The sequence below is a fragment of the Diuraphis noxia genome, unplaced genomic scaffold, assembly GCF_037042655.1.
Source record: "Diuraphis noxia isolate RWA-SAM2 unplaced genomic scaffold, SU_Dnox_SAM2 contig0002, whole genome shotgun sequence".
Classification (NCBI taxonomy): Eukaryota; Metazoa; Arthropoda; class Insecta; order Hemiptera; family Aphididae; genus Diuraphis; species Diuraphis noxia.
Genome location: NW_028301712.1, coordinates 74706910 through 74995267, shown reverse-complemented (window position 1 = coordinate 74995267; position 288358 = coordinate 74706910). Strand labels below are relative to the sequence as shown.

The 288358-nt window shown below is 28.1% G+C and overlaps 4 protein-coding genes and 1 long non-coding RNA gene across 8 annotated transcripts; 3 read left to right on the top strand and 2 right to left on the bottom strand.

Moving 5' to 3' along the window:
- Positions 1-33529: 33529 nt before the first annotated feature.
- Positions 33530-52404, bottom strand: LOC149058914 (uncharacterized). Of its 3 annotated transcripts, XR_016190450.1 has the most exons (7): positions 52074-52404; positions 41657-41775; positions 40810-40956; positions 40442-40502; positions 38973-39158; positions 38075-38120; positions 33530-34048 (listed from the first exon to the last, which is right to left on the bottom strand). It is a non-coding gene; the product is annotated as an uncharacterized LOC149058914 (long non-coding RNA). The 3 variants fall into 3 exon arrangements; XR_016190449.1 differs by lacking the exon at positions 40442-40502; XR_016190451.1 differs by lacking the exons at positions 40442-40502; positions 41657-41775; positions 52074-52404 and having other exon boundaries at positions 40810-41240.
- A 578-nt stretch (positions 52405-52982) lies between these two features.
- LOC107162573 (maltase 2-like) lies at positions 52983-60993 on the top strand. The gene is made up of 10 exons (XM_089220561.1): positions 52983-53092; positions 53167-53351; positions 53419-53598; positions 53756-53931; positions 55140-55504; positions 57061-57241; positions 57645-57840; positions 58650-58848; positions 60477-60623; positions 60761-60993. The coding sequence occupies exons 2-10, from the start codon at positions 53189-53191 to the stop codon at positions 60942-60944; spliced, it is 1791 nt and encodes a 596-aa protein (XP_089076687.1). The 5' UTR covers positions 52983-53092; positions 53167-53188; the 3' UTR covers positions 60945-60993.
- A 32430-nt stretch (positions 60994-93423) lies between these two features.
- On the top strand, positions 93424-109058 carry LOC107162740 (uncharacterized). Its single transcript, XM_089220322.1, has 6 exons — positions 93424-93592; positions 93651-93797; positions 104633-104708; positions 105548-105695; positions 108498-108594; positions 108687-109058. Exons 2-6 carry the CDS (start codon positions 93695-93697, stop codon positions 108830-108832), a joined length of 570 nt encoding a protein of 189 aa, XP_089076448.1. The 5' UTR covers positions 93424-93592; positions 93651-93694; the 3' UTR covers positions 108833-109058.
- A 20969-nt stretch (positions 109059-130027) lies between these two features.
- On the top strand, positions 130028-275134 carry LOC107162781 (C3 and PZP-like alpha-2-macroglobulin domain-containing protein 8). Of its 2 annotated transcripts, none has more exons than XM_015509829.2 (25): positions 130028-130167; positions 185440-185535; positions 229076-229260; positions 257977-258165; positions 264741-265096; positions 265308-265463; positions 265776-265904; positions 266030-266196; positions 266294-266411; positions 266482-266615; positions 266683-266853; positions 268042-268270; positions 268375-268525; positions 268656-268832; positions 268903-269109; positions 269215-269584; positions 269645-269815; positions 269875-270085; positions 270220-270457; positions 270536-270666; positions 270732-270944; positions 271742-271896; positions 271961-272102; positions 272195-272405; positions 272490-275134. In XM_015509829.2, exons 2-25 carry the CDS (start codon positions 185447-185449, stop codon positions 273614-273616), a joined length of 5427 nt encoding a protein of 1808 aa, XP_015365315.2. In that variant the 5' UTR covers positions 130028-130167; positions 185440-185446; the 3' UTR covers positions 273617-275134. The 2 variants fall into 2 exon arrangements, with proteins under 2 accessions (XP_015365315.2, XP_015365300.2); XM_015509814.2 differs by having other exon boundaries at positions 270220-270466.
- Positions 275135-275230: 96 nt separating this feature from the next.
- On the bottom strand, positions 275231-283710 carry LOC107162510 (muscle-specific protein 20-like). The gene is made up of 5 exons (XM_015509461.2): positions 283551-283710; positions 278223-278304; positions 277963-278092; positions 276085-276205; positions 275231-275564 (listed from the first exon to the last, which is right to left on the bottom strand). The coding sequence occupies exons 1-5, from the start codon at positions 283575-283577 to the stop codon at positions 275373-275375; spliced, it is 552 nt and encodes a 183-aa protein (XP_015364947.1). The 5' UTR covers positions 283578-283710; the 3' UTR covers positions 275231-275372.
- Between the last annotated feature and the right edge of the window lie 4648 nt (positions 283711-288358).

Below are 288358 nucleotides of genomic sequence, written 5' to 3'. Positions count from 1 at the left end.
TAGAGTTTAGTTTGAGCTCCTCGAAGGAGCTGCATAATATTATATTGGTTTCCGTTAAATATGTTGTAGAAAAAAATAAGTAGGTTACCACTTTACCAGGTACAAAAAGTTTTATAAAATATCCCTCCTCCTATAACATTTATAGTTGAAAAAAATCGGTAGGTACCTAAGATCGTATTGTGTATGTTACTTATTTAAATCTGTTGCGTGTTATGTATTATATAATATAATACATAACATATATAATACGTATTATAATAAATTATATGGTTGGGTAATTAAAGATAGGATTTTTTTTTTTTATTGCTGATAATCAATGATAATAATCAACTCATGTTTGTCAAATTTAATTTTTGATTTAAATTTTATATTTTGATTTATGCCGTTCCAGAAAACTTTTATCATACTCATATTTTATTTTAATAATGAATTATTAATGATTATACATTATGTATTAACTGACCACTAAAATAATACCGTTTTATTTTCAGTTGAGCCGATTCAATATTTTAACATATTTGTATATTATTCAATCTTAAGTTTAAATAATGATCTTTGAATTTTTAAAATATGTTATTATTTTGGTGGTGGATAATAATTTTGTGGTTGGTAATTCAGGTAGAGCACTAACGGATTTATGGTAGATAGCATACAAGACGAATACTGCTTGTTTATTTAAACAAATAATAATTTTTGGTGCCTATGCAGGTTTGCTGATAATCATTGAGAAAACGCAATAAGGGCATTTTCAATCTTACAAATGCGCAAGCGGTGACGAATTTGTTCATAATGTTACATTTTGTCCTGTAATTTATAAAATTAAATAAAATTAACCATTTATACATTTAAAGGAAAGATAATTATCTAGGTCATCTCAAAGAGTTTAATTGATATTACAATTTTTAGATGAATTACGATCAGTTTAAATCATAAAAAAAAATTACGGTTTGAAAATGGCCATGGACTTACTGAGAAAACAAATGACCATGTGGCACCATCTTAACTATCTAATGCAATCATCACAGGTATTATAATGTATAATTTACATATAAGCTGAGGATTAGATGCTATAAAACCTAAATATTACTAAAATGGGCAATAATAATAAAAAAAAACCAGTATTCTCAAGTATAATTACTATGAAAATTTAATACCACAGTTGAATATTAATTGATACTTTATAAATATATTTATAGAATTAATTGATATCCACTAAAAATTGATCTAAAAAAAAACTTTTTTTTAAAATTTTTTTTTCATTTTTTATAAGAAATTTACAATCTGTTCTTAATTAGAACAATAAGCAAATGTGCATAGGGTATTTACATATGATTTTTTTGAGGGAAGAAGCCACCCATTGGTGACACTAACTATTTTGTGTTCTTAAATTTTTAAGTTAAGCTAATTTTAATCTTGAGACAGAAGGTCCCGACACCATCTTCGCTTAAGCCGTCTGGGTGGATTAGCTAGAATGGACAAGGTAGATAGTTTATAGTAAGATGATTAGGATGAAGAGGTAGTATGATGTGAAATCTTTTGTAGTAGCATTTTGCTTCGTCAAGTACTGTTGTTATTCTTAGATCATAATGGAGCGTAACATTGGATACAAAGGTAGGGGCATTTGTGATTTTTCTTAGTGCAATGTTTTGAAAAGCTTGAATTTTTTGTATATTTTATTTTTTTTCACTACCAGAGCTGGAGCCCGTAGATCCAGATGGGTTTTAGAAGAGATTTATATATTATTAATTTGACATTTAGGTTAGTGTGTGTGTTTTTGTATAGCAATGAGCTTAGTGTGCGTAATCGGTTGTTTAATTGTAGCCTTTTTGATTTTATGTGTGGAGCCCATGTAAGTCACCGGTCTAAAAGAAATCCTAGATATTTTACTGTTTGGGAAGGGGGAATTTGGATTCCGTAAAGATTAACGTTTGGGCATGGAATCTTTTTTAAAGTGAATGTCGTGTGAAATGATTTATCTTGGTTTACTTTGACTCTCCAATTAGTATACGATTTTTCCATAAGATGTAGGTGATTTTGTAGATTTCTAGAAGCTATCAGAGGATCTGCATTGATGGAAATTATTGCTTTATCGTCTGCATATTCTGCAATTAGCGTGTAAGGTGTAGTAGGTTGATCTGATGCGTAAATGTTATATAGTATCAGGGAAAGTATGCCTCCTTGAAGAACTCCTGCATTTATAGGGGCTATGCTTGAGACAGAGGAGCCATATGATACTCGGAAGTTGCGGTAAAAAAAAAACTTTTTTTATTGCATATCGGAATGTTTTATTCTTCTTTATACATTAAAAATTTAAGAAATTCTAAAATCTCGCACGAAAAAATAATGTAAAAACTATAAAATATTTTAAACAATATAATTAAGCCAAGAAACACATTTTAGCATCAATTAGTTGCTATCTTTTTTTACCAAACAATACAAATGTATCTGTAATATATACTATTAAGGATTTGGTAACTAATTTAATTTATGTAGTACTAAAGATGATTTATAATTTTATCCGTAAAATGTAAAATAATATATATCTTACAGTTGAAACTTAAAACTATTACTTATGACTTTTAAGAGTGCTGTTTAAATATATATTTATTTTTTTAATACACTTTAAAAACTACTCTAACTAATTAAATGCAGCACATGCAAAATGTAAATGCCGTTGCTGAACGTATCTAATTTTTTTGCCTAAGATCTAGTAATGATCTTAAAATACTATTCCAAAAATACTTTAAAATTCCTAAAACTTCAAGGTACAATGTTGATAATAAAACTCATTAAAAGAATAAGAATTTTGATGTCTTAATATAAGCAACTATACAGGGTGATTCTTTTAAGCGGGTACACTAATTATCTCGAAAAGTATTTACTTATTTCAAAATATTTTTTAACATGGTTTCAAGTTGTTAAAAACCGAACGTTTTTATTAAAAAAATTATATTTTTTATCCCTATCATTTTTTAAGTTTTTTACTTTTTTGAATGACAACATAGAGTTTTAATTTCATATTCCAAAGCAGAATATTTTTCTAAGTATTTTGATTCATAAAAATCGAATTTAGGACGAGTAGTTTATGAGTTATATGTATTTAAAGTTTGTACAAGCGGAGTAGTGGACAAACATTTTGTGGGGTAACCCCGTACCACTCCACTCTGCTAATCTAAACTTTAAACACTTATAACTCAAAAATTAATAGTCCTAAACTCGATTTTTATGAATAAAAATACTTAGAAAAATATTCTGCTTTGGAATATGAAATTAAAACTCTATGTTGTCATTCAAAAAAGTAAAAAACTTAAAAAATGATAAGGATTATAAATATTTGAAAATATAATTTTTTAATAAAAACGTTGGTTTTTTAACAACTTGAAGCCATGTAAGAAAATATTTTGAAAAAACTAAATACTTTTCGAGATAATTAGTGTACCCACTTATAGGAATCATCCTTTATAGTTTATTATATTATCGTTATTTAGATAAGTAATTATTTTGGTATTTTTATTTGTGATATAAGTTAATTTAAAAGTCTTTTATACCATGAGGTTAAAAATTAAAGATAGTCTTTATTAACCAAAATTGTAAATGAACTTCCCATGTATTTTAATAATGTTTAGTATAATTATTATATGGTATTATAAGAAAATATTGATAAAAAAAAAAAAAAAAAATAAGATGAAACAAAAGACAAACGGTCAATTTTTAATGGTATACGCTTGATTTTAGCTACACTTCTACAAAAATATAACTTTTAATAACATTCTGTTTTTCATGTGTTTCAGCATTTTGTTTAATGAGATTGAGATTCACTATGAAACATTTGAAATAATTATTGTTGGCAAAAAGTTTTTAGTGAAGCTATCACAAAACATATTAGTGAAGATGCAATTTTTTTTTCATTTGTAATGTTTCTAAATATTTTGGCCTTTCAGTAAATTAATCCTCTGGAGTTCTATCGGTGTAAATTCATTGATATAATTAATCATGAATAATTTAATTAATATGGCACATATGATAATTTTATGATTTCAACATAAAGTGATGATTGGATATAAACAAAATATTAGAAATTAAATATGTTATAATAATAAAAAATCAATAATACCAATTGGTATCTTTGTTGTTTAAAGTTAAATAAATATAAAATTATGGTCAGTTGAATAAAACCAAAAAACCTTTTTATAAGTAGTATAATTTAAGTATAACTAAAATTAAAGGCCAACAAAGATCGTAATAACGCTTGTTCATGATACAGTGCTAAAAATAGATTTTTAAAAGATATTTCACTTATTTTTTGATGTAGGATACAGAAGATTTTTTGGATTTTATGAGGAAGAATAAAATAGTTCATAGGTCACACGTATTATGACGTATACTAACACGTACACTGGTTTACCTATAACAGTGGTTTGCACTGAGGACTGAAGAGTGTGGTTGCATGTAAGAATGATCAGCAGTAGGTAAGGTTTCAATTTTGTATAGCATTAGTCTAACTTAATACAATGTAACTGCATTTTTAATACCTATAAAGTTAATTTGACTTTTCAAATTTTCTGTCTATTGTGACATACGAATACTTAATCAAGTTTGATATTATGTAAAATGTAAATTTTACTAATTATTATGTTTATTATATTTTATATTAAATATCTTTATTGTTAAATTCTTTCATATCTCGATTCTTATTGATATGTAACTTCACAATTTTATTGTTCACAGAAAACTTCACTGGTAAAAAATATGTTTATAAATAGATGTAATACAAGAAGGTATAAGATAGCTGACGCAATTGTCGAACAGGGATGGACGACGAGTCCTGTTTCGTTGGAATACATTCAAATCGATCATGTAGGTACTTGTATAAACAGTGGTACCCTACAGATATTATTATTGATTCTCCCTGAGACCGCTGTGAGACGTTCGATTACCAGGTTAATAATATATTATGAAGTTATATTACTACAGGTAGGAATTTTCCGGCCCAGTTAAACTCGATTTCGTTGAGTGATTCGTTAAAGGTCATAATTTCATCCAACGGCGAACGCGGTGTTTGTGTGTGTGTGTGTGTGCACGCGCGCGTGTTTAGGGGGGGATGAAGTAATCCGTTTTTATAATTGAACATTTTATTCGATTATCAACCGAACCATATTGATAGGTTCGAGAGACGGCGAGGTTTGCAGTCGTCGGTGTAAATCTTGCGAGCAACGACAAAATTATTTTTGCCTTTTGTCTCCAATGCTTCCATTTAGATTATTATACTTCAAATACGTATTCAAGATTAACAATATTGATGTGCCGTGATGGGAAAGCACGCCCACGTGAATAATAAGGCCTCAGTGGCGTTTTGTAGTCTGAATAATCCAATATACAACTGCTAACGTCGTTCGATTGTGTTTTACTACTCATCCATTCCCGTTCACGTCCGGTGGTTTGTGGAGATCAAACGAGCTCATAACGTTATTGGTAATGAACATTCCGATTAAAGGTATAAAATATTTGCTATGTCCCTGCGATAGTAAATAAATATATAATGTACAGGGGGGTTCATCAATTGTGCTCACCCTAAACTTCATAATGCATTTACTCAAATACTGAATTTTAAGGATTTTGAAGTATAAACTATTACCGCATTTAAATTTTAAATGTTTTAAATGCCATTTCAGTCATGTTTTTAAATGTTACAACGCATAAGCTAGGACGATCAAATTTGATAAATAACCTTATTTACGTTCGTAATCTATCGCCGTTGCAGTCGTTGCAGACAATACGTCTACTATTACGACTATATCAAAAAATAGAGAATTGCTCGAACTTCGATGGTTTTCAGTCCATATCTATCCAAAAAGCTGGAAGTTATACGTGCTTGTATTCCATCCTCACTTTTCACAGCTGCAAATGTTGTGTTTGTCATGACGGTTTTTTGATAACATAAAATATATTAATATAAATGAGTACCACACCGGGTACTAACAGCGAATTGTAGTGTAATGTTTTGAACGTAATCCGATAAACCTGTTTTAGACTAACTATAATGTAGTTAATATTATGTTATTAAGAGGAAGTTACATTCACGTGTGTTACCTACGTCCTATAAACAATATATAACATCAAATTTGCTTTTAATAGAACTAATTTTGTGTTTATTGCATGCGCTAATAATATTTTATTAGAATGAATTTACCTATAATCATAGGTGGAGCCAGCCTATGATTAGCCTTACCTAACCTTCACGTTCAGGGGGTGCGAATATTTTTGTCCCTCTCCCTCCAAAAAAAAAAAAAAAATTAAAATTAATACTATACTTTATTATATTCATAATATTACATCACAATAATAATTATATACAATGCCAAATCAAAATATCATACGACGTTTGAACTCCACACTAAATTGTCTATGCGTTTAGGGAGTGCCACTGCATACCCAGCACATCCCTTGGCTCCGCCTATGCCTATAATCAAACTTCAAGGTCAGAATGATGTATAAAGTCATCTGTTATCTGGATTTTACAGTGTTTAAATTTTTAGTCAGTTATGAATAGGTATGTAAATGCATATTAACCAATTCAACCTTATATTAAAGTTTACAATACAAAATCGGTTTAGATGAATGTAAAATATTTGTTATACTGTGCATTTTTTGTAAGACAAATGCGGGTCTTCTAGAGTAGCATCCTGTTAAACAATCAAGATTTCACATGAAGCATTTTATCTCGTGAATAGTGACAATGTTTTACGGTGGTGGTTTGATCATACACGCACCAGTGAAATTTGGTAAAAACAATCGTACTCTAAAAAAATATAACATTAATGTTAGTATCGATATTTTTTTACTTTATTTTAAAATAACAGCAAAATTTAAGTAAATAACCAATTATAATTTTTACTGGTTTATATTGTTATAATTTTTTGGACACGCAATTCTGACACGCGAGGATTTGTTGCTGAAAATCCGTGACCTCCCTTCTGGGAGATAGCAACACTGGCCGATACGTACTCTCTGAGCGTTTCAGCAATTGAGCGTACGACCGTGCCACAATAATTATTTTATATGTTAATATATTATTATTTTGAGTATCATTAGTGTTTCACTTATTAAAGAAAAATAAATACTAAATTAATCTAGATGATAATATTGTGGCCTCATTTCGCATATTATATAGTTTTCCCCGAATTTATATCACTACTTTTGTATCACATACGATAGTAAATCAGCCAAATAGACTATGTGTTGCCTGCGTACATCGTATTTTTATTTTTCCGTTTCAAATTTTTTTTATTACGTTTATATTAAGTGCTGTAAGTTAAAAATATTACTCATTTTATAAAAGTTGTTGGTGTACCACCAAGTTTAGGAGCATTTTATAAGTAATAAATTTAATTAATTACGTATTGTACAATATGGGCGTGGTAATAATGTTTCAAGGGAAAGTTTATTAATATGAATATATTATACATAATGTACTAAACGTACACGTTTTATAATGCATTTGTAGAATTTTAATTAATAAGAAAATTAAAAACAAATGTTGGCGTTTTGTTCTTGTACGCATTAGATCAAATTAAAAAAAAAAAAAACAAACAACACTCTCTCGGGAATAGATTGAGTAATGAAAACTCTTAGAATTTTTCTCAAATATATTTTAATATGATATTATAAATGCAACTGAATCGTAAACTTAACTAAGGGGCGAGGGCTTGCCCCTCCCTCCCCCCCAAAAAAAAAAAAAAATAAAAAAATAAATACTTTAAACATTTTTGAATTCAATGTAAAACAATTGTTTCATTCATATAAATTTAATAAAAAATGTTTTGACTTCACTCAGCTTTTTTATTGAAGCTTGTATATTAGATTAATTTATTTTTAACAATACAATAATATATTTAACTATTTTTTCTATAATAAATCGTGGCTATACCAGACTCCTATTTTTACTTTTCTTCGATATACATTTTTACCATTCACATAATGTACACACTAGTTTTTAGAATCTCACTCATATAAATACTTAAATACGTAGTACGTAGTTACGATCATTACAATATATAATGAAAAGTAAATGTTATTATTTTTGTAGTGTTTAATATCGGATGATATCAAACAAATGTTTATCCATATTATAGATCAGACAATGGGGTTTAAATGAATTGTCATATCTAAATATCAAGCGACACTGATGAGCAAAAAATAAATATATTCCTTTATTCTAACAATGGCTAAAATGTTATATATTGACTGCTTGAAATTAATGTACCTACTCTGATACCATTTAGTAATACAGTAGAATAAATTCAAAAATTTAGGTAATAATATAATTTAATCAACCAAGAATGAAAAATTTATAGTTTGTATCTATATATTTTTATGTAAAATAAACATATTGGAATGAAAACAAAGTTAATTAATTTAAATTTTATGATGTTTTTAATGTTATAATATTGTGAACAAGATATTTTGCTGTATTCCAATGATGTAAGTGATACAAACAATTCGAGAATATTATTTTGTAAACAAAAACAAAAGTATTCGTGTATATTATAATACGATTAAAATCTGAGTTATTCATAGAAATTTATAATATTATATTTTAATATAAATATTTATAAATATTGTTTTTCATCTGTTGTTTAATGTTTTTGATTTAAGTTATACCGTAATATCTGATATAGGGTTTAAGCAGATGTCATATTTAAATATTATTTCTGTATTACAATCTCAAGTTCTAAATTGTATAAATGAGTTAGTATCTAGTCTTGCAAAAGATGAGAATATTTTGTTATAAACAACTTGGAATAATTAATACGTTATGAATTTCGGACCCATTCAACAATTTAATAAAATCTTGGAATTCATTTCGGCGAAGTTCGTTGAGGATACCAAAAATAATTTAGACAAAAAGTGATTAAAATAAAATATCATGTCCATGGAGGTTAAATTCAATTAATGGTGGCATTAGAATTTCGATAATAGAGCTATTGTCAAATCAAACATTAAGCTATATACAGATATTAGCCTTGTTATTGTGTTAATATAATATTAGCTTTAAAATATGATGAAGATATCTAAAATATTCAGTTGTTAACATTATTTATTTGACAAATATCACTTGGATAATTTTAGAAAAGTATGAAAATCATTTTAAATGTTACATTATTATATAGTTGATAAATAAATAACACGTCTATTTGCCACAAGCCGTGAAATAAACACAAGCTTTCAATAAAAATTTAATTTAATCATAAAATATGTACAATTTCTTTCAGAATTTCAGCCAAATAATATTCATTTTTAAATTTAAAAAGAAAAACAAAGTATAAAAAAAACATAAAATTGTATGTAATTTTTCAACGTAAACATTAATACATCATTTTTACTGTACATATTTGCAGATTATAACGAGATTAAATCAAATACAATGAATATTTAATAATTTAGCTTAAGCTTACACAATTTCATGAAAAAAATGCCTTGTTTTTATTATCCACGTTGTACTTAAACCATATATTATATTTTAAAAAATTGATTAAAAGCTATTTGTCATACAATGTTGTGATTTTTTTTAGAACACTTTTCACGGAAGTAAAAAAATGTCAAGAAGTTGCATGTATTAATCCGATTGGAAATTTTACACTGATGGTACTTAAGATCTTTAATGTTTTTGCTTCTTACGTAGTTTAAAAAATGTATTTCAAGAGCTTTGAAAAATTTGATAAAGAAATCGATACAGACGCATTTAAAAAAGTTTAAGCATTTTTATGTGAATTGGGTCGAAGCAGAATAATTACGTTTAGTATTAAAAGTTAAAACTGTGACAATAATTTTAAAAGATATTAGTTTTGATTTTATATCAGTAGAACTTATAGTTTTAGATACATCTAAGTTATTCAATTTTTATTCATGGTTAATTTTTTTAAAAGACTATCTATATAATAAAAAAGATAAAAAGGTACTTTTTTCAAGAATATTTTAAGAATAAACGACATACCACTAGCAGTAATCAAATTATAAACCGAAAGTGATAAATTATCTTGTATCTGAATTTGCATGAGAACAATAATTCAAGTATATAACACAGGCAGGAATCGAAACTATTGTATTTGGTAGTGATAGTTTAGGCGAATGTAATAATTTTGACCATATACGTAATTATTAATCCGTTCAGCGACTAAATTTATATGGTTTGAACGTGTAAAATTATTTTTTTCGTCAGCGATATCTACTTTGATGTGCATGTAATTTTTTTTTATTATTTTTTGACTTAACATTACTACACTACAATAATATTACTACATAATATATCAACGTGTTTTTGAAGTGAGAGTTAAAATGTTTAATGTTTATATAAATTTATACTTAACTTGTGTAGAACTTGTGATTCGGAAATATCTTGCACGATTTTACTTAATAAGTGTTGAGTATAAGACGGGAGAGGTGTATTTATTATTTAAATAATCAAAAATGTATTATAATTAATTGATTTTCGTGACTACATATTCATAAAAGAACAAGAATATAAAAAAAAGTACAATATTTGAAATTGGTATTGGGTAGCGATTGAGCGCTGTTGTATATTATATCGTAAGGAATTTTATAGACAATGGAGTGAGATGTCGCCTTTGATCGTAATAGGACCGTAGATTGCGGCATTACTCGTCCTTGTAAGTGAGATATTATTATTATATTATAATAGCGTACTATTTGTCTATTATAATAAATGTATATTCGATAATTTGTAATTATACAGCTGATGATTATAAACTATTTAAATTATTTTTTACTATTGTGAAATAATAAAAAATTATGGGCTAACGTCGTAATTATTGTTGATATGTTATAAAATGGAATCGGGATTTTTATATGCAATTTAGTGTTCCAGTGCAGATTTATAGCTATCATATTTAATTTTTTTACATATTTCAATACTAAAATTGACCACGAAGATGTTCGTTTTCGTCTTGAATTCTTATGTATCATAGTTTTAGAGATTTTCAGACAACGGGTGCGATCACTGATGTAAAAGATTCTCAATATTTGAACAGAAATATTAAAAATCCCCTGTATAGAACATAATGGGAAAGGTATGGGTATGGGTGGATCGTTATTTTAATAATATTTGTGCGATATCATGGCATTTAACAGGGTTGAAAATAGAACACATTTTATATGATACGTTTTAGGAAGTTTTTCCGTGTATCAAATCATATAGAAATACAAAAATGAAAATTCTCAATTGAGCATAGAAGTTTATGAGATACTGGCATACTGCCATTTATAAAGTTAAACAATTTTGAACTTTTTTATATAAAAAATATTATTTTAAATTATAACAATGTACTCTCACTGGCGTGTCAAAATAAACGAAAGTAAATCTGTACACACTACCTTTGCCCTCCACCACAGCCAACCTCCTCCAGTGCAAATAAACAACAAACCAATACCAAACTCCGATATAGCTAAATGTCTAGGTCTAATTTTCGATAAACGTCTAACGTGGGCTAAACACATTCATGCAACAAAAATTAAATTAAACAAACGACTCTACGCTCTCAGACCCATCCTTGGTAAATTCTCAAAACTATCCCTCCGAACCAAAATTCACATATATAATCTCCTCCTTAAACCAATATGGTTATATGGTATACAGGTCTGGGGCACTATTAAACAATCGAACATTCAAAAAATCCAAGTATTCCAATCCGAAATCCTCAGACTTATTACCAATTGTCCTCCTTATATCTCAAATCACACCCTACACAGAGATCTCCATATTCCTAAAGTCACTGAAACAGCCAAGTTATTTTACTCCAAATTCAGAAACCGTCTTCATAACCACACAAACTCTCATATTAAAAAATTACTATCCATCTCCATCCCTGGAAATCCCCCAAGAAGACTCAAGCGACAATGGCCTCGAGATCTTATAAATTAAAATCATTAATCATAAATAAATTGTAAATTCACGTCGAATTGCCTTCGTTGGTTGGTTCTTCCCTCAAGATATTCAAGCTCATTAATATTATAACTTTAAAAAAAAAAAAACCATAATTTATGCTTATTGTACTTTTTTTTTTATGTACAGATTGTATAATTTCTAGATTTAAAAAAAAAAAAATAAAATTATAACAATAATAACAATAATACAAGTATGGTATAAGTCAATAATAATACGATTTCATTGTCATGTGCATTAACATTGTTAAATTGTTATAGACTGCCATCTTGGTTTCCGGTTTTCAAATCGTCTGAAACATAATTTATAAAATTTCCAGTATACTTTTAATTCGAATATTGGTTAAAAGCTTTTATATTAATTGTTATATTTATTTTTAGCTGATTGTAAGTATATGGAATAATGTTCGAAATGAATTAATTTTAGTTAAAGTTTCTATTCAACATTATGGTTTAAATGGAGAAACGTTGCATAAAATACTCTGTGCTTAATCGTTTTATGCTCAATAGGATTTTACCGAATTGTACAAAACTCTTGATGACAGCGTTATACTCCCATAATATGATGTATTTTAACCTGAAACACGAGTTGAGAAATTTGAATTAAAAGTATAACAATAACCCGAAAGTTTTATAAGTATTTGTTTTTTACTAACTGATTTATTTTTAACCTATTTTTTTACGAACAAAAACTGTTGGAATAGTATAATATTTCGAAATCAAAAAACTAACATTATGTCGCGATTGTGGTTTTTCTGATGAAATCATTTAAACACATTAATTACGTTTTTGGAGTTGGTTAAGATAATTAAATCTTTGTCAAATCACTCGAATCTATGTCTACAATAAATATTTAAAATTCTACTCGCTGTTCTAATGATGTGATGGTATAATATTTTTATTTATCAACACTTTGTGACCTCATACCTTCATTATAACGTAATTATAATATATTATATGTGTAACGCAGTGTGGCTGTTTAATATCTCGAAATAACGAAAACCTAATAACTGTAATAAATGTATCTAGATATATTGCTAACTAGAAGTAGTAGAAATTATGTATTGAACCCCAAACGTGAATAATAATTAAATCACATACGGCAGCGACGATGGCTAGATGATTTGTGGAGTAGATAGAGTATATAATATATCACATTAAGACCTAAGCAGTAGTAGCCTGAAAGCCTTACCGACTAACAGTGAGAAGACGACTTTGATGTCGGTCCCGAAACTTCGAAAGGAATTTAATCCAACTTGGCTGACTACGATTATTGAGATGAATTCGTATGTGATTGCAATCGTGGTAATACAATCAGTTGAACATCTAGATAGGTTGGTACATATTCCGTGCCGTCACGTAAATAATTTATCGTGCAGCGTTTATACCATGGTTGCTCGTAAAACAAACAAAACGAGCATAATAATATTATTAATACCAAGCTGATCGTGGCAACTCGATGGAGATTTTACAAAGAAAAACTACCGTTGGATGTATATTGGTACTCAACGATTCCCAACGGGTATACCTATATTTAACATACCACTGCTACCTACTTGTCTCTTACAGGCATCTCTGCCGTTTATGAATTCAATTCGTTATCTTCACATCCCTTTACGATTTCAACAGTCAGCCTACCCTTCCATTGCAATTGTTAAATTACCTTTGGAGCACCCAGCATTTCACGACAACGTCGTACTTATCAACATTATTACAGTACCTAATAATAATACGCACAATCGAAGCGAATTATTTATTGGTTTTGTTCGTGTCCATCCATGCTAACTCGTTATCAGCTGATGAAAAACGAAACAATTACCACCACCGAAAGAAACACACAACATATCTATTTTCGGCCTTGAAAAACATACAAAACGTCGAGATTAATCTAGAGTGTTACCGGCTACTTAGTATTTTTATTTTTTATCACAATGGTTATTGTATTATATAATATTATTGTTGTTATTATTGGCTTGTCGTTATGGCATAATAAATATATAATATGATAATATTTCGCTTGCCGTGATAGAGCGTTTGTGCTGTTCGGAAGAGGCAATCGAGTATTTGGTGTTTGTGGTTCGAATTATTTGTTATGAAACTCGATTAGGTGAATGATCAAGAAAAAATAAAAATTAACTGGTCCGTGATGTCGAGGTGATACACACTTCTGGCGACGATCCGTCGGTGATTTGGCATCGTTTCAAAAACGAGATGCCATTTGTCTTCTGCGCGTGTATATAATGCTATATAATATTATTATAATACAGAACACATAAAATTATATTGTTATTCAAGTTAATTTGAATTTTATAACTCCTTGAATCCCAATCGGTCCGAACCTCGATCGTCGAAGCTTCGAAAATTGCGTGTTTTGCCATAACAGAAGCAGTTTTGAAGGGGACGATATAATCCCTAGGGCGTCACAGCACATCTTTATGACAAAACGTAGAAAGAGAGAGAGAAACAAACAGACAGAGAGACAAGATAAATTTAGACAGATAGCCACAGTTTTCAAATAAAGTAGTTTCTTTGTTATTAATTTATTTTCCAAACTAGTATCATCTACCTTATATCAGAAAAACATTTTTTTTAAACGATGGATTAAAAAAATTAGTACCAACTGTACTAAAAAACTTGTGTTAGAATGTTTTCGTCTTAATCCATTGATTAGGTTATGAAAGTTTACTTAGTTTATATTTTGGTTTATTATTTCATTACATTTTACAATTAACTTAACACAGTTGTACCAAAAATATATCCAGATAATTATCTTATCATGTTTTTTTCAAAACTTAAAATAAAATGGACTATTATTCTTAAATATTTTAATTGATAAACTGTATTACTAGAAAAATGGTAAAAATGTATATGAAGTTTGTCTGTGTATATATTTTAAAAATGATTTATGAAATTACTTGAGTAGAAGATGTAATACATTTTTAAATGTTAATTGACAATAATTTGATATAATATTAGGTGTTTATAAAATTATTGAACTGTATATTCCTGGTTATACTTATACATTTTTTGCACTAATTAATTAAGAAATTCCATTGTTTATTAATCACTGTTAATTTAAAACTATTTGATTATATCTTGTTTTATTTTGTTTCTCTGTTTGATTTATAATGAAAACTGTCAATTTACTAATTGACTTTAAGTGATAACTAACTGATAAACTGCCGTTAAGAAACGTGAACTTAACCAAATTGAGCTGTATTATTTTTGAATGTTGATGAGTTCCCAAACATAATATTCTACATTTTAGTTTTATCAAGCCAGAAGTCCCAGATTTAGACTCGGCTTTCTACAATGTACATCCCAATCTACGTCATACTAACGCGTTCATGATACAGCTGGCGAACGATCGGCCGTGAAAACAGTGTCGAAGCGGTAGATTTGTATGATATATGAGTCAAAAACTAAATGGATCATCAGAGAAGATGAAAGCACAGTGTAACTATACACATCCCACCGCTGTTCATCGGCAATCGAGGAGGGCCAGTAAACATATATACAGCTGCCACGGCGAAGTCAATTAGCAATTCAAATGCGCCGTTGTGTTCCGACGGGGTAAGTCTCCTCCATCGGAAGTTATTATTATTCACCCGCCACCAAGGGATTCGGTCTGTAACAGCAGCAGCATCATCATCGGTATTATAACAATGAAAACATTATTCCATACCACTAGGTTTAATACATTCCACTTTTATCAATATTATTATTATTATTATTTCTTTTAAAACATTTAATTGAATAACCATGTCTGCAAAATTGGTTTTATTTCAACCAAAATCTACTGCCTAAGTCCGTCGAATTCGGAGAATAATATTTATCATTTTTTTTTATCATTACTTCGTGTGGTGTGCAGATGGTTTTATGAAATGCAAAACAATTTCACGTTTCCAATAAAAATAATAATAACAGTAATAATACGCATCGTATTTTTAATCTTTAAGCTTCAGTCGAATTTATTATATTATATTCAACGGAGTTTACCAAATTAAATAGTATCAGACTATTTTCATATCATTTATTCGTTTGAAATCACCGATAAAGGGATTTATAAAGCCGAGAATTTCAGTAAACAAAAAAATATATATTTTAATAAAGGCGTATTGTGCGGAGTTTATAAAAAATAATAATAAGCCGTGAAATCCATCTGTCTCAGAAATTACACCATATTTGTATGCATATATATACGCATTTAGTTTAATATAAAACTAATAAAAAAGTTTCTTTTTTTGGTTTGCTCACGGTCGTTGAGCTCAGAGCTGGTACTTATCTTGGACGACGTAATTCAGTCCAAAATACTGGGTGACTCTGCGGGTCTTTAATCCTATTCTAAACGTGTTTTATATCCTTTGCCACACCTACGGGTATTTTGCGAAAAAGAAAAAGCGGGAAATAAGACCCCGAAAATACCGTTAACCCGGGACATAAATTTCCAACCGTCCACGCCTCAGGGAGGGAGAAAATCTCTTTAACGATATAGCTGAAAAACCAACAATTTTTCTTACGGAAAATACTCAAAGAAATTTACCTCAGGCGAAAATAAAAAAACTCATCATATACGGTTATATTTCAAGCGAAAAATCTCATTCGTAAGGAGGGCTTTTTTTTTTTAACCAAAATGAATCGTTCGTTGATTTGTGTGGCAGCTGCAAGTAAAATAAAATGTCCACTTTATATTGGATTTCTTTTACGATATATGAGCAATAAATGACGATACATTTTTAGACTTAAGGATTATTTACTACGTACAAGCAACGTATAATATTTCTATGGCAACATAATCGTACAAATTTCAAAATTCAACATTTTACTGCAAAAAAATAATGGTAGTCATTTAAGTTTTCAAGATGATATTATTATTATTATTGAAGTAAGAAAACTGATTTCATTAAAATGTTAAATTTATATTAGTGTAGGTATTCCCACTGTGAGAATAATATACAATTTGTTGATAAATAATATAATCAATAATCATACCATTATTATATTCTTGTGGTACGGTGAAAAAAATACAAGATATGTATATAGATTTAGGGAGTAGAAAAAAACCATTATCCATATCGTAAAAGTGTTTTTAAACATACCCACACTAGACATAATAAATTCCGACATTCAGCACTTTTGTAGTTCGTTTTCTTCGTTTTTTCGGGTTTATTCATTTTTTAATCAAAATATGAAGGCTACTACTACATCAAAAATCAAGACATATTGAAAGGCATTTCTTTACGAAATAAAAATTACAACGTCAATACGATACACATCAACGTGAATGGAGTGTCATCGTTTAATTTATTTTTCCAGTGTGTACAAGTACCTACAGTGGAGTTAGTGCAATAATCGTATTAAATGTTCAGCGCCGAAATAGTAATCTCTGGCCGTGGGTCCACGCCGATTTAACGCAGCTTAAAAACAAATACCTACCCCATCCACCCCCAAGTTTCCGTTCACCACTGCTGTAATATATCACATCGGACTATTATACCACGCGTACAGTACGGCTCAAGTGTTTTTATACGTCCTCGGGACTTATACTTTCAATTAGTTAAAGGTCCCACCACATTCGACCTTGAAATATATATATATATAATATATATATATAATACGACGACCAAGTATGATGGTGGTGCATGATTTGCACCACTCCTGTTTCGCCGAGGAATTTGTATATTTGACACCCATAAACATTAATGAACATACCTCGTGAGTACTCGGACACAACTTCTTATCCGTTACATCACAGAAAACCCAAATCCCCAATCCTAAAATCCCTGTCCATCGCCACCCACACACCCTCACGCCAAGAAAGCGTGGCCTGCACCACTCCGCCAACCATTATTTCGGGATCGGAACTCTGCTCTTTTAAACCCCGGGCACTTGCGTATTTTCCAACAAATGGTTTTTTGTTTAACGCCATTGCTGAATATTTCTCGTCGACATCTTCTGTTTATTTCGGTTTTTTTTTTTTTTTTTACAACCTATATAATGGTCAGAATCTGATGACGATTTGAATAGTTTAAATGAGGTCAAAGATTCAAATTATATATTATTCGTGAATTATTATCAGATTTTATTTTATTGACAATCTGCTGTAGGTTTATGTCAATCGTATCTTTTTCCATCACAAAATAATATTGTTTAATTGTTTTTACAATTTTGTTTACTTTCGTATGATTTTGAACAGTATATAATATTGAGCTAATGCACTTTGATTTTAATAGATGGAATTATCATAATGTTCTATAAGAAGTTTTTGATGCGTTACATTTTTGCGTTTTTTGTTGCATAATTTAAAATTTATTAAATATGTTCAACATAAACATATTAGCGTAACATAGTATTTTTTTTGTAGAAGTGGTTTTTGTTTTATCAAGGACTGGCCACAAAAAAATCCAAGTGTGTCCAGTTTTCCACTAAAACAATTAGGGTGGTGTCTGACATTTTAATCTTAATTTTCACATTGTATATGCCACTGTTGTAAGCAGAACATATAACTATTTACAACTTATGTATAGTAGTTTTGTTTTTCCATGTGGTCAAAGCTTAATATACAATATTTATCATTAATAAAACGACTAAATATTATATAATTTTTATAAATCAATAAGTTATTGTGGAACGTGTTAATTAATAGGCTATATAACTTTAATTAGTACATTTATAATGATAATTAAGAGTTAAAACAAACGGTAAAAATTATTTTTATTAGGTCACTTATAGTATGAACAACATAGTTAAAATATTAAGTAGTGGATTTCACAACTGTTTTACATATTATTATTGTTACCTATAATTAAATTTTTGAGCAATTAAAAACTTTAATAATTAAAATTAATCTATAGTGACTATGAGTTTAATGAAGTAGAACGCAAGTGAAAATAGTTTAGAGTTTGAAGAGTTTAAAGGGGAACAAATCTCATTGCAGACTAGAAATTATAAAAAACGCAATTGGTGAAAACTTTTTCTATTAAGGTAGTCGAGTGAAGCGAATTTTATTATTTTAAAAGTTAAAATAAGTAAAAAAACAAAAAAATGATAATTTCGATGGTCAGAAAAACAATTTACCCGCTTGTTTACAAAGTATTACACAAACCTTTTTTTCACCATGTTACGAGGAAACCATTTTATAAGTATTGACATAATAATTGATTCAAGTATTATTAATACATTATTTGTTTATTGTTGGCGTTGGGATCTATCGGAAAATTTTAAGGTACATATATTTAGTTCACGGTTCAAAAAATTAAAATGCAAATTTGAACAATATCTAACACTTTAATCACTATATGGATTTATCTAGAAGCCTTAGCTTTATTCCAATAATACAGTGCAACTGTGGTAACTGGTAGATAACAAAAATGCGCTGAAAAATAAATGTTGACGACGTATATAATAACCATGATATCATCATATTACCATGGATATTTATTTCTCATAATTTGTTCTAGATCTATTACCGGAAAGGGACAAGGTTACAATACAGGATATCATATACTACTACAGTGAACGGGATGTACTTAATATGTTGACAAAACTAATAACAAAACTATAATATGGAAATGTATACTTTGACAAACAATTTAAGTGAAAAGGTCGTTTTCATAATATTGTGATTAATGGTCAGATTACATGACATAATATATTTTAAATTGTATACATTTATACATATATAATGTTCGACTAACGTGTTCCCGAGTCTGCTAAAATGCATGTAAAAAGTATTTACAGGCTTCTATGAAATCACGAGTGACGCCACTCGTTAATCATCCCAGATCGAGATCCTATAAGTCATCTTCTGTGTAAGTCATAATAGAAATATGATCGTTGGTTGTATACTAGTTACGTGTTACTTACTCACTTATGTTTTAAATTGTTTTGCTCAGGTCATAAAAAAAATCAAATATAACTGCTATCCGAAAATTGGAAATGGAATATACATTTTATCAAGAAATTAATTTACTTGGTTTGAATGAGGAATTTAATTCACGATAAAAAATATATGGAGTACAATTTTACCACGTTGACATTTAATTTGTGTAATTAAACAATATTTATGACGTGATAATTAATACTAAAAATCGATTACAATATTGTTTTGTATGTTCATTTCGAAATGAAACGTCACTAGTCAGTGTAAAATATTAATTTTAATATTATAATATAATATAGGTATTATATAAATATAATTAAATTCGACATAGACACGTTAAATCTTAATGTTAACCTACTGGTTCATAGAAATATATCTACCTGTTTTTAGGATGTACCAGTGAGATAGTTTTAATACTACACGACTAATGGGTTTATCGCAATACATTTTATTGTGAATTTTTAAAACAATCAACATTCAATACCTCCTAAACGTAAAGGTACTATAGTGAAAAGATTTCGTAAATATTTAGTGCATAATAATTAATACTACAATTTGATGTATCGAAGAACAATTAATTCATTGAAAAGGTGAATGACATAGGTACATATTGTACCATTTCAATTTAATTACGAATTAAATTTACATAATGCAATCAAACGTATCAAGATGTCATGGATTAAATCAATGAAAAATAATGATCTAAACTATAACTGTTTTCTGATTTTTTTTTTTAAATTTCACCTGCACAAATCCATTTTTGTCGTATTTCAACGAGCGACTGTGCGTTTTAATAATATTAAGTATGACGTATAACAATGTCGGTGTACGTCTGCAGTCAGTTACGTGTAGGCATACCGCACGTGGACGTACTTGTAACTTGTGCCAGTGTGATTTTGTACGTTTCCAAATAAAGGTCCGCTGTGAGTGTGGAATGTAAATAAAAAAAAAATGGCGTTAAGCTGATAAACTTCGGATGTAGGTCACGGTAGTCTTCGGTATTTTCTTGCAGTGAGAAAGGGTGTAAGATAAAGAGAGAAGGTGAGAGAGAGAGAGACAGCTGTTTAATATTTGAACAGGTGGATTTTCAGGTTCAACATTAAAAATAAATGGTTGCAATGTGTATATCTACGCACACGCGTATCATATATCTGTGTGGCCATGTGCTCCAGCTGGCACGCGCTATACCAGCCCTGCAGTAAATTGTAATTGTTAGCGATATAAGTTCGTTGTGTGTATACAGAACGATTTACCTGAAAGCACGCTCAACTGAATTTCATATTATAATTTTAATTAACTGTGATTTTTAAGCATCTACCTATGTTATGCGTCTCCTACTCTGTTAGTACTGCAGATGTAGTATTCGGTGTCTACTCCTTCTTTAATAAGGCTTATTAATCAACTTTTTGGTTGAAAAAAAATGGGTCTATTGTTACGGGAAATATTTCCTTGTACGCCATAACAAATCACAATACACTTGACTTAACGCCCGAAACTAGTGTATTATAACGGACATTCAACGGACGATTCAGTACCGTCAAACAGATAGGCACTTACTACCTAAGGAGTGTTCACCGCACATTCCAATGTATTTCGACTAAACATTGTACTCTATCTAGGGACTAGGACATATGAAAAAAAGACATTTTTTTTTTTTTTTTATTCATTGATACGGCATCAAAATTAAAGTCATTAGCCGGGAACAAAACATGTTTACAAGTTATTTACAGTCATCTTAATATTTAAATAAAGGAAATACAAGAATATTACAAGTATATGGTGATAATGATATAAGTAACAATAATATATAATTATTTAGATTCTATTATATAGATTGGTTATTTTAAGGAATGTTATTAAATAGTTAAAATTGTCTATACTTAAAATATCTCTTAATGTTAGGTGTGGAAAATTTTTTCTTTGTTCTGTTAGATTAGGGCACTCTAGGAGTAGGTGTGCTGTGGAAATCGGGGCGTTGTTGCAGAGTTCGCAGTTTGGTCTCGCCTCTCTTCTCATTAAGTGTGTGTGAGTGATGTTAGTGTGTCCAATTTTCAGCCGTGTCCATATCACTTGTTGTCTTCTCGTACTTGAGGGGGATTCGGGTTAGGTGACAGAAAAGGTTTTATTTGGTATAGTTTGTTGTTCAGTTCCTGGTCCCAGAGTCGTTGGTGGATCTTTTTGCTACTTTTTAAGGCGATTCGGGCAGTGTCTTTGAGAGACGAAAGGTCTATTTTGGGAATATTGATGTTGGTGGAGGCTTCTTTAGCTGCTATATCAGATTTTTCATTTCCTGTTATGTTAAAAAAGACATTTATAACTGCTAAATTAACCATAACAACAACAATCTTAGTTCAAACTCAAACTGAAATGAATTTCTATTATGTTTATACAATATCACCGGTCCCGACAACGCGGGCATGCCGTCGAGGTACTGATTACGACAGTCGACCGATTACACTGTAACGTTAAATGCGTACTATATTTCTAATTATTTTATAATATGTACCATAATGAAGATCTATGTGATATTTCATTTTTATTTTACCTTATTTTAAGCTTGTGTTTATGTGACAAATAGCCTATTATACGAATTTTGATAAAACAAAATATAATGTATATCATACACTTATTATATTTATTGAATTTTTTTCATGAAATCGTGTTCAATTTATATATAAATAGAATTTACTTACATTTTTAAATCATCGAAGTACCTCATTATCCTATCAGTATAGATATATTACTTTACAGCATAAAGTCATATAACTCATAAAACTATTCTTTTGAATTTTGATTTAGTTGATTTAGAATAATTAAAAGTGTAAAAGGGAATTCCTATTTGAAAAGCAGAATTTCGTATTTTTAAAGGATCATCAATAAGTGGTATACAAATATCAAATATTCAAACATATTGTCTAATTTAAAAATCTGTAATAATAATTGTTTCAAAATGCTTTTAATGCTTATAGTTGAGATGGAATTTTAGTTAGAAATTTGTATATCTACCAACTTCTAATCAGAATGACGTCGATTTTAGTATGAATAATTAATATTAATAATAATAATAATATGTACTCGTAATGTAACGATCGTTCAAACATAAAATTATATTAATTGAATCAAAACTCAGCACGAAATATATTTATAATTTAAATAGACACAATGTTCATATAGATGTTTGAAGTGAAGGTGCCAGGGAAATGTACCTGTACATATTATTATCTCAATAAATGAGATAAATAATAGAGCTACATTATTGTTCTAGGTTGTTAAATTTCAATGGAAAATACGAAAATATATAAAGGAATATCGTAAATATTGGTTAATTTTAATTTTAAGCCTGTCAATGATACCAATGAATTCTATGACTTAAATATTATATTTTATTATCGCAATGACACAAAAAAAATATGTCGAACTAATATTGTCCTATTATTACGGTTGGTACTTCTGGGAATTCACAGACGGTAAAGGGGACGAAATCGTAGTGATAAAATAAGCTATATATCAAGGTGGATATATATCCACCTTGCAATATATTAAAACAATTAATCATAAGTAACTATAGTATAGTTATCAGTTTTCTTATCATACCTACCTATTTAATTAATTATTTTAAGATAGTTGATATTTTAAAATATTATTTATTGAGCAATGATATCCATGCTGAAATAAATACTAATCAATTAATCAGATAAATGCAAATTCTTCTAACATTGCAATATACATATATATATATATATATCATTCCTAGAAAAGAAATTAGCTCGATTCAAGTGTCAAGTGATGACAGTATAAAAACATATACATAAACGGTTAAGGGTTCACCCCTCGACCCCTCGATGATAATTTTTGTATGTTTGTAGAATTTGTACTATTAATTATTAGGTGTAGCCATGTAGGTACTATCAGAATTCTCGACTTGAGATTTTTCATCCCCTCCATGGGAAAGAAATTAAATCTTATATTCGCTATTGATTTTTGATCTAAAGCAACCAATACATAATATGCTATGGGTATAATACAAATATACGATTGCAAACGAATGTCACTTATCGATGAATTTGTTTTTTTAGCCGAAAACCGAACGATTGCAAACGTTTTTTTAGGCTACGTTGCTAAGTTTATATTTCAAAATATATATATTATAATATATGAATAATACAATGTGACGTTATAACTACGTTAGAAACTAAAATAAAATTATACAAAATAATAGGTAATGTTTAAAACGGCGATTGATTAAAAGAAATTCGATACAAATACTAATAATACTGTTCAATAAATGTTAAATAAGTTACAAGCAAATAGCAACACAAATAAATTTAAAAAAATTTAAATGATTTTTCTGTATTTTTTTTTTCATTTAAATTTTTTCCATGGTAGGAATTTTCAGTTTTTTGTAAATATAATATTAGATTCTTATGGATTTTATAATCATTTAAATTTTTTAATTATGTTGATTCGATTCTAAATTTATCTTTTTTGGCCATAGGATTATGTACTTTGTTTTTAATAGAATTTATTATTGTCAAAGTTTGTACCTGTGTTTGTTTTAAAACTAAAAAAGCGGGTAAGTGGGTATCGCTGTGCTGTACATTGGGGGGTGGGGTGGACTTCTGACTAGGGTAGGTTAAATTTGAATGCAATGATAGGTATCATTGTATACGAAAAACGATTCTGAACGGAGACGGTTTATCTGTCTAGGATATATTATAGGTTATTAAAAATTTTCAAATCTTAGATTTAAAAAGAAAATTTTTCATGAATTTCTAGCTTAAAATAATTTGCGAATTTTCGTGATTTTTACGTATGTAGTCAAAATTTAAATTTAAATGCTTGTAAAAAAAATGTGACTATGCATTCCTTTTATTTTTCAAATGCTATTGTAAAAATATTTTAGGAGCCTTTTATTAAATTTTCAAATCTTAGATATAAAAAGAAAATTTTTATGAATTTCTATCTAACATAATTTGAGCAATGCCGTAATTTTTATGTATTTTGTCAATATTTGAACTTCAAATACTAATAAAATAAAATTGTGCTTATGTATTTTTATAATTTTTTAATCACTATAAGAATAACTTATGAGGAACTTTGTATTGAATTTTTAAGTATTTTGATAGTGCCAAAAAAATTTTATCGACACTTCAAAAGAAAATTTTCAGAAAAATTTAAAATTTCAATTGTATATAAATATCTCAAAAAAAGTCAAAATATTTTGAAAATTAAATCATGTAAAGAAAATGCCAATCTAAATAACTTGTGAAATTTTCAAGTATCTACGACTTATACTTTTTGAATAATAACAAATGTTTAAAATCGTTTGAGGATAAATCGTTATCGTTACGCTATTTCGTAGAAATTTAAAATTCAAACGCACTTAAAATTTTTCCTTTAATGATGTTTCAAGTTTTCTCTATAGCTACTTGAAGAAAAACTAATAGAAAACTTAGTGTTGTATTTTTAATCCTTAGTTATAAACACAAAAAATGTTATGATTTTTCAACTTCAAAATTACTTGCAAATATTCGCGTTTTCGACAGATTTCGTAAAACTTTGAACTATAAACGCTTATAAAAAAAAATTTTGTCTAAAGATTTTTAATTTTTTTTAGCTACAATAAGAACAACTCATAAGGAACCTTGTATTAAATTTTCAAGTTTTTTTGGTCGTCCAACATTTTTTTACCGGCACTTCAAAAAAAATCTCAAGAAAATTGTAAAATTTCAGTGGCCTATAAATAACTCAAAAAAAGTCAAAAATTTGTGAAAATTAAACTGTATATAGATAACACTAACATAAACATTTGGTGAAAATTTCAAGTATTTACAGTGATTAGTTTTTGAATTACAACCATATAAAAAAATCGATTTGGTCGAAAACTGGTTTTGCGTAAAAATTCCCCTATTTCTGTCATTTTTTTTTGTTTTTCTCGATTTTTTTGAAAACTGTTGGAAAATGTTAACTTTTGACCTCTATAATGCACCAAGGATATTCACTTTTACATCGGAAACCAATACCGAAGTTTGAAATTGAAGCATTATTTCGACTAGTTATGCTGTACACAGACACACAAAAAAAAAAAAACACTCATCATTGTAAAATCAATACATTCATCACTTCGTTCAAAATCTAAAACATTACGTGTGTTGGGAGATGGTGGTTAAATTGGGGTTTCATCGATTCCGCCAGACCTTTTTATACTTGGGGATAAGGTTTATCGATTCCGCCAGCATCGATTCTGCAGCCAGTGCAGGTAGTCTAAAATCAACCTATCGATTTTATGTATTTAACTATATTGTATTATATATATATTAATTCACATTGCATTAGTTTTTCATCATAACATATTATAAAAAATATATTTGACAAAACTAATTTAGGTATATTAAAATTAATTATTTAATTATTTTTTTTAAGCAGTTGCTGGGCTGAGGTAAAAATTGGAAGGTGGTGGAATTGATAGGTTGTTTTTAGACTACCTGAACTGGCGGAGTCGATACTGGCGGAATCGATAGGTCCCCATAAAACTGACTTAAAATAATATATAATATTAAATCTTTTTTATAATATAAATATAATTTACTAACAATGAATCTGCCAACGCTGTACGGAAAAAGGTCCGTTCACAATACCAGTTAGAATTAATTGAGAGTCCTGAGTCTCTAAAACTGAGAAGAAAAACGTATATTATATAGTCTATAAATAAATCTGTAATATTATATAACAATTTTTGTTTTAATAACTCAGCTAGCCCAAACGATGTATTAGATAAATTAGGGTTCTGTATAAATTTCGCCCAAATGATGTATTGATGTATATAAATTCGCCCAAATAAAGCTGGCCATTATGCTATATGATTATTATTTAAGAAAAATAAAAAAGTAAATTACTGGCACTTATACAATTGACATCAGATAGATTATTTGATTTAGAGGTTGAACATCTCAAACGTTGTTATAAATGATATGGTAATTTAATAAGTATTTCGATAATATATTATTATATTACATTTAAGCCAATAACCTATATAAGTAGTAACAGTTAAAAAAACAAAATATTAAAAATATTACCTATATAAAATCATTATTATAATATAAAAAAATGCATTGAAATTAAGAATATCAAAATATTGTGTTTTATTAGGTATAAACTCATAGTTGTTTTTGTAACGGGCCAATTTTATAGTAATTAGTAAGCATATTATATTAAATATAATTTTTTTTTTTTTTTTATTGATCTTTTAGCTTCGGCGACATGGGCCATTAGCTTTATACATAATTTACATTATACTATTACTTAAAATTTACATGTTTTAGGTGACAATTTAATTACAATACTAAGGGCTGTTGACTATATTTATTCAAATTAAATGTATTTATCTATTTTGGTTGTCCTGAAGAATGACATGATTTTTTCGGGTTGACAGTCGGGTCCGATTGATTCGTATAAGTTGGTTGGTATATTTAGTTTTCCTCTTTCTTCTTCATTTGATCGGCATTCTGTCATCAAGTGTTTTATTTAGAGGGTTACTCCGCATGTGGTGCATTCTGACGATGGTTGGTTCTTCATGAGGTGTCCATGTGTGAGGTGGGTGTGTCCGATTCTGAGTCGGTTTATTATTATTTCGGTTTTTCTTGAAATTTTGTATTGCGGCCAGGGATTTATGTTATGTTTTATTTCACGTAATTTGTTGTTTTGGTTCGACCAGTGATTTTGCCATATATTTTGAGTGATTATTTTGATGTGTTTTTTTGTGTCTAAAATTGTGTTACTTTTTTGTTTGGGAGTTTCGGATACTATGGCTTCTTTTGCGTGATGATCGGCTAATTCATTTCCGTGAATTTTGCAATGTCCTGGTGTGTGTCCAAATTATTTGGACGTTCTTGTTTTGGTTTTTTAGATTATCGATTTGATTTATAATGTTGGCGGCAATGTCGTTGGTTTGGAATATATTTTGGATGCTATTGATGGAGCTTAGGGATTCTGTGAATATATTGAAGTTTTGTTGAGGATAGTTTTCAATATGTTTAAGAGCTGATATTATGGCGATGGCTTCGGCGGTATAGATTGAGCATTTCTTTTTCAGTTTATATGTTATTATTTCTTTGTCGATTATGATTGCTATTCCTACTCCTTGTTCGCTTTTGGATGCGTCGGTATATGTATATGTCTTGACCTAAATATTTATTTTTGAGGTCGTAGAATTTACTTTTGTAGATTTCTGGGGTGGTTTCTTTTTTTTTGTTTACTGCAAGTTCTGTGTTTAAGTTGATTTTGGTGGATCATGATGGTGTTTGTATAAAACATAATTTTTATTTTTATTTGTAAAATAAACAAAAAGTACCTATGCTTAAAATAAATATTTTAAAAATATGTTGTCAATATTAAAATTAATGGTTTTATACATTAGTATTTTTTAATAATGATTATAATGTTATTATTTATGGATATTAAAATGTGACTGCGAACAAATTACATTTCCATAGGTCATTAAAGCGAGAGCATAATAGGGTTCGCAGATGTCAGTTTTTATTGAGCACAATAGTGGCGATGCTATTATGTGTATTGATTATTTTTATTTTCAAACAATTTTACGTTGATGAGGATTTTTTAGCAATTCATTATACATTCATATAAAAAGGGATACTGAGGAAACCGTATGTACATATTCAGCTGAATATGCACTGAGCGTCAAATTGGGACAATGTTTTATATTTATACATATATGCAGGGACTACTAAGAAATATAATACACTCAGTGACGTTGGGTTTATGACATGGTTTGTCAAAATATTGTTTTTCATCATGCATATTTTTATTTATTTTTATTGCAATTTGTTTTTTCCTATCGTTTTATCATAATAATATTAAAATCGAAAAGCTAATTTGAATTCAACTTTTAATATGATACACATCCATTACCGTAGACTATAAGCGACATCGACCTATCGAAGTACACTCAAAACCTATTATCATGTACACAATACACAAACTATATTATTAGGTAGGTAGTGAATGAAAAGTATGCGTGTTGCCAGTGAGCGTGGCTAAAGTAAAACTTTTTTTGAAGAAATCATAATATTGGTAACCTAAATAATCACGGTATTTGAAATTTAATTACGTACTACAATCTGAAGATAAACGAAAATTATAAATGTCAAAAAATGTTAAATGTCTCTTCTGCGTCAATTTCCATGGATATGGGTGTCACCACCTGCAGAATCAGTTTACGATGAGTTGAGGAGTAGATCTTCTTTGATTCTGGCGTTTGTAAATAACTACTCTTAAATAAGGGTCGTAAAAATCCTAAAAATTGTATTAAAAATTCACTGTTATATAGTTCTAATTTTTATTCACTTATTTTCTTAAAAAATATTCAATGTAGGGGGAGTGAAATATTATGTTTATATAACGACAGCTTGATGTCGATTAGACGTCTCACTAACAGATGTGCTAGAAAGTTGAATTTAAATCAGTTTGTTTTTTAATATTATGATAAGACGATAAAAAACTATGCCAATACAGGAATACAGCTGTTTACATTCAAAAACATATCTATATGCTGCAAAACATTATTATGAAAACCAGTCATAAGAGCCAATGTTGATGAGTTTGTATCACTGATAAATAAGGAGACAAAAGTTTATAAGGAGGATCAAAAAAGTTGTAACAGAATTTTGACAATATACTATGCATATAAATTATTATCATAATATACTTATAAATTAAAGTTTATAATTACTTGTTAGTCATATTAATACGATATAAACGTCTGCATAATCGTATAGAATAATATTAATTATTAATTTGAATTTAAATATGCAGGATGAGTAAATTTAAAAATTAATATTTTTATTTTCATCGAAAATAAAAACTATATAAATGTAATAAGTTGAAGTACAATTAATTCAAGTGCAAATGTATTTCCTTTCACACAAGTATAATTTGAATTATTCATATAGTGGCTATGTAATTTATGTACAAAGGTGAAAACGAGAATTTAAAAAAACGAAAAAAAAAATAAATTATTTTGAGAAATAAATAATTATTGCTTTATAAAATGGGAATTGTAAGACTGAATTTTTAGCTAAATAAACTCTTGAAAAGTACTAATACCCTCAATATCAACAGCGTCTATTAAGATAAGTAAATTAACGTAAGTTACGTGAGTTTAAGTACAAAGTATTACAAATAAAAAGGTCGTACTACGAAGAGTAAAATTCGAGCCATGGGACCAATGTCGGAGACATAAAAGTAGGCATCTTTGAGTTACAATCAAAGATTTTGAACTTTTAGACCTTCCACGACATTGCTTATGTATTTATGATGTAAACGACTTTAAACACGGCGTAAAAGTGCATTTCACGGTGTTGGACTGAAATCGAATGAGAATTGAAATGGAACGTTTTTCTATATGATGAGATCATAACATTAAAGTAGACAATACGTATCTTGCATTGTGCGAAATATATTATATATACAACTGATTAATAATCATTAGCACATTATCTCGGTATCCACAAAACATTTTAAGCCATTATAGCCAATAGGTGAAGTTTTACGTTTACAGCTATCATGTTAACGGAGTGATTGTACGTTTGGCGTGTTTAAAATACTTAATATACCTACTGTTGACGAATTATATTATAATAATATTAGTCATTTTAGGTAAATATCCGTTTTTAAACAACATGTGTGAGTGTTTACGGATGACGTATTATGACGTCAGAATTTTTGTTGCAATTTAGAAATTTAACTATACTCATGGTAATATTATGTTCAAAAATAAAGATAATAACATTTCTGAAATTGTTAAGTGTGTGTATGTACCTACCTACCTACCTACTAGTGCTTTTTCTACCAAATATCATGACAGGCATAGACACTGCAGGTGTGACGTAGGAGGTGCAGGAGTAAACGTACTACATTAATATTATAAACGATGAAAGATGAGACGTAAATATACACATATGTTATATACAAACTGGCCTCGCGATGGATTGAATACCTATTGTTAAAAAAAAATTGTTTTTCTGCATTGTTTATCGTGATGATAATGGGCGGCCTGTCTTGTGTATAAACTACCAACTGAAACGTTGGACGTGTTTTCCCAGTATATATATCATAAGACATAAGTATGTGACAACAGAACCATCTGTATTATAAAATATATATTGTTGAGCCCGGAAAACGAAAAAATGATCTAGATAAGTTGAAAATAGTTTTGCGACAATAAGCGTCTAAACGCTTAATATAAATAAATAAGGTATACAAACTCTTGTTTGTTTTTTTTCTTTTATCTTGATAATACAATAATAGCTACTGTGCGTATTTTAAATATTTCCTTCTTAGGTATCTATATATAAATACTAAAACTAATATGATTCTTATTTCTAAGTTGAAAAAATATGGTATATGGACATATGGTACATCTATTAATTTCACATTTATTTTATGAATGAAAAAAGACTTTTGTTAGCGTATTGCATCGCAAGAAAAGTATTATACTTTCAAAAGTCTTTAATAAAAACGTCACAGATTCGATTGCAACAATATATTTTTCCAAATTTGACATGCTTAATCAAAATTATGTTACGAGTGTTTTATTACCTAGTTATTATAATCAAATTCAGGACTTTTGACTCACCATATTATTTTATATATTATACATATTATTTTATACTGGGTAATCATTCCGTAAGCATGATACGTAATAATAACAATACGCTCAGCTGTTAACTGTAGTAGAATTAATAATTTATGATTATCATACTATTATTTCTATTTGTTCATCGTCCTTATGTATGCCTAGGTATAAAATAAACACGGGTACGTCCACACACGTCTGTATAATTATATATAGGTACCTAACACATACGGACATGTATAAATGCTCGCGAAATTCATTAAACAAAGTCGAATAATGTATATTAAAATATTTTTACTTTATATAAGCACAAAAGATACACGGTATGACCATACACACACGGCGCGTATAAAATATATAATACATCCATGGTTTTGTGTACAATTAGTTATGTATAATATATTTTAGCCCATTTCATCGTTTTATCGACGATTCATATTTTCAATAATTGTTCGCTTATCATTGTTTATAATACTTGCATCTCTGTCGATATGTACAGGCATATAAAGAAATTTAAAAAAATATATATGTTTTCTTTTAATTTTAAATGGATTATATTTAGGGGAGGACTCGTGGGGTTGAAACATCTGATACTGAATATTGTTTCAAATGTATCTTCCTTATCGTGTTAGGTTATCCGGTTTAAAAAATATGCAATGCTATTAACAGATGCATCCATAATATATTTTATTCTATTCATCTAATATCACTTTTAACGAGTATTTCGTTTATAGAGTTGAATGTGCATAATTGTGTGCTTGACTCTTATTTAAACTCATATTTTCATCATCATAATTTCACCCTCTATAGTTACTTCCTCCACATGCAGTGCAGTTATTGCATTGTATAAATTATATTGTATAATATAATACACAGTATGATATATATCGTACCTATCATATTATTGTTATTATACATCGGTAGTGTTTGCAAATTTCCCCGCACACAAAACGATAATATTCTAGACGGGCGCAGTATCGCCATTCTCGGTCGCGAGTATTTAATTAATTTCACTATGGGTATTAATTGAATTGCCGTGTAAACACGCAACCCTCCCCGCCGCATTTCCGATTCCCGTGGCACCTCCGAACGGTCATCGTGACACATATTTCCTATGTTGCTCTTCCTGCTACTCATCCCCTTTTCGTGAGACTCGCCACTGGTACACTAACTGTTTAGGGTCAAACCATGGTGGACCAAATGACGAGTGGCGAATGCCGCTGGGCGGAATCGCCTAATGGAATATCATGGTCGTCTATGAGATATATATAATATATTTTATACATAATACATAGATATCATCGTTTAGTGTATAATACAATAGAATGTCAATGCATCGCTGTTATAGCTGCCTGCAAGTTGATCGTCATTCATAATCTAGATATAACGCCTAATTTCTATGGACATTAAAAAAAATAAATGGTTTGGGTGGTAAATAGTATTATAATTTACCCACGTCAAAAGATAACGACTACAAGCAAAATATTGACGACAATTAATATGCATTGCATGAATAATTTTTGCTCTCACAATTCATTGTTTATATTTCTTACTTTAGACAAAAATTAAATGATATATAAAATTTTCTTAGCTGAATCAAGATATCTAATTTCAAAATTTTTTCCCCGATATTTTATTATTCTAGCTAAATTGGTGAAAAATTACCCAAGTCTCAATGTATGTTTTAACAAATAATGAACGAATTGATTATTTTTTCACAACACCTTCATATTTTCTAATTTATATTGATGTAACATTACATATTACAATATTATATTATATAATAATACATTATAATAGTAGTATATATAAGTATACATTTTAATGATGTTAGTAAAAAAATAAAGGAATAAAATATATATTTTTAAAAATAATATAACTTAATTAAATATTTTGTAATCAAGTGTGTTGCATAGGAAAAAAATGATGTTTGAGTTGTTATATTTATGTATAATTTTATAGTTAAACAATATAAAATATATCCATAAATGAATAGGTATAATAGATATTAAAAAACTTTGATTTCATAAGTTTTGGATACGCTACTCGAGATAGATAGTATTTAAGGAATTTTTTTAAAATATTTTAGAAAAAATTTAAAAATAGGATAGACATAAAATCCTATAATATATTATCCTATCTCCTATAGCCTTTTTGTTGGACCTGAGAAATTAGAATCCATATTAGTATTAAAATATGACCCATGACCATAAAAATAGAAATATTCCAAATAAAAGAGCTTGAATAAATGGACAATATTTTTTAAATAAAATAGTATACTGATTAAAAATCAAGAAGTACAATGTAACGCTTATTATCGTATGGTATTCGTTGTATACAAAGTTAACTGGTTTGTGTGATTTACGACATACATTCGACGGATTAACAAATTATCACAGCTTACCGACTCCATTATGTCGATGTCACTACGTCACGTCGTATTGTTTACATATTATTTTGTATTCACCCGGACGTGTCTTATTAACCAGTTGCTTGTACGTGATCGGTAAGTGAATAGCAGCTGTCTATAAATTTGTAAAATTGTTTGACAGTATCTATAAAACGAAAATACATTTTTACCAACTTAATATAAAATTATAATAATTGATAAAAATAGAAATAATAGTAATAGTAATAATGAAGCGGGAAGTGGTAATGCTATGCTGTATATTAGGTGTCTAATGACTAATGAGTAATGGATGTATCAAATAAACGATTCTGATTCTGAGCGAAGGCGGTCTGTCCGTCTATAATATTACTTAGTGGGTATATTTAATAATATTATTATGATTAAAGGAATCTATGTTGTTTTTAGACATTAGTACTATAATAGGTGAAATTTATTTTTGTTGAACAAAATGCATTTGAAAATGTCACTGCAAGTATAAAACATAAAGCATAAATTATCATATTTTAAATATTTCAATTACTTTCCAGCGAAATAATTGGTTTTGTTATTTTTGTTTTAATATGTAATTTCGTTCAAATTTTAATTTGAAATAACTGATAACAAAAAAGGAAAAATTGTTTTATATATTTTTATTTTTATTGGTTACATGATGAACTTATGCGGTAACTTGTTTTAGATTTTCAATCTTTAGGTATAAAAATTAAAAATTTCATATAGTATTAAGCACAAAATAATTTGTAAATTTTCAATCTAATAATCTTATCTTTTATTCTTTTAATCTGATGTTGTAACAATGTATAAGGTGTCTTGCATTTAATTTTCAAGCTTCTTAATCTGAATGAATAACATATTTTCTTTAAAGAAAAAACCAAAAAATGTTGAAAATTGAAAAATCTTTTATACAACTAAAAATGAGTCAAAATATTTTGAAATATCTTATCAAGTAAATAAAAAAAAATTAAATAAAAGTACCTACTATAAATTATAAATATCTATACGGTTATTCTTTTTAGAAATATAATGAGATAAGAAAATCGTTCCATTAGAAATCGAACAAATATTCTATATTAAAAAAAAAAAAAAAAATGAACTGCAAACGCTCATAAAAATTAAATTTGACTTTCTGGTAGACACTTTTTGATAAAGGATGACAAATTTATTCGGAATTGTGTATCAAATTTTATAATGATAGATATAAAAAAAAACATTTGAATGAATTTATAAATCAAAATAATTTGCAATTATCATGATTTATACGAATTTTGTCAATATTTGAACTTCAGATGCTCATAAGAAATTATTTTGGATTTACACTCAACTTTTTTTTTTCAATTTCCTTTTACAAAAATACACACACATACACAATTATTAAAAAATTGCAATAGATTGATCGCTCCAATCAGAATCTAAAAGACTAACATTTGATTAAAATTTAAAATCGATAAATATAAATCCTCGTCAAAATATTACAATACAATAGTATTATAATATCTGCACCTAAGTGTAGTTGGTATATTAATAACAATAATGGTGTTTAAAAAAATTAACAGGCTCAAAATCCAACTGATGCTGGCCAATTATAATAATATTATTGCGTACTAGCTGGCCACTAATAAACAACGGTTTGTTTGAAATTATTGGCTTTGGTCTACGACAAAATCCGGAAATGGTTCATTTTATTTTTTTCTGTCTACCTACACGCGCATAATACACCTGCAAAATGGCTGCATCTTATAATATCGAGAAATCCGACCACATTGAAAAGACCACCATAAGAAAAGTTATCGACAAAACAAATAGCAACATCGAATACGATGAAATGGAAACCAAGCTACACAGATTCGATAACTACAACGAAGAAATAACTTATGACGATTTGGCGGGTCTACTGAGTTATGCAAAGCAGTTCACAGGCGACGACGCGTCGACTGCCATAATCGCTCAACCGGACGAATCCTCCAACATTGGACCGGCTGAGATAAACATTATTGCAGACGACGTGATTGCGACGTCGTCAACCAAGCAGGTCGCGGCCGTAGAAGAACATGTTAAGCAAAATGACGAGGCGTTGGACGTCACGCCGACCAGGGGAAAGGAGGTCACATCCCCTTTTTGGGGCTTGTTCGTCTGGCTGGACCCGGGAAACACTCCAGCGATACGCGCACCTCCACGCCCGGGCATCTTGATGAGAATCATTAGCGCGGTGTGGAGAGGCGTAACAAGAGCCGTACGCGGAATTCGTTGTTTTTTATTGAGTTTTTTCCCGAAGTGAAACCGTACGAAAGTTCCCCCCCTGGTTGAGGGCAGCAGACAAAGGCGTGGCGATGTGAGGACGAGGAAGGTACGTGACAGAGCACTGCAGGGTGATCGGCGGTAAGTCGCCAATACGTGTTATTCGGCCACCAGTTGTGGCGCAACGGGATCGCAGACGTCGGGTGCTCGGGATCGCCGACACGCGAGACCCTCTGACGGCGCGGTGGACGCCTAGCTGCTTCGATTGCGATCGACGACGACGACACGACGACGGTGAGACTAGCCATATCGACGCGGGCATCGACGCCGCCCCGTCGATACCAACAACGACTGCAATGCACGAATACGACTCGTTGCGACGGTGACGACGGATTTCCGTAGAGCTCAAAGTGTTCGGGTAGTAGATGATTATAATTTATGTAGGGTAGATAGGAACACGGATGTCAGTATAGCGCTGATGGACTCGAAGAAACTAAACGTTTCAGAGTTACGGCGGTGCGCGACTCCACGGCGGGACCATTGGCCGCGGCAGACTGCACGGTGCCGACGGATTTGGCCAGGGCGAAAATCACGGAGAGTCTCACTACCGATTCTCTCCCCTTTTCGCCTAGTGGTCTGACGCTGTCGGCCTAGTCACGACGCCTAAGTTAGGTCACCGCCCATTCCACAGTACCCATCATATTTTATAGTCTTCATCGCTCGCTCCGGGAGCTTAGGTAACCGTCGTCACCGGCACAACGATCATCGTATTAAGCACCTGCAGTATCGTCAAGCGCACAACATCGCGCACTAGCCACTTGTCGTCAATCGTTGTTCGTCTCGCAACCGTCGTGGTCGGGCTCCATCCGCTGCCATGGTCGTCTTCGTGCCCCGGGCAAACGCGCCAACGATTCTCGAACGCCCCTCAGGACCGACCGAATAACGTTGTAGAGGTGACCAGTAGCCTTACTAGCATCTTCTGCGATTATCACTCAATCACCATTACGTACCACTCACATCGCCACGTCTTCTCTGATGCCTTTTTTTTGTTTTTGTTAAAATTATTAGTTATTGTTTTTTTTTTTTCAATTTGCATTGTATTATATATTATACTTCATTTTTTCGACATAATCTGTTCAAAATGTTAAAGCACACATTTGTTATGTTCACTAAATTGTTCATTAAATTTTTCAATAAAATATATTTTGTTTATATACAGTAACATTTTGTTTTTTATTTTTAGCATTAAAAGTACGATTTTTTAATTCAACAGAATAATGATTCCACTGTGAAAATCTTGGTATCACGTGGGACCCATAAAGGAACTAACATCGTTGTAAAATTAATATATTTGCTTAGAATTTAGAACATTATAAATTCTTCAGTCACCGTCGTGATATTTGAGACAAAAATGAATTTCACTCGTGTAGTTGTGTGGATACAAATTTGAATATAATTTTTTATTTTTTTTTTATTGGGAGTTGAGACTTGGACATCACGCGCCATTAGCCTGTGGAACTGTCGGGCAGGAAATTGTTGATTTTGGTACTCGTGGATGTTTTTGGCAGAATTTCGAATGTGTACCCGTAAGTTTCTGCCATATCTGGGTGGGGAGTGGTGGCCTCTCTTTCCAGACAGCATGAACTGCCCCCGAAGAGCGATGCCGCCTATGGGATTCAAACTGGTGACGGTGCACGTTGCAAACAACCCCTTAATCCGCCCGGCCACTACACCACCTACTATAATATTTTATTATACCGACATATAATATAATATTTCGAGTATATTTTATCTTTAATGTAAAATTATAATATCATTCATAGAATTGTAGTTGTAATTGTAGCTTTTAAAACAATTCAAGTGAATTAATGTTTAAGTTATTAAAAAAAATTAAGTCTTAAATGGCAATATTTTTCATAATTATTATTTCTTTTTTTACTTTTCTATTAAGCACCGACGATTGTATATGCCTCGAATTCATTAATCTAAAAAAAAAAAAAATAAAAATAAAAATTCCATCCTGACTTTGATGAATTAATACTAATTATTAAATCGATTCAACATAAAAATATAAAAATATAATTATGTAAAAGAACTATCAAAGTTTGAAAAAAAGTCTTCTTGCACATTTTTTTCCATGAAAATATATAATAAATAATAATCAGTGTTGAGACTTATCTAGATAAATTTATCTAGATATTTCATCTAGATAATATTTATTTATATTTTATCTTATCTAGATGAAAATGTGGATAGGTATCTAAGGATTATTTAAGATAAAAAAATCGTTATCTTTTTAGTAATTATCTAGATAATATAAGTAAATCGAAAAAAAATTTTTTTGAGCGCCCTGTATGCATGAAATTCATGGAGTCCATTTTATAAATATCAAATAGAAAATAGTCATAATGTTAAATATAGTAAAACACGATCAACAAAAATAATAATAATTATACGAACGTCGTATTATAATTATAAATGTATAGAACTATCAAGCTTTTAACAGGAAAAAATTAATTCCCAATCTATAAATAGACCAAAATGAAATTAAATTATTACGCCAATGATAATAATATGACGTTATCTATCTTTTTTTTTATCTAGATAAATTTTGTTTGTATTTTATCTTATCTGAGATAATTTAAATACATGCTATCTTATCTTAATCTAGATAATATTAGAGCAATAATCTTTTATCTATATCTAGATAATTTTTACTTATCTGGTCTCAACACTGATAATAATCGACGATTACTACAATTTCGCATCCCTGATAAAATATTAGTTTTAGTCTTTCGATTTTAGTATCTCATACGCTAGGTTATAATGTAACGTACCGTAATAAAAATATATATTTAGTGGCCTGGTGAGGCACGGCTGCACGCTCAATCTGTGGAAATGTACTTAGCGTACGTACCGGTTGCAGTTGCCAGCTCCCGGATGGGTGACCACCCGGTATTTTTAGCAACATATCCTTGTCACACATACACAAACACGTGTTACAACCCTACCCATTTAAAAACCTACAAACAAATACACAAAAATAATTATTTTAAATAACCCCTACCATACCACCCCACGCCCAATGACCTATGTTGCGGCGGATTCCCCTCACAAAAAAAATATATATAATACGTATTTATATTTAATTATTTTTAAATCAATTTGTGTAGAAAAGATTTTTTTAATTTGATTCCAGTGATTTTATTTTATGATTTTTGTTTTTTTTTTTTAGTTTCTTGATAAATAAGTTTTACATATTTAAAAAAAATATATGAATATAAAATAAATACTTTGTGCTATTTATGTGGTACAATATTGTGTATACAGTTAAATAATCAATTTTAAGTTTGGAACTGTGCACACCTATGTAGTTCAAATAAATAAATATTTTTGTTTTTATTAAATTGAATATAAAACAATGAGATTCATAACAAAATAATTTTAATATTGTATTATAACTCAATGTTTTTGACAGATCACTTTAAACGGGTAAAAATTATACACAAATGTCTTTTTAAGATTCCAATAGATATTGTTCGTATAAATATAAATATTTTTATTGCTATTATTATTGTTTATGTAATTTTAAACGTATTTTGAAAAGTTTTTTTTATAAGAATATAAATATAATTGTTTATAAATATAATTGAAAACAATTTTTCTCTCTTTCAAAAAAACATTTTTTTTTAGCTATATTTCAGCAGATTATGAATTGTATTGCATTATTTATCAAATAAATATATATGTATTATAATACATTTAATCCGTATCGATATTTTAATGTATTTATTATTCTCATCAAAACTTATTAGTTACGTTTTTATATAAGGCCTGATTAACTTTAGTCTGAAAGGTGGTCCATTATTTAACTGCGATACCAGAGCTAAGTTATTTTCGTGGGTATTTAAACATGTTAGTTTGTTAACACAAACGATTTAATAATCAATAATATACATACAAATATAATATGTTATATGTTATAATACGAGTATGAACATATTGGTTCGTTGTAATATCATTTCATGAGACTTGATCTCCATTTAGCATCTTTATTAAGATTTGAAATGTAACAATAATAAACACTTGAAAAGAGATAGACGGTACACGCCCCCATTTTTCTGACCCTCACAGAAATTGAACGATCAGATAAAATTTCATTATTTTTATTTTACTTTTGTCACCAATTTATACATTTAAGAGTTATCAAATATTACTTGACAGTACGTCTTCACTTAGAATCGTTATTAGCATGCAATAATTTATTATTGAAATTGAGCTTAATACATACATTTCATTAACTTACTCAATGATGGGTTCACTTGATACTAACTGTACAATAGAGCAATGACTCCTCCTTCTTAAAACTGTATTAAATAAAGGAAATATTTGAGTTTTAGGTAAATCATGTTTTAGTTTCTAATTTAGTAAAAGTTAAGGATGACAAAATGAAATCTAACTTGAGCCATTTGCTAATTCTATCTATACCTATCCAAAAGTATTAATAGTATATTTTAAAATAATTTATTTTCAGTTATCACTATATTGGTGTTTTGAAAGTTCACGATTAATCTTTCACTGTGGCCATGAATAGCGAATAACGGTCACTGAGGTGGTAAATAAAGGTGCGAGGTTGAAGTGCAATGCAATTTTCGGATTTCTCCGTCAACTCACCCTCTCGATAGTCCCGTATCAATACAATCATCTGCAACGACTTTTTCTCAGCCATCGTCGTTGGTTGCTGTTAATCGAATCTGTGAATAATTGCCAGCTACGAGTATCATCCACATCACAGAGGAGGCGCACGTGCGATTGACTTGCCTGAAATTACCCGTCGGAATCAGAAGTCAATTGATGTGACGTGCATACTCAAGTAAAAAAACGAATCAGCATTGTCACGAAGGAATAGTAGTAACTAGTGAGAATAATACCATAAGTCTATAACCATAGGCGTTAACATCTAAAACCATGGTTATGGCTATTGGTACAATAAATAGGAAGATGGTGTATTGATCCGATTTTATTACGTCTTATAATTTGTGTTAAATTGGAAGACAACTATCATGCAATTTGAATTAATCTAAACCACTTTTTCAATTTCAATTATTTGAATTTAAATGGTAAATGTATCAAGTTTTTGTTAGTTTTAGTACATAAAATATGAATAAATAACATTGACTATTAATATTATATTTCTATCATCAGCCAACATTTTAAAGTTGGTACAATTGTACAAGTATATAAAAATTGTTTAATTGTGTATGGAACTTTAGTTTATTGCGTTGAACAAAATATTTTAGAAGCCGATAATTTAGCACTCTCACAGAGTTAGCGTTCCTAACTTGCTTAATTCCTCAGAAATTTTTTTTTTCTAATTAGAAATTAACATGATGCAGGTTTCAATGATCTCCGAGATAAAAAAAAAAAGGGATGGAAAGTTGTGATCTAAAGAGTTTGCAGACGGAAAGCGATGTAAATCGATTACTATAATATAGCAGTTCGGAAAAATTTAGTACATAACTGTGCACTTGAGATAGAGATGCCGTTTCGATCCTTGAGTTGCCGGATTAACAGTCGTTGTGTTTACCAATTAAACCGTTCAAATCTGCCACAATCAAAGGGCCAATTGAGCTGTACTAACTGTCAATCAAAGCAATGTTTTTTAAAATGAGTTTAAGTGAAAAAAATTATAACTACAAATAATATAATATGACAACACTGCCATAATGCTCTTATAGATTTAAACGAATTAAAGTTTAAGTTATGCTATTTCATTGGTTTTTATTTGATAGGTTTTAAATAATTATTGACAAACGTGTCAACGATATGCTGTAAAATTAATTAATGCAGCTCGGGGGAAATCTTGTCCGTATTTTATGTTACTCCCGAGTTTTATATAACATATTTTGATTATTAACTGAAATAATAGGTACTCATTTTTATACAAGTGCATATACTTACAATATTACAATCAATCATTACAATATTACAATCATTCGTAAAGTGACGAAATTACAATTTTTGTAGGTACAATATTGTAAAAATTACAGGTTTTTTTTTATTTGGCGCAAATTACATACTTACGATAAAAAATATCAAAAACAATTCTGCCACAGAAAATGTGAAAAACTTCATTATTACTTTGCCTTTAAAGACTAACACATTTGTGAGTGTGGTATAGGGCTTTACATTTAGCTTCGTTGTTAGTATCCCATCCACCCAAGTGAATTTCCTCCTAGGAATTTTCGGCAACGATTATAATTACACCTATTGCACATGTGATCATCGTAATAATATAAAATAAAACATCAGTTTAGTCTTCAGAATATATAATAGTTGTGCATGACTCGCAGTTATTACGTCGTGTGATAAATAAATACCGAGCCCGGGCGTACGAGCGCTGCTTATATTAAAATAAAATAACGTTACAAGCATAGGATACGATTTGACACCCAGAAAACGCTACGAACATAAATCTAGCCCATAATTTCTGTCCACCCTGTGGTGCGCAGCCAGTAGTGAACCGGATAAGGATTTCCCCTAAGCCTGAGCTATGAATAATAATTGCTCATTTGTTTTTATTTTACGTCTACCGCCTCGTTGTTCCCGTAGTACCCAACACCCCATCCCTCCCACACGTAAACAGGATTTGAATGCCGCTTACGATTTGCCCGGGACGAATATTCACTTCCGGTTAAAATGGGTGGCTTCTTCGTAAACTCGTGGAAAAAGGGAAAATTAAAAAACTGCCATGATGGTATTAATATTATAGCGATGAAACATATTTCAAATTGATTGGGACGAGATGGACAATATTTTTTCGGAATCCATATTTAGGCGTTATCGCAACGTTTGTTCTTGTAATATTATAAGAATTTATTAATTAATTTGTCTGAAATAAGCACACAAACTAATTAATATTTAGATAAGTATTGTTTATAAGCATGCTTTATACCAACACAAAGTCACTTAAATAACTACTACTGCGTAGCTTATGAAATATGGTTTGAAAAAAAACAATACTAATAGCCGATTAGACTAAATTAAAATTAATTTTATTTTTTTTTTTATTCTCCTTTACTATAATTATAAAATTATTAGGTACTCAAATACAAATTTTGAAACACAGATTATAATTCAATGCAAAGTTAAAAATAATGAACAAAATGTAACTTCTAAAAAAAACATAAATATTTCATTTAAATTATTTTCGAATTTAATGATTAAAAAAAATAAATATATAATAGCTGTTTAAAAAAAATAATGCTACTTAAAATCTAATATTATTCGTAAATTATTTGGTATTAGAACAAGAAAAAGAATCGTTCATTTACGCATTAGATATTCATTGACAAATAATTATTTTTAAATGAATAGTGTCTTAATTACTTATTGTGTCTTATAGCGTTTAACCTTTAGATTTTTTAATATTCTGCAGTTTGTTATAAATATTTTTGTGTTATGCATGTTTTTAGAAAAAGCGTTTCAAAAACCTTTTGTATAAATCAAAATCTGGACGCCTAGAAAGTTTTAATATTTTTTAAAAATGAAAATTCTTGTTTTATACCTATGATACTAGTATATTTAACCTAATTTTTAATATAATTCCTTGATTCATTCGTAATTAAAACGTTGGATTAGACATTTAGCTCTATCAGCTTATATTAGTGTAAAACATTGATATGTTATTGAAATATTATTAATTATTGACACAAATTTTAGTAAATAGTATTTTAATATTTTAATTTATTAGAATTTAATAGGTCAAAAGTGTCAAATATCGTATTGCGCTATATGCCTATATTCAATAAACGTTATTATTGGTTATAATTTATTGTTTGTTATAGGCACTTAAAATTTGAATAATCTAAACTACGAATAGTATTGTAAACCTTTCCGCGTTCATAGTGAATATAATATATTTCAAAATATGCGTTGTTTCACCATTGTTTTCAGATAGAAAATAATAATAAAATACGGACTGAAACCGGACAAGAGAAATGAGACTAGTGCCAAATACTGAGTTTCCGTATACTGTCACTATAATAATTATTTCATTATTATTATTTTTTTTTTTTAAGGAAACTGAGTGTCTGGGTTAGTTATGAAAATATTAAATACAGATGAAATTTTATATAGTTTTCCGAGTATTTTATCTGGGTTTAATTTTAGTTATAATATAATTTCATAAAATTCCTTTATTCCTCTATAATTGAATTTTGTTCTTTTGTGTAATATTTTCTATACTTCTACATAATACTATATGGTTTCTTCATTATGATGTCTTAAATATTTTTTTCTCGTTGATCTACACAATAGATGGTTTTGAACGTGAAAATCAATGTAATATTTTAGTACCTTATATTAGGTATATGAATTTTGAAAAGTTTTTTTATAAGAATATAAATATAATTGTTTCCTGATTAATTTAAAACAATTTTTCTCTCTTTCAAAAAAACATAAACTGTATAAAATATAGAAATTTAAGTATGCTAAATATATTTTTTTTTTAGTTCTGTGTTTATTATTATTAAAACATTTAATAATAACCTAACTCAGTTTTTTAGATTAAAAATGTATTAATTGTGGTGATTATATATGTTTGAATATACTAATAATAACCATACATTTCAATTTGCCAGATGTGTGGTGAAACTTGACTAATGGCGTAGTTATGTGTTTTTAAAACTAAAATTCAGCGGAAAGTTCAAAATTAGATAAATTAAAAATTACGACAATATTATAGTAGTTTTGTTTTCATATAGGTACAGTTTGACCTTTACGTATATTTCAGTTTTAAAATTATTATGTAATGGATGTCGATAAGTTTTTAATTTAGCAACCAAAACAACCTTTTTGTTTTCTGCACGAGTTTTATTTACGATTATAAATAATAATTAATTGAATGTCATGGATAATTTAAAATGTATGGAATTTAATGAATTTACCAAGAAGTTCAAATATCTATCGATTTTAATGTTTATGCTATAATATAGGTACCTACATGTTTAGGTTCATGTTTCACTGTTTGGTTGCTTTAAACGTAGTACATACTACATAATGTCGAAATTTAACGCACATTCATTATTACTGTGACAATAATTGTCTAGTTTTTACAAAACATTATAAATCCTCGAAATTATATAAATAATAATAATATTATTTCACCAACAAGCTGTCCAACAAATAAGTTGACTGTTTTTAGATGTAGATAGAATCTTAAATATACCAATGCTAACCTATTATATTCTTATCTAGAACTGTTGAGTATACTTAATCGTAAGTTTAGTACCTATAGTAATCGTTTTTCAATAACCTGAAGTTTTTTGTGGTCACTGTAATATTTGGCATGTAGTTAAACGCATTTTTTGCATTTCAAACAAACTGAAAGTCAAAATAGCCAAGCTTTTAATAGGTACATTTCCCTGGCACCTTCACTTTCGAATTTCGGAACCAAACCCGGGGCTTTCGATTGTTCTTCGTTTGTATTTGTTTGTTCCTTCACCGTTCTTGACTTATAGCCCATTTACGGTGGGGTGCCAGGGAAATACCCCCTAGTTTAATTTAAGTCCCATTATATTTTAAATCAGTACTTAACAAAAAAATGTTATTAATCAACGTTTACAATTATAACATTTAACACAGTATATTATATTTTTTTTATATTAAATTAATTTTCCATGGTCCAAAAAAAAATCTAAAATCCCTATCTTATAGTCATTAATTTATTGATTTTTAGTAAAAATAGATTTTTATATTCAGATTACATTTTTTAACAAATAAGATTTTAGGCTTTTTTAATATTGTATCCATTTTTTAATTTTTTATTGTATTTAGATTTTTGTATGAATCTAGATTTTATTCAAATAAGATTCTAAATCCAAAATAGATATTTTTATGAGTAACTTTTAGCTTTTTTAATTTAATTTTGATTTTTTGTTCAAATTGAATTTTTATTCTTTATTAAAAATTATTTTTTTTATACAATTTAAGTATATATTTTTTTTTTAACAATCAACTTGAGGTAACGCATAACCACGTGAAAGAGTGCCATATACTGGAGCGCATAAACGAAACACCTTCCTAACGAGCGAATAGAATCGAATAAAATATATCAATACATTAATATTACATTTTTTCTTATAATATGCATAAATATAATACTTTTTATAATTTAATAATTTATTTATATTATTATATATTATAAATAATATATAATTTGTAATTTAATGATTTGCAAAAGGTGGGAAAATTAATGAAAAAAATGAAATTTGGTTAGGTAGTTAAGTTAACATTAAGAACGTTAATATTGAATAAACAAAGTTTTATACTTAAATATTTATTTTGTGTTGTTAAAAACAAAATCTTTAAAGATTGAACTCGGTCAAAAGATCTTTAAACATTTTTTAGCTGAATAGCACTACCAATTATTTTAAATATTTGATCACAAACGTAAAATTTTATGGATTGCATTTTTGTTTTTACTACCTATCATAGGTGAAATTTTGACAACTGTTTTAGGAGGGCTAAATTTATGAAATCAACCATGACCCTTGTAACCATTTTTACGGAAATAATATAATACACAAACATTCAGTTTAGTACTCAACAGTCAACAATAAAAACATAATACATAAAAAATCTAATACAATATGCAACTCAACATTTATCAATAACAATTTATTATTTATTTCTAATTGCATATATTATATAAAATAAAATACGCGGTTTGTTATAACTGTAAACGTTGATTAACAACATGCTTGTACACTGACTAAAATACGATGATTACATTTTTTTGTAAGTAGATAATTTTTTTGTTAAGTACTGATTTAATATATAATGTAGTGTAAGTTAAAATAGGGGGCATTTCCCTGGCACCCTCCCCCCGTAAATGGGCTATAAGTCGGGAACGGTGAAGGAACAAACCACGACATTTTCGGAACAAACAAGAACAAACGAAGAACAATCAAATGCCTCTGGTACGGTTACAAAATTCGAAAGTGAGGATGCAAGAATTTCCCTAGCACCCCCAGCGTAAATTGGCCATAAGTCGAGAACGGTGTTGGAACAAACGTCGAAATTTACGGAACAAATAACAAGAACAATCGAAAGCCCCGAGTTCGGTTCCGAAATTCGAATGTGGGGGTGCTAGAATTTCCCGAGCAATCCCACCCTAAATGAGCTATAAGTTGAGAACGGTGAAGGAACAAACAAGAACAATCGAAAGCTTCGGGTTTGGTTCAAAAATTCAAAAAGTGGGGTGCCAGGGAAATGTACCTGCTTTTAATGTTAAAAGAAGACGTGTTTACCTACCAGCTACTTTACATTTTTAAATCTCATCAATGATGTAAATAATTGTAGTTTAATTTAACTTATTGTTTATTACTTTATCCTATATTATGTAAATATTCTTTAATCTTTTGTGCTGATTGTAAATTATTATTTAACAGATCATACAATTTTATAGTTAAAAAAAATCTCATCGAAAAGTAAACCATTTGTTATTTTGATAAAATAATATAGTTAAAATTCAAAAAGATAACTCTAATATAAATTTTAAATACACATTTCAGAATATTTGAAAATATCAACGAAAATATTTCCTAGTTATCATCTAAAAATAAAAATCTAATACGATTATTTTTAATTAAAATTACATTATTGGAAATGCTAGCTAATTAATACATTTTATCTTAAGTTATATCTTATGTTAAAAATGTATCATAAAATAATAAAAAAATGTATACATCACCTTATATAAGTAATTCCAGTTGAACTATGCTCGTAGCAAGATAACTAATCCTACTACTTTGGGAATAAGTACCTATTAATAGCACTGTCTTATAGTGTATCGATTATTATTTTATTTTATTATACAGAGTGATTTTTTAAGCATTATCTTCCCCATTTTCCCTTTAATAGAACATTAATTTAAATTCTGAATTTTAGAATTTTTAAGTGGATTTAAAGACTATACTACTTAAAATAAAAGTATCATGGGGCGATACTATTTTTCAAATTAGAACCCTTCTTATTTACTAAAAATGATTTAATGGGCAATTTTTCAAAATTTTGTTGTTTGTGAATCAAAATTCTAATGAGTAGTTTTTGAATAAGTAAGATATTTATACTAAGGATAATAATCCTTAATAATGGTTTTATAAAAATAAAAACTTTATTTGATGTTTAATATAGTATATTATACTTGGGTAATTTTTTATGATAAATCAATAGTAATTGCAGATAACTTTTTCAAATCAATTAAGCCCCTTATCTACTAAACCCATTACCATAAACATATTATTCTTAAAACACAAAGTTACATAATTCAAAAACTACTCGCTTGAATTTTGATTTAGATACATAAAAATTCTCGATAAAGAATCTGCTTATTAATAAAAATATAAAAAGGGAGGTTCCTGTTTGAAAAACTGAAGTTTGTATTATCACATGACCACTTTTTAGTGGTAAAAAAATATCAATGATTCGGAAAAATGATTTTAATGTGAATTTAAAAATTCCAAAAACCTGAATTGTAATATAATATGCATAATTTAACAATAAAAATAAAATGCTTCAAAAATCACCCTGTACATTATAAAAATGCTTACGTAAAAAAGTGAAGAGTCATAGTAGGAACAACTTGGACACTACAATTAATATTTTAAGTCAAAATTATTAGGAGCTAATATTTTTATAGTTGCAAATAAACATATTATAATGAAGCGTTTAGTATCTAATCAGAACAAATTTACAACATTTTAATAGATAAATAAATTAAATAATCCAAAAGTTTACTACCTATCAAACATTTTTATACTTATAAACACCTATATAGATATTTTAGCACGTGATTTGTACATCGAAATAATAAATTACCTTACAGATCTCAGGAAATTAAAGAAATAATCTGTTCTTGAATTTAGGCAATCTCACCTTGTATATAAATATATATAATACACTAATAAAACTAAATTATTAAGATATTGTATAATACCTAATAATTGTTTAAATAAATTGTAAATTTATAAAATGTTAAGAATTTTATCATAGTTAAATATTTTCTAAACTTGTAGAACAAAATTACACTGGAACAGAAAGTATTATAATTAAAAACCATTTAAATATAGTTAGCTTGAAGACAAACAGTTGGAAAATTAAAATATACGAATCTAAATTTGTTAAAGTAATATTTTTACTTAAAAATCTCGATTCACTGCCTGTTACGTTATATAATCAAATAATTTCAAAGGTTAAATTAAATATCTTCGTGTAATCCTAGATAAACACCGAATCTGGAGGGAGTTCACACATAAAACTTAAACGTAAAACTATTAACTATAGACTCCTTCTGCCAATACTTTTGGATTCTGAACGAAGTGATGAATGTATTGATTTTACAATGATGAGTATTTTTTTTTTTGTGTCTGTGTACAGCATAACTAGTCTAAATAATGCTTCAATTTCAAACTTTGGGGGTGGTTTCCAATGTCAAAGTGAATATCCTTGGTGGATTATAGAGGTCAAAAGTAAACATTTTCCAACAGTTTACAAAAAAATCGTGAAAAACAAAAAAAAGTGACAGAAAAACGGGAATTTTTACTCAAAATCAGTTTTCGACCAAATCGATTTTTTAATATGGTTGTAATTTGAAACCTAATCACTGTAAATTTTCACCAAATGTTTATGTTAGTGTTACAGTTTAATTTTCAAAATGTTTTGAATTTTTTTGAGATATTTATAGACTACTGAAATTTTCGATTTTTATGAGAATTTTTTTTGAAGTGTTGGTAAAACAATTTAAAATGACCAAAAAAACTTGAAAAATTAATACAAGGTTTATTATGAGTTGTTCTTATTGCAGCTAAAAAAAAAAAATCTTTAGTCACAATTTTTTTTTTATAAGCGTTTGAAGTTCAAATTTTTACGAAATCTGTTAAGTTGTAAAGTTGTAAAGTTGAAAAATCATAAAATTGTTTGTGTTTTTAACTAAGTTTTCCATAAGTTTTTCTTCAAGTAGCTATAGAGAAAACTCGAAGCGTCATTATAGGAAAAATGTTTTGAGTGTTTGAGTTTTAAATTTTTATGAAATCAGGTATATGTGTATCTATGATAATATAAGGTATTGTGAATTATGATAACTACATGCAATGTTTTTGGAAAAATTGATTAACCATGCCTTATTCAAAGGCGTTCTAATTGAAAAATAGAATATATGACAAAATTTAAATATAATATATCCTAGACTGACAAATCATCTCCGTTCAGAATCGTTTTTCGTATACAATGATACCTATAATTGCATTCAAATCTAACCTACCCTAATCAGAGGTCCACCCCACCACCTAATGTACAGCAGAGTGATATCCACTTACCTGTTTTTTTTTCTTAAAATCCTAACTTATAAACTTACCATATCAAGTCAATAATTCTTCCAGTTTGGACATATAGCATTCAATTATGGGGCTCTATCCAACACCAAAATACTTCTTGCATTTCAATCCATCTGCTAAAGACTATTAACATCATCATTTTGGTATTTTACAAACAATAATCTTCACGATAGCTTAAAAATTCTTACGATAAATCAATTAGAACAATTATATTATTTTAAATTTTGAACTAATTTTAACTCTCCCAGTAAACCCTTTAATTAAACAGCTATCCTCCTCACTTCGTGATAATGTGCATAGAAGAGTTCACAATAATATCTAAAACATACCAGGTCAGTTGGATCTGCTAAATGTCAGCCTTTATCAATTATAATATCCTGTCACTAAACATTATTTGATTTGTCAAATTTATTTATGAATCTAACTATATAGTAAAAATTGTTAATAGATTTAATGAAATAATAAAAACAAAATAGTATTTATCATTTCTTATTAATTTTTGAGTGGAGTTATCAATGAATTGTTTTTCCAATGATGTGTGATTTTGTTTGAGAGGGGGTGAATGGAATTTGTACAGGTTTTATAGTGGATAAAATATTTAGGTCTTCAATTTTAAGAAGTAAAATTCTATTTCCCTATCATTTTGAATATAACCATGGAAAAACGAGATTTTCGCATGAACCAGTTATTGACAAAATTGATTTTATTTTATGGTCGTAAATATATCAAAAATAAATTACCTAAGAAATTTGGTGCTCTTTTGTATATTATAATATTTGATTGTTTGAATATAAATGTACAAAAAATATAAATCAGGTATACCATGACATTTTCAAACTTTTTAAATACATTTTAAGCTATTGCCTATTTATACTATGAATCCATCCTCACTATTCTACGGTAAGTTGGTATTAAGTTAATAATAATTATATATGATACAACTAACAACTAATAAATAATCATATATAATAACACATAACATTTATATAATTAAATACGAATAATATATAATAAATGAAATGTTTTCTGCCAAAATAAATTCAATCTACCGTAGAATAGTGATTTTCGCTCAAATATATGGTATAAGCGAATCCTGCACTCATTATCACTATGCACAGTGAAAGAGTATTGTGGAATAACTTACATAAACAAAATCCAAGTTTTTCAATCAAAAGTTCTGAGGATAATATCAAATGCTCCATTGTTTATAAAAAAATGTGTATGTTTATTGTGAGTGTATCTGAAAATAAATATGCTAATCGATTTAAACATAAATTTCCACTCGACCGACGATATGAAGAAAAAAAAATGAATAGTCATACAACTATATTGCAATGGAAATAAAAATATAACCTACTTTTTATATTAGCATTACATAATTACATAGGTACCAATTGTACACAAACATAATATTTGTGTCCGTATCAGTATAAGTTTGACTAACACGAACTGAGGAAAACTTAAAATTAAAATATTAATAGTTAAATTAATATAATGTCATTAAAAATATATTATCAAATAATAAATAATAAATCGGTATACTTAGTAATATATGTTGATAGACAGTTTTTGTTCAGAATCAATGATTTATCTGCAATCCAAAATTAAACACATCCATTACAAATACTTACTCAATGATGAATACACTCGACTATTACAACTGTACAACAGAGCGGATATTTCTTGCCCACTGTTTGTATACCTATGAAAAATGTTTTTAGCATAAAAAATGCACGCACACACACACACACACACACACACACACACACCTAGCTTAATTATAATGCATCGCTAAACTAGTAATATTTCCATACTACCACTTCATTATGTTAATGATTCAATAATTAAAACTCAATGATTGGATAAAAGTAATGCTTAGATCTTCATTAAGGAAAGCACATGTTTAAGAATGGTGCTATTTTATAGAATTTTTCACCAACTTTAAAATATGTTACCAAGCTTTGAGCTCAAGTGAGTACCTATAAAATAACACAAATTATTGATATTATAGACAATACTGAATTATAGTGCCGGAAAAAATAGTTAATGTCGTAAAAATCCTATTTAAATAGAAATATTTAATATAGTTTATCTGTCATTAGTTTATTCTGATTTTACTCGTGATTTTATAATCATTTGTAATCATCTTAAATTTTTATTTCACATTGCTTAAACTTTAATTACAGCTATAAAATTGTTAGCTGCTCTTAATCTATAAGCTCCTACATTTTTTTTTAATGAAAAAAAAACGACAAAATTATAAATTATGTTCTTATTATAAGCCTAACTTATGTTTCATAACACAATAAAAAATGATTTAATAATTCACTTTTAATAATCAGTGATTAGTTTTATTATCTGAGAAGATAATGTAGAATAATATGATTATTAATATTTGTTAACAATAGTTCCATTAATCAGACTACATAAATGTCTACATTAACTTTTGAATCAATTCTATATATTTAAGTTAGTTTTATATGAGTTACATTTATAACTTAGATAAGTATAAAAAAAATTATTTTCTACCTTGAACACTGTCTATATAAATACGAGAAATTGTAATGATGAAATCAAAATGAAATAGACTTTTCAACAAGTCATTTCAACATTACGTTTACTGTTTTATTTTTAGATAGTCATAGCTAAAGACAACAATGCGTTGGACTCTGTTGTTAATTACCTGCATACAATTAACGTATTGTAAAGTATTGGTACGACCAATTAATGAATTGGATTGGTGGCAAAATTCAATAGTTTATGAAATATTCCCATTGTCATTCAAAGATTCGAATGGTGATGGATCGGGTGATTTTAAAGGTATTATGAACTGTAACCGATATTTATGTGAATCATGTTAAAAAAATTGTTTTTTTTTTTTAATCAGGTATAACTCAAAAATTGGATTACCTCGTCGATATAGGAGTGACCGCAATTTGGTTAACGCCATGTTTCAAATCACCTTTAGAATCTGGTGGCTACGACACAACCGATTATCTAGCTGTAAACCCTGTTTTTGGTACAATGAATGATTTTAAGGTTCTTTTAAATACTGCACATTCAAAAAGTTAGTGGATAATGTACTATAATATAATATAAGCTTATTTAACAATATGTCAATTTACAATAAATTAAACTAAACTCAAACTATTATAGTTACGATGTATATGATATGATATGATGTATATGACGTATGTATATGATACAAAATAATAATGTTATAGATATAAAAATCATCATAGATTTTGTTCCTAATCATACCAGTGATAAACACTTTTGGTTTAATGAGTCCATTAATAAACATCCTAATTATGCAGACTACTATATTTGGATTGATGCATTAAATCAAAATGAAGTGATCAAAAATAGCAGTATAACTCCAATCGTTCCCAATAACTGGGTAATGTATGAATTTGAATTTATCCAGAGTATTTAAGTGTTTCATAAAATCATATTATATTATTTATTGTTATATTATATTATAAATGTATCATATACTTATAAAGTAATGTAATATACTGATGTTATACTTAGGTTAAAAGCATATACAGAAAATTCTCTATTGGAGCTTATTTTTTATTTTTTATTTTTTACTACTCATTGTAAATGTATATTTTATAATGTATAATTTTAATAGTTAAAATTCAATGTTAACGTTTTGTCTTGTTCAATAATAACTTAACACTTCAAAAAGTTACTATTTTTTGGAGTAAGGTCTAAGCATTAGGTACCTATGATACTCGAGCACATACAATCAAAATTTACCAAGAAAAATTTCACTACTACTACAGCAGCCACATATTTGTAATTCGTAACTTAATTTTGGCTTTGGAAAATGTTTCCCATAGAGTGCTGTGATAGAAAAAAACCCCACCCCACCCCCTTGTCCAATAGATATACGCTTCGTAATTTAAAAATTTGTAACTGATTCGTAACTAATCTTAAATTCGAAATCTGTAACCTTATTTTTACCAATAGAAATTTATAAAAATCTGAATAATATCTATAATATTATTTTGATGTTTATTGTCCATATTTATCAAAATGTTTGATAATAATTCAGTAAAAAGGGGGAATTTGCTTGACTAGAAATAATGCTTATGTAAATAGGTTAATATATTAACTATTAAGTACACATTAAAGATGGATCAAACAGAAAAAACATAATCTAGAACCAAACTTTTAATCGTATGTCAAAACCGTACAATTTAATGCAATGTTGAACTTAAGCATATGTCCATCATAAAATTGAATCCGTATAAAGTATTTTCTTTAATACCGAATTTAAGTCAAAAACATATTTTGAATTAAATTACGAATATTTACATTTTTAGCTTTATGTCAAACTAAAAATATAATATAAAACATTTTTTGTTCAAAACATATTTTTTTTAGTTCAGATAAAAGATTATAAAAGATAAAATTTTGAACTTTTTGTTCGAATTCACTTTGATTTGATTTTTTAATCTAGGTTCGGCTTCTAAACTCAAATCGAACACCTAAAATTTGGTTCAATTTTTCAAATATCAAACATTTTGACCAGTCTCTATTACCACACTACCACCATCTATATTTTATGTTTTATTAATTAATATTATTTTTTTTTAGCAAATGATAGTTGTAAAGTCAAGTGCTTGGGTTTGGAATGATAAACGCAAACAGTTTTATTTGGCTCAGTTTGCAAAAAATTTACCAGATTTAAACTTTCGCAATGAAAAAGTTCATGAGGAAATGAAGAATATTTTGAATTATTGGCTAGAATTTGGAATTGATGGTATTCGAATAGATGCGTTAAAACATGTATACGAAAGCGAATCATTGAAAGATGAACCAAAAAAAGATGAAAATAATCCTAGCACTGATTACATTAATTTAAAGCATTTATATACAGAAGACCAAAATGAAGTTTATGATTTGCTTAAAGAATGGCGTTTACTACTAGATGGGTTTAAACAAAAAGATCATCATACAAGGTTTGAGGAATTATTCGGAATGTCATAGTATAGTCTTAATTTTAAACCAGTTTTTCTACTAAAGCTATTATTAGATATCTGATATACTATGATATTTATTTATTTTGATAGTATTGTGTGCTTTAGTAAAATAAAATAGTATAGGCTTAAATAAAGTATTACTAAATATATGCACGAAGTGATCTATTTTACTTAAGTGTAAGGCATTTATTTTAGGAAACAATAACGTTTTTGAAAATATTTCTCCCACGTAATCTTAAGTCATTAAAAAAAAAATTTTAGAAAAATTATAATTTTACTAATTTTAATTCCTATCATCTATTATTTTCTTTAATCTTTTAAATAAAAATATTTTATATTTATTTTTTATTCCAAAGACAGATATTTTTAAGAAAGCTCTGATTTTTGACATGAATATTTTATATTATAAAAAAGTGAATCTAGTTGATAAATTCGGGAGGTCAATATTCCCGGTTTTTGAAAGTGTTGGGAAAAAAATTAATAGAATTTTGAACAAATATTTAAATTGGTATTTTTCATACTTTATAATATTTTCGAAATATTTTGTTTAATTTTGAACATGAGTAGTTGAGATTTTTTTCAAATTACTCTCTTTTTCACTAAATAAAATAGCTTGAAAGTTAAATTCAAAAGTTCGCATAAGTTATTGGAATAACAGTTCAAAAATATTTAAAATTCTTGGTAGGATTATGTTTATATGCATCTAAAGTTCACAATTTAATAAGATTCATCAAACTCTTAAACATTTTCAAATAATTTTTGTGTTAAACATTTATTTTCATATTTAACATTATACATTTTAATAAAAGTTCCCCCAACAATTATTTTAACAACAACAACAACAACAACAACACATTTAATGGAAAGCATTTATAACCATGAGGTATTTTCAAATATTATTATTATTATTTTTAAATTTTTAAATTTGAATCGCTCTTAATGTAATGGTTCATCATTGAATACAACACATTCTTTACGATGAAATACTAGACAAATAGTGTACAGAAGAACGGTACCAATGTGTCCACTTTTATTCAATTTTGATAAATGGATAAGTGGTTCAAGATTTTACGAGGTACTTGTTCGAAATTCAATTTTTATATTTTGGTTTTAATGTATTTAATCTAAATTTTTTAATAAATTAAGATTATTAAAAAAAATGTATTAAAAATGTTAATAGTTTTTGAAATCAAGATTTTTGAACATGAAATGTAGATCACCTAATATACAAACTGTTTCCTTATATTTTCATTGATTGATGTAATTATTTTTCTAAGCAAAATGTTTTATCATTGTATAAATAATCCATAATGTATATTACTGAGTTTAACTATGAAGATGGCATCGACCCTAATTAAAGAAATCTTAAACATAATATATGCAAACTTAACAATTTAAAATATTGGAAATGGATTTTATATTTTAAAAATTATATATTATGTATTATTAATTATTTCTAAAAATGATGTATTTTACATTTGTAGTTCAGTTACAAAATTCCATATAATATGATTTTAATTACATTTTTCTTTCAGGATAATAATGACCGAGTCATACAGTAATAACAGTGTTTTATTTAAGTATTACACTAGTGGAGTTGAAATACCAACGAATTTCAATTTAATGACCAAACATAGAAATAATGCAAGTAATTTGGAGAGATCAATAGAAAATTGGATTACTAAAATGCCAATGGGAGCAACATTTAACTCAGTGGTAATATATATTATTATAATAATATATACTAATTATAATAGTTGAATAATAAATTTAACACTACATTTTTATTTTAAATGCCTAAATAATTTTAAATTATGATAAATGAATAGGTGCCTTTATATTGAGATTGTATTCATGATGCAATAATGATGGATCATGAGTTTTTTTTGGTATCTCGTGATTTTTATTCATACCACTTTTCAAGGAATGTTGATATTTTCTCATAATATACGTAGATAACAATAGTAAATAGTATATAATATATATATATTTCCAATAATTTCAAAAACTTTTAATTCCTATCTAAAAATTTGTATTTTTAATTAAAATAATATCACTTTGCATGGGTTATTTATGGCTCTTAATATTATTTTAATCATAATTCATTATAATAATTTAGCTCCAAAACCACGACAAACCAAGGTTTCCTAATGTTTACGGTGACGAATTCATTAATGGATTGAATGCTTTGTCCTTAATTCTGCCAGGTGTATCCATATTTTTGTATGGAGGAGAAATTGGAATGGAAAATTTACAAGATGATCGTATTAATTTTGCAAGAGGACTTATGCAGTGGGATGACACGAAAAACGCGGGTAAGTACCTATTATAGTGGTGTTATAGTCAATACGTGTCAAAAGTAAACTCACTACGGTTTCAAATATTTTATATCTATTTAACATTTTATCCATAATTAGCTTATTATTTAAAATAGGAATTTTAAGTGTAGTAATAAGTTTTGTCTCCATCCAGAATACGTACGAAACATAAAATTTATATTCAGTAGAACCAATGTTGTTTTCTTATATTTTTTGCTTTATTATATGAATGAATCTACTTAATATAAAATATTAAGATAAAAACTACATTATCATTGTTAATATGATATTTTGGTTTCATGCAAGTTACAAGCATTACAATTTTCGAAATGCAGTTAAATCGTTAAATTTAAATTAAATAAAGTTTATAAAATAAATTGGCCTTTTTTATTTCTTTAGTAAACGCTCAAAATATCACTGTTAATTATTTAAGATATGACAAAAACAAGAAATTTCTTATAAAGATATGCAAATTATTAATTAGTTTTTAAATAATGATTTTTATTTCTGACATATCCAAATCCTTATAATGTGACAGAGATTATTTGATCAAATAACATAAATAATCAGGACGTTTGGAATATATTTAATCGTGGTACTTAGTTACTATGAACAAACTAAATAAATTTTTTTATTAAACTTGATATGTAATAAATACCTAAATAAATAAAGATATTATAATGAATGTCTATAACCTATAACCACAAAAACTAATACTACTGAGAACTCACTTTACTCTACTAATAAAACAAACTAACTTATTATGCATTAATGTTATTAAATTCTACGTCACCAATATTATTTAGGGTTCACTAATGGCGCAAATAAACCATGGATTAAGGTACATCCAGATTATGTCACAAGGAATGTGAAATCAGAAACTGAAGATCCTAAAAGTTATTTGAACTTTTTCAAAACCGTATCAAAATTACGACAGACTGAAACGTTTAAAGTAGGAGGGTTGGCAACTGCAGTTTTCAACGATACAGTTTTTGTTCTGAATAGGTAAATAAGCAATGATCGATATCTAATTTAGCACCCAAGCTAACATAACAATTTATTTATTCCGATAATGGTTTATCAAATTTTCCTTGTTAAATAATTTAAATGATTTTAAGACTTAAGTTATTAACAAACAAAATTTGAAAAAATAAAAAATACATTTTACCATTGTTATCAATAGTACCTGGTGGAAAAAAAAATGTGTAATGAAAAAATACAGTTTTTTTGGTTGATTTCCTGTGGTGATAGAAATTTGAAATTTGAACCATAGCTTCATTATAATGGTCTTATGCAAAGTATGAATAAAAAGTCCTAAAATTCAGTATCTTTTATCATTGTGGTACGTTATGTCTGATTAATTAACAGAAATCGTATGTAAGATTTCATCATAATATAAAATGGTTAGAAGATATAAAGAAATAAGATCAACAAAACATTTAAACAACCTTGACTGAAAATTATTTCAGAAAATTCTTAAACCTTGCTTGTCAATTATAACGATCTTATATATTTCTCAAAAGAGAGATATTTATTTTTACTATATTTAATGACAAACTATACATGTTATCCAAAGCAGAAATTTCAAACCAGTAGTTAATTAGCTATATGCACATTGGCGAAAAAAGAGATACAACTGTGAAGAGGTTCAACAACGTATTGCCTTCATCGATAATGTTACTTTAAAACAATCAGTGAGAGTCTATGCACAGTCTACCACACACTACCGTTACCATCAGACTATAGCTTTAAATTTTGAGCTATTCGAAAAATGTATTGGTTTTATAATGATGTTTTTTTATTTTTTTGTAAATGAACATTATTGCGTACCAATCACAGAAATAGTGAACCCAAAATTCTAAACATTATATTATTTTAACAGATTTTTTACATAAATTTGTAATTACTAATAAACAAGTCAATTCAAACATTTAGCACAAAAATATTGAATACTCAAGATGTTAACTGAAGGGGGTATAAGAGCCTTTGTTTTGCATCACTGTCTTTGGCCTGTAGCATGACAACATGATGATCGGGGATTCCATTTCAGTTTTTAAATATATGATTGCAATAGTTTTAGAGCGCTTAACTTTTAACTACCGGTATATAATATGATTAACTGTAAAATGCAAGGCGTAATTTAGAATTTACAAATGATAAAAAAATCACTAAAATATCTAGTTGGATTTTCCGAATAATAATTTTAAGAAATATCCAATTATTAATATTATGATTAATATAATTGATACGCCTCGAAGCAATTTTTTTTACCTTAAATGTAATAATATGAAACTGACTTGTCTTGTTACTGTATTAGTATAAGTAAATATTTCTCTGCCTTCAACGTAGGTTTTATCTATAGAAACAAGATATATCAATCGTTTGTTATTTTGCTAATATTTTATATACCGATTATTAATTGTTTATTTGAAGAAAAAAAACAAAAGTCTACCATAATACTAGAATATTTGTTTTTCTCTTTAACTTTTTCCTCTTTTAAATTATGATAGTTATCAAGCATTAAATTTGTATTTGTGGTAAAAAATGAATGGCAAACATAAATTAATTTTTAAATAATGTATGCAATGTTTGGAATATATATGTATTAAAAATGATTTTATAAAATTATACAGATTTTTACCAGGGCATAAGAATTATACGTTAATTTTCAACATGGATGCAGATTATGTACAGAGTGTACGTTTATCCAACAAAATGTCATATTCGAGTAATTCTTTAAAAGTTGTTGTTGGATCAGGCAACTCTATTTTTGACACTGGGTTAGTACATAATAATTTTGGAAAAATAAATAGTGAATTATGGAAGATTGTCGTACTTATATTAATCTAATGTACTATAAAACCATATAGAATATACATATTTAAATAATGATATACTTAAAAAAATATATTTTTAGAAAATCAATATCAACAACAGAGTGGTTTGATCTAAATCCCGGTGACACAATCATACTAACTGAAGAAACTGAAGGAGCTGGAGAAACTGAAACGAATTCAATACAGTCATCCAGTACTCAGTTATACATAACATTCAAATTACTATTATTAAGCTTATTTTTCATTAAAATATGTAATCTATAGTACTAATATATAGTAATAAAATAAATAATTTGTTAAAAAACCTTTAAAACTGTTTAATTTACTTATTTAAACAAATATTTCTTAATGAGTTGTAATAGTTAGGTTAGGTTAATATTATAATAATATAGTACTACTATTGATATTAGTTAAACGTATATAATACAAATTTAATAGGGTATTTAAAATATGATTTATTGTAAAGGTGATACAATAAAATAGTATTAATTTGAGTTAGTCAACATAGGACATACTGTGGATTTGGAACACATATGTATATGGTGCGATAATTCGTCACCAAAAACCTGTGTGGTCATTCATCCAAAGCTAACGACATCCATACCAGGATTCAGTTCTTATTCATAGATATATAAAATGTTTTTCTATATAAAATCGGTGGTAATTAAACAATTAAAAAAATATAAAATTAAATATGATTAATTTATTTAATATAAAATAAAGTATGGTATTTAATACCGTACAAAGTCTGAACATTAAACTAAAAAATAATTTACTGAATATAATCGTTTATAATCGAAATATGACAGAGCAATGATTGATTCAAGGTAGATTATCTTAGGCTAGTCTACAACTATTGAGAGATAACTGAGCTCTGGTTTCTTAGTCAAATGGGGTTATAATATTTTCCAAGTATAAAATGACTAAACTAAAATTTTAACAATATTTTTATTTTATATTTTATGTAAAACTATTATTTATAGCTTATTACCCTTATAAGATAAAATTTAATTACACAGAAATCACCACTTTGAGTTTTGATTTAGATATAACATGATATTTAAAAAAAAAAAAGTTGTATGCTTAATAATAAAAATGTTTGTAGAAAAAATTTTTTTTTTCAAAAATAGGACACTTTGTAAAGTATGATAAGATAATCAAATGCAAGCATCTGAAAATATGATATTTTAGTATATAATTTGGAAACTTAAAAATCATAATATTTTGATGGCAGCATTATTTTTTATGAATACAATGGATTTAAGTCATATTATCATATAACTCTGTATGCATGGTCGATGAATCATCCTGTTAGTTGTAGTATTTATTTGACGAAGAAATTATTGTGTATTCATTATGATGAATTATTTTCCAAAAATACGATTGTGTAATTAAAAAATAATCAAATTTTTAATGAGTGCAAGACGAAAAAGTGGAGATAATAATAATAATATTGTTGTCGAAGAAACAGAGGAAACATTTGAAACTATTACTACGTGTACTGCTAAACGTTGAAACATATAACTTAATTCTTTGCTGTTAAATGTAATGGTATTTCGATTATATTATTTCCTTTCTGATAATTTCATATACATAAGAAATTTAAATCGTGAGAACAAAATGATAAAAGAACATTAATTATCGCTCAAAACTTGCACACAACCAGATAAAAATATATAATTAAGTTTGATAAAAAAATATATACATGTATATAAATAAGGTATAAGCTTTACAGCACGATAAAGAGCAGCGTTGGATAATTGGTCTAGCCAGTAGGAAGAAAAATAATAAGCATTCATTAAAAAGGCGAAAAAAGTTTCTGGATTAATATTTCTCATCCGTTGTGATGTCTACTTTTCCGCTTCTTCCTGGATTCGGCCGACCCTTGAGATAAGGAGGTCGTCTGATCTGCGCACGGACTAAAAACCATTTTATGTGCACATTTATCCAATCTTCTCGTTTTTGTCTCACAAATCTTCCGCTTGGAACTTAAATCATTAACTATAATTTTAACCTATAAATATCGAATTCTTCAATTCATTAAAAGTATAAGTAAATAAGTATATAAATACATATTATGTTAGATACATGCATATAGTTTTACGGTTGTTAGTTAAACATGAGTCTATTATTAATACGACGTATCTATTCTATTAGCAAAACAATAATCACAGAATAGAACCTAATATTTTAAAGTATTGCGACGAAATTTACAACGATTAACATTATTCTGTGTTTCACCTTGAAGTTGACAGTAATACATATACATTTTTAAAATCGATAGAACTTTAAATGTGGGTCATACAAACGTTAGATTTAAACATAACTATGTATTAGGTATGCAGAACAAATTAAAAATGATACTTCTGAAACAAATTTTCTGGAGGAGGAAGATTGAAATTGTTTGACGAAACTTCATATATTGATATAGAAGGTTTATATTTTGGCTTACATTTTTTTTTTAAAGGGACTAAATGTGTGTCCTAAAGCTTATTACTGAATTTTGATTTTGAGTACTTAACAGACTAACAGATACTTTAGTGTACTAAATACCCCCCCCCCCCCCCCCAGTTTGCTCTTTGTACTCCGCATTAATAATCTATTTTTCAAATTAATTTTTTTATATCATTATTTTAGTTAATACTAATTTTACAATATTTTGTTGAGAATATAGTTACAATATTTAAAAAAATAAACAAGTCCCGAAGGTTTTGTGGAGGTGATTTTCCTATTGCCTCTCCTTCAAAACAGTTACTGTGAATTATTATCAACACGTTGACGAAATTTATATAATTTGGTATCGTACAAAGTGGTAGGTAATTTATTGAAAACCATATTTACATTGTGCGGAACAAAATGCTTAAATCATATTTTTATAGTATGAGAGTTCAAGTATCATCATAATAAAATTAAATGTTTATTACTGCCTTAGGTCGTGCCATTGTTTTTGGGAATTCTAAACTTCCCTTTGTATTCCATAGATTCGGCAACATGTGTTCATTGGTTAATTACGGAAAATTGTAACACCAACGAGTTTTTCCATGTATCTGAATTAATTTTAAAACACAGTATTATACGTTCAGCAGTTTCATAATTACTTCCGGTGTTAAATCGAACAGAAAGCCGCGTTATAAGTCGAATAGACACACATATTTTTTGATTATCGGCCTTTCAAATACGATAATGTGTTATATAATGATAATATACCTAAGTATACGTAGGCAAGCATAGTTAACCGTCCGTTATAGCAGCTATTATTATACAACTATATTACTACCGTAGCAATAAATGTAAATTTTTGCACGGTAACCTTTGTAACGAGCTATACCCACACGAAATTCAGAAAACAAAAATAAACAAAACAATGGAGCAAGTTACTGGAATAAATTTGACATTTTACGAAATTGATATTCTTATTCTAAGTTTTTGTGCGCGCGTGAAACCGTAATTTTCCCGCGCGTCCGTAAAAGTGCATACTTTATGTAACGCGTGCGGGCGTATGTACGGTATATAGTTGTATACAGTATATACATAGAAAAATGATAAACGAGACGACGAAATGGTGAGGTGGCAGACGTCGGGGACCGGGGTTAAGGTGGAGTCGGTGGGTGGAGAGTGTACGGGATATGAGGAAAATACGTCCCATATCCGTACGAGTATACACGATTATGTGCACAAGATTTTTTCCTTTCACAGTATTTCTCTCTCTCCTTTTACTCTTTCTCACTTCTTTTCTCGCAACTCATCTCCTCGTCATCTCTATTTCCTACCCACCTATCTATTTTTCTCTATCTTGCCCCATGTATAATATCATATGGTACATACACATATACTTATATATATATACAGAGCAAAAGCAGACTTATATACAAGTATGTACTACGAGGGTAAACACACTCCCGATCTACGCCACCCTCCTACCACCCCTCCTACCACAAACCCATGTGTTCATCTTGCGTTCTGCAGCAGGTCACTGTAGCAGGCAATTTCGTCTTGGTCAAACAGTTTAAAGACGTCCAATTATAGTTTCGTTCGACGACCCGGAACGATGACGGCCGTATGTGAGGTGGAAATGCCAGAGCCGGTTTACGTAGTACCTACGCGCAAATGGCTACCGGCAGATACTTCAATAAAATATATGGAGCGATGGTGACGATGAAGGTCACCTGGAACGAAATACTTGTATTATGTTTACAACTATATGATACCAAAACGGAGTACGGGACAAGAAAAATTTGACGTTTCTTGAAGATTTTAGTTGTTTACATCGATAATAAACACGATAAGTAAACGCTTGCAGATGCTCGATATTGAAATATAGTAGTTAACGTGTGTTTCGAAGAGTGATAATATTATATACTTCTCGTTTTTATTTTGTTTTAATCCTTTATATAGGTTTAAAATACAAATTAAACATTATGGGTATTTAATATTTAATAGTAGGCATCAACAATATTTGAATAGCAAACAATTAAAATAATATATTATCCGTACCTACTCCCGGATTTATGTAATTTTGAAGTATTAGTAATATATAAACATCATTTTTTAACGGATTGAGCAAAACCTGCTTAGTAACCTCCTAAAATTTATTTTTAGCGTAATTTCGTGTTTAAGAGCTTTAAGAATCTTAGTTTGGGAAAAGCAAACAAATCACAAGAAGTGGAAACTTTTCGTTCAATGTATACATTTTTACACCATTTACACCATACGATACACGATTACAATATGAAAAAGTAGTGGATATTATTAGCAGACGCATTTAACATATTTTATTTAGAATTTATTGAGACATGTTAAGCACTTGTCAAATTTAGTGAATTTAACTTACTCAAAGTATTTATCAACACATTGTGAATTATCATGTAATTAATGACATAGAGCAAAGGAATTGTAGCTCTAAAAAAGCTCCAAATATGCAAGTACTTATGCACTTAAAAACCCAATAATATGCACTTAAAATTTTTTTAACACGAATGTACATTCCACAGATCTGACTGAGACTAAATAATAAAAATATTGTTTATTGTCATGTCTAGAAACGTTTTATAAATAAATCCTAATCGAATAAAAGCCCACGTGGTGCGCACAAAGTTTTGGTAGTGATGTCGTAGGTATAGTGTACGGCGTTAGATCGTTATCACTTCTACAAAAAATGTGTGCCCGTGGACAGTCAAAAACCATATTAGAGGACAAAAATTAAAAATAAATAAATTTTTATCCAAACATTTTGACTGTATTTTTTGAAATAAAAAATAATGTCAAAGTGAAAAAAATTGATTTAAGTATATGTCTCAAAAAGTATAAAATAGCGTATAAAAATTTAAAATATGCCTTAAAAACCAGAAAAACGCAAAATAATTCATTTATATGCACAATTAGATTTCAAAACTAGCTTTATAAAAGCGTGAAATGTATTTGTACTCTGCTATTTTTGTGATTGTGTAAAATAAATATGCAAACGCTTCAAGTCCTCTGCCTATTAATGAATAACTGAATTTCGTGTAATTTATAATAATATAACCCAACCTTTTAGGTAAAATAAAAATATTATTGACGTTAATAAAAAAAAAAAAAAATATGACATCAACAAAAAGCTCTATGAATGGGACATGGAGATTAAACGAATTAGTTATTAAGTAATAATCAAACAGTAATAATTAATAATACTACAAACTTTTATTTCGGAAAAAAAGATTAATGTAAAACTCCATTTTGAATAGACATTGTTAAAATTAATGAACGATGATAATACAAAGCTAAATAATAATAATCTCAAAGAAAAATATAAATCGTATGAACTAATGAATAATTTTATAACGTACAAGGCTAGAGATCGTCACAAAATACAGTTTTAAATGTCAAAAGATAAATCATAAGACGTAGGTATGAAATGATGCTTCTAAGTGATGGATTTTTTTTTATTCAAAATATTTGGTAGATTATATCAGAAAATTAATGTGGATGACTGTTCGATATTATTATTCAATGGAATTCGAGAACGAGCATAATGTTATTTGAGTAAATTCATAGACATATATTATGGATTATAAATGTATAGTAAATCACTGGCCGTACAATCATCGTCATCAAACTCAAATAATTCAACAAAAATTTATATAAAAAAGAAATCGAACAGAATAAGATACGTATTATGTGGGTGTCATAGAATAACGATAATAAATATCACTCATCGTTCGGCAATAGATATACTCGTATTTTTGATAAATTTATTGAGCTAGTCAAAGGTATCAATTTATAACATATATTAATCATATAAAGTGAACTATCGTGCATTATAATATTATACGTACTCTACAGTATATAGCATTCATTACCTGCAGTATTATGTTGATGTATTTTGTTCACTTAACGTTTTACGGAATACCAATCATGTGACAAATTTATATGATAAATTGATCTACAACTAGGCTACAACTAATGAACTAACGCACACCGGATTTAGTGCATAACTGACATGCTCTAATTTATGGCAAGTCACTATTTCAGGCATCTCAAAACATAATATTATTCTCGATGACCGAATGCTATGTGATTCCTGAAATCTCACAAAATAAAATGTATGGTCACCAATTTACGAGTTTAATTTTTATATATAAATTAATTTCTGTCTATTTTTCTGTCTGTCTGTTCTTTATGCATAACTTATCGGCTGAACGGATCGGGACGAAATTTGGTGTAAACACATATAAGACATACGGACAGAAGATTGTCTAAGTTAAAAAATTATAGTTCCAACCCCGGGAGGAGCCCAAAAAGACATTTTGAGATTTACAATGAACATTTTTTGCTTATTTATAAATGGTTGCTATTATAGTAATGATTTTATATGTTATCTTCTTATATATATACACCTGTCCCACAGAGATCTGACATTCTGAAAAATGAAATAACTTTTGTTCTAATCAATATTTTTTAAAAATTTCTTTTAAATATAATCCATAGTTGCACTAAATTTTTAGAATAAATTTTTTATTTTTATTTTTTAATACTGAAAATAAAAAACTTAAAAATTGAAAGATTTTTTTTCGAAATATTCAATATAGCCAATTTGTAAATTTGATTTTCAGAAAAATGTGAAAAAATGATTATCTCAACGAGTCTGTAAAAATGCATTTCAATAAATATTATTTAATTGAATACTTGAATTATCAAATTCTTCTCAATAAAACGAAGAAAATTACATGAAGATAAACTAAATTGATTATTAGAGTAAGATTATTACTTATTATATTTTAACTATTATCTATCTATATGCATATAAAAATACTGTTAGCATAATCACAGGTAACGAATTTAACACACAGTTTTATATATTTAAGAGGTAGGCTTTTTAACGGGGTATGAAGAGCACGGGTTCAGCAGGCTAGTTGGTTATATTTCTTCCACGAAAAAAATCAACAAACTTAAAGTAATAAAACAGTTTTGTACACATTTATGTTGCATTAAGAACAAATTTTCTCTATTAATCAACGATTACACTAAAATGCATTCTACTTTCTATTTAAATTAATTTCTATGTTGTGTCAAAGATAAATATTTATAAGCAATGTGATCATCTTGAAATATCCATACAATATAAATATATATATATATTTAAATACAATGTGTTTGATTATACAATGCAAATGCCTTCCATTTTACATATTCTTAGAGCGTAACGATTTGAGTTTCGTTCTTTGTATAAAACTCAGTTGAATTCAAAATGAAATAATTAAAAATATTTTCACTCGATTTTTTATGTACTCTTTTCATATAATTATTTTAAACTCTATGTATGATAAATTATTTGTTTCGAACTACTTCAAATCTCATCGAATTATTTATTTTAAATACGTTTTCAATAGAGTTATGTCTATTAATTGTACATCACTCTGTCCCTTACTGTATGTATTATAATGGGATGGCACGGGTGTCCAATGACTAATGAGTCAATTGTAACGGAGTAGCCGTCACCATATAAAACGGTCCTTTTCAGGACTACCAATCAGCGCACAGTATGACAGCACAAACCCCACAGACTAACATTAGGGAATAATAATAAAGCCCCAAATAACAACACACCAAAAACAATAAGGGTTGCAGATAGGGGAGAGTAAGACGAATCCAACGATACCCTCACCACGTCAATAACTCCAAAGCAGAGTTAACTACATAATGTATCGTACCACGGGTAAACACAACTAAACACGGCGGCAGCAGATAGTTTACTAGTCGGTACGGCAGACGACTTATATACCGGACGATTCAATATAATCAACACATCATCATCACAGTCAACGTTCAGCGTTCGAAGCAGCAGCCTACAACGACAATATAACAGCCGTTCTTACGGCTATCTCAATTCCAACAGGACAACAGCGCCCACGTCAAATCATCGTCCAGTGAAAACGTACTACCACCAAGAATCACCGCACTCACTTACGTAAGTAGAACAACTCAAAAATCCCCCTCAATCTCAACCCCAAGGCAAGTGCACCCGAGTGGTCACTCGGCCGGGTCTCGCTGCGAGCGAAGGTAATCCCGACAGCTACCACAAACGTCAAACACGCACCATGACCCAGAGGAAAAAGAAATCACCAATCCCATCATCAATAAGAGGGCCTCAACGAACTCAAGCCAAATCACCGACTCCATCATCTGAAATTATGAACTCCGAAGACAGCTGGCCCAGCAGCCCAGCATCAACATCACGATCACCGACACCAGACCAACTTCAAAACAAAGCAAACACTACCGCTGCTAATGAAATAAAAACGACCCGCATACCACCCATCTTCGTTCATACTTGCGCTATATATCCATGGCGGAAGATAGCAAAGACCATGTACACAATACAAGGCCTAGACCGAGTAACTGCGAAAACTACATCAGTACCACTACAAATTCAAATAAACTGCCCTGAAGAATCCTCATTCAGACTCGTCCAACAATTCATGACCACTAACAAAATCAATTTCCACACTTTTGCATTACCCGAAGAACAATCTCTCAAGATCGTAATCAAAGGTGTTCTACTTGACGTTACTGACGAAGAACTCATAGAAGAACTCCAAGAGATGGGGTCCATACCAAACTTTGTCAGAGCTTTTACCAAAAATGATAAGAGACTTCCGATCCACATGGTTTCCTTAAAACGTACAGAAAATGTCAAAGAAATTTATGAAACAACTGAACTATTTTACGCCCGAATCAAAATAGAATCATATAAGTCAACAGGTCCCGCGCAATGTTTTTCTTGCCAACGATTTGGCCATTCATCACTTCAATGTGGTTTCCCACCAAGATGCGTAAAATGCGGAGAAAACCACCCTAGCAAAGAATGTAAAAGACCAAAAGAAGATAACCCAATCTGCTGTAACTGTAATGGTAAACACACTGCTAACTATCGGGGTTGCCTCTACTACGTTAATACTTACAAAGAAAAGACTGACCACTACAAAGACATAAGAACCAAACTCATACAAAAATCCATGTCGAAAATACCACCAACACATGCACCAGTATCCACAGCCCATGAAACAATCGACGAAACAAAAGTAAAAATATAAGCAAGTGCAACAAAGCACCAGACAGGAAAAACTGAACCCACGATCGACATATCAAAGCTCTTACAAATAATTAGAGACCTTCTAACTACAGCTTAAAAATGTGAAGACGTCGTATCAAAAAATGCAGTCATCAGTACCATATCCTATGATGAATGACCTCAAAATCATCTCATGGAATTGCAACGGTATCGGAAACAAAATACCAGAACTCACCGCATTTATAAAACAAAACAAAATCGACATAATCCTACTTGGTGAAACTCGCCTAAACCCCAAAAGTACAATATCAATACCAAATTATCATGCATACCGAACTGACCGCCCAAAAGCACCAACCGCTCCCCCTTCAGGAGGCACAGCAATTTTAATACGAAAAAATATATTCCACCAACATATCACCTTACCAACCACTGTAGAGTCTATCACAATACAATTGAAACTCCAAATAAAATTACACAAATCACGGCAGTATACAAAAGTCCTAATGCAATTCTTCACCACAATGACCTAAACATCCTAACAAGCCACTTAATAACCCTTCATAATAGCCGGAGACTTAAACTCAAAACATCCGAGCTGGAACAGCTTCTCAACAAATACTGCAGGCAAAAAGTTACTTCGCCACTCAGAGGCAAACAATTATAGGATGGTCGCCCCCGATTCACCGACACATTATCCATATATTCCAACCCATCGACCAGACGTGCTTGACATCATACTACTGGATCTACCATCAATTCATTATACGGTAATAAAACACAATGGTCTGTCGTCAGACCACGATCCAATCCAACTAAATCTAAACACATCACCAATCTCAAGCAACCCACCTAAAACACTTAAGAGAACAAACTGGGCAAAATTTAAAACTGAACTCTCTCAAATAAAAAACGACCGCGTCCACACGCCGGAAGAAATTTACAACAAAATTGACAAATTAACAGCCATCATTCGAAATGCACAAGAAAATGCTTCTTACTCCCTCAAACCGAAACAAATCACATCTCAACTTCCTGATGAAATAATGCTAGAAATAACAACCAAACGACAACAGGCGTAACACTCGTTATTACGAAACGACGAGCGCAGCGTTCCCGGCCACACCACGGACGAGGCCATTAGCGTAGCGACGAAGCTGCAACCGACAAGCACAACGTGTGTTCTTCATTACACCACAGACGAAACCATCGACGCAGCGGCGAGAACGGTCGATATACAAGGAGGCAGTCTCCGAGTTGACGAACTACTAGCGTTGTTACTACGCTTACGGTCGATATACCATCGCGACCAATAAGAAACGGTTCTTTTCAAAACCACCAATCTGATAACCCCCCTCGTTGTGCCTGCTCAGGTATCGCTGTGAGATATTATCAAATCAAACACCACTTATAAGAGACCGTGGGAGAGTGATTCTAACTCATCCCATTTCTTGTTATATAATTGTTAATAGTAGTAAATTGTAATAAGTCCCAATATTTGTACATTCAATCGCGCCTCTGCAGGCCCGATACCGCCCGTCGCGGCCCGCTTCTTTAAGCCAACCGTACGGCCCGGAACCAACTTCCCTCACATTTATTATTGTATATAATCCATATCGCACAATAAACAAACAAAATGTACACAAAACAACTGTGCGTATAATTATTCACGATCGCGGAACGTCGAGAATTGACGGACCGTATCACAATTTTATTATATTAACGCGTGAGTAGGTATATAGATAATATTTTTAAGTTTTTTTTTTTTTGTAATGATTTTAAGAGCTCTGCGTTCTTATTTGTATACGTTTTATTTTTATTTTTTACAACTAAAATTGAATAATTTAAATTTTTTTTTTTTCTTATAATCCAATATAGCTATTATATAAATATGTATTTAAAAAACTGTTTTGGCGTTTAAACTTTTAATTTGGTTATGTCATTGATTTTTAAATAATTTTCAAAGTAAATACGTATATTATATATCATCAATTATTCTAACCACGTTATGCATACCACCACCACTAGTAAAATATACCTGTTACACACTGTATAATACAATTTTTATTTTGTTACAATACATTAAATTAATGTGCACGTATTGGCTTTTGGATATTATTCAAGAATATTAATAATATACACTAACAACAATTTTGAAGTAACGTTAGAGAATAGTAAATGATTGAGCCTCAAAGTTAGCGGTTGAAACTTGAAAAAGAAAAAAAAACAAAGTGTAACTCAACACACGTTTATTTTTTACTGTAAATTTCGTATAGTATACGTTATGCATAAATATATACTCACAATAAACGTAATATAAGTTTTTACACGTCCGAAGTTTTTCCTCTACTTTAACCTCAAAACATAAATATGGTAAAAACACATGTGGCTCCATTGTTGGGCGAGACAGAGGTCTGTAGATCTAGCTGATGATCAAAACGTTATATACAACCCAATCTGACGTATATAAGAATCGATTAATAAAATTATTAACGCACTGTAATGTTTGAGAACCAGTGACCGTTATTGTGATTTTGTGCACAAGATTGTGCATTGAGGAGTTATATTAAACTTAGTAGGACTTAACGTTATCCAAATTAAGTTAGAATTTCGAAGAGTATAATTTGTAATAACTCTCAAGTTAGTTTTCCAATGTAATTTGGTCCATGGATGGGTGGAATTCACCATCTTATTTAATTTTGACAGTAGCTTCAAATAGATGAACTTATAAACTATACAATTTCACATAAAATAATTTAAAAATTGAGATCCACAAGTAACAATTTGCACCGGTACTCCGGTGTAATTTGAAAAAAAGTAGAAGAGAATTTGAAAGGATAATTTCATATAAGCTCGAACATTGATTAATCCAAATATCATTGTCGACTCAAAGAACTATTAGGTATGTAATATATCAAATTGGATGTAATTGAATTTTCTTATTACCGTAATATTTTGATATTATTGCAAAATGTGTGCTGAAAGTACAGCGTTTACTAGGAATAAGCATCTACAGCATACCTATTGCTTGAAATTTAACATATATGTGTGTATATATTTATATATATATATAATGTTTTTAACGTAATAATATTGCTGAGCATTTAAAATATTAACAATCATATATCTACATAATACTTAATAAAATTTTGTTACATTACATTTTCAATTTGATTTCCTTTTTGAAATTAAGTATTTGTTTGGTAAATTTGTCATTCAGACTTTGGGTTAGGTAGAGACTCTGAGATGTGTTTGATTTTGGCTGCTTTTCTTTATCTGCATTCGACGAAGGTAAAAGGTTTGATTGTTAATTGGACTTCACAGGCAGTAAACTTTATTTGATCTCATTTTTTCAAACATAAGGAGTATGTACAATTCTCAGTCGTGTACGTGTTTTTTTTCTACTTAAACTTTTTTTTTATTTCAACTATGTATGACTCATAATTATGTTACATAGAATACATCTTTTTAATTTATAAAATAAATATATCAATAATAAAAAAAACCCCTTGATTTTTGATAGATTTTATTCGTACAGAATTATGTATGAATGCATAATATTTTACAGATAATTGTTTAAAAATTAAAAACCTGTTGGTATGATTTTGTTACAATTTTTTGAGTTATTGCTGATGAATTCTATAAACACAACTAAAAAAAAAAAAACGCAATGTAGATTAAAACATTCAGAAATATATTAATTATACAATTAGAAATATAGAAACGCATTAGAATTTTTATTTGAGGTAAGTTGTGGCAGCCCTTATTTAAAAAAAAAAATATTACATTATTTGACTTTTGGTGTGATGCAATTTGGTATATTTTTATAAATTTAAATGCATTTTCATGTGCACATAATGATAGTTCGTGTAACACAAAATATGCAATATTTCGTGCTGAAAATTAAATTAAGAAATGATAATAGACGTATGTTATTACAGTTTTTGGCTCTACTGCACCTCCTCTCGAATCACGATTAGGCGTATATCCATATATACATTTTGACATTCCATATTGGTCAGCAATAGAATGCAAAATTAGCTGACGGAAAATGGAAAATATGCAGCTGATGGGAGTGATGTGAAAGTAATAATAAATATATCCATATTTAAGTTGCGATTTTAGTTTCTGCTCTTTTCACAAACACTGGATTCACATCTCACATCTTTATTACTCTTTTCCTCTCTCCATATCTATGTATTCCGATGTGGCATCTCGTTTGTTGTCGTGAACGTCGTTTTTGGTACGACAATATATCAAACCAAGCTCGCATTTCTCCGGAAACGCCTCTAGTTCCAATACGCGAATGATCGAGTGGGCTCGTAAATCAAGTATTCATTTTGGCGCCGCATGGACTCACCAATTGCGTGACCTTCATCATCACATCTATGTGCTTGTATATTATGTCAGTCAACGCAAAGGGTGCCGTGTAATAATGCTCTATTGGGTGTATGTGGACATTACATCACATAAGTGTAATGTATGATGAAATCGATATAGAAACTTACCTAGGTGAATGATATTATATATGAAGAAATAGGATTTGTATTTTTTTTTCTGAGAAAAATGTAGCCCTTCCTTATTTCAGATTTCTAGATCCACGCCTGGTACCCAATATATTCTATTGCAGTATGCAATATTATGTTGTGTCGAAAAACAGGCTTAAATTGAATTTTCTTCACAGAAATACCATGAATCACGGAATATAGTTGCTTTTAGTTTTGATATTATTTTTTTTTATATACATTTTAATTTATAACACAAGTACTATAATGATACAAAATAATTGTATATACGCCTATAATATGTTTTTTCCAACAAATAGAGCTTAATAAAAATAATCATAATATTTTATATTATACAGAAAATATTTACGGTTTCATAAGTAATTAGCAATTATAATTATCATATAATATTATATTATTATGATTTTGTGCTGTATCCATTATGTAAAAAGGTTTTCAGTAACCATAAAATCCAATTTTCAGGCAGCATTTTGCGGAGTCGGTTAATCCGGTTAATGATAATAATAATAGTACATTCAATGGTTATAATCCGACGAGGAATTACCAAGGTTTTAGAAATGAAAAACAGTTCGTTTAATATATTACACACTAAATATTAAGGGCAACTCCAGGGTAATTTTATTTAAGTGTCTTTTGGTCTGATTATGATTGGCCCTATTCTCTCCCAAGATTTTACAATGAATAATACTGTGAGGATAAAGATGATTTTTGAAGAATCCTGTTCAACATGATTTTAATATTATGAACCCTACATCAGTCACGTGCACTTTGATTGTAGTACTATGATAATGTATAATACCTAATTGATATTAATTGGTTTGGAGATTACCTAGTCACACTGATAACTTAAATACTTTGAAATAACGTTATTTACTTGATAGTCGTTATAGTTCCAGAGCTTATAATATTTTAGTGAAGTTCCTTACACTGAGCGATAAAGTTGAGTATACTACTATAACTGTAGATCAGGTGGCCATATAGGTAGGTATATAATACCACCATACATGTAGGTATAATATTATGTGTAACGTGCATATGAAATTATTATGTAAAGAAACATAATGGTTTATCTGATACAAATTAAAACCATAAGCTCATACTTTAATGTTAAAATATTTAAACATAACTAAACCCAATTATGCATGTTATGCATACTTATACGCTAAATTATATTTGAAATTCATGATTTGATAAATTAATATTTATATAATTTGGTGAAAATTTAATAAACGATTGTATAATACTATGGCTAATTATACATAGTCCAACTGTTCAACTTAAGAATGTATAGATTAAAAATTTAAATTGTCAACATTTTTTTACTCATGACTGATGCTGGGTTAAGTTTATGGAGCAAATTTCTACTAGATAATAATATATTAATACATTTTTTCAATAATTATTTAATAAAAATAAAAAATAAAGTGGAATTTGTATTTTTAAATTCCAGCACTTATATCAAAAAGGTGAATACTAAATTAGTCATAATATTATATTATATTGTATAAACGTTATAAATTATTTATTGATATAAAAATGTTACAATTATAATACATCATCGTATAATAATAACTCGCATATCAGTCTGACAGTTAATAAACAATATATTATAAAACTTTAAAACATTTATTTAAATATATAAAGTTCATGCTGATGGTTTTTGGTAAAATATATTGTATTCGGTTTTATATTTTTAGTTTTGTTATTGTAAAGTTTTAGTATATTTACAATCAACATTTAAATTCAAAACGTTCAAAATAATATAGTAATACATTTTAAAACTATTTCTCAACTCATATTTATTTTTAAACTTTTTTAATAACATTTTTAGACATTTTTAGTATGAATTGAAATGATTGGAAAGTAAAACAAAAATAATATGTCGTTATCCAAAACGATGTAATATTATATGTCTGCAAATAATATAGTAAAATATATAAATTAAAAATATGAAATAACAACTAAACGTCTATTAGAGCATAAATAAAAATTAAAAAATATTAAATGTTTCATATAATATATAAATAATTCATTGTTACATTACCTACACCTACTATACTGACACTAATTATAATTATTAAATTTTAATACCCTTATTATTATTTATTCAAATCAATATAAAATAATTTTTTTTTGTTAATCTTTAATTATAATATAAAATTTTCTTATTAGGGTTTATAACGAATTTATAAAAAATTAAAACATTTAAAATCATTCTTGACTACTTTTAAGATCAAATATTATTCTGTATAAAATGAATTTAGTTTTTGAATAATTTAAACATTTTTGACTTTTATGAAATTAGTTTTTCTGTTGAGTGCTTAATATTTAAACAACCATAATGTATTGAAGAGCTTTTTATTTATATATATATATATATATATATGTGTACTAGATGAACCCGTGAACTTTTTAGTCTGTTAAATATCTTACTACTTATATGTGTGTTAAATTCGTTTCCTGTGATTTTATTAGCAGTACCTATATTTTTATACATATAGTTAGATAATGCTTAAAATATACTAAATAATAATCTTACAACGATATTCAATCTAGTTTATCATTATATAATTTTATTTGTTTCATCGATAATAGTCTAACATTCAAATATTCTATTGAATGATATTTGGGTCTATCACTTTTAATGTAGTCAATCTTCTGCCCATAGGTCTAATATATCACTGTATCAAATTTCATGGCAATCAGTCCAGCCGTTTAAGAATGCGTAAAGGACAAACAGAAATCCATTTTTATAATTACAAATAGAAGATATAAAAATGGTACCTATTTTAAAAAATCTTTCAATTTTATGTTATGTTTCTATAATAAATACTAATTTAAAAAAAACTATTTTGATAATAATTTATATAAAACACCCTATTATATGACTAAAATATTTAACTAGCATCTGTTTAATATTGTATAACCATTTATCTATAATTAACACATTTGATAATTATCATACTATAAATGCAGTATTATTGAATAAATATAATGATACTTGACATCTGTCAGAGTAAAATAATTCAAAATAAATAACTTTTGATAATATTAATGGATGGAATAATTTATTAATAGTGTCGTTAAATGCTAATTCACTTCTAATGGATATAATATATTATTAAAATATATATTATTATATTTTTTTACATTTTAGATATTGATTATATTTTATTAAACGTTTGAATTCCACCAAAATATTAACAGTAAGTGTATGACTATATTATATAAACAATATTCATACATAATATAATCTACTTACGTTTTAATCATTTATATATAAATAAACAATTATAATATATAATATTATAAAGCTGAAGAGCTAAAAAAGTTTGAACGCACTAATCTCAGGAACTACTGCTTCAAATTCAAAAATTATTTTTTCGTTGTATTGTCCATTTATCAAGGAAGGCTTTAGGGCCTATAGCCTATAGATAGGCTTTACAACATTTTTAGAAAGTTCACAGGTTAAGTCGGACCTTAAGAATTTCTAAGAAATGTATGAATTTTTTGCTATTTAAAAAAACGTAAAATTATTATCACGTATCAAAAATTCTATAACACAGTAGGTAACACTTCAGTAGGACTAATGTACCGAATGTTTCGAGTTCAAACCAGTTTCGATGGACGAAATATTTTGTTATATTTTCACATTTATTTTTCTTTTTTGTACTTATTTATTTTATAGTTATTTTAGTTGGTCTAGAATAGATAACGTCCTTGGAAAGATTTTAATGTATAATAAGTTATAATAGTTAGGGTTAGCATTAAATAATATAATAATATTGTTCCGTTGGTAATCTATACCTACCTATATCTATATAAAAATGGGTTTCTGTCTGTTTATTCGTCCTTTATGCATTCCTATACGGCTAGACCAATCCCGTCAAAATTTGGTACAACAATTATTAGACCTATGGACAGAAGACAGGTTAAGTTAAAAAGTGGTAGGCCCAACCCGAGAGGTGCTCTAACAGACATTTTGAGATTTACGATGAACATTTTTGTTGATAGATGGTTACTTTTAGTTTCAATAATAATAATAATATTATTATTGTTATTATTGCTAAAACATGATTAATATTGAATTTTTTATTATTATTTGTTTTGTTTTTTTGGTTATAATGACAACATTTCTATGCAGTTATGCAGTTATGCCTCCCCAAAAGATATCAATTAGTACTTTTGAATAAGAAGTTAGCAGTTTGTTATTAGGTACCATTTTTAAAAATATTTCACTTTTTCAAGGCTAAAAATGCGAGAAAATATTAAGATTGGATATAGTTTTGATCGTGTGTTTTATATGGCTGTGTTAAAAATATTTAATGGGGTTAAGATATAGGGTAAATCCACATGAATTCATTACGAGAAGTTTTGAACATGGCTAGCCGGGTATTAAACAACTAATTAAACACACATTTTGAATTATAAAGAGTTAGTATTTTTAGCGGGAAACGAAATGCACGATGATCAGCTAGTATAAATATATATTTGATGATACAATAGCGTAGTTAGCTCTATTCCAGAGTCCAGATCATATAATTTATTGGTAATTATTTATTATAAAAATATGGATAACTTGTTCAAAGACGTTTCAAACTGCACAAGATAATATGTATCTAATATTTTAATATTAATACTAATTACTAATAAATAATAGTATTATAATATCACATAGACTTTTTAATCACTGATTTTATTAAAATTGCAAACACAGGACGCCTTACAAATGTTGTTAAATCTTCAAATAATAACTCTTTTATAGGTCATATTACGACGTTCTAGTATAAAATCTAATTAACAAAATTATATTTTGTTCATTCCATTACTCTGGTTATTAATTTTAAATTGTAATCACGAAGATGTATTCCAAATGTTTATGGTTTTGGGTCTCTGTACCCTGTTGCGTCCCAACTGACGTCGATTCATATATCAACGTAAATATAAACACTTGATGTATTTAGTTATAATGTTGTTTATTTCACTTAATACAAAAATAAAATTATAGTTAAATGGTAAGGTGGGCGGTGTTATAACCTGACTCTAAGGTGTAATTTGCTAAGACTGTGAGTGGTGTTACAACCTGCCTCCAAATGCCTTGTCCTAACTGCCTAGCTTACATTTAAGAACCATCTGGCTCACATTTTAAAAAACCGCCTGACGAGCTCTTGTCCCCGTCTCTCTTATATATGATTTGGCCTTTAGAAGTGGTGGTGACTTTCCTGTTACATGTCAACATTCGGTCTTGTGATTCAACTTAATATGCTGACCGTTTCGTATCTTTTCACACGGGTCTACAGTCATTTCTAAGAAGAGATGTGTCATAAAACTTTTATAATTTAATCAATTTTATATCTTATTCACCACGTCCCTATTGTTGACCTCCGCATGCTTTTGATATTTATGGCTTATTAGTTTTAGTCATAGTTAATATTTATTTTATATCACAATTGCGTAATATCTTGTACATATTTTATAGGTACGTACAACCCTAATAATTATATCTTATACCGTGAACTTCATGTGCCTGGTAACTGTAAAAATCAGTAGATCAACCATGAAATATAAAATATAATTTAGAGTACGAGTAAAATAACAGTAGAGTGATAAATAATTAAATAATAAAAAATCGATTTTTAATTGTGCTAATGAGTAATTAAATATATTATATTACAATTTGTTCGGGTAACATTATAGTAGAGCGTAGTTAGTGTAGTTTATATTCTATACAAAAAACTCCCAGTATTGGCTTACAACAGTGGCATTTTGATTTGGTTGTTTTAAGTATATTTTGGAACAGTTGTACATGCATTCTGAGCAACTCACAAGTAAATGGGTATCTTTTCTCTTGTCAATACGAGCAAGCCGTGTTTTCATCATGTTGCAAAACGAGTATCATGTAGCTAGTTTTGGAAAACAATGCAAAACTCATCCAAATCCCAGCCCTTGTTATAACCTATCAGATGACCTACAAAATGCAATCAGATTTATTTCAAAAAAGTCAGTAATAATGTCAGTACGAATACCGTACCTAACTAATAATTGTTAATACCTATAATATAAGCGCAATTAGTTTAAAATGTAAATATAAATGTTTGATACACTATTTTAAGCATGTGTGTATTTTACACGACGTCGTGAATAATTATTATAATTTTACATAAAAATAACATATTATTAACCTTATTCTATGATTTTTTGATTCGATGATCTTGAAAATCATACTATTATCGATGGATACATGAGTTAAAGGAAACACTCACTCGGTCGTATCCCATTTTGCCGCGGACCCATTTCGCCGCATAAAATTATTTTTGTCTTAAAACATGGTTATGAATTTGTGATTTGAAAAGTGATAAATAGACACAGAGAAATATTTATCGTTTGAAATGATCTAAGTGAAATACTATCTCAATTCTGAAGTTATCGATTGATAAATCCCCAATAATTATATAAATAAAATAGAATGAATAGTGTGTCGTCGCAGCGATAACTGTAAAGTCAACACAGTCAGTGTCGTATGATTATCACCAGTACGTATTTGCGCATTTACAGTTCACAATTTTTAAATAATAATGTCGAATATTGAATATATTTCTACATAGCAAAGAGGGGAATGCCTTATTTTCAATAACTATTATTTTAGAATTGATAAAAAAATAAAAAATAAAAAATATTGGAAGTGTATTGAAAACTGTCGAGCTCGTGTAATAATTTCAGATGAATTCACTGTACATTCCGATAAGTTTTGTAATCATAACCACAGTTCTCGTCCAGTTAAAATTGAAGAAAAACGTTTTAAGGCCAAACTTCGTTTGAGAGCAAAAGAAAACCCTCTTGAACCAATTCCGAAGGTAATTATAAAATTTTTAATTTTTTTTTGAACTTTCGATAAAAAAATTTAACATGACCAAAGAAACTTGAAAATTGAATACAAGGTTCCTTATATGCGTTGTTCTTATTGTAGTTAAAAAAGAAATCAAAGATCGTAATGCACAATTTTTTTTTATAAGCGTTTATAGTTCGAATTTTTACGATATATGCCAAAATCACGAAAGTTTGCAAGTAATTTTGTAGTTGAAAAATCATAAAAATGTTTATGTTTATATCTAAGGTTAAAAATTTCAACAGTAAATTTGCCATAAATTTTCCTTCAAGTAGCTATAGAGAAAACTCAAAGCATCATTATAGGAGAAATTTTAAGTGCATTTGAATTTTAAATATTTTAAATATATTTTTAATATTCTTTTTTTTTTATTAATATCGATAAAATTTTCTTGGCCGAGTCAAAATACTTGAAAATTTAATACAAAGTTTTTTATTTATTTATTTAAAATACAGAATGATAATAATTTAAATAATAATTATATTGTATTGTATACGTAATAATTAAAAGGAAAGTTACGTTTTTTAAGATTAAATTATTTAAATATTAAAGATGTTTAGCATTATGAATTAAATGAAGCAGCAGGTCGAAATCATCCCAGTATATTTGAATTTATAGTTATATTACAAAAAGAACACGCCAAAATTGAGGATGACATGAAACTTCTTCATTGTTGATTGAAAGTTGACATGAAAGTCTTCAACGAGGAAGACAAGTAAAAAGAATTTACAACAAATATGTTAAGCTAGAACAAAGAATTTGTAGTCTTAAGGAAAGAGTGACGAGCGATCCTCCTCAAATGAAATGGATTTACTATTTGGACAATATTAGTCATTTAATTAAACATAACAAATAATTTAACTATATTATTATGACCAGTTTAACAAAACTTTTTTTTTATATTATTTTATATTATTTATGATTACTTTTATCATTTTTTTTTATTATGAAAATATTGATTTTTTTATTTATGACTACCTATATAAGATACGTAATTATTACTATTTTTACATAAATACATATTACATAAATATAACTAATTATTATGTAATTTTTAATCTTAAGTTTACTTAAAACAGTTACTTAAAAAATAAATTTGGCAAAATGGAACTGCGGTAAATTAAAGTCGGCGAAATGGTACCGCGGCATATTGAAACGGCGCGCGGCGGCGAAATGGGAGCTGACCACTCAGTCGGCCTACCGAAGCTTAATACTCTTTAAAGGTAACGATTTTCGTCGATAAATACAGGTACAAACAGGTTACAAACCTCCCCCAACTGTGCATGCCGTGGAAAATATTGCTAAAACGATAGTTTCTGATAGGAATTGTACAGTTATTATTGATCAAATAATAATGCGGTTACCTCTGAACCAATAAAATCCTTAAATGATGAATCATGAGGCCTATTGGCTTATCAAAACGCAGGTGATCAATAAAAATGGCAACATCGTTTGACATGACTATGCATAGTTTAAAATTATGGTCTATGTAAAATTAAATTATGTTTTAGATGATAAATTTCATGGGGATTTGATACTTAACGAATATTATTTTATACTCACAATTCAGTTTTTAATATGAAATGTGAATCATCATTTAATTCATATTTTTTAACAAATTAATTATAATACTTACTACAAATTACAAGTTAATCTCGACTCTCAATACCCTATAGCTGGAAATTAGTTTCTTAATTTTCCCCTTTTAGAGCTTATGCTAAAAGTATGGTGGTGTTTCAATTAAAACTTAAATATGACTGTCAATATATGTCGGTGGGATGCAGTTAATCCACAGCTATAGGATCAACAAAAACTTTCGATTTCATTGGTTGTTCGTATATGTACCACGTGTGTGTAGATCAAAGTCGCAAAAAATAATTATACATTACCTATAAGAAATTATAAAATATAATAAAATAAACTATCAATGAGCGACTTACACACGGACACCTAATGGCTAAGGAAGAACCACCATTATGTGAAGTATGTGGTGTCCAAATATCAGTGAAACACATAATAACAGAATGCCTAAAATACCAGCAAGAACGTCAAAACACCGGATTGGACACGACCCTCGACATCGCATTGGGACCCAATGCTGTGGAGAACAACAAGATGATCCTTTTTTTGAAGTCAACAGGTCTTTACAATTTAATTTAATGATTCACATTTGTTTTTTTTCTTTCTTATATAAATACTTAGAAACCATACTGTTATAACTTATCTTTAATATTGTAATCCCCTTTAAAAAAAAATTTTTTGTAAAAATCTTAAACCATGTAAACATACCACAACTGTAACTAATGGCCATGTAGTTGCCGAGTTTTTATTTGATCAATAAAAAAAAAAAACTATCAATGACTGCAACCGTATAAGCGCCATCGATATTGTTATTACAAGTAAAATAACTGTGCATAATGCACCAAGTTGATATCACCTTACCGAAGTTAATTTTGGTAACTAGTATGAGTATAGTCTGCACAGAAATTAGAGCAACGTCATCGTTGAAAATTATGTTTCATGCTCGATCGCATTATATTGGATATAAAAAATAACGTTTTTGGATAGAATATTATTATTTCGATGACACCATTATCCGCAATAATTCATACAGATGAATGTGGCTGTGTCAGCGTGCACACAGCACACTGCACATAATATTTATTATATTATTAAAATGATGTACGACGAGTACCAAACCAACAAATGTTTGCAGTTAATTATTAATATCAGGTATTTACATTATTATTGATAATATACCGATAATACAATACATGTCGTATTATTCATTTAATGCGTACACGGTACACGACGTATAAACGTACCTAAAATATTATATTATAATTTACAACGCCTACTATATATTTTATAATGCACATAAATATAGACGACAAAATGATTAATCCAGCTGCTCATTTGTATTATATATAAACGGAATGTTTATTATTATTTGTTACCAAGGTTCTAGGCTTACAGAAATTAAAACATAGCAAAGTAGTATCATACTATATTATGTTTTAATGTACATAATATAAGGAGCAAAATTTTTGTGTAACTTTTTAACTTAGCCTAATTTCTGCTCATAGGCCTAAAGAGCAAACAGACAGACAGAAATCCATTTTTATATTATATAAAAGATAATACTAATTTGTAAATAAGTCAATTTTTTGTTTTACTTAGTTATTTCTGTTTTATTTATTTTACAGATACTAAATACTATACTATTGAGATGACATCAACGAAATACATATTTGTTTTCTCGATTGGTGCATGTGCGTCGTGCGTATACCAAATATACGTATAGCAAAAACAACTATGTTGTTACTTTTTATATTATTAGAGTGGTTTTCCGTGTTATCAAACTTTAAATTAAGATAATCACCTGTATCATGTGTATTTTTTTACGATTTACGGTTTAATTTTATATCAAGCGTATGTTTGTATAATGTTATGGAATATTATTGAGTTGATTATATTCGAATTTATACGATTCCCTAATCCCTACGTTTAACTAATAACTAGTTTATATAGAAAATATTTTGTCTTCATATTATCTTAAATAAATAAAACCATATTTTTTTCAATTGAAAATTAATTTGTTTTAATAATATTTCTACATCTTCCGTGTACATTATTACATTGAATATATTATAAAATAGGATTTACCATATGATTTGCAAAACCTGCATGAGCTATACTCAATTGCAATACTTAAATGTTATATTACAACATCGTTTTAATAGGTAATGTTGTATTTTTATAATGCAACTTAATTTTTTATTCAATACTCTTCCTGCAGATTCTTTATTTGCACGTAAACTGTTCATTGTACGCTTCAGCTCAATGTATGAACTCTCGGATATAGCAATTATTTAGTCCAATGAAAAAAAAGATCATATTTGTAATCCATTTATTAAAAAATAAAGTAGATTAAATATTATTATGAATGCAGTATATATTATTATGTCATTTTTCTTGACTTAAAAACTCGCCATCATTCATTTTATAATAGCGTAATATTAATGACGTATAATGTTATATTCATCTTCATAAATTTTCTATAAAGCGCAATCATCTCCAACGACCGGAAAATATTATTTTTCTTGCTAACTATTAGGATGTTAAAGTGATACAATTATTTTTTCGATTATTAACTATATTTTTTAATTTAACATAATATTAATCAACAATTTTATATCAATGTTGAAAATTATATTTTTATTATTTGCTTGTCTTCCAACATGCGATTTTTATAAAATACTAGCATATCCCTATGCACTTTATTGCTCATTAAAAATACTGGCTCTATATGATTCAACATTTTTGTTTAATTTGTGGTTTATACCCGGCTAGCCATGATCAAAACTTCTCTTGACGAATTCCTTTAGACTTACCCTATTTTAATCTCCATAAAAAATGTTTAACACAGTCATTTAAAATACAGGACTAAAAGTATATTCAATCACAAAATTCTATCACATTTTTAGCTTTGTAAAGATGTTACAATTTTTAAAATTGGTACCTACCCATTAAAAAATCCCTAATTTCTTATTTATTCATACTAAATTGTATAACCAATAGCAGCAATATAATAACAAAAATATATTTATTATTATTATTTTTATTATTTTTATAAAAAATCTAAAATTTGAATTAAAAAAATTAAGTACCTACCACTCATATAAAATGTAACCTTTAGATTTATGGGATTATGTAGCTTTCGGATGTTAAAAAATTTTAAAATCAGTTAAATAGTTCCAGAGATTAAACCAATCAAACGAACAATGTCTCTTTATATTATATAATCCTTTTAACCCTTATAGTGGTCGAATTTCGAAAATAATGTCTTAGTGCATACCTATATTACATGATGAAACTATTTTCCAATTTTCAAACACGTAGATGTAGTAGTTCCGGCTATAGTCCAGTGACTCCCAACGTGGGAGCTACTACACCATTGTGGGAATTTTTATTTTGAAGAGTGCGTTTTTCTAAAGGGGTGCTTAGGGGGGGGCTCATCTATCATTTAAATTTTTATTGTTTATAACTAATTTCTAATCAAAACTAATTTAACATACAAAATTATGTAGGTATAATATTTATAGACACTTAAACAACATCTAAATAATTATCTTATCGAACTACAGATTTTAGGTAGTAGGAGGTTAAAAAAATTTATTGTGAGGGGGTGGTATGTGATTTTTAAAAGATAAAAGTGGCTTTGAGTAAAAAAAGTTTGGGAAAACTGGGCTAGACGATGATGAATCACCCAGGACAAATCATTTTATATGTATAGAAGATACGATTTTAGATAGGCGAATAATTATTGTTATTCCATAAAATACTGTACTATATAGTATGATATAATTTTAAATACATTATTTATACATGTATTTTTATAATATGAGATTACACTCAAAACTCAGGTAGTTTGAAATATTTAGTAGGTATTATAAGTAATGTTTATTACTTTAAGTATAAGTATTAAACAAAAGTTCATTACGCCATTTACAAATAACTAATTAAAAGGAGAATAAAATCATACTAATATCATAAATATATTTATCTCTTTGTATTTTTACGTATGATGTAACAATGTATGCAACTATAAATCTTAAAAATCGTTTAGATTCTAATAAGTTATTTAAACTTCATCGATCTTAAAATTAAATTATTATTTATTACTTTGTAGACCTTTTACTCTTAATAAGTTATTGTGAATTACAATAACTTAAATAAGCCTAAAGATGACGAATGTGATATTTTTTTATAAAACTATGAAAAACGTTTCATAAAAGTTTATGATATACCTAATTTATACTTGTTATATTTAAAACTAAATATTTACATAGCATTATAAGTTTTTGATTTGAAAAATGTTTACTTTATTCATGATTTTTTTTTTAACACTAAGTCAATTAACTTATTAGTTCCAACAAATGAAGTAAATTTAAAATAATTTTCTATGTTTATAACAATGTATTAAATTTCCGAGAAAATTAATATTACATTTTCCCTGTTTAAAATAATGTCATGTCACTAGAGTGCATAATGCATTTATCGATGTATTTATAATATTATTACAAAAACAAATTTTGATCTTTAATAATGATGAAAAATGGAAAAACAAAAACCATGCGTTCATAATTCTATGCAGTGAGGGACCATTAACATATTAAAGGCGGAAAAAATACCCAGGAACATATTATTACAACGCAAACACTGTATGTTTAAACACACTCGCAAATGTATATACACCATCGTAAATATTACTTACGTACTGGGTAAAAAAAAGAGAGAAAAGAAAAAAATAATAAAAGTTTTAACAGTATAAATAATATACCTTTATTTCACAGGAACGTATTATACTATACACTACACACACAGAGGATGGATTTACTCTTTGTTCATAATATACATAATGTATAATATGTAAATAAACATATTATTTTACGTTGTGTAGAGGCAGGGTTACCGCGATTTACCGTTTTTCTGTGTTTGAGCTAAATAGAAAAATGGGAAAACACACGGTGGACATGCTGTTTAAGTACATATAAATATATATTATGATTATACATTTACATTTGGATGTTTTACCACACAATATGTTTCCAAATATTTACCACCATTAGTGCGCTCTGCGGGGACCTCTTGCAACTTTGGCTGCAAACTTCTATCGGTTTTCCTCTCCACAATTGACTGCTTATTTGCCTCTATGGAAATCTCGGGACAACTGCTGCTAGGCTAGCAGTACCTCAGGTCAGCCATATACGTCATGTATCCAAATCAAATTTTCCTTCAAACAGCTTCTGTGTTGTTACTATATGAACTTTTTTTACTAAGGAAAATGTTCTATGATAATAATATGTTAAAATACGAACGCTATAATATTGATAATTTAAAAAAAAAATTAAAATTATTAATACCAATATATTGATATTTCAATATATGTATAAAAAAAAGTTTTTTTAATGAGAAATATGTAGTTCTACTCGTACGTCTGAAACAACATATTATAAACCTATTTCATTTTATAAATCGCCATTAATCCTTTGATATCTGTGTATACTTACAATATTGTCATGGATTGTTATTTTAATTTTATTATATTAAATAATGTAGAAACTATTTGTTAACATTTTGATTTGGATAAACTATTTTAAACATTTAAATAAAAAAAAAAAAAATGCTTGAATGTTCCCGGCAAAAAAGTAGTTCTCAGTTCTCATTTTTTTTTTTTTTTTTTTTTTTTTTTTAACTAGAAATTTGCACAATCTGTAAAATAAGAATTTAAATAAGAATAATAGATTTAAGGATTATATAGAACAAATAAAACAATAAAGATAAATTATCAACAATAAGTTAAATTACATTTCGATTATTTAGTTCTCATTTAAAATTAAAAAATAGGTAATGAAGTTTATATATTATTGACACAATATTCTCACCAAATATCATAAAGTCCAAATATATGTTCATATGTTGTGTAATAGTACCATAGTAGACCAATAAATTAAGTCAGTTTATAAGTCTGTGGTAACAACCTACTTATAATTAAAAATTCATAAAATAAGAATTTGAACATGCAAATAATTACTAACATAATAAATTAACAACGTATGCATAGCTATAAATCGAAAACTGTGATTACTAGTTAACATTTTGAATTAAATTTGTTTATTCACCTTACTTGGACCATTGATGAATACATTCATTATAAATATTAAAATATGTATATGATATTTGTTCACATAACAAAAATAATGTTTTGTGTATTTATTTTTCAGAGTCATTAGTTTACATTATTCTGACGGAGTTCTATAGAATCTTCTCGAAATAATAATATAAATGGAAAAATAATTTATTTTTCTCGTATTTTGTTATTGCATTTTCAATCTTGTATAACAAAATAAACTTAATACATTTATTTTTTAAATTATAAAGAATTTATAAGATTGTTATTTGATCATCAAATAATTTACGATTTTTCAGTTAATCTAGTTACCATACCGTCATTTTAAACTAAGGAATTATAAGAACAAGTTAATTTAAGAGTTATATAATTTAATTTAATTGTCATTACTAAGTAACTGATTAATTTTTTTTTAATAAAAGTTGTGCCCATGCCTCATTTTTTTTGAAAAAAATATAATTTTTCTGAGTAGATTCAAATTAATTTATAATTTTATTGTAACGTTGCATTTTTAGTTTCAATTATCACTTGCCATAATTTTCAAGTTAGTGTAATATGTCCTGATAGATATGATGTCAACTTGCACGCAGCTAACCGCTAAAACACGGAAAAATATAATAAAGATAAAATATGATTTAACAATACATATCTAAAAGTTAATAAATTTACAATAAACAAATACGAGTGGGTATTTTTTTTGCGAGCAAACAAATTTATAAATACAAAATACTAAGATTCTGATGGAGAAGAACGGAAATTATCTTAGTATTTGTAGACATTCATAATTATTTGTTTGTTAGCAACCATTTAAGGATGCAACCGACCGAGTTTAGAGGTTTAGCCTTAGAAAATGTAGTGCTGATAATCGATTTTTGCCTCAAAGGAGACTTTTTTGACGTCGAATTTTCAAATATCCTATAATAGTGATGTTTGAAGGGGTTACTGATAATATTGACTGTAGAAAAATCTTCTACAGAACGTTATTGATGATTAACGTATAAGGTTTATATGGCCCAATTAACAATTACACATAAACGGGTGGACAAATTAATTTTTTTTTGTGTGGTATTTGAAGTAAAAACATGGTGTTAGTTGAAGCAAGGACCATGAATTCCATGTCGTGTCTCGAACAATAACAATTACTCCCTGTTCAAAATTAATACGCATAAAAGCTCTATGTATTTAGCAAATGATTGTAATTCGTAGAATTAAACGAAATTCCTTATAGAATTTACTGTTTATTTTTTTATTAAAAATTCTTAATGTAATTTATCGTAAAAACATCTCGTTGTGTTTGTGTATTATTTACAGTTAGTTCTTATTTGTTTTTAGTTATTTGTCAATTTTATGGTACGTTTGATTTAAATAAAGTAAGCTATTGCGACTCGAATTACATAAATTATATTTATTCCTATCGGACATTATAATTATTTTTATAGTTTTTAAAGATTATTTATTTACAATCATACCTACATTTATATATTATACAGTGCAGTGCAGCAATAAATGCAACTCAAATTATGTGATGAAATCTAGAACATTGACATGTTGAAACTCTGTTTGGTTAGTTCAATATTGTTGCGTTGTTGTTGAGTACAAGAGCGAATATGTATTAGATTATATTTTAAATATCTAACATTTAAAAGTGATATTTAAAAAAAAAAAATGTATAATTACAAATAAATATCATAAATAATGAATTTTATCAAAAAAAAAAAAAAAAAAAAATGAATGTTAATAACGAGCTTTCATAGTAGCCTAATATAGTTACTAGTTAGCCTAATTTGGTTATAAGTGGTATTTGTTCTATGTTTAATATTAGGAGACCAAATTTATTCGTATATATCATATATATTGTTACGTCACACGGTCACGTACTAGGAAGTTACTAAAATCTTTTAAATGACCGATTGTACATTATTAAAATATGATTCATAAATAGTTTAAAGAAAGCATACATTTTATGGTTTGAGATCTAAACCAAAGACATATTGCAGACGAGATAAATTAGCACGTATGCATTTATACTAGGTACATTAGTAAATTGTATAAAAATTATTGTCACTCCCACTCGCAGAATGATAATATTTTAATTTATTTTGTCGGTTCGCTCAATAAATATTGAATAATTATAAGAATTCATGAAAAAAAAAAAAAACATTATTTTTTGTTAGTTTTGGATGAATTTGATACTACAACACGATCAGCTAAGATAGTTGAAAAAATATTAGATTGTGTTATGATAAATTTTAATACTTATGGCAATATTTCAAACGTAATGTCTTACGCAATGTTAATACATTTAATTTTGAAAATGAAAATTTAGAGATTATTTATACCACTATGATCTTTTGTATGAAATTATTGTTATTTGTTATTATACTTGCATGTTTATAAATTGAAAACTTTTTTTTAGTGCAAACAATGAATCCGGGGAAATTAAAAAATAACTGTTGCATATAAATTATTATTGTGTTATGACAGTTATGAAATAATGTGGATATTAAATATAGGTATATTATAAATTAATCACCAAAGTTTACCTCACAAAGGCCAATATTGTTTCTAATATTTTATTTAAAACATAATTGTCAATTGATTGTTAAATCCAAGACTTAAAGTAAAATACATAACCTCTAGATTTGCCGATCATTTAAATGACCGATCATTCCTATTTCGGAGAACATAATATAATATAATAACGTATATAATTATAATATTTATAACCAATGTAAAATTGTATATGTATTAAAATCAAAAAAATAGAATGATTTAGATAGGTATATGAAACGATATTCTAAATCACTTAAACGTGTCTTAAAATATGCGAAATATGTAAATAGTAAATATTTTAATTTATAATCATTAAAATATATCAAAACGAAATGAAACTGAATAAAAAATTAACCAAATATAACAATATATAACAATATAAACTTATACTTAAATATTATATTAGGTACTTTTTTTGCCTGATAGAAAAAAAACATATATCTATTTATTTTCAATATCTGAGTTTTTCGTATCTTGTAACACATATTAAATTGTATTTTGCGAAAAAAAAAACTAAGAAATCACTCTTCAAAGAGATTTTTGTCTAGGAAAAATAATGAAAACATAATATATGATTATAAAAATAATTGATTCGTATAAGGATTACGGGAAAATATGTAGTTAAACAGCGAACCTGATATCAATGTAATTACATACGAATGTGTCGTATAATTTGATGTATGAATCGTTTGTACACAATTATATTTCTTATAATATATTTTAATATAATTGTATGTCTAGTACCCATATAAAAATAGTAAGATATGTAAAAAAATCTAATATAAAGCTAAAGCTTATTTTATTTTTTTTAGAACGATTTCATATGTATATTTTCACATCTTAGACTAATTTATTAAATTGTAATTGTCAAAACTTAAAACATAAAATACAAGGTGTAGGTACCAGATAGAACTGGCTTTTGGAATAACTTTTGTTCAAATTATTTTTTTATTTTTTTTGTTCATTAGTCTGACTAATTTAGTCATCCATCGCTATACATGTATAATTACATTTTTTTATGTATTTTTTTATTAATTTAGTAAAAATATCGTTTGGATAAATTTAAAATAGCCTATTTCTGAATCTAATTCTAAAAACGATTTTGATGGTAAAAAGATTTATGGTAAGTCAAGATGTTTATTTTTTAGAAAGTTTTTGAAATTCAATATTTTTTTAGTTAAATTAATTTGAAGGCAATAACTTTTTTAAAAATAATGATTTTTGATAATTTGTTGACATGAGCATATTTCTAAATATTATTTACTTATCATATAATATCAACAATTTTTATTATACGATTTTTTTGGTCAGGTCTTTCCGTTACACCCTGTATATATAATGATAATTTACTGAATACCGTTTAAGTGCTTAAAATAATATGTATCGTTGTGTACACGACATGTTATGGTAGAACACTATCGTAAGGTGTCTGTTGCACGACCACGATAGTTTAAAATATAAAAATATAGGTACATACCTACTCTATACGGCATTCTGGCATTTTACAATTTTACTCATGATTATGTAAAATATTCGGTAACATTCAGAGCTAGCTAACTATGACAACAAGTCTGAAAAATCACGTTTGATCGATGAGAAATATAGCGTTAGATATTATTATCAAATATTAGTATTACGTATTAGAGTTATGGTTCTTATCATTTTAAACTTTAAATAAATCCACTGCACATAAGAATATAGTATGTAAGTATAATATTTTTTTGACAATTATACGCATATTTCCTTATTTGTATTTCGCCAGCACAATCCTCCGCATCCATTCAACCACACTACACTATTCAAAAAATGAACAGTTTCGTGAAGTACGATCACGGGCCGTCAGCCAGCAAATTTTTCGAACACACCCGACGCACTGATGCCGATTTTCGAAGAAAGATTTACGACTTGAGTAAGTGTATAATAATGTACCCAACTAATACACGATGCTAATTTTTTCGAGAAAATTGTCCGCACCCTTTTAACAACGATACGCCACTGCCCGATGTCAGCAGGCGGCCATGATTTAATATACGAATTATAATGTATGTAGCTATACACGGCACGAAGAAAAATTTAGAATAATAATTGTACAAGTTTTTTCTTTAATTTAAAATTCGTCTACTTGTTTCATAAACACAAAAGTTCCGGAGAATGTTATTTCTTCATTATTGCTGCGGGTCGTGTGTCCCGAGGAGTATCGTCGAGAGTCAAAAAGTTTTTGCGCAGTTAACGTTCATACGAGCCAAGACGGAATAACTTTCACCTGCAATTTCCTCAAAACATTCCTTGGAGTCTTATTATTCTATATACTGCTGTATAGGAAATTTTAACACATTTTATATAAAAATACGATTAACGTATCCATGCTAATATGTTTATAATGATATAATAATGTATAATATTATGTTTCACATTCCGTATTGAACAGTCTCACCAATATTTTAATTAATTATGCAGTCATCGTAGATAATATAGAATATAATTTATAATATCATATTGTTTGAGTCAGAACGTTTATTATAATATTGATAATAGATCCACTGCATTGTGTGAGTTATTATATTTTCAGATTTTCAGAATATTGAATCCACTGCTAAGCTAGATAAGGATTAATACATTTCACTACACGAGTGAGATAACAAGTTTAGAGTGGATAATATTTGAATATTTCCTAACTGCACTTTTTTTATCCATGGTTGATAATCGTACCTACAAAACTTTACTTTAACTTAAAATAAATTAGTGAGTTTTGCATTATTATATTTGAACCTAAACCACACTTACATCAAATTTATTATGTTTCTGATATTGGTAACTACCTTTTTTAGATTCTGAGTAGAGCGACGAATGTATTGATTTTACCATGATGTGTGTGTGTTTTTTTTTTTGTGTCTGTCATCATGTTTGGGCAGTAAAAGTGCTTCGATTTTTGACTTCAGTACCTCGTTCGATCAGAAAATGAATCTAGTTGGTACTTTGGGGAGGGGAGGGGTCAAAAGTAAAAAATATTTTTCTAAATAATTGGGATAAACAAACTAAAAATTAAGGGAAAACGGGAAATTTTAAGCACAATCAGTTTTCGACAAAATCGATTTTGGTTTCGATGTAACTTTAAAACAAATGACCATAGATACATTAATTTTTCACCAAATGTTTATATAAGTATATTCTATCTACCATACAATTTTAAAAAATTTTCGACTTAAGTTGAACTATTCATAGGCATTCGAAATTTTCGATCATTATTAGTTTTTTTTAAATTAATATCGATAAAAATTTATTAATTGGGCAGAAAATCTTGAAAATTTAATACAAGGCTCTTAACATATTGTTACAATAGCAGTTGAAAAATAAAATAAATTTATAGTCACAATTTTTTTTTATAAGCATTCAAAGTTTGAATTTTGACAAAATACGTAAAAATCACAAAAATTCACAAATTATTTTAAGCTAGAAATTCATAAAAAATTTTCTTTTTGAAATCTAAGATTTTAAAATTCAATACAAGATTCCTTAAAAGTTTTTCAATCTTTATCACAAATAAAAAATCCACCGGAAATTCAAATTAAATTTTTATGAACATTTGAAATTTAATTTTTTACAACTTTTTCACTGGATTTCACATTTATTTTAGCGATTTTCTTATTTTGGTGTAACTCTAAAACAAATGACCGCAAACACTTGAAATTTTCACTGAATGTTTATATAGGCATTTTATACATTTGATATAATTTTCAAAAATATTTAGATATGTTTTATGCTGTTTACTGATATTTTAATTTTTCAAATTTTTCGGTTTTTTTTTCTATAAATATTGATACAAATTTATTTGTTAGGTAGAAAAGCTTGAAAATTTAATAGAAGGCTTCTAACACATTGTAACAAATAACAATAGCAGTTGATAAATATTAAAAATACATTTACACGATTTTTTTTTATAAGCATTTAAAGTTCAAATTTTGACTAAATACGTAAAAATTACGGCAATGTTCTAATTATCTTATATAGAAATTCATAAAAATTTTTCTTTTTAAATCTAAGATTGGAAAATTTTTAATAATCTATAATAATATATCCTAGACAGATAAACCGTTTTCACTCAGAATCGTTTTTCGTATACAATGATATAATATCATCGGATTCAAATTTAATTCCATCCATTACAGTAACCCACTTGTAACATACTATACAGCAGAGCGACATCCACTTTCCCGCTTTTTTTTTTATATTGATTAACCTAAAAGAACACCAACATTAAATTGTTTAAAAACTATTTGTTTTATATTTTTTTTAATTTAAAGTTTTTAAAAATGTATTGATATTAGTTTTGATGTGAATATTTTTAAATTTTAAAAATGATAATTCATTTAAATTTGTTTAATCAAACTATTTAAGTAATTTATTGCTGATTTTTTTTTTTTTTTTGCTAATACAAGAAAAAATATTTTAAAAAGTTCAACAAATAGTAATTATATTAAATATATACATTTCCGGAGTATATTTTCTTTTTTAAGAACGAATCATTTGTATTCATTCTTAGTAGGAAGAGGTACTGTTTTAGAGTATTACGTTCTGAAATAGTGATTCATATAGGCTATATTTATAATTTATAGGGATATAAGTTTAACTTTAAAACTTTTACTAACAACAAATTTTAACCAACTAGTGTTATAGTGTATGAAAAGAAAATATTTCTATATATGACTAGATTATAATTTTAATGTTTTCTTTTGAACATTTAAAAGTTATGATGTGTTTTTCAAACATACATTTTTAGGAATATCAATAACTAATTAATTATCTTTTATGCCTGTAGAGTAATTATTAACTAGGAAATCAGTTAAAACGGAGGATCATAGACTATCTCTATCCTTGGATTAATTTCGTTCATAATATCATAAGTTAAATAGGTAATTCTTTAGTTTAGTTAATTATAAATTTATAGTATTTTTTTCTATTCACATCATAGTAAAAGTATTAATTAAATGTTGTTAACAAATAGCATTCTATTTCACGTAAGTGATTTTACATAATATTTTAACAAAGATTTTTTTTTTTATTTATATTAAGCCTCGGCGTCAAAGGCCATTGGCGTTGGTTTACAATAGGTTACATATGTATACAATTATTTACATATTTACAGGTTATATACAATTTATAAGCTTGGACTTAATTATAAATGTTATCATATTACTTTAACAAAGTTTATACCTAATAGTAATTTATACTTAATTTGTATGTGTTTATACACAATTAAGAATAACACTAAATACTAACTGTACAGTAATAAACTATTTCTAAAAAGTTATGAGATAATAATGTAACAAAAATAATATGAATAAGATATATCAATGTATCATAGTTAATTATTTAATTATTTACAAGTTGGCTTTAAGTTCTAACAGTACATGATAGTTCTTAATATTCTAAAACTGTGCATTGGTACGTTCAATTCATGAGTATGAATGTTATTTTGAAACGCATTTACGGTAACTTACTCTTTAATGCTTGAGAGAGTTAATCACAGATTACTGCGCTTTGCTTGTTTTTTCCTATGAATTTCTTGTATCTTATGGTTATATACTATTGCCATTTGTAGCATTAATTTATCCAGATCCTTATATAACCGTGGAAAAACAAATCTCTGGTTCCTTTCTAAACTTTTGTCGGGTATAATTAATAACCCTGAGTTATTAGCAAAAATACATTTTAGGATCGCCGAATATCCAAATAAAAGATCTTAGGGATCCATTATTATGTTTTCTGTGCATATGTTTTTACTATGTTTACCTAGCTATTATAAACTACTACTATTACTACCTAGGTATATTTTTCCAATCGAATTTAGATTATCGATCTATAAATCAATCAACAATTAAACAAAATTCGATGGCCATTCACTTTGACTATTGTCTCATCCCATTTTACATAGTATTTTATATTATGTTTGTATGATGTATTACCTATTGATGTACTCATACTTAGTCTTAGATTATAAATCTTATACGGTTTTAAATATTTTATTTTTAAAAAAAAAAAGGTATTGTATGCTATGCGTAAAACAAAACCCTGTACATATATGGTGGGTTTAATCAATATAAACCAATAGAATAATACACGCGTATATATAGTCGCCTCATTTTGTAAAATAAAATTTATATCTAGGTAAATCAAACATTGATTGACATGATACAGTGAACCTTAGAATTGACCATCCCAATATTCTACATTCTAGTCTAAACACCAGATATTAATTCCAGGTTAACTATAAAGTATAATGTTATAAATCTTACATCAATATTATATTTTATTTAGCGAAAATCTTTGTCGTTTTAATTAAGTCTGAAACACTTTACTCGTATAATATAATAGTTCTCGGCTCGTGGCGGCTCTACGTTTATCTTCGTTGCGTTTGTAATATTTTAGTGCAGATTACCCAAATAATTTATACCAGTTTTAAATCCATTCCGATTGCCTCTAATTCTCCCTAGGCCATCCGTTCTTCTAAAATTGTTGTAAACGTTATCTTTTATGCTAATTTCTTATCTTACTTTATAACGTCCACCCATTTTATTCCCGCTCGTTATTTACTATCATTAAACGGTGTACTTTTACATTATTCTATATTCAGTTCCTATAGTTTTATATATTTTTCTTACCATTGTCCATTACAATCCATTCATCTTTTTACCTCCAACTAAAAACTATTTTGACTAACTTGTCATCAATCGAACTATTTACATTCATACTATATAGTTTATTATATACCAATATTATTAGATCATTGTATTTAATAAGCTGGAAGTTACCAATTTAAGATTAAAATAAGGTATGAAAGATTAATTTTAAAAATGACATAGATACTTCATATTATTTTCGATGATTTGTAAATAACTTAGCTACTTCACTTATATTAGATATTCTTTATGGAATTAATAGTTTTTTTTTTGACATTCTCGTATTGTGAATTATTGGTTATGTAGTAAACCGACGGAGTCGCTATACTATTCTTTTAATTACATTAACATATTATAATTACATTCACATTATCATACTATACTTCATCTGTCTTCCCAGACCTCGAGAATGACAGTTTTATCGATACAAAATTTAACCGTGTACCAATTATAAATAGGTGCGAAAACATAGCAATAAACTAGATTAGAATATTGCCGAATGTATGGGCGTCGTCTATATGAATTTCTGAGAATCCAAACGTTTGCAATAACAACCACATTGCGGTTCCTTTTGATTCACTTCCTACAATATCTACCGTGTACAAATTCTGCATAAATACAGGACTAAGTCCATTGCAGAATTAGAATTAGTTTGTGTCTTAACCAATATAGAACTTAGTATAGTTACATCTATGTTACGTTATAATTCATCGATCCAGGCATTTTGCCTTATATTATATTATTTACAGGATTTTCAAATTATCATGAATTAATCTTTTAGCACCAAAAATAATAATATTATTATAAACGTTTTTCAGAAAATTTTCAATTTTGTAAATATAATAATGAATTTGAAATAGATTTGTACAAAAAAATTTAAAATGCACACATAGGTACTGAGAAAATGATCATAAATAAGTAATAAAAGAACCCCCTAGTTTAATAAAAACGTGTAAACGTTTACCAACGTTACTGTCTTATATATAATTCCGGTTTTACGACTATTTCAGGTAGAAACCTATTCGGAATAGTAATAATATATTTTATATAGTTTGATTGCAATCATTAAAACACAATTGAGATCTTCGTGAGTGTTAAATAAAAAAAAGGATTTGTATCGTTATCAATGGAGTTTCACTATAATAATAAGTATAATAGGAGAGGCAACTCGAACGAGTTTACGTGCGCATAAATTGTAGGTATAAACTGAAGATGAATTTTATTGATAGAGAGCAGTATGTCAACTTTTGACAATTCTACAGATGAATCGATCGCCATAAAAAAATGTCGACCTAATAAACTTAATAAATAGTTCTTGTATAAAACATAATTATTAATTATTTTTTAGTTTAGATATATCGGTATATTATGATACATTTTGAAAGATAATCAGAATACTCTTCGTGGTGTCTTCTGGGTAATACTAACTGTAGATATTTCAAAAATATTATAAGATAACTTTTATAAATTATTATGAGAAGATCTGAGCATGTTATTTTTATTCGGGCCTAGTTCATAATCATAATTACCTACAAAAAAACTAAACCGAGTTTACAATCGTTCAAAATATTGATGTTATAATACATTTATATTACATGTTATATACTTATATTTACATTTATATCTAGATACTTAGAACTCATAAATGTTTGATAAACAAGAACTTTTTTTTTTACTTTCTAATATGATATTTGATTAATTATTAAATACGATATATAATATTTTATAACCATCATTATACAATATAGGTACTTACATATTACTATAAATCGATAAGTAAACAAAATTGAAAATATTATAAAAAATTTGTTCAATATACTAACTCACTAGTCACTAAGTACAAATATATATATATATGACACTTTTTTTTTTAGTTACTTGAGTCTTGTTGTTAATTAATTTAATTGATATTTAATTTAAAATTTAAATTTAATGAATTTATTTCACTTAAACAATTTAGTAGAAAATATTGTGTTTTATTCAAACAAAATTAATTTTATATTTATTGCTCAGACATGTTCTAATTTATTATATAATCAATTTCTAAATTGAGAATCATTAAGTTCAATACTAGAACTGTCGGATATATTTTTAATTTTTTAATTTTTAATGTATAATGGTAAATTCAATTAATATGTATTGTTATAAGATCTTTGATAAAAAAATAAATAAATAAATAAATAAAATAATAACTATGATAACATTCAATTCATTGTAACTATAATTTGTGGAAAAATAAAATCTTGTTTTCTTGTTATAATATTAGGAGCTTATAATATTCAATATTTAAACAACTGAACACTATAAGCACAATTTTCGACTTATAAAAGTATGAATAAATAATGAATAGAAAATGTAAATTAAATAATCACAAAAGGTATACACGAATGAGTTTTCAACAAAAAATAAAAAATAATTTTATTATTTTGACAAATCGGTAGTGTATGCTCTATCTAAATTTAATTTCCGGTCGACCAGTTTTAAATACGTCATGTGAAAAGATCGATACCAAGAATTATATTAAAATTCAACAGTTTTATTTTCAGAGAAGAAAAAACATCATCAGACATTACTGTAAAACTAATAACTTCATCGTTTGGCTTAAATTCTAAAAATGTCTTATACACATGAGTCATTCATGTTGTACGTATAACATAATATTAAGTAAAATATGCATGATAACCATGTATGTAGTATGTATTTATACACCTATACACATAATAATAGTATGTTATTATTATTATTGTCATGTATTGTATATACAATGTACTAGGTTTGTTTTTAGTTTAACATATTATACATCAACGTAAGTAGAGCGTTTGACATAATAATATGTGTATAAAATAGTATCTCTATCTTTAGATATATTATTAAAACGTTCGGTGATTTCTTATGACAGTTATATCTAAAGTTCTACTGGACCGATTTTCATGATTCATTTTTTAACGCATGTAATCGGTATGTAGACGATTTGTCAAAAGAGAAAAATTTCAAAAAATGAATTATTAATATAAGTTATTGGAAGTATAAAGTTTGCCATATTGTAAATAGTTTTTTTGCTGTATTTTTTTTCATTATATATTTAATTAAGAGTTGTTAACTCGGTGATATAGTGGCTACATTCACATATTATATAACAAAGTAAATTATATTTTCTATTTTAATTTGATAAATGTATTATTATTCATTAGAATTTATGTTTTCAATTTTAGAGCAAGATTGTTATTAGTACGAGTAAGTATAATTATTGTATTATGTGAGAATACTGAAAATTTTATTAATAAGTGGGTTAATACTTTTGTTTTACCCCCCCCCCCCCCATAATTAAAATTAGTTTCCACCTCTGATTAGCTGTTTGTTTTGGAAACGGTTGGTTTAGAACACGTAATGTGTGTGTGGAAAGGATTTGTTGCTAAGAACCCGGGAGGTCACCTATCCAGGTGTTAGCAGCACCGGCCGGTACGTACACTGAGAGCGTTACCACAGTTGAGCGTACGACCTGGTGCCTCCAAGTCACATATTTATTTATCAGTGGCGTATTTAGGATTTTGTCAAGGGAGGAATTTATGTAAGCAAACATTTAATTTCCCTAAGGTGAGGGGGTAGTTCACTTACTATCGAAATCACAATATTATAAATTAGTAACAAATAAGGGACTACGGGAGGATCTATCAACCATATTCTCCGTAAATACTAAATACACTACTGTTATTTAATATTATATATTATATACATATAATTATTCAAAAATCTTATTTTTTTTAAGACGGGTAATACAGCTTATATTTTAATCGTTATAATCGTTATGTATCTATATTATGTATGAAAATTCAAAATATACTACTAGCATAATCACAGAAGGATACGAATTTAACATACATTTTGAGAAATATAAGAGGTAGGGTTTTTAACGAGCCTGAAGTGCGCGGGTTCAGCTATTTTTCTTAAAACATATATATTATTATACAACATAATATGATATTTTACGAATATCTGGAGAAGACATACAAGGATAAATTACATTTCATAATTATAATAAACTACATACAATAGTAATATTTTGTATTAAATAAACTAAACAAATAATCTCTCTTAAACGCAAAATAATATTTCATGCTTGTTATTCCTCTATTATTATGTGTGAAATTCATTAAATTACCTAACAATAGTAATATATTTTTTTAATATTATCATTCATTGTTTTAAGATTTAATATTTTATTTCTTTGATAAATCATTACTACTAATATTTATTGTTGTGCGTCTACAACAAACCAACTCTAAATCTAGGTATACATTGATATTTTACAGACCAAATATCTCTAAATACAATAATATTATAATACTTTTAATATAATATTTTTGTTTCATTATGATCATAGAAAATGCAAAATAAGTGTAATAAATCAGGTGAAAAAATAAACAATATTAGTCACGCAGTAGAGGGAGTGTCCAGTAAAACTAGTAACTATCTACTTAAAAGAGACAAACTCAAAGTTTCATTTTGATTTTTTTTTTTAAATATAGAAAATATAACGTCGATAGATATTTAAGACGATTAGGAGGATTTTTCAAGTAGTTTTCTAAACGTTTTAAGTGCTTGCGTTATTTGTATTACAATGTCTACAATTACTGTGACTGGACTGCTGAAGCAGAACAATCATTTTAAAACTAAAACTAATATAGAACTACAAAAGAAACTCGTGTGGACAAGAATGTTTAGTGTAGTTTTACTATATTATGTACACACAATAACAGGGTTTGTCTGATTACGAACGTGTTTGTGAAATTTTTCATTATAATCGTATGCGACATTATAGATAACAATTATTAAACGTTAAGGTCTTGGAGTAGTGATTGAATATCAAAGAATACTTAGAATATTAATATCTATAGATTGGTATAATTCTTTGTTAAATGTATTGTTATACATTAAAAGTTGGATAATATGGCCCATAGGCCAACGAATGACAAATAAATAGCTTATAAATTTGAATTTTACTTTCTATAGGGAGTCACCTTTGTTTATCCATTCTGAAATTAAAATATACTCTCCATAGTTGTTTTAAGTATCCAAGATTACTCTCTTAGCAAGAGTTTAATGCATTTTATCAAGTTCTTAATTGATATTTGTTGGTTATTTAATATAATATAGAGGAAAGAGAGTAAAACAAAAGTAACTTAATTAAGAATATTTATTATCGATGATTTTATTCTCCGTTAATTTTAATATTCTTGTAGATTTTGAAGATTTTCTGAGGTAAATTTCATACCAGTAGGCATTAAAAACAGTTATCTACACTGTATTGTCAGAAAAAGTGGCTAAAAAGCTAGTAGTGCTAGAGTGAGAAAATCCAGCAGTATAATATGTTGAATATAATGTATAATAAAGGATTACGTAAATTGTTAATAATATATATATATATATATATATATAGGATTTCAGAGAGTGTCATATTATAATATGTTGTGTAGGGTCTACTGAAAGAGTATAAGCAGTTAAGACATGAGGAGAATACCACTATTAATTATGTTTGAATCTATTTTTAAGATCTGATGAGAATATATTTACCTTTAAAAGGTCCAAAATGGCTAGAAATTGTGTGGTTGACGTAGGTGAGATGTTTCTCTCCGAGAAATTATTTTCATAATTATAATAACCTTTTCTTAAATAGTTAAGTATTTATCTGAGTTGTATTTTAGGATTTTTTTTACTCCCCAGACTCCTCACTAATTGTACTTGTTTCTTTAATAATATGTACATAATATGGACATTTAAAATTATATTTGAAAAATAATCTGCGAATTTTTTTTATAATGACTAAAAAATCTTTTTTTTAAATACACAAATTTTATTTTATTTATTGATATTATCGTATTATAGTAGCCAATATGTAATTTATATGCAAATAGTAAAAATTATTGTACAAATGTATATTATAGCTGTATGATTATATATAAACAATTATACATGAAACATACCATAGTTATAAATTAACACGAATAATAAATATTAAAAATTGTGAAAAAAATATTAATTAAACAAGCTTAGTTTTTATCATTTTTAGAAATCGCAATGTACAAGACGACGTATAAGAAATCATTTTATTGGCCGGAACACATACCCAAATCCAATGTCCATCAGTAAGTATTAAAATTGTAAATGTTTATTAATAATATTATGTCCCACAAATACTTTATTTTTATTTTCAATGCAGACTGCATAGACTCACTTCACACAATATTATTACTTATTAGGATATATTTTTTAATTATACATAATACACGTATCATGAATCTATATTAACTTCAAATCAAAAAGTGTAGACGTTTTGTAAACAAAAGCCAATTCATATGCATTTGTTTGACTTTTATATGGTGAGTTCTAAGGGATAGGCAATAGAACTTACCTACTATATATCCAAATCCGCATATAAGACCGAAATAGCATATCTATCACATGTGTGTCTTTTGTATTATATTAAGAGGATGTCGACTCATATGTGTTGTGTTCGTCTTACTCACGCAGATTTTCGTTCAATTGTTTCAATTGTGAATTAGTGTACTGTTAGATTTGATATTAGAGTAAATTGACTCATTATCAAACTTTTAGGCAAGAAAATTATCTGTATTCTCTCGTTGGCTTTTTACAATATTTTAAATTTTAATTGAGTTATGAGTATGTAAAGTATAAATATTTTAAAATGCGCATAACTCATTTAAAAATTAAAATATCGTAAAAAACCAACAAAAGATAGTTAATTAATGTTATTATCTAAAAGTTTGATGATGGGTCAATTCACTCTAATACCAAATCTAACAGCGCACTATTGGAACTAGCCAACGAAAACTTTTTATGAAGTACGTGCGTAAGACGGAGACAACACATTCGGAGGCGACGTCTTTTTAATGGTTTATTGACATTTTTCATTTTTCAGTTTCATGTTTACAATTAAAATTTAAAAAATATGTTTTTATTAAAGAGTTGAACCTGAGTTTACCATGATACCAAAGCTAAATGAAGATCAGTACAAACAGCTGTACACGCCTAGAATTTTAAAACACAGAAATCTGAGTGAAAATAAAAGGATTGTACCTCCTTTGGAGTACTCGAATAGTGCACCACCAAAAGTATGTACCTATCTAACTGTTACATTACCATTGAGTGTTAATAAAACAAATAATATTTTCAATTTAATTATAATTTAAATTCTTTTTCGTCTTCTATAAACACATTTTTATGATGTTTCAAAGATTACGATTAAAAACAATTCATATTCGTGTATCTAATTTTCAAACATTATATTATTTATTATACAGTTATACATATATATTCATGAATCATGGCCTAGATTGATATAGTATTAATTAAATTATTAAGCTGCTTAGGTATTTTTGTTAGTGTCAATATTTTGACGCACGCTGAGTTTTATTAAATTACATCGCGTCGGGAACGGAAAAGTTTTGATTTCATAAAGTGGTTTATTAAAACTTTTACACTGAATCTCACTGAAAGGTATTATTTAACAACGTATGAAACAAATACTATTGTTTTCGTACAATAATATTAAATTTTAAAATCTATATTATATACAAATTTTAAATTATATAACACGTGGTAACATAAAAATCGTTTTTTATAATCCATAAGTATTACAAGTTGTGATGAACAGAATTGAGTGATTCAGAATAGATATTCAAAAAATGTTTATCCACTACTTCGTTCATCTAAGCTTGAAATAAACATAAATAATAACTAAAAAATTAAGTGTCTAAAATTTTATTTATTTAAATCGAAATATTTTGGATAATATTTGCTGTAGAAAATGTATTTAAAAAATGTCATTCAAAAATACAAAAAAAAGACCTAAGAATTAGGTATAATAATAAAGAAGCTAAACGTATGATTTTTTTATCTCAAGAAGTTGTTTTGTTAAAACTAAAAAATATATGTAAACATATTATTTTCCAAGACGTAAGAGCTTTCTGAAAATAAAAAGTGTCTCAAATTAAATAGATAACCCCTGGTATATGATAAACTAAGTGTATATCTAAGTTTAGAAACGCTATAAATTATTCAAATGTTGAATTTATTTCAAAAAGCATTTTGCAGGGTATAATAATGGAGGGTCGGAAATTTCTGAATTCCTCTATTTTAAATACGCTTTTTAGGGAATTTTGGTTCATATGTTTTCGTTTTACTCTACCAAACAATGGACCGACTGAAATGACATGGACTTTGAACGGTTCGACAAACATGAACGTTTCTACGGTCCGATTTAGGCGAAATACAAAGGTTTCTAACCTAACCTACACGGGTAATAATTCAAAAGCTAGCTCTTAAGTAAAAAATACTGCAAAGGTTTAATCTATATATTATTATATTCCAAAGAAAAATTTTAATTTTATTAATGTATAATTGATTAATATTATGCAGACTTAGTTCTGAATACTTAAAATAACTATAATTTTGAACTTAAATATAATATGGGTGAGATACAATCGAAAAAAATAAGAAGCGACACGTGTTGATTGTTTTTTTTTTTTTTATTCGCCGTTCATTGTTTCATGTACATGCATAATTCATAAAAATATGAATAAACATAGTATCATTATATATTATTTAGAATCTGCGTTAGAACTTTACAAGCAATAAACAAATGCATAATTTTAAATTTAAATCAGTACATAATAACCTAAATTATTTTAGATCTCCAATAATTTAGGTAGGTACTATTTATGAATGATTCACCATGGATTTATTGTATGTGAATACATGTTAATTAATCTTTTATGTATTATTTTATTCATATTATAGTTTTCTTAAAATTTGTAAATTTTAAATGATCATTATTAAGTATTATGACGTTATTTTTTGAAATATATATTAATTTATAACTATTAACTCCTATTTCTATTGATATCCGATATATATATTATATATATATATATTGATATGTAAATAGGAGCTAACAGTGTATTAAAATTGGCACCGCACTAGTTGAATTTAAAATATTATTAGTATACTCATAGAAATAAATCACAATATTATGGTGTTTAACTCAAATGAATTGAACTTTACTTACATTTAAAAAAATAATTTTACTCAAAAATATTTGTATATAATGAAAAAATGATATGCTATTATATTATTATTTAATTTTAATCGTAAGTGTAAAATTTGATTAGTGGAGTTTAAAACTAGCAAAAAAAAAAAAAAAAAAAATGGTTAGTTTATAAAATAAGTGCTAAATAATCAAGAAAGATCAAGAAAAATATTATTTTGAAACTCTTATAGCTAAGTAAAATTAAATTTAAAAAAAGATGATTAATAACAGTTTCATTCATATCATATTATATATTTAATATATTATTATTTTATTAGTATTTATCCAATTTTAAGTTGGTTTTAAAAACTAATTTTAATTTAGATTTAAACCCATTAAATGTTATTAAAAAAAACATAACTTATTATTGTAATTAATATTAAAGTTATTAACGTGAGGTATGAAATATTACTTAATTTAAAAAATTAACTTTTTTAAATATAAAATGTGGTATATATAACAAATATAGATATAATTAAATATTATATCAAAAAAAAAAATAAATATTCTTTATTAAATTCCAGTCTACCACCACTGATTTTATTCAAAAAATAGTCATCTGCAGATAATTTTTTTCTCAGAATAATAATTTCGATATTTTCCCCTCTGGCCATAATTATTTTATATTCTGATTTAAAAATTACGTACAATAAATAGGAGTAAATAATAAATTGTCTCAAATTAAATTGAACTGAATAATTAGTAACGGCCAATAAAATTGGATTTACAAAATCGTGTAGTTATTGGTAGTTCTGACACTAGTGCTAAAAAATTATGTGTATTATTCACTCCAAAACAAAATTTAATCAACAATCATAAACTACAGTGTCAAGATGAGGATTTAAATTATTCCGATACACACGCAAGATCTTTGTACCAAGAGAGCTATATAAATTGGACGCCAAGTCAAGCGCATAAAAAAGGTTCAACTTAAGTTATATACATTTTTTCTTCGTACCTTATATATATGTATACATAAATATTGATTGGTTATATTTTTTCGCTTATTCACTAGAGGAAACACCAGAAGAGTGGGTTCAGAAATGGAGGAACGAGTGTCACAATGTTCGAGATGCTGACGATTTAGTGCAGGATTTATCGAATCGAATTATCAAATCGCAAAGGATGATATTAAATAGGAAAAAGATTGGCTATGCTTAGTGAGCGGTTTTGTTAACATTTTGATACTATTTTTTTTAGATTTAAATTTATGAAAATAAGAATTCAATGATTTTGATTTAGTCACACAATTTTATATTAAATTATATAAATTCATCAACAAAGTACAATTTTGACCACTAGGTACTTATAATTTTATAATTTTAAAATGGTTTTCAAAAATTGTAAAAGAAAAATACAATTTTTTTATAAAATGTTGTAATGGTTTTCAGCAGATTTAAATTGTTTTTAACTTAGAGAATATTAAAATTATTATTTTTTTTTTCAAAAAGTTTTGCAACTTATAAATCTTTATTTGAATATTACTTTGGTATATCATAATATTTTTATTAAATAATTATAAAGTTTTAATTTTTAAATACAATTATGATTTTTTTCTCAGTATAATATAAATATATTAATAATGAATAATGAGAACACGCCTTTTATGAAATTAAAAATGTTTAGAGTCCAATTTTAAACGTATAATGAAATCTCTTAAAATAATATATGAATAATATACATAAGACTTGTTACAAGTCACAATGTTTGTCCGGAATGAATTCCGAAACTAGTAAACCAATCTTGTATTATAAATATTTATATGTCTATAAATTCTATATTATAATAATTAATTAATTTTCCTTAAATCATAAAATTGTAATTTTTTTTAAGTATAAATTAATTTCTATGAATATTGATTGCACCAAACTCAGATCAAAAATATGACAAAAGTAAAAAAAAAACTAAAATATTTGTATGTGTAGCTACAATCAAATTGAATGATGATTACTGATTTTAAGATAGGTACCCGACCTCAATTTTTTTTTTTTAACTTAACTTAATTAATTTGTTCAATTACCCACAGAAATTATAAATATTTTTTTAAATTCATTAAAATTTTTGTTTTTGGTATGCTAAATAATTATTCTATGAACTCCACTCGATATATATATATATATAAATAACCTAATTTTAATAAATACTCACAAGAATAAATTAATGGATTCATCATATTTATGGAACTATTAAGCCAAGACTTAATTTTGAATAACTCATTTAATTATAGGTTGTTTTCAAAAATTATCATACAATTATTTCTAAATGTATCATTCAAAGGCAATAAATTGAGAACACCAAAAATATTTTTGGCTTAAGTTTTCTTATAAGTACACTAACTCTCTATTTTGATTTTAACGAATATTATAACTTTATAACTCATCTAAATTCAAATGTATAGAAAATAATGACATTTAATATTTAAAAAAATTATTACATCATCATTATATTATTTCCATAGTATTTAATTTTATGTAATTATCTTTCATGAAAGTTATATTTAAATTAATTTTACCCAACCATGAAATTGGACAAAAAGTAATAAGTAATTTTTATGAGTAGGTAGTCTTGTGAGAGTGTATTATTTTGTTTTTAAATCAAAATTCGTATTTAAGTATACTTACAACTTAACTTTCAAATATATTTAATATTAAATTATCACACTCAGAAACGACTAATGATATTACATATTATTAAACATTATTAAATATTAAAATTGTAAAATGTAATTATAGCTTTTCACTTCATTTTTTTAGATATTAATTTAAATAACACAAAATATGTAGCAAATAGTAACAAATTTGCAACACATAATATACATGCATATACGATATACCTACTTTAAACATTTTATCGAGCTGTATCAACACATTCAATAATATGTTGAGATAGTTAAGCTTTATAATAATATATAAACTGACTATTTATATACATAGAATTTTAACAATTAAAAAAAAATTGCTGACTAGCAATTTCCGCTTCTTACAAAACTATATTGAAATTGTTTTATGGTGAAGAATGCTTATAATAATACTACTGAAAATAATGAGGAGAGTCCTCAGTTTTCGAGCAAACTAAATTTCCGTATATATTTGTACACTTAATTTAATTTATAATTAAACTTTTTATCAGTGAATAAGTCAGAATGTTATCATTAAAATAAATAATATAACACAGTTATCAGCTTTTATATAAATTAATAACTATTTATTCAGGTAATATATTTTTTTTTTACCCAACAGAAAATATACATAGGTTTCATAATTGTGTGGGTACCTACTAATAATATATTTTATATAGTGATTTTAGAAATTGGTATACCTACTCAATATATGAACATATTTGTCGCAGTGTACAGCGGCCGCCCCTTTAGGTAAGCATGGTCATCCTCTTACTCCCAAAAATTTTATTGGACTAAATGTATGCCAAAAATTTGCTCTACAATATATTCTTTCGTTAAAACAAAAAAATCAAGAAGATATCATTAGTAGTTCTAGAGTTTACCCCGCACAAAAATTTTAATTTTACATTTATATAGTTAGAATATGTGTGGCGAGTGCCTACGAAGATGCTCAAATATAGCTTAAAAAATCCAAAATATTATTATAAGAGTTGTAAGTATTAGAAATAAGAGATATTTAAAATATATATAAATATATATATATTGAAAGAACTTAACGCACTCACGACACATAATAAATAACGTATGGGTATATAAAATCCTACAGTGGCTTGGTGAGGCGCGGTCGTACGCTCAATCTGGGGAAATGCACTGAGCGTACGTATCGGCCGCAGTTGCTAGCTCCCGGATGGATGACCACCCGGGATTTTTAGCAACATATCCTTGCTACACATACACAAACACGTGTTACAACCCTACCCACTTAAAAACCTACAAACAAACATACAAAAATAACCCCTACCGTACCACCCCCTACGCCAAATGGCCTATGTTGCCGCGGGTTCTCCTTACAAAATAAAAAAATCCTACACTATTTCTATACATAAAAGAAATAAGATATTATCACCCAAGAATCATGAGGTTAAGACTATTTATGTAGTTAATAATTTCTGGTTAAAATAGCCTAAAAATATTGGATGTCATAAAATGTTTATTTTTATGGGGATTCAGATATATAATGTAATAACTAATGATGTGCCTTATTTAATTTATCCTTGCCGATATTCAATAAATACCTTACCCGGTAACTTTTTCATGAATGTGATAAAAGAAAACCTACCAAAATATATCATACTACAATACCTTCGGCCTTCATGTTAAATTTTTCGTTTTATTTAACTATTCGTTTGTTTTTGCTGTTTTAACTTCCTTATATTTTATTGTATCGATTGAATTTATTAGTTTTGATGCTTTAATTTGGGAAGAATTGTCATTTAAAAAAAAGATCAACATTGAATAACAATCTTGTAAATAATTGTTTCGATTTAGAATATTTAAGTTCCTGATAATTGTTTAAAAGTGATGCACTATAGTTCAGTTTTTTAAGCCTGAAACTATAGAATATTATGCAAATAACATAAATTTATAAAAATGTGGGTTTAAAAAAAAAGTTGCCATATTTTTATTCTGAGCACTCCACATTTGAAATTGTAATGTATGACCTCTCACTAATATTTAGCTGCAAATGCATGCAGTATAGTAAAATATGATCCGTTCATTAAATGACGTTAAAAAAATATATTCTGTGTTTTGGAGTATGAAATGAAAATCATGGGTTACCGTTTAAATTTTTAAGAAAAATACAAATCCCAAAGAAAACGTTATTTAAAAGCTATACAAAATTATATATATATATTAACATAACTGTGGGGAAAATGTAGTATTTACTTCAAAGTCATGAGAACCTTTTTATCTTGGATCACTGCAAAACATGACTGAGAAAATGAGTGCCGTAAGTTAAATGGATCTCTTTTCATGTATACATGTATATTTAATGTATATATATCATAAGTAACCTGAGACATTTTAGTGGATTTTCTACCCAAGGCCAAGATAATAATTACATTGCAACGTAAAATATATTCTGATACAAATAATGAACTCCCTGTGGACAAATTTTGACGAGGTATATGAATTAGTGACCTAGTAAATTGGTTTTTAATTTTAATTTAAAGAAATAAGAAACACGATTATCGATAATTTCTCACACTTCATAAAACATTATCCACGATGGATATTTGTAGGCTCATAACTCCTCGAAGTGGTAAACACATTTGTTTTATTTTTTTTTTCTAAAACGTAAAAACGATAACTCCAAGTATTTTATTAATAGTAGTGCTGAATGTTATTGTAGTTATTGTACATAAACCAATTTTTTATTTTTTTGAAATTTATCTCATCACTCAAAAATACTATAAGTATAGGCTCAATGATTATTTTTGTGTAGATAAAAACTAAAATATTGAATTAGTTAAGTAACTAGGTATACTCAATTTAAAATTTATTTGAAAATTTTTTTAAATTTCAAAAAATAAGTTTTGAAAAACAAAAGTATATATGGATTCTATAATATGTAAATTTTTACACACAAAAATTTATTAATTACTAATACATCCTTGGTATTAATGATTCAGAAATTATTTTAAATTTATGCCCATCCTAAAATCGATCTATTTTGAAGCACACCTGGTTCATTAGTTAATACTTATGAGTTATAATTATCACTATACAGAATGTAACAAGTAGGTAATAACCATCAGATGAAATTAACTTTAATAATGTAATAGATGTTATTAATTTAAAAAAAAATATATATTTAACATAATTAGATCCAAAGTTGATTTGTAGTTGGTTTTTTACATTTGGCAGTTATTTCTGTTACACCGCGTACCAATAGTTATGAAACAAATATTATATATTATATTTAAATGAATTATTCTTCGTTCTCATATTATAAAATGTTACGAAAATATTGTTCAAACGTTGGTGGAATTTTAATCATTTATATTTTTCACTTTATAATGCAACAGATTATACGATGCCATTCTATGTTAGGACATAAGTATGTATTCGTACAACACCACTTACTAAATATAACAACATGTTTCGGAAAGGGGATTAATTCAGGCTTTTGTTTTGGCTTACATGTGCCATAAAATGTACCTACACGAATACATACGTATAATAAATGTAAATATTGTAAAAAAACTATATCCCAACCAGCTTAGTTTTATAATTACGTTTTTAAGTGATCTATTTTTACCGATACGTATAATAGCAATGTAATATGGAGTTTACGTAGGTATATACTAAATATGGTATGCATTCGTGATCACATATTTTGCACTCGTTTTCGATGCTTTATTTACTCCTCATTATTAGTATCTTATAGTTATCTTATAGATAGATGTGACGATAAATAATATCGTCGTATGAACTATTGCACAGAAAATTACCTATGCACATAAATAGGTAATATGAGCCATAGAGATTTCATGATGTAAGATTATTGTTTTTCCGCGTAATCATTAATAAACTGATCAAATTGTCAAATTGTACGAAAGTTAAATTATTAAATTATTTAAAAAAAACTTGAATACCTAATGAAAATATAACATGAATTTATTTCCACAGTGAAATATATATATATATATTTTTTATAAATCAATTATATTGACTTAAATATAATATCATAGTCTTTTCCATAATCCATTTTCACAGAGATTCTACTTAAAGCATGACATTTAATTTTTGTATTGTTTTATACACGTAGTATACTATATTATATGGTATATAACCATGTAATATCTTAATTTATCAACAATTGAATATAGGTAGCAAATTCATGTCCAATTTCAAAATTACTCGATAATTTAAAAAAATAAATAAAAACAACAATAATAATAAAAAAGAATTATTATAGAGTGAATTTATATTTAAAGTCAATGTACTAAACCTATTGACTATTGATAAGTAATAACTACTAATAAGTTTAAGTTAAAAGTGTTAGTTACCAATTCATAATAAATAAATTATATTCTGAAATTTCAAATATTTAAATATTAGTTTTTATAGTATTAGGTAACATTATGTATTAACTTATTGGGTACAACATTTTTTTCCAACTGATTTTCGTAACACTTATTTGTTGCTATAGAAATGCAAATCAACACATAAAAATAAAAAGTTTTTATTAAATTCCTAACAAAAAGTAGCATGAAACTAGGTATTTTTCCACGCCACTATACACAAAATAATATTTGCGATTGCGATTTTTCAATTTTCCTTGCAGAAATTGAGTGTGAGAGACTGATAGATAGAGCATACTACTATTATAATAATATATGAATGAAATTTTTATAATATCTGTAGTATTTGTAAAATAATTTTATACCTCATATAATATAATTATTATACAAATGTATAATATTATCAACAATACTCAATCCAATTTGAAATAATATTTGACCGCATTGAAACCAACGTTTAAAACTGGTTTGAATTTATGTATACATTTTACGATAAATCACTTGCCATAGTATTATCCACAGCTAAAGAACTATATAGATGAAAAATGCGTAGTTGTTTTTAAATCTCACGACGACTCAGTTGTGACGGATACCAGTGAACAGTGACGCAATATTAGGATCTATTTTCTCGGAAGGGGTTACAAAGTTGACTCCGATTAAAAATGTTGGAATCCATAATGTTGTCAAAGGAATTTTATTATTATATGTACGAGTAGATACATCACTTTACACCAAACAATTTGAATTTGTTTTAATCACGTATAATATTAATTATTATTATTACTCTGGGACTAACATGCGGTTTGGGACATAATTTGAGTTCACGTGACAAATATTAATCTTAAACACAACGGTATAGTGCCAAGTAAATAATGTCAACGCAACATTTTATTTTGTGAGCAACTTATGTGGAGAAGTCATGATTGTGGTTAAACGGTTAAAAAAATTACGTTTCCATGTAATTATCGTTGCACATTTGCAGAGAGCTTTGATCTGAATATATACCATCATAGAGCCCGATTTAATACCAACTCTAGCAGCTCTGAGTCTGATACTTGGTCGTGAGCTAACCAAAAACGATGGAAAACAAAATACATGCATTTTTAAATTACTGTTTCGATATTCTAATATTAGCTTTATTGGCATACACATACGACATACCTTTATAATTTATTGATGACTGTTAATAAATAATAATATTAGGAATAGGTATTATAATAGTTGTTTTATTATTATTATACACGGGTAATTAGGTAAACAATTAACGCACTTATTATTTAGTACGGCTAGTATATAAATATTGTAATAATTGTCTCATTGTTATTATACACATGTAGATAAATAGGCTCATAATAACTAGTCTTATGATAGTGTGGAAGCTATTAATTCATATTGGCCTGAATCAGCTTCAAAGTATCTGAGTATAACATTATCTATTATTTTTTCGTATTTTAAGTTTTAAACAAAAAAGTACTTAACCAAGACTTTTTTTGACATGTTTTTGTTAAATTACTTGCAGCACTCTTCAAGACGAACTTAAAAAAAATCGTAAAACTAATTAGTTGTGACATAGTTTTATAAAAAACAACTTTAGTCTAACAAGTTTTTAGTTTTATTTAAAAATGTCTGCTTGTTTGTTGCTGTACGCCTGTGAAATAACACTGAGTAAACGCAAATGTCAGCTTTAAAATTAGTTATTTTACAGATATTTTACAAATATTTTCAAAAATATTGATTTCATACTTTGAAAATACTCTAGAGGCTAGAACACTTTTATAGTAATAAATATTGAAGACTAAATGTAATATTTTTATGCTACTTTCATTTTTATTATATAATAGATAATAAAAACAGTACTTAATGGAAAAATTCTTGTAATGTTCAAAAATCATTTAGGTACATGACATAACAAATAATATGCGACATTATGTTTTATCTGGCGAAAATGTATAAATAGGTAACTACCAAAAACGAGTCGTAGCTATATCATAGCTATATTTGTAGATTACCTGCAATAATCATATAATTAAAATTTACATTTTTATCTATATACTGTTTGTATTTTTGTGACAACTTTATAAACGTTTTAATATAATTGTGAATATACATAATTAATAAATTAAATTTAGGTAGTGTATAGTTAAACAATGCAAAGTTGATCAAGCTGTAATTATTGGCATCAATAAAAACACTATTAGATACAAAAAATCATTCTTAGTTTAGACGTCACAATATTTTATTTAAAAAATGTTATTATCTACATAAAACATAATGCATCCATATTTTGGTCATATGGAAAATTGCAGAATTGGTGATAAGTGTTATCGTCATAGTATAAGATGTGAATTCTGAATTAAAAACCAGCTTTGTGAAACAATGGTTGGGTGGAGGGAGTGTGCATAACTTCTTCTTCGGCACTGCCTATAGACTATAATATGGTATTGCGTATATTGAGGTTGTGATATAATTTCTCAAAAGCCATAACCTTTTCTACGGCGATCGATACTGTTAAAAAATTCATTTTTTGTTTTACTTGATGTCTAAAAATATGATTTACATTAAATAGTTTTCTTCTTAACGACCCGTAAAAATAAATAAGCTCATTTGTTATGCTTGTACAAACTGCCTTACAGGTATCAATATGTCGTATATTATAATATTATACTGCCGTAAGAAGGTACAATAATATATTTTAAATTGTAATATATTGTATAAACACATTGCGAGGGTGACTCACGAGCACAACGGATGTTTTTAACGATAAGTTCAAACTTTTCGGCTCCTTGCCAGCGGGTTATTATATTGAGTTTCTACTACCGAAAAAGGCTCGAAAAAAAATGTAAAAAAATAAAATAAAAAGTAACTAGAGAATATAAATCACAAGAGCAATAAAATGACAATATCGGCCGCGAGATCAATGCGCATTTACCAATCGTCTCAAACATTCAACCTCTCTCTCAAACATCCTGGCTCGAGCTGTACACTAATAATAAAATAATTTCTTATTCTATTGCATTAGCGACGAACTTCTCTCCATGAATGTGAAGAATTAGAATCAGATAGGTACTGTTGGTGTTTAAATTTTCTCTGTGTGTGTACTCTTCAGTGATTGACTATGGCAAAGGCCAATGCATTTGAACAGCCCATCTATCACAAATGTGGTATTGTGCACATTTATTTCAGCAAATACAATATTTTAAAATCCTCTAGAATGACTCTCTGTATTATTACTTATGTGTATAATACAGAGTGACTTATCAAGCATAATAACGCATATTAAATAACTTAAAAATAAGTTTACATTTTCATTTTAATATTCTGAATCGTTCAGAAAAATTATACAATAAATAATTTAGGAACTTTAGAAAAGAGAGAGCAGTTTTCAATTTAAAAACACAATTTGTACTTCCATGAGAGACTTTTTAAGTAGCACAAATTAACTCAAAAATTCAAAATATGGTTTTTAAAAGTCCAAAAATCAGAGATTGAATAATCTAATTTTTGTTGAAAAGTGGTTTGGTATACTTGGATGTACAGTATATCTGCAGCTACTAGTATTATAGACAAAACAGTACAGTTTTTTTAAGAATAATTTTCTGTTTTTGATAAACATGTAGAATATTCAATATCGCACATCATGTGAAAAAGTTAACAACCATTTTGTACACATTTAGTACTAAAAATACGAAGATCTAATAATTTTTTTCAATTCAATAATAATTTATTAAACATTTTAAAACGCAACAAGATATTTTTAAAGCCATCCTAAGTTATTGTAAAAGCTATTTTTTGAACGTTAATAATTTCTCATCAATACTAATTTATTGATTAAGTATTTCATAATTTTTGTGTCAATTTCAGGAAAAATATAATGCTAGGGTTTTTTTTTTAAACAATTCACAATAACTAAAATATTACTAAGATGGAAAAAATACATCTTTATAAAACTTTATAATAATACACTCTGTACTATGTAGTCTTGTGTAGACCAAAAAAATGTTTTCTCTTGAATAAAAAATATGAACATATATTTTTAACAACTACAATGTTGGATGCAAATATGATTGTATTATTAAAATTGTGCTTATGGATAATATTATCAACAACTATTATATTCAATAATATACAATATTATTTTAATTATTTTAGTTATAACAGTTAATATTATACGTCGAGCACAACAATAATTTATGTTACCAAATTGTTTTATGTGGTGCAATAGCCAATATTTTTTTATTTTTTTTTTTGCAGTTATATACATATATTTATTCTTTCCGAAACTCAACATAATATTTAAAAATAAAAAGTCAAAAATACTTCAAGAAACTGCCCAAGACATATTTCTTAGGTTTTCACCACTCGGATAGCCAATAATTATAATTTAGTTTCGGGGTAATATTTTATAGTCTAGAATTTAGTTTGCTGTTAAACAGTTGAAGAAGGAAAATTGTCGTCAATCCAAAACGAAAAACAAATGTAAAAATAATTTACCATACAATATTATTGTTGTAGTAAAATAGACTACCGTTAACAAAACAGAACAAGAACAATTTGATTTTTTCCCCAAAAAAAAAAATAATAATATTTATTAAATATTCTGTTTGCTCTTTTCAGCTCGTTATTTTATATATGTGTCGTTATAGCACTGGTATGATAACCGATGATGTTCAAAATTGCTTGTTCTAAATATTATTATAAATCTTACGACTGTTATGCCAAGAATATATTGTATCGATTGAAAACACAAATAAAAATATACGTCCTACACATATTATTATTACTGTTATTAATATTGTTGTATTCGATCGTAACATATAAAGACATTATTTCAATATATTGTCTTGTACTATAGTGAAATATTATAATACGGATCCTTTATATTATATAGGTACGTTTAATGAAACGTGCACCCACGACGCCTGATCATAATTTCTAATGGCACTCAGCGATCATCGGGCATTACCATTATAATAATAATAATAATATAATGGAAAACAACACTACAAATTTTCCAAACTCACATGTAATTATATTAGTTTGTATGCGAATAAATACACTGTTTATACTTTGGCATGCCTACCGGACACACATATACATAGGTACTGTAAATTGTATGAATTGAACAGGGTGTTTCATGTTGTTCAGCTTATACTTTTTTAACGATCAAATTTATGTAATCGGAATCGAAAGCCAGAATTTAATTTAGGTAAATGCTAATTTTGAAACAGCACTTAGCACTAGTGTTGTAAAAGTTACTAATTTTTGCTAATTAAATCGCATTACCTACGAATTCCTTTAAAATTTTTAATTAAATTATTCGATTAAGTTTTATTTTTTTTATTTACGTGACCTTTTATTCAATACCTCACAATCTTAATAATTAAATAGTGCATGTTGAAAATCAGCCCTTCCTCCATCACAATATAAGCATCTTCAAAGTTAAAAATCGATATTTTTACCATATATAAAGAAAAAAAGAAAAAAATAATCATTGTAAAATAATAATACATTCATCGCTCTACTCAGAATTTAAAAGTTACTTGAATTACATCTAAATTACCAATAAATTACTTGAAAAGTAATTTGGATAAAGTACTCGTAAATTATAACTTATGTTATTACTCTCCAAAATATAGATAACGCAAAAAGCATATGTTTTTTGTATAGTCATCCCATTTAATTTTTAGTATACTTATGCAATAGGTTTATTATATACCTAGTTATGTACGGAAGTTTACATGCAATTTTTTATCTCAAACCCCTATTTAGAATGACACTCAATAATGTTGAAATTTTCTGACCACGGATGTGGTGTAAGTTAGTAGACAAATCTATTCTGTTATTTAAATATATTCTGATACGTGTGAGTATTGAATTTAAAAACTACAAATATTGATTCGGTCTATATTTTTTGATAATCCTAAAAAAGTTGTACAGAATAATTTAAAGAACAACATCACGATGCGTGAACACACTTATTCTCAATATTCATTGGTTTTTAGTGTGATTTTATATACAATTTGTATTATTATTGAAATTTGTATTCCAATAAAAAACATATTTTGATGTATTGACTGAAAACCTATAAAACAATTTATTTTAATAATTTTATTGTCGTTGCCTCAAGAGTGTTATTTTCTACCATTTTTCGGAAGTCGTTGTTCAACGATAAATGTGTTTTTTACTGTATGGATATTGTTTTGAAATAAAATAAATAAATACACATATATTATATATATTATATATATTATAGTGAGCGATATAGTTTAACAAATTATTAACACTTGAGCATATTATATACAAACAAAAACAAGGCCGAGTTAAACTGATATATATTTTTTGTGACATTTAAGTAACTTGTACCTTAATATTACTCAACTCATTAATCGTATTAGAATTATAAGATAACATTGAGATAGAAACAACTAATATTAGTTTTAATACGACAATATTTTTCAAAAAAAAAACAAACAAACTTATTAATACTTCAATTTATAAATTAATATGGGCAGTACTTATACAGTATGTTTGTAATAAAATATAATATTTTCATGATTGAACACAAAATTAATAGGATGATAGTATTAAAATTGTAGTTTGGCCTAACAAACATAATACAAATTATTATTATTATTATGTACCAACGTAATTGAATATAATGCAATTATCTGGTATTAAATATAAATGGTTTAATTTACTTTACAAATTACGTATAATTATAAGTATAGTATAATATTATGTTTTCCATTTTTCCATCCATTATACCATTAAAATATTGTAACAAAACATAATGTACCATAGAAAATGTACGTAACATGTTATTCTATAAAAAAATCCTGTATTATAGTTACGTATTTATTACTAAAAGAATACTCTTTGCAATATTGTATTATTCGTAGAATTGTGAGATTAATTTTTTTTTTTTTAAGCTGCTTTTTATTTGATACTTAAAACCAAAAGTAGGTACCATCTAGATGCTAGAATTATTTATACAGTGTACAATAGAATAATAGAGGCCAGTTGGGTTATTTGCTTGTAGAAAAAAACACACATTATTGCTGTTCTTGCAAAATCCTGCGCAATTATAAATTTTAATCACCACAAAGATATCTATGCAGAAAAAAGAAACGAAATATAACTATATCTAACATTTCTTTGGTGGTCATAATATAAATTCTTTTGTTTTAAATTTAACATTGTACGATATTTTCGATGAACTACTACACTACTACCTAGTTAGGTTAGAATAATGGTTCAATCCAACAATGGCTCCGTGACTTCATAAATATTAATAATATAATATATTTTTTGGTTACTGCGTTTTTAAAGCGACACGATTTGAAAAAAAAAACAAAATATAGTTTGAAAAAAATGCTTTCTTTAACTCTATTATAATATTATATTCATTAATATTAATAGTTTTTACTATATACTTGATTTTTATATACTCATACAATTATTTTTATTGTATCTATATATCTTCAGTGCAACATGTTGTATTCTTGTACTTTAAACAATTGTCTTAATTGTATTGATCATGTTATACACCGACCTATTTGTTTATATTATTATAATTATTTGCTATATTAATTTTAATTATGTTAGTTTCTGAAGGAAATTCGTATTACTACATGCATATAAAATGTATGCGACAATTATTATACAATCTCATTAAAATACTAACAAGGATTATAATTGATCATCAGTTGAGTCTTAGAATTGGATGATATGATTAACATTATATTATATTTACATTTTATTCAGAAAAATGATTAAAAAAAATAACCTATACCTTTAATCCATACCTAATTTTATATTATTATCAAGCGAAATTTAAATATAATATATATATTTATACCTCTATTTGGTTGTTGTTGTTGTTAGGAATCTTGTAAGAAGCCGGGTATATTTTGATTTCTTGTTTGTATCGATACGTGCAATTGGAATGCGTAAGTCAATTCTTGGCAATAAGTAGGTAAGTACATTAACTACAAAACAATTTTCTTGGGTCAAACTATTTAGTTGACTTGGATATAATTTATAGATTATGATACTACTTATAGTACATACATCAGGGTTGAAACACTTTTAATTTAAGGGAATGTTCCCAGATTTAATTATATTTCAATTTGTTTCCTTAAAATGTATGATGACATAATAAAGAAATCCAAGTTTTTATTCTTATTATTAAAATTAGAAGCCATAACAACAACAATTATCGGCTTATAGATTCAAAAATGTCCAGACAGTAGTATTACGAAGCACTGAGGCACCGGACGACGAATACAATATTAAATTAAACACCTTTAATTTCTTAAAACTTTCTAAATATTGTAAAATTGTACCCGAGTATCTGATCTAATCTCTATACGTCTATTATCTTAATTATGTTTTTCCTTTTTAATATTATGTATACATATCATACGTTATGGCCTTAAAATTAATATATATATATATATATTATAAATATATTTATGCTCCCAATACACATATTACATTAATAGGTATTATATCATATCAATACTTAATATTATTATATGGTAAGTATACCTACCTATTACTAATCAGCTAGCTGCAATATTATTATATTTCGCGTAAAACAGTTATTGTTTGCCGAACTCCCGCGCATATCATAATATAGGTACCCATTTACAATGATATCAGTTACCTATCTAAATGTAACTCCTGTATGGTTTTAGGCATTATACTTATATATATGTACATACATACACAAGAACGCCCAAGCAAACACAATCGTGACTTACCCACCGTAGAACTATAACTATTCCTCGGGGAAAACCCAAGTTTCATCATTATGTACCACTGGCTAAATAAATTACAATGCAATCTGTTCAGCGTCATTAAACACGAAGTTTGCTGGAGTACGACGTGCACTTTTAATTATTAAACGCATATTTGATATACATAACAAAAAATAATAATAATATGCATGAGGATTATAAACTGAATAAAATATATTTTACACACTAGTAGGTCGATTCAAAACGATATTTTTGTCGAATCAAAACAATACGCAAACAATACGCGATATATTTTTTAATTGTGTATATATGTATATAATATATTGTTATGCCATCAATATTATTCAAATTACATCGAAATCGCGTACTGAAAACAATTAGTTTTTAATATAGTAAAACCTAAATTTTTTTCAAGAAAAAATTATTGAACATATTATAATATTTGTATTGGTAAATAATAATAATATAAACCACTATAAATAATACAACCGCGTGGAATTAATTTGTATTTAAACGCATGACGTTTTTAATCATTAATTCATTTTAGACAGATTGTTTTGTTTTATTCTAAAATATTGTTTATCCTTAGCAATTGATATAAATAAGCAATTACAATAATTGGAACGTGAGTGCTATTTAAAAAAAATAATAATATTAATAATCTATGGAATTAAAATAACATAAATCTTTTGGTGCGTTTGCCTACTCAACGTTTATGACACTTGACTTTCAAAATAAACTTGACCCGTTACTTGCTTTTATTCTGCAGATTCACATTTTTGTGTAGCCTTTAGTCAACTTGTACGGTTTTTCATTATTCTACACATTTTAAGGACAATTTAACGCGAGCGTTAAAACAACAACGTAACAATCTTAAAAAATACAATATTTCAAAGTCTAGATAGAGTATAAATGTTTTTTTTTTTCATCAGCTACCTTCTATTTTTTTTAAAATCTTTTTTAAAATTTATACTCACATGGACTTCCCAAAATACAATTATTCCACGAAACGAAAAAAAAAAACAAATATTTATTATTATTATATAAATTAATGTACAATTGTATTTTAATCACTTATTGTTATAAGTGGTAATAGGTACGCACAAAATTAATGAATATAGTTTTTATAATCTTTTCTATTGTCCTACTATAAACCGAATAAAATATGATACACCGATATTGATTGATGGTCTTTTAAGTCTGCATATATAATATTTTTAGTCTTAGTGAAAAGTTAGCGCAATAAAAACGTAAACCTTAACCTATGTATGTCTTATATTTATTTTATGAATTAAATAACATGTAATAACAATAATAACATGTAAATCATTTTTGGCGATATCTTGTACCTATGTAATATTTTGTATAAGCAAATAACTGTGGTTCTTGCACCTGCAAAATTAAATATGAATTTATTAAAAGTTAGTTTATGTAAATTAATCATTGGTATATAGGTAGGTACTGAAACTTTCAACAAAGCACCATATATATTATTAAAAGGCTGAAAATGAAGAAATTAAATTTTCTGAATTCTCTTTGAAGCAGAGTCCCTACCGAAAAATTGAAACCTTTAAAACGTTACGTTCGTGAGTCTGAAGTAGAAAAACTTAGTCCGCCAATAACAATTTTAGAAATATCCCTTTATTATAATTGTGTTTAAAATGTTTAGGTATTTTATAAAAATAAACATTGAATTCTTAAAGAATTTAAAGAATTCAAAGACCAAGATTAGAACTCAGAATAAGACGAATAATTCATTATTAACATCAGAAGTATTTAGTTTTGTCACTTAGTTTAAAATAATCTAAAACTTTTTAACTCTTTAATTCTCAGTCAACTCTTTAATTGTTTGTACATTATTCCTACAATTGAACACTAAAATAAAATAAAAATTTTTAATAGTATATATAAAATATACGCGATGTTTTTGTTATTGATCAATGTTTTAATTCCATAACATTTACGTTTTTAGAAAAATAATTAATTCAAATATATAAATATATTATGAAATGTCCTATTAAATTCAAGCCGATTCTCTAATTCATTTTTACTCAGTAAATTATAATTTAATTTAATTTTAACTCTTACATTACAGTGACGATGGTGGTATCCTAATAAATGGCAAGATACACTGAAAACCTGCAAATAAACTATACAGCGGGATGAGTTTTAAATATTTAAACTGCAAGCGTTTTAATAATTCTCTACATTCTCTTTTCTTAACAGCTGGAACTTCATACAAATCGGATACCTTTTAGAAAAAAGAGAGTTTAAGAGTTATACAAATTAATCACTTTGTTTGTACAATTATACAAGTTAAATATTGCTCTATTATCATTTACATTTATGATGAAAAAAGTTTCATTTCCAAGAAGTTCTAAAAATAATGGCCATTAAGAAGATAATTCATTCTAAGTAAAAAAGTTAACCATAAACATGTAAAACTTTAAAGTTTATTTATTTGAACAAGATAAGATAACGAATTCCTACCAGATAGCTATTATAATGTACGAGTATTAATACCGACCAGTTGCAATATTAACCTGTATTAAGTTTTGTATTTAATTGATACAATTTATCCAAAACAAATATATTTGATCAAGTTCAATTGTATTTCGACAAAAGGATTTTTATACAATATTCATATACATTAAGTATATAATTTATTTAATATTCTCGTTCTTGAAATTGAAAATAAATACACTTTAAATGTATGGTATTTTATCCTATAGGTATAGACAGAGTTAAAATCATATTTATCATCGTGTAACCCAGAATCTTAACTGTCTTAAATATCAAGAATTATGAATATGAGTTTAAATCCAAGGAATTTAAATTTATTAAAAAAAAAAATAAAAAAATTAGTTACCTAATAATTTATAGAGTAAACATTTTCCTGTCTTTATCACTTTATTGCGTGGTATTTTTAATATTGTTAATTTACATTATAAGTTTTGTTGTAAGATAATTAGTTTTTAACAGCCATCGTCAAAATAATATATTAACTATAGGTAGTATATTGGTTATTTCAGAATATTGGATATTATTACTCTGTAAGTGTACAAGACAACTTTTTTGAGTGGAATGTTTTAAAATAGTTTATTTCATACAGACAAACTAAAGATTAAAAATTATTACACCTATATTATTGTAATTTATAGAAATGTCAATTTTTCTATTAAAAAAACAATTTTTAACGAAAATGTAGAAAAACCAACTTAGATGCCATGGTCAGAAAGATCACTGGTTTCAAATCTCTCTCCAAGGAAGAAAAATTTTTCTATTATTTTACAACTTTTCGATACAAGTAGAGTACTAATATTTTTACGGAATATTTATTTCAGTGTTTTTTAGATAAAATTGCCATTTATAAGACATAAAGAAAATATTGTTGTACTACTTTCAGAAATTTAATTAAAATCTATACTTACTTTAGTTCGGGTTTTGTTTTATGGGATTTATAGATCTAAATTTTTACTAAAACAATCAATCAAAAACCTCGTGATTAATATGACGTATATGATAAATATATTAAACTCATGATATTATACCTACCATATATTATTCTAGATGGTTTTATAAAATCGTAAATTATACTTTGTTTAATTGACTTTTAAAATCTCATATCTAATTTAACAACCGAAAACAAATGCGTTTGTAATCTTACTATTGTATGAGTGACAATGCCAATAAAAAAAAAATGCCGAAATTCAAAAGTATGTTGTTATTATCGTCACGAACACAATTATGGTATTCATCGTGACTTAAAGCTATCGACATTTGTTAAGAAAAAAATCAGTCGACTTGCACAGAAAAAACATACTATAATAGCTACATTGTTAATTATAATGTTAACAAAATTACCGCCATCTATCTATTCAACAACACTTAACCGTCGCATTGTCAAATGCTCAAGAAAAACATCAGAAGTGATTACATTAAAACAATGATTAAGATTTGCTATATATGTCTTATAACATAGGTAGTAGCTATACACTACATACAACTCAAAGTTAAAATAAAACCTTTGAAATTCTTTTCGGTATTCAAGTAACACATCTATTTTAGCTACGCGTATATAAACTACTTAATTTTTATTAAAAAATTAAAACAGAAGTATTTTGTGTACTTAAGACATTTGTGTCAAAGATTAGTATTTTTACGTATGTAATTGACCAGTTTACATTTCCCATACAATTTTAATAATTATTAGACTTGGGCTTTTATTTTGTATGGGTTCATAATTTTACTAAAATGCAATACTATTATTATCTCATTTTGGCGAAGGCGTAACTCAAGCATATACGTAATAAAAAATATTCTAAATAATGTGATTGTATCATTTCATTTGTTAAGTAGCCTATGAATTAGGTTAGATGTTAAAATTATAATTTAATAACATTATATTATTTCCATAAATAAAATTTCTTTAGAAGAATGAAAAAAAAATAAGGGTGAAATACAAACATTATTTAATAATACCTGCATAACTTCGATGCTTATAAAAACATATCATAAGATATAATTTGTTAATAATATTACTCTTACATGTATATGAAATTATTATGTGTATTATATATATATATATATTATGTTCGTACATACCATCGTATATTTACATGAAAAATAGTCACAGATAAACGTTGGAATTATTTCATTGAAATTCATTTAAAAAATGCATTTTTTATGGAATTTATTTTTATTTTTTTTAACGTAATACTGTACGTCAATAATTATGGATTATACTCTTAAATGTGTGAAGAAATCACGAGGTATTTAGTAATATAGGTACAGAGAAATATATTTATATTAAAATAATATAAATAAAGTTGTTAGCGAAAACTATGGACACATTGCAATTGGATTTTTATACTATGGACACAATGTAATGGTTGGTGCAACACAAACTATACGAGGTTACCGAGTAAATGAGTTAGCGACTGCCGAGAGTGCATAGAGTGAAAGCTCATACATTATTATTATACAAATGAGGTGGAAAATTGTTACCGAGTCATCAACTGTTCTCGCATATACTATCACGGTGAACACGAAAGTACAATACTTTCAACAAAATTCAACAAAATTTAAATCGCCGAATATAATATAATGTTTTGCTAGGTGTTTATAAGAATTTTTTTTCATTTTTCTCGGCACAAAAAGCAGAAGTTTTGGTGTAAATCATAGAAGTCGTAAAATTAAATTTTTCAATCAGTATTTAATTAACATTTTCATTGTCTAAATGACAACCCCGTGTGTGTATAGTAAAAAGTCATGGAGCGCCGTGACAATAGTAATTTACGTCGTCACTCATCTAAACGTGGAATGCTTAATATGTAATACACATGTGGGATAAACTATAATTATTACTAACTATAATAATATGTTCGACGTTCACAAATTGAAGACCTGAAAGAACGTCAAGAAAATTATCATCGTCTGAACACGATACCAACAATAATTATAATATAATATGGTTATTCGACGGTGAGTTAAAATATAATATGTATGGAATTCCAATAATCATGTGTACGAAGTGTATACCATAAAAGAAAAAAAAATTATTGGAATCTAATCAAAGTAAATACGACTATAGTCCATAATAAACATTTAGGGTACAAATACTGAAAAAAACACGTATGTGTAATATTACAAGTGCACCTACGTACATTGCAATATTACGGTGTCTCAAGGTGATTGAAATATTATATACCTAATATGCATATATATATACATTATACACTACAGGTCGATTCACTGAGCATACTTACTCCATATTTCTTCTTTAATAACGCAATTAGCTTTTCAAAAATCATTTTTTTTGGAATTATTAAAAATACTTGAAAACCATATTACATAATACTATCGAGATGTTTTGTAATACTTATGAAGAGTCCTGACGAGTTAAAAACTACTGTCCTTCAAATAGCAGAATCCCTATTCCACTGTAATTTATTTGACGGGTGATTTTTCACTCACAAATATTTGTATCGCCACGGGAAATTCCTCAAGTAGTAAAAAAATTTTTAGAAGTTGATGATATGATAATATGATAATCTTTGTAATTACTATAATTTACTGTATATATTGTAATTAATTTACGCTTAACAACTTCATGATAATAAATTTTTTTTATTATATCAATAAGTTCGATGACCTTGTATGTCCGAAGCACTTTAAAATAAAAGAAAAAAAAATTATAATATATGTATATATATTTAAAAATTCTAAATTTATATGAATTGTTTTATAAACGAAGAGCTAGAGGTGAGCATGCATGGTGAATCATACCTTATATATATATTTATATTTATTTAAAATTAGTGTACTTAATAGTTAGAGTCGAAAAGGACGTATGGTGGCAGAAAATAATAATAATAATTTTTTGTGTACAAGTAAAACAGTGACTGGAAAACGGTACGTGGTGCGGTGAAAGGGTGGCATTGAGTGGAAACCGTGTGGTAGTCAGAGAGTGGAGAAGAGCAAAAGGGTTGCGTCTGCGTGCGATCGCCAACACCGCCGACGACGACGCCGACGACGACGACGACGACTACGGTGGCGGCGGCGATCATGTCCTCCACCTCCAGCACCGCCACCATGCCACCAGCCCATCATGTGGGGTGGTAAAACGCGATGCAGACTGCCACCAAAATCACACACCGCTCTCGGAGTCTGTGACGGAATGACTTTTGGTACACCAGCGCGCGTCCAGAGGCAGACTCATTTTCGTTGATACGACTTTGCGATACCGTGAGTACGATTATAATATTATTATTAAATATCGCATGCAAATAATCCACGAGATATAATATACTTTACGAGTTCGTAGCACGACGCGAAAACTGTCGCGATAATAATGATAATTTTAACAAAAATAATATTTATAATATTATAATGCCACTGTTTAAAATAGTCTTAATGTCATCGTAAAAATAAAATGCTACATGTTTTTGATAAGATATTATATACACTATAACAATAATAATATTATACGTCAAGTTTGATACAATTAATGTCATACAAAAAAAAAAAAACATTTTTAAAGAAAAAAACAGACTTATTATAGTTTAAAATTGTGTTTTTTGTTAGATTTTTTACTTTAAAGAAAGATATCAAATTTTTTTATATCATTTTTCGAAGCAGAATATTATTCAGAGTATTTAGATAAAAATCAAATTTTTTACTACCTTGTGGTTTGTTAGTTATACGTATTCAACGTTCAAACGAGTATAATAATAATGTACCAACATTTTGCGGGATAACACTTCACTCTACTCATCTAAACATTAAATACTTATAACTTAAAGGTGGAAATTCAAAACATTATATTACCCAAATAGATTAAATCGAGTTAGATATAGATTCTAATGGACCGTCCGACCTTAGAATAGATCAAATTTTACTATTCCCTGGAAAATTGAATATTCAAAATTACTGGTTAAATCAAAACGAACCCTTTTCATACATACAATATTATATTTAGATAACAAAAATGTACTTTTCCAGTTTTACACTAACAAATTTAGTATTTTCATGTTATACAATTAACCATATCAAAACTAACTATTTATGTAAATCATTCCGAAATGTACTTTTATTGAGTTATTTAAATACATACTATTACTCTGTTGTAGCCTACAACTTGTAGGTATAAGGAAGTAAAATAATTAAACCAAAAAGTACTGAAATTTTATTTTTTAAATTTTATTCATGTTTGAAATTTAATTTAAAATATAATCTTTGTATATTGAACACATTTGAATCGTTTAAAACAATAATACTATATTATTAAATATTTAAAAAAAAATCATTACCATCAAAATGTTTGTCTATATATAAATGGTTGATTTTTTTTGAAAATATTGTGAAACGAAAAATTACTTCACTTAAAAAATCATCATTTTGGTCATAATAAGTTTAGGATTTCCACCACTCACTCATAAAATACTCGTCCAAAATACTTAAATTTATCTAATATTCATATCCAAAATATAAACTACTTGGAAATAAGTAATGAATAAGGCATGTTGCATTAACTATTAAAAAAATATAAAAATTATAAAACTATACCGATAAGATGGTAAAAAAATACTATTATTATCTACACATTTTGTATTCTAACGATTTAGAATAATATTTAAAAAAAATATTTCCAAAAACGTTTATTATTTTTGAAATAATTAGCATCTTAAGTTAAGTGGATCAACTTTTGTGAACTGCAGCGCAACATCATTATATTATATTCATATTATTTGGTATTAATTATTGTTAAATAATTATTGTTAAAATACTTATTGTAATGTTGAAATTTGGTGAATAGACGAGAGGTCGATGATAATTAATAATAATCATTGATTATATATTTATATATAAATACATAGGTAATATGCACTGAGTAGATGATTAATAATAGTGTTTTGCAGGTAACGTAATAATATTATTTTAATTCCGAGTGAATCGTCATTTTGACGTTATAGTTGTTAACGCTTCTATTTATAGTGACGTAAACGTTACTTTCAGACACGTACATTATATTACCAAATTGACTGTTTCTATGATTTTTTCATTAATTCAAGACACATTTAATAACTAATTGTATATTATTGTTCGACTGAAAAGGAACTATATATATTATAGCGTTATCAATTGCTCAGATAACATGTATTTAACATTTAAAAAGCTTATAGCAAAATAGAGTATATTTTAATTAAATAAATTATAAGATACTTATTTGCTTTTAATACTATAATTCCAATTTAAAAAATGTATAGACTCTTTTCGGTACATAAATTTGTACATCTGAATAAATTGATAAGTAAAATATTGAAATATTATTCAATTATTCAAACCAAGTGTATATGTTAATAGTGAGTTTGAGTCGGTATAGGTATTACATATATTATGTTACATCGCTTGATTTTATATTATAATATGCCGCTCGATTTAACAAACATACATTTGTCAAAGGATCTTTTGAATTTTATTTTATTCTTACTGTTTTACTTATTCAGATTATTCTTCTGTTGGATTGAATTCTTTTAGATCGATAATATGAAATTTTATAACACTACGATGCTTATTTCTATTTTCTACAATGTTCAATTCTTGAAGTTAAATATTTCTAAGGAAAACTACATCGAATATAAATATAGATTCTTATCAAGTAAAATTTGATATTTCTGTGCCATCGTCTTTGAAATCAGATATCTTACTTCTAAATTATAATTTTACAAACCTTTTTTTTTCTTTTAGAGAAATAAAAGTAACAGTTTTATCAGTATTAAACTTACACGTAAATACGTATCATATAAATAATAAAAAAGCCGATTTTGGAGATGAATAAAAAAAAAATAATGAAAACAATTTTATTAGAATTTCAGATTTTATTAAACCTTCTAAAATTGATTAAAATCAATTTAGTTTTGTTAATGCATTTAACTTCTATATTAATATAATTATAACGGTGGAGTTTGAAAAATATTTATAGGAATATCAAATTAAATATTTTGAACGATACAAACATAGTGTGTTTATAAGTGGCAATTACTTGGTTTTCAATAACGGTTCAAGTTTGTATACAATTTGTTAGATGATCACGAGTTGAAATTGTCATACTCGAATAATATTTTGAGTATATATATGTTTATATTGTATAATACAAATTCATTTTATGCGTTTATTATATCAGCGTGTACTGTGGGTTAATCACGTATAAAAATAATAATTGTAATTATTTTGCACGTCAGATTACGACAACAATAACCGTTATTAATCGTTTTCGAATTAGTTTGGACATAGTCGCAATATAGGCTTATTGATGGAGAGTCAACCTAAATTAAAATATTTTAGAATTTCCCGTAACATTAATTTTAGCAAATAACTAATATAGGTCCAGTTAAAATAATCGTAATTTGTATTATATTTTTTTTAAATATTAACTAATATAAACTGAAATGCAAAAAAAAAATTCGATATGATGTAAAAAATAACTATAGATATAGTTGATGATAATTACGATTGGTAGTATAATAAATAATAACATTAAGCTAATAAACAATTACTGTTTATAAGACAACGATATATAGTGCTGAATAATTTGAGCGCGCATGTGCTTATATATGATGATTGGTTATGATGAATCGTAATAATTTAATAAGGTAAAAAAAAATAGAAAAAAAGGAGAGAGAGATCACTCACGTAGCACCCTTGTAGTAAATAACACATCGCCTATGTGTTAGTTTACACAGCCTAAAGAAAGAGGAATATAAAATAAACCATTCGATTATATCCTTCGTATGTCACACACACACTCACACGTACTGTATTTAATACAGATACTATAACTACAAGTTTTAATGAAAACAAGTCGTTTTGACCACAATATATAATGCAGACGTGGTTTGCGAGGAGCAAGAAAAAAAAATAAATAGAGACTTGTATATCAATTTCTTTTCTGCAAATTGCCTTGTCACGTCATGTTTACCACTCGTCATCTCGTGTACGTATACATCGACCCCCTGCAGTAGCAGCAGTGTCACTACACCGTCTTAAACCATCACACTTTATCACACCCACCCATTCTGGTCTGTGCTAAAACACTCGTAGCGTATCTTTTTGACTCTTTGTAATCTTGTTCGGAATGTTTACAGTTTATTAGTTTTCAATGTTATCGTTTTTGTTCATGTTTTTTTTTTTTATTATTAATTTATGGGTTACAAATATTTTACGTAACAGATTTTTTACCATAGCCGACCAGACTCATCTGCGTATCAAGCTAAACCATATGATAAATATTATGGTTTTCAGTCGACAGAATTAAAAGCGAGATACCTTTTAATAATACCCCATCGACATATATACAAACAACAATATCGAAAAATATCTCATCATTAGTTTTATATATTATACCGAAAATAAGGTTTATGTTTTGATAACCAAGCAAAATGAATATTCGAAATTTTTTTTTTTTGATTAGCTTCCAGTTAAAACTATTATAGCTCGACAATTATATAAGTACATGATATAGATATAATGACAGTATGGTGTTACAAAAGTATACATTTACAATGGTATAGATAAGAATAGAGAAATTATACATTGAGAAGAGTCTTGGTAATTTATATAATATTAATTAATGATATAAGAGTAATGAAATAGAATCGTAAATTATGATGAGTGCATAGTTAATTTGATAATGATAATATATAACGAGCTGATTGGGGGAAATGGAATATATTCGAAATTGATTCAATAGATTTGAAACGATTTTCAGTATACTAAATTGAAAACAAATTTTATGTTCTGTTAGAACAACATATTTAAGAAATATTATATCCATTGTGACATACATTCTCGTTCTTTATTTAATAATATACATACATATAATGCTTAACTTCGTGACAGTTGACTTATAAAGTTACAACCGTTACCTTCGGGATGACTCTTTCTTTATTGTTGTTTAACACGGCGATTTGGGTAGACTATTTCGCTACACGTTCGTCGTGGGTTCGTTTTGTCTACATGTTACCGGTAACATCATGAACATTATTCTTTAAATAAAACATATTCTGAAATAATGGCAGGTAAACATCATTACAACGACACTCTAGACACTCGTAACATAACATACATTTTTTAAAAGATGAAAAAAGGTTTACTAGGTTTGCATCTTTAATATAAACAAGATTATATTATTATTGTAACGGAATCTACTATTTTGTACCATTGACAGACAAATAAAAATAATGTAAATGTTTTTGATGTATATTGTTATAAGTGATTTAACATAACCTAGACAAAATTATAGAGGTGATAAAAAAAAATCTTTACGTGGGTTGCACTTTTGTCACTGATTTCCTAATGGAATGCTTGTAATTCAAACAATGGAAAACTAAATATTCATCAATATTATGTACCATACCTGTGGTAGCAATAGTAGCAAGTGACTGATCATATTTTATCGGTTCATTTTTTATCCTTGCAGTTTATTTATCTTAATGAATACTTAACGAATCAATATTTACTCAAAAATACAAAAAAAAATAGGTACATAAAAGAATTATTATAACTAATTAGTAATTTTTATGGCGAAAAATAAATGTCGTTAAGATATTAAATATTATTTAATGTAAAATCTAATATTATTAAAGAACAAAGTTAGATTAAAAACAAAAAGGACCTTTTTTAGAGGACTTGGAAGGATCTCAATGTTTTATTATAAAAACTGTTCATCATAATTGTTAATTTTTCTTTAAAAAATTACAAAAAGGTATGCAATTTCAATTTATAATACCACCTCTGAAAAACGGTAAATGATAGACATTGAAAAATGTATTGGAGTTTTTTGATGTATAACATCATACCTAGCAAATTATTATCTGCTGAATTACTGAATATTATGACGATAATCCATATTTATTTTCAATCTTCATAATTGTCATAATAATGGTAAGGGACTACGCATGCTATTGTCGTTGTTATTGTTGTCGTTATTTATTTTCATATTATCTCCTTCTGCTACTTCATAGTGATTTGCATAACACAAAAAGTGATAAGGGTTTGCGGGACTTCATATAGACATGCCATAGTTGTATGCCTATACAGTATGCCATCGTAAAATAAAATATCGAGTATATTATTATTATGTCAGACTACTAAGGGTGTGTGCCACAGAGGTTTGACCTTGTCGAAAAATACGACAGTAAGTTCTGAGTGGAATGTTGCTGGGGTGTAGATAAGGGCGGATCACACAAGTATGGCCTTCATCGCCGTCTTATCGCTCGCAGTGTTTGCTGTGTCCGACACACTCGACGGGAGATGAGGTATATAGAGAGCTGTATTATTCTCGTAATTTTTTCCGCTACTCAGCTCCATTTTTCTTCTGCGTTTCGTCAGGAAACGGTTCGAAAGAACCGGACTCCAAGATTCAACACCTCGTTTTCCTTTTCCTCCTTCAAACCCGACATCGTTTGTTTGTATTATTTTATTTTGCTTTTGCTTTTTATTATTATCGTAAATCTCCTCTTTTCTCGTCTCGAACAGTGGTGGTTTCAGTTTTCGCGTATTATACGAAAAGCTTCCCGACAGATTTTTCGATAATAAATCAACAGAACAATAACTCACCCCGAGGCGTATACCTACACGGCAGAAGCAGTAGCGTTTCGGACCGTGCGTCTCGTGTGCAAGGCACACGCCCGCACGTAGTTTCCGTATTATTATACACCTGTATTGTATATATTATTATAATAATATTATACACGCCGCACATACCTTTTGTGTTCGTTGTTCTAATTTTTGGGTTGTTCCCGATGGATTCTAAAAGTACATAGGGTTATATATATATATATATATATATATATATATATATATATATCAATGATTAAAACTGAGGCAACTCACGGCGGGCACAGAGGTTTATTTTTCCACGTAAATACATACGTACATTGTTATGATGATAATAATAATAACTCAACTGTATATTATATATAACGAACACCCTACCATTCCACACACACATGAAGACGGAGTACCTTTACAGTACACTACATATACAGGGTGATTAATCTTATATGGTCACTTCCATGTTATCATAAAGTAGTAGAACAAATCAATCTAATTTTGATTATTTTTTTTTTAATTTTTAGTATAAGTATTGGTTATTTTTGTAATTAAATAGGTACCACAATATCTTATAATGAATCCCACATTGAAAAAAGCACTAATCACATTTGTAGAAAAAAAATTGTATTAATACGATTATAGTTTTGTTGCTATTCTCGATCAGCTGACAAAATATTTGAGTAATCGACAAACCAACAGATTTTTAGATGTTTAATAAGTTGTTAATATGATAGTAATATTATAAATGTCCATTTTGTACTGTTAATACTGGTATTACTCTTGTTACCTTGACAATAATATTATTATCGTTTTTATAGTTATTAATAACGAACTACAGTTTAATCATTTGAATAATAGCGATATTTTTGAATAAATAAATCACGATTTTCTCAGTAATAAAATCATTATTAAATTAACAACATGAATTATTTTTATAATAATTAATAGCCTTATTGAAATGACAATTATATAGTCAGAATAGAGTAGATTTTATAATGAGGATCTTTTCAGTTCAATATTAACGATTACATTTTTTTCTATGAATTTTGATTTTTTTTAATACATGATATATATAATATTCAAAATGCATACATATTTTAGATGTTAATTTGATATCTGATTTCTATCCAGTTTAGATAATTTTATTTTAAAGTCGCTTCAGCTTCATAAAAAGGTGTAACAACGTATTTAAATATCAAACTAAAATATCTGTGATTTAAAAAAAATTTCATCCAGAGATGATAAAACTTCGTTTTTTCTTCAATTTTACTGTACATGAAAAATATTGATTTACGAGTTATTAAAATAAGGAAAATGTGCAATATTCCGTGATATGTAATAAATTAGAAGATTTGTGGATAGCTAGTGGTTTTAAAATTGTAGTTCTTTATCAATATTATAAGCTTTTTATAATTCGTGTAACTGTTGGAGTATTATAAGTACTAGTCTTGATATTCTAACTTTTTTTATATATTTTGTATTTTTGATAAAAAAATAAAGGTGTAAATAGGAAGTGATCCCATTTAAAAAATAAAATAATAATTCATATCGTTACATGGAACATTTTTATCTATTGAAAATATGGTCCTCGAATATAATACTTGACACTTTCAAAGTCAGAATTTAATCAGTTATATACATATTGTTTAAATGATAAATAGGAGGTGTGGAATTAGCAGCGTGCGGTCATTTACTCAACACAACGTATATTATAATATACTTATAGGTACTAGGATGGGATAATTATAATATACGAATGGCGGTGGAACTTCATGATAGCATGATACACAACCTAACCTACAAATACATATTATCCATTAATAAATTATGCATGTGTGTATTATCATGAAATATTGTGACAGTCGAGAGAACTCATCGGGCGAGTGGAGTAATGCGTGCGATTATCGGACAGGACATAAAAAATATAACACCGTTTGATTCGTATCGCGACGCACGTTGGTGGAAAATCAATGGACAACTACACGATGCGTGTGAATATCGCGCACACGCGAAAAGCGTATAATAATAATATGACATAATAATGAATTATATATTTTTATAATCATCGACTTACTGTTGCAGAGCAAAACAATTTTCCGTATAATGAATACTGTGTGCACACAGCGCAGTCATTATATTGCAGCAACCGGTACACCTATAATATTTTATCCCTCTCAGCCGACCGGTCGGTCGGTGTATTAAACGATAGTTTTACATCGGAAATTACACTGAAGTGTTCGTATGTGTATGTGCTACGTTCGGTTTGAGTGATATAAGCGTTGTATTATAATACAGACATTAAATTTTCAGAAAAATGAAATACCTGAATGGTGTTATGTAGTGAAAATGACGAAAACAAAGACATAAAGATAATACGTTTTATTATTATCATTATTGTTTATTTTATATTTTTTTATTATTATAATTATTAAAGCCTTTATTCGCAGAAAAAAATGTATTTATGTTTTTACTAAGGAAATCGCGCAGTTCGACACATAGTACATATTATTGTTATTGTGTTATTTTATAGCACAGGAAACAGTTCGACTAAACAGTCAAACGAAATGTTTTAATAAATATACGTCGCGTTCGTAGAAGATTACGATTTAAACGGTTTGGCGGCATGAATAGTTAAAATGTAATAATTATGTAGCGAATGGATATTAATGTAACGGTTAATAGGGATGTCCGGGAATATCGTGAAGACGAGTCTGATGTCCGGAAAATAATAATATAATACTATGAATATCACGACGAAGGTATTGGCTGCAATGCTTGGTCATATTATATTTTATGGTATTTAATAATATAGTCATCGTTTATCCCACATTTTTTACTCCACGCGTTCGACTACTCGTCTCGATTATAATTGCAGCTCTCGTTCATGGACGCATATGAATATGGTGATCGAATATTGTATCTGATTGACTAATTACTAACGAAACGTTTGTAAATATTTAATAAAGCAAACATTTTACGACCACCTCGACGAGAATACTGAGCTGTGCAGCATTATTTATTTAATAGTAATTATAAATCATTTCATAATTTGCATACGAAAAAAAAACGATTATCGGCAGATGACTGCGTGGGTATTCGTCCATTAATTGCGGTTAACGTTTTATTTAAAACAACGTCTATGTGTGTTATGTCATTTATATTAATTCAGTTTTTAGGTAACTGAAAAATTAAATATTAAATATACAAAATCATCGTTATAAAAAGAAATTTGTTCCTGGAAACCAATTTCCATTTTCATTTATCACACGATCGAGATAAAATGTATATTCTCAATATATTTTTTCACGTGATACTTGAGACAATTAATATCGAATATATTTTTGTCAAATTGTCGTAAGTTAAGTATACATAAGTATATACTGTATCCTTGACGTAAAAAATGACTAATTATATTGTTTACTGATTAAGAATATTATAACGATGAATAATAATATTATTTATTTATTTAATTTTTTGTCGAATAAAACACTGTAATTAATTTTTCAAAAAAAAAAAAATTAATTCAATTTAATTCATTTTCCATAATAATAATTGTAACAAAGGAATAACAATTAACATTAATTATGGTTTGACGACTAACAATAATTATTAGTGTTCGTTCTTGTTTAAAATTTATTGAGTACCAAACTCAGAGAATAATGTACGAATTCATATTATATAGTGCCTCTTCTGTTGGTGAATAAAATCGGAGAACTGAAAAAAAAACATTTTATAACATTATGTTTTTAATTGCCATTTGCAAATTTATGTTCTGGCAGGTATGCGAAATTCGGTGTACAATTAGTTTCAGCCGTCCAAAGTATAAATCAATATAATAATGAATTAATGTACTTACTTATCTTGTCGTATTATCAGTTTTGCGCCACAGGATTATCAGAATTACCAAGAGGGTCCATACAGGGGCTTGACACTCTCAAAATATAATTATTTTAACCTTGTTCAATAGTTTGACGAGTATTACAATCATATAGCTTGTAAATTTTAATACTATTATAGTTGGAACAATTCTTTACTAATTTAAAATAAGGTTATATTTTGGTATCTGTGTATTTTAGAGACAGAATGTATTTATCTTTAGCCCGCAACCTGTCACAGTCTAGAAACAGATTTTTTATACAAAACATATTAAATGAAACATTAGTCATATATTTTAATTTTTTTATAGTTATATAAATATTATATTTGATTAAAATATTATTTTAGGCTTACTTAACGTGTAATTATTTATAGTACCTACCTATATGTAGTACCTATTTATTATTGTATAATTTATAATATTGAAATGATTAGTTACTTTGTAATAATAACAATAAAGAGAAGAACATTATTTGAAACATATTTAGTTAGATATAGTGATATAGTTTGAAGTTGTTTTTTTATTTGAATCTAAGCTTTCTTAAAAAAATTTAAAAAACAAGCCACCCAAAAGTTTGACCGAATTACTGACTTCATTATATTCTGCACGGCGGAATCGTTAAAATAAAACAATATATAGGTAATAATATATCACACTGGAGGGTCGGATATGAGAGATAGGTGAGTATTATATTTGGATACCATCGAGGAATTGGACAATATTCAAAGTCGAGTTCAATGCAGTCGAAACGCATTTTTTTCAACTATATAGATGATATACTATATTATACTGTTTCCGGGCGGTATATCGATTGGACGCAGAAAATAAAAATAAAACGTAAATAAAAACGTTTTCCATCGAACCGTCCGAAAACAACGCAAGCAGACATAAAATATAAATACATATATACAGAGCGGCATACCGTGTTTCCCAGTTTTCCTCGCGCGTTGACCCTAAGAGAACACACGGCGACCCACCCTGTATGTACACACGCTGCGTGTTTGTGGATTTTTTTTCGTCACGGGTGGAAAAAAAACCAAACCGAAATCCCTCGAGTGCTTGCTTATGGCTCTTTGGTGACGTTTTTTTCGTGAAAATTCGTTCATTTCGTATACACAGTTGAAATATACGTAGGTATTACATATATAATATAATATAATATATATATATAACACTGTCCGGCACGTTTCTGTTGACGAAGCGTTTCCTGATTTATTTTGACCAACACATTTCGTCTATTTCACGTGGACGGCTGACGGAGAAAAAAATTTGTACACATCGATCAGTGACGATCAGCTTGACAGTGTTTCCACACACATACACACTCACATGGTACACGCGAATAAACGGCGCAAGTTTTGATATAATTTCCGTTGCTTCATTCCATACTTCACCGCCATCCTGTTAATACTTATACTAACAGTCCAAATCTAACATTGTCCAAAATATATACGTCAAACTTAGACAATCTGCAGTTGTTCGATTCGCAATATATTATATTATATATTCGTATTTTATTCGAAATCGATATAAGCAATATAATATCATAACTTAGTGTTCAATTATGTAGTTGTCAGTATATGTATATCATTCACAATAATAATATTATAAGCTTTAGAACATTTAGTCCTGTCCGCAATAAACGACAAATACGACCCGGTCGTTTCCACATCACAGTTCATTGTGTATTACACTACTATAAATACGCTCGTGATATAATATGGTATATATATTATTATTATTATATAGCAATGCATCGTAAAAACTAAATGGAAAATTTTTATATTTTCCTTAATAAACGCAATCGAAAATGTCGTATACTTCGTTTACTGTAAAACGCCGGATCACGTGTGTGTTTGTGTATATGACCAACCCGAGGTGTACGTTTGTTTTATAGACGCAGTGACACTTTTATTGCAATGCTGTATATTACTGCAGATGTCCTATATAAAATAATAATTACAAACATATTTATTTATGTGTTTGTGTGTGTATGTGTGTCTATGCGAGTCTATGATCATACTATACAATATTATGATTTTAGTTTAAAAAGAGTTAATTAGTTATTATAATTTACACTTTTGATGAGCGGATTATTCTTTAATTTATTACTTCTGACTATAACTACATTTAGCTACTCCACTCCAATTTTAATTTTTTTACATTTATAATATTGGATTAAATAATATAATATATGATTGTTGCATGGTAAGACTGTAAGTACTTAGGTACTTAACTTAAGTTTAAAAATTATATAATATAGTCCTAAAATGATTTTACAAATATATACTTTTTTCTATAATACATTATACATAGTCTATGGATCATATTTATAAACAATAAATATCGATAGATTAATATAAATAACAAAAAATTAAAACTTTTATGGCAGCTGTTATATATTCCAAACTCAAGTTGAATAACTCAGAAACTATACTTGTTTAAATTTTTATTTTAATACTTTTAAAATATATTAGAAATATAAATTATCTAATAAAAACAGTAAATATAGGGGATTCTCATTGATATGTATATTTTAATAAAACAAAAGTTTATATTTTCACATGTAACACTCAAAAATCAAGGTACATACAATCTCGAGAATTTAAAAATATGACCATAACGTATATTAAAAATTCCTAAATATCAGTTTTAGGATAGCTGCAGTAGCTGCATATTTCAAGCAAAAAATACTTTATTAATATCACTTCGAAAAAATTTAAAATATACATTTCGATTTATAACATGTGACAAATTCAATTCGAAGCGTTGCGATGTAAACTTTTCAGCAGTACTTATAAAGCTTTAAAAAAAAACGAAGGAAAAAAACAGGTTCTTCGTGGTGGTTTTCCAATAAAATGGATCTAACGACGACAAGACATACGATATAACAGTATAACACACACACACACATACACTATTAAAATGCGTATAGATAATACGGTATTATGTGATGTATGTGAAAGTATTTCAGAAACGGTCATCTGGTCGACATACCACTTGTCCGCAATACAAGTCATGGAATTGCGTATAATATATGTATTACGCGTGTGTAATCGGCCGATCCGAATATCGGCGAAACGTATTCGAAGAATTTGCGGTGGAATTCGCGAACGCTGTTGTCAAAAATCGTTTTTTTTTTCATTCCCTGTACAACATGTAAAATCATAATATACAAATAGAACCGTATTATTCGACCCAACGAACAAATTCTTTTTGGCTGTTTTGAGTGTGCGAGTGCATCGAATTATTTCATACTTGTACCACGGCGGCCATACAATTTTTTTACAAATATTATACTATTATTGTTATTATATACGACGTACACTAGTTAATATTTTATATACGTTTAAATATTTTAATAAATTGTTTTGAGTGGTATGGTATATGTAGAACATTTAGTCTGACGAAAAACTTTTTTTCATCTTTATCTCATTCTAGACCAACGAGGAAGGGTACCTATAGTTGTCATCTAAAATAAAAATTATATTATATTATCTAGTTACATGAAATTACATCGTTCTCTCTTCTCTTTATAGCTATAATTTTGATTGATTTTTTACTGTTTTTCATTTCGTTAGATAATCTTAGTATGTTAGTCACAAATAAAATTCCATTATTCATTACACTCATTCAGAAAATAAAATTGTTTATTGTTTATATTTATATTTTTGTGTTGAAAATTCTAAACTGTGCAATGATCCGTATTATGGGTGGTTTATCGTTGATAAAAATGATTGCTATTTTTAATTATTATGCTTGCATAATGCATAATATACTAACATGCTTTTAACTACTTTTATGGATTAAAACATATAATCTATCGTAGGCGTTTAAAAGGTGTATTATAGTTGTGGAAAAAATAATAATTTAACACATATTTCGATATTTGTTTATAATGATATCATCGATATTTTATCTATTTATTTTTTTCGTTTACCTACAAAGTTTTCGTGGCTTGGTTTTAATTAGTTAATTAATTTTTTTTTTTACTATTTGAATATTTAAAAAAAAAAACAATAATCTAATTGATTATAACTGACAATAATACGATAGATTTTAAATATTAATATTATTGTCATATGGTAGTAAGTAAGTAATTCGATTATATCGATCTGGGTTTGCTTACTATTCCAACACGACTTTGAGTTTCGTTCAAACATTTAAACTTTTTTGTTCACAATTTAGTAGGTATTCATTAGTTTGATGGATTATTAATTATTATTTATTCTGTTATACATTTTTATAAAATAAAAAATGATGATTCCATTTCATTAAAATAACAAACTATATATGTGCTATTTTGGTAACAGTTTTTATTGGTTTTGAAATATGGGTCACAAGTACTTAAATTATTGATTAGAGTGGGGGAGACACAATTTTATTGATCATAATTTCAGCCATTCATCAATATAAAATTATTATTATTTAATTTTATTACACCACATTTCCATCCCAAGAACAATAAGATGTAGGTATATCACGTTCGAAGTCTGTGGAAAATATGTCAAATGTTCTAGAACAAAGAACATAATAATAATAATATATTATGTGCATAAATGAAATACAACATGTTCGTAATTGAGTTTATGTCAGCTGAGTTGGTGGATTGTTCCTATCATTCGTTTTTATAAACTCAATGCCACGGTGTATTATATAATATTATTCAAGAAATCAGATCTGATTTTTATTACTATCATTATTATTATGATTTTTCATCATTTTGGAATAGTGTATTATATGAAAAATGAAAATATAGCTTTAAAATGTATTTTAATTAAACGCAAACTGATGGCGTAGAGAGGAAAAATATAATATACTATTTATGGTGGTGGTGTAACCACTAAGTAGTGTTTCTTTTCTTTTTTTTAACTTCAGGACCGCTGAAACTGCAGTGTACTCAGAGAGACGAAACGTACCGAAAGTGCGGGAAACTAATAGAGTTTAATGAAGTAGAAACTCGATTACTAAAAAGAAAAAACTCGCTGGCGTCTCATAGATACGCAGTTCTTGCGATTTTTTCGGAAAACTTTTTGATCACATCTCTCCTCGTAGTAGTAGTAACGCAAAGGCTAATCAAGTAGGAAATGTCACCAAATCACGACACTTCGTCTCCCATCGTTCTCCCTGCCCTTCCAGTTAAGGCACAAGAGTATTGGAATTCAAAGTCAAAATAATGATGTATTTCCGTGGGGACTACTGAAGGAAATAAAAAAACGGTAGGTATATTCCGACTGGCCTAGAAAATATGTGTTCCCCGCGCGTATTTCGGTCACGAGAAAGTGCGTAAACGGGAAACAAGAAGTTTTGCGCCGATGAGGAACTTTTATGGACGACAAAACGTTTGTTGTCGTGGTTTGCACGTTTTTCGTTCAATCAAATCGATTTTCATCTCGCGAGACTATGTGGACTACCTTCACTCCCTTCCTCGCACAATTTTCACCCTCACTCCAATTGTTCCATTGTCATCACCCCCATTAAATGTTATTTTATTGCCACGTCCGGAATCGAAAAATACAACGTGTTTTAGGTATAAAGAATCGTATATATGTATAAATGAATCAAACCAAAATCGTGCTAGTGTGAGTGTGAAAAAAAGCAGAAGGTCCGAGATGTTTATCAAACCGCTTTTTCCACCCTTATTGCATGGCATCCGATCTTTGCAGTGAGTCGTATCGCAAACGATAAGCTTCAGTGCGGATAGTTTTTTCCCTCGTTTCAGCCATAACTTTCATCGAAATCTCCCAGTTTTAATTTCTTTATACATTTAGCCTCGGAGGTGGATATTGCATCCAACAAAGATATGTCCGTATCTTAAAAGGATTAGGTAGTGAAATTGTTGTCACGGCCCATAGATATCCTGTATACGTTAAAATTTAACTCGTAGTTATTCGATTTGTTTTGTTTATAGATATTAAGCTCAAAATAAAATTTTGAAGTACCTAATCGATAAGTATTTATTGGTTTGATTGTTCTAAGTTTGATAAAAAAATATATCAAAATAAAATTTTTTTAAAATAAATTCGACGTATATATTTTAACTAAATTTTACAATAGTATTTTCATTAATAAGCAAAAGTAACACATTTAAATAAAAACCATAATATCTAATTAATTCACCATAAAAAGTGGTATTAGAATAATTATATAAGAATAAAATTTTCTTATCTTATATATTTGCATTGTATTCTGAGCAGTGGCGTAGCCAGGATTTCCATAAAGGGGACAAAAAAAAAATTAAATAAATAATATTTAAATAATAGTGTTTTTAATTTTCCAAATATTTGGAAAATATTGATGATAATGACACGCTTATCAATCTACGATGTTTTGATATACAATAAACATCACATTTTTTTTTAATTTTAACTCTCAAAAGGTACATAGCCAAAATTAATAAATTTACAATTATTTTTTATATATTCTATGATATTATATGATACGGCGCATGGAGGGGGGCATGGCCACTGTGGCCTCCCTTGGTTACGCTACTGATTCCGAGATCAACACTATAAATGATTAAACATAATTTAACTTTTGAGTTTTATTAATTAAAAGTACACAAAATAGTTTTATGAGTAGAGATGCAGTACTTTTATACAATATTATAATGAGAATATATAGACCATGATATGAATGACCATGGTATGAAATTCAAAGAAATTTGATTTTTTTTTAAATGGAATGCCATTTTACAACACTTATCCCTCTCTATTTTATAATTTTTTTTATATTTATGAAATTCAAATATACCGTTATTAAATGATCTCGACTCCTTTATTTTAAGTGGTCGACGAATGCATTGTACGTGTGTGTGTGCAAGAGGCTAATGCAGTGAGAGGCTAAATCACGTTGGCATTTTTTTTATTATTATTTTTATTTTATTTCTTTTATTAGATGAACTCGAAAATTAACTGCGATACGGGAAATAAGTACCCACTCGATTATTTTATGAGTGCACACTCGCATCTAGGATTTTATTATTATCATTATTATTTTTATTTTTTTTTACTCGTGTTTGAAGAGTCAAATCATGATCTTTTTTTCAATCGTCCACATAGAACTTCAGAAAATATATATTTATCCTAACACAAATCCTTAGTGTATTCTGTATACACTATTTTTATTCAATAGGGAACTACTGCAATGACGTGCTGCTTATGTATTAAACATACACTTCAGACTTGCATGCAAATAGTCTTTATATTTTAAACACACAATTATATTATTCCTTCAATACAAAGAACAATACAAAAATATATTAATAACACTATAAATTTGATTTTTGATTTTCTCACATTTAAAATTTAAACTATACATAAATGATTTAAACCTTAATAATTAAGAAAATTTTTGCCAAACGGTTAATATAATTTTATAATATACATAATAATATATAATATTATTAAAATTATGTTTACCTACTACCCGTTTCAAAAATACATTGATTGTTTCCACTTTTATTAAGATCACTCTAGAGTTCACAATAACGTTTTCGCACGCACCGTCAAAGGCTTTTAAATATGGCTAATATATGGCACATTATTATTTAATTGGTTTTTTTTTTGGACAAATATATTTTATTAAAGTTATTTAAAGATATTTTTATTTAAATATTCGTAGTTTATTGGTTATATTATCGGACTCAATAGTTTGACTTGTTTTTTCTCTCATTATGTAAAAGTTTATCCTTTGTCAATTTTCTGGACTCATTATATCAAGCAAACAAATTAAGTCGTGTAACGTTTATTAATTTCAGCTCTAATTTTATTTTTATTTTTATTCATATGGATATTGCACAATATTGACGAATATTTTAATTTCAATTTTTTTTTACATACATTTTGTTGCACTTGTGTAGGTTTCAAAGGCCGATTTGTTAAACATTTTCAATTAGCTTTTCCATTGTCTGATTTAGACTTTTAATGTACATTTGTCTTTGGTAGGCTGCTGAATCGCAAATAATTTAAATTGTGTACAATATTTAGCAGTTAGGTATTGTATTTGTTCTTTCTGCACCTAATAAAATATAGAAAATTAAACAAATGTTTTTAGTGATCGTCAAAAAATACAATGATAAAGCTTACAACAAAACTAATAAAACTCTAAGATGCTCAATGAAGTGAAACATTGTTTGAACAATAATTTTAAAGCATAGTGTTTGTGTTGTTAACAAGGCATTCGTTGAAATTTTGAAACGAATTTCTATGCGTTGACTATGAACATAAACAAAACATCTTTATTTTGTTAAGTAAAACTCAATAGGTATTTTTCCCTAGAAATTCTGTAGTTAAAGTATATAAATAATATACTATACTTATCATTTATTAGAATTACTTATAGAAAAATCTAATATAATATATATACATATGTACGTTTATTGTTTTTATTACAGATAGGTATAATGTGTAGTGCAATCTAATAAATCATTGTTATGTGTTTTTTTAATATTATCATATAATAAGTATGCGTACTACGTTAAGGCAAACAAGTAAATAACAATAATGTTACGAATTTATTACAAATGTTTATTATACATAATATATATCTTAAAAACAAATAATTTATAATAATCCATAACCATGTATATCTGATATAAATACAAATGGAATTCTAGTCTTTTGCAAGATTATTAATTTTATCTTGACTCTGCGGATTTTATGGGACATCATTTATATTAAAAATCATGGTACGCATTATTATAAGTGATGTGTGAAGCTACTAACATTTAAAAAAAAAATTTTAAGTTTTGGAATTTAAAAAAAATGTGAAATATGAATAATTTTTATTGTGCAACATTATGCCTTGAAATAAAAAACGAACACGTTCCAAGCATCGAGTTTAAGCTCTACTTAGTCCCGTCCACTTTACACTATCACGTAATGTTTGCACGTGTTTATTTTGTCAACCACCGTGTTAACTCGACGTTGTTTGCTGTTTAATGCATATATTATATTCAGAATATACTAAAGCCACTAAAATGTTTTAAACGTTTATGAATAACTAAAAATACATTGATTTACCTTTTTTTTTTTTTACTTCAAGTTTAGTATTTGTACTGAAATGAAGTTAAATATTTAAATGAATCAAATGCCATCGTCGTTTTAAAAATTATTTTTTCACAAGGTACCAAGAATTTTTGTAATCAGCACTAAATACATTAAACTGCTTCAAATTTTAGATAAAAACAGTTTTTTTTTTCAAAGTCTATGTATTTTTATATTTTTATATCGTTTTATTACAACTATATCATAAAGTATGATAAATACTGACGTGTTTTGATTTTAAACTGTAATATGTCAAAATCGAATCAAATTGAAGCATTCACACAAAATATGTAGCACTTGTCTATATGTTTACAACATATCAATATGTATTATATTACACGTATTATATTTTACACTGCACCTTGCATAGGCAATTTTGATACCTACTCCACTGTCATAATTTTTATTTGCATAAAATTAATATAGTAAAATTCGTCGTTATTATTTGTGTGTTCTTATGATGCAATTTTTAGGTTTATTCAACAAAGTTAAAGTTTTATACGTTTATGAATCGTTAATATGTATACCACCCTGCGAAATACTTTAAAACGGATTATGGAAGTACTTAAAATCTTACGCTTTAAGGGCAGTATAAAATATAAGCACGTAAGGTAAGGTATATAATATTATAATATGAAATCATATAATAGCAACAATGGATACATTTTAAAAATTTAATATAATTCCTTCCTAGTAAAATCGACATCAATTTAATATGTACATCTACCGATTAAATTTATAAAAGAGGTTAAAATGTATATATGTTTATGTGAAAGAGACATGGAAAAATTGTACTTAAAACAAAATTTTTATTCTAGGTCCAATATACCAATTGCGCTTGTATTTAATAAATGTGCAACATTTAATTTTGATTTTAATCAAAAAACAGTCGTTGCATATTTCAAACGAGCTATATAGGTACATTTTGCTGCTAAACAAGCCTGGCCTGAAATCCTTCTAGTCTCTAGTGGGATGTCGATTTCATTTATCACAAGCTTGGTGGAAGAATATTCAAAGATGTGGGATACAAACAGAGTGTAAAAACCCTAATTCTGAAGTAGGAAAATAACTGCATTTAATTATTGGTTTGTCATTTTTTTCCACACGAAGAAATAGAGGATGTGTTTGTAGAAGAAATAATGATGGTTCTAATTATCTCATCTATTAATACTCCCAAAAAATTATTTATGTGTTTATATATTATATTTTTATTATATTTATAATTACGATTTAATTTTAAATAATTGATAATAAAACTTGTGACTGGTTATTAGTGTACCTATTAATTCATTTGTATTATATATTTTTTTTTAATCAACATGTTCAAATCTCACAATGTATTTTGAATTTATACTCGCAAAAAATCGATTAGGAACTAGGTATAACTAATAAGTTTTCCTTAGGTAATGAAAAAAGTATAAAGCGCAATTGGTATATCGAATCAAAAATATTTAGAGCGCAATTGGTAAACTCTCTGTGAAATTCCACATGAGCGTGTTGAATTCCGTCTAGTTATGAATTACGATTAACCCTGTTAATCACTGAAAGTGAAACAGTTAAAAATAACCATTAAAATAATATTATAATATTTTGATTTAATTTAGTGAACCCTAGTTATTACATACTGATATTGTGTTGCGATGGTGAGTGATCAAATTATGGGTGGGGTTAGAGAGATGATACTATTCCACTATTAACTTAAACTGCTTCGAGAATACCCCTAATAATTATTTATATTGGAAAATCGTATTTTTCGTAAGATATTTCCTAAACATAAATTATTTTTATATTTCATATTTTGGTGATTTTTTTATACAAAAATATCGAGATGTTGAAACTAAGTAAATTAGGCTATTTATAATATAATTGAACTGTTTAAATTTAATAATAACAACCAAAAAAAAAATAATTAGGTAGTTATAACGTACATGTTTTTGATTTTTTTTTTTTTTATCGTATGTTATATTATTAAAAAAATATATTTCGTATATTTATCTACTGTTGAAAGTCTACAAAGGCCTATATGTAATGAATTTTTCCACTACCACTTGATTCAATGTTAATTAATAGGTATTAATGCTACATTTAATCAATCACCAATTAATTTTTTAGTAATTATTATTTTTAATTCAAATACTATGTTTGAGCACATTATAATATATTATAATAATTTTATCTATGTTTTCTATTTAATTAACAACATGTGAGCATATAGAAAAAATAGAACGTTATTCGACGAGTTAAACGGTTAATGACGGACGCGTTTGACAATAAACGTCATACGAAATGACTCATATCCGCCAGTTGTAGTGTTATGATACTAATAATATTAAAACGGCTTTAATAACAGTAGATAGCTAGGTATACCTATACGATTGTAACGATATCATTATTATTATTACCTATATATGCACACGCGTTGTGCTTATATTACGTATATTACGGACGTGGATATCGCGACCATTGTCATACTCACCCACACGCGACTGTTACTGTAGGTACGCAAATTGTATATATTATTATATACATGTTATACATGCAGTGCGTCGTTCGTTGTTTCCTTCCGCCACGCAGGTCGTGTTTTAATTAACTCGTTTTATATGCGACACTGTGGCACCTATCCCTGTAATATTATCCCCAACTCTTTTCCGCCCTATGTCCCTATGTCACACTCACTCACCTCTTTTCTCTCTCTCTCTCTCTCTTTCACACACACACTCACACATACATGCACCACACACACTCTCTCACTCTCACTCTCACTCTCTATCTACCTTTCTCTCCAAGAGCATGTATGTGTATTATGTATCTATCTCTCTTGCTATCGCATCGCCACGCCACCACAACGGGTGTTTCCGGTTTTACATCGTTATTATCAAAAGCCATTACGAAAAGCGAACTCCCTTTATCCGACGTGTTTTTACAGCCCATTCTATCCATGTGTATTGTGTATGTAAAAGCTGTATACGCCGCACAAACGCCGTGCCGTCGATAAAAAAAAAAACGAGAAATTATAACTCGTTTTTATGACAATAATATATATTATTTTATAGCCGTCACCCAACCCCCCCTGCACCGCCATTGAAATAACGAATAGTACTACAGCAGCAGTAGTTGTGAAGCCTATTGTTTTTATTAGGTATTTTCAATAAAATCGTTTCCATCGTATTACTTTGAATGGTTTTTTATACCTATATTATATACAAAACAAATTACCATTTTGTTTTGCATTTTATATTTTAAATTACATGTACAGAATGCAACACAAAAAACTAACTAAATCTATTTTTTATCCATAAATATTAAATTTATTTTCTTAATACAATAGTTATGGTTAAATAATTATTCTAATTTTTTTCTTTAAATATTTATTGGAATAAAAGTTAATCGCAAAATTATTTTGTTTGTTCTTTGCTTCACACTCTGCAAAATAATATGAAATATTATGCTTTATGGCGTGCATCCACTCGTGCAATGTTCACGTTTCATATTTTATTAGCTACAATAATTTTATAAAAAATTAAAGAAAGGAATATCAACTCACGTACCTATAAATATTATAGCAGTTAAATGTTTAAATGATCATACGTGTAGACATATTTGAAATAAATAAACTATATTATATTATAAAGTAATATTTCATACAGGAGATTATTTTATTTGCTTGTTTTTATAAATACTTAGCTTAAAAACAATAGATTGATATTCTACATACTAGATTAAACAAAAAAATCAAGAAATAAATTATTCAATGAAAACTATATAATTATTTTTTTTTAAAGACAGATAAATTAGATATACTGTTTTAATAAAAAGTTCGAGTGTAAAAATAACTCCTTAAATAAATATATATATGAACTTATTGTCTTAGATTATAATACAATTGTAAGTACTATGTTTTTGTGATAATTTTAAGTTTACAGTTGTGTACATTATCTTAGGGTTATAAATTTAAAAAAAACAACACATTATTTGTCGTCTACAACATCAAAAATTCCAAAATAACTAATGTATTTCTGACAATGCCAACCATAAAGTGTTGGCATTAAAACTTCTTTAACTCGAGTTTTATTTTGTACAGTTAAAGTTGTTGTGAATAGTTACATTTATAAATAAGAATTTATTATACTCCTAAGAATTAACGTTGGTTAGACTCAATAACCCTTTCTGAGATTTGCGAATAATAATGTTTAATTTTAGTATATTCAAGATATCCAAAATCAGAATTTAAATGACTTCATTATTAAATGAAAAAAGTGGTAAGGATGCTAAGTGAACCCTATATGCTTTTTCTAATATTTGATTTTTTTCTTGCATAAAATGAAATTAAAATTAATGTATCGTATTTGAATCAAAATTTGTAAGGAGGATAGCAGACAAAGAGAGAGAGATAGGGTTAAAGAGAAAGAGAATATCGGATAGGAAAAAATATTCTTTATTCTACTGAATTCTGCAAGTGAGTTTAAACGACAACGGAAATGATGATAATAATAATAATAATATAATACGTTTAAAACTAAGATAGTGCCCGCGCGAAAAGCAGAGTAGGCGTATATGTATATCATAATTATATACGCCGTATTCACTGCAGTGACTCATGACTCATCATTTTTTTTTTTTTTTACTTTTAATTACCCAGACGTTCCCCGATTTTCATCTGGGGTCGGTAGAATTAAAGAGAATTATTTACAGTGTTGGATTAATCCCTTCGAAAACGGTACCATTATTATTGTATATGCGTAGGGACGATCTTATTGTCAGAGGAGATGAATAGTGTTTTAGATCATTTCGCTAGTGGTGGTGGTGGTAGAAAAGGGCGTTATTTTATTATAATCTTCGTCATCGGCATACATAGTGCTCGTGCTTTGACGGATGAAGAGCGCGAAAATAATAGGTAGGCGGTAAGTGAATATTTAAAAAAATTAAAATAATAATAAAAAAATTTTTCTGAACACTAATGTTAACGGGGAAGCGGCGTGATAATTAATGGTTAATAGCTTTCCGCCGGAAAACGTAATTTTTTGTCTTCGCGCTCACATTATATTAAAAATCTCACTAGCGCAAAAAAAAACAGCAGTAGCAGCGTCGTCGTTTACGCGAATGACAGGTAACTGCCACTGACGGCGTTTGTAATGACGAAACTTAATTTTATTGAGGGGTGAAGGAGGAGCTCAAGGATAAACTAAGCTTTAGTATCATAAATTAAGCAAAACCAATCGGAAGTTTGATCTACGCTCTACTGATTAAAATATGAATTAATAATTTTGGAAAATCGTTTAAGAATTATACAAAATTAATTAAAAGGTACTTAAGAATTTCGAAAAGTGAAAATTTAAAAAAAAAAATAATAATACAAATAAATTATATTTGTAAATACTTTTACTCTGTTACACATAACATGTAACTTATGACTAAAATTAAATTCTCAAGACAATAATGTTTTTTGTAGCTATGTAGCTTATTTTCCTATTACATTTATATTATTAAAATTTAAAATAGATTATATTATATGTTATCCAATTTAAACCCAATATATTGTTAAAAATTCATAGTTTATGTTTAACTAAATAATCAAACTTATTGTTGATGTGTTTATTGTATAATAATATATTGAAAGTGTTTTTTTTTTAAATTTTTATTAGAGAATATACAATCTATATATAAAGGCCTAATAAGAATATGTGTTACAATATAATTTTTAAAAAAATGAATAGGTGGAAGGATAATTTGATATTTTTTTTTTATTTAACTAATCAATATTTTTTTTTTTTTTAACCGTTAAGAGGACGCTACACCCGCATGTGTTGTCTCCGTTACAACACAATTTTGTAACATTGCAAAAACTGTTTCGCGCGGGAAAGAACCGATAAGGCTACAGCTATAACTAAGAAACGAAATTTTCACCACATAATTAGGAGAACTTTTACTGTGCAACGCTGTTTTCAATTTTTCGATATCACAAATAGAAAAAAAGTTCTTATTGTTTCAAAATTCATTATTTTTCGTTTTTCAAAATCGAATAACTTTTTTTTCAGTTCTAATATCAAAAAAATAAAAACAACGTTGCACATTCGAAATTCCCTTTTTATTAATTTCGTTTTTTAGTTATGACTGTAGCCTTCTCGGTTTTTTCCCGCGCGAAACAGTTTTTGCAATGTTACGTACTTGTAAGACGGAGACAACACATGCGGGTGTAGCGTCCTCTTAAGATCTCTGCACCAATTTATTTTTATATGCCGTGGTAGATTTCAAAAAATCGTGTGAGTGGCTAGGCCAGATATTAGAGGGTTAGGGTAGGTGACCATATTTAAAAAAATAAAATACGGGATATAAATATATAATGATATAATAATATTTATTAGTACCAATTTTAATTTTTAATTGGGTATATTTATTATATAGTAAATATACTATTAAACATACGGTATTTACGTCGCCAACAACTATGTGATACAACAATAATTATGGTGAAAACAAATATCTAACAAGTAGCAATATACAACTAAAAACATAGACTCTTAAATTATTCTATTCAATTAAATCGTACAAAAATATAGAAAAAATAATAATTTTTTTATAAAATAAATTTCAAAAATAATAATAAACAGTAAGTAAAGCAAAAAACAAAGTTAATAAGGGATAGAGTTGAAATTACGGGACAAAAAGCGTCTTGAGAGAAGTTTGTCAGGACAACAGGATACAAAGCCGAAATAAAAGACAATCATGTATAAAACAAGACGTATTGTCACCTTAGGTTAGGGTAAAAATGCAGTTAGTTAAAAAAACGTTTGTAGTACGTTTTAGCTTCTTCATAAACCTTTTTTAATTTTTAAGCCATAATGAAGGGTAAAATGAAAAATATAAAATGTGGCATTGGTGATGGAGCGCAGCATTTTGTTTTGAACGATTTATATTTTGTTAAGATTGGTTTTTTTGGCATTTTCCCAAAGTTTTAGACTATATGTCCACATAGACTTAATTAAGGATTTGTAAATGAGCAGTTGTATTCATAATTTAGTATGTTTTTTTGATAACAATATTTTCAGCAACCGGAGACACGCATTTAAAGCAAGTTTTTTTCCTTTACGTGTTGCGCCCAAGTGAGACGCCGATCAATGTATGTATGTGCTCTAGGTATTTAACTGATTGGAATGAAAGAATTAATAGGCATGACGTCATCTAATGCATGGGTTCTCAACCTGGGGAGTGCGCCCCCATAGGGAGGCGTGACAAAATTACAGGGGGTGCTTGAAAATGTTGAAAAAAAAAACGAAAAATGAAAACGTTTCCGTTTGCATACATCAATCTTATAATAGTGAGGGGAGGTGACGTGAACTCATAAAATAGTTTGAAAGGGGGCGTGGACCTCAAAAGGCTGAGAACTCATGATCTAATGTAACTTATACTGAAAGATTACTATTTTTCGCAGTGGCGTCATTTGGGGGGGGGGGAGTCAACTTGGGCATTTGCCCTAGTCTAACATTTACAACAACTTTAAGTCGGCACATTTAAAAATTATAAGATGTTTTATATTTAGCTCGTTAAGGCCATTGTAATGAATCATTCAATCATACAATATTGATATTTTGATAAATAAATAAATTTATAATTATTTTATCAATTATAATATTACTGATAACAGAACAGCCGCCGTGTCCAAGTGGGACAGATAGTACTTGGCGCTCAGTGCTCACGCATTTAGATTTTAGACACTAGACTCTGGTAGTGGCGCTCTGCAAAGTACGTAGGTACCTACTTTGTTCAATCAAGAATGACTATATTTTAAACATTTGGTGAAAATTTCAAGTATTTACAGTGATTAGTTTTTGAATTACAACCATATAAAAAAATCGATTTGGTCGAAAACTGGGCTTGCGTAAAAATTCCCATTTTTCTGTCCCTTTTTTTTATTTTTCTCGAGTTTTTGAAAACTTTTGGAAAATGTTTACTTTTGACCTCTATAATGCACCAAGGATATTCACTTTTCCATCGGAAATCACCCCCCAAAGTTTGAAATTGAAGCATTATTTCGACTAGTTATGCTGTACACAGTCACAAAAAAAAAACACACATCATTGTAAAATCAATACATTCATCACTCCGTTCAGAATCTAAAAATAAAGTTGTGTTTTTTTGTATTTTTTAATGAAATTTATTATTATATTATTAATTAAGATGTCGAGAATGCCAAAATAGGCGTATTTTATCATGGTGTTGAGTGTTTAGCTATGACTGTAAATATTTTTAACCTATAACCATTTATTATAGAATAAATTATTAAAAAATGTATTAGTTTTATTTTAATTTTATTATTATTAATGCTATAACCTATTTATTATTTATTTTAACATTTATCAATAATTGTACTATTAGTCATTCTATTAAATATGTCAAAAAAATGTTTATACCTAATTATAATACTTTAAAATCTGGTATGTGATGTTCAAATACCTGAAAATTCCCCCCCCCCCCACGTACTATGGATTTTATTCTATGTGAATCTGTGTGAAAAAAAATTTGAGTCGGCAAATTAGTGAGTTGTTGCCCTAGTCCATAGGTTCTCAAACTTGTTTTATCCACCGCCCACTTTGAGAATCAAAAAATTTCAAGCGCCCCCCCCCAAAAAAAAAAAAAATTTTTAACTTACCATCTATTATGTCTTTTAAAAACAGATATTTCAATTTATAATATATAAATATGCTATATCTTATTTCCGAGTTCTAACATACATTTTTAATTAGCTTTTTGGATGACAATTATTCCGCGATCAGCGAATGTGTGGTATTTTGCTTTAATAAATATAGATTTACTATTTTACATATTATATTAATATGCATATAAATATATAAATGAGAATTTTTTTAATATAATATAATATTTATATACTTATATATTTTTTCGTATCGCCCCCTAAACCAAACTCAACGCCCCCAAAATTCTTTCGGGTATCCTACCACCCCCCTGAAGGCCACCAACGCCCACTAGGGGGCGCTATCGCCCACTTTGAGAATGACTAGGGCCTAGTCTAATAAAAACTGAAATGACGCCACTGATTTTTTGGTGTTATTTTAAAGATTGTCAAAATAATAAAATTTTACAATTACAATTATATTATGCTTAGTATTATTATCGAACGTCGTAGAATGTTATTGATAAAAGTTCGAAAAATAATGGAATGATGTTAGGAAGAACAGGTAGGAGGTAGGTAATACATTAAAAATGTACTTAAATTATCTAATAATTGACAACGTATTATTTGCATAATATACTATAATATAAATAACACAAAATTCACTTTGATTTATATCAGGATGAGTTGGGTATATTAAAAAAAAAGGGTAAACATCTCTCTTTTTCTATACCTACGGCTGCACCGGCACATGTGGTTTATGCGGTACAACGAAAAGTTCTGAAACAGAAAGGTGAGAGCTTTGCTTCATTCCTCATCCAGAGTAAACGAGTATGTGCACGACGCTAATGACAACGAAGGAAAAAGAAGAAACGTAACGATCGTATGCCGTGTTTGTGAACGTAATAGAAAAAAATAATTACAAAAATAATATTAACCAATGATGGGAAGGCGCGATTTAGACCTTTACGGATAACGAAGTGCACGCGATCCATATGATTTTCATACATTTAAGTGTTTAACTAGACAGTATCCTATCAGTTTTTAATTTTTAATTTGTAAGTTTTTTCAGTACATAATATATATTAATAGGTTATTTGTGGCTGAATGACAACCAAAATCATTGCATCATAATATAGACGATATTACGCTGTTTTCATTGTATACGCCAAGAAGATCAATAATTCAATAATCATGATAATATAATATTGTTTATTTTTTTTCGATCACAACCTTAAATTTTTTAATAAATAGCCAACGGGAACTGTTTAGATAAAAGTATACAAGACAGTACAAAAAAACTGGCAATAAAAAATGTCAAGAATATTTCAGAAAGGTAAAATGTTTGCGAGATTCAACAAAAATAAAAAAATAGTGAATATAGAGGAAGCTGTCAAAAACTCAACAATACATATTATAGTACTTACCATAAAAATATTTTCTACTTAAAAAAAAAAAATAGTTTTACTGAGCTATTCAAAAAGACAATAGATAAAAATATACGCAAACCAAAATAAATTAACGACTTAAAAATGTCTTATGTTTAATATATATGAATAATATCATATTTATAATATAAAATTATTAAAAACTTTTTTCATGAATGATATAAAGCAAAAATATGTCATTTATTTGAAATAAAAATTAAAAAAAAAAAAAAAAAAAACAATGAAACAATAATGCATAAAAATATGATGCAATAAATAGTGATCATTCAAATGGATGGCGTATCCTAACAAATATAATATTATTTATGTTAATTACAGACAAAGCAATTTTAGTTGATTACTATTTCGAAATATGTCAGACAAATATTTAATAAACAGCGTCCCCAAAATGGTCAAATTTCAGTATCCAATTTGAAAAACGTCAATTTATTGGCAGAGTGATGTATTTCCTATAATGTATACGATATACGTGTATTGTATAATATTTTGTACTTGTTATTGATTAAAAGAGTAATATATTCATAAAAAAACATTCATTTTCACCAACGTATTATGAAAACACTATGTTGGCAGAAAAAAAAAAATGACTCGATGATAAAGCTTGCACGTTTTAAAACTAACGAATGGAACTGTATATTATGGGTCTATAAGTAATAATGAGTATGAATATGTATACAACTTTCTATACATCCAAAAAGTCATAAACGCACTTTGATAATGTTACGAACCGAGAACGAACAAAAAAAAAAATCAAAAACATGCTACAGAACACTGCAATAATTCATTGCTTTATAATAATTAAAATACGGTTTGGTTGACGGTGGGTGGCAAACACAATAATACGAGTAATACAGAATAGATGTCAAGTTGTCAGCCAATACCTCAACAAAATAATGAGAACTTATGATGGTCTTGGAGAAAATATGTCCTGAATTGCATTGTTTGTATTTATTATAAAAAAACGATACACTTTCTTGTCTTATCCGTAGTAGGTTAGTATAGAGTTGGGTATTTCAAATGTACTTGACATCAATGGAGAATAAAGTGGCTACCTGTGCTTATTGGCGACGGGCGCGGCGTTTAGTGCGGATCGAAATCATCAACCGGCGTCCAGGTCAAGGTGTTGACGTCTTGTAAAATGTTGGCATGGATTATTAATTTTTTTCATTTCTACCAGTCTCATAACAAGACAGAGGACAACGACAGTACATTTATTATGTGCACCTATAGTAAAATATTTAATATACCTTCCTACTATAGATAGTCGTGTTTATTTATGTGTGCATGAATTGGCAAAACGAATATGTTTTTCAGCCAGTTCACTACTAGAGTGTTGAATAATATAAGATAGTCGAGCGTTCCGTTACAACGATTTTGGTCTGGAGAAATATAATAATAATATATAATATTATGCAAGCGACAACGGCCACGAGGAGACGAATAAGATCGAAGTGGATAGCTATAATACAAGGGAAAACAGGAAGGACAGGACGAACAGGATAAAGAATATAGTAGTCGGTTGCGGATACAGCTGCTGAAGAGTAGATATACAACACAAGAATACAGTACACACACACACACACACACACACACACACACACACACACACACACACTGAGGTAGGCTGTGGCTTCGTGTCGGTTGCACAGCGCTAGGTCCAATTTGTCGGTGCAAAATGCCGTTCATATTTCATCGTATCCCGGCGCGGTGTAAACCTAAAAGTGCGGTGGACCTCGCATACCCCTCCACAACACAACTATTACAACAAGTACTACCTACCACCATGTCGCCGGGAACGACCGGACGACGAGATAACCTCTACCCACACGCGCTCACCCCACGAGCTAAAGTCCGGTGCATGGCTACGCTTCCATAAGTATATATATATATATATATATATATAGGTACCAGACACCACGATCGGGTTTTACAATGGTATAATGATGTACTTGTGTGCCCGTTACGCGTGAAAGCTTGAACTGGTGTGCGTGTTCGAATTTCCGGTGCCCGACCTCGGAGATCCCATTGCCACCGTGGCCGACGTCGTCGTAAGGTTTACAGCACACGTGTACGTTTATTATTTTCTTCGTTCTTCCTGCATATACGTATCTACCACAACCGCACCTGTTATTTTTTCTCGGAAATTCGCACGTCCCTATACACATTTTCATTAAGCTATATAACATTTAATTGCATACAAGTTAAATACGTAATATGTGTGTGTGTGCTTGCAATAAAACCGTGTACGCAAGCACTATATATATATAAATATATGAAGATACATCATGTGAACTAAAACCCAAAGGTCGGTTGGCGTTTCCGTTTGCGCAGAAAACAGAAATTTAATTTCCAAAAGTGTAATATATTATATTGTGTATGGGGTACAATTCTTTTTTTTTTTCAGCAGACGGTCGTTTTCACCTGGGTACTTGGTGTTTTTTTTTTCAAATACGTCTAGTTATAATGACTTAGTAAATTTATGCTAAAACGATATTTTAAAATGACACACATTTTATCCTTGGTTTACGCTGTTAAATGAACCATGCCAATAATATGTCATGCTTAAACTAAAAAGTATTATGCCTAATAATATGTATAATATTTTACGCGTGCGCTAAAAGACGTGTACACTCTATAATTAGAGTGTTTCTGTAGGTGATATACTTTCTCATGAACGTTGGTAACAGATTACTGTGATAGCGACAACTGTAAAAAGTTTTTTTGTTTATGTTTTTTTTCCATCTCAATAACGACTTTCAGAACAATTATTATTTGGCTTACCGAGCAAGAGATCGTCGATCCATTATGAGTGAATGGTGGTGTAAGTGGACCAACCACCAAATAAATTTCTAACGTTCTTCGACAAGAAATATCTTACTCTTTTCAAGGCGATAGTTGACAATTTGCGCAATCATTTTTCTAACTACATTTTGCTAACTATTTGTCAAATAAAGTACGTCATGTTGATCGATTTACGAGGTGTATGGTACACCATGAAAATATATAATAATATAATATTCTATGGTATTACCCATGAATTTATTTAGTTAATTGTACGAAAAGTTTTCTAATTTTTTTGAAACTGACAATATTCGAATACATTTGGTTATTGATTTCAGATGACATATCTTTTTTATGTGATATTACACATTGTAAAGCATTACATTTATTCGTATTTTTGGTAAAATATATAATAATGAATTATGGGTGGTATAATTACAAAATGGTTACATTTTGTATGAATCGAACAAACTGAGTAGTATTATAAAAAATATTTGTTGTTACATTGGTTGTAATACGAATTGTATAAGATACATTTGCAATCATTAAACATTCATAATTATTCTAAAATTATTATTTAAATGTGGTCTGCGAAAACTTTCATTTTAACGCATGTGCAATAAAAAAGCGTTTAAAAATTGTATTATGCATTTAAACTATCCATTGAAAAAAATAATGTTTTATTTTTATTTCAGAGATGTATAAAACTATCTTCAGTTTTTTAAAATTGTAATTGTCTGTTTGTTAAACAACTATACTGACTGCAGATAACGAAAAAATATTTATTTTTATCGTTTTAAAGTTAGGAGAAAAAATTGTTCAGTAACTCAAATGAATAATATATACCTATAGTAATAAATATATGTAAGCATTTATATAGAAATGTAAACTATTTGAACTGTTTAATAACTAAACAAAAAAAAAAAATGATTTTTCTCTGAATTATGTTAAATTTATGCTAATTACGATTTCACCAATTTCACTAAAATATTCTTCAAATGCAGAACTCTGTATTTTAATTGTAAATTAATTAAATGTGTTACTGTCACTACTGTATTGCTAAGTTAAATTCCAAATTAATCTGTTTCTATAGTAATCGATAGTTAATATTATTCAAATCGACAATAATAATTTGTATATAATATTTTAAATAAATATAAACACAGAGCATCTAAAAAGAGTCGAATAAAATTTAATCTTTTTTCTCTATAGAATTTTGAAAACACATGCTTTCCCCACTTATTATAAATAAATTTATGCTTACGAGCCACCTCTGAAGTTTCTATACGGCCCGAATAAAAAAAAAAAACATACTATTTTTCGATATACCTAACTAAATGATTAATTTTTGTGACGATGATTTTAGAATAACTAAACGTAAATCGTAGGTATTCATAATAATATAGTTTAAGTTGAACCACTTTTTGGACATATTTCGTGAGGTGATGCGCAAAACTGGGATTATTGGAAAATTATTTTGTCATCCGTTTAATTTTACAATGTGTTATAAGCAATTTGTAACTGAATTTAATCCACCCTAATATTGTATCACTAATTTGATAAGTACCTATGTATATATTGGGTTTATATACACACGTATTCTGGGTCATATACTTTTGCATATTATATATTATGGTGCAGCGTGCAATTTATTTAATATCTTCTCACGTTACTACGGGTGGCTGCATATTGATAAGTATTATTATTATTATTATACGAACACGGTCGGCCTTTGCGGATATCGCATATGGAAATATGGTTGCGTGGTTTCCCGAAGGTTAGATGGGAAGGAGCGGTGTTACGTGCCTCGCCATGGAATGTCTTACATATTTTTTTCTTCCCGTCGCCTGCCGGATGATGATTTATTTTCGTTCCTGAGGCGTTATTCTCTATCAGAACGACGTATGATGGCGAAAGGTTGCGGTTTTATATTTTTATCAAATAAAAAAAGAACGAAATCTTTTTCTACGCCATGTAATGCGTATTATATATATATATATATATTACCGTATCGGGTAAACATATTATTATCGATTTCGACGTGAGCAACTACTTCGCTAGACATCGCTTCTATATGACACGAATCCACTTATTTTCATTCTCCGCACCCAAATACAAGTTTCACATACAAGTTTTTTACTCTTTTTTTTCTTTTTTTCAATATATTATATTATACATCACATTATATACTGTCGTACTTTTGGGTGGTGTTATATTATTATATCTCCTCTTAGGCAATGGATTGTGTACCTAATATTACAACCAACAGCTTTTTCGTAACTTTGACAATAAGTGGTTATATACAAATATTATTTAAGTCCAATTTTTAAAAATGTTAAACAAACAATTCCGTGGATTCATAACAATTACACACTAAATACCTACTAATGTATAATATTATACTGAACCGTGGCTAAATAATCATAAAATGGAAAATACAAATGGCCATCATTCAACCAAAATGATCAATTAATGAAATTATAAAATATATTTCAAGGTTGATAAGAAAAAAAAAACAACAACAACAAAGAGTTTGTTTAAATCACCGAACACGGTTTTATTTTATTTTTTAATTGTTATAAATAATATGAATTGTGTTCAAAACAATTTGAAAATTTGAACAAAGATTAGCATTGGTGTACCATAAAATTATAATATGAAAACATTAAAGTATAACAGTATTTAATTTGTAGAATAAAGTGTAGGAATTATAAATGTAATAAATAATAATAATCTTTATTCATTATCTGGTTGTAAACATGCATAAATTGTATAGATAAATATAAATTCTTTGATAAATTTAGCTTTTTCCTGTTTGAAATTAAAAGTGTTTTAATGAAAAGTAATACAACAATATAGACGCATTCAATGCAGACAAATATAATATAAAGTACTTAAATTAATAAAACGCATGACCATTTAATGTTCATGTTCTGTTATCTTATAAATATTTAATAAATGATTCATATTTAATGTCATGAGAAAGTAGGTTAGGTTACTATAACTCTGTTCACGTTAAGAAATGTTAGAAGCAGCCAACTTATGTACAGGGACGTAGCAATACTACACCGCAGGTAGAATAGGTACATGTGAGGTAACAAACGGGTGTTGTTGACTGCAGACCGACAAAAACCGGTAGCCACAAACCATGTTTCTTATGTCATCGTACGTCTACGTGTTAGGTGGCATGGAGCTTGGGGCAAGAACATGTTTGATTAAATTTAAGGTATTTCTAGGAAAAACAACTAAAACATCGACGAAAATTTTCAAAATTGACTTTTAGACGCCAGAGCTTTATACATTGTGCCACATAAAACCCCAGTCTACAAAGTTGAGAAGAAAAGATAACACCTACAATTGTATCTTTAATGGTATATACTTATAGATCCGCATTTCTGCATATATCTGATCATGAACCGTTGTTGGAGTGGACGTACGACTGAAAAATATTATCAACTGAAAATTTCACGGTTCATGATCTTAGGTAATCGGTCGCATCAAATAAATTACGACCTTGATTACCAGCGAACGGAGAACTCCACGGACTTATAGATTCTCACTATGACATTCGCGGACGGATATGTTTGAAAACTCGACAAATTTATTGTAAAAATCTGGTGCGAAATTTTTATACCAATGCAGTAAAACCATGGTAATCAGCACCTGTCTGTATTATTCACGGGGTATATTACAGTGGAAGTTTTTATAGCGTCCGTCTCTGTTATCCGAATATCGGTTTCACGATTTTTACTTCCGTATTTTTGCGTCCGCCGAGATCGTAATAAACTATAACAGTGTAGTGGATTTTCGATTAAATTCCGACCACGAATCTATCAACGTTAGCAATGTGTATATTGTATGATATCGTGCAGTAGCAAAACGTGTCTTAATCACCTCTGGCTTAAGACATGTGCCATCCATTTCCCAAGGATTAGGTAGGTACGTGACTGAAAGCGAGTCAGGGTGAGAGATTTATAAATGTATCTATATTATTCACAGGTTTCTCGAAGAAATATATTATCATATATTGAACGTTATTTAGAAATCAGAATTTATTGTATTTACATAGTATAGGGGGGGGGGGATATTATATTACTTACCACCATAATTTTTGGGAAATCTGTGAAAAATCATATAAAAATAAACATGTAACTTTATAGTGAGCTTTATAATATATATATAATAAGTAAGCTTTATAAGCTTTATAATGATTCTTAATATAATATTACTATTTATCAGTATTTTCAAGAACTATTGAAACAGTTTGTTTTAAGCAAGCGACATTTATTATAATATACGCATTTTGGTGTAATGCGACTGTAATACGCAATATGTTACTGTACAAACAAACATTAATTAACATGCAATGTCATTTAATTTGTGAAACGTTTGATCCAAACGTATTCCGAGAAAACTTCAAAGGGTATTTATCTCTGGTATGATTAATGTAGGAATGCGTTTGTCCAAAAGAATGCAACCCGAATAACCCAGAATATGTATCAATAAACCTAATTAATAAAATAAATTATTGTGTTTTTATAAATTTATCACACATACCAACAGGCGCGAAACCTGGAGTTTTTTAGATGGGTGTTTTAAATTTAAATTTAAATATAACTTTTGAGGGTTTCGTAGACTCCCCGTTGTAATTTTTAATCTAATTATAGTAAAAAATAGAATTATATCATTATAACAACTACTTATTTATTTATTTCAGGTGCTTAGTAAATGTATTTATGCGTAAACAAGTTCTTATTTTTAGGAGGGGGAGAATTACTACACCGAAACACTTGCATGACTACGCAATTTCTTACCCACCACCTATATTATTATACATTCATCATTGTATACGTGTATTATAGTTCATATTTATTTATTATAAATTAATTGCTTTCATGTGAAATATAAATTAAACAGGTTAAAAACGCATAATATGAATAAATATGTACATTTTTAAGAAGGTACTACTAAAGTATTAAAAATATTAAATAGTAATTTTCAAAGGCAAGATGATGTCGTTCACTAATAATATGGTTCAAAGAAATATAATTATTAGTATTTTAATTCAATTAAAATGAATAAAGTGGCATGTAATATCATAATTTGGTGTAAAATTATTCAAATAGGTTGTATGTTTTAAATAAAGTGTTATAGGTCCAAACCAGTACGCCGAAATAAGTATGCAATTCAATTTCTTTCAATAGGAGTTGCTGTAATATAATTTTTATACGATACAATTCAAGATTTTGACGGTAAAGAATGATCGGAAAGAGTATAAAATTATATATTTTTTATGTGGACGAGCTAAAATCGTAATGCTGTATTAACCACGGAATTTACGGGACGTAAGAACCCACAGTGGGTGTGACATTTTGTTGAGACTGAATGTGCCCCTTATTACCGTTGTCATTAATTTCATGTTGTACTCGTGCTTATTCTTTTTGCACGTGCACCTACGTAAAATCAATAAATTACAATAAATAATAATAATATAATATAATATATTATATATAATACATATTATGTAGGTACTCAGTTTACCATTCGTTGCATTGGTAGATGATTCTCGTGGAGACAATATTATGTTATATCGTTCACCGATCAAATAATCATCGTAGGCAAAATCCAGGACTGTCTGAAACACTCTGTATCTGTGTATTTGACGAAAACTTATCATTTTAGTTCAAAAACATGATGTTCTTATGCTCATATATTGGCAAAAGCAGTTTTTTTCAGGATGACTTTATGTACATTGCGAACTGTGACTTTTCTTTCTTTAGCATTAACTGAACTTAGTGAAAGCAACTAAAGTTGTTTAAAATGTAAAATGAAAATAATGATAATAACAAAACAGAAGAAGTTGATTTGAACAGTAAAATTACCACAAAGTAATAACCTAACAGAGAAAGGGTACATAAATGTAAATTTTAGCAATTCTGAATCTTAATTAACGTATTTTCCCTTTTTAACTTTAACTTTAGACATATTAACATTTTACACGTATAGGTAGGTACACTAAATTAGAATATAAAATATAAAAAATTAAAAAAAAAAATTAGAAATTCAGCACATTGTTTAAAATTTTTTTATTCAATATTATTGTTTCTTTTAAAATAAAACTATGAAAATCAAATATGTATAAAAATCACATTTTTTAAAATTTCGTAGCATAAAATTATTTCAAATATTTGCATTCACATGTACTAAAAATATGTAAAATACATTGTGTTTGACTAAAATATAGCTGAAGAATATTACAATATTTAGATAGATACTATTGTTTATTAGTTGGGCATATCAACTGAAAAGCCTTCTGATATTTGAATTCCAAAATAACTGCACTGATTTGTCTTCATTTGTGGAATTTTAAATTTAAAAATATTATCGTATTTATGTTCAGTAAAATATTTTACCAACCTGTTTTGGCTATAATTTAGGTAAAAATTAAACGTTATAAATCAGAATCTTGAATTTTTTATTCATTATATCATTTATTTATCACCAATGATGCTTGGTACATTAGTAACTTCATTTTACACACATACTTTAAAATTCTAAAAGCTTTAACACTACCCTTATACTATTGCAAGAAAAATAAATCATTTAAAAAATAATTTTAATCCGCTTACATCGAATCACCCACTCTAACAATCTCAATGGCTTAAGTGAAAATGTCACAGAGAACATTTTCTTAATGCATTTATGTATCTTAAAAATTACTTAAACAGTTAAACCTAAGTTAAAGAATACTTAATTACTGTACTTTCTGAAAAATACGAAATATTTGTATCAGTAATATTCTCGGTAGGTATGTATGTGCTAGTGTTGGTATGTATAATTTTATAAAAATTATTATTAACTAGGTGTCTATGTACATCTGACTATTCGTACATATTTAAATTAATTTTAAGTTAATAAATACTAAGTTTAGGTATCAGAAATGTTTGAATTAAAACATAAGACGAATATTGTGCTAACATATAGAATTATTTAAATAAACCAAAAATTATAGCTAAAAAGAATAATGACATATGACATATAAATAAATTTTATATTTAATTAGTTCATGGCAAACATGCATGTATTATACAACTCAAGCATAGACATACCCAATTACATATATAGACTCTTATTTTTATTTTTTTTATTAGCTCTTAGTTTTACTATTACAGCTCAACGATTATATGATAGACACTTATATTATCACATAACATAATATACTATTTTTTATGCTAAGAAATTTATATAAGTATATACACAAAGTTAAGAATAAATTGAAATAATACGAATACGATTTCATTGCACGATAATTGCAATCCGGAAATAAATTTATCGAGGTTGTGTAAAATAACTTTTTCACAGAATCGAATCAAGCGTCGAATAATAATATTAGTTCGTATATTTTGATTTCCCTTTTAGGCAACAGCCGGCTTTTTTCTCAGTCACGTATTCTCGTTTTGATTTCATATACAAAGATAGATGAATAAAGAGAAAGAGATGGAGAGATAGAGTGATAAAGAGGGGGGGGAGGTAGAGAATGCTAAAATCAAAGTGTTGGGGAAATATGGTGGCAAGGTCGGGAGGTTCGAGTGCTAATGATATTTAAACGTCAGGATCACGTCGGGGCTTCAAGTTTAGAGGCGATGCCATATAACTTTATTATAAGTTTATCCGGTGCGGATTTCTTCTTTTCTGCAGCGAGACGATTGTGTTAAGTGTGTCGCCAGAAGGGTCTTCTCCCCCTTTAATATAGCCATCCCTTGTTATTGATTCTTGAACTTGCCCAAAAACTTACTGAAGTTTAATAACTCATCAATCACCAACGCAGAGAATTTTGCCGGAGAGTCACGGAAGAGGAGAAAATATCGTTCGCAGAGATATTAATGAGTGTGTGTGTGTGTGTATTTTACATGGTAGAGGTTGATCTCACAACAGCACTTTGGAAATAAATTAGTTACTTTTGGCTTAAAAACAGTTGGTTAGGTAGCTAATTTGATATTTTTTTCTCATTCACCCTGAAACGCTAAACCAACGAATCCCATTTGACTCAAATGGAACGGGTTGAATAAACTATCACATAAAAATCAAAATACTACATTTAGATGGTATATTATGGTACAAATCTCTACTAAAGCCAATTTGGACATACGGACTACAGCTATGAGGCGATGCAAACATTTCTAATCTCAATAAAATTTGACGGTTTCGAAATAGAAACTAAGAAAAATTACCTCGAATCCACCTTTCAAAAAATTAGCCTCTACTACCATACCAGGTGGTGTCGTGATTTGTTATAAAAAAAAAATAAAAATAAAAATAAATAATAAATGAATAATAGTATTAATGATACAGATTGTATATTATTTGTAAAAAATAAAATTACCAGTTCTTTGCCATACGTATCAAATCACTCCCTGCATAAAAACCTACACATGAAAACAATTCAGGAAGAGTCAAAAAATTATTATAAACGTTTCCACCAACCACCTTAACTTTTTTTTTTAAATTTATTAAACTTATACAATGTGTCAAAATATTGCATGTTATTACAAGGTTTACACCTTAATTCTCATCCAAACGAACTTATAAAAAATCTAGCTTCATTAACCATCCCTGATAACCCTCCTCGTCGTTTTAGCGAAAATGGTGCAGAGACCTACTAAATCCCTAGCAAAAAAAAAAAAAAAATTATTGTTAAAACAAAATAATTAAAAGATGTAAGTGTCATCAGTACTCTCAGCATCCCAGGTGACCCTAGTAGACGTTTAAGACAAAAAAGGTGTCGGGAGCTCCTGACTGAATAAAACACATTCCCAACTTCAATGGCTGGATGGACTCTTCGCATCAGCCCCTCTTATTTTATTTTTATTTTTATTTTATTTTATTTTATTCTTGTAATATTTCTATCAGCACTTATACTTATTGTAAAATATTATATTTACAGATTGTATAATAAAAAAAAATTATATACAAAAAAAAAGTGTCATCAGTATTATGCCGTTTGGATATAGATTATGTATATATTAATAAAGAAAAAATATATACTATAGTACAATTATTTTTAAAGCAACCTTCTCTCTGTAATTTTTGTTTAAAGATACACTGCATTTCTAAAGCCCCACAAAAAAATATTGTCATTTAGTTTAAGTTCCTAAGTTCATATTATGTGTAACTGCGTGAGAACGAGTGTGTGCGCACATGTGAGTATATGTTTAGGTATTACAAAACTTTTTGAATAATTTGATAATAATATGTTTTTTTTTTTTAAACTTTTGATATCATTTTTAATTTAAATGATAAAATTAATTTAAAATGTTTGTTTCGTAGTATTTTATGAAAGTTTAATTTTGAACTAGTAGACATAAATAATTATTGTCCTAAAATCCATTATTCAATACATTAATAATTTGGAATGAAAACAAAAACTGTATTTAAAAATGAAACAAACGCATGGCATATATTACATTTTATCTGAATAACGTATTCAAATAAAATATATGCTGTTATGAAATATCTACTTAATATTACTTTAAGTAGTTATTGAAAATCATTAGATTTCCCGAGCACTAAAAAACAAAATGGGATCAATTTCAGAATGATAAATACCTGTACTAATATTTAATGTCTCTAACCATTACAATATAATACATATATTTCAGAAATTATCGAAAAAATTTTGAGGAAACATTAAAAATACATATCATAAACCTTTTTTATACTACCCTTTCGTGCATATAGTTACATATTTATATACGTATAATTTTACCTTTTTTTTTTTTAACCAGTATCGGGTAAACTTCGTTTTTTATACTAAGGTATGAGCTATATATACCTCTACCAACATTGTGCATTCACTTTGTTCAATTTTTTTCAACAATAAGCGAATAATCTATTATTATTTTTATACGGGAATATTTTTCTTTATACGTTCAAAATAATCGAAAATATTTTTCAATAAGACTTTTGTCACATTAGATAAACACAATACGTGTAGTGTTGTGATATTATATTATTTATCTCATGGTCCATAAAATAGCTGGTATGTATTGGGCCATCATTTTTCATTCAATCGACACTTCCTGCCTCAAATAATCCGTGTAACAGCATCATAAGACGAAAAAAAAATTAACATTACGAATACACTTTATTTTTAGATAAAATTATATATATATTTATGCAATAAAAAAATCATAAAATATACAGGGTATTCCGTGAGTATATACCAATTAACCGTAGAAGGGTATCTAATTACCATTGTATACTACACCGTCTACACCAAATAAAAAATAGCCCAAAAGTTTCACCAAGCGTTATAAACAAGTAGTTTACTATATTGAATATGTGCTGCAATATTTACAATAAATTTTGGTACAATTATTTGCCATTAACCGGATGAGCAAAAAAATGAAAAAATATGTGACACACGTAATGCAGAGCTATTTCACGCACCGTAAAGATATATTATGTTAAATACGTAAAGTATCGATACTGAATTAAAAGTTAATAAAAAGTTGTTATTTGTACTCACGGTCTTTGTTTAATTAGCCCCGTGGCTATTGTCCATCCTTTCAGTTTATTGTGTTTGTGTTTGAAACTCAGAAGCTTCAGAAGCATTGATAGGTTTTTTTATGATTAATTTTAATTCTCTAGAGAAATAATCAAAATTAGTTAGAATGCCGTTAACACTTCAACAGTGTTTTCGATTGATGCCATTGTTTCAATTAAAAAAGCAGTACCCCTACTCTCATCAAAAAATATAAAAAATATGGAACAAACACAATTAATAAGCAATCGATAGTTCTACAAAGAAAATTCTGTACGCTTTGACCAACGGACATATTTTAATATGTCACCGATCGCCATATTGAAATATTGACAGCTTACATGCTATGAATTCTACGCCTGTGTTATATCGAGAGTTTTTTAACATCGGTGACGAAAGGGTTATTTTTCCACTCGATAATCCACGTTGGTGCAAACACTCATGCTATATGTATTGTTTACTATTATTTTTTTTTTTTGCTTTATCGAATGGAATATATGTATATAGGTACATTATATAGAATATTTAATATGTATATATGTGCAAATATGAATCTTATTATTTTTTCATTCGGTTGCAAAACAAATTTAACCAACGAGCACTTATAGTTCCTTCATATTTATAGTTAATATAATATATATTATAGACGCGTTGATAGGTTCCAATAAAATATTCCAAGTGCTGATGTAGATATAGGTAAAAATACAGTGATTAATTATTCCGTACGATAAATGATAATATGTCAGATGACGAGAGTGATGAAGAGAGGTGAAGTGTAAGAAAAAAAATGCATTGACATAAATGAAAATATACGCACATTGTATCGAATGGGTGGTGGTGTGGAATTCGTTTGAATCAAAGGAGATTTTGCAGTAGACTACATCATGACCAGACAGAATACTAAAAGCAAGTCGAGCAAAATGGATTTTATCTGTTTCGATAGATCAATTAATATGTTTGTATACACTGTGGTTGTTGATGGATAGCCATTAGGTCATCCGCCACTACATAATATTATTATGAGTACTTTTTTAAAACAGCGTTATCTCAGGGAGAATAATATTTGAAAACTATTTTTACGCATAAAATTATATTAAATTGTCATAATTCCATCTTTAAAATGTCAGAGGTTATTTAATTTTTGCTCGACGTTTATTAATAAATATTTTACAATAGTTAGTATGCGGCATATTATAGTTCATTAGAATGGTTTAAGAGAATAGATACAGATTTTTTTTAAATGTATTCAAAGATTTGAAACATTATATGATCTCAATATCGTGAACCAGTTTTTTGTCAACAGATACATAAAAACTACATCGAGTATTTTAACCATTGAGGTCATATACCACCAATCAGTTTATAAATCATAAAAAATCTCAGGTAATGTTTGGGAACCATTTCTAATAATCAATATTGTATGTTACAGTATCTAAATTAATGAAAAAATAAATTATTCTAAGATATATTTCCATCTAAAAATATATATTTTTGATTCAAAAATAATGTTACTTAAATAATTAAATGTAACACGTTCTTAGAAAGTAATATTTCAAATTATATTAGATTAAATTACTTTTTATAATTAGTGCGGGAAAGTTTGGAAATCTCTAGTAATTAATGACATTTTTTTTTGAAATATCTGTAAGTCTCTGGAAATCTCTGAAAAATCTAAAACTGTATTATGAACAAGTGGTTAGTGGTTTACTCTCTAGTAAAAATCACAGTGTTTCTCGAGAAGATATAAAACATTTTGTCAAGTATTTTTTCAAACAATTTGTCTGCTCAAAATAAAATATACATTCATGTCGATTGTTGAACCTACGTTCTACATAACCTCTTAAAATAACACTGTTCACAATTCTTCAATGATTCGTTAATTATATAATATATTATGTTCAGAATTTAGTGTTACACATGTATATAATTTGGCTTTAAAATGAAACTTTGCTCGGATAGTTTTCTTGTTCAAAAGTTATTATCGCCTTATTAGCATAAATAAATTATTACTATAAATCATAGTGACATTGTGTTCTCGTATACCTAGCTAAAACAAAATATGTAAAATATTTTCGGTAAATTAATTTTTATAGCACTTTAATATATTGTTATGCGTCATGTTATAAACTAAATGTACTAAATCTCTTAAATTATAATACAAGTGAAATAATAACATGATGGTTTTCAGCTATAAACTATATTAATATTCCCGGCGAAAAATATACTTATATATTAACCTATGGATGAACTTTGTGCACTATAGTATACATTAGATATATTGATTCGTTTTTCCCAAAACAAAAATACTTTAAATCGTTAATCTTAAAAGTTCCATAAAGAAAACTCTTGACGTTCATCGTCGTCCAACACAAAGTTTTGTCGTCGGGATTGGGTTTATAAATTATTTTAGGTATATTCATGTGATGAAGCAGTTTTATCTTATAAGTCAGATAAGCCTGAAATTCTTAATAATACATATATATATATATATATATTAGGTACATTAATATGTGTATTGCATAAAAGGTACACCCGTGGCAAATATTATAACGACTGTGACCGTATTACCATCGTTAGATACAATTTTTTTTTTAATAAATTGAAATATACAATATTATTGAGAACAGACTTGGGCTCTGACATTGGAATCAGTTGCAGGTGATTGCTTCCCGAGTAAAATTTACATGTATACACTTAAAAAATTATAACCAAATTTTTAAATAGAACTGCTAAGTAGTTTCCACAAGGGAGGGATGTGGAGGGATGAGCAACGTTATTAATCCGTCAATGATATATATTTTATTTATCAAATTTTGTGAAAACATTATATTTATGTTATTTGAAAACAAAAAAATTCATTAAAAATAACAATAGTGTTTTATGAGTTAAATAATCAATGATAAATACAAATTAATCGCATAATACTGAATCATAAATATAAAAATTAGTTGAATAGGTAACTTTATGGCTCGGGAAATGAAGAATAATGGTCAAACATAGTGGAAAGTTTTTTTGTAATAGATATTTATTATCTACACAGTAAAGATTATATTTTAAGTATCTTTTCTTCTAGTCGTCCAATGTGTAAAATGTATTCAAAACATTAGAATTATGTTTATGTAAATCGTATTTAATATGTATATCGTGCATTTATATAAATTATAGCTATGAAAAAAATCTGTGAATTCAGAAATCAGATAACACATATAAATTCTATTCGAGTGAATTTTTTTTTACACATAATGAACATACATAGTAGATTAATTTTTATAATTTTATTATACGTGTAATTTATTTATTTCTATTTCAAAGTGTACTAAGTTGTTAATCTGATTGTTTATTTTTCATGCTGTTAAACACTGTATATATTATATAAAATAATACATTTTTAAAATACCTTATAAAATTGTTATTAATTATAAATTAAAATAATAATATACAACTATAAAAATATTTATACATTTCTCAATAGGCTATAAGCTATATATTTGAGACTGAATATTGGCAGCTTTTGTTTAATATAAAATAATATTTAAAAAAAAAATTGATTTTTGATCATTCAAACTAGTGATAACATTTTTGAAAAAAAAATTTTTTCTTGTATAGGTCTCTTTAAAGTATTGAGTTTACTAAATAGTAAATAGTGAACTGTCAAATTGCTTTTCATTGTTCAAATTCATTTATGTATACTTAGGACGATTGCATTATAAATGTTATGAATTTATTTTGTTATCCGATTAGATAAAATTATAAAATATTTTCGATTTCTGTATACTAAAATTAACTATCCAGTACTACTAAGCTGGACGTCAGTATAGAGTATTGTTTGACGATTTATAATTTATAATTCATATTGTTGTATAAAAATAACATTTTTAAACAATTCAATATAATACAATTCGGGTATAATACTACCGTACATCTTATTATATTATATAAACAAATATCAGCTTAAACTGTGACTTATATAGACTCAAATATTATGTTTTAAATATAGCCATAAAGATAATTAATGTTTTATTAACTAGTATATTGAACAGTATACCTTACATACAGTTAATCTTTTTTATAATATTATGGTATATAAATCCTTTAACAAAATGTTAGACGTCCCTTATAATAATATTTTAATTTCCCATAAAACGTCGTATCACCCGTTTGATATGAATATAATTAAGTGGATAGATTGCGCTCTAGACAAAAATCTTTTCCCCATTCTCACGACTACAGACGGCTTTGTTTTAATTATTCGCAAGAATTCTTCCGTTTAATCAACCGAATGACCTGTTTTCTGAATTCAAGAAACCCCTTTTTGATAAATAACAACCTGTCTTTACAGTAAGTCGGTTTAATTAAAGACCATCTATATGTATACAGCGACCAAAAACACGCACACATTCGATATTAAGTCATTGAAATACAAGGTACATTTTGAAAACGTCAAGGGTGTGCCCTTTTTCTGTTTGCAGGCTTTTAATTATTTTACACGTTGCGTAACGTCACGCCACACGTGTCTCGTATTATGTGATTATTGTTTTATGCTACATAATAGTAATAATTATGACTATACAAACGCTTCTATAATTAAATAGCCAAACGAACGCTCAAAGCTTGCCAATAACTCGTGTGACGCATGAGTGACTATGATATACTCGATTATAATAATGTCGCAAAATATAATATATCAACCATATAGTTATATATGTATATATAAAGATGAAATAATATTGTTCAATATTAATTAAATTATTCTAGGCCATACAGAACAAAACATAATATTATTTAGATCCATCGGCATTTATGATCAATAAAATAAAGTTACAGGTTAAGTAATTGTATATGTTATTAGTTTATATTATAAAAAATGTGACTGCATATTATGAAATTTTAATAATTGCGTGTCACTTTAAACATAGCCCACGAGCATCAGATATTATTATATTATACACGTATAAACAATTTATTTTATCTTATACTTTATCATAATTTTAATAATTTTAATAATTTTGTTCAATTATGTGCTTAAAACAGGGGCGTATTTAGATTTTTTGGGGGGGGGGGGGAGAAGGGCTGTGGTATTTTCTCCAACTGAAATTCCCAATTCAGCCTATATGAGTTAGAAAATTTACATCTGATAGGACATAATAAGCAGACTTCATAGACAATTCCTGGATTTCGGGGGGGGGGGGGAGCTGAAGCCCCCTCAGCCACCCCCATAAATACGCCCGTGGCTTAAAATATGGACTATAAACAAAAAAACTAATTTACTGTATCAATATCATCATATATATTTGTGTTTATTTGTAATTTTTAAGACGCAATCGGGATATTAATATTTTGGAATGCTATACCCTATCTGAATTTTAGCCACAATCTGCCATTGGAGTCAGTCGTATTCTTAATATATTTACGAGTAATTACCATAAATTAATCGAGTCCCAAATTGTTCTTTATTATTTTAGATAGATGTCGATAATGTTCGGATGAGAATTGCCGAACTGGATGGTTCAGTTCCATCAAATATTGCTGTGTACTGTTTATGAATCAATTGTTGATATTTTATTTGAGTGAAATATAATTCTTAGTACTTCCTTAGCCAAGATATTTTGTGATACTGAAGTTGTTGATTAAAAAAATATATATATATCAAATCAACGTAACTGTAACAAATTTAGAATTTTTTAGACCATGCAAGCACATGTTTTGAAAAAAAAATTGTTTCAAACAACGAAAATAAATGTTGTTATTCAAATTTCAATAAAATGATGGAAGATATCAACGAACTTTAAACACGAAAAAATCAAGATGTAGGAAAGTCGGTCAGACTAGGTCTTGCGAAGATCACGTCGACGAACGCTACAGCAGCACGTCTTTCAACAAGATGCGCCTCGTTGATATTATCATAATATTCCTAAGCCATGATGGAAATCTCGCTTTAACCCTAGATTTTCCTTTGATGCCGTTGAAATCAGAGAGTGTTTTGTACAATATAATATAATGTAATAATGTAAATCTCCAGCGTTTCCTATTGAAAACATATCATATTATTATTCATAAAGATGGGCGCATGTAGAATAATTATTTTTAAGTTGTACCTACGTGTGTCTGAAGTTTTTATGTTCTTTAGAAACAAAGTAACATCGTCGGATTGCTTCACCATAAATATTTTTACGTGGTATCACCGACTATGTCATTTCTGATACATGTAGTTTTTATGATAAAAATATTCATTTTACCTTTGATCTATGTAGGTTTTAAAAAGATACCATATATCCAACGATTTTAGAAAAAAAAAAAATTGATAAAAGAGAATTTAGGAAGACGATTAAATAATAATATTTTAATGTACCTATGCAAACATAACGAAATTCACAATTTAAAAACGCGAATGGAGCTGTTTTAGTTTTGACTAAATCTCCTGTACATTGTACACATTAGATTAGATTGTCTAAACTTATTAGCTTGTAAAAAGCTTTGGTAAATTTTTATATAATTCAAATATTTTTTTCAACCGATTTGTGGCATTTTTATGATTATTAGTTTTTGGATTTACAATAGATTGTTGGACATTCTATTAAAATTGTTAATTTCCTGTAGAATATTTAAACGAGAATAGTTACATACTGTTAGAATAATTTAAAAAATCAAATACATGAGAATTTATAAAAAATATTTAGTAAATTAAATTTAGCTAAAGCTCAAATAATATTGTATTTGTCGAAAATAGCACCACTAATAAGTAATTCGATTTTATTTTTTAATTCTAAGAAACAGCACGATTTCGTCAATCGTCTGAAATAATATATCACTATAGTAACCCCATCTAATACAATATATTATTATAAAGTGAGGTCGGTCTCTGGTCTTTTCGTTGACCGTGTTGTCGTCGCACACGACCGACTGTGTAATGTGATAACGACGACGATGATTGTCGCATTAGCAAATTCTTCAAATTCCTCGGAGTTTTCAGTAATTGTAATTCGTTATAATATATAGTGTATAATTGTACAAGTAAAAGTAGTTCGTTTGTGAAGTACTTGTCGTCCTTGTCGACAGTAACACCCTACTCGCACAATATAGTAGTTATATATCGATGGTCTCTGGTAAGAAATCGTTCGCAATTAAATAACGGGGAATGGCGATGGTGGTGGACACAACTCCGTTTACACAGTGATGCAAGTCGTGTAAAACCTAATAACTCTCTTTTTCGAGGGGAGGGTAATCGGGCAGTGGAGATGCGCTGCAATAATAATATATTACGACGGTGGTCGAAGATTTTTCATCCAGTTTTCACGCACACCCTTTGACCGCGTACTATGTACTCCTTTTCCCTATTGGTCACGCACACTTTCTTCCTTTATTCTCTTTTTCCCATTTAGATGCTGTACCCACCCTAATCACTGCCTCATCCACTTTTATATTTTGCGATGCACACAATGTATGATATATTGTTTTACAATGATAATAGTAAGTTACGATTAAGTACACCGACATTTATGAACTATGATAATGTATACAAGATGATTCGCTAATAATTATGCTCACCCCCGTTCTGATTTTATGAATTTTAAAATTTTACAGACGATTGTATTATTCAAAAAGTGTATAGTGATGGTGATATAAATATGTGTTTTTCAAATGAGACCCTTGCCTCCATCTTCTAAGTTGAAAATTATTTTAAAGTATTAATGTTTCTAATTAAAAATTCAATCGAGCAGTTTCTCAGTTATTAAAATGTCAACAAATAGTCTTTGAAAACGGGTTAGAAAAAATTAAATATATCTTATATATTAAGATGTAATAGTAAAAAAACACTATTTATAATACTTATTATACTTGAAAAATAAATAAGACTTACAAATTATACTTAGCACATAAAGTTTTATAACTCAAAAACTACTCGTCGAAATTTTGATTATTCTGCTAAACAATTAATAGATGGGATGGGGAGGGGCCTACATTTGAAAAAATAGAACTGCATATATCTCCACCGAATATGCTTTATATTATTGATTAGATAGTATGAGAAACGTTAATAATTCGAAACATAATAATAGATGCATAATATTCTTAGTTTATATTTTAAATTTTCGAAATTGAAGAAAAAAAGGAATGGACTTGCTTGACGAATCATTCAGTTTAATATTATACGCGCTGACGTATTTTTTTATTCGGCTTAACCGGCTCCACCACGTAGTAATAATAACGAGTTTACTCAGTACAAAATGTTACTAAACATTTCTGCATGAACATCGGATGTTCATCGTCTTGTCGTGGTAATCGTCCACCCCTCTCTCTACACACACACACATATCTACTTAATTCGCATTATACAATATTACGAAAGACCGCGCACGTCGCCGGATGTATATAACGATTTTTTTTTTAGTCTCACCCAACGTTAATTGTTATCTCTATACCACCGTTGCCGACGCCGTTTTTGACCCGCTTTGTTATCCGTCGCGCCTTAATTAGTGATGTGAACAAAAAAAAAAATTATTACAAATCGCGTGTCCGTATTCGAACTAACGACTGACTGACTACAGCGATTGAAATGCCGACGTTACTTTGTTGTATTATAATATTGGCTTTAGCGCCAACCTTTGGGTTGAAAATTAAAAAATCATGAACAGCTATATATAATACGCAAACTATATATTCTGGATGCCCACCACCACGTCAGGACTTTGCTCTCACCGTTATACATTTTTAAGTTCATGCCTTATTTACATCGTAATCGCAAACGCCTCTGGTAATTTATCATCGCGTCGTTCCTATAATGCTGCTGTTTTATTATTAAAACTTTCAAATTCAAAAATCTTATTATTATTATGATTAAAATTATAATAATATAGTTGTACTATTGTAACTATTTTTTCTCACATTTGTTACTAAGACCTATATTATTATTATGTTATGTACACAATGATAATAGTAATAATAATAATAATAATAATAAAGGTTAAAAACAGCGAAATTTATGTGTATACATTATAACAGACCACTTTTGAGATAAACTAATTAAATGGTTTTGAAGGGGGTCGCGCGTATTAAATCATATTTTTATAACAGTCTATTTCAGCCTATGCTATGTACAGCGTCGTTATCTAACAAGAGTCTGATATATATTACATTTTCAGCGCAGTTTTTAAAAATGAAAAACCACGTTCACAATGGTTGTAGATTTCGTTGTTCAAACTCCGCGCACCCAACGAGCGGTACGAAAACTCTTTTCGGGAGCATTCCATCGTGCGTTCACGTATATGTTTATGTCGTTTTTAGATTTAAATTTTGAATCGTTTTCAGAGTTTTTACTCTTTACCAGTTCCCTACAACTGTGAATCGAAAAACGAAAACCACCACGAACAATATTGAATAATGTTGCTGAACCCGTTGTATTGTGTTCCACCGTTCCAGAAGTTGTTCGCTACGACAAGCATAATCGTTCGCTTTTCTTTCCATAATATCCATTATCCACTCATCAATCGCGAGTGAAACCATGTGCAATGTGTATGCCTAAAATTATATTATAGTTTGATTTTATTATATTATGTTACCTACACACTAAATATTTTCGTAAAATGCGATCAAATTTTTCGATTTTGTAAGTCCTGGAAACCAATTTTATTAACACTCGGGTCATATTTGTGTCAAACGCATTCCAAGATTTATTATTGTTATTATATTTCCGTTATAAAACAGCAGGCGGTCGTTTTCCGCCTGTATTGGTGACTAATTTACGGGGTATGTAAATTCTGGTTTCCAGACCAAAAGCACTGTTAGGTCCAGTTCGGTTCGTTAACTATACCGGATGTACGTCAAATACAATTCTGTGCGCTTGCGTAAGTGTGTGTGCGTGTGTATATTTGCGTGTGTATGTGTATGAATAACACATTTGTACTCGTGTGTGTGTGTATAATACGAAATCCTCGGTGAATTCCTGACGAAATGATTCCATTGCGTCTTTATGCATTATTGCGTGAAACTTTTGAAAATTAATGTCTGAACGCGGTCGTAATAATATTTTAATCACGAAAATGTGATGCATGAAAATTACGACCGCCCGCGCAGCACTGTATAATGATACTACCTACTGTTTTTTTTTCTCTTTCCCGAACAACTTTGCCTCGAACGGTGGGCTACATCGTAAATTGTTTATAACCTCTTGTGTAATTATCATGCAATATCATAACGAATTTGAGACCGCTTGTACCGTACCGCTCCTCGCCAAAAGGGGTTATTTTGTAATGTAGATGCCTGTGTTTCACTTTAATTAGTAATTACACTTAGGTTGTAGGTGTTTGGCTGCCATCCACTTGTCCTGTTTCAACCGATTTCCATGCTACCGAAATAAAATATTTTCCAACTTAAAATCATTTTATTTTTCTAAATGATAACTGATATTGTTATTGCGTGAAATTTATAATTTCCTCGTTTTGCCTAATCATTTGATCTTAAATATTAAATATATTATAATATTATTACACATTTTACACAAGTAAAATATAATATAGTGAAGTTATTTTTCTACAAACAATATGATAATACCTAATCACCTACGACTAATTCAATGTTAAAACCGTTTCTATGATAATCTATGAAACATCCTTTACCTATAAACTCTAAACTTCATTAATGGTAATTCATATTATGATTATTCATTTTCTAATACAATACTCAACAGCTGTCAGTTATATATAGTTTTTATTTTCATACACAAGTATAAATATTATGTTTAAACATTTTTTTTTTGAGTAATGCACCATTTATAGAATTCATAATCAATAATGTAATTTCTAAATAATATTTAATTATACGATTAAAATTTAAAATTTAAAAAAAAAAACTATTTAGGTTTTTAAAACCCATTTACTTGTATAGTATGAAAAAAATATCGTCACACTCTCAGAATGAAATAAGTATTTATAAATAAATTTTTCTATGTACACAAATCGAAAAACGTTTATGAAGAATATAGGTGATTCTCAAACCAATTTCAATGCAGTTCATAAACAGTTAACATTTCCCAATGAAATATTATAAGCTACATTTTTAAATAAATAATGATTTTGAGGCAAAACAATTTAATTTAAAAAATAATATAGCCATAACTTATGAAAGTCCCATGAACTTATCTATCATCTTTTTTTAATATAAACCATTTCTCGGGTTTTCGCGTTTAATTTATATATTACGTTCCAGACTCTTTTTGATGGTTGGGCGGTGTTTGGAGGACGAAAACAAGTAGGGAATGAGAAATGTGTTTATTTGGACCGGGACTTTTGCCAGCAACTGGCCAAGGATAACGGTTGTTTCCCGCTATATTGGGAGGAAAAAAAAGAAAGAGAATAAAATGTGTTTTCCCGACATCGAATAAGGTTGTTCTATGCTGCCAGATACGCTTTGGACATATCAATACCACTTTTTGATTGCTTTTTTCCGTCTCCTACTTCGAATTGAAACAATTAAGGCGTGCGTAGCACTAGTTCATGTACCTGCGTATATGTAAGAGTATCGCCAGACAGCTAGAGTTTCACAACCTATCAATTATAGGTAGGTACTTGGTACAGCGCTAGAAGATCCGACGATAGAATTCTATGAAAAAAAAAAAACTATGATCGTTTCAAAGACATCAGATGGCATAAAAATATTTGAATTATATTACGTATATTAATACAGGTATCCAAAAACCCCAGTATTATTACTATAAACGTTATCTGTTTTTTTAAATTTAATAATAATTTCACCTGTAACGACCACTGCTGTAACAATGACATAATCAATTTTAGTGTTAGACTAAAATAAATAACAATTTAACTGACTATTATAGATCGATTACATCGATAGTATTTTTATTTATTTTTAAATTCTGAAACACAACACGTGGGTCATGGAAATTCAGCTAGTGTTAATGTACTAATTAATAATTATTGATTGATTTTTACAAAAAATTGAGTAGAAAAAAATTATGTTCTGTTATAGACTGAAAATAAAAACCGAGAAAAAATATTATAGTATTGAATATCTACGACCGTTTTTATTTTGTGCTGAACGAGTTCATCCATCAACGAGTCGTTTATCGAATGTGATTGAATTGTGTTATAATAATCAATATTACATTTTTGTATATATATATATTTGAACAAACACAATAATACCGTTGTTGAAGATAAAAACAAAATAACTTTCCTATATAATGTTTATGCCACCATTATTTAGACACATTATAATATAAAAGAATAATACATTTACGCGCATATATGTTGTAAAAAAAAAAATATAGTTATCAAAAACAAATATATATTCCTTTATGGTACCGTATAATATTCCAAATAATAATATATATGTCGTGCAAACGGTGTGTGTGTGTGTGCGAGCGTAAGTGCGTTTAGTTCGTTTCGAGTATAATGTTATAATAATATATTGTCGCATAGGAAATAAGATCCCCTCGACCATGCTTCAACGTAAATTTCATCTTATTGTGTATATATAATATATATGTGTGTGTGTGTGTTGTACACAATGTCATCCGCTATAAACATGTCAAATGAAAATGTTATCTTTTTTGTTTTATATAGGTGAACAATGGATAAAAAGAAAATGGCTTCGGTGTTGGCGTTATTGACAGTGATGTACGTGTGTGCGGTATCTGGAACAATAAACAACTGCACCAGGTAACACATAAGACAATCACTAACTAAAATCTATACTAAATATTAAATAAGTCCTACAACACAATGATGTGATGCATAAGAATCAAATGTTGTTTGATAGTTTGTGTCCCCCTCCAAGGTCTGAAGTTCGATCCATAAAGGAATCTTTTGTGGCGATGCGTTACTGTCGTATTACAAAACCAGCAAAACATTTTTTAAATGGTTAGAGGATATGCAACAATTGTGGAAATTTGCGCCTATATACAGAGTGTCCCGTGAGGATTCACCCATTGCGATATCTCCCGAAATAATGGTGATACCGAAATTCTGATTTGCAATAAGACTCACGAGATAAGAACTACAATTATTTTATATTTTAATTTATTTTAATGTTTGAGTAAAAAGGTTAAAAAATATATTTTTTTATTTAATTATTTCCAAAAAAATTAAAGAAAACCATTTTGTAGAGTTAATTTTTCTAAAAATATTGATGTTTCAAAATTTTATTTTCATTCATTTCCTGATTTTTAATATTTTTTTTAGTTTCGAGAAAAATTGCGAATTCTTTAACACCGTAATGTTATCAAACATGTGACCTGCCGCGCCGCGCGCATTCTCATACTGCCGACAGAATACTTTCCGCTTCCTAATAGTTATAATCAAATTTTATTTCTTCAAAACTAGAAAAAATATCAAAAACCAGGAAATTAATGACAATAAAATTTTGAATCGTCAATATTTTCAGAAATATAAACTTTACGCAATGGATACCTTTAATCTTTTTGGAAATAATTAAATAAAAAATATAGTTTTTAAATTTTTTACAGAAACATTAAAATAAATTAAAACATGAAATAAATTGTAGTTCTTATCCCTGTGAGTCTTATTACAAAATCAGAATTTCGATATCACCATTATTTCGGGAGATATCAAATCGGTAAATCCTCACGGGACACCCTGTATAGATTATTGAAAGATTTTCAATAGGTAACTATTCCGTCAAATATTTCGAACCATCTGAATCACCCAAGTAGTTAATTATGGGAAGAAAAGAATATAGTTTCTTTTGTTATGTTCAAGATTTAAACATAGACGTACTACACGTCTATATACAAATTTACCTACATTGTATATAAAATGTAATGTTTCTTTCTTTGTCCGCTATAATATACGCAAATACTACTGAACCATTTTCAATAAATTGCAAATCAATAGATTCCTTGTTGATACCTGAGAGGGGAGAGTCTAGCCTCAATCTAAATCCGTATAGATTAGTCGAGTATGGTTGGTGACACAAATTGTATTTGTTTTTAAATAAAAATATTATGATATTTGAGCTATCAGCTATGATATAAACACTGGAAATTTTTTGTTATGACTTGTAAAGTTGTTTAGGTTATAAATTATAGTATAACCGTATTAATGGAAACATAAATAATTCAAATGGTCAATTATTTTTCTCTATGGTCACTGGTCAGAAATTGTGAAACTAAATTATCGAAGATTTAAAATTAAGTTAACTAAGACCAAGTACAAAGTAGTTTTTATAATCATATGTAACTGCACTGCAACAGAAATCCTTAATTTATTCCTCATTTTATGTAAATAAAATGATAACTATAACAACAACAAAATCAAAATCATAAACAAATTAATGATCTAATATTTATAAAAACTGAAATCATTTGAAATTCCATAAATATGAGACAAATAGCGATTATGATTTAAAATAAAAATCATTTATTTTTTATAAAATACAACCAACTGGTATGTGTATAGTATCTACTCGTACATTATTCCTGCAAGCTACGAAACTAATCAGAATTATATGCATATTTATGATGTTATCAGTAAATTTAATTCATATGCCTGCTTTTTTTATTATTATTATTTTAAAGTGTTCCTGACATACATGGTCACCAAACTTACTGATAAGATAATAACAATATTTAACAATTAGAATAATATCGGTAAGAGTAATTAATTACATTATTTCATGGTACCTACTTATAAAGTATAGACTTCAATTGCGTTATAAAAAATAAAAGTTAATAAGAATATACGCAAAGCAGACATAAACTGTACGAAAATTGGAACAACCTAAAAACTTTATTCTAGAAAACTTACGCTAATGTAAAATATTTTTAAGCTGCGTACATAAATAACTAAAATATATAATTTATTTATTCAATCAATTAGTAAATAATTATTGTCAATAATACTATTATAATACTATATTACTGGGGAAAATTCGGGAAACACGTGCATATCCCTAGGATCATATCAGACTCTAACAAAAGTTCAACTCGCCTGTACCATGCATGTTCATCGATTTTCTGTTAGACCAACATTTTCTGTAATAGAAAATAAAGTTTAAGGTCAAATATTTTAAAATATTTGTTTATACTTATAAACAAACAGTTATAATAACGGAATTTTGTACGCGAGTAAATGATAAAGCATTTTAAAAGTGTTTTTTCTATAAGAATATCAACGACACACTCAATATTATAGAGTTGAAAAAAGATTGAATAATACATACTGATGACTATTCTTATTTATTACAACAAATATCAACAAAAAAATTTCGATAATTAAACCTTCTTTTAGATAATCCAGACGACTTTAACGATTTTAAACTAACCAATATCCCTGCATTCACTTAACTCACCAAAAGTTTAATCCTTATCATATTATAAAACATCATTATTTTTGTTTTGTTACAAAAAAAAAAAAAAATAAGAAAAATTAAGAAAGATATAAAAAAAATATTCCATAATTTTTGAAGAACTGAATACGAGATAAGATCAGTCATCCTCATCCTGTACTAATGCTATAAACTGTGGTATAAAACACTATAATTTTACCAAAAGTAAATGTCAATAATATTACTAAAAAATTAATTATGGTAACACCACGACATATTAATAATATTCTGTTTTTATTAAAACGTATACACATATTATTATGCATTTAAAATAAAATATACCTCTTTATACTAAACGCCAAGAAATGTCCATAATGCTTTCTATTAAACTCGCCAGAAACAAAATGGTATCCTCTGTACAAGCATGCCCTTCCATACAGGTAACCGCTAACGAAAACAATCTTAACCTTATAAATAATATTTCCTATCAAACGCTCATATTTCCAACCATGGATTTAGCTACCTGATAGGATCGATACCTACTCAATTTAATGATCTTCCATAAAACTCAAATAGTCCTCATATCTATACACAAGAGTTAAAAAACCTAATTCCCTAGTACTCCGATTTCATTAAAATTTTCACCAACGCATCCAGAACTCAAAGTTATGTGAAAATCGCTATCATATACAATGACGAAGAAGAAATAACATACAAACACAAACTTTCGACAAAATATACAATGCTGAAGAAATGGCCATTTTAAAAGCCCTTGAATATTCACTGGAAAAACAAAATAACAACTTTTTTATTCAAAGTGATTCTTTAAGCTCAGTAAAAAGTATTGTTAACACACATAAACCTAATGACATATTAAAAGGAATCCATTTAGCCAAAAGAAATGTATTCAAATTAATGTGGATTCATCAATAATGGGCAATGAAAGGGCTCATCTGCTTGTCAAAAACACGGCATTAACAGTCCCTACAGGTAATATAAATATGGCAAACATCTTTTCTTAGGACGCTAAATGCACAGTAAAACTGATATCAGCGCAATCCTGACGAAACGTCTGTTCAAAAAAAAAATACTAATTTAAATGAAATAAAGTAATCAATCCAACATTGAATTAATAATATTACTCACATAGAAAAATAGAAACCAATATCAATAGACTTCAAATAGGCCACACCAGACGAGTATTGATATCTCCCGAGAGGAACCTCCCATATTCACATCATGTGGGGTCAACGTATCTATAAAACTCATCATGACTTAGTGTAATACATATAGCGACGAAAGGATCTGTGATAAATTATCTGAAGACATTTTCGTAAGCCTCGAACCAAACTTGTCATTATCTAATATCATCTCCTTCATCAAGCAAACTAGATTGACCAATTTAATTTAAGTGACGTTATTATTATTATTATTATTATTACTATCATATGAAAATGTATTTATTACTTGTAACTTTATGTTCTTAGCACTTAAGTTCTAACATTTTAACACATATTATTTTTAAATAAAAAATATACCTAATGTATACATCCTATAGTCTATTGGAAATAAAATACCATTACTGTTACATCTCGTTAACAACAGTTGAACAAATATAATATAATACATATTAAAATATATCAAACAACTGGAATTCTATTGAAATCCGAATAACACGATAACAATAATAATAATAATAATATATAAAGTAATACGCACATTTACAGTAAAAATTAGTAAGTACTTGCGTGCATATCAACATTCGGTTAAATTAATTCTAGAAACACACACCATGATAATACACGCAATACACATAATAATATCGAGCAGCACATCGTGATGACGGTTTAGATTTCTCATTTGATCATTGTCAAAGAAGTTTCCTTTAGCCAACTAAACAATCTCCTTCGTTCAAAGATTTCACCAAAAGATTGAATATCTCACACACATATTATTATTACGCAAATATGTCTGAGATCCTTGTTTGTTTCACGTCGTTTCTGCTACACTTTTTCAAAGTTGCACTCCATTTGTTTCAGTTCTATATTACATAGAAAATGTGTAATGGAAAATATATGCTTTCTTTACAGCTTTAAGGTAAACATACTCTATACGTGGTAAAAAAAAAAAAAAAAAAAGTTGAAAGCAATAAAATATTATAATACCTATATGAAAGACGACCAACGTTAACTTTTTACGAATATAATATTATTTAAGATGGTTTTAAATGAAAAAATTATTAATTTTTTTCCTTTTCATTGACAACATTGTATTAATATTTCTTCAAAATGAAATTTCTATATTCAAAAATCACATTCAACGTTTACATGAGCAAAACATATCATATAAATACACATACAGGGTGGTATTTTTAATAGTAACCATCTCACTTAGTAATACCAAACTTAAAAAGTATGTTATCTATAAAAAAACTCATAAAAGATTTAATAATTTTTTTTATTAATATAATTTTATATATAAAAAAATATATTTTCCAGAACGCAAACATTTTTTTGGGAATATGAATGTTACTCTTAAAAGTATCACCCAGTATATTATAATATTATAGTATTTAAGTGAAGAATGTTCCGAGCACTCCGTGGCCTACGGCGTCATTATAATAGTATAATGAATGCACTGTGCAACATTTTAAGAGCTTCAGTTCAATGGGCTGCGATAATGGAGGACGAGGAAATAGTTATTATTATTATTATTATTTTTTTTTTTTTAAAAGCACGACTTCATAATTTATGTAATACTCTTTCCTCTATTTAAGAATTCTATTTGTAAAAATAAAATAAAAGTACATTACGATTTTTCGTATACATACATATCTATATATATTATATAATATACATATTACCTATATAATACAAGATTTATTTGCTTTTAGCGTTCAGTTTTGTCTGTCGCTCTACATTATCTTTCTTGATTTCTCTCTCTCTCTCTCTCTCTTAGCCAACAACTTTCACAATTTTCCATTATTTACGATATTTTTGGAATACTCTGTGACGTAAATCAATTAGTTACTGTTGTTCATGTATTTTTAAGAATTTATCCTAAAGAGTATAATATATTGTTACATAACTTATATTACTCAAGGAACTCAATTCATAGCACTGAACCTTAATGACCATTGCTTACGGACAAACATAAAACCACAATATGATGTATTGCAATTAATATTTTGTTCGTAATATTAAGCCGTGTGGTCATTGATTTTCTGAATTTGCAAAATGAAAGCACTGCAAGTTTCGTATTTCTATGTAAATAATATACCATTGTGGTTGTACCTTGAAGGGTCTCGGCCAACAAACAATCTATTCGTTGTTTTCAGACATCTGTAAGATAATTGATTAATTAAAATCAATTTGCATACATTAATACATTACTATTGTGGGCATATTATAATAATAATAATATTTACCACGACTACTTAAACCACAATCGACCAATATAGGACATACGAGAAATAATGACATTCAAGAAATTTAGTTCGAGTCATATTCGAGTTTTTCTTCTACTATAATTATTATCATTATTTTATATTGGATATAATACGCACTCATGCCGATGACCATTTGGGATCATTCTTACAGTCTGTATACCAAAGAGAAATTGGATCAATTTACGTGAATAAATTAAACGTTATAATTATAATATTGAATATATTCCTCGTTCATTCAATCAGACAATGGGACGGCAATAATAATATCGTTCAGGTTCAATATCAAAGTTAGATCTTATGTAAATTAATGAATATGTATTTTGTATAGAAGCGGATTGATTTAATTTAAGCAAACTTAATAATTTCGATTTGATGATAATTTTATCAGAATAATTTGAATGCTGCCTTCATTATAATTTAAAATTGATAGCGTATTGTACCCATGGATATCACCACCATAGTTCATTGTAACATATTATTATACTGCTCAAGCACAATACACGATGCACGTATAGATATATAAAAACAAATATGTATCGTATGGCATTGTCTAACCAACAAACTGTTTACTAAATTCGCTGGAAATGTTTTTGAATATAATATTACGAGTATTATCAACATTACCGGATGCATTCCAATTATAATAATATTATATAAATACGTAGTAAAAATGATCGATACGGCGATACGCTATTATTGTATGATATCTATATTATATGCACATAATCATTATAATATTGTATTGATATTAATTTAATTTATTTCGTTTGGTTTTATCATATTGTTCATAAATTATTACCTATCTATTTTTCGTTGCAATTATTTTGTATTTGTTATGACTTAATGAAAGGGTAACAAAACATTTTATAATTTTGTATTATTATTTGGCTTTCTTTGTTGTGATCCATCCAAACATAATCCATACGGCTGTCACTGGTATCATTCACCATACCTAGTAGGTAGAGTTTTACCTAAAAACTCGTTTTTCTTTTGTAGTTTTCCATCTTGTGGCACGTAAATTGCTCAGGTTTCAATTTAAAATTCAAATGCTGCTTGAAAATGCATAGACGGCATTTATTCGAAATTAGAATTGATGTTAAAGCATTACTAGCATTTCAAACTTTCTAAATTATTCAAACTTATCATCAGACTTTCTATAGAAAAAAAATGTCTTGACGACCGTTTCACAAAACTATGTTTGTAAGAGTTTTAAATCCCAAACAACTTTTATACATCAGACTTTCACTGTTATACCATCAAATTTGTGACAACATGAGTTTTTTACGAGAAGAAAAAATGTCCTTCAACACTTTTTTCGAAAATAACAAAACAACTTTTCTTTGATTTTTTTCTTAGTTTAAAATAGTTTTCAAACCCCAAATAAATCTTGTAACACATAAATTAAACATTGGATTCCACCAGGTGAACATTTTTAAAAATAATCATAGAAATATTGTAAATATTAATTATACTCTGTCTTCACGTTAAAAGGTATCTTTCTTAAAGTAGTTTTAAATTTTAAAATTCAACTATTTTTGAATTATAAATCTTAAATTAAAAAAAAATAATATTATATTATTACCGATTCAAATATAAATTTACTCAAACATGGTTATATAATATTTTTTATTTATTTTTAAATATTTTATAATATTGTGTAATATGCAAAAATGCACTGAGCATACGTCCTGGTCATTGTTGCTAGCTTCGGGATGGGTAACCACCCGGGATGTTTAGCAACATATCCTTGCCATACAACACTAACACGTATTTCACCCCCTACCAAATTAAAAACCTACAAATTGCACAGAACTAATCTCTATCGTACCATCCCATACCTAATTATTTACGTTGCACGGGTTGCCCCTAAAAAAAACTTTTTCCTTTCATAAATGAAATAAAAATATGTTAATCTTCACTTATATATAATAAGGAAATTATACTAGTTGTAAGTGCATATGCATTTATTTTCAATAAAGATTTTATATTTTGAATACTTATAAACTTACTATAATCAACTATTTTACCAATACATTTAATATTTCTATGCCTCATAAGATCAGTACAGCTAATATTAACACAAAAGAATAAATTTAGTTTATTACAATCGCTAAATTACTTTTTTAAATCTTTTTTTTTCATTTCTTTTTAAATAATTTTTTTATACTGTATAAAAACTTGGTGTACCTTAAATAACTATCAGACAATGAACACAGGCCGTAAAACTATTATATATCATGTCCAATTTTAAAATTGTTCGACAATTTCAGAAAACATTTAAAAATCACAAGAATACAAGAATTATTTTAGAATAAATTAATATTTATAGTAATACTGATATAATAGCAACCCTAATATACCTACTGACAAAAAATAATTTAAATTTCAAATAACATAGTTACCATTCATTTTATACATTTTCTAATAATATTAACTAATATGTATATATATACATATATATATATATATATATATATATATATATATATATATATATATATATATATATATATATACATACATTATGTAAATACAATCTGTATAATTTAATCTTATACCATGTTCATTAAATGTATAATACTAATTCACAATTTTAAGTTTAACAATAAAGTATTATAAAAAATTATCAAATATGTATATAAATGTATGTACTAAATAAAAAAAAAGTGTGATTGCAATTTACAGTAATACGATGAGTACCAGTTGATGTCTTTCAAATAATTATAATGTGTACGTGTAATCAATCAATTATAGGTCTCTCATTTGCATTTAAAATATGACTTTCCAAATATAATTTAATATTACATTTTAGGTACATTTATTATTGGTTGATAATTTAACGTATCGTCATAAAAAATAATAAAATATGAAATTGTTTCTATTTTAATTTAACTGTATCACATAATTAATTACTGTCTGTAATCCATCGATACAAACTCTTAAAAAAATTGTAAACAAATAATAAGTCGTGTTAAACTTAATTAAATATTCTAATAACATTATATATAAAATAGTACAAAGCAAATTTAATATCAAGGTAATTTAAAATAAAACAACTTTGCATTCTTTTTTCTAAACTGAAACTTTTTAAAATTAAATTATTGTAACTTTTTAAACTATTTATTATTATTATTATTAATACAACCCTCCATAGCAACCAAAATAACACGAAAAACTAATTGCTTTGTAAGTGTTAACTTTACTTATAGCAACAAAAACGAAGAGTATTATTATTACCTCTTTTATCGATTAACGATAATGATTATTTAATTATAATATTTAATGGTATGAATATGTAATGTTATGATAATATAAAACATTTATAGTACAGTATGATAAGTTTGATAATATTTTACTCTGATGACGTGATGGCTTTATGGCGGGGTTAGACACTTTTCCAGATTTTACACTACCATCATCATATTAGGTATATTAAAAATCAAAACATAAATAATCTCTTAAATCCAATTGTAATTGATTTACAGTCCATAATAAGAATAATATACTGAACGATTGTTAAAATAATGACCTCATACATTATGCCATTTTTTTTTTTTTTTTTTTTTTTTTAAATTATATTGGTCACAAAAATAATATGTGATCCATTTAAGTGTTTATACTTCTTACCTAAAATTTTTTAACTTTTAAAAAGTTATTTTGATTACTTACATATTTCAACGTGTATAAATTTACTATTAATGAAAAAAAAAAGGTTAAGATAAAATGTTTTTTTGTTCAAAAAACAGACTATTTAATTTGAGTATAATATTTAATGTACTAAAACGTGCCTATAGGTAATTCTTTTTAAACTCTGATATAACATGTTCCAACTATTTTAATAGCTATCATTGTATAATAATATGTATTTATAAATCTTGATAAGAGCCTTGCATAACTAAAATGTAACGTAATCAGTAGAAAAATAAAAAATAATATTATGATGTTCGATTTTAATTTTTCTTATTATAATTTATTTATAGGTATCGTCTAATAACTGTGGTGGTATTTTTTTTTTAAATCGACCTATCTGATGATAAAATACTTCAACGTTAGGCTATTATTATATACTATTCAACGTTTCAAAAACGCTGAAAATCGTAAAAAAAAATAATATATAACATTTTCCAAAAAAATGGTCTTACAGCGTATCACAAAACTTTGATCAGCTGAGCCGTGAATTACTCACAAATTCTCGGTCAAGTAGATTTGGCGTAACGCTCTATTGAACGGCCTGTCAGATTTGACACCACTTTAAATTATGATCATTTCAAATCAGTACTTTACAATACTTCAAACTTGGTTACATACAGGTTTAAAAAAATCTAATCGTTCCTGTTGTTTTGAAAACGTCGTCGTGAATAGAATATGATTTAAGTGCTACTTTTTGTTCAATATAAAAAAAAGGTTTCAACGGTTAGAAGTTGTGTCAAAAAATTGCTTCCAGTGATACCAAAACCGTGATAATAACAGTCATAGCAACTATGATGTAAATATTGTCCTAAGTTATTTATCTATTTGATAAGGTGCGTACAGCGTTATATTTGTAGGTACACGCGTATGGACATGGAAAAATGATATTGCACAAAAATTAATCTAACTTTCAAAAACAATAAGTATTTAATCAATTAATAAAATTCAGAAAATAAGGTCATAACAAAATATTATCATCAATATATTATTTTGAAAATATAATAGGTACTTTCCTTCATTCCCTGTACCTCGAATGCATACACAAAGCGCCGTGTTGTAGTGTTAGGTTTTTATGCGAGCACCAAATTAATATAGTCTATCATCATTCATCATTAAAGAAACAGTAAAAAGTCTTTTGAATAGAAAAAAACTTTGAACTGATATCCACAGCATGTAGTATAATTTTAATTAAATTAAAATTATTATGGAGCATAGTTATATTTATTTTATTATTTTAATTAGCTTTTAGTCGGTAACTATTTCTAATTTTATATTGTATAATATGAAGATTACACACATTCGTTGTACAAAATATACAAGATCATAACATTTTAATAAATGTACTTGTATAATTACGTGTACGCCTTTTACAAATTTAACCTAATGCAAACTGCATAACGTAATCAGTATAAAAACAAATAATATTATTTCTATGACGATGGTTGATATTTACAGTGCTAATAAATATCGTCTAATTATGATACTGTTTTTTTTTTTTTTTTTTAATCAATTCATCTGATGGTAAAATACTTCAACATTAGGCCATTATGGTCGTGATAAATTATAACTTACAAAATAATAATAATAAATAACTATAACATAACATAATAATAATTACAAAAGCTTAATATTTTGAAACATAAATAACAATAAATATTATGAAATCAAAATCCTCAATATAATATTATCATTCAACGACAACAACCATTTCCTCAGACAAACATAGTGCGTATGATCAACGTCAATGAGCTCGCGCATATCATGCATATTATTATCATAATTCGTATACAAGACATCCGGTACAAATTGTTTACATTCAGACGAATATATACAATATACATATATTATTATTCCGTTTCCATTTTCGATGCAACTACGTGTTATATAATAATATATCTTGTACGTTCTGTAATAGAATAATATTTTATATCACCATACGTGTGGCTATTACGACGCGTATTTCGGCCAGAACTGCCGCTATCGATATCGTGTTTTCGACTGCTGCGCTGCTCGGTTATCGAAGTAGAGGATAAATGGATCACTCGCGGAACCGAGAAAATCTGCAGATTTATGTGCATTCTGATATTTTATTTTATACACATATATATTTATCTTAGAGAACGGGACCCATAAAAAAAAACTCTATACATAAACTGTGAGTTAATAATATATTACATATTTACGTCACGATATATATAAAATAAGTTACCGTGAAAATGAGGTATTATCAACAATACCTAAATAAAGTAATAAAAGATTAGAGTATTTATGTAACTAATATGCATTTGTTATGGTTAACTAACACTCTGTCCAGACAACGTTAATTTAATATGATAATAAATAAATATAAATATATATTTCATAAATATTTAACTACATTTTGGTGACGTATTTTAGAACAAATTTTACTAACAGAGTAGTGACATGTGCATTTTCAGTTTTATTTCAGGTCATGGCCTAATATGAAAATTATAATACTTCCTTTATTACTGTAAGTTATGTTACTCGTCACAGATGCTTATTGAAAACTAATATAATTTTGTGTGGTAGATATTATGGAAATTGTTTAAATGACTATCAGTCTACGTGCCATCAGTTCAAGTTGAGCTTGGCTTATTTTATTTCATATGTTTTTGGTGTTAAAACTAATTTTTCCTAAAAAAGACTATAACTTATGTGTGAAATCATGACATTTGCCATAAAAATTAGTATGGCCTTCGTATCAATTCGTTTTAATTATTTGTTTAACATTGGCTACGAAAGTCAGTGATTCTAAAATGTTGTCATTGACGACATTAGTGTTTGTAAATTTAAATTATTTTTCAAAATTGACTAATAAATCAGACAGTTTAAAATATCATCATTGATGGCATATAGTTAAGATATTATTTTATGTGTGCGTATGAAAAATTGGGCCTTAAATAGTTACAAAATTATTTTGTAAACTTTTTAATTATTTAATAAGTTAGTTAATTTTCTAATTGTATTAACTGTAGACATAACTTATCATTTTCAGTTGATTGAAAATTAATTCATACAATTATGGCAAGTTAAATTAATGTATATAATAAAAAGTTTGGTTTTATACATTTATAACAGTAAACACGATTTTGAATAAAACAAAAATTTAATACTATAATTATAGTAATAATAACATAATTTTTGTTGATATTTTTTTTTTTTTGTATAAAACAATATTGCTTATAGGCGCCGAAGATAGGTATCTTCTATCTAAGATAGGTACAACAGAGGTATACGTATGGAAAACAAAATTTATTATTATCGATAAGAAAATATAGAAACTAACCAGATTCTCGAAATTGGAAAATAGAAAAGAAAAAAAACTTTAAAATTAAATTGTCATGTGTCTATTATTGACTAGTCAATATTATTTTACGTTGTTGATACATACAGATCTTGGACCATATAACGAAATACCGTTCATATAAATTAATGTGTACTATTTCATAATAAAATAAATAATAACGATGTGATAAAAGTTCCATAAAATTGTTTATTTTGAAAAATTGGAAAGAATACATTCACTATTTTCGTGATACGTATAATTAATGAAAACAGTTGATTGACTTTTTTTAAGGCGATTTAAGTCAACTTTTTTCCACAATAACTTTAAGCTTATCAAGTAAGACATATTATATATTTAATTGTATAACTCGACGATTTTGTGTTAATTTAACTAATAACAGCAGTACTGATTGAAATCGTCGATCGTGATCTATCGATTTCAGTTCATCTCACATCGGAGTTTTCCCCACCACAACGACAATAGTAAAATTTTACAACGGTGAGGGAAATACGGTGGTATTACAGGATGAAAAAGAGGCGGCGGCGGCGTCGTCGTCGCGGTAGCAAATCGATGTCCATCGACCCGGCACGGTGAGGCCCGACAGAACTGGCAAATTAGTTTAATAATATTATTATTTTATCCTGTCAATTTTACCTCCTCCTCAGATTGGGTGGTCGCGTGGCAACGTTGGCTCGTGGTTTGTTTTCGTATTAGTTTTATTCGTTTTTCAACGGACAGGTCGTACTCTCGTTGAACGGTGGACACCGAGCGGTCATGACCGGTAGAGGAGAGGTTTTTTTTTGTTTTTTATGACGCTCTTGGGAAATGAGTTTTGCTGCCGCGACAACACTCGGCGTCAGCGTCGGCGGCGACGACGCCATGTTTTACAATTATTATTATTATTATTATAAACCCGAACGTTAAACTTCTTGGGACTTCCATTAACGCACAAAGCACACGCGCGCAGACCAGATTCACAAACGTCGGCTCACCCGCGACCGTGGTAGTGGTAGCGACGGAGGAGGATGTTCGAATACGTGCGACCGTTCTTTAATGGCTAGCTTGTTTGTTTTTTTTTTAAATATAATAATCATCTTGCTTTTTCACGGTTGTGACAACCATTTTACGCGAGTTTACCAGTAAAACTCACGTCAAATTGGACGTAAAAAAAGCTAAGGTTCGATTTCTCAAAAACCGTTTCGATAAACGCGTGTAAGACTGTCAGTACTGTGTCTGGTAAACTCTTGGAACAGGTGCAATCGTTTCAACAAAACAAAAAAAAAAAAAATGTTTGAAAAGAAAATTGTATATGTTCTTCACGCGCTCTTAAACAAAAGAGTTCGGTACACTTTAGTGTTAGCAAAAAAATTTCGATGTCTTTTTTATAGGATAACATTATTACACTAACAGATTAGTGATATAATACTTTTTTACTGTGATTCAAACAAACGATAATCGTTCATAACAGAAGTGTTTGGCAATAAATTTATAGTGATCGCTATAAGTGGGAAAAACCTAAAAAACTTAATTTGAATATCATATAACTGCAAATTCTAAGCAAAATGTAATAGTAAATTTTGTATTTTGAACGTCTTAAAATTATATTATTGAAGTTATGACGCTTGGGTAAGCGTATAGAAATAAATTTGGAGAATTTGTGACATAAATACAATTAATAGGACACGCTCTGTCATCCTGTTAGATAATAATAATAATAATATGGATTGAATTTAATTTATTTCGCTGAAATTCACACAGGAAAAAGTAAACTATCCTGGCTTTGTTCACCACGGACGAGAAAAGAAATTATAATCATTTACATTATTCAGACTTCAGGGTAATAATTTACATATTTGTCATACTTAAAAAATATTTCCATAAGGGGTACCATATTTTTTTAAATTATTATTTACATTACGTTACAAGTCAGACGATATGTAGTATAATAATATTATTATTTATTACATAATGCGATATGGGTTGTCAAAAAATAATAAAAAAGTAAAATCACATTTTTCAGATGTTCACTTTAATAATTACATAATGACTATTAAATACCTCTAAATTAAGTCGGTAAAAACATGGAATGTACATTTATGGTTCTGAATAAGTTTAGACGATGAAATAAAGAAACGTACTAAAGTCCAAATGATCGAAAAACATGCTATTCTAAGGCTGTATTCTTTTTTCTTTCTATAATTCCCTCCAAGTAGACATTTAATGGCATTAAAATGGGAAAAAATTGTATGCATATTCTTCGTATTTGTATGTGCAGCACGTAATGCAAATGAGGGGATAAAACCCGGAACGTTAAATTGGCTTTTCAAAAAGAATAAATTTACCAAATTGTCATTTTGATCTGTTTTAAAAAGTCATTATGCATTTTATCGTTACGTTCATTAAGTTTTCCGGTATTTTATTATAATGAATATGAATCGATCATTGTCTCTCTTTTTTTTTTTTTGCAAATGTTGTTTTAATCGCAAACAATGAGGTTTTGTTATAATTCATTTATTTTTTTACCTTCGTTTTTCAATCACCCACATAGCTAAATGATGTATTTAATAATAATAATGGTAATAGTATTAATACTAATATAATAATGGCGATGATACCCGTTAAAGTGCACAATGGACGCATTTGTAGACGACCCAAAGTTCGTACACTATCATCTATTATATACTATACTGAGGGCCAAAAAAATATTTTTCATTAGCATCTAAAATGCAAAAAGTGAAAATCTCGTTTAAGGCCAACTCGTATGTGACTATAATAAATATCCAAGGATATGATTTTTTTTTCAAATAAGGGAAAAAAGGGTACAGAAAACCCCACGTCGACAAATTGATTCCCATTGTGAGATGATGAACGTATATGGTCTATGGTCTAAAGCTACGCCTAAATAAGGGTTGAAAAGTTTGCGGTTGTCTAACAAAAACCTGAGTAAAAAAATGTAGAAAGAACCTTTGATTTACTGTCGAAAAAAATTGTATTTATTAGACCATACGCTTACCAACACACAATAAAACTAGATTTAACAATATTTACAAATTTTCAAAATGAAATTAATGTTGGTATAATTTATAGATTAATTAGTAGTTTCGAAGGAAAGACCTTGGGGAAAAGATCTATAGGTCGCCCAAGAACATCATATTTCCAAGACCTCAAACATCTCATGGAGGTCACAACATATTCAAAATTGAAAAACATGGCAAATTACAGAGACTTATGGCTATCACGATAAGGAGAGGCTTTTAGATGATGATGATGATAGTAGTATACATTACCATGACTAGTAGCGATTCATTGCATATTTCGTAGAATCGTTTATGATGCGTCAAGTTGTCCATTATATTATGTTATAATATCAAACTTCAACGACCTAATCGAAGGATAATAATATTATTACCTTAAATGTCAATGCTAATTTTAGTCATATTGTATGTATATAATAGGGTATAACCCTATTAGTAGATTTAGGGATCACTACATATTGAAAATCAGGAGAGAGAAATGTTCAAGGAAAAAGTATTTAATATCTTTAGGTAGGTAAATGGGTAAAATTAGGACTTGCTATACCTGCAAAAATGTTTTTTGAGCGCCACGATATTTAAATAACATTATTATTATCAAAATGTTTCCATTTATTTTAAAATTACACTAAATCAGAAGTATAATCTTAAATTGTATTACAGGTATAGAATGTTGTATAATACAACTTGTATCTGTTTTCAAATTTTATTAGTATTAAAATAAATAATTTCTTATAAGAAAATCAATGTATTTCCAATAACATTATTTTAATTATATTGTGTTTATAGATTTTACTTCAACTAATACAAAATAGAAAATTAATTTATGTTTTATGTTATATAATAACAAAACATTTAAAATGTTCTTTATAACTATAACAGTAGGTACATTTACTTGAAAAAAATATCACAGATTAAGCATTATAATATATCAATTAATATTTTAATATTATATAACTAACTCGTAAACTATTTAGTTAACTATTTGATTTAGTTCACATGTAGTTAATAATTTCTGAAATAATTTAAAAGAAATCGAGGCTACACCGATGGCGGGCTACATAAAGGGTGTATTATTAGATTGTATGTTGGTTTATAAAGATCGCAATTTTCGACTAGTATTATGCTATTAGAATAATTAATAAGCTGTTTTAGAGTTGGAAAGAAAACCGAAACAGAATCGGAAAGTTGTTAATGAAGACAAATATAAATATTTAAAAAAAAAAGATTAATAATGTTTATAAAAATATATACATAACAAACGCTGGTATACGCGATATATACAAGGTACTTACCGCACTGCGATTTATTACTTTTATAACTTGCAAGGTTTGTTTATGCATTAAAAGAGTAAAATAGTAGCAATTCTGATTCTGGGTAATAAAGACATTTCCAACTTTTCAAATCTAGAACTTTTCACCAGTAATTTATTTTCAACGTGAATAATTTATTTACTGTAAGCACCGCTTTTATAGCCACCCTGACCCGCGGTGGGTTAGCCTTTCACCGATATAAAGATTTTCACAATATTTCGGATACGTTTCCACAATTGAGAGTAAACTTTAAATACTTACATGGTGCGTTTTTAATCACGTTGGACTAACTGACAACCATACTATGAAACATTCGGACTTGTATCGATATTATAATAATATATATATTATTTTTTTATGAGTAAATTAATTTGACACTATAGATAAAGTATTATGTACTTTGTAGTGTTACTAATTCAATGTGATCTAATATTACAAGATTACCTGATGTACCTATAATATATTTATATTTTTGGAGAAAAAAAAATATTTCATATTATTTGGTGAACATAATACTATGCAAAATGTATTAAATGTTTTCCACAAAATTTCGATTTAATATATAAATGTTCTAATAGAATTAATACTAAATATTTATTTTTCAATAACAAGTGTTTAAAATTAAGTGATAAATCGTAGCAAGTCACGTATAATTATTGATCCCTTATTTGACTTCCGAGATCGCATATATATGGATATCTGACGCAAATATACATGTTGCACGTCTATTGCAGTTTATATTTCGTTGCGCATATTGTTCGATCTCCGCACTGCAAAGATCCAATATATTATTCATATAAAAGTACGCGAGTAGAATACGCATACAAAGATATCCATAGTTATGCGGGGGCGTGCTCGGTGACCGGGAAAAATATACATATATGTGCATATACATATATTATTATATTATATACTATTCTTGCAAGCCAACATGACGTTAAAGAAAGAGGATCGATGTGGAAAAAAAATTGGGCTAGCCTAATGCAATCCACACTCGCTCGAACACTATGTATACGATGGATTATAATTCAATCGAATTTGTATCGGTTGAATATCGACCATACTAATAATTCTAATAATACCTTCGCATCTCGTTCGAAACGAGAAAAAAAATTAAAAGCTTTTGCAATGAGTGCCAATAAAAACGAATATTAAATATTATTATTATTATCGCATCAACTATGTTTAATGGATGAACAACTCATTCCCAATGATCAGAAAATAAAGTTCTAGATGGTTCGAGTTTACGGGCCAGACAACTATGGTCCAGAAATGCGGTTTTCGTATTAATAAGTTAAAAAAGTATTTAATTACGCCCTGAGTATTTCATATTTTTATTCAAAATAGCTGTATAATAATATATCACAAAGCATTTAAACAGTCAAAATAATAATAGCGAAAAACTATGAAATTCTCTGTGGGTGAGTATTATTATTATTATGTGCAATAATAATAGCATCGGGTTTGGTTAATTTTTATATTGACAATAATTGCGACGTTTACCTATGTATTATTAAATTATTATTTTGTTTTATGGGGTTCAAGATTATCATAACGTATCATAACATTATAAGTAGTATAAAATATAAGGATATATTTGTTTACTACTCACTATTATTAATTCACCATATATATTACGTACTCACACCCACAAAAAGGCCAAGTCGTCTCTAAACTTGCCGTATATAAACTTTCGGTACCACACGAAATATGGTAGAAAATAAACCAGGAACGAGACAAGGATAACATACAAATACAACATCGTATCTCATCGGTACAGAAAACGTCAACGCTATATACGGATCTATAAAAATATAATATATCATACCAATGAAAGGTACTCAATAAAAGTTCAAATCGCAAATCAATATTTATAGTCGGATTTTTCCTTTTAGACTCCGCTCACTGCTGGCTGATGCCACCTCGGACCTTACATATAATATACGCCAAAAGCGAAATGGACCCAAAAACACAGGCACAAATACACATACACACACACATATATTTGAATAGGATTTAACGGCCTAATGGTGGAAAATAAGCTCCTTATAGCGTTATGTTTGCACAAATCCTATTGTAAGCATCATCATATCTCGGCCGGACTAAAACGTAATATACTTTGCAGTATTTTAGTGATCTAATAATAGAGTATCTTATTTCCGATGCTACGGCTCCCTCAAACGGAATTAAACGCACAGTGGGAAGCTGCAGGCTAAGTACGACGACTTATTGTAACGACAAGATGTATACAATCGTAAATAATTGTCGAAACTGATTGCGTTGCAAATAACTACCAAACCACTTTTGGCCAAATTAAAATTTCGAGAGGACTGAAATACTCAAAGTTTTATTTACCAAAGAAACTCGCCTTGACTCAACAATTAATATTTACAAAACTATTAATACAATAAAATTACGAAAAATATGTCAAGGAATTGTTAAAACCTTGATTATTTTTTTTCCATACAAAGTTGCGACCAAATAACAAAAAATCAACACATTAATAATTATAAGTTGTAATCAGGAGTATGCGAAGAAATTTCATAAAAAAAAAAAAAAGAAAAAACAATATTAATTGAAAACACTGTTTAAAAATTAAACGATCAAAGCATTATTTAAAAACACAAAACTTTTCCTTAAAAGTATTATATGCATAAAACATAAATATTAAATATTATACAATAAAAGTTCAATGTTTTAATATATTATTTTTACATTTTAAAATAAGTTTTATAGTTTTTTTTTTTTTTTGTGCATATAGTAATTTAATAAACATAATTAATATTAACATTGTAGCATATATTAATAATACTTTTAATTACAAATAATCGATACCGCAAATTTGTACCAATAAAGTTATTTTTACATTATGAAATAATGTATTTTTTTGCGGAGCATTTAACTACGTATAATAATATATTAAAACTAGAATCCAAAAATTAAGTAACTACAAATTTTTAGTTAAGTAGTAATCAAAGCATAATTCGTATATTGTGTGTAATAACTTACTGCCTGGTTGCTACTTTTGACGCAACTCATGTACACATAATATGTTAATGATTAATAAACGGCGTTTCTGCAGACGTCTCAAGGTGTCCACGTACTTTATATATTCACAACTCCATCTCTCTACACGTCAATGAAAATATTGATTAAACTTTGAATTTTTCACCACGTACCTGACGACATATGAAACGTAACGTGACTACGAAATGACTTACAAAAGTTTTAGAATTGCTGCAGGAAACAACATTTGTATGAAAAATGCCTTGCACACTTCTCCTGAAGAGATAAAATTATGAAATATACAATATATACCTAGATACCTAACTATAACTTGACGATATGGTTTTAATTCTTCCAGCAAGTCTAAACGTTGTTTGAGTTGGTCTCCGATAATTTTGTCTTTGTTCTGGTTAAGATACGCTACCAACGTGTCACATGGTATGAGGAAAATACAAATTCGTTCGAATGTCATATTTATTGATTGCACGGTTCCTACACAAAAATGTATTATGAACTATAATTTAAAAAGTAGGTATTCAGAGCACAAATTCACAGTTCATACGTGTAGATTATTTCTATGCCTATATAATTGCTACTTTGGGCATAACTTATATTCACCGATATATATAATTGTACGATTATGAATAACTTTTGAACAGATGTTTCAAGGTGTTCATGTAATTTTCATTCTTCACCATCACTTCCCTCTATTTCAACAGAAATATTTATCAAATTTTAATCATACAGCTGCCCAAGCCGTTCTATTAAAGATTGCTCTTTATTCACATAACCTAATAATGTTTTTATAATTCACATCTTACATACACTCATTGCACTTAATTGTATAGATTGAGTATATTCTTGTAAAAATAAAAAAAACCTGCAAATGAGAAATTAAACAAAACGATACACAAAGGTCTCGGAATGGTTACAGGAGCCATCTATATGATAGGATCTAGTGCTCAGTCCTGATGATATAATTTATATTAAATTATAGTTACCCAACCATAACTTACCGATATAGCTTTTATAGTTTTGACAAGTCTAGAAACTGTTTGAGTGGATCTTCGGTAATATTGTGTTTGTTTTGGCGTCGACGTGACACACGTGGTGTGACGAGAAGACGAATTCGGACCGTGATGGTCAGATTTGTCAACGGTGTGGTACACATGGCAATTATGTGCCCGTCGTGACTTATTGTCGTCATTAATATAAGTCTCAGCACCGCCAAGTCGGAGTAAAAAGTTTGTCTTTTTTTCTCTCGGAAATCTCCAGCAATAAATTTAAACCCTAATCCAAAACGTACGAAACTTATTATTATTATTATTATCTTTGTAAGAAAAAAATAAATAGAAAATTATACATAATAATATTATACGGCATCAGCACGACACAACATGACAAATATTTTTCTTTAATGTTTATCTATAATATATTTTCTATTTATATTAAGAACCCTTCTACCCCCACGCCACTAACAATATTAATAATACTCTACCGTAAAATACATAATAGTAATATTACAATAATATGATTTATTATTTATTGATTAAAATATTTAAGCCGTATATCTTTTAGTAGTTTAGTCACACATTAGTACATTATTATAAAGACTAAAATTAATTTTATTTATATTTTGTATTGAAAAGTTAATAAAAAATTACATGTACAATATAATATTATCATTATTAATTTATAAATCATCACAAAAACATGGAACTATAAATAAATTATGATGTTGCTCACTTTATAGAGTAATAACAAATATATTATATTATATAAAAAAAAATTAGAAAAAAAAACAATTATGACATTCTTAAATTTCGCATAATGTTTTTACCAATAATTATAATATAAATTTTAAAATAATGTCAGTACACAATGTAGTCTTTATTTTATAGACTTCAGAGTAATAAACCAACGACTGAAAATGTGAACCCACTTTTCGTATTTTTTTCTTTTTTTTTTTTTTAAGTATTGTAAGCTGATTTTCTGTATTCTTTTATGTTTAAGATAATCAAATTATAAATATAATAGTATAATACCTTATATTATAACAGAAATGTAAACAAGTAATACACGTTAAATTTATATGAATATAAATAAGATATAATTATGTTACAACAGAAATTATTGTTATTCATCAAATCAATAATAATAATAATAATATGAGAACATTTACATATTTTCCCCAAATAAATGTGTTATCAAGAGAAAACCATACATCTTACAAACGCATAACGTAATAAATTGCAAGTTCTTAATAATTCATTTAACTTTGTTATGTTTAGTTATACAGTGAATTGACCAATTAACATATTTAAAAGTAAGAATTGTATCAATTCAATCACATAGGTTTTTTTTATATAATTCAATTATTTAAATCTATTATTATCGAAGAAATTTTTTTAAATCTATAATCGAAAGTTCTTATTTAACTAAGCATATACATAAAGTGCATTTAAAAAATCTAAATATAATTTAAAAAAAAAACTTTCATACCTACAACAATATTTTTACTTATTTTTATTATGTTTAAGCATTTAATTTTCTTGTCTTACTCCTCCTATCACTTAACCTCCAAAACATCCTAAACAGTATTCATATACTATTAATGAAGCCTAAATGAAAATTAACGATGAATAATTAATATGAATTGAATGGAAAAATAAATTATAAATTAGATTTTTGTGTGTATGTTGCAATGCATATAGTTACAATATTATACCTGAACGATTTTGTACTACTCCTAGACATTCAGCAACGCTGCGGAAAAAAAAAACAAAAAAAAATCGTATCCGAAAATGTTCAACACTTCTTTTCTTATATTTATCCATCGTTAACATAATTATATATCGCAGTCTCAACTTTTGGCGAGTGAGTTAAAAAACACAAAAAACGTTTATTGCCGCGGTCTCAAATACATTTGACTGCTTAGTACCATAACATAACACATATTTTACGTTTATTTTATTATAATATGTATATTATATTATGTATTATAATGCAGTTGTTTTACCCTGAAGAGAAAAATTTTTAGGTCACAAAGGATTATAATATTATTATTTATAGCGGGCTTTTTGCGTTGTTTCCGTAGCAGAAATTCGGAAATGAAAACTCGGATTTGGTAAAACATAAGTCAGGATTTGAAACTTGTTGGGAACACGTCGACGTCCATTAAAATAAAAACGATGCCATAGAAGGTCACCGTGATTTATTCGAGCCAGGCGGGTATAATAATACACACGTAATATACAATATAATATACGTGTCTGCTACCCCGTGACACACGGACGTGAGTATGTTACCACCCCCTTCAAACCCATCTGACTTTTAGGCCGCCGCTAACTACGGGCTGTAGTACAACAATAACATTATAGGTATAGGTACTGTTCGATTAACATTTTATATTATGGGTAAATCGTGTGCACTTTTTATACGTACCAGCTGATAGAGATACATGCGCGAAAAATAATTAAAATTAACTGCAATAGTACGGACAACGTAATTTTTTTCCAACACGAATTCGTAAAACAATGTTTTATTGCACGTATTTATATTTGCATATGTAATACTTTTTTTTTTTTTAATTTGATAATCACAAACTTTCAAATCGAATCACATAATAGTACCCAGTTACTGCTAACTAATTCCAATTTGTATATTACGTAGGTAGGTACCCCATTTATTTTACTTTAATCGAGACGAGCACTTTATTATTATACTAGAATATAAATAAAAGTAATTTTTTTTAAAATTACAATAGTGGTTTAATGTCGAGCATATTGCAATAATATAATACATTGATACAATTATATTAAAATTAAACAAAGAAAATAAAATTTTTGAATAATATAATGGAATATTATGCGTTAGGGATAAAAATGGATTTTTTTTATTCTATCATATTATTATCAACTTTTGATTACCAGCAATAAATTAAATATTGTCAATTATTTTTCCCATCAATCAGCTGAAGAATACCCACATCATATAATTTTTAGAATGTATATTTAATTGCTTTTATACGATTTTTGATTTTAATATTTACATAATTGGTAACAATTCTGTCGTAAATGAATTTATAAATATTTTTTTATAATCATTGCTATTATTTAAAATTTCTTTTAATATACTATTAATAATGATTTTCATATTATCATATAATATTTATTGAAAATTATGAAGACACATCGTAAACATACGCTGTGATTACGTATCAGTAATATAATATTTAATTTGTACTTCTAACTATACAATATTATAAACCGTAATACCTAGTACAAAAATAAAAATAAATGAGAAACATAAAAATCGTAATTTACCGATTTTTATATTTCAAAACTATGTATTTTTTCGTTACCTGTTTATATTTATTTATTTATTTTATTATTATATAATATATATATATATATATATATATATATATAATATTTATAATATTTACACAGCTAGCTAAATTGAGTTCCAGCGAACGATAGAATTTAATATAATTATTTATTTATAGTTATGCCGAATTGCAAGTTTTAATTATTCCAAAATAAAAATAATAATCCACAATATGAAGATCAAAAATAAAAATATTCAAATTAACATTGTAATAAACATACAATGTTTTGAGTTTTATCGCATCAGCATCGATAGCGTCCCATCCATATAATCCCTCGTGGGACATCCAATCACGAACAAATCTTTTGAAACGACGTTATGACTTTTTTCACTTGTGGGTTTTCACATCTTCCTGACCCACCATAAACCGACCGCAGTCACTATTTCGGTTTTATGTGCCAGCTCATAGATTTTATTTGACGGCGGCACAGTGTTAATTTCGACATATAGTCTGTGTGGATTTCGGACGTAACTGTATTGTTTAAGTTTCCCAAATAAAATGTAATCAAAACGAATAGAAATTCATCGTTACGCTTTTGTATTTTATAGCAATCTATTGCAGCAACGACAGATATAATGTATTGTATTTGGTTACTTTTAATATTCTTCAGTTTAATTTCGAATTCGGCCAGTCTTTACGTTTATCATGAATTACTTCAACTGTCTCAGAACTACGATTAAGTTCAATATTTATTACTGTGTACGATACGGAAAAAGTATTGAACAAAACTATTACAAGTCCATAATTAAACACTATCGCATTAGCCATCGATGTATATCAATATTTAATTTTTTCATTTGTTGAACCCATTAAATGGGTGACTTTAAATTATATGGCCATAAGTTAATTCCGTTGCTTCTTTAACAGATAATTTTGAAAGTCGAAAACTTCTAAGTGCACATCTACTCGAAACCAAAAGTTTTCTAAGGTCACATATTTTAGAATTTAAGTACACTTCGAAAGATAGCATGGCTTCAAACAATATCCAATGATATTCCTAAAATTATTTTATCACGGCTTTTGGAATAAAAACCGAAATAACTTATAATTATTATCAATATGATTACTATTATTGCTGAATTTTGTAAGCATAAATTTAAACACAAAATATCAATAACGATATTATACTCGTCTTCGTTTATCAGTAATATGATGGGATAAGGCTAGATTAGTAGAATAGTGGTGGTAATGTGGTATGCATATTTTTAATCACGTGTTTCAGCAATTTATTTAAAATGTTTAGTTGAAAGAATATCTATTATATTAAAATACCACGAACACATGAATATACATAATTATCTTAAATAATACATTTTGTGTTCAAGATATACTTTATATTAAATACTTTTGTATCATCTCGTATATTTTAGTATTTTAATTGTATGTAGTGTATATTAGCTTATTTATTTTTTGCATAAATATACTTTAAATTAGATAATATACATTTTATGATATTTTTTTAATTATTTATAATTTTAAATAAAATATAAGTAATTATTATACATTTTTTTTTTTCATTTAAGCAAGTCAGAACTAAAAGAGTCTGCAAAGTGCAGTGTAAGATAAAATAATTTTTGAATTTCAAAAAAAATTCATGTTTTTGGCAATTAAAATCTTAGTGTCCATCTCTTTCTTCTAAGTTATGTAAATAATATTGAAGAGTTTTACAATTTAGCAATTTCATTTACTATATTAATAATTATTTAGAAAACGTTTCTTGTATTTTCACTAAAATGTCAAATGTATGTTAAAATAATAATTGATGTGTCAGATGTTTTTTCAAGTACATTTCTTGACTATGCTCAACTTCATTATAAACCGTATACATCACTACAAACACAATTATAATTATTAATAATAAACAGGTTTATAAAACGATTTAGTGTCATTTCACTAAATTTTATCGTTATGTTTTATTTCTTTATGACATGGGTACCTAATAATTTATTTCTCGAGCGGAAGTCGCGTTTCGTAACCCATAATATAGATCTTATATACACCCATTTATATGTCTTAGACGGATTCGATGAACACTATACATACACAATGAATTCTCAGTAAAACACACTGAACGGTAAACAACGCAACACCGACAATATATTATTACTGTTATTGTTATACGATGTACATATATAGTGCAGCATCTGACTCGAAAGTCAGTCAATTGTGGCCGATCGGTTGCATAAACATCATCAATCTTGCAGTAAGAGTACATTTAAACCCGAGAAACTCACACACACACACACACACACACACACGCACAGAATGTTGTCCAACATCCGATATAGTATCGTGTGGTATATGTTTATATGGATTAGTCATGAGTGAAACATCGAAATGTGGGTATCGTAATTTTGTGAAAGTAATTATACACGTATTCGAATGCTGTGCAACTTTACAGGCCCTGCAGCCAACCTATCTGCGACGGACAATGCGACTACCGAGGGGAGTAGTGTGCGTGTCGATTCAACATTTGAACTTATTGCCTGGCTCAAATTTTTGAACCTCAAAACACTTCCAACCACTAAAAAATATCATGCCTGATAATATTTATATCCAATTCCGTATATAACCTAATACCATATTTTCTTTAAATATTATTTACCTGATTTTGTATCTACTTATAATTCAAAACAATTAAAAATACTGTCCTTAAGATTCATTGCCCTTCACGTTTCTTTAAATTGGAATACTTACCAATGACTTGTAATAATAAATAATTAGTGTACATTTATATAAATATTTTTATAACATATAATTATCCATTATCAAACATATATTCACCAAATTTTCCTTTGATAATGTAATCATTCAAATTCTGTTTGTTGGAGTATTTAAATAGAATTAATCTTAAACAGATTATTAGTGAAACTACAATTTCTCGCCAAAAAAACAAAAAAATAAAAATATATTGCCCTATTTTCCCATATGCACGTCTTAACAATTATTTTTCAAGACGTATTTTAAGCTGTTCTGTCACGTCGTATGCGAATTCAATTCTACTTATATATATACGCACTCATAATATTATATATATCAGAGACATGATGATACCATATCGTATGTTTTATAATAAATCAAATAAATACCGTAACCGCCATTTACAAAATGTTTTCAACCTTTTGATTTTAAATTAATATTTCCTTCGTCACCTTAAGCGTAAATGGTGCAGAGACCTACTTAATCCCTAACACAAAAAACAAACAAAAAAAAAATAATAATAATATTAAAGTTAAAACAAAATAATTAAAGACTTAAGTGTCATCGGTGGGTGGCTTCTTCATTAAAAATTTCATTATATTGTCATTGCTATTAGCTCATACTCGTATTGTGCCGATTGCGTATAGATTGTGTATTTATTAATAAAGTAAAAAAAAAAAAATATATTTTAACTGTTTTTTTTTTTTTTAACTAGCTTAGTAATGTTGACGAGAAACAAGTGGGTAAGTTAGATAGTCTGGAAACCTCCACCTTTTCGCGAGTACACCAGACGACGATGTTAATATTTTATTAGGTTGTTGTAAACGTCCTACGTCAGCAAAACGATATTATTATTATTATTATTATTTTATGAGGCTTTATTTTTATTTTTTATTTTTCATACAGCCTACAGGTGTTTTATTTCACATTATAATACCATTATATACGCGCATATAATATTATATACCTACAATATGCGATGTTTTCAGTCCCTTTGACCTACATGTATAACACGACGGAAAAAGGTTGCAAAAAATTGAACGAAATAACGGGATACGCACAAAAGGCTCAGTGAAGTGTTCAAAAGAAAACAATACTGCTTTTTAAATTATAAACACGGAGAAGAAGCTGACGGGTAGTTTAAAAGGCAAAATACGCAGTTTAGTTGAAATAAGTTTTTCCGCATAATTTTTCTTCTAGTAACATGGGGATGCCGAGGTAATGGTGTAGCTAAAACGATTGAAATAATAAAGCCGCTATAGACTTTATAGTATATCAAACATATTATAATACGATTCCATACAAATCTATCCAAATTAATAATTATTTAAATTTATCATACACTTTTATTCTATTTTTATAAATCATACATATTTTTTCATACACTATCTGACAGACGTCAGTATGCCACATTATATAAACATGATTGATGAATGCATTTTTTCTAAAACAAATTGATTTGTATATAAAAAAAAACTTTTAAATTGAATTGTTTTGTTATTTTATTTATTAAATTATTTCCTAAGAACTAAGAAGTAAATGTAATACCTATATAGTGATAAAAATAAATCATGTTTGTCTTGTAGCCGAAACTATAGTCCTGTCCATGAATCGCTGCATACCATAATATTTACTCAGTGCGCTGAAATATATTTGGACGAGTCAAAAACCTGCATCGAGAGAAAAACAAAAGGACTGATAGACAAAATTAGATAGTTGAATAGGAATTCGATCGGGAAAAAGCTTTTAACGTGAAAAGTTTACATAGGATTTTAGGTTTTCGAAAACCCTTTATATTTGTGGATGGGTGTGTATTTCAGGGTTTCTTTTTTATAAAAAAACCATTACTGCAATCAAGGATCGGTTTAAAGTGAAATGTATGTCAAGGTTCTAATGTTGTGTAAAATAATAATAATGTCGATACAAGATTTTTATATTTTAGACATTAAACAATATTAATATAAATATACCTATCTAAACGGTATAATTTTTAGAACTTAAGTATTATAAGCATGTCACATAATTCTAAATGGTAAATCACTTAAGGCTAAGCACGACGAAAATTTTTATACTAGTATATTCATCTAAATTCAACACTCAAATTAGCGATAATACCAACAAAATATTATTATTTAGTTAATAGGAAAATATAATAAATAAGATAATACCTAGTATACTTTTATTATGATATACGTTATGGCCTTGTAAATATATGAACACAATGTACGCTTTGTTGAACTTAATATCATGTTATATTAAAAACACTCTAGCGTAGGTATTATAACAGTAATAAAAAGTTAGTCAACTAAAGTATTATTGAAATCGATTCTTGCATCTACGTATACGTGCTTATTATATAACTGGTGTTAATTATTGACATATGGAACTTAATAATATTGTTATCGAACATATTATCATAATATAGGTTATAATCACTGCACTTAAAGTTTTAAAGATACATCTTACTTTCTTACGTTATAAATGTTTATGGTTGCGTAAATAATAAACATTCAAATTATGATTTTTGGAAATTTTAATTACCCATGAAAACTTTCATACTTTCAATTCAGCAGCTTTTTTTTTTATTATAAAGTGTTCCTGACATACAAGGTCATCAAACTTATTGATAAGATATTAGAAAATTCAACATTTAGAATTGGTAAGTGTAATTATCGATAGAAATAAAGTTACATATTTGGCCTTCATAGATCTAGAAAAGGCCTTCGATAAAGTAAATTGGAACAAAATGCTGCTCACACTACGAGGAATAGGTGTTGAGCAACAAGACCTAAGAATCATTCACAGTCTGTACAAGAACCAGACAACCTGCATTAAAAAAGGAAAAATCACTGCAACTAACGCTTAAATAAAAAAAGGAGTACGACAAGGGTGTACGTTATCACCACCACTTTTTAACTGCTCCATCGAAAAAGTCATAAATATGGTAAAAGCTAAGCTAACAAGATTAAATATTGGAACCAAAATTGGTGGAGAAATCGTTTCAATGATACGTTTTGCTGATGACATTGTGGTTATAGCAGAGAGTGAAGGTGACATACAGCGTGCAGTTGAAGAAATGGATAAAATGCTTAGAGCATCAGAAATGAAAATAATAAATAGTACAAAAACGAAGATTTTAGTCTGCGACAGAGACCCAAAATTAAAAGCTGATGTATAAATAGGTAATCAAAAACTGGAACAGGTAGAAGAAATGGTATACCTAGGAAGTAAAATCACGTCTGATGGCAAGAGTGTCCATGAGATAAAACAACGTATAGCATTGGCAAAGACTGCTTTCAGGAAAAAACACAAGTTGCTCACTTCAAAAAAGATACATCTTAACATCAAGAAGAAACTTATAAAAACATATGTATGGAGTGTTGCAACATATGGATGTGAAACTTGGGTAATAAATGATACCGAAAGGAAAAAAATAGAGGCCTTCGAGATGTGGTGCTGGAGACGTATGGAAAGGATAAGTTGGATAGAGTGAAAAACGAATGAAGAAGTACTTAGAACAGTGGGAGAAAAACGTACACTCATAGATGCGATAAGAGGAAGACGCTGGAAAATGGTTGGACACGCCCTGAGACACCCAGAAGAATTGCATAATATAATATTAGAGGATATAATAGAAGGAAAGAAAACTGCAGGACGTCCTCGGAACTCTTTTATAGGATAAATTAAATTTGATGCAAAAGTCAAAACCTTTAAAGAACTTAAAGAAAACCCGAGTAATCGGTTAAAATGGAGAATGTGAGTTGTTAACCAACCTTCGGGTTGAAAAAAAAAAGCGTAATTACCTAATTACAATATTTCATTCAGTAGCTTAAGAATTATAACACTAAGTACTTATAGTTCATAAAATACTCTCCTAAATACGGTTTTCATGTATAAAGATATTTGGAAAAATATTTCGTTTTCAATGATTACACTTCTTTTTTTTTAAACATATTTATTTTAATTTGTACAATATGTAACAGAAATTTACAATAAGCACAATGGATGGTTGTATAGAAGGTCGTGGTTGGCTTGGTTGAAGAATCTATTCAGTAATAGCACTTCATGGCGAGTTAACTAGTCCACTAATAGATCACAAGACCACCTACGTTTTAAACGCCGGCCAGGGTCTCTCGGGATTGTTCGTGAACACGTACGTGAAGGTTTCGGTGATTTGCAAGTTTGAGGTGGAAGCGTTTGTATTGAGTTTTGGCGACGTTCTTTACTGTCGGAATGAGGAGGTCCATGTGTAGGGTGTCATTCAACACATAAAAGGGGGCTTTAGTTATCTATCAGAGTCATTTAAATTGAAAGCTTTGGATTCGGCTTATGTTAGAGTCTTTGGTTGATCCCTAGAGTAAGATTCCGTAGGACCAGATAGGTTTGAGGAGTACCTTATACATAAGGATTTTATTATTTAATGAAACGTGTTTGTTTGGAAGAGAGGAGGAGGTGAAACTGTCTTTGACGGTTATTTAGAGCTAGTTGTTTGTTACGTAAGTGGGTAGCCCACGTGAGCCGGCGATCTAGGTACAAGCCTTGGTAACTCATATTTTGAGCGATCGAGAGAGGTTGGTTGTTGAGTGTAATAGAGGGGCAGCTTATTGGTCTGAGAGTGAATGTGCAGTGGATAGTTTTGGATTCGTTGAGTTTGAATCCCCATTCTAAATGATTCACTTAAACTGTATATTGTAATTCAAAAAAGTAAAGGCTTGAAATTTATGATATTAAAATATATAAAAATATTGTTTTATAAGCACTTAAAACCATGTAAAATAAGTATTTACAAATACACTAATACTTTTTTTAATAATGAGTGTCCTACATTAAAAGAATTGCCGGTATACATACAAAAAGGTACATCATTATTTCGCAAAAGTATATCCGTAAGCTTTCCGTCTTCTTTATACTAAAATAAATACAACACAATTCAATAATATTAGCAGAACAACCGGAAAACTTCTTTGGATATCTAAATAAAATAACTAGCCAGAATACCTACAAATTCGCCTAATACCTATATATGGTTAAAATATCAGGTCAAGACTGTAGGGTCACAAGAATTTTAAAATGTGCATATTTTATACATACCTATACCATCTACCATCTAGTGCAGCTATAATAAACTAGTAAAACGAACTTTTTTCAAAGACAGCATTTCTAAAATCAAACATTTCTGAACTCTGTAGGTAGTAAATATCCCATAATACAGTTGTGATTAAAATATATAAAAAATAAATCAAGCATTTCAATTTCGATGAAAATTGTTTAGTGGGCCGTAACTGAAGGTGATTGCTCATCACCCCCATCAACCCTTAAACCACTCTGTATACTAAACTTATAGAGTAATTTTTCTCCAATAAGTATAGCCAGTATAGATAAAAAAGTACGAAGAACAAATTGAAAACAAATTGAGTCGAGATCAAAACATAAATAACTTCTTAAAGGCAACTAATTAATGCAGATCACCATTTTTTTGTAAATATACTGCACCAGGTATTAGTTGTAACTTATAAATCTTTAGCATAATATTACTCTTTTCAGATGGACTGACAGATGTCCACGTGAACCGATAGTTTAAGTAAACATCGGAGTTATATTATGGTTTTCTTGTTGATAGTTCTGATGGATGTTGAGTATAAACAAATATTTATATCAGAGCGTTGACAGAAATTCAAAAAAAACCATTCAAATTGAAAATTGATTTTATCGCACTAAAATATTATGGTTTTTTCTATAGGGATCAAATCTCATTCTGTTCAAAGTAATATTTTTATAAAATTTTAGATTTATTTCAGGCGACTCGTAATACTTTTTGGAGCCAGTTTTGAAAAATAAGATTAGTTTACGTATTTACAGAAAACCATGTTGTTATAAAACGGTCCTTGTTTTATTCGATCTATAATATATTTTTAGTAGGGTTGTAGGGCGGGTGCCTTTGTATATTTTTAAAACAGTGTTAAAAGTCGTTCAAAACCCGTTATGTACAATACATGTTTTATTATAGATAAACCGAGAATTATATAATGAGGAAAAAGTACATCGTAAAATATAACGAGAACCAATAAATCGCTTTCGTTATAATCTGAAATCTGAATCTTAAGTGAAAATTGTATTCGAATACTACAGATAAAATAATTAATTTGTTATTGCTTATTAAATGATTGGAGAATTTCTGAAAACCTTAAAAAAAAAATGTCCACTATAACCCCCGTGAAATAATATTATGTTACACTTTATTATTACGAAATTATAAAATATTTTTAATTTGATCAAATTGTTCATCATATTTCCAAACGTGTTGGTATTAGTAAGTTATAATATGTTTATTATATTTAATCATAATATTATCATGGATATGATATTTTGACTTAATAAACGAATCAATATAATTATTATAAATAATATACATTATATGAATATTTTTTTGATATTACGTAATCTAATATAAATACCACATAGCAAGTACCAATTAGGTATTTTATTTAATTTGTCACTTGTATTTTAGAAAATGTATAAACCAGCATCCAGTTTTATTTTTATCGCCCAACATTATAGATAAAAAAAGTTTGGAAAAACTTTTATATTTTCAAGTGTAACTTTTAGGCGAATCCATTGATTAGTTTTCAAAGAAACACGTGCCAAACTAAATAAACAAAATTATATCAAAAAGAAAGGAAGTTATAGATGTATTTACAACCCTATAGGTATGCAATATGTACATATACATTATTTATTATTCCTAAAGTAAAAACAAATTCAATCAATGAATGTCGTACTTTATTTTACGATATATAGGTATATATATATATATATTTTTTTTTATCGAAATCAATCTTTTATTACCGCAACGAGTAAAAAATAAAGATACATTTTTTGCGAATCAAAAAATGTGAGTATCAGATACTTCCGATGTAATATTTAATTGTATTTAGCGGAAGAGTAGGGTCACTGGCATGTAGAAAAAAACCGTGCTTACCAAACGCACGTATTTGTACCTAAACAATATTATACGTATGTACCTTTTAAAATTACAAATAGGTCTATTGCGGTTTAATTATAAAAAGACGATTATTATAATATTATTTTTATTGTAAATCTACGGTGACTAAATTAAATATAATAACTTCGTTTCTCGTGGCTATCGCATATCTACCACCACCCTACATCACCACCTTCACCTACCCTCAACTAGAATTAATTGAGACATTTCAATTACGCGCCACCGACATTAATTTTCTCGTGTAACGTGAAATTAGCCAAGCCAAACGTATCAAATTTATGTAAATTATATCGACTCGTTATATTAATTTATCAGCTAAAATGGTTTAATTGGCCACGTGCAAAATGGCTGACATCCAATTATAAAGTGCGAAATTGCGCTCTTTCGTCGCTTAATTTTCAAAACGAGCTCTCGAACGAATATAATGATTATTCATAATCTCGTTTTACTCTCTATCTCTCTGCCCCCGACGACATAATAATAATAATAATAATAATAATAATTATTATTATTATTATTATTACTATCTCTATATAAACTATCGTCGACATATATTATAATAATAATATGATCGAGTCGTGTCAGTGTATCACAATAATAATATTATTTATATATTAGACGATATATGGTAAGGAGGTACCATGATGTGGGTGTGCTCGTGATTTTACGCCATTATAACCATTTGGTTGGTATAATCAGGGACAACGATTGATGGACGCGAAGTCTAAGATATATGACAAATTTTCACCGTATAATAATCTATATAGCATGTATAATGGTACAAATTGGAAATTCAGAGACTATAAAGTTAAATTAAAACCAAGCGCAGCCGCAATGTTGGAGCCTGCAGTAAGCATTTAATTATTCAGTTCGATATAAGTGAACACACACACACACACATTCATTTATTTATGACTCTCATATAGTAACAGCTAGCACACTTAGTGTGGTCGTATTTCACGGTTTCCGCACTAACATTATGGCGTTACCTATTAGGCATTTACACTGTGACCGTACGCGATTATTGACCAAAATAATTTGATTAAACGTAATCGAAATTTATATACACTGGTTTCATTCTGACACACCTGCGCATTAACTTGTAATGGCCTGCCCATTGCTCGGAAACGTAAACCGTTAATAACTATATCACTGAAACAAGATATTGTTTAGAAACTCTGATATTATATATATTATATATATGGTGGCAGTTAAGCACCAAATGAGGAGAGAGATTTATATGTCAGACAAGACACAAGGCGCTTATTATATAATTATAGGGTACCAACTCGACCGAGAAAATTTAACGCATAGATTTGAGAATAAAATCCTATAATATACATTAATTTACTTGACCGCGATGTTTCGTTAGAAAAACATGATGCAAGCGATGAAACAAAACTATTGGAGCCACTCGTATATTATCCAACAGGCCAAGATATCATAATTATTATAAATTTTGTGAATTTATCAAAATAATATCATTAATATGGTGGTATTATAGGTACTCCGTGTACAGAACAAATGAAAGATGACAAACACATCAGCAGGGATTTAATGTGATGTATATCATAAATATAAACACTGTAGTGGTGTGAATAACCATTACAATATTGTTTATTGTGCTACACTTATATAGGTACTATAATATTATTGCGGACAGCAGCACACATGCTAAAATGCGTCGAACACATTAAATTTTCAATTTATTTTTGATGAAGAAATCGCGTTTACACTTAACAGTTGCGAGATAAGGCTGGTAGGTATGATAACGTTATAATTACCTTTAAACATGAATTAATTCAATGGTGTTTTAGAAACTTTGTTTACTTGAAAACAGTAGAGAAATTTTAGATTGAACTGCGAGCCAAAAATAAAGTAGACACAGACATGTTATATTTCACGAAAAGGTAAAAAGGAATGCGTTGCAAATAAAATAAATTCATACAACTCGAAATAAATTATTAATAGTACTTTCAGCAAAAGTAAAAGAGTATTATTTTTAATATTTTCAAATAAAGTTTTATCTTTTCATAGTGCACACGTTGAAATTTAAAATTCACCAGAAAAATATAATCGACCGCCATTTTTTATGTTTAGCTTATCAGAGAAGACAATGTATACCTAGCCTTATCCAACTCATAATACCAACTATCTAACACATATTATTTTTATTATTATTAGTTTCAGTGCAGAGTAGACTCAGAATCCCGCTGTTCCACGATGTAATAAAAAAAATATAACGCAATATTTTTAAAAAGAGAAACAAATAACAATATTATATTATCATGAAAATATAACGTCTGGTTTAATTTACATTTTACACGATAAACTATGTTTATTATTAATTGGCATTCAAAAGTTATGGCTAAAATATTTTACCACGCTTGATCGGTTGTATCGTTATTTAATTTTCGAATTAGTTCCGTCTTGCAAAAACTTTAAATTTGATTTTTTGTTATTTTAAAATTGGAGAAATGCATACCGTTAAAAATAAATTCAATTTGAATGAAATGAAAAAAAAAAACTAATATAGAAAGCTGCGTTTCTTTACAAGGTGTACATTATTACAGTCTTTTATTTGTTATTACTTATTACCTACTTATTGTATTTTACTGAACTGTATGTAATAAATACTCCCAATTCGTATTTTATTTTCATTAAAAATTAACAAGCCATTCTGGAAATACCAATTTTAAAAAAATAATTGGGTCGGTACAATGGTTTCTACAAAATGATTCAACTTTTCAAACAGCAGTAAATTATCATATTTTTACCCTGAACTACGCATTTCACAGAATCTGAATAATATTAAAATATCGATTTCAACTGTGAACATAATCAAGCTAAAACAGTTATAACGTTAAATATAGATCAAATCTAACGAAAAATGAATTTAGGTACTTCAAAGTCATATGTAGCCGACATTAGCCGTATCTCTTACTATGACCGTAAAACGCATAGGCATTATACATTTCACGAACATGGTTTGGAATTTTTAATATAATATTTAAGTCAGATAAATAATCTAAATCATGGTGGTTCAACCTGCGGTCTTCAAAACCTTTTTTTTTTGTTATTTTGTTTAGAAGACACAATATTCAGTAAATATATTTAATAATTTAAAGATATTTTTGAGTGTAATAAACAAAAACGATTAATATGAAAATTTTTAAAATTTTGATAGGTACTTACTACTTACCAAGGTTAATATAGACATTAAAAATACAGGTTTTTTATCTTTAAGCATATTATAATTTATGATATTTGTTAAAATTATTTAAGTATAATCAATAACCCCCAGATATTTTAAATATACTATGATATGGTCATATGGACTATGATACTTAAAGCTTATGAAGTTTAATGAATCGGAACAAAGTTTTTATCGAGTTAGACTTTCAATCACCATTTATAAAAAAATTAAAAAATAATCGCTCAACAATTAACAGCAAAAAATAGATTCTAGTTGTAAAAAAATATATTTAAATCATTACAGAAAACTCTTTAATAATGTGATAAGAAATGTCATGTCCAACTAACATTTTTTTTATGTAATTTAAATGAAATTAATTAATTTAACCTTATAGTTTTAGTTAATTGAATGGTTAGATACGACTTTAATATGAAATTACGTTGAAGGGATTATAATCAATAGATTATTTTTATTTATTAATCACCATTGATTCATTGTTTAGTGTATGTTTATAGATATTAGTTATAATAACATACATAATATTCCAAAAATCAATATTTAAATAAATGCACGATACCTAATGATGGATAAATGGTCTAAACAATAATATTCACGTGTATTGAATAATGCCGTGTGTATAATATATATATATATATAAGTATATTATTATGATCGATGCATATGTGATGTCAAAAAAGAAGTAATAGATTAAAATCATTCATTTTTGGAGTTTTTCGAGGACGTATACAATATAAATCAATATATATATATTATCCACGTTATTTGGGCTAAATTTATTTATGGATAATAAATACATATTTTATATACAATGCATAGGTACTATTATTGTAAAGTCTGAAACTCAGAACAATTTTCGATAAAATTCAGCACTGCATTTGTCCATGATACTCGATGAATAATTTTTATTGAAAATTAAAAACGTGTCAATTCTTTTTTTGCACACCAAAAATAGTAATTGATGAATAAATAAATTAACTATTAATATGGTTCAGGGATTTTCAAAGTGGTAAACAATATTATGCGTTTTGCAAATTTTATTCAACAAATTTATTTTAAAGCAAAAATATTTATAGTGTATGCCTTCCTTACATTGACTTTAATAAAATATTAAAATGCTAATAAATTTATACGATTTTTGAATAAAATAATTTTATTTTTACCATGACTGTATATAGTTATAAAATTTTATAAAAATTAAATAACCCTGTCACTAAGATACAGATAATAACAACACTATACCTATATACTAACAAACCACAATGTAGTATAGATAACATGTATAAGTATTTTATAATTCAAGTTGAATATACATCTATCTATATAAGTTTTCGAACTGTAAATATTATTTTTTTCATTTTAACCAAAATATAAAAATTATACCGATAACACTTGTGTGATAATATAAAAATAATTTAAGATTTTGGGGTTTCATAGATGCTTTACGATAAATATCTGTGCCATAATTCATTAAATAACTGTGAAAATTTAAATTACCAATAGTAAATCATACAACTGCAGTTTACATTTCTAGATGGATAACTGCAGAACTTGGCGATAAAAATTATTGCATTGTAGAGAGTGTAATATAATTTGTAATATATTGATTAGATGTTTGAGGTTCGCTAAAAAAGTTTAATATTTTGTCTTCGATGTTTAGAGGAAAAAATGCCATCAAAGTTGCTTTCGATTAGACTTGGCGACACGATAAAATATTAATAATGTTATTATTGTAGTCATGAATACCCTAATAATAATAATTTCGGATCACACACGATTAGGTCCATTGTTGAGGCGTCGATCATTGATTATCCGACCGAATTGCTTAGCGACCCCAACAGGGTTTTTGTTATTATCAGAGAAATTCATTTATAACGGTGGTATAATAGGTAGTAGTTTTTCCTTCGGCTCTGTACCAAATACGCAAGCACATACATACAACTTAAACCATTTTTATTAGTGGCAGATCCATTAGAGTTTACTGGGAAGCGTTGCTCTAATTCTACCGTTAGCACTCCTCCACGATCGATAATATTTCCTAGCACTACTTTTGCCACTTATCTCAGCTATGTACCCAATATAATAATAACAATAATAATAAAACACATACCCAAATAGGTTAGGATATAATATTGGGAAGTTTTGGAGAAGCAATAAGTGTGTATAATGTATATATTTATACAAATGTAGGTATCGGAAATCGACCATTGTCGTAATAAATGTAATACCTAAAATTCTATAATTTTCTACATAATACAATTTATAGTGGTATATTGCGTGTATTCCCTATGCACAATTATCGAAATATGCTGAGATTCGAAATAATATGCCATCCCCGTCATCAATAACGTTTAATTTTTCTAAAAATTATTGTACACCTATCTACTGTATTGTAATATATAGATACCTATAGTACATATTATTATTGCATGCTTGCATGCCATGTGTACGCTGTAAACTATGCTTGGTGGTTATATACCAATCATGACATTTGATTGACTGATGCGCAAATAGGGTCGGGCTTGGGAGGGGGGCTAAGCTCCCCCTAATGTGAATTCAGCCCCCTGAATTTATTATCGTATTAATGTAATTTTTGTAAAGAAAAAAAATTAAAATATGACTATGAGGACTAAAAAAGCCCTCCCCCCTTTATTGAAATCCCTATTAGTGCCTATGGCTGACGGCATGAACTAATTTAAGAATATCATATACAATCTATTGTTATTTGTTTAAAAACACGGTGAGATGAATGGAACGTCGAAAAGTGAAGAGTAATCGAATTAAAATATTTTTCTTATTATATGACGACCAAATGCGATGTTAAAATATACACATCATATTTATGACTATACGTCTTAAGGCTTAAACTATGGTAACAGAATTATGTATATAATATACACTTTCACGTTTAAATAATAAAATATTGTATAAAGATTTGTAACTACTGTTTAGAAACAACATAAAAATAATAGGATTTTGTTTCGGCCGCTTATAAATAACAATATATGTTTTATTATGATCTAAAATCGTAGTTGTAAAACTTCAGAACGCGTGGAAAGTTATGATATATATATATTAATAGCCTATGTTCAATAATAACACACGTAGTTGTACTGTTTTTTTGTTTGTCGGCTTAGTTGTAATCGGCTTGTTATATTTTGTTGGAATGCAGGTTTTTGTTTGCTCAAATTATATGATGACAATATTTTTTGATACTTACATTTTTAAGCATGGATCATGAATTTATATCATATGCAATAATATTTTTAATTCTTATAATATAAAACGATAATGTTGATGTTCCAAAAAATGTAATTAATAATATTTACTAACACGCGTATTATTATATTGAGTGGCCCTCTACTTTTAATAGTACACAGGAATTTGCTTCAAAAATACAAGGAATAATATGGTACATATGTGTCACAAATTGTATGCATACGAGTGTGATTATTTAACTTTTTTCCACGTATATCGTATATTTATTTCATTTTATTTGTAGGCATTACTTTGTGTGAATGTTTTGGACTCAGGCCTTCGAATATAAAGATTTTATACTAATGCCTATACATTGGAATTGATTTAAATATTAGGTAATTTAAAATTTGAAGGAAAGTTTAAAATTGGCAATAAACAATATATATCTACTATGAGTTCATTCGATTTATTATAATTTTTTTGATGAATAGTTGAATGAAAATGTAATCTAATACCTAACAAACCGTCCAGGAACTTTAAAATATATCAAAGTATGACTGCTGTTTCACATATAAAGTTGTGCATGAGAAATACTTAGTAAAGATCCTAGCCCCTAGGTATATTAAAATTCATCGCCGAATTACTAACTTAGTAATTTGGAGAGGGTATCATACTGTACGAGTCCCCATATAACACAATCATATTCCAAGGTACATAAACTAATGATCAGAAGATAACTTTTGGGGATAATCCATTTTTTAAAGAATAAGATGTTAAAATCAAGAAGTTTTAACGCTTTGAAATATATAATTTCAATTTAAGAAGCTGGATAATGGAGCAAGATTGATTATATTAAAACTAAGGTTTATTTACCATGTAAGACATTTTTATTATAACGTCTTTTCGTGACAGTTATTTCCACATTTAATTATATTTAATTACTGTCGAACGAATTCGACAGCAAAACGATTGTTCTGCAATTCTCATAGTTCTCCACTCACATGAATAGTTTTATGTCGTTAGCGAAACAGGGAATATGCAAAATGTTATAACCACTTTTACAAAGGACATAGAAAACAATATAGGCTGAAGATAATTACATTGGACAATTTCAAAAATTGATGATTTTATAAGAAATTTAATACTTTTACGCGATGATATCTTTTTCAAAATAAGATTGAAGCAATTATAAAAGAGGTATACTGAAACCTAAGAATTTGAGAATTAATATAATAAGAAGTGATAAACTGTGTAGACTGCATCTTGAAGTCTATATGTTTAACACTAACATACTTACTTGCGAATGATGTTTAAATGTATAAAAATCAAAATAAATTATTACTATACACGTTGTGGTAGAGTGATCAGAACGAATCCGATGCTACTCTTCATAATGACTTTAAAAAAAATTGAGAAACTTAAATTAGACCAAGCATTAAAATATTTTTAAATATAAGATTGATTGGTTATTATTAAGATGATGGATTAAATGAAACTACTAGTTTTTAGAACAGATGTATGGAACTAAATCAAAACTGAACATGGAGAGAATGGAGAGAAAGATACACAAATAATATAATATAATAAACGATTGTTGAAGCAGAAACAACCAAGTTATTCCATCAAGGACATATGTCATATTAATAATTAAATCCTCGGAACACAGCGTTACAACTTTAGAAAATGTTGTTAGGTCAATGCAGTAAATAAAACATATAGAATCCTTGAATACAAATATCATGGTATATTTTGTTGTTCCAGTAAATGGAAAATAAATAAGAAGAAAAAGAGTAGCTACTTTTTGCTTATTGAACAAACCCATACCGTGAATAGAGAGCTCTTTGAGAATTTCGTGTTTTTAAATAGAATTTTGAACAATCAGGGAAATCAAAAATACTGTAAATTTATTTAAATCAGACATGTGATTTATTTAATAAATCAAAATTGTTTTCTTTTCTACAAAAATAGATCTGAAAACGTTAGTCAAAAATAATAAACATCAATCTTGTTTTGTAAATACTTGCGGTATGATCCGACTTCAATCTCAAACAAATTAACAATTAATATAAAATAGGTTGCTATATTGGTAAACCTTGGGTTTAGTATAGGTACGTGTTAACCATAGACAAATCAGTATCTATGTATCACACTTATTTGTGAAATAATTCGACCAAGATGAGATATAGCACTAGCTAAATTTTTAATGTGGTTCAAACTACACTTTAAGTTTTCTTGATAACTCTAAGAAAAATTTCTGAAACTCATGAAAAATGGTTGAGCCATTTTTAAGTCTATAAGCCACAACAACACGAAGACATTATAACAATTCGAATAACAAATAATGAATTAAATAATATTTTAATTGGTTTAAAGACACAACAATGTAAATGAGGGTTCGGCATCAGCATAGTTTATGCCAACTTTAGGCCATGATGAGCATAGTGATGAATGTGTTTATTGTATAGTGATGTGTGTTTTTTTTTTTTGTATATACTCGATAAGTACAAAGTTTTGATTTTCGAATTCATTTATCTTTTCTGGTAGAAAAATGAATTTAGTCGTTACAGTTACTGACAAACCTATTTTAAATTGAAATGTTTTACTTGTTTATAGGGCATTCAACGTAGTGGCACCCAAAGTTGCCGTTCCTGGTCAAAGAACCGCAGTACTGGTTAGCTGGAATCCAGCATGCAGTCCCAAAGACGTGACTCTACGGCTCTTGCGTCAGATACCGGTAACCGAGCAACAGCGAGCGGCTGACGACGACGTACTATCGCACAACACCGTCACCATACATGGTCAGTAAAATGCATGTTAAACAATTTCGAAGTACCGATAGTATTATCATAATCTGTGCATGAGAAAACACGATAATTGTGTGCTGCAATGACGATAATAGGTTCTTTTTGTCAAACGCGGTTACCGTTACATAACGTCATAACTCGTTGGTAGGTATTTGTAATAGATTCACCAAGAAATAAAGAAACTATGGCTTAGTAAGTAATGTAAGTAGGGCTATGTAAGTATAGTAAAAATGTCTACTAGATCCAATTTCAATCACCCAAAAAACATATGAATTGCTCATTAAGAAATACAGTATTTTTTTAAAACAATATTATCATAGAAAACGTTATGTTATAATTTTTTTTTTATCTTGTTTTATTAAAAATATAAATTTCATCATAATAGAGAGTATTTATATTTTATAAATGGCCATCTCCATATTCCTTGAAACGTAATAAACGTTGTGAACTTCAAAAAACATAAACTCTCTTCTAAATTATATCATGTTACCACGAAACGTCGTATACAAAAAATAATCACTTGCACATTTTTAAATGTATTTCAACATTTGCATACGTTTTCCCAGAAACACACGAATTTAAAATAGGTACCTAATACAAATAGGTCCGCTGACGGCTATTGTGGATTTTTTACGTTGAGTTCGTAGAATTGTGTGCTTTGTGCGGACTACCTCTACTCCGTAGAGTCAGCGTATATAAACCGCTCTGTTAACGAATTGTTGAAGACAATCGGAAAACATCGTCGACCTTTATTAATTCGGATTAAGTGCTGGCTGTTAATAAAATACAAACCGAAACACGATTATAACGGTGCATTGCCAGCACAATGGCGTGGTACAATGAACGCACACAAAATACATATTGATAATAATATATTTTATACGCGTGTTCCTCCTTTAAACACCCAAATTAACATGACGACTAAGAAAGGATTCTCGCTTGAGCTCCACTGGCTCTAGGTACAAGTAAAAGGTAAACACGGTCTCACCTCATACATCCGTGCTTAACGCGACCAATTTGTCGGGGTATAGATGGGCGTTGGTGAAGTGGTGGTGGTGGTGTTGGTGGAGGCGCTGGATAATTGTGGTGGAGGGGGTGGAATTTCTGGTGAAGATATAGTGACATAGGATTATACACGTGTGCGTCATACGATATTGCGGAGAGTGGATTATAGACCATAAAGTAGTGCTGAGGTGAACAATACGTGTTTTTATCAAACCACAATTTATCTTATATTCCTCTTAGACGAGCGCCCGAATAAATGTAACGAATTAACGCGAAACCTTTTATCCATAAATTTAATGAGTGATGCCTGTCTAAGTCAATAATCTTCCTCTAATTATATCGACATGCTTAAAAAGAAAATTAATTCAAAGTTCATGTTCAAAACGGTTTTCATTAACGTATAATTATAATTTGTTTAAAAATAATTAATTTTGGTTTTAATTATATAATTTATGGTCACTGACAAAACTGGTACGCCTTTATAATATAAAATATGAAAAAGTAGGTAAGGTATAAAGAAAAATTCAATAATTATTCATTAATATAATGTAAATTACTTAATCGTTATTAATTTTGAATAATTGTATTGTTTTGCTGGTAACCCAAGTTAAATGACTAATAAATATATTTAGGATTTTAAAAAGTTTTTTGGAGTTTATATTTTTCAATTAATTACATTAAAAATAATATTATTGCTTGTATAAATTAAAGAAGTTAAAATCATTTTTTTTTTTTTTTTTGAAAACAATTAACTTAATAATATACAATTGTTGAAACTGATTTATTATTCAAATATATATTTTAGATGACATGAATTTAGTCTAAGCACCGTGAATTGAGGTAACTTGATAAATTGTTTTGATTTTTTGTTCTTGTACGCATATTTTTTGTAATACTTAAGTAACGAACCTCAACATAATGTTATTGCCTCAAGTACTACTTTATCAGCATTCCCAATTTTTTTTTTCCAATGAACAGTTTTTTTTTCAAATTTTTTTTCAAAGTAACCAAAGTCACACGACTTTTGGAGTGACTTTGATACTACCATTTTTTTTTTTTTTGTATGTTAAACTAATTGAAATGGAATGAAACCTATAAATCTCACCCAATTTTAAATTTGTTCAACTACTTTGTGAGACATAACTTAAGGTGACTTAGACACATGAATTTATTGTTAAGTATTTTGAGTGATTTTAATCTCATTGTGGCATACTAAATTTAATACTACTTGACTCAAATGTTTTTTTTAAGCTTTATTTACAGTCAATATCTAATGATTAATAGATTGTTTACCTTCGCAAAATGAATATTAAGTAACAAACAAGACACTTTTACATGCATATATATTATATATTTATATTAATAAATTGTTTTTATTTTAAATTATAAAAGTCAGTCTCGAGTTTAATTTTTTAGTATCACTTTTTAAACATGTGTAATAAAATAACATTTCTAGCATAATATAGGTAAAAATAAAAGACAATTAGCAAACTTAAAATAAATATAAAATAAAATTTAATACGTTTAACATTGTAATATATAAGTCCGTAGTTACCTACCAGACATTTCTGTGAAGGAATAGTTAATTAGTTTTAGTCAGAAAATGGGTATAATATATCACGTCCAGGCTATTCTTTCTCAATGTGTATATCAAAGGTAAATAAATACACCTTACACAGTCTTCTACTATTTCAACTTTTGGCATAGGAAGGGCAGCAATAACATGTTCAATACCGACTTCAAATAATTAATTTTCAACAATTTTGAACTTATTTTTGTGCTTTCAATAAATTGCAGTTCATTCGAACAACATACACAATACGCAATCAGTATTTTTTTTTATATCTATAACGGCAATATACTGAAATTTATTATTATTGCTTTTACAAAACCTTTGAATAATATGAAGTTGCCTATTTTTAAAGTATTGATACTAGGCTCATAGTATTCTAGCACATCACTAATTGTTTCTTATTTAGAGTTGGTATTTTAAAATGGTATATTGGTATGGTTTCATTTTTTTTTTTTTTTTTTGAGTAATGAGTAATCTCCTAATATCGCTCACCATAAGGACGGTAATAGTGGAGTATTATATTATTCAATCTGAGAACAATCTTATCGAAAACAAAACGACATTTTCCGAAGGAATATATTTTTATAATATTATATTATACAGTTTGTACCCACTTTCTGCCTTATCAATCGTTTCATGATTTAAAAATAAACCACAAGTCACGTACAGGATACAATAATATATTATTATGGTATCATGGAATTTTATAGAGTTAGAACAACAATTGTATCACCTATTATGTTCGACAAGGGAACAAGAATATTGGCAAAGCGATCTATCCTCTGTTATCTGTCAAAATTATATTAAATAAAGGGCTCATCCAGTTCAATGCAAAATAAAAAACAGTTTGTAAATGATTATGAAATTCACAAACGATATCATATTATATAGAATCAAATCTGAAATATTTAAAATATCGTTTTAAAAAAAGCTTAAAATAAACAAACTGTTTGGGTGAACTGTTGACAAAAAATTGATGGATTTCTTCCCGGAAAAGGTTGACGCATGTACAATATAAAATTTTAAAGTAGTTTATGTGCGTGAAACACGTTTTGTGAAGATAAAATATACTAAAAAATAAACTGTATGTTGTTATTGGATACCGTCTAAATCTTAGATATTATACCTTTATACCCCAACAAAATAGTTTCAAAAGTTGCCCGATATCTGAATAACTTTTATTTTTATTCTATGAAGAGGCTAATCTGTTAGTTTTCTACTAATCTACTACGAATGACATAAATGGAAACCTCAAACTCCAAGCTTTGGTCATATTATGCAATGGCATTATGTAAATCTGTTTGTTAAAATTATTTGAACATATGGATTTCTTTGATCATATTATCAGATTATACCCAGATATTATAAATTATTGTTAGAAATAAAACGAGAACTAATTAGGCTCACTGATGAATGTAATTTGAAAGCAAATGAGACTGTGCCACAAGGGAACCAATTCGACATGTGAGGTAGGGTCTCGGGAACCAATTTGGTATCAACCACGAGCCCGGTACCTTAATCGAACGCATGTGGGGATTGCCCAGAAAAGGAAACCCACGCGAGAACCTCTCTATATATAGTATAATATATAAATATATAGTATAACACAGGAGTACAGGACTTGAGTGGTCACCTCTGTGGAGGATATTAAGTCCCAGCAGAGTCGTCAAATATTTGCGAGAGCCCGTGTCATTAATTATTGCGTTTTATTGCGGTGAGATGTGTTGGCAGCGATGGTAGTAGTGGTGGTGGTGTGGTGCTAGCGACGGTACAAAATTTGTCGACGATAACCGCTAACTAAGTGGTGTTTGAACGTCGGCAACGGGTAAATAAAGGAAGCGGAAATTCGCAACCTACCAACCGTCCTCAAAGTATCCCCGACCACCTTCCTAACGTGTATCCTTCCTATCAACCCTACCCGCTATCCCACTTTCCATCATGCCCCTTATTACTTCCACCTTTTGTGAGTGATGCCTCACCATCCCATAGAAAGACTCACGTAGCACCACCGTGATACCACCCGCATCAGTGGTGCTTCCACATACCTTCTGCTGAACGTGACTTTAATCCCTTCACGATGATCCCCTACCAACAGACTCCTGTCCCACAAACTCGTAGTATTCAACCACTACGCCACCGGTCACTCCGGTAATTTCACTCGTATACCGTGGTGTCTAACCACCGTTACCGTCGAAAAAAACACCCAGTACGAGAATGTATAACCCAACCATACGTGACACATAATGAAAATGTATAAATATACATTTCAGTTTTATTTTGAGGTAACATTGAAATTTATACACTCCGTGTCATTAATAAAAAATAATAAAACTGCTTATATAAGTAATTATACATATAAATAGCATTCAAAAAATAAAAATTATAAACTGTTCAAGAAAATTGAAAAAAAAACATAAATCGTAAGTTTAATAATACAATAGAGAAATGTTAAGATTTTATAAGGATAAAATTAAATTTAAAAACGTCCGCAGTAAATCAAATCAAATTAAAAGAGCTGTATGTTTTAAAATTGGTGTAAAAACGAAAAAAAACAACCTAAAACTGCAGCTAATTTTATCACATACACAATCTATTAAAAAAAAAGGCGCGTACGTCTGTTCATCTCATAATAAATTGAACCCAGTATTATACAAATAGTATTTTATTTGTCAATTTTATCTACGAGATTTTTATTGGAGTTGCTCTTAATTCTTAATATAGGTAAATAAATAACACATTGTAATATCCTTAAAAATATATTTAAATGTGCAAATCCCGGGTTCCGAAATATAAGAAACAAATTTAACTTCAACCCTGAAGGGTTAGTAATAATTTTTTAAATGATTACAAAAAAATAGCTAATAGTCGTCATTACTGCATTTCTTGCCGATTTACAGATGATGATAATAATAATTAAATCAGATTTAGACGATATAAAAAAAATAATGAACACTAGATGTTTTATACTAATCGTATATTATTATACATATATACATACGCGCACACCGAGTCCGATAAAGTATTTTTAGAATTAATTGAGTCCGGTATAATTATCTATAATATCTTTAAAATTATTTTAATAACCACTTATGAGAACTTTGTGTTATGTTTTTAAGCTTCTTAAATAAGCAAAAAGAAACTTATTGTTATTTTTTGGAAAAAAATAAAAATAAAATATCTCTAGAGATCTCATGAAATTCAATCAAAAACGTGTAATTAAACATTATTATAGTGTTATAAAAATAATTCGGTTAGGACATAGTCATTTTCAATGTTTTTATTTAAAACATTATTTTTGGCCATCTTTCACATTCTTGTTGTTGTTGTGGTATCTATCGTAATCACTCTATCTGCCAAAACACACACACCCCACACATACATAATATTGACATGGATAAGATTTGGGTTGTATATGCCGATGGATTATTTCGAGCAATATAAACCCCTTAATGGTAGCGGATGAGAGCTCGTTCTCCATGACTATGACTGTGCATATATTATATATAACGCACCATCTATATTATATATTACTATTATTTTTTTTTTTTATTGATAACAAAAAAACATCGATAGCAAAGGCCATTAGTTACAGAAAATTTAAAGATATGCATGAATAAGTGTTTGTACAATATTTACAAAGATGAGTTATAAATAAAATGGGATGTAAATTTTTTTTATATATGATTGTACAATTTGGAGTGTTTTAAAAAATTCAATAAATCTGGGTTATTTTTAGGATTGGAACCGAGTGCAGAGTCCAGGTTGTATGATATCCTGTGCTCAACTCGTTCTTGGTTGTATAGTAAACAGTCGGCAATTATGTGTTTGACTGTGAACATAGTTCCGCAGGTTTGACAAATTGGAGGCTCTCTCTTGCCATCGGGAATCCGTGCGTGATTTTGGTGTGTCCAATGCGAAGTCTGTTGAGTACTGTATCTTCTTTTCGGTTAAGCTTTGAATTTACCTAACGATAGGTATTTACGATATTTTTCGTTTCGTCGTAAAACATTTGGTTTATTAAAACGGTTTCGTTATCGTTATCTATTTTGCATTATTTTTCGAATGTGAATTTTTTGAAAGCATTTACTATATCCACATTATCTAGTTTAGTCACTAGCACGTCACAACCCCAAGCACAGTATAATACTCCACGAGAATATTGAAACATTGTCTTCTTCCCTAAGGCGTTAAGTCGGCGTCTGAAAGTCACACAAATCGTGCGTCGTGCATCGTTGTTTTTGGGTATTCATTTTTCATCCCAATCACAGTAATTCGAGAACTCTCCGTGAAAGTAATTATTTAAATTAAACTATAAGTGCAATATGATAAATCTCACCACGTAAAATATGTTTTCGATTTAGCTCGATGCCAGCACAATGTAATTAATAATGCTATTAGGTTCTTGACGATTGAACGAAAAACCCGGAAACACCCTGTAGCCTATAGGTACACATATGCGTGCACGTGTACACGTGCCTATTAATTTGTAAACACACACACTCGTGTGTGCGAGGGCATATATAAGACCTAAGTACTGGGTATACAGGGTTGCGGTGGGAAAGTTTGGGGTCATGATGAGGAGGGGGGTGATAGAGCTTTACAGGAGTATTATATAAGTGAGTGGTTGCCAGGGCTGCAGGACAGCAGGCGTACAACAATCGTACACGCGTCTCCGCCATGTCTCTGCGCCTGCCGAGAGAGAGCTTAATGAATTTCCAGACACGATTCACGGACGTGTCGCTAATTCAGTATTCTCCGACCACAAAGCTCTTTGTTGAATAATAATATTAATACCCCGATATGCGCATTCGTCTATATACACCACCACCGCGCGCACGCACGCCATCCCTCGTGTACCCGAGGGAGTGCGTCTTTCCCAAGACAATCTAACAGAACTAACCGAACTCGATTAAACTGATTTGTCCGGCACTATCGTGTCCCACTACGGTGATTTGTACCACGGAAACGGGAATATAACACAACTCGTGTTTTGTATAAAACTAGCTTTTAGTAAGTAATTTGCATCCCTGTAGAACGTCGACATGCGTCCAGCATATTTTAAAGCAAATTCTACACACAAACATATTAGAAAATGCGTCTTGAATTGAAAGCTATTAGTCAATAATCATCTAAATCGTACTATTATTACTGTCATACAGAATGATTCACTAACGGTGCTCACTCTGATGTCATAAATGTTTAAATACATTTAAAGACCATATTGACTTTAAGTTCTTCTCATTTTTTGTACTATTTATTAAGAACTATTTTGTTATGATTCAAACTGCTGTTGTTTTTTTTCTTTTTTTTTTAAAGAAACTCCTTTTTATTATTTATTGGATAATTATTTTTCTGAAAATATTGACGTATTGAAATTAGGATTAATAATTTGTAAAAATGATTCAATTATAATTAATACTAGATCCAGCTTTACATCTATTTTATATCTTTCCAAAACCATTTTTAAGGACTAAATTATTTTCATTAGTATAAACATTTAATAACTGGAAAACTGAAAAACTACTCGTTTGAAGTTTGAATTAGGTAGGTACATCAATATTTTCAGAAAAACTATACACTATAAATAATTGTTAAAAGAAATAAACAGTAAACAAGTGAAGTAACAGAAAAATGGTATTATATTATGTTTCTAATTAAAAAATTCTAAACATATACATTTTAATAAATTCACTATTAAAAAGGTAAAAGAATATGAACATAATTGGTCAATGGTCCCAACCCACCCTGTATAGTGAAAATAATATTATTTATTTTTATTAAAACGATAAAACACTTTCTTTTATTTGTATTTGATTACCTATAAGTGTTCGATAACATTATTTTGATTATATTACACAGTCCATTTCTTGCTGCATAATATTATATAATAATACAACGCGTAGGTACTATACCCAATCGAGCCGATGGAAACATAAAGTGAGACCTGCTTATTGTTTTAGTGATGACAAATACCACATCACCCGATATCCGTGGCAGTCATATCCAGCACAACTGTTTCTGTGCAAGTATACCCTTCCAAGATTTGAAAAAAAATATATATTTCCTACCCACCGGCCGGGTCTGAGCACGCCTGCAGAGCGATGTCGTGTTGTCATATAATAATTATTATTATTAGGCTAATATCGTTCGGCTGGTCGATAAGAAACAACTCTAAGTATTTTTCGTGGCGTGAGTTATATATTATGTTTTTTATAATATCGTTTGTACGACAAATTGTGAGCACTACAGTACACATAATATTATAATATACGTACCAAATATTTAGTGAGTACGGCTTAATACGCGAGGTTCGATGTTTGCGCCATATTATTATGATTATAATATGTCTGGTCCCACCACTTTTCCGTCACTAATCGTCCGCGGATGACCGCAATATCATGACATTATATCATTATTATTATTCGCGCACGCACTGCTGTAGCGAAATTGCCTATTCGGTACGCCCGACGACGTCGTAATTCCCGAGAATTCCGATCACGTACACAGCACCACCCGAGTTCTTAACAAATCGGTTACCGCGTGTGCGCGAGCGGAGTTTTTAGTTTAGTTTTCCTTCAAAAGCTTATCTTTCCATTCTAATATTTTATTGTATGCCCGCGCGCTCGCTCGAAGTAAAACCCTCTTAACAAACGAACACTATAAATGACAGGTGTACTTGATGCGATGTCCATGCTTGTATTCTTTACACGAACGCTAAACGCAACCACCAATCAAAGGACTCAGCTTTTTTATCATAATATTTACTATTTTCGTTTTATGCTCATTTTTTTTTTTAATATTTCCGGTAAATTTGTCACTGCGGCGCGGTCCGTGTTTGATTTCCCGTTAAAGCTTCCACAGCTGTCATAAAGTCGAGCGCGTTTATTTATACAAATTATTTTTAGTTTGATATTCGAGTCGATCACAATATTAAGTTCAATGGCATTCACATGTCATTTGAATTCGACAACGGCAATCGTCTAAACGTGTTGTAAGTTGTAATGTGCATATCAAATACAATATATTATTATCATGTTATAATAACGAAAAACCACGTAATGTAATAAAAAAAGAAGAAATACCTCATCAATCATAATAGTTAAAAATTATTAATGGGCTAAAACTCATAAAACATTTTAATATAGTTACTTCGCAATAATTAATAAGTTTTTAAACTGTTTTTCATTATTTTATTGTGACATAAAACGCTATAAATAGACAAATTATTCAAATAGGTAGGTACATGTATATATAAAAAGTATAACTAGCCTAACTTAACCTATATAACTAAATAATCGAATAAAGTATTATTATACATTTTTCTATTGTGTATAATTAATTAAAAATTAAACTAAAAGTTATCAAACACTATTAATTTAATATCATTATAGATAACGAAATATTCTGATACAAAATTTAAATATTATAATTGCAAAATCTAAACTAAACATTTTATTCTCGATTAAATTAAACTATCAAAGGTAACTAAGTTGAATAGTTTTATGAGCTCGCTGATCAACTATTTAATATTCATTACATACTCTCAATTTATAAGCTTTGGGAAACTTTGTTAGAATGAATTATGTCCGCTTATTCATCACATAAAGGTGAAACATTACAATTGTATTTCAATGAATATTTAAATGCAATCAATAAATGGTTAAAACCAAAAACCCTTAAAATTTAAAATAAAATATTGCATGATTAATCATAAAATATTACTCTAGTTTTTAGTATGAAAGTCATAGTGAATATTGTTCACTACGAAAAATAAATACATATTATATAATTTATGTACCTACAAAATGTATTAATTTATAAAAAGTACTTTCCAATAACCATGTAATAGGTTTTTTTGTTTATGAATATTAACATTAATTTTAGAGGCTATTTTTAAATAAAGAATAATATTATATAATGCCACGTTAAATAAATATTTCATCATTATAAATTTCAATTTTTACCGTCAGCTAATTTTATTTATAATTAGTTATGTAATGAAAAATAAATAATTACTTATAGCTTATAGGTAATAACTTATAAATTAATAAATAATGAAGTTTTTTTATTGTTAAAATAATTGACCACATTATTTTCTGTTTAATATTTTAAATATAATAATTTTTACTAACATTTCCTTAATAAAAAACTTCCTAAATACTATATTTATTTAAAAAAAAAAAATATTTACAAATTGTTTAATTTTACTGAACTACAATAATTTAAAAAATAAAAATAAAAATAACATAATGCAGCTACTTAAAGGTTAGGTTAGGTTATACAATTATATTAATTACATAATATACTTACTATAAATTACTATAATTTATAGATTGTGTAATTACAGAAAATAAAAAGCAAAATACAGTAACTCTCTTGAATTATATCACATGTAACGGGGTTGAAAAACCTGATTTAATATAATATGTATGAATAGGTACGTATTTCAGTTAGAGTTTTGGGGTCCCTTTTAATTATAACTTGATTTTTAGGCAGGGTACTTCATGGAATATAGTTTAAATAATAATATTTAATAATTAATATATATATTTCTTACTGCACATGATCAAAATTAAAATATCATTCCATGTTTCGAATGACTACCGTCATCCACAGTTGTTTAGTGTGTTATATGTCTATCAGCCTAAGAATTTTGAACTTGATATGGTGTAATGGGATTTCTCTTTTATAGTATTAAAATTAATGTTTGTGAATGTGAATGACTATTGACTATAGAACAAGCATTATTATTTGCACTTTGTACCTGTTTGTAACCCTCGCCAAAGTCAGCAGGTATACATAAGGTTACCATAAGTCAACTGTTGCAGTTCTTAAGCTAAAATTAAGAATTTCAATATTAATGATTAATATTAATTCTCCAATTACCTCTATGATATTATTACGATTTATAATATAAATATAAATAACATATTATGTTAGTTTAGCCGTCTAGCGTATAATTTATTTTGGAAAATGAGAATACATTTTATTATATTTTAATTATGTTAGTGTGTTGTCAGATTGTCACTTAATATGTGTAATTTAATGTGTAGATAAATTATGCATATTTTAGTAACATTATTGCTTATTTTAAAATATTGTTAAAAATATATTTAAATTCCCTAGTTATTATCATCGTTAAAAACAATCGAAAAAATAACGAAAAATGTGTGACGTTTAAAAATTTATAAAAATGACTTTTTTTACGTATAATTATCATTAACTCTGATACTATTAATTGTAAACAGTTTAATATGTTATTAAATTTACCATTATTCAAAAGTTGTGTAAAGTTATATAAAAATAATTATAATTAATATTATAGTACAACGACGAGCGCACACAGTAACTAAATGATACATTTTAAATGGCGCTACCCTAACAAACATGTTCTTTAATATTTATTATGAATTTAGTAGTATGTCGATGGTTTGTAACGATGTTGCACATTGGTAATCCGTTATCCATCGATATACTTCCAGATTTAATCACTAATTTTATTTTACATATTATAATTGTTACAATAAAACCTAAACTATAATAAATCTTCGATGGCACAATGGACCATTCGTCATCTGTAGAGCTGTGAATGGTTTTGTCGCACTATTATATCGATACATCCATACAATTTTCTAAAATGTAATTTAATTATTAGTGGTATACATTTATTATAATTGAGTGAATACTCGTCGGTACACAAATTATTAATGTTTTTTCAATTCATATGACAACTCTTTGGTTTACATACACTGTTAACAATTATATCCAGTTTGTAAGTAGGTATAGCTTAGTATCAAGTTGCCGAAGTAATTTGTTAGAAGTCTCTGCTACATCATTGATATTTTAAAGAATAAAAATCTTAGTTATTACCTACTAATTATTAGTATGATAAATTATAAGAAATAAATATATTATTTGTAGACATGGATCCTGGGAAGGCTACTAATAAAATACTGTAGATAATAATAAAAACAATATTATAAAATCATTAAAATCATTAAAATCGTATTTATAAGGTTGTGCCAAAATTCTAATTGCATACTTTTCGATACATATATATTTTTATTTTGTTCACCATCACTATGGTAAATATGTTTAAATAAATATAGAACTCTTGTGTTACAATAAATCACAACACAATGGTAAGTACATCGTATTAGGTTATTTATTTAAAATGTGCACAGAACAAATAAGCTATAATCGCACTTTAAAGGTAAATCATTTTTAATAGGACAGTTGAGCAAATGTAGAAACTCACAGGAAATATTAAACACAAAATCAATACCATATATTTTTTATTTATTTATAGCACAAACATCGAGGAATCAGATTTCACGCAACCCAGTTTGTATTTTCTCGAACAAAAAGAGAAAAAACCTTACAACAATGCGTACGAATTTATGTGCATATTATTATATTTAAAAACAGTTTAATATGATGTTACATTCGAATGTGTTCATTATACGTCCATTTTATATATTTTTCAAATAAGCGACTGATATATTATATTACGGAGTACCTACCTATTTCATTGAAACATGACCTAGAGGTTTATTTTTCAAGTATAAAATACTTATTGTATATATTTGAAACGGTGTATTATAGTTCGGTTATCATAGTGTATAGGATAATTAAAGGGGAAAAATGCAAAAGTCATTAACTCATCCTGCCTTTGATATATATGTATATTATTATTATCATAATAATCTACGGATGTGCTTCAATTGATTATCTAAAAAACCGTGCGTAATATATCGGGTATTATATTTACACTACTGAGTGTCAGTGTATGGGTTAATAACGAGACGTTTTATGATTCCTTACCATTAAAAAAGAGGAATAATGTGTATGATGTATATTATTATATAATGGAAAAATAAAATATGTTTTTGATGTATTGCACACGTACTTACTGTATATTATGCGCAGTAGGCCGCAACGAAACGCGATCATAAAAAATAAGATCCGACTATTAAAACTGCCGCTGTTATACGTTCGGTGAATTCAATTACCTATTTACTACCGTGGTTTGAGATTTGATTGATATTTGAAACTATACGTGTCGGATAGCTCCATAGCCTCGAATGTCATAGTTTTATTATTTATTTTATCCACGCGCTTCAGTGTGCCAGCAACACAATATTAGATTCTAATAATACATATTATATAATGCGACACCAATTTACAAAACAATATGCGGAGATACATTTAATGAAAACCATTGACATTTTGGAAAATATTTGTGTTATATAATTTTATTACTCGTTAAAATTAATAAGAGTACAGTATTTTCTTATGTAGTTACAGGTGCATATAGTTACATGGTTTGTTTCCCCAAATTTCACAGGCGTTATGATTATTATGCGAAAACTTTTTTAATATTTCCATATACAAAATAAATCGCCAAAATATTCTATTTAAAACACCAATATTTTATTTAAAAAGAATATATATGTAATATTATGAAATATTTTATTTTATTTTTATATTTAGTATTTCATAATATTGATCAGTTTTAAAAAAAAATGTTAGTAAGCGTTTTTATTTTAGCTTTATAGTGAGTACCTACACCTATCAATACAAAATTATGAAATGGGCTATTAAATTGTTTTAATTAAAAACTACTGTGATGATTACCTATTACAGAGGATAATTATTATAGCATTTTAATACAAAAAACTTCTAAATATCATTAAATGTTACCTATTGACGTTGTTATAAAAAAAAAAAAAACGAATAATTATAATATATTTTTTCAACTTCAAAACGCAAACATAAATTTTAACGTTTAAATCTAATCTTTATAGTTTATACCAACAATTATATAAAAATCTGCATTTAGCAGCTGTGTATAAATTCGACACCTATAATAAAAATATCCCTATGCCACCTGCAGTAGATACGCCACTAAAAATAATACAGACCTCAAACATATATGGCATATGAAATATTTAAACATAAAAAATAATAATAGTTATGAGTATATTGGCGTTTATAAATATCACTCGTACAACAATGAACCAGTGGTGATGAAAATGATTCCAGTATAATATAATATACATATCGAGTGCACATAGATATAATATTATTATTATTATTATGAATAATAGAATGTTCGCCAATCAGCCATATATAATATAACACGCGTGACAGCCTGAGCGCTTTATTCCAGAAAATCAGCGTTTATTTGACAAACAAAACATTTTCATTACGTCATAAATTATATCGAATCGCTCACGGAGAGTATATGTGCGTGTGTGTGAGAGAAAGAGAAGAACAATTATAAATAAAACTGACCTCGTTTGGATGCCAAAACCAACACGATGTTTACAAACAAACGTCACGCCGCACCGCACCGCTATATAATTATGATTGTGATTATTATTATTATTATTATTATTATTATTATTACACATATACGTTGTTGTATATCCGCAACCGATATTTTGTTTTATGTGTGTTATAGTATTATTATTATTATTTTTCGAGTTCATCGTATTCGTTCGTTCAGACAATTAAAACGCATATGTGGTACCAGCACACATTCCCGCTTCACACCCTGTACCAACCACATTGGTAATATAATTTGATTCTCGAAGCTTTTTCGAACCGATCCCCACTATTTACGTGCGATTCATGACATATATATATATATCATCGGTTGTATATGCCTGTATATTGTTTCAACTTCAGCCACAGCATCATCGAATCTCTGCATTATTAATCATCAACACAACTTAACAACATATTCATTATCTATGAAAAATAACAATATTATTATAATGGTTACATAGATGCATTATCGAGCGTACATAAAATATACATACGTGAGATAAAACAAATCCCTATAAAAACATTTTTGAATCAACACAATCATTATATAACGAAAAAGTACTCCTTTAGAACGATTACTATTTAGTCGTTTAGATTTGCAGATTTTTCTGACCTATAGGTCAAAAATATTTTCGATGACCGTTGGGTAACGGTTGTAGATAGGTATTAACTAATAACAATTAGAAAATGTTAAAAATTATTCAAATTTATAATAATCTTTATACATAACAGAATTCAATATTAATTATTCAATAATGCATTATATTATAAAAATAAAATAAAATTGATGTTAATATTATTATATGATGGAATACTAAATATTTTTTTGGTAGTTACAAAATAAATCAATTTGTGAGTCAGCAAAACAAGACAATTGGAAAATACTAAAATTTTAGACTTTATCTTGATCTGATTAAAGATGAAATAAAAATTTTTGTTGAACGATAATATAATAAAATTTTTTATGTCAAAAAAAGCTGAAAAACTTATATAAATGTGGTTCGAATTTCATAACCAAAACGAAAATTTTTATAAAAATTGAATCAAAAAAACCAAAAATAATAATAGTAAATAGTACAATACATATTGGTTTGATGATAACTAAACTTCGAAAATATTAAATATCATGAAGAGAGATTGCATTGGCACTGTTTCTTAACATTATCATTACGATGACTCGCCATGGAAATAATTTAAATAAATTAAAAGATGCCTTTACAAACAAACTTTAAATACCTTTTCATATATAAACTAATATTTTATTTAAATTAAAAATAAATAAATTTAAATAAGTATTTTAAATAGAGTTCTAAGTATTATAAATTATAAAACGTGTGTGTATTTTTTTTAAATATAAATAAAGTATAAAAAACATTTATTGAGAAACTTCTGACCGATCTATCATACTTAGTTAGCTTTAGCTACTTATACCTGAATGCTATATTTAGAACAGGATCTTCGACACTATTTAATTTTTACCGTTTTTGGTTTTTACTTAAAGTTATGCTAAAAAAGAAAGCTCGCACGAGTTGGATTAAACTAAAATAACAAATTTCTCAAAATGTATTAACATTCATTAAATGAATGTTCTATAACTTACTTCTAGGCTCTAACTCGTTGAATTTAATTCAACATACATTAGCAAGCAGGAATCGGTGAAAAAGTGTCAAAACCCACCAAATATCCCATTAGCATAAAAAAAAACTGGTCACTATTTTTTATTATACATGAAAGTCCTCGTTCACACACCTGTGAATAATGTTAGTCCATTTCCACCTCTGAGATGAATCAGTGAATCACCTATCAGGATGGCGTTTTATATTTATATTTTAATTTAACGATCAAAAATAACGATCAGACATACAACCTATTTTTAGTTATCACCGCATATTTTTTATTCAATGTTAATTTTAGTATTGATATTCAATACACCGTCAATATGCTTTTGTCGTCAATGTGTTTTTTCAAAAGCATACTTTATTGCACTCTTTGGACTGGTTCACCGGTTCTGGAGTAAAGGTGTATCGATTGTATTGTATTATTAGTAGATATTTCCCGATGTTTTAGTATAATAATGCTTATACGATGAAATTAAATACGCCTCGTCTATTTACAACCACAGTAGGTACATTTAAATCCTATCATTCACCACTGCGTTCTCCCACGCGCTAAGACGAGTCCTAAATATGCCACTGGTGTAGCCGCGGGGTCACACTCGGTCCTCTCTAGATACGATTATAGCTCAGCGACGAATACCGTCGGTTCTTGGCGTGTGGTGACGGGTCATATTTCACGTACCGACAGATCATTATTCAACCACCGATTGTCAACCATCCCTTCGGCTGCCACCACTGCACTGCTAAGTTCCACCCTTCCACAGCCTTCACCTTAATGCCGTAATGGATGCCTCCACTCCACCCTTATTTTCTGCAGGTGCGGAATCAGACCACAAACGTATACTATATAATTCACGCCACGCGTAATGACGACGACAATCTTTTGGAAAATAATCATCCGACGTGTGTGTACGTTTGGCTATTGAGTTATATAAATAAGAAAACGTAATATTTCGTTTATATTTACAACTTATGTACCTATATACATCTGCGTGCCCTTCATCGTTGACTTAGTATTCACTACCTCGTTAACAGATCGAGCACGTGACTTATTTTTTATATATATATATATGACGGAATTAATCTTATAACATTACACTAGAAAAATAAATTTGATTTAATGTCGATTTTCGATTGCTTAAAGGTTTCGACTAAATATTTAAGCTCCAAAGCCATGGTTAAATGGGAATATTCGTCTATGTACTTATTTTAAAAAACGCTACATATACCATAATTCGATAAATAAAAATACAATACACAGTAAATAAATCGGGACTAGAACAATATTATAATAATAATTCTACAAAAACTTAAAAATATATGCATAACACGTTCAAATTTCAAAACTTGAAACACGAGTGCATTATACTAAAATAACCTCCATGACATATAGTTAGTTTGTGGAAAAAATATTCACCTCCAAAACAAATACATTTTGAAATTTAACTAAAGTAATTGAAATATTATTAAATTTTTACTATATGACTGTGTATTTTATCGTTTATCATGAGGAACTATCACTAATAAACTCCCAGACAGCAACTAACAATTTACAAAAGATATAAATACATTTTCTTAGCATGTGTCAAACGTGAACGTTAACGTAAAACTATTATTTCATAAAACAAAAATAAAAAACATTGTATTATAAAAATTTGTATTTAATTGATGACCGACTTCCATACAATTGTATTTCAAGCTAAGACATTAAATCACTAAATGTCTAGCTAAAAACTAGGTGTGTTACAAAAAAAAAAAAATTAACGAATAACCTCTGATTAATTTAAATTAAGTAGTCAATGAACAAATATAATTTAATGAACAAGTTAAAAGATAACTCAAAGGTTCAAGGAATTTGTTATTATGAAAAATGTATTTAATATTTTGTATTTATGTATAATGTTGAATAAATAATGATTGTATTTTTCTTAAAATTATTATTAATCATGTTAATTTTATGAAGTGAAAATAAATTAAATAAACTTCAGTAAGAACTGCTTCCTCGAATAAAATACTCTTTTGTATTTCATAATTTATTATAAGTTACCTACGATTAAAATATAGTACCAATTAAATCGATTGGAATTCATTTTTTTTATATATATATATATATATCTGTAAAAACATGAAAAATGAACTACGTACAATTTTGTGTTGGTCAACATTATTCATCTAATTATCATCAATATTATTAATTGAATAACTTAAACTGGTAATATTTTTTTTGTAAGATCATTGATTAACCGTTTAAATATTTACTTATAAATACTTACTATATTTACTTCTAAAGCTTACAATAAATTTTATTCAAATATCCAAATTCAAAATATTAATAGTTTTCATCAACTTAATTAAAAATATTTTTGTTTTATACATTTTATAAACAATTAATAAACGCGTGTAAACATTAAGTTATAATATATTAGTCAATTAAGAAATAAATACAAGTAGTATAACGAATTGGTATATTAAGTTCGAAAACGTTACTTTGTTGATATCAGTTTGAGTTAAACATTGTATTCTACAACCTATAATCAATTCAATTAGAATCAAAATTTTATAAATTTTGTTAAATTTTAAAAATAAAAATTTTTTTCATCTATCAACATCATTAAAGTAGTATAATCTTTTTTTTTAATGTAATAAACAATCTGTCAATTAATTTTACTAAACACTATAAAAATATTAGATAAAAGTTAAAAATTCATGGGGTTTTGTTGAAGAAGCCACCCATTGATAACACTTTTTGTTAGCTTGATATTAAATTCATTTTAATTTAATTTAACAGATCACGATACGCCGATACCACTTACGCTTCGAACCTCTCGGAGGATTTCCAGGTATTGTGGGAGTGGTCAAATCTTTTATAAGTTAATTTTGATGATTATTTAAAAGAAAATTAAATCTTTTAGAAAAGATTTTCGCTCCGTAATTTATTTTTTAAGTTTTAAGTCGGTGTGTAGTGTATGGTTGGACACGTGGTGTGGAGCATTCATCAATTTTCAAGATATTTGTCTTTTTCGCATTGCCCCGAAGTTGAAGGCTATGATCCATAGTGGTTATAATAATATTTTGTATATAAGAAGCTTAGTTCTAGTGGAGGTGTATTTATTATTGCATAGTAAGGATTTAAGCAAGCGGAAACGATTATTCAATGCTAATCTTTTAATTCTGTAGTATAATTTATTTTAGCTATTGTAATTTGATGAAAATGATTAAAATTCGAATATTTCATATCGAATATAATATATTATGACAGAAATCCATATTACACAAAGTATTGAATACCTAGGTAAGATTTGGGATAATTATATACCAGGTAAATGATACCTTAGATTGATACTAGTGTTTTTGTGTTATGCCCTAAGTCCAAATGAACAACGCCAGGCTCACATTCCAAGTATCACAAAAGTCTGATAATTTAAATTTCGATATCTTTATGCTTTAAGTAGAATTAGCCATGTTCTCCACATATCAAATATAAAATAAATTTTCAATGGTCATAACATTATAGGTCATTAAAATTCCCAACCGATATAATAAATTAATGTCGATGTAGAATGTTTTTTTGATTAAAACTGTATATTTTGCATACCTTGAATTATATAAAAAAAGTTGTAAAATTCCCACTACACCTATAAACATATTTTACAGTTTTGAACAAAAAAGTTTTTACAAATAATATCCACTATTTCTGAAGTATTTTAATTTCATTAAAAATTAATATTGAAAAAGGTGTAGTACAGTATTTGTGTGGTAATTAATTTTTTTTTAAACAACAAGGAACTAATTATAAATAATTAAAACTTTCATAATATATTATGATTAAATAGCGTTTTAATGTATTTATTCGTATAATAATATGGTATCTATAATATTTGCTAATAACTTGACAAAAAAGAACTATTTGTGCCAAATGTATCATTAATAATTTTACCATAAACTGAAAATAAAACTGAACATTATTAATGAAACTCTATGCAAAGTTTTTACTTCAAGATGCTTTCAAATGTTATTTTTGTTTTAATATGTTTAGTATGTACTGACTTAAGCCATCATCACATTTTTTATGTCAAAAAAATTGTTGTTTTTTATCCATACTGAGAAAGAATTTTGGGCTATGTAACATTTTTATGTGCAAGAGTTAAGTTAAGATAATTATTTGGTTAAGGTAAAAACATAAAAAAATGTATATTATTAGTTTTTTATTTTTTAATTTTATTTAAATTGTTATATTTTTTACAAAACATATAATTTAAATTATGGATTATATAAATATTTCCCAAAATATACTTGCCAATAAAGTCAGCGGTTAATCTGTCAACAATTAAATTTTAACTTTGTCTAGCATAACCTTGTTTCTGTGTTTAAGACTTAAAGATCTAAAATTAACGCAATTGATACTTAAAAAAGTAATTTATTATATTATTTTACATACACTATAAATATCACTAATATGTGTAAAATAATTTATTAATTGAATAGTAAAGTTGTTATAAAAATTCCAAATGTTTTAATTATTTCCTTAAATTCTTTTAAACGAACTAATATTGATTCTATTAAATTTGAAAGAGTCAGATCATAATACTATAATCTGAAGAAAAAATGAAGAACAATTCTCGGGGAATTCAAAATCTACATTTTTAAAATTATATAGATTAAAATAATTTAATAATGTATATCTATAGTAATAAATCAAATTTTAAACAACTGCAGGCAAAAGTTTTGTGTATTATCCCAACCATAAAATATATGGTAAAAAATGTCTTCCAAAATGTTAATGTTTCAGAACATAAAACAAAACACGAGATACCATATTTATTTGTCATTACGTATCTCCGGGTATTAAAACTATAACCACACAAGCAAACGCCTTAACCTATATAAACACACCTATTACATAAAATGCATTTGCATTTACATTTATATACACAATTAAAATGTTTTCATATCAAAATAATAATATATAGTATTATAATAAACTTAAACGTGTGCATATTACCACAATAATATTATACGGTATATATTACTATGGACAGTGCACTTTAAGGCTTACAAGCGACGCAGCCACCGATCAAAACTACCCCTGACCACGGATATTATATATACGTGAGAGGTATAGAGTGTATGGAGATTATGACCGCGTACGTTGGTCAGTCAACCGTTTAATGGGATTTTGGCGTGGCAACTCGGGGATGAACATAATTCTCCCGCCCACCATCGTCACGGACACCCCCGATTCCCAACCATCTCAACCACCCCTCACCCCAATTATATAATTTTCTCTCCGGTGAGGGGTGATGGAGCTTCCGGCCCGCACCAACGTCGCCTGCTGCAGTAGAACAGTGCCGGTGGACTACCGTGGCATTTAATTACCCGGTAACTAGTTTGAAATCGACCGAGTAAAATATTATTACCAATATATTATTATTTTATACTTTGCCACCGAGAAACACGGCACAGCGATTCGTATGTGACACTTTATTATTATCATCACTATTATTACAATATATACGAATCAATCTATGGTCGAATAGAACGCCTGCAGTATCGCAGGACAGAAGGGCCCAGACACGCTTTAATATATATATATATATATATATATATATACAACTATATATTTGTGTGTGTGTGTGTGTGTGTACGACACACGATAAAAAGGCAATTTGATTTCTAGAAAAGCTCCCCCTGAGAAATTGATATGTCCACGCCGTCGACTTGCGGTTCGAATAAAAACGCCGTTTCGCCGAGATTCTATCTCATGCTTTTTTATTTTTTCCCCCTTTAAAATACCTTTATTCGCACGTAAGAACCGATCGTAATATAGTTATATATATATACGCGTGACGTTCCAATGACTCCTATAAGAAACATATTGGACCAAGCTGATAAGCCAATCAAAATAAAATTACTCAATTCACGGTCAGTGGTAAATTTTTGTTATTATTGCAGTAAGTTTCCAACAATTCTATTATTATATAATAACGATGAAAGATACAATGACATTGTATTTTAAAATCAATCAAGAAAACAAAATCAAAATGTATAAACACATATTATGTCAGATTATCCATCTAATGGAGATATACTCTTTCCTCTAAAAACTATCGAAGAATTTAAAAAAAATTTAAGTCGTTAGAAAACAACATTTTTCTTTAAAAAATAAATATATTATTCATTACTTATCAAATATTTTACTGTTTTTATGACAACATATATTTATAATTCCTCATTTTAAAGCAGAATATTTTTTAGAGTACTTAATATATAAAAATTGAATTTCAGATTAAGTAGTTAATGAGTTAAATATTTTAAGTTTGGATGAATGGAGTGGAGTAGTACTGCATGGATACTCCGCAAAATGTTGGGCCATAATTACTTTGATATTCTTTACTTTAAATACTTATAACTAATAATCTACTTTTCTGAAATTTTATTTATATGGTTAGGTACTTCAATCAATATTCTGCTTTCGAAGTAATTAATAATGCATATTGCCATTCAAAAATTACAAACAAACAAATTGGAACAAATAAAAATAGTAAAAAATGTTGTTTTTTTTTTTGGAAAATATAATACATTGTAAAAACTGAATAATTTAAAAGGATTATTTTCTAAGTCTCTAATTTTTTTTATAGTAAAGTAGATTATACATTTAACCTACGTAACTCATTTTATCAGACCATAATATGAATATACAAATATAGTATTATAGAGATATGGATTTTTGGTTATATTTCATATCTAGTTATCATTTTAATTGTTATAGCGTTATCAATAATAATCTTTTTCAGATATGGCTAGTATTATGTTTACCATTTTCGTATAAATTAAAAAATAGTAAAATAACTAACAATAATAATTATAATAATATTATTATGACTTACAAAATACTGGAATAATGAATGCTGTCATAAATGTAGCTAAATTGCCTATCGATGACGCCGTGTTACAATAATCCATTTACGCAGACGTCTTAATAAACTATATGGAAAATAAAATAAACTCAATGGTACAAGTAGAAATATGAAAAAAGAAAGCCACGTGGACTAAGCACGTTTTAAGAATATTTAATTTGATTATTAAAATTACGAGAATAAAAAAAAATGCCATAAATGTGTGTTTTACAATGTTCTACCATTAAATTGGAATTCATCTGATTTTATCGTATCGTTTTTTCAGACTAACTGATTATCAGTATCGACTATAAAATATCATGTCTACCTCTTTTCACTCAATAGCTTTAACGAATTGGAAACAAACATAAAAAACATGTTATCGGCATTCCTTTTTTCGAAATGTACTACGCCTTTGTTGTAATTACGTACCTTCGCATATTACGTGCTTTTCAAAAAAAAAACTCAAGGAAACAAAAAATGCCGTTGACGTGGTTCCAATGATATTATAAGCTATATACAGGGTACCACGGAAATCTGACAAATGAAATAACTTTTGTTCTAATCAATATTTAAAAAAAAATTCTTTTGAATATAATTCATAGACACTTGTGCTACATTTTTAGAATACATGTTTTATTTATTATTTTTTAATACTGAAAATAAAAAACTTAAAAATTGACAAAAAAGTTTTTTGAATTATTCAATATAGCCAATTTTTATATCTCATTTTCAGAAAAATGTATATGGTAAAAACACTTATTTAAGTCAAATGGCTGATTTTTTACATTTTTTTAAATACCAATATTTTTGTTAAGTAAATTACAATCTAGTTTATGTTAGAAACATTTTAATTTCAAAAAATGAATTTATTGACCAAATAATATTATTATAATAAAATAGTAGATACAATCAAAAATTAATTAGATTTAACATGAACCTATAAAATTTTTGAAATTAAAATATATGAAGCTGGTATGTATAATGTGTTTCCGAGAGAAACGCCAAACGGGCAAAGTCGTCGTCAAGTGCACCTGCGACGGACACACGTACAACAATAACTACAATAGGTAATAACAATACGGCGCTAACAACGATATATATATACATCCGATGATTGAAGCTGTAGGTCACGAAACGAAAATCCAAACAGTTATATCTGCCGATGGTTGTAGAGAGGTGTGCGGGGGGAAAAGCAAAGACTATTGACGTTGAGCGGAAGAGAGAGTGTGTGAATATCAAGTTTCTGCAGGTGTATAATATAATATAAAGGTGACGGGTAAAACAATGATCGAATATCGTTCCGCTCAACCCTTAAGAGTTCTACTCTCTCTTTCGGGTGTATGAGTTATTGTACGCATATATATTTAATATTATATTATAATATGGTAATCATTTATAAATATTATAGCTAAGGACAGAGTAATAAGCGATAGGGGCGGGACCGGTGTATAAAGGTCGAATATCATCTTTGCGTTATGCTTTCTGTTTCTATCTTTCCCTCACACACACGTGGCGTCCTCTCACTATTATGCACGTAATAATAATATATGATATCATTCAAATAGTTCGTGTGTCTTGAAGTGCTCGCGTGGTCCTCGTATTCTTTTTGTTCTTGGCTCATAAAACTGTAATATTATTATAATATAACCTCTCGCGCATACTATTATACAGTGTGTGTCGCCACTCATCATCACTCTAATACCCACTCGCCCCTTACGTCTTCACCACCCCTCGGTCTAGGTACCACACGTTTCCCTCATTGCGCACGCACACTATTCTTTTTCTTCGTTTCGCATACATAACTTCATTAAAATAATAATAGTATAATGAACCAAACTGCGTAAGCCTCGAACACTATGCCATAATAATATACGCATGTTCTACGAGAAGTACTTATAAGAACTGCTCATGGTACGTTAATTACAACCGCTATATTAATTTGATATGATACATACAATATCCGAATACCAGGTGTAAACCGCTCACGGAATATGGTACACCATCATTTACAACCCCGTTCGCGGGTTGACATTATACTTTGTATGTATGTATATTTGAATGCGTGTGCGTGTGTGTTTTTCACCTTCCGTGTAGCGGGCCAGTTCGAAACGATAGACCGCTGAAAGGACGAACAGAATTAATGATCTCTGATTGTACGCACATAGTGCAAACCCTAAAACGCCAAAAAGTCGTCGTTGACGACGACGATATATCGTAAATGCACATACACGCATCCACTAAACCTTCGATAGCTATACACGTACGCATATTGAGCGTGTGTGTGCGCGTAAAAGAGAGTATTTAGAGAGAGATAAGGTGTTACGATATAATGCACAAATATATATATATATGGTCATATGCCACGGCCGTGCTTCGGAAAATTAATGACAAAAAGCGCTTTACGCCCAATTGGCACGGATAGTTAAACTTACACTCACGAGAGTTTGTCAGACGTCAAAACGCCACCACTCCTCGTTCGCATCGCGTCACCCTCCCACCAATCCCACTTCTACACTTCTCCTCCCTGGAGATTCAAAGATATATATATATATATATATATATATATATATATACACGAGTATAGAGGCTGAGTGAGAGTGAGCTAAGCGGGTGAGGATAGAGAGATATGTTTTGTAGAGAAAGTTTATGATTAGTTCGCGTACCACCCGCCACCACGCGGGAATTCCCCCTTCTTTTTTTTTTTGTTTTTTTCCCCCTTCCAGTCGGCTGGTTAGTCGGGATCAACGACAGCGACGGAACTTGATATTATATAAATCCTCAGAGTTATACGAAATGTTCGGTGCAACAACGCTCGCGCGGCGTACCGGTTAAACGCGGTTTGGAAACAGAATAGCGCAGAGGAGAAAGTTTTCGTGCTGCCACCACGATTTAACCCATCGCGCGTTCATCTTCTCTGCAACCTTTAATTTTATATAATGTAATGATAATATGTGTACTCTATACCACAATACCCTGATATAATATTATTACGTCAGATTAGTGATCGGTGGTGATACAAAATACTACATTTTCGTAATACTACATCTGTACGTAAATATTGTGTATAGTGGATTACTACAGTAATGATTTCAAATCGTCGATAATATTTTAATCTATACATTGAAAAACTCAACCGTAAAATTTTGTTCACACCGTCGCACATTGTTATAAGTCATGAGCAATTGTTGAAATCGTTGAAAAAATCAGCTGGGTACGATGAAATCCAATTATTCTCGCATTCGAGATTTTGGAAATTTGTACTTTAAAATAAAATAATGTTAAGCGAGTAATGGAGTTTCACATTCGCTGTTCATGAAATATTTTCACTACCTAGACTCTTTAATATTTTTAGGCAGTTGGACTCTAATTATTTTTAAAACATCTCACGGACATAAATCACCACAATGATTAGTTTTTAATACATGCGATGCTTAATGTGTATAATCACGTGCCACAAATGAGTCAAAACAAGTCGAGCTGCCAGCTGAAATCCTCTGATCTAGACAAAAGATTATATTATCATGCTTCATGAAGTATAAAATAAAATAAATTCATCGAAGTGAACATTTATGTTCAGAAATAGTATCTACTACTATATGGCGTATATTATTATGAATTGAAAATGTAACTTTAATTTTTAGAAAATAAAAGTACACAATTCATATTCGAACCGTTTGAATTTTCTAAAGCTAGAGTGTTGAATACTCAACCGTTGTAATAAATTATGATTTTCAGTTAAAACCTAAAATGAAAAACCTATATTATATTAGATTAAATTTCACTTATTAAAACTAGAAAAAAACAACATCAATGATAAGACAAAATCTTAATTTTCATTCGAACTAAGTTTTATCAGCAAATCTACCTTGAATGTGAATCAAATTATTCAAATGTAAACAAGTTTTTAAAAGATGCAATTGAAGTCTTAAAAGTTTGAAGACACATCCAATGATTTAACGATATAAATAAACCTTACGAAATCAGCTCGTACGCTTAATGAAAATTACATTTAGTATTCAATTTTGTTGATTCGAAAATTGTTTTTGATTAGCTCGTATTTTTAATTGATTTCATTAATTTTTGAACCTAATATTGTTATATGTCTAGTGTCTACATACATTTAAAGTTACTGACATATTTAGCTGAATATTATTTTATAGCAATATACATAATTCTAGTAGTCCACATAAAATATGTCATACATACGTGGTTGTTATAATTGACGACCCATAAGAATTGGGATAAAATATTAAAAAGAGACGCAGTGCACAATTATGTAAAGATTGGTGGCACGGTATATAATGAATCCTGGTTCAATACCGTCTATAACAGAAGACTTATTCCCACCAGCCTCACTCCTCTAAGCCAACAATAACATAACATCTTAAGATTGAAATTTACCGTCTGCAGTTTCACTTAACCGGTGACCGAATAAACCTAAAAATAAACATCATGGCAGAATCAGGGATAGAATGGATCTCCGATATTGGAAACCCCACCTTGGGCCAAATAAAAACAATATGTTGTTGCTCAATCTAGATCACAAAATATGTAGATAATTTGTAATATAAAATGACAACGATATCGCAAAGGTTATAGATCAATTTTTGAAACATTGCGGATTTTGTCACTTTTATGTAGGCTGCCAAACCACGCAAAAAATTTTCGTACAGCTACGAAACTATAAAAAAAAAATTAATGAGACTTTATTTTAAGCATGCAAATATATAATCATAAATTAATAATAGATATAAGTATACAGGCTACACCATTCTCGATAATTTCTGGTTATAATGGAAGAATTAAGTTATAAATAAAATCAAGATTTATGTTAAAATTATATAATATAAAATGTAAATTTTAATATTTTGATTTGTCTAACTATTTTATAAATAAAAAACAGGCAAAGTAATTTTATTAGAATTATATCCAAATCTAAATTGTATAAATAATAATAATAAAAAAGAAATTAATAACAATTTGAAATCAAAATGTTTTAAAATTATATAAATAAATATTCTATTTTTACATAAAACTGCTACTATATGGTTGATTATTGTGATCTAATAGTGCTCATCTAATTTGGTACTATATTTATATAACGTTTATATCTTGTACCATAGTTATGATTAACATTTTTGAAGATATCAAATTATTATGTTTATATTACATTAAAAAATGCACATTGGTATAAAACAATATAACATAACTTTATAGGTTCATTTAGTTCACAAAACATGAATTCTGTACTTTACAAAGTGAATCACAATATTGTATGTTACAGGTGACGGAATTATCCCACTGACGGTGCCTACACAGACGCCAGACACGTGTTACCTCCAAACGCTAACTGACTGCGTGAACGGCACAACAAATTGCACGCTTCAGACCACGTCTCGATTGCGATTGGTCGGATCGGTGCGTGACGTAGTCGTACAGACTTCCAGCAAGTTCTATAAGCCCGGAGAAACTAGTGAGTGGCTTATTGATAATAACATCATAAAACAACTTAAATATTTTATTTTCGACCACACAACATTATCAAATTATTATAAAAATCATAGGCGTAATATTAATTCATAGGTAATTAATAGGTTAAATGTGTAACTATTTTACTAAAATCTTAACTTTATTTAATTCATTTACTTATTGTATTATTTATATTTATCTATATCTAAATCTATTTCAAATTAAAATTTCAGTATCCTAGTCAAGCAAAGTTTTTTAAGATAATTATGTTTTTTTAGGATAGATACAGTTTTTTTTCTAACCTAGTTATTATATCGCTTTATTTATCATCATAGAAACACAAATCAACAATAAAAATAAAAACGTATCATAATAATTATGAAATTATTTCTAAATATTCATCAGATGAAAAATATCTAGTTGCATTCACAATTATTTTGTGTTTGGAGTAACTCTTTATGCTTGAAAAATTACTCAGATCATCAAATTTAATATATTAATGTACATATATTATATTAAATTGAATCAAATTGATGATTTTTAAATCCTAAATTAAAAATTCACAAACTATTTAAAATTTGATAAATACTAAAAAAAATGTTAATATTATTAACAAAATAACTATTTAATAACCTTGGTAAATAAATAGTTAGAATGTCTTTGTACAACATTTTTTTTTTCATCGCATTATTTATCATGGAATTCAAATTTAACACCTGATATTTTTATATTTTTATTTAAAATTAAAATATAGTAATTATTTTCTTTGAATATTTTGTTGCATTCAATCATCAAATATTAAAAACACAAACGTATTGAGTTATATTTTTAAGAAAGAAAAAATATGCACCATCACAATTTACACAATGATCCAAAATTATTTAAATTTATGAACAAGAAGTTACATTTTTAATATAATAGGAAACACAATATAAGTACAATTATGAATGTGCTTATATTATATTAATCAAAGACTGACAGGCGGTGAAATACTAAAAAATATTTCTGTGGTAATAAAGTATACTTCGTATGGTATTTAAAATACATTTGAATAAAGTATATAAGCTCGCTTGAAACACAATGTAAGTAAAACAAAATAGCTTTGAATTACCCTACACATACTTTAACAATTCGTTCTTTATATAATTTATATTTTAAAGTGTATGTATGTGTGTGAGTCTGAAAATCTCATCTCATGTTATGAATTTCACATGAAGTAAAATGTATTTTTTTCATATTGTGTTCTTCTGTAATGCCCAGTTAAATCCTACGAATTGTGTTACATGGAGGTAACTACTGAAATCTAAAAAAAAGGAACAAATATTTTTTCAGGCTATAATATTTTTGTTAAACTATCTTCCTTATAGGATTTTGGTATAATCCGCTGTTTATTTGAATGAATTCAAATAATCGTTCATGTGACTCTCTCTCACTCTCTCTCTCTCTCTTGCTCGTTTTTGGCTCGATTCCCAGATATAAAAACAAAAACGTTTACTATGTTAAATAAAGAAAACAGTAAACGGGTATCATGTATATCCTTAAAGATTATTAGAGCGGCTTTTGTATATAAGAGATTGCTCCGGGCACAATGTTCAAAAGCATCTGACATTTGTTTGTCCTATGCCCGTGGGGTGCCAATTCTATAAGCCCCAAACAAATGAGAATGCTATGCGTGATTCCAATTTTAATGGGTATAATGGAGACTTTTATTTTATTTTTTATCAGCTTTAATCGTATTCAACAAAAAATTCTATTCATACTTAAAAAGTGGCTTTCTTGAGAATCTACTAATTAAATTGACCATAATTAGTATTATAAGTTATAACTTTTATATTTACTCTCTGATGTAGTAATCATTGCTTTAATACTGGAGATTTGGTTCCAAAATATATGGTAACACGATATTCAAAACATTTTTATAATTACACTGAAGAATATTATTCTGGTCATCAAATAAATTTTAAAAACTACCCGATTTTTAATACTTTATTTTAACAGTAAAAAATATGTATGTAATATATATAAATTCATTTTACACTGTGATGATTTTACAAATGTAATGCATCCGCATTTTATGGAAGAATAGTATAAGAACTATTATAGTTCTATCATGACTTTTCGCCAAATATAATGTTTGGTATAGTTTTGTTCATTTTTGTGATCAATTTTTATTGGCTAATATTTAATTTAATTTACGAGTATAAAGATATAATGCATTTATTTTGTTTTTAATTGAGCGGAATGTCTATCTACTCTCTAGACTAATCAATATTCATTATTTTATGTTATGTTTAAAAATATTTGTCATTATTATGTATTTATCAAATGTACGAAAAATTAAAATACGAATATCTTATTATAACATTGATCATCCAAACCGATTATAATTTATTATTACATTCTTAACTGTAAATAATTATACTGTATACACCACATTTATTTTGCATGCATATCTATACCCAAAATTTAAAATTTCATTATTAAAAAGAATATATAAATTCACGTGAACGAAAATTAAGTTTAGAAAGCCAAATAACAATGATAAAGAAGTTTACTCCGATCGTAATAAAATTCTGTACCTATATACAATATGCACAAAACACATTTTCGTGAAAAAAAATCGTCAATCAATTTTCATGGAAAAAGAGACGTATAAATATTAAAATACATTCTAAGTCAGTTTAGACAAAATAAAATGGCTATTTTTAGTTCTCGGCTTACGCTAATTCATTAGGCTGACCTAAATTTCACTTTCAGAGATCACTGGAGCTAGAAGTTCGGGAATAGCTTAAATAACGTTTTTTTTTTTTCTTCTAGTTTTAAATTATATTTTATGTAATAAACCTCTACTGAACATTTCCAGGAGGGCCATATTATAAATAATAATATAATAATTCGAGTTATTTATTGTATATTGTTTTAAAAAACGACTTAGAGTTCATGAAATTCACTTTGAGATTAGTACAATAAATTGCTAGTGACTTGGTGAGGCATGGTCGGACGCTCAATCTGCTGAAACGCACTGAGCGTACGTACCGGCCGCAGTTACTAGGTCCTGTATGGGTGACCACCGGAATTTTTAGCGACATATCCTTGCCATACATACACAAACACATGTTACAACCTTACCCACTTAAAAACCTACAAACAAAAACACAAAAATAACCCCTATCGTACCACCCCATATACCCAATGGCCTATGTTGCCGCAGGTTCCTCTTACAAAAAAAAAATAAATAAATAAATTGCTAGGTTGAAATTGGATTTTAAAAAAATCCACTTGCATATTATGATATAATGAAAAAAACTACTAAATAAAGTCAATCATGGTTGTATAAACATATGTATTTACTATCTATACCTGTGGAAAATCTGTGATTAATTTAGGTGAAGTTATATGTGGGTGTAACCCTAAAATTCCACGCCATCAGCTCGTAAAAATGTAGGTATATTTAAATGTGATATTTCGTTATTTAACATTTAATTTTAGCCCCCTACTGCTTGTGAAATATGACATAAAAACAGTTTTTTTTTTTTCTAAGACACTTCGAATTTCATAATTAAACGATCTTGTGAATTCGGAAACGCGTGAAACGCTTGGCCATCATCATTTTCCGTTAAAACTTATCCATGGCTAGATATAATATACCTACATAATAAAGAATAATACATAAAAAAGATCGAAGTCACCAAATTTAAGCTGCGATCAAGACGGTTGACTTTATACCGAGGTAGAGATAAAAACCCGATAGTGAGTTACCGTGATATATTCCTTCTGTCACTCTTCGTGGAATTTCTATGCGTCAAACACACCTTCTGTACAACGCATCATTTTCTTAAAAATGTTTATATAAAATCATTTATTTTTTATCTTGTCATTCGCGAGTGCGTATGTATATTTTGTCTCAAATAAGAGCAACAACCAGCCAATTCGATTACTCTGAATGTCAATTTTTCGTGTTATATTGTAACATAATATTTGACGTGTATGAAAAAAACGTACGATGGACTTTTTTGTTTCATCTAGTGGACTGTATTTATTTTATGTGTGTCCTGACAAAAAAAGAATACAAGAGATGTACATTATATGACAAAAACAATTACTGCTTGATGCTACAACAAAAAACATAACCAACTATCCTAATTCATATCACAGCATAATATGTTTGTGAACATGGTGACAATTGATAATTATATGATAATAATAATGACGATAACAATATAAACATTTGGCAAAACAATATTTAAGTTTAAAATAAGCTGAAACAGATATTATATAATCTTGTTGTGAAAATTTTTTTTTAATTGACTGAGACTATATTATGCGCCGGCCATGTAACAACCAAGTTAAAATCAATCTATTCCGATGGCTGTGATTTTCATTGATAATGAAATGTATTTAGTTTTTATTGTTTATTTTGTTTTTCCTATTTATATATGTAACATTACTTTCAAAAATTAACATTTTACAATATGACTGGTATAGGAGTAGTTAAATAAATTATCTTTCATCAGGCACGAACTAAACAAGACAAAAAGTTACGAAAAACTACATAAAACTATTATACATATATATATCTCCTATTTCTGTACTCCAATATTTCCATTTATACATGGAAATATAATACAATAGTTAGCTAAATAATATTATTATTATTATTAGCACGGGTGCAATACATATGTGCAATGAACATAATAACAAAAACGCAAACGACCATGTAAAGATATTTTCCATTAAATAATTATTTTATAATTTATTCATATTATATTATATACATATTCTGTGTTTTGGGTATTTACTATATCACTAATTTCATAAAGTTGTCAGTACAATAATATAATGAACAAGTTTTCAAAGTATATACATGGTATCTTTAACAACTACAAATTCACTAATCAGTGCCAAAGTTCATATAATTAATTATACTTTGTTTTATTCAAGACAATTGTCTTAGAGTTATTTAGCTATAAAGTCTGTTTACACTATAATTAAACCATGCAAATTGAATAAAAACTTGTCTATAAATCAGATTCATTAAAAATTAATTTAATATACAAAAAATTATTTATTCGCGATACTTCATGAAAGACATTCTAGGAACTTTTTTGGTATTTAAATGTTCACTTAATTCCAAACTTTTTATTTCTAAATAAAGTTCACATAACACATTTTAATATCAAATATATTATCATTGAGTATAAAATATGTTCTATACTCAATAATATTAAATTTAAGGATATGTGAATTAATAATCTATCAATTTTTAATAGCTTATAAATAAATCACGAATTGTATGTAATGAAAAAACTATATGATATATATGCAAATTTGCTGAATAAGTGACGAGAGTGAAATATGCATGGATAATGTTATAAATATCCACTAACAATGAAGTTAAAAACAAATACAATAAATTCACTATGATAGAAAATACTTATTTAGAACTAAAACTATCATTGCAGTTTATTATTAAATGTTGCCTATATCATCAAAATTAGTTTAAATATAGAAAATGGCCGTTAAACCGTCAACAGACGTCACAGGACAATATTTTAACTTAGAAGCCATGCCACTCGTTATTTTATTGGACGGTGAAGTACTTGTATCATTAATGTAAACCTCGATCATACTTAAGGAATCAAAGCCAGGATTTTCGTTCAGTAATCGAGATTATAAATAAAGACAGCTGTAAAAACTTGTCCGGTCAATTACTTCGACTGGTCTGGGTATATTGGTTTAAACACATCTAACCAGTATGTTTGCGTGCATAAAAATACGATTTTATGCCATTTATATTACGAATCAATGAAATATACATACCTAGTCGAAAAGGCGATTATAGGCATATGCATATGCAGATATGAAAATCCATATAATTCGCGATTTATTCATAAATATTGCGACTTATTTCATATAAAAATGACTGGCCATCAATAAATAGTAATCAATATGCCATATATATTCAAGAACACTTACAAAAAAAAAATTATTTGAGAAAGTTTATTTTCAGGACATCTTAAATATGTCATTAAAAAAAAAAAAAAAAACACTGAACAAAAATCATGATTCTTACTTAAAGTAATCTGAGCATGGTTAGAATATACATTATACAAGTAATTGATTAGGGGGAGAAGCACTTCCGAAATAAAAATAAATAAGTCAGTAAAAGACATGAGCGCATAAATTATAGCAATCTATTACCGACCCTGCAATAGTGTGATAACATAAAAATCGTTTTGAATAAACTGAAATGCACTACCAATACATATTATTTAACTACGAACATTTAAATATAAACTTAATAAAAACAATTTAATTCAAACCTCGTATTTCATATTATGATATCAGACGTTTAAAACTCGAAATGAGACTAAGCATAAACAAAATATATTAAGTAAATTATTGATATACCATTAAAGATTTTTATTCAATGAATATAGTGAAAAAATCCGTAGATACATTTAAGATTTAACGATTTATATACGACATAAGATCATCTCCTATACACCTATGTATATTGTCATAATTTATTGAAAGCATCATGCACGTGTTTTGATGTATTATTTATCAATTTTTCAGTTGAATTTTGGCTTCTACCACTGGACCATTACCTTCGTATTGCCGAGGATGTCACTATGGACGTTTACATCAAAAACCCTAAGGGAACACGTGTCGCACTTTGGGATGACGTCCCGTCGAGCCGCAACACTCCGTTCCGTTTCATGTTATCCGAGTTGGCTGTCGTCGGAGAATGGACAGTTGAGGTAGCCTCCGAAGGAGTGACATTCAAGACCGCCGTGAATGTGAGCAATACACGAGGTTCCACTGATCCACCAAAACGAGAACAGACGATAACCGAGGAACACTTCGTAGAGTTACGATTTGGACACGAGATGAGACATAAATACAAGCCTGGGTTACCTTTCCTTGGAAAAGTTAGTGTTTTAAATATAATTTTTCCAATTTAATTGTCTAGGTACAGAGAATTTTTTTATCGAAAATTATAATAATAAGCATGCATCTGTGAAACATTTAATGGATATCGATTGAATTCCAAAGTAATAAATTTCAATCAATGTGGTTATAGGTCAAGCAATACAATTTGAGCTTTGTTTTTAATTTTAGAAGTATTTTATGTATTCACAGGTAGAAGCTATGAGTTCGGAAAAGAATCTTCGAGTCCGCGTTAAGGTATTTGACAACTCCACTACAATATATAGCCAAGATGTTGAAATAATTCAAGGCGAAGGAACCTTCGTTGTTCCAGCTATGTTATCTGACAATGAAATAATTGTACTCCAAGTAAGTAAAATAATTAAAGTATTCTAAATTATTTATTTTTATGATTTGTTGGTTGTTTATTTTTAGTTTTCAAACTATTTGATAGTATACGGTCTACTGCAATTGTTGATTTAATTTACAAATAACATAAATTGTTAATATTTATATCAAATAACATTTACTTCTAAAATACATAAAAAAAATTGAAATATTTAATTAATTGAAATCATTAAAAAATATTAAAAAGATGTAAATAAAAAATACACTGCAAATACATTTATTAATTACAACATTATAAAATTGGACTATATATTTTATATACTTTTAAAACAGGCTGAATTAGTATCCGTTGAAGGAAAAGAAATCGAAGGACACTATGTATTAGCCAAAGAATTTATACAAAAATGGAACTCCACATCAGATTGTTACTTATTGGTCGAAGGAATAGAACATACTTTAACGGTAATAAATAATTACTGAACTAATACAATAATATGTTATATTTTAAGAGATTTTAAATATTAATATTAATTATATATAATATTTTATATACTCTTCAATTGTATAATTAATAAAATGGTCATTAGGCAAACGAAGAAGCAGAAGTGGTTGTGCTATCATCGTGTCCTTGCAATCGATACGTTAACTATGTCGTGACCACCGAGGGGCACGTGGCTATTTGGCAAAAATATAAGCCAGTTGTCCACATGACAAAAATCATGGACCAAGTGGACATTTGTCGATTCAACTTAACGTATGTCACTTCGTTAAAATAAAACCAATCACACATACTCATGTATTTTACTCAATATTTATTTATTTGTTTATTTATCAATATGACTGTAATATAGATTCAACGTAGACCCCGTGATGGCACCTACTAGTCACTTGTTGGTTTATTATACCACTGAGAAAGGAGAAACAATAAATGATGTAATTAGTTTCAATGTCAAACAAACCGATCCAAAGGTAAGATCTTATTAAATGAAAAAAATTGAATGATGAACAATCATAATCCAGAGATGTTCGTTTAAATTAGGTGAAAATAAGTTTAAAGGATGATAAAAATAATTGGTATCCGGAAGAATTGATGGAACTAAATGTAATGGCCGAAGAAAACTCATTAGTGTGCTTAATTGGAGGAAGAGGAACGGAAAACATATCTCCATTAAGGTCAGTCTTACAATAGTTCTCTAATGTTAAAACTGTGTTCTTATTCAAGTAAAATTCTCAACAATAGAAACATGGACGATGACACTGACCTTCTTGAATCCGGATTATTATTCCTTGAAAAACGTTTAGATGGTAAAGTTACAACTTCAAGACAAAGCGATCTATATCCAAAACATCATAGCTTTTTGGATACATTTTCGATGGATCAACTATGGACATGGAAATGCGTAAACTTTACGTAAGTATTCGTTATAAAAATATTTTCCAAATAAAATAAAATATTTAATGTAATTTAATATACTAATATTAAATTATAACTCGGGGTTTGTACTTTTAACGCTAAAAATAATTAAAATATTCACTACTTGCCAATAATACTATTAACTGAAAAATTAAAAATATGCACTATGACACATAAAAAATAGCGAAAATAAAAATGTTTTCATTATTCGGTTTCAATTATCTTATATTAAAAATATAAAAAATGAATCATAAAAAAAAAATAGTTAAACATGAATGAAGTCATTGATATAATGTAATGAAATGGTAGAATTTTACGTATCTATTCACATACACATGTTTTTATTATTTTCGTGCAAATTTTGAGATTTATATAAAAGAAATAATAAATCAAGTTTTATAATATATTAATAAACAAAATAGAGCTTAAAAGTCTAAAATTCTTATAATTACTTGCGATATAAAATGTTATACTTTGAGTCCTTGATGCATAAACTTTGCTATTTTTAATCTGTATCCAATTACAATAAAAAGTTTAATCAAATCCAATAGCCCTTATTATTATTAGGTATTGTAAAATTGATAAAAAAAATAGTAACAATATTAATATTTTTAAATAATAATTTATCAACAGACAACAACAGTGTATAATTTGTAATCAACGCTTAATTATAATGAAAAAGTTCTTTTGCTACTTTCAAATGCATTATGCATAAAATATAACAAAAAAATAATGTTCCAACTTCCTAACAGAAAAATATGAATATTGTTGTTTGCAAAGTGTTTAAAACCACAGCAGTCAGTTTTATGATGAGATGCTAGGAAAACTTTCATTACAGTCATTTTTAAGTTTAAAATGTTTTTGAGAATAACCAGGTGGTCACGATTAATATAGCCATACACAACAGCCACTTAGGTGAACTTTAAAAGATTGAATGAAATATTTAGTTTAATCATATCAACAGACGTTGGTAGTAGTTTAAAACAAAAATCTCAATAAATTTATGAATATTATAAAAATTTAATTTACGAACTTTATTTACGGAAAAAACCATTAAAAATGTGATCTGACACCGATAAATCATTTTAAAAATTAAATATAGAAATACCTAAAAAACTTTATTTTAAGAAACGATGTCTTTTTCCATAAATTAATTTTTAACAGTTAACTCCTTAAACGTAACAGGAGCAATGTCATGAAAAAAGGTATGAATATTCGTGCACCGAATAAAGCTGGCCATTGGAAATTGCGCTTGTTAACTGTTGGTAGCAGTGGACTTAAAATAACAGACACATTAGACATCAAAGTCACTAGTACTTTAGAAGTAGATGTTCGTACACCAGTCGAGATAAACGTCGGCGAGACAGTCCAAACCGATATTTACATTGCTAATAACGTCAATTCTTGCATGGACGTAAGGATTGGATATATTTAAATACCTATATGGCTAATAGTCATATTATTTGATAAAATGTTGAATAGGATTAATAATAAATAAATAAAAACTGTTTCATGTAGGTGAATGCACTCTTGTCATTGAGCGAAGGCGCTGTATTTAGCAGTTCCAATCAACCGTTTGTCGCAGAAAAAATGAGATTAGGTGCTTACGGTGCCACGTCATTAATCGTTAGAATTACAGCGCTGAAAGAAGGATTAAAAAATCTTACCGGTAATTAAACCAAACATTTCCATCGAGCGAAATAATTTATTTCACTCAATTATATGCAATCATAATAATATTATACTATTCATAAATGCATCATATTATAAAAACACACTTAAAATAGTAATTTTTACAGTGGATATATCGGGTTACGTGAGTGAAAAATGTCACTTGATAAACGATAGCAAAAAATCGGAAGAACTTGAGTTGAGTAATTCCACCGCAAGTATCGTCGTAAAATCCGTACCGATCTACGTGCACCCAGAAGGCATTCAACATCAGACCACCGATAACGCTTATTTCTGCGCCAATGGTGACGACTGTTTTATTTTTATTAAAAATTTACTATAACAACTGTTCACTAAATTTCAATCGATCTACAGAACAACTCATCGTGTCAACAACATCAGATTTCCGGTACCAACACATAAACGCGCCTAAAAACCGAGACGGTATTGTATTCGAAATACAAGCGAAAAAAAGCGCTCATATTTTGCTAAGTCAAGAACGCAAACCGACCACGCTGATGTACCAGATTGTATTAGGTGACTTGGATAATACGATTTCGTGGATAGGTCGCGGAAAACATGGTAAATATATATTTTGTTCTAAAAACTTACTAGATCGGTGACCGTAATAATATTTATACTATGATGGTTTAACCATAATGTGGTTCATTGTTTACGTAACTTCAGGAAATGGTGTACATTTGACGAGTCGCAACACTCCCGGAATTTTATCTGAAGAAGAACCCCGCACGTTTTGGATCAGTTGGGAGAAAGGAGTATTGGCATTTGGTTACGGTCAGGAAATCCATCAGTACCCGTTGCTGAAATGGAATATGGACAAAAAAATAAAAATTAACCATATCGGTTTCGCCACCATTCTTGGAACCACAGGGCAGTTTAGAGTGTGGAATTACAACGACGAAGCTGGCTTCTCACAAGTACTGCACTTAGAAACACCCAATACAATGATATCGGGATCCGAATCTGGCACTTTGGTTGTAACTGGAGGTTTAAACTTCCCATTTTTCGTGCAGAATGAACCGAAATTTTCTACGAGGTATGCATTAATATTTTTCTGATCCGTACATTATTTATGTTGATATTATTATTTGTTAAGTTTGGTATCATTCCTATCAACTTTCACGCCACTTCTCATGTCTGAACATAATAATAACGGCACCGAAGAAAAATCACTGGTAGATTTATTATCGAAGAGCATACCAGTACTCCTTTCCTACCAAAATCCCGATGGGTCGTTCGGAGACCATCCAAACGTACCGTGTTACTGGTAAGGTATAAAAGTACCTAGCTCACCATACATTATTTTATATTCTTGTTAACTTTTAGGTGTGACCTTCGCGTTCTCGAAATATTATGGAGAAGTCAGTCTCACGTCGGTGTGGATTCAGATCTAATCAAAGGGCTAAAAACGTGGATCCAAAAGCAGGTTTTCGAAGATTTCTCAACTGTTGTTGGTCAATCTGACATGGAAATAAACCAAATAATATGCGCTGCCGACACTTTGGCCACTCTAATGGAATTAGGCATAGAATCTGAAGTATGTTCAATTTAAAAAACTAACATTTTAATATCTAATTTAATTTATTAAATTTATATATTATATAACTTTATGTAACCAATAACTCTGTCAGTAAATGTATACATTTTTTTTTTTAAACTTAATTTCAACAGATTGATTCAAAAATTGCAAATCACACCAAATCCTATCTCGAACAACATTTACATAATATTGTCAAACCATACCCACTTGCTATAACTACCTATGCGCTGATGATTTCGAATAGCTACTTCACCAAAAAAGCTCAAACAAAATTACAATCTCTTTCGACAAACCAAGAAAGTGAATTTGGATGGCCCAAAGTACATCCTACGTCTGATTGGTACGACGATGTAGTTCCACAAAAAAAAGGTGAAAACAGTGAGTGATATAAATAGTATTAAGTATTTAACTACAGTCATATTATTAAACCCCTATACTATGTTATAGTTTCGATTGACGAATTCAAAGCTTCATTGTATTGTTTAATGATCTACTCGGCAAAACGAGAATTGAAATCATCCGAACCCATAGTTCGTTATCTATACTATAGAACTAAAATCTTGGATATATATCCCGAGGTATGTATCACATTGTGAAATTTCAAAATATATCACATGGTTAACTATTCTTTTTTCCATTATAGTTAGCGTATCTAGCTGTGAAAGCATTTGCTATGTATGATAAAATTGGATCGGATCCTCACCGGAAATTAACAATTTCCCTGGCTACTTCTGGTATGGAATTGACCGATACGTTAGAACTTGACCCCAGTACAAAATCTCAATACTTACATTTACCTTCTTTGCCAACAAAAGTATTTGTCTACGCTACCGGAGCTGGATGCTCAACAATACAAGTTCGTGCTTCTTAGTTTCTTAAATAACATAAAATATATTTAATATATTTTAATTTAAGTTCTAAATAACATTAGAATTACATATCTACATACCAAAACATTTTTCTTCGGTTCTCTCAAAATAAATTTAAATACTACCTAATTTTTCTTAAATCTAATCAGTCGATTCCATATTTTTCTAAACAAAATATAAACATTTTTAAACAGCTATTATACGTCAACGGGTTATATAATACAGCTTACAGATACATTTGTTTTTTCATAGATGTAATTTTGGGCTGGTAAAAACCTTTTTTTCAACTGAATTATGCGAGGCCGATTGTTATAACAATTTTTTTATTTCCATAGAAATGCAAATCTACAATAAAAATTTAAAAAAAAAATTAAATTAAATTTTTAACGAAATATAGCATACTACATAATATTTTCTCACTTTACTATACCCAAAAACCTATAAATACGTTCTTTTATTTCTTTTATAAAGAATACACACCTAATAGTATGCTATTTTGATTTAAGCCTTGATAAGTATTTCTTTTATGAAGCTATTATTGATTTTTCTTTTTTGAAATGTTTAGTAAGCCTATTAGCCATCTCAGTATTAATTTTCAATAAATAAATAACTTATAGTTTAATTAAAACATATTACATAAGTATATAAATTAGATTTAAAATATATGGCCAATATAATTTAATATATAAATGTTCATACAACAAGATTTATATTTATTTAAACCATACATTTAAGAAAAATAAATAAATTGGTGTTATTTTTAATAGTATTTATTTATGTTTAGGGGAGAGTTTTGTATTCTACCTATACTACGGCAGAAAATGATAAAAAACCGTTTGATCTATGGTCAGGAGTCACTGACGTTATTCAACCGAGTAAAGGTTTTACAGATGAAATATATGGTCATGCGATAACATTAAGACTAAAAACATGCTTTAGGTATGTTATACAGTAATTTAAAATCGAGTAACTGTAATGTTTTATTCGTATTACAATTGTGTAGGATGAACAACGAAACGGAAGATGCTATTAGACTAGAAATAAAACTATTTTCGGGGTATTACTTTGACAAGATTTCGTCTGCTAGCGTATCAAATGTCCATCACGACTCACATTCCAATCATATTTGGTTTGTCTTCGCTAAGGTAAGTACAACACTAATTGCTAACATATCTAATAGCCGATCGAGAGTATGCGTACAGATTTACAATAAATATAAATTGTCAAAAACCCGTAGGTGAAAAGTAACTGCATCGTTTGCGTATCATACACGGCCAAGAGCATTCAAAAAGTGACCGGTCTACGACCAGCTGTAGCAAAAGTGTACGTTGTGTCCAGACCTGACCAGAGTTCGTATAAATTATTCCACGTAGATGAAGAACAGAACCCGTTGGCCGAAGGGTTGACTGACATGCAAATTGCAGACTGGATAACCAACGATTCCAACGGTAAGTACCTTCATATATCAATATAATATGACCGAGGATGATGCGTAATAGTATTATATCATAATATACAAATTTTTAATTAAGGCTTTCCCGCGGATAACAACGACCCATGCAAATGTAACGACCACTGCGAATCGACTACGACGGATAAAACGACAGTTGTACCGACTACGTTGAGCAACACTGAGAAACCGTCGACTCAAGCCGCCACTACTTCCACATTTACCAGAGACGTGACGACGGAAGGAACACCCGCTGCGACTCGGTCGACAAAGGCGGAGGAAGTGCTGTCAAAGCCGAGAATCGCGACGATCCCGACTAAGATCAAACGAACGCCGGTGAAGTCGACCGGAAATGTGGTGCGCAACATGAAAAAACCCAACAAGAAAACCGATAAGGACAAAGATTCTAATTCCAAGCACAGGGCGAGTGACAACAGTCCCGACTCGAGTGATCGCGACCCCACACCGTTGAAAGACACTGTCAATACCGACCCAGCGACGATGACCAAAATGGCCCAAATGAATACGATGACTAATATGGGCCAAACTAATATGATGAGAAATGGTAGGCCACCAGTTGTCAGCGGTTCGACAGCAAAACCGATGACGACGACAACTAAAGTCACAACTGTACGCGGCTCAAACGTGACAACGGATGACCGTACGACCGCACGCACTACCACTTATACCACAGTGACCACTCCGACTACTACGAAGCATCCAACCATCACCCCAATGGCTTTGACTTCAACTAGTGTGCAGGCATCTAAAACATCAACACCCAGCAGCCGGGCTACAACAGTTACTGCTCGACCATCCAAGACCACAGATACTCCCGTCACTACCTCCACCGCGGCGGCCACCCCCACCACCACCACCACCACCACTGTCGTGACGCCCACATCCGTCAAACCCGGGCAAGCAACTTCATCCAAGCCATCAATAACACCCACAACTTCAGTGTCACCGGCAACGATGGCCAAGACGTCACTGACCACTGCAGCGGCAACGTCGGTAAAACCCATCACTGTAACTACGGCCACGCCCACTCCAGCGGTGACCACAACCGCAGCGGCAAAAGATCGCACGACACCTATGACGGCCAAACCATTGGTCCCGTCCACGACGCCGATAGCTGACCTGATAATGGAAGCAAATCGAAACAAAAAGATCGCCTCCGACAACCAGAAGAAGGACGGCTCTGAATAATAATCGTAATTGATTTTTGGTTGCTGCTCGAAACTAAAATATGTATTGCTCCAAAATGTATTTTACTATTATTATTATTATTATTATCACCACCCACTATCTGCAGATTAACAGAACAACTATAATAATCTGCGATGTACATAATTTGGGCGCATTACCGCTTTAGATATGGGATTTCATCAAACATTTATTTACTTAGTTATACAAGCAGAGTTGGTTTTTATTTAGATAATATACAATGGCATGATGGCATAATATAAAAATATAATGTACAACTTGTGTACTGCAAACCATATCGTCGTCCAAATTGATATGGGTTTACTTAGAACATTTTTGAGTGTTATCGAAATAATGATAATAATACACATAATAAGGTATCGAAATAAAATAAACTTATTAATAATACATCTTAAAGTAGATATACAATTTTTGACACTGAGTGACAATCAATAGATATGAGTTTCAGATGTTACCTTAGTATTGTTAACATTTATGCCGTTCTGTTTATATTTTCACAACAAAAGTATTATTAAATTTCATAAAAATGCTCAAAATAATATATAATATATTATGATAGATGTAATTTGCCAATTTTAGTGACACATTTTGGTGCTTTTTGCCTAGTCAATTCGTTTTGTCCGTTTCAAATACGTCCGTTTTAAATATAATTTGTGAAAACTGAAACGAATATCAAAAGAATAACAAATATAATCCTAAAAGTAGAATAAACGAATGAAAGTAACGTAAAGACATTTTGCTTTTATAAATTTCGTGATTCATTACTATTAAGAATTGTCTACTAATAGTATTGTAAAATAATAATAGAATTTTTCATATTTCAATAATATTGCACCCATGATAACTATCCGACACAACTATATTTCTAATGTATATTTCTATGTAATAATATAAAATACAAAGTTATTAAATACATTTTATTGATGCACGCATATATTATGGTACACATGACGTTTCCACAAAAATAATACTATTTATAGGTATTATCATTTCCAACTTTTATTGTTATGAAACTTAATATAAGTGTAAAATTATTTTTAATGTATGCATTGCATGTGTTGTGTGTAGTCTCAAGCTCGTAGTTAATCAGTTTGTTTTCAGTAAAAGCATTTAAATTATATTGTAATAATAATTATGCTGTAAATGTGGATAACTAAAATATACCAAACCTTTTAACGTATTATAATAATATAATATAGTGTAATGACATAATTATATAAATTATTGTCACAACGAAAACATTTATTTTATTTTCCGTGTCAACATTATACAATATTTATTTTTTTAATCTTAACAGTTTTTAGATATTTAAACTATTTAATATGTATATTATTTTCCATTAAAAATTGTATTCTTTTACCTCAAGTCTCAACACATAATTAATATAATATGTAGTGTACTGTCGTTGGCTGTTACGACTTTTGTACTTATATTGTTGCAATAAAGTTGTAGTGATGCTCAGATTCTATAAGAGCATTGAGTATGTTGTATTACATATAATGATTATTATTTTTCATTTTTCTTATTATTAAATAATTATAAACACAATTTATCCATCTTCTCTCTTGAACGACATCAATAGTGAAACAAATGGTATAATAATTATATATATTGTATATTATCGTTGTTGAACATGAAACGCATCAACGACATTAACAAAAACGCATACAAAATAATGTTAGATCAATTTTAAATTACAACAAAAACGTATAGTATAGGTGATTGTGAGTTTACGCTCTCATTTTCCGAGCAATATCTTTCGGGTGTTTCCGAAGTTCTGGCCGGCTTGTGTGGCACCTTTGTTTTGTCCGGCTTGCAGTCCAATGACGCCCTCTCCGGCCCGTAATTGCGTTTCAGTAAAATCACGCTTGTTCTCCTCGGAAGGTCTTGGTCCCAAGGTTGGGCCTCTCCACTCTGGGTGTTTGTATGCCTAAAACCATCGATTGGTATAAATATTCTGCTATCGACCACCATGTTATATTATGTTAATATGTTCGTTACGTACATGTTACAAACATATTATATTATTAACTATGCATCCACCCTCCATAAAAACGGCACATAGTTCTCAACATTGTTAGAAAAAGACGGCCAATTTTATGGGTATAAATATGGTTGAAAGTTCTTGAAAGGCTATAATAATATTAATTAACAGGTTGAACATAATATTAGGTTATATAGGTACTTTAAGGAGTTAAGTCAGAAAATATTTGGGACCTTAAGGAGTTTCGGGGTAAGCTCTCCTAATCCCCCAAATTTACACTCATGACCTGTACATTAATGGTATACCTAAAGTATAATCTCTCGACATTAATGGACAGAGATGTACTAAGTTTTATGACATCTTTTTCTAATAACGTTGATCTTCAGATGACCCCTCTCTCATCTGTCTGTCTCTACTCTCTCTCTCTCGCTCTCTCTTCTATTAATTAACTTTATAGGTCACGTACCGTCCTTCCGATGGCGAATATCGTCATAGTCACTCTATATATGTTCTTTTGTTCAAACAAGTCAACAGACTGGAACAGATCGACGTCTGGGACACCGTATTTAATACAAGCCTTTTGAAATCTACAAAAGACAAACGACAAATTTAATAAGCATCGTTATTAATTAATACGTAAGACCCCATAATATAAGTGCATGTGATACATAAGTATATATTTGTTTAAAAACAGTAGACATTTACGGCGTACAATTCATGTTTATGGCTGTTTAAATCAATTTATAACAATCATTAAGTTTACAGAACTCATTGATATACGATGATCAATCAATAAATGTGTACAATATAACCGAATAGTAATTAAGTTTATGAGTTTTTGATTTATATATAATGTTAAAAATAGTTTAAGACCAATAACGATATTTTATTACCAAACATACTATACACAAGGATAATAATATTATCACAACTATTATACCTTTAATCCCTAATCTTAAAATAAAAATTTATTTTGTATCCTAGAAATTATTATTAAGTACCTACTTATTTTATTATTACTGTTATTATACTTTCATTTTTAGAACAATAGGAGCACTAAACAATTTTAATAGGAATATTCATTGACACAAAATCCAAGGCCAAAAAATTGAGAACCTAAAATTTAATGCTTATTGAGAAACTACCGATAACCTGAATAATGAGTGAATTATTCAGGTTTTAGCAGTTTTCAGTTCTTTTTTACAAATACTCAAACATATACGTAGGTATTCACTTTCCACAATATATTTGATAATCTATCCTCCTCATCTTTATTTACACAGCTTAAGTTGGCTACAATTAAAATTGGTGTCTATCTAAATCAATAATAATAATAGTTTTGTTAGTAAAACAAATATTTTAAGGTAGTAAATAACTATACCGCAAATATGTCAAGTATAAAAAATATGTCACCAATTTGAACAAAAACTAAACCACACGATTATAACGCATCAAATAAACAAGGAGAAATACCAATAAAGAAACTGAAATAATTTTGCTAATAACAAAAAAGAATTTGACAAATTTTTAATTGAATATATGCTTGTGGCAAACGGTTAAACCAATACTATTAGAATGTGTTTCCTGTATATTATGTAATACATATTACATACACAATTAATAATTTGGTTTTAAATAATATGGCATAACTATCCAGGAATATGATAAATATCATTTAAAATTACCTAATTGTAATTTGAGTATTTATTTTGCAATAATTGTAGTTTTATTAAAACACATTTTCACTGATTTCAAATAAATAAACGAATCAGTTAATTTCTACTGTATTATATTCCTCTTTCGGTACACTAAAAATTTTAAATAAAATATTAAAAACAACGTTCCTCTCTCAAATAAATCAAGAAACATCAAGCATTCCATAAAAAATGGAATTTTCTTTGTAGCCTAAAAAGAAGAGGGTCATTATAACCATAAGGCTACGCTCACCTCATCCACTCCTTCCTTATCACTAAGGAACCTGCTCCAGTATACAACACGTAAACCTATCGATCGACCGACGACCACAGATGCTCAAAATGCACCAAAGCTCGGTCAATTTTTAAAAACACAACTTCCCTCAGCTTCGACTTGCTCTCAGCGAAGCAAATTTTCAAATTTTTCCATTACATACACTTAAACCATACATTTTAAATATCTGTAAATTTTATTTCTGTTCACATTGTTAAAATTATAGGCTAAGATGTTGAAGCCTTATCATTAATAAAATATATATATATTAAAATCTCTCGTTTATCCCAGCCAGATTAAAATATATTTTTTATTTCGTGATGAATATAAAATCGTTTAGCGGACAATATAATAATAATAAAATTATTGTACGTACTGGCTAATATTGTCCATCATTTTATAATCGCCGCCTGAAGTATTAATTTTGGGTATAATACCTGGTGACAGTTTGTTCATCAGCTTGCATAATAAAATTCCGTCCCTGAGTGCTAGCTCGAATGGCAAACCTAAACCAACAATCAAGTGCAGCCGGGTTAGGTATTTGTTTATCAAGGTATCAATATATTTTACTTTGGTAATTACCGGACATATGTCCAACATTCAATATAACTTCGCAATATAATAATATATATTTACCTGGTGCAAACTTTTCACCAGTCACGGCTTCGATCCATTGTTGAGCTTCAGCTTCTTGATCCAGGTCTCTTTTACCGGCAACCTGAAATTAAATTACCACGATAAATTCAATACGATGTCGACTAGTCTTCGAGACGCACATTCGTGTGACTGTTCATTGCAAACAGTAAATTATTTTAATCGAAATGTTACAATTTTTTATCAATCATACCGATAAACACAGTCATACGATTATATTTACTTTTGAAAACTGATATGAACTGTTAAGCTTATCGAATTTAAATCGGTTGGGACCCTTAATCTAATTTCGTTCATCCACTCATTTAAGTTTGGTTTGGATATTTTAAATGCGTGAAATTATACATGTTTCGCACTGGTGTACAAATGAGAGGATGGCATAAATCCCCCTATGAACCAAAAACAATATTAAAAAACTCAGTTTAAAAATGGTTTGAATTAAGTAAATAATGTACATGAACTCTGAATATTTCAACTATAGTCTATAATAGAAGCACTCTGATATATATAAACATCAAATGTTTTAGAGTATTAAACCCGCTGTGGACGTTATACTGTTACGGTTTTATTTAGAAAGTATTAAAATATAAATATCCCGTTTCAATTAAAAACAATTGCATTTAGAAGAGGTTAGTGTCTTTACTACCATATTGGGTTCTGATATTCCTGGACGTACGTACGTATATGGTATGAAAAAATAAAATATCATGTCAAGGTAACAATAGTCAACAACACCTAAATTGTAAATATAGCTGGTACTCACGTAAAATAAATGTCAAAACACAATGTAATACTTATCCTATATTTTTTTTTTTTTTTTTTTTTTTTTTTATTGGTTAAGCATCAACTACATAGGTTATTAGCTTACATGTATTATCCTATGTTATATTACTATATAATAATACATTATGTAGTTATTCATGATTATAATGAATATAATAAATTATTACATCAAAATAACAAAACGTAATTCACTTGTAATTAAAAAACTAAAGTCACTTAGAAATTTAAAGAATATATTTATCTACTATTTGAGTACATTAAATTTTTCATTTTTTCATTTTGATATTTATAATGTAAAATTAAAATAACTTAATTAATGTTTATAAAATTAAGTTCTACTGAAGATTTTTAAACTGCAAATAAAAAAAAAAAATAGTCAAAGGTATTTCAAATACAAAATAAAAACTGAAAAATAATCTCCAAATTACTAAGTTGTATGCAAATTCTGAAAATTGCTCGAAATATTTTACGAATCACATCATATCATCTTTAAATATTAAATAAATAATAATGGTCTGATGGACTGTTAAGCTTGTTTGTACCATTGTGGGCTGTGGCTTACGAGTTTAAAATTAAGGTAATAAATTGCAAAAGAATTATATGTCAAATAGACAAGAGAAAAAAATCATTAGTGAAAGATTTTTGTTAAATATGAGATATTAAAATAGACATTAAAATAGTTTCAAAATGGTTTAATGATCGTTTTAAGTTACATACATATTTTAATAATGATTATAAAATTTGCACATTGTGAGCACTATACATCGTTTCTTAATAAACATATTTTTTATTGTTATTATTCTTTTTATAGTCAACCGTCACACGTAATCAAAATCTTTTAAATCATATTTTTAATGGTTATCAAAAATTGACTAAGATCCAAGTTCTATTTGCAGGGAAACATTTAATAAAACCTGAACCCCTTTTTCTTTGTAGAGGACCTTCGACGTGGCACGTATATACCTACGTATTTGATTCCTTGCCAACCGAGGGTTTATTTATTTCATATAAATAAAATCCGATAATATCGAACGAAAAATTCATTGAATTGGCATACTCACACACATTTATATCTTTATAATTTATATATAACAAGGAGTCTCATATATCAACGACTGGCCTGTATAGCATTACCTAAGGTTACACCACGCATAATACGTGTATTTTGATCAAAATGTTATTATTTATAAATAAGTAACAACACGTGTAATGACAATTAAGAAACTAACCATAATACAGTGATCACTTATCCCACGCCATACATAATGTTATGTAAATCTTGGTTGTTCGTAAATACCTTTTACCACTGCAGCTGGTAACATAGACATTTGAGATAACAACATAAACAAAAAAGCCTAAAATTATCCTTTGGTCGATTTATAAAAACCTTGAACTGAATTAAACTGAAGAATATACTTGATTTTATATTTAGATCGTTAATGACAAGTATACTACATCAGTCTAACTGACTGGCTTTCCCCTCTACCGATGATTATGAAAATATATTCTTAAGATGTTATGGTGTACCTAAGACACTTTATTAGTTTATTAGACGTGATGAGTGTGATAAAATAGTCTAGCGAACGTGGCCTTGAATTTAAAAAAGTAACACATTAAACTATAAATACATCTATTAAAATTAAATATGATATAGAATAAAGATTAATCTTGCCTAAAAGACAAGTATTCAATGCAGGTAAGCTCTGCATTTATACGGTTTAAACACTATTATGATTGATCGAGTTTTTATGTATTTTAATAATACTTAAATCATAATTAGCTTTGCTTTAACATATTCATAACAATTTCATTATTTAGATAATCAATAACATTGTTGTAGAATCTTATAATCAGTAATTCAAACAATTAAATTAATTTTATAAAAATTAAAAAAATAATTATAATTTTGTGCATAACTTTAAGTTAAAATAAACTTTAAATATATCTTTGATATATCACATTAAATAAATATCTTAATTTTTTTTATTTTTATTTTAATGCATCCCTTGATAAATATAAATATAAAATTTTTAAATAATTACTTGGTTAAAATTGGAAATTAATGCTCATATATTGTAATATATGAAACGTCAACAAGCAATCAAAATATTAACTCAACTATTAAATTAATAAGACATTAGGTTTAAACTAATTTTATTCAAAACGAACTTATTAATTTTTTCTTAATAAATATTAAAACCATTTTTTAGAATAAATTGCAAATACATATTTAACAACATATTATACATTTATACTTGAACTTGTATTCCATCATATTTTGTAAAATTTTCAACAGTTGGAATATTGCCCTACATTATCTCTTGAAATTATTTATTCAGTAATTCTAATTTTATAGAATAATTCAATTGTACACATTTTATAATATATCAGTTTTAGTCGTTTTAGAAATTTTTTTATTTAAAAATACTTTAGAGAAATAATTTTGATAAATGCATCAATAACATATTAATTTTATTGTAATTATACGATTAGCTAAGTACTGCTAAATTATTACTGTTCCTAAAAATATTTTAATATATCTATAAAAATCACGCATACAACGAGTTTGCGTAAAATGCACTCCAAAAATACTCAACGGATTTTGATAATATTATACTCAATGTGTGTGATTTTAACCAACCTAAAATATAGAACAGTTGTTATCTCGTTAAGTGATGTTTGTCTATAAATGGTTGCTATTGGTATATAGGTTATAATAATATAATATAGTAATAGGAGAAATTAGTATTTATTACCATTATTCGGGCATAATAACCTAACCTAAGGTTTGATTGATGATGAGAATATTTAAGTGTTGAATACCATAACCTATACCTAGTATTAAGTAACGAATTGAACAAAGTTTGAATATAGATATCTAAGTATATATTTTATAACAATTTCTAATGCCACTATTTTAATCAGCATTATTCCAAAGTTGTTTATAACAAAATATTTTGTATACAAATTCTTATTAGAATAATATAAAATTAAAATAGGAATATCTACTATATGATGAATTAGCAGTGTTGATTTTCTATGAATTACGAACTATACTTAACTAGAAATTTCAGAAACACAATAATTTTAAATATTATACGTACTTTACAATATATTTTATACACATTATTATAATAACATACTTAATTAGAACCTAAATACCTAAAAAATAAAATTATTCCATAGCAAAACCAGACTTTTTAATTAAATAATAATAAACTATGAAATAATTTTAAACGACAGTTTGCTAAAACTTCTTACATAGATATGCTGTCACTCCTATTTTAATTAATATCAATTAGTTTATCACTTTTAAAAATAAAAATAATAGTATATCGGTGCTATCAATGATTTTTGACTCTCCCCCTTCTCATAAATTAGTCAGTTTATATTTCTACAAGGTGCCCTTAACTTATATACAAATTTTTTACAATATGTAGTAAATTGTTTGAAAATCTATTAAATATAAAAAACAGCTGTCAGTTAAAAATGTAAGACCAAAACAAACTTGTAACACTCAAAACTACTCTATACTTATACAGAGTGTCCCATGAGGATTTACCCATTGCGATACCTCCCAACATAATGGTGATATCGAAATTCTGGTCTTGTAATAAAACTCACAAGGGTAAGAACTACAATTGTTTTATATTTTAATTTATTTCAATTTTTTGGTAAAAAAGTTTAAAAAAATATTTTTATATTTAACTGTTTACAAAAAAATTAAAGATAGCCATTTTCTAGAGATTATTTTTCTGAAAATATTGACGTTTAGAAATTTTATTTTCATTAATTTCCTGATTTTTAATATTTTTTTTCAGTTTCGAGAAAAATTGTGAATTATTAACACCATAATGTTATCAAACATGTGACACACCGCGCCGCGCGCATTCCCATACGGTCGGCTGAATTACTTTCCGTGTTCCTAATAGTTATAAATTAATTATCATATTTTATTTCTTCAAAACTAGAAAAAATATCAAAAATCAGGAAATTAATGGAAATAAAATTTTGAAACATCAATATTTTCAGAAAAATAAACTCTACAAAATAGCTATCATTAATTTGTTTGGAAATAATTAAATAAAAAAATATATTTTTTAAATTTTTCACAAAAACATTAAAATAAATCTAAAACTGAAATTATTGTAGTTCTTAACACTATGAATCTTATTATAAAACCAGAATTTTGATATCTCCATTATTTCGTGAGATATCGCAATGGGTAAATCCTCACGAGACAACCTGTATATGGGATATAACCTATATATGGTTTTTAAATTAAACTGAATCAAATGAATGTTTCTTAAATTATTAAAATTATAAAACTCTTATCAACTACCTACCCACTTGTAAACTAATTATGTAATTCAAATAACTATTCCACGATTAAATCCTGTGTGTAATAATAGTAAATAATTTTGATCATATAAAATTGATAACTAACTTGAGGTTCGTTAATTGTATATAAAAAAAAAATGTGTGTTTTATTATTATTAAATCATTAAAATATATATTGTAATTTACCTGCCACAAAGGACGTCCACTGGGCATTGTATTTTTGTTTGATTTTATGAAAACGAAAAAAAAAGAAGATATTTGAAGCGGCTTCTAACGAATATATCTGTCAGATAGCTGGACTGTTTGTGTGCGGAATAGGCGATTACACTGTCATGCCAATGAAGCTTTCTAGGTTTTAAGAAGGGCGCGTTCATGCTAGAATCTTTGTCCCACGCACACTCATACACCTTACAACTAAACTAATAATAATAATAGTAATAATAATAATAATAGAACGGCTGAAATTTAATGGTATATGAATAAAATAAACAAGCATTAATAAAATATTTTATAAATACACTTTCGAACCGTTTAGGGCATGAATCCAATTATTTAATTGTCATACCCTTATTTTAGCAATTTATACTAGTAAAAATTTGGTGGATTCAATCCAATTAACAATAATTCCATTGTTAATAATACAATAAATGGTTTTAAAATGTTTTTATACCTAATAAGTACACTAAGTAATTAATTATAAAACAATTTTTTTTTATATTGTTAATAAAACTTGTTACACAAAAATAGACTATAAGCGTGTATAATAATGTAGTAGAACTGCTAATAATTGAACTGACTAATCATTCAATTGGAAAATCACAATTTTCATAATTAATATTATAGCTAAAGATATTGTATAGGTAGAAACATATTATTATAATTAGCCAATATAAGCCATTAGTAAGAGGCAAAGAAATCGAACCACAAAATAATAATAGCCATTACAATTAGTCTTTGATTTTTAAAGTAATATTAGCGAAAACATAAAACTGATTAAAAGAAAAATACTTACGAAAGAAAAAAATGAATATGAACGATTTTTATATCAACCTATACGAGAAACTATATGAGTGACTTGGTGAATTTTGATATTTTGATGTTTGCTTGACTTTGCCATAAATATATAATAAAAATCTAAATCTTAACTTTTGGACAATAGGTACCTATACATTCAGGTATTCAAATGATATTTTTCAACAATTTTACATGATACAAGGAAAATATAAAATGAAAGTATTTACATGCGTTGTATGCATTTTTATCAAATAATTAAAAAAATCTCAAAATACAGCAAAATGTCTGAAATAGTTATTATTATTCATATGCTATATCTATAAATCGTATATTATATATTCATTTTGATTGATAGTTACTATTATTTTTCTGTTTTTAACATATTATTAAAATTTAACTAGGTAGGTAGCTTAAAAATGACGATTTATTAAAATTATGTAAGCCTTGTATTTGAAAAAATTTTAAGACCTCCTGAAAATAAAATTTTAAAGTTACTAGAATTCTGTTTTTTAATTCTTTTATTATAAACAGTACAAATATTTCAATTGCAAACCAGTATAATATGGCAAATATTTATTTTGATTTTTCTGATTTTTTCATAGTATACGATTATTATATGTTCGTAATATCTGCCGATTGGTATAGGTACCTACTAATAATTGCATAGTTAAAAATAGGAATATCATCAAATATTTATATTGTATAATAAATTAATAACTATATATCATAATTAATTATCATAATTTAAAAGCAGAAACACCTATATAGTTATATTTGAATTCAATAATATTGTTCAATTTATAATATTTAAGTGTTTAAAATGTTTAGCATGCTTATAATATACAATCGTTTATACACCATACATGAAAATGCATAATTTTCATTATGGTGTGCGTGTTACGGTCAGATCGATAGATATTTAAAGCGCTAATAGTTTACTACAAACCTTAATATTCAACAGGCCAATAAATTGGATAAATATTATATAGTGTATAATTGTATAAACCTATGTAAACAACTGTGGTAACATAAGTATAATCATGACTAAAAAATTTCGTTCGTATAATATATATTATATTAAGTATTATGCTACTAGAAATATTTTCTCTGCAAGTGAAATTTAGAAGCAATTGATATGTTTTGAGTATAGTAAAGTGCAAAAATATTTAATAGCATGCTAGATTTTGTAAGAAATTAAATAAATTAAATTTTTAATTTTAATTTTTTGATTTGCATTTCTATGGTGATGAACCTATAAACAAAGTTTTTAATTACTCTCAAAATGAATCATAAAAAATTTATACGAAACACAAAACATTGTTAATGTGGCCTATTTAATTAATTAAAGTTTACGCTTTAAAAAAATATGTTTTTGGGCTAAATACACGTAATTTCAAATTTGTTTCTGACCGATTTTTCGTAAGATTTTCGTTGTCATAGTTACTTCTTAACAAAAACTTTTTAAACTTTTTAATATACATTTTCCTTGTAGAGTAAAAATGTTGAGCAGCGTAGTAGGTATGGTTTTTATTTTAATGCATATCTTTATTTGACTTAGTTAAAGCAACTTAACTTAGTAACATTGTAAATCGTTAATGCCCAGCAGCCCAGATAGTCTATATTTATAAAATGATTAACCTTAGGTAAAACAACGGGTTAAACTAGTTACGCCATGAACACTGACCTAATGCAGATATGCTTCGACCTTACAAATGAGGAAAAAAATATATAAATATACTCGATTCGGCAAAAGAACATGCCGATTTTCGGCGTCCCCCTCCCCCACGTCACGACAGCAACGACAAACGGTTCACCTAAGACAGGGTGCCGCGTGGGGATGCCCGGAAAAAAACCGATTCTCGTCGATCCTTGTAATGTTCTCTCGCTGAACAGAGAACAGGTGTTAGATTTAATTCAATATTTTACAAATATGTCTGCACAATGACCGGGTACTAGATTCTATCTGTATTCTTAGAATTTTATCGTTTGAGAAAAATTATGATATATTTCGTCATGATCAAGTAAAAATTTCTATTTTACTAATACTATAATAATAGCTTTTCTTTTCATGCAATAATATATACTCTTACTGTCTCGTACATCAGGTAGATATAATTTATTTCGTTCATTTATTTATTGTAACATGGTTAAAGGTATAATTAACAAAATCTATTGCTTTTAAATAGCTAGTTATGTCTCTTGTAATATTATACATAATTTTTATTTGATGTCATTGACCTCCTCTAATTCTCTCACGTCACGATTCAGGTCGCAAATTTGAAATTTCAGGTCGGAAATCAACTACAGTCTACAACAGTAATATACGTTATTAAATATTGTTTAAATATTTTTGTACTCATTTTAAACTAACAGTGGGTTAACAATCATTTGAATATTAAACATATTTTATTTTCTAGGTAATTGAAATTTTGTTTTTAAAAATCTTAAGGTATATAATTACAGTCTTGAACGTCAAAGATAATTTAATATAAATTTTTGGAACTATGTACAAGTAAGCGGATTGTGTAAGTTTTAGTTATTTTTCACCCTATATGTACTTGTATATTTTATGTTTGGTAATACATTACTACATTAGTGATAGAAAATAAAAATATAGATACAAATTGGTACTGCCATAGAATATTCTCAAGTATAAATTTATATTATCCATTATTGTTAGCTGCGTGACAATTTTCAATTAAGTTACAAATTAAATACTTCCTATTTGAATTCAAAAAATATTTAAATCAGTACTGGCTATATGATATAGTATTTGCCTAAAATAATTCTACAATAGCCAATAGGTATTACATCAAAAATAATCAACTAACTCCGCGCCTTTAAATCATACAACTATCATTGTATTCTTATTATACAAGGTCATAATATTTTATTTTGACATATCGATTTCGATGCACATTCGTCCATCGATAAGTAGGTACATAAAGCTATATTATCAATCTCTAGTTAATGGATTAAAAATCAATTTAAGTTGAAACCTGAGAATAATCATGTCCAAAAAATTTCTTTTACACTTCACATAATAATTGTGACGTGGTATTGTCATATTTCATGAAAATTAATTGTTGAAATATAAGTATATAACTACTTAATCCTCTCATTTAATATTTATTGGTATACTATATCTAATCTATTTTTGATTTCGTGAGTAAGAATTGCCGAAAGCGAAACCCACAGTATAATCTACGTAATAAATAGTGTTTACTCTAAACTATTTTTACTCAAGTATATTTATATGAGGAGAGTAATTATATCGCCGAGAGTAATGTTATTATGCTTGCCATGGCAGCTGTAGCGAGGGCGGTGTCCAATCGAAATAGGACATATATAGGTGAACACCTTGTAAAAAGTTAATTATATTGTTCTAATCATCCTGATTAATCCAATAATGTATTAAAATATTTTTCTTTTTATACGTATTTGTATATTATATAATATAATATAGGTAAAGTTAAATATTTATAATGCAATATCCAATTAAACATTGTATTTTTTTTCAATTACAATATTAACCCTAATAGTCCTGCATTATTATTTTTATTACAAAAAAAACAAATGTATACCATGGTGTGAAGGTGTGTGTATAACCAATTTGGGGAATCTTTTACTTGTCATGTAGCTAATAAATTTGGCTTTGAACTAGGCCACTGATGGTCAGTAAGGGAGTCAAATAGCTTAGTTTTTGATAGTTGTTGCACTTATGCACAATTTTATCAAATAAAATTATTTATTTAGCATAAAATATATTATATATCTTGAATTTCTAATTACATAATAATATGATACTAAAATATACATTTTTTAATAAGAAAAACAATACAATTTACCAGGATGAACAAGATGTTGATTCGTTTAATGATTTCCTAAAAAGCTAACATTGGGCCACCGAATCATATTTAAGGTTAGGTCACTATTAAATAATTTAAATAAGTTTAATTATTAAAGCAAAACAACAATGA

Excerpts from the sequence above, each read along its gene's own strand:
- LOC107162573 (XM_089220561.1), top strand. The coding sequence starts at position 53,189 with ATGCGTTGGACTCTGTTGTTAATTACCTGCATACAATTAACGTATTGT. Across the intron at positions 53,352-53,418 it reads TGGATCGGGTGATTTTAAAG|GTATAACTCAAAAATTGGAT; the intron begins GTATTATGAACT and ends TTTTTTAATCAG. Across the intron at positions 60,624-60,760 it reads AACTCTATTTTTGACACTGG|AAAATCAATATCAACAACAG; the intron begins GTTAGTACATAA and ends ATATATTTTTAG.
- LOC107162740 (XM_089220322.1), top strand. The coding sequence starts at position 93,695 with ATGAACAGTTTCGTGAAGTACGATCACGGGCCGTCAGCCAGCAAATTT. Across the intron at positions 105,696-108,497 it reads CGAATAGTGCACCACCAAAA|TGTCAAGATGAGGATTTAAA; the intron begins GTATGTACCTAT and ends CATAAACTACAG. Across the intron at positions 108,595-108,686 it reads AAGTCAAGCGCATAAAAAAG|AGGAAACACCAGAAGAGTGG; the intron begins GTTCAACTTAAG and ends CTTATTCACTAG.
- LOC107162781 (XM_015509814.2), top strand. The coding sequence starts at position 185,447 with ATGGATAAAAAGAAAATGGCTTCGGTGTTGGCGTTATTGACAGTGATG. Across the intron at positions 185,536-229,075 it reads ACAATAAACAACTGCACCAG|GGCATTCAACGTAGTGGCAC; the intron begins GTAACACATAAG and ends ACTTGTTTATAG. Across the intron at positions 271,897-271,960 it reads AGACTAAAAACATGCTTTAG|GATGAACAACGAAACGGAAG; the intron begins GTATGTTATACA and ends ACAATTGTGTAG.
- LOC107162510 (XM_015509461.2), bottom strand. The coding sequence starts at position 283,577 with ATGCCCAGTGGACGTCCTTTGTGGCAG. Across the intron at positions 278,305-283,550 it reads GTGGACGTCCTTTGTGGCAG|GTTGCCGGTAAAAGAGACCT; the intron begins GTAAATTACAAT and ends ATTTAATTTCAG. Across the intron at positions 278,093-278,222 it reads TGGTGAAAAGTTTGCACCAG|GTTTGCCATTCGAGCTAGCA; the intron begins GTAAATATATAT and ends TTGTTGGTTTAG.